The sequence below is a fragment of the Podarcis tiliguerta genome, assembly GCF_965153285.1.
Source record: "Podarcis tiliguerta genome assembly, chromosome: 13".
Classification (NCBI taxonomy): domain Eukaryota; kingdom Metazoa; phylum Chordata; class Lepidosauria; order Squamata; family Lacertidae; genus Podarcis; species Podarcis tiliguerta.
In genome coordinates this window covers 3,680,510-3,968,867 of record NC_139546.1, presented here as the reverse complement: position 1 = coordinate 3,968,867, position 288,358 = coordinate 3,680,510, and the positions used below count along the sequence as shown (strand labels likewise).

Here is a 288,358-nt window from a genome sequence, read left to right as displayed (position 1 = left end):
ACTCAATCAGACTAACAGCCTAGCAGGTCCCACCTCCTGAGGGTCTTTTTGGGGGGTGTCCATGCTGCGCTCTTCTCCCAGACCTTTGATCTACAATCTATTGGGTGATTCAGGTTTTGAACCACATTTGTGCCATAGGAAGCCTCTTAGTCTTTAAAAGTGCCAAAACATGCTTTGCATTATTTTTCTTAAAATAGCATTATTTCGGTTTTGTTGATGCTCATAAATCTCTGCTAATTATGTTTAGTAATAGAAATACATGCCACCTTACTCAGTTGTTATACCGCAACATGTCTACTGTAGCTAACTGGCCACCCCTGCTTGCGTTGTGGATTGGAATGAAAAGAGCTAAATCTCCTGCATGGAAACATTGCTCACGAAGTTCAGTTTATTTTGGTAGTTGTTGAGCTCAGAGGAAAGGCAAAGATGAATAATAAGGACTGGACAACACATAGATTTGCGAAGATCTGGATCTATATCACCCATTAATTTTGTATTTATGATGGGATGCGGTAAAACAATGTTGATAGCTGTTTTCTGTGACCTGGTGTTTGTTTTGCATGCATTTTATATCTGCTTTGCTGCAATTAAATTATTACCAAGGGCAGCAAAGAACAGGGACTAGGAAGTTTGAAGGAAAAAACCACTAACTTAGACATTAACTGTGTGTTTCATCTATTGATAGGCCCATGTTTGGATTGCAAGGAATGAACTCAGCTGCTTCTAGGTTAGCCAGCACCCACAATGTCACCTTAAGGACATGAGACTATTCTCACAGTGGCCAACAGATGCCCACAGGGAGAATTCAACCCCCATGCCCTCTCCTCTCCTGTGGCTTCCAGCAGCTGGTATTGGGAAGTATTGCTGCCTCAAACTGTGGAGGCAGAGCAGAGCCATCATGGCTGGCTGCCAATGGCAGCCCTCTCCTCCATGAATTTGTCAAATTCTCTTATCAAGTCATCTAGGTCGGTGGCCATCGCTATGCACTATGTGAAGAAGCAATTCCTTGGCTTTCTTCTGAATCTTCCAACATTCAGTTTCACTCGAAGTCCGTGAGTTCTAGTGTTACCAGAGGTGGGGTGGGGACTTTTCTCTATCTACTTTCTCCATGCCAGGCATAATACTTCTATCATACAAGTCTTATTAGAATGAAGTTATAAAATTGAACAAAAAAGGCAGCTGGCCCCTGGCGCCCCCCCCCCCGCCAGCTTATCCCTCCGAGGCCCAAGGCAAGTGTACAGTGGTACCTCTAGTTACGGACTCAATCTGTGCCATTTGCACCCCGAAAAGTCCATAACTAGAGTGCCGCTTCTGCTCATGTGCGAAGCGCACAGAACGCTTTTGCGGACACACGCGTGGCGAAACCCGCAAGTATACAAACGCAGTTTGCCGTGTTTGCAAGCCGAAAAGACGCCACATGAACCTAACGCAACACGAGGTATGGCTGTACTTGGCTACCCTGCAAAGGCCTGGTTTTAGCATATCGCCTCTTACCTTTTCTCTAAACGAACAAGTCCCAAACGCTGCAACTTTTCTTCGTAGGGGTGTCGCTCCATCCCCTTGGATCATTTTGGTTTCCCTCTACTGAACCTTTTCCAACTCTACAACTATTATTTTTTAGGCGTGATGACCAGAACTGTACACAGTATTCCAAATGCAGTTGCACCATCAAATTGTATGATAACAGATTTAGTTTCAGATGCTTTCTTAATGGAAAGCATGGAATTTGCCTTTTTCATGGGTCCACATCTTCACTGCGCTGCCTATTGTGTCCCCAAGGTCTTGCTCTTGGTCTGTCACTACCAGTTCATGAGCATACACACAGATCCCACTTTCTGAGCACAATGTACCCAGGAAATCATTTGTTAGGCAAGCGTTCACGTAACAAGCTAGCAATTTCCATTTATTCCCCATGGGAACGTTTATCTCCCTAGTCCTGCCATGGCTTCTTCTAAAATGGCTGCAGCCAACCAGCAACAGAGAGACAACAGAAGATACTGGACAGATCCCAGTGCCTTAAGACTGCAGAAGGCAAGTCTTAAGAACTTAAGCAGACAATTGTGATGAGGGAAGTTTTAGGCATAACAGACAAAATTAAAACTGACAAATCAATGGAACTGGACAGCATCCCCCTGAAAGTTCTTTAAGAACTCAAATATGAAATTGCTGACGTTCTAACAAAAATATGTAACTAATCCCCCAGATCCAACCTCCATACCTGAAGGCTGGAAAGTAGCCAATATAACAAAAAGGGGGATCCTGGAAATTATAGGCCATATAGCTCAACATCTGTCCTGGCAAAACTGGTGGAAAGTATTGTTAAACATAAAATAACCAAGCATATAGAAGACCAAGTCTTGCTGAAACAAAAGCCAGCATGGCTTCTTGCAAGGGCAAGTCCTGTCTCAAAAACATATTAGATGCACGTTCCCCTTTCACATGATATCTGAAAACATGGAAAGAGGATATTTGAGTCATGCATCCTTCACTGAGAAGTCCTTTTAATACATGAAGTGGCTAGAGGATGAAAAGAGACGCACTAATGCATCCGGCACAGCAGCTTGTTTTTCTACTGAATAGGCCTCCGTCCACTGCCCTTGATACATCAACTGCAAGCTTGGCTTCATGTTGATCAAAGGATGCCAGAACTTCAAGTATAGCCACAACTGTATACGACTTGATGAAATGAGAAGTGGTAATTAAAATGAAATCAGCTAAACAAGTAGAATAGCCAAGTGTCCCCTCATTTTGAGTTTTGTAAGCTGGGTATTGTTCAACATTCTCTGTTGCTTTTTCTGCTTTCTTTGTCTGATGGTGTATTTTAGAGTGTACTCTTTATTTTACGTTTTGGTTGGTTGCCTTCATTTTGTGTTCTGCATCCCTCTCTGTATCTATACTGATGAAGGGTCAAAAATATTTGTAATAAAGCAAAATATATGAGTACCTTCTCCAAGCCCGTTGAATTATTTCAGCAGCACAGTTCTTCTTCTGGAAGAGCTCCTTTCTAGCCCTTTCCTTCTCAATCACTTGCTTCAAGACCTCTGAGGGGACAGGTTCGGTAGCTGGGCTCTTGCAGTGAAGAAAGTGCAACGGATGTTCTGAATTCCTGGGTGCCGTTAGATCTTGCCTGCTGGGTTTTGCACTGTCTCCATGGCCACTGTCCAGTGCCCGTCTGCTGGGTGTTAGCTTTGCAGTCCTTGCATCATTGACCAGCAAAGGACAGACTTTGTTATTTGCCACCTTCCCGGTTTGTGTAACAGCAGCACTTGAAAGGTCCTTTCTGATATTCACGCCTCTCACTTTGGCACTCCCAGGTCTGCTGAACCCAGCTCGGGACCATTTCTCATCATCTTTGCTTTTTGCCTTCTGCTGCTGTGGGGTGCCTTTAAGGGCCAGCTCAGAGTGTCTTGAATTCCTTGTGCTTCCATCAGGGCATTTACTATTCTGAACCCAAACTCCTGTTTCTTCACAATGATCTATACTGTTGTTTAATGACTGATTTGGATTTTCTGATCTTTCCACAGAAGAGGCAGCTTTAGCGCTAGAGTCGTGCCTTTTCTTGGCATGTGTGAAGGTGGCATTTGCTCTCACAGTAGGCTCCTTGTGCTTTTTACCATTCTTGCTTGAGCTAGCAGATACAACTTGAGGCCCATCATTTTCTCTACTGGAACGGGAAGGGGCGCAGACAGTCTTGCATTTGCTGTTTTCCCTGGATACTTCTTGGGAGACAAAGATAAATAATAATTTAAATAATTCTAATTTCCTAAAAGCAGTTAGTCAGAATACTGAGACACAATACAGTTAGGATAAATGTAAAAGCTTAATTGTATTCAAGGGGAATCATTTTTGGAAGTCAAGGTAGGGGACCCAGTTTTACAATTAAAACATTGTTTAAATGTTTCATAACTAACTAAAATAAAAAGACCATGGAAGTTAGAGAACAAAGCATTCAAAAGGTTAAAACTGTTTTATGTACAGCTTTCTGCTAAGAATTTAATTCATGCGCATTGATAATGTTACCTGCAGATCTAATAGTTCATGGAACGAAGTGCATTATCAAAACTATTCAATACAGAACTTATCCATGCAATCACATATTCTCTTTTTTCTATTCAATAAGAGCTTATGAAATGTAATTATAGTTTCATTAATTATATAATTAATTAAACCATTATATAATTGTTATGGCAGTTATTGAGCATATACATACAAAGTTTCCAGGTCAAAAATCACTCCCTGGCTTGCATCACCCCCAATAAAGGAACATCCTTTGCAAGGGAAGCTCACAAAATTATGAAAAGGAAATCCATTCTTCTGGAGATGCCAGGAGTGAATTTCATCCTTTTGATATTAAGGTAGCAAAGCAATGAAACGGAAGTCTTGAAACTGGAGACTAGCCACCCATGACACCCTGAGCTCTTACCAGGCACCTTGCTGGAGAGGGGAGCTGTTGGCCTCCTCTCTGCTGTGCTGCAACACAAGTGCTGCAGAAGACCAGGGGATGGCATTGCACTGGTCAGGTGACACAACAGCCCAATCATTTTTCAGCTGGTCCTATAAAGCAGTGGACTCTGCCCATGGGCATAGCCAAGGGGGGCTGGGGGCAGCCGTCCCCCCTATATCAAGTAAATCAATAAAAATGCTTAACTGATGTTTTCTCTCTCCCCCCACCCCCAACATAAAGCCTGCCTCCCCTAACAAATATGGGCTACACCCATGAGTCTACCCTAATCATGAGCCTCAAAAACTCACTGGCCAGACAGTGACTGAGCTGCTCTTAGACTGCCCATCCCTTACTCAATGGCAACCAGCCCTTATCAATGGGAGGCCCAGAGGATGGCAACATGGGAACGGGCCTTTTTGTGGTGGCTCCCCACTTGTGGACAGCTCTCCCTAGGAAGGCTCAGCTGGCACCTTCTGCGCATATCTTTAGGCACCAGGCAAAAACATTCCTCTTCCCCCTTTGGCTGATTATAATTATCTATGGCCTTCTAAATGTGTCTGGGGTGTGTGTTGTTTGTTGGTTTTTGTTACATTATGGATTTTGTGTTTTTATACTGTAAACCACCCTATGATCTTCAGAAGAAGGGCAGTATATGATGATTTGTTAATTATTCTATATGATTTATGCAGTACTTGTGATGTTCTATTATATTCTATCATGCTATGTTATTTATTGCTTTGGGATTGATTTGCATGAAAAGCAGCATAGAAATGTAATGAAACAAATCAAATATATAAATTTAATAAATAATAATAATGATGACAACAACAACAACACAGATTACAAACCCATTTCCTTTTTTTGATCTTCGCCAAACAGCTCTTCGGAGTGATGTTTGTTCTTGCTAGTCACTTTGTTTGGCAAGACTGTGGCTGAATTTTTCTTGACCTTCCCTGTTTGGGTTTGACACAGGCTGCCAGAGGGAGGCCTTTTACCAAGGGCATCGTCCGCTTGCTGGGTGCAGCCTTGCGCCGCCTGAAGTTGACGCTTCTCTGTCTCAGAAGTGAACTGCTGCTGAGCCTGGCCCTTGCTGGCCCTGGAGTTCCGCATTTCTTTCTGGAGCTCTGTGGCTTTCCTTCTGTTTTCCTCCTCACGTTTCCTATAAGCAATAGTTTATACTGTTCATTAAAATTCTCTGAAGCACAGTATTAAAATGAAAGGCACTCCTGGAAACAGGAGAATTTACAACAAACAAGAATCCCTCTTGTACCGCACTTTTCCTCTAGTGGATGAACAACCCTGTAAAGTAGTTTAGCATGAAAATTATAACACTGAAAACACACTATTGAATTACAAGGAAAAAACCAAAGGGCCTTACACATCTTACCTTCCCTGTCCCCCTAACCAGTGAGAAAATTATGAGAGGCCAGGAGCAATGCGGGAAAACAAAGAGGTGTTTCCTTTTTAAAAAGAAGCCTGGAAAAGGAGAGAGAAGGTGCAGGATTGCTCCTCTGTTCTCAGTTCAATACTGCTGCTGAGAACTCAGCAGGAAGCTGGATGGAAAAGATGAACCCCCTTTGGTTCTCACCATCAGCTTTAGAGATTTTGTAATGTTGGGTGACTGGCATGCTGTGCTTTCGGGTACCACTAGGTGCCATCTTGTTCTCAATGCTATTTAACATCTACCAAATGAGACAGTCATTAGGAAACTTGGGAGGACAGTATCACCAGTTAATGCAGGTTCTGGACCAGTAATCTACTGGTGGGCTGGATCAGAGCCAGGAAACAGAAGGTGAATCTTGTGGGTGGGTGGTTCCGTTGTCTGGGAATTAGGCACTTTGCCTATTGTGGATGGGGTCATTATCCTTCTGTGGGAACAGTTTGGGGGGTGGTAATAACCAGAAAAAGGGCCTTTTCTCTGGCAGCACTCACATTCTGGAACCCCCCCCCCCGCTTCAGGCAAAACATACATAATTTGCAGTTCTTAAGTAAATTTTGATGACTTGATTGTATTCTGGTTTTCACTATATTGTATATTTTGATGCTATTGTTTTATATATCACCCTATGTTGAGATGCTCGCTTATTAATATTTTAATTTAAATAAATAAATTATGCACCATGACCAAAAAAAAACACCTAGCTGCAGTAAAAAAAAAAAAGACTATAAAATGGACATGTAGCTCTGATATTTTAAACTTTTAATGCTGCAACATGTAGACTGCTGATAAATGACAGGCTAGTTATGTGGCATGCCTTTATCGGTTGTTGTGATTCACAAGTAACAGCAAGAGGTGAAGTCAGTACAAGGTGTCAACGAAAGGCCTGATTTTTATCTGTCATTGCTATCTTATCAAGCAGCTGATTGAATCTGGGTGCATGAAGAGCTGCTGACAGAGCCACAGACTTTACTCTGGGCAGGTTGAGGCACTCCAGCAGTCAGCCTTTGGCACTGACAGAAGTGGCTCGTTCTCAAATAATAGTATCACCAAACAGAAAGCATATGGGTGTCTGTCTCGTACCCAGTATAGATCCGTCTGCCATTTTGATCTGATGAATTAGGCCTTGCTATTCACAGCACAATTATTTCCTTCTCTTTCAAAGAGGCACACAGGCGAGGGCTCCCCTCATCATTCCATAAAGGAAACAAGACAAGCAAGGTACATTCAGCGGCAGTAGAAGCCTTAGCCTTGTCACTCCAGAGTCCATCTGGCAGGCTGGCTAACAGAGCAATTCAGCACAACGAAGAGCCACGTGGCTTCTTAAAGACCACAAATAATTAGTATTTTGCTACAAGCTTTTGTGAGCTGGAGCCTCTTTAACAGAAGCATGAAATAGGAAAACAGTAGCCTCAGTTGAGGTGTGTTTGTGATATTCTTTCTCTCTCCTCTCTCTCTCCCACTCTCCATACCCCCACCCTCATGTACATATGTACACACAACCAAGCAATCATCGCCTGGTTTGTGTGGGGGAATTATCAAGTAGGCCCGATGCAAGAAATAGCTGTACAGTGGTACCTCGGGTTAAGTACTTAATTCGTTCTGGAGGTCTGTTCTTAACCCGAAACTGTTCTTAACCTGAAGCACCGCTTTAGCTAATGGGGCCTCCTGCTGCTGCCGTAGCACGATTTCTGTTCTCATCCTGAAGCAAAGTTCTTAACCCGAGGCACTATTTCTGGGTTAGCAGAGTCTGTAACCTGAAGCGTATGTAACCCGAGGTACCACTGTAGTAGGTACGTCACATTACTGTGCAGGTCATTATTAAATAAGATACCCAATCAGACTGGGCATGACGCACTCCCAGGGCTAGAGGCCCCTGCTGCTAAACTGCAACAAGATTATAGCCCTATTTTGGGCATTCTGTTTGCTCATGTGCAACTATGGAAGGATGAGCGGAGAATATTGCCTATCGTGTGGCCCTGGTCATTACCCAATTTACATGCCCACAGGCTTCAGGGCAAAGGTCTGGAGAGCCTCCTGTACCCATGAAGGTGCCCTGGATGAGTGAGAAGCCTGAATGTGCAAAGTTCTAAACTGTGTGGAGAATCTCCACCTCTCTGCCCTGAAACTCATGGAAGGCTACTGTAAATATCCAAAGTGGAAAAAATAGTTTCTGTATTGGGTCACTCCTAGTGACTAGTGAGTCACATTACAACAGTATCAAAATGTGTTAAAGAATTCTAACTCAACAGCTTCACTGAATTCAGATGCATTATTCCCAGCAAACGTTCCTTTATTGTTGCTGTCCTTGCCTAGTACCTTGGTGCTAGGGAAGCCAAAACATAAAGATGGATCTATTTGTGTGGATCTGCACTGGTTCAAAAGTCACCTTGTGGCAAAAGAAAATGTGGGAATATGCCTAATGTCCACAATCCAATATTACAGATAACAAAACAACCGTAAGTCACAGTGAAGGCTAATAATGAGTAAAAATACTTACCGTATATACTCAAGTGTAAGCCGACTTTTTCAGCATATTTTTCTGCTGAAAAAGCCCCCCTCAGCTTATACGCGAGTGAGGTGGGCGGTGGCGGAGGGACGAGCGGTGAGAAAGGAGCCCTTTCGGGCTGTCAGTGGTGGCGGCAGAGGAACGAGCAGCCTGAAAGGGCTCCTTTGGGGCTGCTTGTTTTTCCTCTGCCGTTGCTGCCGCTGCCACCACCAGGTTTGTGGTGTGGTGAACCGGCTTATACTCAAGTCAATAAGTTTTCCCAGTTTTTTGTGGAAAAATTAGGTGCCTCAGCTTATATTCAGGTCGGCTTATACTTGAGTATATACGGTATTATTAAAATTAATAAAATGTGTAAGTAACATAGGTGCAGTTATTTCAAAAGTTTATATCAATAGGTGGAGTTGATGTTATTTATTAGTTTGTTAATATTATTTTATTCTCCATTCCTAAAGCTTTCTGGCACTCCTAGTATTCTATTCCACTAATTCTACAGAGACATTCCTTTAAAACCATCTCATTATTTGCTGCTTTAGCTTTAACTTGCTTCTTCTTGTCTCCTCCTTATGCCTATCCTTTTAAAGCATGCCTAGGGAAACTAAGACCCGGGGGCTGGATCCGACCCAATCGCCTTCTAAATCCGGCCCACGGATGGTCCAGGAATCAGCATGTTTTTACCTGAGTAGAATGTGCCCTTTTATTTAAAATGCATCTCTGGGTTATTTGTGGGGCATAGGAAATCGTTCATCATTCCCCCCCCCAAATATAGTCCGGCCCCCCACAAGGTCTGAGGGACGGGGGACCGGACCCCTGCTGAAAAGGTTTGCTGATCCCTGTTTTAAAGTAATGAATCCAGAGCCAAAGGGAGAAAACCTACAGGAAAAAGCAACAGCAGAAATAGCAGATTTTCTGTACAGTGGGATTCAGGGATGACTTCATTTTAAAGAGGTTATTTGTTGGGGTTTTTTTGCACATGTGCGCCACTTACTTGGCAGCGGCATCCTTCCTCAGCTGCTCATGCTTCATTAAAAGATTTTTCCTATCTTGGAAAGCTTTCCTAACTTTGTATCCTTTATAGACGGCCTGGATTTTTACAGCTGCAATGTCCTGTATGGCAGCTATGGATAGCGCACTGTGCTCCAACAGGAACTGAATTACTTCATGATGAGCTCCCAGCAAGGCGTAATCAAGAGGCGTGTACCTAAAAGTAATAAAACATTAGTACATATTTGAACCACAGGACAAGGAAATATTGTAATTAACAAAACAAAACAAAAAAGAGTTTCTCAAACAGCACATCAGCGCCACTGCTTTGTTGGATTCGGAATATTGTAGTATTATATGATTAATTATGCTGATCTGATGTTGCCTGCACTTGTGAGGGGAAGAAGAAGAAGAAGAAGAAGAAGAAGAAGAAGAAGAAGAAGAAGAAGAGTAGTTTGGATTTGATATCCCGCCTTTCACTCCCTTTAAGGAGTCTCAAAGCGGCTCACATTCTCCTTTCCCTTCCTCCCCCACAACAAACACTCTGTGAGGTGAGTGGGGCTGAGAGACTTCAGAGAAGTGTGACTGGCCCAAGGTCACCCAGCAGCTGCATGTGGAGGAGCGGAGACGTGAACCCGGTTCACCAGATTACGAGTCCACCGCTCTTAACCACTACACTGGAAGAGCAGGGAAAATGATTCGCTGACAAAACAAGGAATGAGGGCAACTGGTGTTGCAATTTCCTTGTTTTCTCTGGCAGATAAATTGACGGTGGCGCAGGAGGGGTGTCTGGGCAGGTGGGATCAGGCTCTCCTTGCCATGTATTTGGGGCACAGGCTGGAAAGGGGCTTCCAGCTACCATCAGCTGTAGCAGCCGTTGGAACCATTGGCCACTACATCTTCAGACCATGTGGTCCATCATTAAATGGCAGCATAAACACTCCCCAAGGTGCTAAACTGTCCCCATGTCGTATTTCCCCACAGCCAGTCAGCAGCACCCACAGGACAACATTAGAAATCAGCGCAGGTGCAATTGAATAATCAAGAGCCATTACATCTTCACTAGCCTCCAGCTTTCACAGCCTGCTTTCAAGGCTAGCTTTCTCCAAATGGACAGAATAGTATCATTTTATTCTATAGCAGCAGATATAAAAGAAGAGTGAGAATGCAGAGGTTTCAGTCTAATACACTTACTTCAGAGTAAGTCACGTTGAAGTCAATGGGACATATTTATGAATAGACATGTATAGGATTGTGCTGTGAAATGCCCAAATGCTTTGAAACTTTGAGAAGAAGAGGTGAGAACTTCAAGAGCAGCTGTGATTTAAAAGTAGGCATTTATTATAATAATAATATTTTTGTTATTTGTATCCCACTCATCTGACTGGGTTGCTCCGAAGAAGTAGATAAAATGATTCCAATCGATACAAAAAGCTTTTAGTAATCAAATCATTTGTCTGCCGTCACAGTACTCAGGAAGTGCTAACCAAGGAATCTTTTCAACTGACAAGGAATCTTCTTCATAAGGATCCTAAGTGATCAGTTGGATCCCTCAGCACCCTGTTGTGACCTGCACCTTAAGGATAAGATCACTATCATCCACTTGAATCTGGACTCCTAACGGAATTCAGAAGAAAAACAGGATATTTCCTTAGCTCCATTTTGTACAGCTGCTTGAACGGTTTCCAGATATTGCAGCCTAAAACAATTACAGTGTTGGTGTAATCCTGAGGGGGTACTTCTGTACCAGGCCCAGAGTCAGGAGGGACTGTGGACTCTGAGCTTTGCTTTTTAAAAGAATATCTGCAGCCTTTATAGAATCAAAGTTATGTGGCAAAATGCCCAGGCACCATTCAAAGCGACTGCATTGTGAGTAAGAGCCTGCTCTTGCCGTTCATTGTTTTCAGCCAATGAGAAAAGTCAGAGTGTAGCTGATGAGTGCTAAAGAGTAATTGAGAGATGTCAGCCCAAGGGAAGACCCCAAAGTCACATGATCCATAGAATCATAGAGTTGGAAGAGACCACAAGGGCCATCGAGTCCAACCCCCTGCCAAGCAGGAAACACCATCAGAGCACTCCTGACATATGGTTGTCAAGCCTCTGCTTAAAGATCTCCAAAGAAGGAGACTCCACCACACTCCTTGGCAGCAAATTCCACTGTCAAACAGCTCTTACTGTCAGGAAGTTCTTCCTAATGTTTAGGTGGAATCTTCTTTCTTGTAGTTTGGATCCATTGGATCCAAGATACTGGAAGAAATTAGATTAACAGAATTGTACAGTTGGAAAGGACCCGAGGATCATCTAGTCCAACCCTGTGCAAATTCAGGAATCTTCTCTGACAATTGGACAAATGGAAAAATAAAATAATAACATAAAATTAACTCAAGGTCTGAACGCACAAGACTCCTTTAGAACTGAATGGAACAGCTTTATCACGTACAGGGATAAAAATGAAAAGAGAGAACTTCCCTCACATTATAAAACATTCTGGTTAACTTGAACTGTTCATCGCCTTCTGTATAAACAGTAGTTTGGAATAAGAACTTGTGTTATTTGGCTGTTAAATTGTACAATTAGAAAACAAACTAACTGCCCAATGAGGATTCATTGGCTATGGAATTTGGGGTGTGTGTGTGCAAACTGGTGTGTTTGTGTGTGTGTGTGTGTGTGTGTGTGTGGAATGACTGGGGTCTTCAACAAAAGCACTCCATAGTATTTTCCTGCTGTGCTGAATATATATGTAATATTTATATACATTTATATTTATTTTAAAGCTTACTCAATAAAAGCTGTTTCCTGCACACATTTTGTGCAAGTCCACTTGTCTTGACAATAGCCAGTACCCATTCCATAGATTTATACAAACAGGATGCACAACAGTCATGCAAGGCAAAGGTGTCTACAAGCTTAACGTTACCTGCTACAGACAAAACCAATCCATACATGATACATCAATTTGAACCGTTAGTGTCAGTGCACAAGATGGTCAAATTAAAGTTCTTCCTGATGGTAACCAGGAAGGACACAATACAGGAAAATACAGAAGAAAAGAGACAAAGCCAACCAAATTGGACTTGCCACATGGTGATTGGCTGATAGTCAGATTAGAGTGTCTCAAACTGAAATGTCAATAGAAATTATAAGACAAAGAAGAGAGCACAGAGATTTGAATGTCAAGATCCAAGATGAGTCTTGGAATGGCCTCTTCTGAAAAACAACATCTATAAACATTTATATCTGTTTTTAAACATTACAGCTAACTAATTCAATCAATAGTTTTTAAAGTTTCAATATAAAATGTGGTCAATTAATTTTATCACAGTACAGGTCTGCTTAGCCATCTTTTTATCATCAATCACATTGCTTCCAGGAGAATATTTTGCATATGAAAGGTTACTCATGGAATCTCAACTTGCATAATGTGACTTTAAAACCTAAGAATCAGGCTGTTAATCGTCATATTGGGATGCTTTACATAATTTGTGCAAATATAGTTCTCACCTAAAAACCATCCCTTATCAGGGAAACAGCAAGGATCTGAAGGACCCAAGGCAATTTCTGGTCAACCAATAGACCCCCCAAATTGGAGAAAAGTTGAGACTCACTCCTATCCAAGTACCTCCCTCCATTTTATCTCCCATTGATTTTCTAATTGAATTCTCTTCTCCAATGGAAGATGAAACATTTAAAAAAAATAATCATGAGGGACAAAATTCAAACCAGTGGCTTCCTAATCTGCAATGCTATACAGTGGTGCCCCGCAAGACGAATGCCTCGCAAGACGGAAAACCCGCTAGACGAAAGGGTTTTCCGTTTTGGAGGTGCTTCGCAGGACGAATTTCTCTATGGGCTTGCTTCGCAAGACGAAAATGTCTTGCGAGTCTTGAGATTTTTTTCCGCTCCCCACCCCCTTTTTCTAAGCCGCTAAACCGCTAATAGCCTTTTAGCAGCTAATCCGCTAATCCCCTAAGCCTTTAATAGCCGCTAATAGCTGCTAAACCGCTAATAGCGCTAATCCGCTAAGCCGCTAATAGGGATGCTTCGCAAGACGAAAAAACCGCTAGACGAAGAGACTCGCGGAACGAATTAAGTTCGTCTTGCGAGGCACCACTGTACCACCTTGCATTAAACAAAGAAGAAGATGGAACATAAAAATAGTAGACAAATTATTCAATACCTTTCTTCGTTGTTCTCCATATGGTTAGGAAAAGCACCAAATCCCAGCAACAACTTTATAGCATCAAGGTAACCATTGTTGCACAACCAATGTAATGCTGTCCTTCCCTATAATCAGTAGGGCAGATGAAAAGTATGTAAAATAATTGCTTTATATTCTGAAACTTCAGTGCAAATATAAAAATGATCTGTCGGTATGTCAGCGCTATAGTGAACATTCAAATCACAATATCTTGAATATATATAAAACCAGGGCTAGCCCAAGACATTTTGCCACCTGAGGCGTATCACAAAATGGACAACCTGGACAACCACTCCAGAAGAATACCATGGTTGAGGGCATCGAAAGCTGCTGAGAAGCTGGGGAGGATTAAAAGAAAACATTTTCCCGGTCTCTCTCCCAACAGACAATGAGAACTGCTGGTGCTAATTTCAAAGGAATTTAATTGCAAACTGAATTATGTGCAAGTAGGTATCAATGATCTTCTAGCAGAAACCATCAGATCCTGGTGTGCTGAGCTCAGATGCTCTTCATCAGATGCTGTCTTTAGAATTAAAATATGTAACTAATTAAAACTGAATATAATTCTTATCTAAATTGTTTTTAAAAATCCACAAGTCCTTCTCCTACTTATTATTAAAGGCAGTGCAATGATGGCAGGTTCAGGTGAGATCTCATGAGATTTCATGGAGTGCACAGGATCTCACCAGAAACCACCACCGCTGCCACTTCTCTGCCAGTGGGGTGGGTAGGGTGCCAATGGTGGGGGGGTTGTTGCCTGAGATGGCTGCCTCAGCCTGCCTCATGGGTGGGCCAGCCCTGCCTATATTGTGGCTGCAGCAACTAGGGGAAATTATTGGCACAATTAAATGAAACTGCCCCTGGTCACTGTATGGCACTCATTCCATTTGTGTTTTCCACTACCATTTGCATGTAATGTGAGGCATTCCTATCATTCTCATCACTGGTGGTGGTGGCGGCTAGGAAAATTCCCTAGGGGGTTGTCTCAGTTCACGTGGCAAGTCCATCATGCAATGTCACAGTATGAGATGGGGACAGGGATCCCCCAAGGGGACGCCATCTTTGGTCATATTCACATTTTGGTAACAACGCAAAGACAAGTTATCTCTAACAGTGGTGAGAAAAAGCAAGATTCAACGGCACCGTTTTGATCTCATATTACAAAGGCACAAAAAAGGAGACATGTACCTCATTATCTTGAATATTTGGATCTGCATTATTCTCCAACAGCACCACCATGCAATTAATGTAGCCTCCGTAGGCAGCACACTGCAATGGGGTTCTACCTGCATAATCCTGTACATTTGGATTTATTTTGTTTTCTATCAATATCTGGCAAACATCAGGGTTTCCTCCCAGAGCTGCCCAGTGCAAGGGAGAGTGGCCATCTTGGTCAACCAAATCAACTCTTGCTCCTCCTGCAACAATAATAATAGATTTTTTGATTATCCAGCGCGGTATGACGCCTGATTCTAGCAGCAGCTGATAAAACTGTACAAAACACAAGAAACAGTCTAAAAGGAGTGCCACAATTCCACAGCAACACAAAAGACAGAACTAGCCACAAAATTCAGCTTCCTGAAAACACTGGTCTTAATTAAAACACAGACATGCTTCTAGCCTACACGGGCTTGGAAGCTATTCTTGAAAGTATATGGGCAATACCTGCTGAAATTTCAGAGCCAGCAGAGTAGCTGAATGAGATTTCCAGAGGTTGCGGCTTCATAGCTCCTCTTCTTCTCCATGATTAGAAAAATCAATATAAACTAGGTAAATAGTAACAACTACAAAATAAGCTAAACTATCCATATTTCCTTGATTTATATAAAATTCAGTTTTTCTTGGTGAAGAATTTTGATTGTATATGACCGTCAAATTTTTTTAGTAGAGTATACAGAGCTTTGCCTGTTGGCTCCAAAAAGGCAACACTACATCTAACACAATGACAGAAGATTTGCATATTTGTGCCCCATTAGGCAAAGACCAGGAAAAGTTTTAGAATTAAAGATTGCCTAACCAAAATTGCCTGGCTGGAAGCCAATTCCAATATTATTTATGGGAGTTAATGGAGAGAGGGAGTTTTTCAGAAACAAATTGCAAAACCAGCTTTGGGTCAAATGTGAAATTAAGGCTCAATGACAAACTGTCCCTCTCAGTTAGTTTTAAAACATGACATATAAATACTGTTCAAACAGCCAATGACAAACTCAGAGAAAACTTCTTCCACATTAATCTAATGTTATCAATCTAAAGGATCACCATAATCCAAATTTACCTCAAATGTAGCTTTAGGAAGTATTTTGGTGGAAGATCTAATTTTCTGCCCTGATCCTTCAATGTAGATGCATGATAAATACCTTCTTTCAACTCTCTTCCTGTGCCAACTGGGGATTCACCTTCTTCTTGTCTGTCATTACCGTTTATTTCATTTCAAAAACTGAAGACAGCAGTGTTTCTATGAACAAGTCTATAAATGTGTCACAGCTGACCTTTAATGAGAGTCTGTATCACTTCTTTATGTCCCATCTCACAGGCACGGAATAGGGGAGTGTGCTTCATGACGTCAGCAGCATCTACCTGGGCATCGTGTTTTAGCAGCAATTGCACGGTGCTGACATGGCCAGAAAGGGCAGCAGCATGTAATGCTGAAAGATGGACAAAAAACAGGGCATGTAAAAATTAGAGGAGAGCAATTAGAATTGTGAATGTAACAAAACTTAAACACCATGGCAAGAAGGGGAATTTACACTCATCTTCCCTTATTTTCTAACCTATGCATACAGCTTATGCATTCTTAATACTATCACTAAATAAATTGCGCTAGCTGGTGAAACAGTTTAAGTTACGTTGGTGAAAAGAATCTAATCGGGTTACTGGCTCTTTAGAAAAAAAGAAGTCTGGCAAAAATGCCACCTGCTGCAGGAACTTGGCTGCATGGCCTGACCCTACTGTACATTCCAGATCCTGTTTTTCAGCACTACACTTGTGGAGCACAAGGCAGTAAACTACTCAACTGGTTGATGCATGAGATGTTTGCAACAATACATTTAAATAAAGGAGCAGCTATGTCAGCAAGGCCTGGTTTCTCCCCCTCCATCATTCATTCTGACGCAGGCAGCTTGCTTCCAAGCCTCTGTTCAGTATTTCCTAGTAAGCTCATTTTTCTTGAAGGGAGTCACAGTGACTGAAGAGATTCTTCAGCCAGCTGGTCACAATGAAACCTTTGTTCCACCAACACTTAGATCCCTCTCCATTGTATATAGTGACGGCAAAGTTATAAAGCTGCCCCTGTGCTGCTCCTACGATACTAATCGACATTCTTTTCCCTTGGTATCATTTTGCTAGACAATAACAAATGTCTTGCAATTCTATTAAAACTTGAATTGAATGGACTCAAATGCAATGGTAGATCTGGGTTCAACTAAGCAAATTTCTTAGCATCCGTATCACAGACCCTTTTGGAAACATGTGCAGCTGGATATTATATACTTTAGCCCAACTTCTTCCAAATTTAAAATCGCCAAATGAGACATGATTATGGAAATTCCGTGTGGTTAAACAGTAAAACTTCCCGGAGAAAGAGAGTGTGTCTAATTTTAACAACAAAGGTTGGGTAGGAGTGCAGAACTGCTGCACCTGCAGCTTGCCACTCCCCAAACACTTTTATTTTAGTTGAGGTCCATTCCAGTAAGAGAGCTTGGCTAAGGAGGAAAGCATTGGAGAAGAATAGCTAAGTGAAAATAAGTTTTTCTTTCTTTTACAGACAGATCATCATCATTTTTGGGAGAGGGGAGCATAAATCAAGTACCAACACGTCAAAAGTTAATGATTACCAACAATGTGGGACCTTCCATTGGTGTACTTCAGCACATACATGTAAAATATTTAAAAGCAAACTTTCTAGAACTTGCTGGGCACCCAAGGTGGTCCTTGTATAGCCAAGTGTTGGTTGAGAAAAATAATTGATGAGTACCAAATATTAATAATATTAATTATTATATTAATTAATAATATAAAGAGGAGAGCGCAAAATATGGTCTCAACGTCAAAAAACTAAGATCATGGACACTGGTCCCATCACCTCCTGGCAAATAGAAGGGGAAGAAATGGAGGCAGTGAGAGATTTTACTTTCTTGGGTTCCATAATCACTGCAGATGGTGACAGCAGTCATGAAATTAAAAGACGCCTGCTTCTTGGGAGAAAAACAATGACAAACCTATACAGCATCTTAAAAAGAAGACATTACCTTGCTGACAAAGGTCCGTATAGTTAAAGCTATGGTTTTCCCAGTAGTGATGTATGGAAGTGAGAGCTGGGCCATAAAGAAGGCTGATCGCCGAAGAATTGATGCTTTTGAATTATGGTGCTGGAAGAGACTCTTGAGAGTCCCATGGACTGCAAGAAGATCAAACCTATCCATTCTGAAGGAAATCAGCCCTGAGTGCTCACTGGAAGGACAGATCGTGAAGCTGAGGCTCCAATACTTTGGCCACCTCATGAGAAGAGAAGACTCCCTGGAAAAGACCTTGATGTCTGGAAAGATTGAGGGCACAAGGAGAAGGGGACGACAGAGGACAAGATGGTTGGACAGTGTTCTCGAAGCTACCAGCATGAGTTTGACCAAACTGTAGGAGGCAGTGGAAGACAGGAGTGCCTGGCGTGCTCTGGTCCAGGGGGTCACGAAGAGTCGGACACGACCAAACGACTAAATGACTAAACAACAACAACAACAACCAAATATTTGCGAATAAATATTGATTTGCTAAATGTATGAAAAGTCTGCTCTGGTGGGCAAGTTTCTCCGCTAGTGACACTTGTCATTTTCTTTCATGTCATCCCAATTTAGCTCGGCTCTAGGAAGTTTCCAGTATTTAGCTGCCTTCATTCTTGAATCTACAAGGAGAAAAAGGATCAGTCCCTTGCGTTCACAGGAAATGCAAGATGCACCATAAGAGAAAATAGCATGTGAAGCAAAGTTTGTTGAGGTACCAGCTTTGAAAAGTTGTTACTGCTAAAAGGAAAGAGAGATAGAGACAGAGACAGAACGGTGATTCTGCTGGTGTAACGTCCATCCTTCTGCACTGTGTGACCTTGTAAAGGTGATCACAGATGTGGTGTTGGAGTGCCCCCAGATTGCAGTTCTGTGGTTGCCTTAGTAGGGCCAGCTCAGGATTTCACGAAGCTATGACAGCCATTGGTCTGTCTCAATACATCATGAGGCATACCCTTGCTGTGGTTTTTTTGCCACAGAGTGGGCTAGTTGTTTTCCAGCTGCAGAGGGAGTTATCAGATTACTTTCTGGTCAAACATGGACAGGAAGTGACTGTTTGCCTTGCAGAGGTAGAGGACTAGTTGTTATGCTCTGGTGGAAGACCTGTGGAATCTGACATTGCTGGTGCTCCTGTTGGAGCTATGGTCTCACTAGAATGGTGAGATGGAAAGAGCCATGACAGCTCCAGGGCACCCTCTCCAGTGGTGTGAAGTCCAAAGTTCAGTGGTTTTCTGTGGAACTTTGAACTACGAAGCAGTTGGATGACAGATGGAGTGCAAGACTCACACCAAGACCGACCAAACACAGAAAAGAGAACATAATTGAATCTACCATGTGACAGTGATGGCAGCAAAGGTGGCTCACTTTGCTACCAATATTGTGTCATTGAGCAACTGTCCGGCAGCTTAAAAAAATGTTTTTTATTGAGTTTTCAAGAATAACTAAATACATAAGCATAGGGAATTATCTGTTCAATAAAGTATGCAGATACAATTGCCTTACATTGTCATACTTGTCTCACTCAGCAAACATACACAGAACTACTATAACAAATACACTAACTGAAACAAAACTCTCTCTCTCTCTCTCCTAACCAACTGACTCTTGGGTTCGAAATGTCATAAGAATATCCCATTACTCCTCAGCAGGTCAGCAGAGCTTTCAACAATTTTGAGGGAGCTGCTGACTTTTGAGTCACAGCTAGGAGCTATCACAAACCTGATGCCTGCTGTGATAAATTTCCAAGGCATTTTGAGGATAAGACACGATTTTGACACTACACATAGTGCAGGTTCTAGTGAGATGTCAAATACAAGCATCTGATAATGTTCTCTGTGAAGCCACTGGATTTGCTTAGCTAGAGATTTGGAAGCGGGTGTCATCAAAATGCAGGTGACACCCAGCTCTACTTTTCTATTCTATCTGAACCAGATGAAGTGGTATCAATTCTAAACTGCCTTCTGGAGGCAGTACTAATAACCAACAAACTGAAGCTGAATCCTAAAAAGAGGATAGTGTTATTGGTCAGCAGTGTCTGTGTCCAGGAATTTGGTGTGCATCCTTGCTCTAGACGGCAGTTCCTCTGGAGAAAGCCCAAGGTCTGGGGGTATTCTTTGATTCAGAAAGTTTCATCCCTAATATCACCATCATGTTTAACATTCCTTTAACATCTATATTATACTTATTCTATAAAAAAGATTTATGGCCATCCAAAAGTTTATGCCCATGTTCATGTTGTATATCCAATGATTCTATATATCAGCCAGTCATAGTTTAGTTAGTAAACTTTATCTCCATTTATCATCACATTTTTTGAATTTTCAGACCAGGTTCTGAAGAGCTGCCTTAGCTGTGTCCAAAGGCTTGAATGCAAAAATCTTTCCCCCTCTCCTCAGTGCCATTAGGAAAACGGACTGCATTTGAAACTTCTATCAGTTTCCAAAACAGTTTTGCTCAGTACAATCTTTTGCTCATTGTACAATACTTGTACAATGCATCCTTAGAGAATCTAGAATTCATATTCCATACATGTGTGTTCAAAACACCTACCAAGTTTATAAGAACTTCAAAAGTATGTTAGTTTTCTTACCTGTGCCGCCATATTTGTCTGCCATGTTGATATCAATGTCCAATTTTAAATTCAGCATTGTCTGGATGACATCGTTGCTGCCTTTCCCTGCAGCCCACATAAAAGATGTTCTTCCCTCAAGATCTGAATCATCTTTCACAGAAGGATGCTTCAAAAATGCTTCCACGGTTTCCTAGACCACAAATCTTCTCTGAATAAGGATGGTATTGAAATGAAAATAATATATGGCTCTAGGGTTCACAAATCAAACTATTGTCACATCATAGCAAAGATTTTTTGCTTAAGCAAGAAAACTTCATTCTTCCTTTCAAGGAAACATCACAAGTTTCACAACGGGTTGGAAATATTGCCATTAAAAGAGCATTGGGGGATTCTGAGTCCTCAACACTATTTAAGCCTATTAGGCTTCACTCCTTTTCTAAAAAAACAACAACAACCCTAATTGTTTAGTATTCCTAATAAAGCGAAAAAGTGGGTTGTGGATTTCAGTCAAATTAGCCTCTCTTTTTCAATTTTTAAAAAGACTACCAAGCCTTTTAAATAATTTGTTAGGCTTCCATTATTGTACTTCACTGCTGAGTATGACACAAAATTCATACAAGTGTATAATGCAGCCTCCATGATGACAAATGTACCCACAGCAGCATTCGTTCTGTTTATTGAATTTAGATATTTTCACAAGTTCCTCAAACTTTATTTTTAAAGCTCTCTGAGGACTGGTTCACACAATATTGTTCTGTACATGTAAAAGCAACTTCAGCTATAACTTAGATGGACAAACGTACCACATAAACCACGTGATGGGAACTGCTGCCAGCCAGCCATCTCCATAATCACCTTGTACACATTTATGTTGTCTGCAGGACAGGTGCCCGAGAATGGTCAGGACTGTTCACATGTACAAGTAAAATATTGTGTGAATAGATTCCGAGATGTTTCATTTTGTTGCACTGTATGGCATGCAACAAACCCTTACTTGTTAATATGCAATGAAGTCATCATGTTTTACTGAAAGACAGTTGGACTGCACCCCTGGTAAGCTACACCTTGATGGGAGAAGATGCCGATAAACTTCTCTCCCTTCTCTTATCTCTCTCATTCTCTCTCTCTTTTCAAAGACCAAGTCCTCTCCTAGATATTACTTCCTTGGCACAACAAAGTAGATGTGCATACAAACTTCTTGGCTTTTGACATATGTTCACAATACTGCTGTCTTCCTTCCCTGCCAAAAGGCAACAGAACAAACTGTTAAGGCTATACAAGCCCTTAATCAAAAAGGTAAAAAGCGTTATTTAAGCTGAGCCAAAGTTTCATGCTTCCCACACTGTATCCGATACACCAAACCTTCTCTTTAATCATGGAGTAAAAGACCTACTCTTCTTCATGAGAGAATGCATTTCCCCCCTCAGGCTCTCAGCAATACCAGATGGTTGATCCTTTTCTTAATCAGACCTTGACAGTTTTAGGGTGGATACCAAAACATGAGATATTTCATGATGTATATTTACTCCTCAGTTCCTCCCAATCCAGGGCCAGCCTGCCCCTGAGACAGAGGGAAGCAGCCTGCCTCAGGCGGCAGAATCCTGGGGGGGGGGGGGTGAGGCAGTGCCCTGGCGGGAAACTTAACGGACTTGGGTTCATTCATTTCAGTGGGTCTGCTCTGAGCAACTGTAATTAGTTGGCTTAGTTGGAATTCGACAATAGCTTTTTATTTCAAAAAGTTAGCACCTGGAAAGCAGGACTGCTATCTTTTGTTGTAAACATTTATTCCACTTTGCCTAAGGAAAACAGGTTTCCATATTGTTTCAAAAACATGGCAAAGCTTGTGTGATCAAAGGTAACAATGCGACAAAAGAAGTGTGCGCACACCATAAGAATAGAAACATCGCCCAAATCTCCATGTTCTTAACAATGTTCTTTTATCCACTGCCAACACACCTTAGTATAAAATTGTTTTCACCAGAAGTCAGGCCAATTAATGACAGGACTTGAAAAAGAACAATTGGTGCCACCTGAAGTGGAGATTTGGGAGTGGAATGCTAGAGCCAATGGGGTGATACGGGCAGGAGCAAAGCTTTGCGGAAAACAGGCTTGTTCCCCTCAGCTTTTCGGATTCGCCAAGCAGCAAGTATCGACCGAGTCCTGAAAGAATAAAATTCCCTGCCTATTTTCCCTCTCCCTTGGCTCAATGAAGCGAAAGAAACAGTGTTAGGTATCTGTGAGTAAGGAAAATAAAGAACTGACAGGCCACAAACCTCCATCAGTGTAGAGCACCCCAGGGTGGGGCCCATTGGTGCCAACATCCTACTCCCAAATCTCCACCAGGTAAGACCAATTGTTCTATTTGTATTGTGGGATGCTAGAACCAATGGGGTGAGACATACCATAACAAGTCACTACCACTCAAGTCTTTTGTCTGTGATGTCACGGAGTTGGGCGTCCGCCTCATGGGGAACCAGATTCCGAGAGGAAAGATTTAGTACGGGGTTTTAATATAGGCCAAATACTAAGGAATATAACTTGTCTGCCAAGATAGTATTCTTTTTAGAACACATAGGAGCGTCAAGCTCAGCCTTGGTTACAGCCTTCAAAATAGAAGGAGCTAGCATAAAATTGGAAGAGGAGTGACTGTCAGTTAACAAAGTCACATCACTCTCTGGCTTGGAAGATGTAGCTTTATCTGATTGAGAAGTTAACTCAAGAGCATGCATTATTTTGCGCTTCAGAATGGGAGCGCTGGCCTCTTGAAATAGCCTCACAGATATGGGTTCCTCATGGGTTGAACCCTCACTCCAATCGTCCTCCATGTCCATATCTAAGTGAAAGAGATAGGCACACACACAGAGAAAGGGCAACTCAATACACTTAATTCCATTGCAACCTGGTTAATTAGGAGGAGGAACAATAGGCTCACAATCCCTCTCCGTTTGTCACTCCACGAACCAGGAGAGGAATGGCTGAAGCAATGCAGCTGTCCCTTAAAGGGCTGAAACTATTCAGGCTGTTTAAATAAGCTGCTGTGGGGGGAGTGGATGAACTCAACCGCCATGTTCTCGGTTGCCACAGCAGCGAACCGGGAGATTGTGGTATACTACTGCCAAGCCACACACTCCATCGCTGTTAAAAACGTACCAGGAGGGGGAGAAGAGCCTCTTGCCACTCACTCCTGTGCCGTTTGAGAGAAATGCAATCGGAGAGGGCAGGAGAGGGGAGGGCGGGGATGTCAGGCAGGAAGGAACTGCTTCGCCCGATGCTGAGGTGACAACGGAAGAAATTGTCATACAAGAAGTTTGTAGAAAATAAAGACAGGCGACCCCAGCAATGGAGGTGACCGAGTTAGAAATGGAGGCGGTGCGCGGGATGCTAGACTGCACCCTGCAAGCGGTGGCCAAAAAGTGCCTCAGCCACAGTCAAAAGCCAGGGGCAGAAAAACTAGGTTTTAATGGAAAAAATAAACAAAATAAATAAGTAAATCCAACAGCGGGGGGTCGAGGCTTATCTGAAGCAGGAGAGCCGAGGAGAACGCTCTGCTGCGTCAGGCAGGAGAAGAAACCGAGGTGAAGGAGCCCATTTCCCACAAAGCTTTGCTCCTGCCGGGATCACCCCATTGGCTCCAGCCTCCCACGATACAAGTCAGATATTTCAACATAACCTGTTTATTTCACGTACAGCAAAGTTACTCTGGGCTCCATAGTGTAAAGGTGTTGCCCCTTGGCTGTCAGACGGGATGGTCCCAAACTTGTTTCTTTCCAAAAGAAGGTGGACAATCTGCGCATGGCCTAAAAGAGAGAGCAGAATACATATTACTATATGTGCTCACTATATGTGCTCCAGATTTCTTTCCTCATCCTATGAGGATGCTGTTATCTCTGTTTCCACCAGCGCAAGTGCATCAGTGCAGGGACCTATCTATTTTAGTTATGGAGCTCTTTAAAATGCAGCATTGATACAAAAAGTTACAAAAAGCTGAGCAAAGCTGGCAAATTTGGGCTGTTCAACAACATGTTATCTGCTCATTTCCTCCACTGAAAGAGAGATCAGCAGTATGACGGCTAAATCTAAAACCGTACAAATCTGACAAGCAACCATATCTGTGTGCATCTTAATCAACCTCAAGATTCTCCTTAGCCAAGTTGCACTGCATGTTATGGGGAGGGCTGTAGATCAGTGGTACCGTCTGTGCTTTGCATGGAGAAGGTCTGAATCTCAATCCGTGGTATCTTCAGCTATAACTGGGAAAGACCGATAACTGGAGAGCCGCTGCCAGCCAAAGTGTGTCAACAATACTGAGCCAGCTGGACCAATAGTCAGAGTTAGGATAAAGCAGCCTTTATGTTCCTGTTTCCCCCTCTTTCACACCAGTCAAACTTCTTCAATGTTTCAAGCTCCAATTCAGGAAATTCGAGTTCCACAAAATTGATACATATGCCCAAGAAGAAATTTAGTCGTTCAGTATTTACCCAGTAAAGCTGCCCAGTGCAAGGGAGTTCGAAATAAATTATCGTAAGAGGTGACATTGCAACCTTCATAGGAGGTCAACAGATCAGCCACAGCTACATTCCCATCAGCCACTGCAAAGTGAAGGGGGGTTCGTCCTTCGTAGTCTTGCCAGTTCAGCAGAGATTCAGTTGGAGCAGCATCCTAATCGCAAAAGGTACCAGGTAGACAAGGTGCGGTTAGCATTGAGGGACCGTAGCAGCTAAGAGAGGATGGCTTCACAATTAAGAGGTTACATCAAAGCTGCACATACTCAAGACATTTAAACCCAAAATTATGTTAGGGGGTTGCTTGCTGGCCAGGCTTCAATTTGACCTGGGGTGGGAGGGATGGCAATGGACTTAAAGAGGCGGCACCTTGCCCAGGGCTCTCTCAAATCTAGCAGCACCAGTGTGAATCCACGTTAATGAGTGAAGTTGGGAGGCATTCAAAAGGACGTTAGAGGGTCTCTTGTGACGGGGACAACCCTGACGACTATGAGCCCTAAAACGATTCCAAGTACTCTTTGTGGTGCCCACATACAACTGCCACTAAAAAAAGGGTACATCAGATCAGATAGGTATTTATTTGAAAATAAAGCCTTACCAAAATGCACTTAACAGTATGAACTGCACTTGGATCCTTGTGGTTAGCAGCCCAATGAAGTGGAATTTTGCCTTCAATATCTGGGATTCCAATATTAGAATCATGTTTGATCAGAAGTTTCACATGCTCTGGATTATTGTAATAGGCACTCCAGTGAAGAGCAGTTTGCTGGGGGTAATTAGAAGAGATGCACAGTAAAATGAAATAAACATTCTGCTTTTGTGAACTTCAGAAACCATGTAAAATGAACAATTTACAAATTATGGAGACTGAGACAGTTGAAAGTGAGGGAATGCTGGTTTATCAGAGGCCCTGGGTTAACTTCTGTTTAGTCTCTGGATGTGACCAACTGTAGAGTATCCCTTATCCTATGTGACTAGAATGGGAATACTCTAGGGGAAATGGGAATACTAGAATGGGAATACTCTAGGGGAATACTCTATCCCTTATCCTATGTAACTAGAATGGGAATACTCTAGGGGGAATACAGGAAGGCCACATTCTAGTCACATAGGATAAGGGATACTCTACAACCAACTGCACAGAAATGATCTCAAGTATGCTGTACATAAAACACAGAGGGGAGTTCAGGATTCATTCCAAGCGCACAATGACATGAGAAAGTGGGATACAAAACGATATCCACTATGCATTACTTGGTACAATGAAAAGGCGCGTTGATTCAAAGTGACAATCCTGAATCAGTAGTCTGATGGAGTGAGTTGAAAACTGATGGCTAACTGAAATGCTGATCCCACATGGAAGTGAATGCAAAGTCTCTACCTTTCATAGCATGTGCAGCTGATTTGGGGAGGGACACAAGTACCAGTTCCTGGGCAGTAAGGAAAGTTTGTTCTGGTCAGATGACACAGAGACCCTTAAGAGGAGCCAGAGGTTTCAGCAACAGTAAAAGTTACAAGTCTGATTTTACCTTGTTTTTGTCCTGTGTATCTACTTCTCCTGGTGCCATGTATTTAAGCAACAAAGCCAAGCACTTAGGACTCTTGTGCCGTGTAGCTAAGTGTAACGGAGTGATTTCTTCCAAATCCTTCTTCATCCAGTTTGCTCTACGAGCAAGTAAAAGCTTCATAAAGCGATAATTTCCCTAAGCAATGTAACGAGGAAGGGGAAGAATAAAGTTAATTTCAATGAATAAAAAGCGTTATGAAACCAACATGCAATAATTTTGAAAAGCAATCATTAGAGGTAATGGCAAGATATAGTTTATAGTCCTGTGGACAAGTGACTAGAATCATAGGATTGTAGAGTTGGAAGGTTACCCTGAGGGTCATTCTGGTCCAACTCGCTGCAATGCAGAAATATCAACAAAAGCATCCATGACAGATGGCCATCCAACCTCTCCTTAAAATCATAGAACCTATATAGAGTCACAGAACTGTAGAGTTGGAAGGGACCCTGAGGATCATCTAGTCCAACCCCCTGCAATGCAGGAATAGGCAGCTGCCCCATACAGGGATCAAACCTGCAACCTTTGCATTATCAGCACCATGCTCAAACCAGCTGAGCTATCCAGGCAGGGCAAATCATCCAATGAAGGAGTCCTCAAGCTACTGAGGGAGTCTATTCCACTGTCGAACAGTTCTTATTGTTAGAAAGTTCTTCCTACTGTTTAGTCAGGATCTCCATCCTTGTAACTTGAATCCATTTGTTTGAGTCCTGTCCTCTGGAACAGCAGAAAACAAGCTTGCTCCATCTTCCATGTGACAGCACTTTAGATACAGTGGTGCCTCGCAAGATGAAATTAATTCGTTACGCGAGTCTGTTTGTCTAGCGGTTTTTTCATCTTGCGAAGCAACCCTATTAGCGGATTAGCGCTATTAGCGATTTAGCGGCTATTAGCGGTTTAAGGGATTAGCGGATTAGCTGCTAAAAGGCTATTAGCAGCTTAGTGCCTTAGAAAAAGGGGGTGGGAAGCAAAAAAAAACAACCCCAGGAATTGCAAGACATTTTCGTCTTGCGAAGCAAGCCCATAGGGAAATTCGTCCTGCGAAGCGCATCGAAAAACGGAAAACCCTTTCGTCTAGCGGGTTTTCCGTCTTGCGAGGCATTCGTCTTGCGGGGTACCACTGTATACCACTGTATTTTAAGATGGCTATCATATATCTCCTCTCAGTCTTCTTGTCTCCAGGCTAAAAAGGTAAAGGTAAAGGACCGCTGGCAGTTAAGTCCAGTCGTGAATGACTCTGGGGTTGTGGTGCTCATCTCGCTTTACTGGCCGAGGGAGCTGATGTTTGTCCGCAGACAGTTTTTCCGGGTCATGTGGCCAGCATGACTAAGCCGCTTCTGGTGAAACCAGAGCAGCGCACGGAAATGCCGTTTACCTTCCCGCCAGAGTGGTACCTATTTATCTACTTGCACTTTGAGGTGCTTTCGAACTGCTAGGTTGGCAGGAGCTGGAACCGACCAACAGGAGCTCACCTCGTCGCGGGGGTTTGAACCGCTGACCTTCTGATCAGCAAGCCCTAGGCTCAGTGGTTTAGACCACAGCGCCATCTGCGTCCCACCTGTCTCCAGGCTAAACACACCCAACTCCCTCAACCATTTCCCCTAAGGCTTGGCCTCAAGACTCTTGATCATCTTGGTAGCCCTCTGTGCACATTCCAGCCTGTCAATATCCTTCTTAAATTATGGCACCCAGAATTGGACACAGTACTCCAGGTGTGGTCTGACCAAGGCAGAACAGAGTGGCACTGTTACTTCCCTTGATCTGGACACTATACTTCTGTTGATGAAGCCTAGAATAGCATTAGCTTTTTTTTTTTGCTGCTGCATCACACTGTTGTCTGATGTTCAGCTTGTGGTCTACTAAGACCCTCTAGATCCTTTTCATATGTACTACAGGCAACCCCAAGTCAAAGTAGTAGGTTGTCATTACTTTCTCCTAATCAGCCAGGATCTAGAGTAACACAGTTTTTAGATTATTGCTAGTTTTTGAACAAGTTATCTGTCTAATTCTTTCTTATAGTTTTGTCCTGAGTGTTGAATGGCTTGCACAAAGTTTACATTTCATCCACTGAAAAAGGTGGCGGGGGGGGGGGATGTTGAGCCACTTGGTTGGCTATAGATAAGTGTTTTAAACCTTTCCCACATCAGTAATTTCTTAAGATTTTTTTTATCAATGGGGAGTTCATTAATTCAGATAAAAATTCATAACCATAGAAACCACAGTGAATGTTAACTATCACTTAGTAGGACGTGCTTCCAGGACCATCTTACTCTGGGATATACTTTTAAGATACTTGATGCTGAATACAGGAAAGTAAGCAACTACTAATGTTTCTCCCCACAGGTAGCACACTTGCAGAAAGCCTTCGGGCAGGGGTGCCAGCCAAACAGGACTCAAAATAGAAGAAGGTTTTGCAAAATATATACTGCATCTTGAGAAAGTACTCCAGAGGAAATTATTGAATTGGGAAGCCTTACCCATAAATACTTTACCACATGTTAAAATCTAGGAAACCATCTGGTGGTAATTAGATTTATTAACTATATATGTGTTCTCCTGAAAATGTTCTATTGAGAGGGATAATACTTGCTTTGAAATTAAATCTAGCTACACAGGAATTTGGATAAATTGAATAAATATTCCCAGAATGAAGCAATTTTCTGAATTAAAGATGAAATGATAAATTCTGTAATTAATTAAAATATTTTTAAAGCAAAGAAACTCTTTTCTAATGTTATTACTAAAAATCAAACCAAACATAAAACATTTGATAGATGCAAATTCATTATCATGTAAATTAAGAGATGTTCTTTGCTTTCTATTATTATTATTTTTAGCGCAAGTTTCCAAAATTATGGAGCCTCATCAAAACAAAATGTTTCCATACTTTGAAATAAGAGTTTTCTTGTTGAATATTTTTGTTAAGAAAATGACAGATAAATAAATAGATGGATAATATAAGGAGAAAGAGTGGAATTAAAAATTGAATCTGTCTATCAGTTCTTCCTTCAAGGAGAATCATGCAGTGAGGAGATTATAATAGGATATTATCTTAAGCAGGGGACTGGAATTATTTTACCCTTCAAGTCAAAAGGCACCAGCTAGAGAACTCTCAGTGTTGCTTTGGGGGAGAATGTGAGTTTTCTTAGATATTGAACAAAAAGGGATTGTAGATTTATATTCATGTGGAAGTATTCCCACTGAATTCAGTTTAACTTTTGAATAAGCATGATAGGAATTACAAAATTAATTTACTGGTTTTTAAATACACTCAGTGGAATTAATAAAATAGTAATAATAACAATAATGGAAAAAATAGGAAAGAAGACTGAATTGTTCTTGTTTAGTCTGATATAACATCTTGGGAATTACCTAAGTAACAAAGTACCTCCCTGACTTTTATAAGACATCTGAAGGCAGCCCTGTTTAGGGAAGTTTTTAGTGTTTGATGTTTTATCGTGTTTTTAATATTCTATTGGGAGCAGCCCAGAGTAGCTGGGGAAACCCAGCCAGATGGGTAGGGTGTAAATAAATTATGATGATGATGATTGTTATGATAGTTAAAATTATTATTAATTATCATTATCACAGTACTGGAGCAGGACCTGGGAGTCCAGGATACAAATCCCCATGCATTCATGAAGTTTCATGGGTGACACTGGGTGAGTCACAAACAGGGTCGATGGGAAGGGGGGAAACCATATACATCCCCTTCAGCTCCTTGGAGGAAAAGTAGGGTATGAATGCAATAATAAATAAATGAACATACCAAGCCTCAAACAGACTATCAATCTGGATAGCCAGAGCCCCTGAAACTGGAGTTTGAGACAGCTTCTCCTCCAGACAAATTCCTCTGGGAAACATGCCCCAGTTACAACAGGGTCCTCATCTACCCCAGGGAGATGACTAAAGCCACTCTAAGGCGTTTGTTCTATCGGATGGATTCCCACTGACACGTCATGTGTGAATGCGTGGCTAGAGATGATAGTGCTTCCAATGAAAATTCCATATTGGAAAGCCATCTAATTCAATGGGCATCTGCTTGAAAATGTGTATAACCAACAACTGTTGACTTAGAGTCACACATTACTACAAATGTTTTCTGGTTTCATTTGCACAGTACAACCCTCACCCTCCACGCACAGAAACAAATGCTACAGGATAAATGTTTGGTCATTTCTGGTGATCGGTTTATTTCAAAGAAATTATTTTTCAAATCCATATACTGCTGTTCTGGCGCAGATATTGGTGCTTACTTCTGAATACAACTGAAAACTTACCCTGTAGTTACTTATTGATAGCATATTATTGGTGTGGTTGTTCCTGAAAATGATCTCATTTGCGTAGAGTTTAGTGAAAGCCGCACTGCAGGTCACTGAAGGTGCATGTTTAAATCCACTACAAACTAAGTATGTTTAGAAGTGAGTGACAAGTTGCCAGCATCTTCTCTGTTACTGTGGGATTTTAGGAGGCCAATGCTTTTTCCCTTGACAGAACTGATATAACAAACACTATGGCTTTTTATAAGGCTGATAGAATATAGGACCTTATAAACTAAATCAGTGATGTCACATGTCAATTTAATAGTGAATATGATTGAGTTAGATAACTAGTAGAATTGTGAAACACCTTCTTTAACATAAATTGCTGCTTAGTGAAAGCATTCCATGTGTGGCTAATCCTTTTCAAGTCAATGATGGCAACAGCACCACCCATCTTAACAGTGGACCTACGGTAAATCTTAAGGAAAGTGCCCTTTTGGCAATGTCACCTTCACCATCCAGGACACCAAAGACAGAACTCTCAGCATACAAAAGAAAGCTCAGCTGAAAGGCAATTTTATTAGTCACTTTCCAAGTTTAAAGAGTTTGTCCGTCTGGCAAAGCAACCTAGGCAGCGAACCAGCCAAGAACATCTGCGACTTGGAACCCATTCTGGTGATCAACTGTGGTTTCACTGAAAGCAAGGCAGCATGCTTAGTTGCTCTAGGGCTGAAATGTGACAACATTTCTTCTACAAATGCCCACTGAAACCTTAGCTTTGTTCAGTTAGTTTCCATAGGAATAAGCTGAACTATCAAGTGGTGCACCGTGAAAGGGTACATGTACAAGCACAGTAAAAATGAGAGGAAAGAGGCCGCTTTTCCTCTTTAAACTGAACCTTTGACTTTTGAGCTCACTGAGCACAACTGGTGCAAGACTTCCTTGCTCTGCTTGTTGTTCAAAAGCATGTGCTGAAATTTATCGGAAACAATTGACGGCTTTCAGTTCAATTCTCTAGCATAATGCGTAAAATGTTTTCATTTCCAAGTCATTTTAGGTGCTGTTAAAAAGGTAAAGGTACCCCTGCCCGTACGGGCCAGTCTTGACAGACTCTAGGGTTGTGCGCCCATCTCACTCAAGAGGCCGGGGGCCAGCGCTGTCCGGAGACACTTCCGGGTCACGTGGCCAGCGTGACATCGCTGCTCTGGTGAGCCAGAGATGCACACGGAAACGCCGTTTACCTTCCCGCTAGTAAGTGGTCCCTATTTATCTACTTGCCCCCGGAGGTGCTTTCGAACTGCTAGGTTGGCAGGCGCTGGGACCAAACAGCGGGAGCGCACCCCACCGCGGGGATTCGAACCGCCGACCTTTCGATCAGCAAGCCCTAGGCGCTGAGGCTTTAACCCACAGCGCCACCCGCGTCCCTATTTTAGGTGCTGTTAGTAGTGGTTTTAGTAGGTTTCCTCCATTGCTCTTTTAGATCAGTTCAGGCAGAAGCTTCTAAAAACAATTAATCTTGCATGAATTTAAGACACAAGATAAAACACACATCCACTTACACATAAACACTTACAGTAGCTTCTATTGAAATCTGATTCAGAATTATTTCGAGCTAGTATCATACGTGGGCTTATTGCAAGGCTGACCCAAAGAGAGGGACGACTCAAGACCATTTCGTTGCAGTAGTAAATACACATCATGTTGCCTATTTTTTGCTATGGCAATAGCTTCTGAGCTTATCACTCAGTATCACTGAGCTCAACGTATATACTGGAGGTTTTCCAAGCAGCAATGATCTTTATACACTTTGGAGCACTGCCAATACTTGTCCCTATGCCAAAATAATTAGCTTATATATAGCTTAGTGATTTAGGTAGCTATGCGGTAAACTAGGGAGGATATACTGGAGCACTCATTTCCCAAAAGTGGCTTCTTCCAAGGCATATAAGTCTACAAATGTTTTTTCTGTGGCCCATGTGACCTACAGTTCTCATGATAGAAGCAGCTTATTCAGTGGAGTGTGCTGTGAAGTGTATTGGAGTGACTAAGTGGAGTGCCAATGTAAGTCTTGATCCATGTGGATAGAAAAGAATTAGATACTTTCTTCCTCATGGTAGAGAAGTGAATGGAGACAAACAGTAGCGGTTTGTTTAATGACCTGAGCGTGGGAGATGTAGATGTAGATCCTCTTTGATGTCCAAGCCCACTTCATAAGAGTGGGATGGTTTGGGGTAAAGGTAAGATCATTTATTAAGCCATACAGAAGACCTTGCGGATAAAGATTAAGTCTGGGTGAAAAATTACTTAAGCACTGTGGAAAATGGAACGGTAGTCTTTGACAGAGAGATCACTGCATTCTGAAACCCTCTGTGTGGTGGAGATGGCTGCTAGGAAAACCACTTTTAAAGAAAGAATCTGGAGTGAAGCCATATGAGGGGTTTAAAGGGTGACTTTTGTAGTGCTTGGAGAATTTTGTGGAGATTCCAGAATGGGAAACTGTGGTTTATAGGTGCATTCAAGAAAGTTGTTTGTTGCAAAAATATCTTAAGTAGAAGCTGTCTCCTGATGGGGCAGATGCAGAGTTTTGACAGAGCTAGTAAACTGTATAAGCTAATAAAAATATTTTCCCAGTTGTGTTATTTTAGCATGCAGCCAGAAAGTTTTTCTACCGATATTCAAGTACCAAGAGCCAGATCCGTTTTAGCTAAGGGACAGTCAGAGGAATTCATTTCCAAGAGAAGGATTGCATGCAACAGGATCAAAGAAATAACAGGAGTAGTTTTAGCACTACTGAGTCTGAAACCTTTCAAGTAAACACAACGTCTCTAACAAGATAATCTATTTTTCAGACATGCACAGGTACAGGGTAGCACTATAAATATCAAAAGGAGACTCAAAAATTTTACAAGACAATGACTCAATAGTGATATATTTCAGAAGTACAGCTCTTGGTGACGGTAGTGGTTTAGAGGACTCCCAGATGAATGGGAGTAGAGAAAAAAGGCAGGTTTCATTTTTATTGATATAATATTTTGGACAAGGGAATTAAGCCTTTGACATAAGACTTTAACATTAATTTTCATGCATTAGGAGGGCCCTTAAAAACTAATGTTTTAAGATGTCATTACTTTTGAACATCATTGTCCATTGGTTACAGAATCTGTAGGGAATCTACTGCAATTAGATTAACTAAGGAGGTTCCCTGAATGCAAGGCAAGGCTACATGCTGCCAATAAGCACAGAATTCCCAACGGTATGTTTTCTTTGTTAAGCAAGTGGAAATTCAGAAGACATCTCCAAATGAGAAACATGGAGGGTGTAGAAAGGTGTTTAAACCTTCCCTTGGAACAGCCTTTCTCAACTTGTGGGTCCCCAGACATTGTTGAACTACAATTCCCATCACCCCTAGCTAGCAAGGCCAGAGCTCAGGGATGATGGGAGTTGTAGTCCCACAACATCTGGGGACCCACAGGTTGAGAACCACCGCCTTAGAAGATGGCCACAAAAGGAAATGTCCAGAGCATGAACCTTCATCATCTGCGCATAGCTTGGGTCTCCCAACACCTGTAGTACCAGGGACTATCTTGGGCAGCTGTGTGCACATGTACATACATAATACTTATTTATCTGGGTTGACAAAATCCTTTGAGCCACTTGAAAACTGTTGAAGATGGTGCTTCTAAAGTTCTTAAACTGACATATAGGCAAGACCTTCAAAATCTGCCTTTAAATGGAAATATATTTAAAAAGGGAGTGGGTGGCGCTGTGGTCTAAACCACTGAGCCTCTTGGGCTTGCTGACTGGAAGGTCAGTGGTTCGAATTCCAGTGACGGGGTTAGCTCTGTCCCAGCTTCTGCCAATCTAGTAGTTCGAAAGCATACCAGTGTAAGTTAGATAAATATGTACCAATGTGGCGGGAAGGTAAATGCCGTTTCTGTGTGCTCTGGCTTCCGTCGTGCCAGAAGTGGTTTAGTTATGCTGGCCACATGACCCGGAAATCTGTCTGTGGACATATGCCAGCTCCCTCGGCCTGAAGCGAGACGAGCGCCACACCCCATAGTTGCCTTTGACTGGACTTAAGTGTCCGGGGGTCGTTTACCGTTTACCTTTATATTTAAATGGTCTCCCCCCCCCCTCAAAACAACTGTCAGGCAATAGTTTGCATTAAGGCTTCATGATCATGCAACAATTGTAATGAAACATTGCACCGATCTTCTGTTAGGGTTGTATCTAATGATAGTCCTACTCAGAATACATCCACTAAAATTAACAGACATTACTAACTTAGGTTTTTTAATTTCAGTGCTATATTCCAGGGGGATTGTACCACACCCTGTACTAGGTATCTATTGTCAGCCGATAATTTTCAACAAAATGGACTTGGTAAAGGCAAATAAAATTTGAAAAAGTATATTGAGGGGAGACTTCTTAATACCTTTTAAATGGAAAAGATGATTTTAAAATTATACCTTTCTTAATGGAATATCTCCTGAATGAATCCCATGAAAACCATAAGAAATGTTTCTTCAAATAATATCAAATGGGTAAAAAAAGAAAAAGAAATGTTTCAACTACCAAAATGATGCAATGGTGAATTCTTTATGTGCTTCATAGGAGCACACTGAGGTTCTGGGCCTGCGTTTTTACTGCTGAGATCTCTTCAAATAATTATTATTTACAAAAATATTGTAGTTCTTTCTGAAACATCTCCTTCCTTTATGGTTGGTTTTAATATCTTTCAAGTTGAAAACTTTCAAATTTATATAACCTCCATCTGAGTAGTTAAAATTGCTTTTACTTAAGATATAAATAATCAGCCAGAACTTGTATTATGTTACCAGCAGAGTTTCCTACCAAAAAAAGAGAGTATCATTTCAAGTTACACAGGTTCATTAACTACATGGACGTATAATTAAACAACAACAAAAAAGAGGTCAAAGCATACATTAACCTATTTTACTTCCCCCATCTATTACATTTTCAAAAGCTTCTGTATGACTTCACTCTGCAAGCTGTGAAAGACCAAGCATCCACCTTCTTTTCAGTATGAATAAGGTTGACATCTGACAGCTTCACATAGCTGACAGGGTTATACAACAGCCCACCCTCCCTATTCTCAATCCAATTAGACCTCTAATCCTCCAGATGAAAGGCCCAACTACTCACGTTCTTCATGACAACGACAGCTATTGATTATTTGTCACTGCAGCTAACACCTTCTCTGTGGAGGCCACTCTGACAGAAGCAAACCTCCCAAATTAGACAGCACTTTATCTGCCCTGGAGGCCAAATGGCACAACAAGTAAAGGCTAATAAATGGTATAAAAATGAACAAATCATAACATTATGACAGGTTGATCGTTGCCAGTAGTTTCGCAACTCAAGCTTGACGCTCTGCTAGACCTGCTCCTTCTTTTCTCTCTTCCAATTGTGCTCCAACTTTGACTGAATTAAAGGCCAGAACAATTAAGGCATTTGACCAGCAAGGGTAAGCTGGAATGGAAGTATTGCCAGGGGACACAGATGTCAATAGCAGACTACCCATTTGTCAATACAAACATTTGAGACATGCAAATGCCGATGTCCTGGTTCTCCACTAGGTTGCACTGATGCCCTTCATAAACAGCTCAAGCGGGAACTGGTGAAATTAACTTCCCAGACTTGTAATTTTCTGTTAAGAGCAGGATTTTTAGGAATATAAAACCGAGTTTTCATTAAAGACGGTGCAAAACTATTTATAAAAAGAAATATTTCTGACTCTTTATAGTTGCACAGTAAAATCTGTGTCAGAAATGTTTTCTTAAAGCCCGAGAAGAAGGATTTATGTATTAAGAATGACATGATAAATTTAACCTGTCACAATAAATGACAAAGAAAGCTTGACTATTCTAAGGTTCTCATACCGTGCTCCTATAGAGCAATCCTATACAGTGTCTACTAAGAAGGAAGTGCCCTGGGTTCAATGGGACCTATTTGCAGGTCTATAGGATTCCAGCCCTAATGTCTTTTTTTTTAAATATTTTACTCAAGAAATTAGCAATTTAAAATGTTTTAGCTGCTGCTTCCTCCTCAACAATACTTATGTTTATAATGTTTAGACTTCAAAGAGTTACTTTAGACACATACAAGTGTTTGAGCATATCTAGTAGGATTTTCTGGCTTTTTCTTTAAACATCAGACCCTTATGCCCCATCACAAATGGCTTCTGGTATCAGTTTCACAAACTGCTTGCCACTGACTGGGTTCAGTCAACACTTAAGACTCTTAATAGCCTGCATTTCTCTTCCCAACTTGTACTCTAAACGGGCACATATAGCCCCAGAGACCAAACTTAAAACTGACCAGTTATGAATTCTAAGTCATTTAAGAAAAAAAACCTGAGTTGGTACTATACTGAACAAAAAATCACCACCAGGGAACTTGCATTCAATAGATAATGTAGGGATGGTGGGAGAGTGAGGGTAGGTTGCTGTGGAGCTGCAGGAGAAGACAGGCGTGGGATATAGCTCAAGAAATACCATATTTTTCGCTCTATAGGACACACTTTCTCCCCTCCAAAAATTAAGGGGAAATGTGTGTGCGTCCTATGGAGCAAATGCAGGCTCCTTGACTTCAGCGATAGCAACGTGAAGCCTCCGAAGTGCAGAGGGAGTGCTCCCTCCATGCTCCGGAGGCTTCGCATTGCTTTTGCTGAAGCCTGGAGAGTGAGAGGAGTCGGTGCGCACCGAACCCTTTCGCTCTCCAGGCTTCAGGGATAGCTGCCTGAAGCCTCCGGAGCGCAGCGGGAACTCACACTGCGCTCCAAAGGCTTCGGGTTCCTTTTGCTGAATGAAGCCAGGAGAGCTGTGCAGCGCCCCTTCAGCGAAGCGGGAGGAAAAATGGAAGGGGTTCCGTTTCTCCTGCCGCTTCGCTGAAGGGGCGCTGAGCAGAGAGGGGGAGAATTTTTTTTACTTGTTCTCCCCCTCTAAAACAAGGTGCGTCCTATGGTCTGGTGTGTCCTATAGAGCGAAAAATACGGTACTTTTCTGAACTAGCACTTTCTGAGTACAAAAAGAAAGAAGTGACTCAACAGGGGGAAGGATTCATTTCTTTCTAGGCATGGAAGAAGACAAACAAAAAACAGTGGAAACTGGAAATGCCCTCACTATCAGGGCTGGCACACCTGGGAGAAAAGGTGAGGCAACCACCTCAGATGGCAGGATCTGCAGGGGCAGCAGATCTGACCTCCAAGGAATGCATCAACCGCTGCTGCCATCGCCGGAGCAGCAATGGCTGCAGTGTACTCCGTGGAGGCCAGATATGCCACTTCCTCAGCAACCCCCCAATGCCACCTCTACAGCGGGTTCTTGGCAAATGGAAGGTGCTTCTTATCTCCTCCCACCCTTCCTCCCGATGTAGACCTTCCCTGGCAGGGCGATGGCATCACTTTGTGGTTTGCCTCAGGTGCCAAAATATCTTGAGCCGGCCCTGCTCCCTATGATCGAGCCAAACATATATTTTTCTCTCCAGGGTCAACTGTCTTTCTGCACCTTTGAAAATAAGCTCACTAGTAAAAGCTTCCCCACTCCGTGATGTCACTGAGAAACCTCCCCACCAAACATAAGCACTTTAAAAAAGTTTCATTTAAAAAAAGAAAACAAATGCAATAAATGAATGACCACATGAGTTTGGATTTGATATCCCGCCTTTCACTCCCCTTCAGGAGTCTCAAAGCGGCTAACATTCTCCTTTCCCTTCCTCCCCCACAACAAACACTCTGTGAGGTGAGTGGGGCTGAGAGACTTCAGAGAAGTGTGACTGGCCCAAGGTCACCCAGCAGCTGCATGTGGAGGAGCGGAGACGCGAACCCGGTTCCCCAGATTACAAGACTACCGCTCTTAACCACTGCACCACACAGGCTCTCTCTGTTTCTCTCCCTCCACCCAAGTGGGGCTGATAGCAACTTTGATCGGAAGATGGATTAAAACTACCTCCCAAACAGCTGCTTTGAATAAATAGAAATGGTGATTGAGTGTAGGTTTGCCATATTCTAGCCCAGTCTGGTATCCTAATTTGAATGCCATGCAAATTAATTCCTAATTATAAAGATCAGGTTGAGCTGGAAAATGGTTTTTCCACTCCAAATCTTTCCTTCAAAATTTGCTTAACAGCGTAAGCACAGATTATTGGGCTCTTCTTAGAATACATGGGAAATATGTAACTGGACTTCCGAAGGATAAATAAAAACATTAAAAAATACAGCAATGTTACTCTAAAAAAGTAATCCTCAACTCACTTGCATAGGCCACATTGTCCTTCATAATCAATCTTTCTTTTTTTCTCTTGGACTGAACTTTTCAAAAAAAATCTGTATGTGTATCTCTTTCGGTAATCTTTATTTACACTTTTAAGTGACACTTTTACCTCTAGAAAGGAGTGTGGGGTATGTGAAACAAAGGTCAAAGGTAGGCTACACGCAATTTGGCAATTTAACCTGTTGCATTTCTACATGGCAACAGGGTTTGGGCTGGGTGTTCATCAGTATGCAGATGATATCCAGCTCTACCTCTATTTTATATCAGAACCAGTGAAGGCAGTGAATGTCCTGTTTGAGTGTCCGGAGGCAGTTGAAGGATGGATTGAGAATGAATCCTAACAACAGAGATGTACAGTAGCACTGCGGCTTAAGTTACCCTCGGCTTACGTAAACCTCGGGCTGCGAAAGCGGCAAACCTGGAAGTGTTTTGCCCCGTGCGCATTCACAAAAACACTCTACCGTGCTCCCTGCATGCTCAGAAGCAGTCCCCCCAGTTGCGGAAACCTCGGGATTCACAACCGGAGGTACCACTGTACTATTTTTGGGAGACAGGGAGTGGGCAAGGGTGGGGGACTCCCTGGTCCTGAATGGTGTAACTGTGCCCCTAAAGGACCAGGTGCTCAGCCTGGGAGTCATTTTGGACTCACAGCTTTCCATGGAGGCACAGGTCAATTCTGTGTCCAGGGCAGTTGTTTACCAGCTCCATCTGGTATGCAGGCTGAGACCCTATCTGACCACAGACTGTCTCGCCAGAGTGGTGCATGCTCTAGTTATCTCTCGCTTGGACTATTGCAATCACTCTACGTGGGGACTACCTTTGAAGGTGACCCGGAAACTACAACTAATCCAGAATGCGGCAGCTAGACTGGTGACTGGGAGTGGCCACGGAGACTATATAACACCGGTCCTAAAAGTCCTACATTGACTCCCAGTACGTCTCCAAGCACAATTCAAAGTGTTGGTGCTGACCTTTAAAGCCCTAAACAGCCTCAGCCCAGTATACCTGAAGAAGCGTCTCCACCCCCATCGTTCAACCCGGACACTGAGGTCCAGCTCCGAGGGCCTTCTGGCGGTTCCCTAACTGCGAGAAGTGAGGTTCCAGGGAACCAGGCTGAGGGCCTTCTCGGTAGAGGCGCCCGACCCTGCGGAATGCCCTCCCATCAGATGTCATCAGCGTTCAACTGAATTTTTTTCTTATCTTCCCAAGCTCCAACTTCACATATCATGAAACAGCATGTCATTTTATAATAAAACGCTTCTAAAAATTAATCTCAAGGTGTTACCAAATGCATTTTTCTCTTTATTTAAATGTACATTTACCAGAGCCATCATATGAAATATCTTAATCCTGAAGCACTTACTATACATCCTGCATTTATATTATTAGTCATGAGTGTAATGCTTAATGCACACATGCTTTTAAGTAAACAATTAGTGAGATTTTTAGCATTATTGAACTCCTGAGTAGCAGATTCTTTGCAATTCTGGAAATGAAGTATTTAAAACTAAGATCCGATTTCTCTGCTAGTGACATTGTCAGCTAAACATCTGGCTACAAAGAACAACTTTGTGTGAATTCACAGACTTGTGAAATTTGATAGGTCTTCCACTTTGAACAGCAGACTACCCCGACATATCCAAAACACTTTTTAAAATCCTACTTAAATTTAAAAAGTAGTTTGCCATATGGCATGGCGTGGTAGAAAGGAAGGCTACTACAGTGGTACCTTGGGTTACATACGCTTCAGGTTACATACACTTCAGGTTACAGACTCCGCTAACCCAGAAATATTACCTTGGGTTTAGAACTTTGCTTCAGGATGAGAACAGAAATCGCACGGCAGAGCAGGAGGCCCCATTAGCTAAAGTGGTGCTTCAGGTTAAGAACAGTTTCAGGTTAAGAACAGACCTCCAGAACGAATTAAGTTCTTAACCCGAGGTACCACTGTATTTGAGAAAGGGACATTCAAAATTATTTTGGATTTACACATTTCTTTGGAATCTGGTCTTGGAACATCATTTAGACTGCAATCCTATATACGCAGTTACCCGGGAATAAGCCCCAGTGAACCCAACAGAACTTACTTCTGAGTAGGCATGTGAGATTGCATTGTTACCTTTTGTGCAGCAAGATGGAGAGCTGTTCTCTGGTTAAGGTCGACTTTATTTACATCTATTCCTGTCTTCAACAAAGCCTCAGCACAGTCTAGCCTATCCGCCAACACGCAGTACATTAGTGGAGTTCTCCCAAACTGGTCCTCTTTGTCCTTCAGATCAGGATTACCTATAAGAACAACAAAGTGAATTGCAGTGCTGGCTCTACATAAGTTTTATTAAATATGTACATCTATTGTATATTTTGGGTAGAAAAAAGTTTGTCTGGTTTCTTATACATTTGGGCAACACTTAAGATCTCTTAAACAAATTTGACATGTTTCCTGAGGTCAGGGATCCGTTTTTTTGTCTGTTTTGGGATTCTATCCTGGATGACATTTTTAAAGAAAATGTCAGTCTTTTAAAAACTGCAAAATATGGACACCACTAAGGATAATAGTAGTAGTTGTTTTCTACACCACCTTTTTCCCTGACAGGGACTAAAAACACAGGAAAAAAGCATCAGAAAATTAGAATCTTAAATGAAATCAGCAAAACAAGGATTGAAAAAAGAGCAATATTGGACCTCTGAGAAGTAGAAGCATGCATATGTACTCAGTACTTGGTTTGGGCCCCTTTTGCATCAATACTGCCTCAATGCGGTGTGGCACGGATGCTATCAGCCTGTGGCACTGCTGAGGCGTTATGGAAGACCAGGAAGCTTCAATAGCAGCCTTCAGCTCTTCTGCATTGCTCAGTCTCATGTCTCTCATCTTTCTCTTGGCAATGCCCCATAGATTCAGGTCAAGTGAGTTTGCTGGCCAATCAAACACAGAATCCCATGGGCATTGAACCAAGTTTTGGTGCTTTTGGCAGTGTGGGCAGGTGCCAGGTCCTGCTGGAAAATGAAGTCAGCATCCCCATAAAGCCTGTCTGCGGAAGGAAGCATGTAGCGCTCCAAAATCTCCTGGTAGACGGCTGTGTTGACCCTGGACTTAATGAAGCACAGTGGACCAACACCAGCTGATGACATGGCTCCCCAAATCAACACAGACTGTGGAAACTTCACACTGGACTTCAAGCATCTGGCATTGTGTGCCTCCCCATTCTTCCTCAGACTCTAGGTCCTTGGTTTCCAAATGAGATGCAAAGTTGCTCTCATCAGAAAAGAGGACTTGGGACCACTGAGCAACCAGTTCTTTTTTTATTTAGTCCAGGTAAGACGCTTCTGAAGTTGTTTCTTGTTCAGGAGCAGCTTGACAAGAGGAATACGACATTTGAAGCCCATCTCCAGGATCCTTCTCTGTGTGGTGGCTCTTGATCCAGCCTCAGTCCACTCCTTGTGAAAGTCCCCAACACGTCTGAATGGTCTTTTCCTGACATTCCTCTCCAGGCTGCGGTCATCCCTGCTGCTTGTGCACCTTTTTCTTCCACATTTTCCCTTCCACAGAACTTTCCATTAATGTGCTTCCATACAGCACTTTGGGAACATCCAACTTCTTCTGCAATTACCTTTTCAGGCTTTTCCTCCTTATGGAGGTCTCAATGATGGCTTTCTGCACAACTGTCAGGTCAGCAGCCTTCCCCGTGATTGTGCTTCCTACTGAGAGACCATTTAAAGGCTCAGGAACCCATTGCAGGTGTTATGGATTGAATAGCTACTGCACCTTTACACAATATTCTATTTTTCTGAGATTGTTAATTTGGGGTTTTCATCAGCTGTATGCCATGATCATCACAATTATAACAAATAAAGGCTTGACATATCTCGCTTACATTACAGAGGGAGGTGGTCTGCCACAGAAATAATGGGAGATAGGAGAGAAGCAGCACTCTCAAATTTCTGTGGGAGACGAGCTGATCCGTTGTCACTGATTGCATTACCTGGGCAGAGTGGTCATTCCTTTCAGATAGTAAATACTTTAGTTCCTGAATCTCTTTCACAAATTTACATCTATTGACAGTTTGCTCAACTTAACAGAAACCTGCCAGACTAGATTTGCAGGAAGGGGGTAAACCCCCTAGATTCCAGGCAGTTTTGTTAATGGGATTTGCAAGTGAAAAGACAATTGGAAAGCTTTCCCCATTTCCTCCTACTGAAGTGGAACATTTGAAGTCACTTTGGGAGAGTAAAAATGGCTTCTAGATTGCTCTCGTGTGCTATTTCAGATGTGTGGTTTTTTATACTTATGTATTTATGTTTACGCGGGTGGCGCTGTGGATAAAAGGCTCAGTGCCTAGGGCTTGCCGATCGAAAGGTCGGCGGTTCGAATCCCCGCGGCGGGGTGCGCTCCCGTTGCTCGGTCCCAGCGCCTGCCAACCTAGCAGTTCGAAAGCACCCCCGGGTGCAAGTAGATAAATAGGGACCGCTTACCAGCGGGAAGGTAAATGGCGTTTCCGTGTGCTGCGCTGGCTCGCCAGATGCGGCTTTGTCACGCTGGCCACATGACCCGGAAGTGTCTCCGGACAGTGCTGGCTCCTGGCCTCTTGAGTGAGATGGGCGCACAACCCTAGAGTCTGTCAAGACTGGCCCGTATGGGCAGGGGTACCTTTACCTTTACCTTTATTTATGTTTACCTTGTGCATTTAAGAATACTTATTCAATATTTGATACCTTAGAATTCTTATAACAATGGCCTCATTTGTTGCTAGGGTGACTAGACTAGAAAAACAGATGAACACAACATGGAATTCTCCCGTACCTTTCGTTAACAGGAGAAATCAGCAGGTAAAGCTGAACATGAAGATAAGGATTATCATCTGCTCATATCTGCCCAGAGAGGGGGAAGTCAGAAATGAGTAACTATAAATTGGCATATTTCAATGTAGCTGCACTATTAAAAATGCAAACAGATAAATCTGTACTAGGTTTTGAAATCATGAAGGATAGGCAACACAAAATAGGACCAGTTACATTTATCATTGTCAAGTGGTAAAGCTTTTTCTGGGCTAATCTGCTTCAAAGTGGGGATTACATGTCTAAATGTGCTGCAAGGAAGTGAGGACAGGGGACTCTGATTTTTTTTAAAAAAGGAAACACAATGGGAGAAGGCTAGGTGGAAACTTTCTCACTAATACAGTGGTACCTTGGTCCTCAAATGAAATCTGTTCTGGAAGCCTGTTCGGTTCTGAAACGTTCAAAAACTGAGGCGCTGCTTCCCGTTGGTTGAAGAGCTTCTTGCACTCAGTGGAAGCTGCGTCGCATGTTCGGGTTCCGAAAAGCATTCGAAAATGGAAGCATTTATTGCCGAGTTTTCGGCATTCAAGAACTGAAATGTATGACAACGGAGGTGTTTGGGAACCAAGGTTCCACTGCATTTTAAGCTTATATGTGCCGGGAGGGTTTTTTTTATGAACAGGTATTATTTAGAAAAAACTTTTATCAATTTATTCTGCTGACTGTACAAACTGATCTTTAGTGGGGGGGGGTTATTGTAACTTTTATAGAGCTGAGCAGAAGGGGCAAAAATAAAGAGCAGTATACCCCCCCCAAAAAAGATCCAATTAGTTCAAAAAAGAGAAATTTAAAAACAGTGTACTTCATGGCCTTGGTCACAAGAAGTTATTGCAGAATGTATCGTACAATCTAGCACAGGATGGAAACTTAAAAAATAATCACTTTGGCTTGAATCCTAACATTCCTTCTGTGAACATAATAAATTTCCCTCTTCTGACTTCTATTGCTAGCCCTTCTACATGCCCAAAGAATCCATTCCTGGAGTTGGAGAACCTATGTGATAGTTATGGGATATGGTACAGGGGTTGCAGATGAAGGGAGGAATTGGCAGAGATCGCCCACCTCCTATTATTATCCTCAATTTATTAATCATCTTAATTGAGCCTTAATTAATCCTTAGTTTAGCAATCACCTCATGGTGATGAACAATTAAAAACAGCAAAAAGAGAAGATCAATTTAAAACAAAATTAAAACGATTAAAAATAGACACTCCTCTCAAATACTTATTGATTCAGCTGGAAAATATTATTATTAGTGAATAGAGGAGCAACTAAGGATCTAAGACATAGTTCATTTCAAGTACTATCTTACACTATTTATTTGGCTACAAATAATGCAAGTTGTGTATTAAACTGGTTGACTTCTCAGGCTACAAACATAAGACCTGAAGCAACAGGTCCATGAGCTCTGCACTACTGAGGTGGCAGGATTCCTAAATGTGCAACATAACAAATGAAACTTGAAACTTGCAAGAGCCTAGGCCTCGCCAATCAGAAGGTTGGCGGTTTGAATCCCTGCAACAGGGTGAGCTCCCGTTGCTCGGTCCCTGCTCCTGCCTACCTAGCAGTTTGAAAGCACGTCAAAGTGCAAGTAGATAAATAGGTACTGCTCTGGCGGGAAGGTAAACGGCATTTCCGTGCGCTGCTCTGGTTCACCAGAAGCGGCTTAATCATGCTGCCCACCATGACCCGGAAGCTGTACACCGGCTCCCTCGGCCTATAGAGCAAGATGAGCGCTGCAACCCCACAGTCATCCACGACTGGACCTAATGGTCAGGGCTCCCTTTACCTTTACCTATGTATATCTAAGCAGAAGTAATTCTTACTGAATTCAATGAGACTTGCTTCAGGTAAATGTGTATAGCAGAGGCCTCCCAATTAGCCAGTGGCATGGTTTAATTCAAACCCTGCAGGACGAAACCAAAAAGATTCCCAATCATAGATTGAAAGAATTGTAGAATTGGAAGGGACTGTGAGGGTCATCCCTTTGTCTTTGTACATGGAGTTTTCTTGGCCAGGATACTGGAGTGGTTTGCCGGTTCCTGCTCCAGGTTTGGTCAAAACTCTCCACTATCCATCCATCTTGGGTGGCCCTGCATGGCATAGCTCATAGCTTCTCTGAGTTGTTCAAGCTCCTTTGTCACGAAAAGGCAGTGATCCATGAAAGGGATCCCGATGTTGGGAAAGATGGAGGGCACAAGGAGAAGGGGATGACAGAGGACGAGATGGTTGGACAGTGTTCTCGAAACTACCAGCATGAGTCTGACCAAACTGCGGGAGGCAGTGGAAGACAGGAGTACCTGGTGTGCTCTGGTCCAGGGGGTCACGAAGAGTCGGGCACGACTAAACAACAACAAAGTGAGGGTCATCTATTCCAAAATCCTGCAATGCTGGAATCTCAACTAAAGCATCAACTGCAGATGGCCACTCAACCTGTGTTTTAAAACCTCCAAGGAAGGAGAGTTCAATCATTCCTTCACATCTGCTGCTGGAATTGCAACCATAGATAGGAAAGAACAATCTTCCTTCATATAGGTGCAGCATGAATAAATGCTGCCTGCAAAAGAAGACTCTTCCTTTGTAGTTGAATCCATGTGACTGGCAGGTGGGAGGAGATGCCCCTGTGTCAACGTGGTCTGCAGGGGTGAACAAGCTTTGGATCTGGCCCACCAGCTAAATTTGGTTCTCCAACCATGGCATGTAGAATTGCAGTTTAGCTCTCAGCCCTGTGAACTATCTATATTAAGGGCAAAAATATAAGCCCCCCTCCCCCCAGTGATCTGTAAGCCATTCTAGGAGCTTTTTTAGCTAAATAAAAACAGATTTACATCAAAAAGACTACTGAAATGATCATAGAATCATAGAATCATAGAGTTGGAAGAGACCACAAGGGTCATCGAGTCCAACCCCCTGCCAAGCAGGAAACACCATCAGAGCACTCCTGACATATGGTTGTCAAGCCTCTGCTTAAAGACCTCCAAAGAAGGAGACTCCACCACACTCCTTGGCAGCAAATTCCACTGTCGAACAGCTCTTACTGTCAGGAAGTTCTTCCTAATGTTTAGGTGGAATCTTCTTTCTTGTAGTTTGGATCCATTGCTCCGTGTCCGCTTCTCTGGAGCAGCAGAAAACAACCTTTCTCCCTCCTCTATGTGACATCCTTTTATATATTTGAACATGGCTATCATATCACCCCTTAACCTCCTCTTCTCCAGGCTAAACATGCCCAGCTCCCTTAGCCGATCCTCATAAGGCATTGTTTCCAGGCCTTTGACCATTTTGGTTGCCCTCCTCTGTACACGTTCTAGTTTGTCAGTGTCCTTCTTGAACTGTGGTGCCCAGAACTGGACACAGTACTCCAGGTGAGGTCTGACCAGAGCAGAATACAGTGGCACTATAACTTCCCTTGATCTAGATGCTATACTCCTATTGATGCAGCCCAGAATTGCATTGGCTTTTTTAGCTGCCGCGTCACACTGTTGGCTCATGTTAAGTTTGTGGTCAACCAAGACTCCTAGATCCTTTTCACATGTACTGCTCTCAAGCCAGATGCACGTGAAGTACTTTCAGTATTTGGGGAAAGCACAATGCAATTAGTAAATGACATCATTACTGAAATATAAATAAATAAATTGTCCAGTAGCACCTTAGAGACCAACTAAGTTTATTCTTGGTATAAGATGCACACTTCTTCAGATACGTATCTGAAGGTATCTGAAGAAGTGTGCATGCACACATAATCTTATACCAAGAACAAACTTAGTTGGTCTCTAAGGTGCTATTGGACAATTTTTTAATTTTTTAATATATATTTCGACTGTGTCAGAACAACACAGCTGCCTACCTGAAACTGACATCAGTACTATTATTGCTATAAGTAAAATCCAATAAGAGCACCTTTAGTGGCTATGGGACACTCATGTATAATTTTGAAATGTTAATAATAGAGTAAATAAAATTCAAATGCCTTTCTGAAACAAGCATATTCTCCACCTTTTTTGTGAACGGCCCTGAGACCTCTGGGTATAGGGCGGTATATAAATTCAATAAATAAATAAATCTTCATAATCCTTTTGCACTAACATTTATATCAATAGGCACAGCTGTAATAGGGAACAAGCTGGAAAATGAGATGTGATTAAATATCTCTATACAAAATGGTTCATCAGTTTGCCAGGATTCACAGAATGCTGTGTAAGACAGTAAGTCTGCACGCTCGAGTTTGCTAGTTGATGCAACAGGCTGATGCAATACTTTCTATGGAGGTGCTGGGTCAGAATGACTCCTGCAGTAATGTGCTGACAGTTGATTGGCTGTCATCGGTTTAAAATGGAAACCTTTCCAGCAGTAAAGGTGGTGGTGTAGAGGAGTGTGGTCAGAGAGAAAGAGTCTTCCTATTTGCCTTAAGGTGCAGCCAGGTACTCTGTCTGACTGTATGAACTGCTTCTGTAGATATTTGTACAGTGGTGCCCCGCAAGACGAATGCCTCGCAAGACGGAAAACCCGCTAGACGAAAGGGTTTTCCGTTTTGGAGGTGCTTCGCAGGACGAATTTCTCTATGGGCTTGCTTCGCAAGACGAAAATGTCTTGTGATTCCTGGGGGTTTTTTTTCGCTCCCCACCCCCTTTTTCTAAGGCACTAAGCTGCTAATAGCCTTTTAGCAGCTAATCCGCTAATCCCTTAAGCCTTTAATAGCCGCTAATAGCCGCTAAACCGCTAATAGCGCTAATCCGCTAATGGGCTTGCTTCGGAAGACGAAAAAACCGCTAGACGAAGAGACTCACGGAACGGATTCTTTTCGTCTTGCGAGGCACCACTGTATATATAAAGGTAAGGTAAAGGTGACCCCTGACCATTAGGTCCAGTCGTGTCCGACTCTGGGGTTGCGGTGCTCATCTTGCTTTATTGGCTGAGGGAGCCGGCGTACAGCTTCCGGGTCATGTGGCCAGTATGACTAAGCCACTTCTGGTGAACCAGAGCAGCGCACGGAAACGCTGTTTACCTTCCCGCTGGAATGGTACCTATTTATCTACTTGCACTTTGACGTGCTTTCAAACTGCTAGGTTGGCAGGAGCTGGGACCGAGCAATGGGAGCTCACCCCGTCACGGGGATTCGAACCGCTGACCTTCTGATCGGCAAGTCCTAGGCTCTGTGGTTTAACCCACAGCACCACCCACGTCCCTATTTGTATATATAGCTCACAATAAATAATATTGCACTGAAGAACCTGGAACTCTGAGCATTTCTGCTAAAACGCCACGAAGAATTCGCGACACAGTTCTGAACCAAAAACCTTGCTTAGACCACCCAAAAGACCACAATACAGTAACTTTGACAGTGTTATCCTATTTATGCTTTTGGAAGTATCTCTCCCTACCTGAACAGAGCTTCTCTACAGCTTCTATTGTTAATAAGGAAACAGGATACGCACCTCACCATTACAATCAAAGCAGGTTTCTTAGATTGGTAAGGTATTTCTAGGTTATGCTACCAATCTTTAGGCTACTCTGGCAACAATATCATTTGTCCAAGTATTAGTGTTTTGAGGGCCCCATTGACTTGGGGTTAGTACGTGGAGGGCTGCATGCCAGCAGTCAGCTGAACTAAAGCCAAAAATGTGCAGAAACAGTAATGGCAGGTGCTCATTGAGGCTAGTATGGTGGAAGGCAGCGTGACCAACAGTAGGTAGAGCTACAGCAAATGGCAGGAAGAGTCAATTAATTCTAGTTTTGTCCCTATCTTCATCCCTGCTGAGTTCCACAAGGGCAACATAAGGACTAGCAGGAAGAAGCTGACAGGCAGTGCCGCTCCTTGGACTGGTTGTAAAGTAGGAGAAACTGGCTGAGGCCAGGCTAACGTCGTCCCTTTCTCTCTACTGGACAAGCTTCCACCGGTCCAAAAACAAAAGCATTTTTTATGAACTAATTTCGAAGAAAAACCACCACGCTAGCATTATGGAAAGCAACTGAAAGTAATTCCATACATACACACACCCTGACTTTAGAGCAGAGGTTCCCAGACTTCTTTCGCCTACTGCCCCATTTTCAGGGGGGGGGGGAATACTCAGTGCCCCCTGGAAATCTACCTTCTTTAAGCAAGCAAACAGAAAGATGCACCAACAAATTGGCATTCTTTGATGTATCTAGATTTCTACCTATGTCCTAAGACATAGTAAAGAAAGACGTTGCTGTAAATAAGACACCTTGAAGCTTGAAATTATAAAACCATTTATTAAAACAACCATCGTAACATTCGCATTACACAGAGAAAATGATGATAACAAAGGATAATATTAAAATAACAAATTACGAATAACGCTTTCCAAGCCTGGGTGAACCCAAAAAGGGTTCACTCAAGCCTGGGAAAAACACACAACTGCCAGATCCAGGAGAAACATTGCCGCCATCTTGCAACAGCGCCGACCTGGCGGCAAGTGTCATTACACAACAGATGAAACCTGTAAGAACAGTTCTTCAAAATGTTCTTCTCTTCTACCTTTATGCTTCTACCACCCCCTTATTTTTATCCCAATGCCCCCCCCATTGCACCCAAGGCTACTACCACCCCCTGGATTGTTCCAGTGTCCCCCAAGGGGCAGTACCGCCCCCTTTGGGAAACACTGCTTTAGAGTGTTACACACAAGAATGGAAAGAGGAAGAGAAAGTTGGAAAGAAGCCTACCAATCTGTTCTCTGATGGGCTGGGCAGGGGATCTTCCTAAGCCACAGAACCAAGAAAGAGCTATAAACAGAACTGCAACTTAAATACTATTGCTTCTCATGGATTTGAAATTACATAAAAAGACAGGGATGGGATTAAAAACAGCATGAGGAGAAAGTCAAAGATAAATGCATAACAAACTTGGAATCTGGAATATACATGTAAAGATTTTAAAGTTTAATAAAAATTTGACTCGGGAAACATTTTTACCTGCTATCTGTTTTAGAAGAGCACTCTTATGTCCATTAACAGCAGCGGCGTGAACCTGAGATGCTAGTGAGGAGCCACTGAGCAGCCAAGCCTCAGAAACATTCATACTCTTCTCTGAGAGTTCAGATGTTAAACCTGCATTGCATAAAAACATTATTATTATCACTATGATAATGATGACGGTTACTATAAATTTGTGCAAAAAAGAATGCAGTTTTATTGATGCAACACTCAACATATTTTCATACTTTAATTACATTTTTTTCATTTTTCATTTTAGATTTTCAAAGCTTGACTCTTCTATACAAGCTTTACATAGCAATGGATTCAGTTCACAGCTACATAGTTATCAGTCAAGAACCTCTGCTATTATTTTAATGCAAACTACTTAATTTGTCCCACAAGCCCACTTTGTTTTGACATACTTGGGAGTTAATTTGAACTCCCATACTGAGCATTTAGGACCAACAAGAGGCATTAAATTTGCACATTCAATTCTGTGAGGAAGAGAAAAATAAATGATTTATATTCATGGCAAACCTGATTCAAAAAGATGCTGCTACACGGCAATATGCTACAGTGGAAAGACTAACGCTTAGGCAGACAATTTTGTCACCATAGGGAGATGGGAAAATGATTAGAAGTCTTAAAGTCTCATACAACCACATGACTAATCATGGATCAACATGAATAGATATTAAATAATAAATCTGGGGGAAATACGGAAGTTTAAGCAATGTTTCAGCAGAGCCAGCGACAGAGAGCACTGTAGCTATTAGATGCAATGAGAATTTGAGACGGTGAGCACAGAAATGGATTTGGGACACCTATATAAAATTATTTCTTAGTCGTTAAGCTCGTGGGCTGGCCTTTGGCAATTGTGCTTTAAGCTATCTCAAACAGGGAAATGGGAGGGTCAGGATTCTGGTTCCCTAGCACCCATCTCCTCTCTATGTAAGGCACACTATCCACCTCCATCTATGTCTATCTCTGCAATAGGACTTATTTTAAGTTTATTGTCCACGCAACACAGACTTGGGTAGCCTATGTAGTTTTCAACAACCAGCCACCTTGTTATTTTATATTTCTGTGCTGATACTTCATAACACAAGCCCATTTTTCCTTACTGTCCACCATTTTGTGTAAACAATAAACACTGTGTAAATAAAGATTTTATTTTGTATTCATCAGTTCTTGCCATTTCCTTCAAGCAAGCAAGACAATATTGGCATTTCTTGACTAGTAGTAAACTAGTGCAATAACCACTGCAATGTGATTATCATCTCCAGATTAAAGGTTATCTAGGGGTCAGTTTCATAAACACATGTGTATTTGAGAATACACACAAGCAGATCTATTAACAGCTTTACAACTGGGCAGGCTGTTTGAAGCATTACTGTCTAAGTTTTGTGACAACTTCACTTCCATTTTGTTTCCAAGCCCAATGCAAAGTGTGTTTTGATTCCTAAAGTCTTAAATGCTCTGGGACCAGGATACTTTAAGGGCCAATTTCTCCTATATAAGCCTGCCCACACATTATGCTCTTCCTAGTTTGTGTGTTTCCACACAGCTTGTGGTACAGTAGGTACAACTGGCAGAGTCTTTTGGATAGTGGCAAAAATGAATGAGAAATTTAAGGTTAATCATTGTTGTCTTACAATGACTTCATTGGTTGACTGTCAGTCTGCATTTTGATTTTATCATTTAAAAATTCTTCTCTCATACTATTAAACTTTCGCAAGCTACCATATGGATCCAGTGTAACTTAAAGCAAATAAATGGACTTAAACAAATAAATTATAATTTGTGGCCCTTTATTTATTATACTGAATGTATCAGCCAAAGCTAAGAAAAATGAATCTTCACTTGCTCAGACCTTTTAATGGACAGTGCAAATTTCTATAATGTGACCTGGCAACTTTACTTGTGAGAACTCAATAGCACTAACTCTCTTAATGGCCCTCATGTAGGGTGGCCAGGTACAAAAAAAATTAAAAAAAAATGGGCAGGGCTCCGGCAATATTAACAATTGTATGGAACTACACCTGCAAGCTGCACCAGCTGAAATGTTCACTTCTACACAACTTTAAAGATGAAGGAGTCTTGCCCTTTTCCCCACCTGGCCACTCAACCCCCAAAACTTATCTCTGTACAAATCCCCAAATGTTGTGGTGGGAGCAATACTGCTGCGACCCAATTTGTGCACCTTCAGCAGCAGCAGCAGCCCAATACTCTGAAACTGAGCATGTAAAGCTTTTCTAGGCATGAAAATAAGTCCTGAGCTGCTTAACTTTTGCATCTCATGCTATTATTGAAGTTCTAGGAATGGCACTGGGGGAGGGGGGAGAAACCCAATTTCATGTGATGCTCATTCACACACAGTATTTATTTGAGTCTAATGCACCATTAAATCTAAGGCGCACCTCAATTTTCAAAACCTTGAAACTCAAAAAGTATTTGCTGGCGCTGGCAAATATAAATGTGCCATTGAATCTAATGTGCACCCTAATTTTCACAACATAATTTGGCAAAAAAAAAAAAGTGCATTAGACTCGAGTAAATATGGTATGTGTTCTCCCATCTTTTTGTTTACTTTTAACAAAAGCAGCCATGAGGATGCAATATTGAGGTGAGAGGAACAGTCTTACACTTTTTATCTCCATAGGGCTCCACAACAAAATGTTACAGTGTATACCTGGTATGTGTTATCTAATCAGGGATTATTATTTTTTTAAACTACCAAATAAGTACCAAAAAAAGGAGTCCCTGCCCTAATGTGGCTTTTTATGCTTTGTGCAAAATTCCTTAAAAGGTTCTGAACAAGTTGAGTACAATTGTGGTTGATCTGGCCTGGGGGCAGAGGTTGGAGGAAATATCTGAAGGGGCAATTCAAGTACACTGACCTCTGATACAATCTGAAAAGTATTAAAGTTGCTGGGGGAGGGGGTGACTGGCAATCCAAACCAGCCTTACTTCTTGGTGTGCAGTATTGACCCTGCAAGACTGCTCTAAGCTTTTCTATGTCAGCACAGCCCTGAAATATGGGTGCAGACTGAACTACTCTGCTGCAGGGCTGTTGTATACTGCTCATTCAGCAAGGTGGGGATAATATAGGAAATAAAAGAACTGAATAAAATTGCAGGGCTTTTGCACTCTCTACACTTCAGGCCAACACTCAATGATTGACAGGGATCAAATTCCAGTAGACAACACTGCATCTTTGTTATAAACCACTCAGAGCCCAACCTACAATATTCAGTGTGCACGACACTACAGGGCTGTTTCCAACCTGCAGTATGGATAATGAATTAATTTGCTTTGGAATGTGCATTAGCCCATTTCTAAGAATCAGGGTAGAAACTCAAGAAACTTTTCTCTATGCTGTACCTTTTGGGATAGGTCACTGGGGTGTTCAAATGCATCTTCAAGAGCTGAGTATAACAGAGGCTGCTGAAACTTCCTCTTCTCTACAACTACTTCTGGTGAAGGAACCATGCCTCTTTTTGCATCTGGTTAACCAATCAGATAAACTCCTAGCTACAGTAAAATCTTGGATTTCTTCATTGAGTTCTACAGGTGAAACTCGAAAAATTAGAATATCGTGGAAAAATTCATTTATTTCAGTAATTCAACTTAAAAGGTGAAACTACTATATGAGATAGACTCATGACATGCAAAGCACGGTATGTCAAGCCTTTATTTGTTATAATTGTGATGATTATGGCGTACAGCTGATGAGAACCCCAAATTAACAATCTCAGAAAATTAGAATATTAAATGAAATCAGCAAAACAAGGATTGCAAATAGAGCAATATTGGACCTCTGAGAAGTAGAAGCATGCAGTACTTGGTTTGGGCCCCTTTTGCATCAATTACTGCCTCAATGTGGTGTGGCATGGATGCGATCAGCCTGTGGCACTGCTGAGGCGTTATGGAAGACCAGGATGCTTCAATAGCAGCCTTCAGCTCTTCTGCATTGCTCGGTCTCATGTCTCTCATCTTTCTCTTGGCAATGCCCCATAGATTCTCTATGGGGTTCAGGTCAAGCAAGTTTGCTGGCCAATCAAGCACAGTAATCCCATGGGCATTGAACCAGGTTTGGGTACTTTTGGCAGTGGGGGCAGGTGCCAAGTCCTGCTGGAAAATGAAGTCAGCATCCCCATAAAGCTTGTCTGCGGAAGGAAGCATGATGTGCTCCAAAATCTCTTGGTAGATGGCTGCATTGACCTTGGACTTAATGAAGCACAGTGGACCAACACCAGCTGATGACAAGGCTCCCCAAATCAACACAGACTGTGGAAACTTCACACTGGACTTCAAGCATCTGGCATGGTGTGCCTCCCCATTCTTCCTCCAGACTCTGGGTCCTTGATTTCCAAATGAGATGCAAAAGTTGCTCTCATCAGAAAATTGGACTTGGGACCACTGAGCAACCAGTTCTTTTTTTATTTAGTCCAGGTAAGACGCTTCTGAAGTTGTTTCTTGTTCAGGAGCGGCTTGACAAGAGGAAAAGGACATTTGAAGCCCATCTCCAGGATCCTTCTGTGTGTGGTGGCTCTTGATGCACTAACTCCAGCCTCAGTCCACTCCTTGTGAAAGTCCCCAACACGTCTGAATGGTCTTTTCCTGACATTCCTCTCCAGTCTGCGGTCATCCCTGCTGCTTGTGCACCTTCTTCTTCCACATTTTCCCTTCCACAGAACTTTCCATTAATGTGCTTCGATACAGCACTTTGGGAACATCCAACTTCTTCTGCAATTACTTTTTGAGGCTTTCCCGCCTTATGGATGGTCTCAATGATGGCTTTCTGCACAACTGTCAGGTCAGCAGCCTTCCCCATGATTGTGCTTCTTACTGAACCAGACTGAGAGACCATTTAAAGGCTCAGGAACCCATTGCAGGTGTTATGGATTGAATAGCTACCGCACCATTTCACAATATTCTAATTTTCTGAGATTGTTAATTTGGGATTTTCATCAGCTGTACGCCATAATCATCACAATTATAACAAATAAAGGCTTGACATATCTCGCTTACATTACAGAAGGAGGTGGTCTGCCACAGAAATAATGGGAGACAGGAGAGAAGCAACACTCTCAAATTTCTGTGGGAGACCACCTGATCCGTTGTCCCTGGTTGCATTACCTGGGCAGAGTGGTCATTCCTTTCAGATAGTAAATACTTTAGTTCCTGAATCTCTTTCACAAATTTACATCTATTGACAGTTTGCTCAACTTAACAGAAACCTGCCAGACTAGATTTGCAGCTGTATGCCATAATCATCACAATTATAACAAATAAAGGCTTGACATATCTTGCTTTGCATGTCATGAGTTTATCTCATATATTAGTTTCACCTTTTAAGTTGAATTACTGAAGAAATGAACTTTTCCACGATATTATAATTTTTTGAGTTTCACCTGTATGGACAGTTCTCATTCTCATTCCTGGGGAGATTTAAAAGTAGCTTTTCAGTGTGAACCAGGAGATGAGCTATCCAGTCAAGTAGAAAACAATTAGAAGGTTCTTTGTACACTTTTAGTATGCCAAGTGTCTCCTCTTCCCTTTTGAGACACTCCATTCTATTAAACTTCCACACCAGTGTCAGATAGGTCACAGATGGTGCATTACATATTTGAACACCCGGGCAGTCAACCTCAAAAGTGAGTGGGATAGACCGGAAGTTATGGACAGAGGGAACAACTGATTTATTTATTGCATTTATATCCTACCTTTTTCTCCAAGGAGTTAAAGGTGGTGAACAGGATTCCACCCTCTGCATTTAATCCCACTAACGACCCATGAGATAGGTTAGGTAGTGACTGGCCCAAGACTATCCAGTGAATTTCATACTCAAGTGGGAATTTGAACCCTGGTTTCCCATGTCCCAGCCTGACACTCTAACCACTACAGTGTGCTTGAAAGAAGTAGGAGTCAGAATGACAGAGTGTGAAGCACATTTGTCACATTCAATATTTATACTGCTTTCTTTTATCCCTTATATATTGAATTCAGATTGTAATGCAATACATACAATATGTAAAAAATAAAAGCAGCGAGAAATCATACAGCATCTAGCACATTGCAATGGTTACAAGAAGTAGAAAAATCTTTAAGTGTTCTGCCCAGGCCCTCAGGAATTTTCAAGTGGTGCAAGGCTGGGGGGGAGTTGGGAACCAATGGAATAGACTCAATTTAGATTTTCCTCCTTTAGTACCCGTGTCACCCTGGAGAATTTCAACCTTTAAAAACCAAACATTTTCAGGGAATCTTAAGATCCCTTCCTTGCCTGCCCCATAGTTGAGAATAGCATTTCCTATAAAGCAAGCTGCTTCAAAGCGGTCCACAATGTACAAAAAATGTTCTGGGGAGAAGAGGAGACTGTAGGCTTGAAGGGGTTCATCCTGCATGTCATGAGTTTATCTCATATATTAGTTTCACCTTTCAAGTTGAATTACTGAAATAAATGAACTTTTCCACGATATTCTAATTTTTTGAGTTTCACCTGTATGGACAGTTCTCATTCTCATTCCTGGGGAGATTTAAAAGTAGCTTTTCAGTGCAAGAAGGGGGTAAATCCCAGCAGATACGCTTGCACAAGAACAAGCTGTAATGTTCCCACCCACACTGGCCGTAGCCCACGAGTCTGAGGGCCCAGGTGGCAAGTGCCAGATTGGGCTGGTTGGGACCCGGGTTAAAATCCCTGTGGAGCCTTGAAACTCACAGGGCACATCCAATATGAGTTTTGGCACCTGAGGCGGAAAATCCACGCTGTTTTGTGAGGAATGAAGCTGCCTGAAATCTGGCGCCCAAACCTGCTGCTGGAGGCAGCCCTCTCTCACTTTATCAAAGATGTCAAAGAGAACAACAACTATGTACCAGACTTTTAGAAGACATCTGAAGGCAGCCCCGTTTAGGAAAGCTGTTTGATGTATTACAGTATTTTTATATTTTTTTGGAGGCCGCCCAGAGTGGCTGGGGAAGCCCAGCCAGATGGGTGGGGTATAAATAATAAATAATTATCATCATCATCATCATCATCTCCTCCTGGCAAGGCTGATCCTGCTGCCGGGAAGCTTTAGCAAGACGATGATGGGCTCTTACTCCCCGTGAAGCCCCCGCAAGAACCGCCGCCCACGAGCCCCGGGGCCGAAGAGGCAGGCGGCGGAGAGAAGCGGCGCAGACCCCACCTTGGCCCGCCGGCGCCTCTCGGCCGGACGACCTACTTCGCAGGGTTGTTGTGTTGCGAAGGGAGCGAGCGGGTGAAAGAGCTTTTGCGAGGACAAAATAGCGACAGAGCAAGAGGAAATCCTACGGCTCCTGGCGGTCCTTATTTCACAGCGACCCCCCTTCCCAAAGAAGGCGCCCAGGACAGCACCACACGCGCACCGGGCTGCGTGCACACGTTCGCCCTCCTCCCCGTGTCACCTACCTCACGAGCTGCTTCCTCGCGAAAGAAGGGGGAGTGGACACCCCCGCCCCTCCCTCCCAAGCGGCCTTTTCGCCAGCCCAGGCCGCCCCTTCCCACCGCCTCACGGGAAGGCGACGGACCCGCCCGGCGGCCCGAAAGGAGCCGCTCGCCAGCCCTCGGGCCCTGCCGCTCCGCCTGGCGGCCAGAGAGGGCGCTCGCCCCAGCGCGCCGGGCCCAGCCTGCCGCCGCCGCCGCTAACTCAGGGGACGTTTCCCGGCGTGCCTTCGAACCCGGAACTGGGCGTCGGTTCGCGTGAGGGGAAAGGGGGCGGGCGGGAGGAAGGGGAGGCGGCGCAGAGCGAGAGCCGACCTCCTCGTCTTCCTCCTCGCCGTGTCGGCGCCCGCCCGCCCGCCCGCCGCGCATTTCCCCTGGAGGCCGCGGGGAAAGAGAGCCACAGAGCCGGAGCGGCAGGGAGACCGAGCCACCCACCGCCTCACGCGACCCCCGCCCCCCCCAACCCGCCATGAGAGCTGCCGCCATCTTCCCCGAGCCCGGGGGCCGCCGCCGCCTCCTCCTCTTTCTGGTGAGCTGAGGGGAGAAGGAAGGGGGGCGGGGGGGCAGAGCCGCCTGAGGCGGAGATACCGGGGTGGGTGGGTGGGGGTGTTGCTGTTCTGTGGGGGCGCTGGGCTGCGGGTCCTCCCGGCTCGCCCGGTATCCCTGTGAAGCCGGGTCGGGGTGGGGCGGCCGCTAGCGCTGGTGTGGCTCAGCCTGATAGGCTGCCGGCTCCTCAGACCCGGAATCGGCCCGGCAGCCGGCGTGGGGGCGCGGTGCTCGGCCCGGCTCGCTGAGGGGAAGGAAGGCGCCTCGTTCCGTGCTCCCCAGACCCACCTGAGAAGCCCAGCTGAGGCCCTGGGTGGCTTCAGAAGAGGGTCAGGGGAAGCATGGCTTACACAGCTGGAGGCAGCCACGCTGAAGTGTACCGTATTTTTCACTCCATAAGACGCACCTAGTTTTTGGAGGAGGAAAACAAGGAAAAAAATATTCTGCATCTCAGAAGCCAGAACAATGAGAGGAAAATACCGCTGCACAGCGAAAGCAGTGATCCCTCTTGCTGTTCTGGCTTCTGGGATAGCTGCGCAGCCTGCATTTGCTCCATAAGAAGCACACACATTCCCCCTTACTTTTTAGGAGGGGAAAAGCGAGTCTTATAGAGCAAAAAATACGGTATTTTATTGTGTGTTCGTGTGCCTCCTCTCTGCTCTGTATCGCGTAACTATGGCACGAATTGAGTTGCGCTGCTTGGATGCCTTTGGTCAGGGTTGTTTGGTCTGAGATGTGATTTAAGAGCCCAAGAAGGCGTTGTGCGAGGCCTTGGTCTACAAAGTTGCCACCGTCTAATGTCCTCCAGATTCGTAGAGGGTAAGGGCCACTTCTGCACCTGCAGGGTGTAGGTGGCTGCCCTTTATAAGGATTCAGACTTCACAACTCCTCAAGGAACCGGGGTCCCAGCTAGGAGTTGCGGCAGAAAGACCAGGGTTGGAGGGGGGAGACTTGTTTTGGACACACCTCCCCCCCCCCAGCCCCAAGTCCAGTTTGAAGTGTGAAAGTCAGGCTATGTCAACCTGTGGAACTTGCTCCGACAGGAGGCAGTGATGACACCAACTTGGATGACTTTATAGGAGGGTTAGAAGAATTCGTGGAGGAGAAGAGGTCTATCAAGGGCTACTAGCCATGGTGGCTATACTTTTCCATCCACAGTTGGAGCCAGCAATGCTTCTGAATGCTAGTTGCTGGAAACCACAGGTGGTTTGTGTGTGTGTGTGTCTCTGCCTACCTGCCCGCCACTGTTCTGTATTGCTTAACTGGTGCATAAAATAAGTGATGCTGCTTGAATGTTTTGGTCAAAGCTGTTTTGCTCTGAGGTGTGATTAAAATACCAAGGCAGTGTTAAGTGATGTCTAGGGTGCAAAATGCCACCATCTAATTTCCTCCAGACTCTGAGAAGTAAGGATTACTTCCATATCTGTGGAGTGGGGATGGCTAATGTAGGCCCAAGACATTTTGGCACCTGAGGCAAACCACAAAATGGTGCCCCACCCCTCTCCAAGGAAGAAGGGGTGAGGGAAGATCTACATCAGGAACATGGAGGGAATAAAGATTGGGATCTGCTGCCCCTGGGGATGCTGCCAGCTGAGAGATCACCTTACCTCATGGGTGAACTGGCCCTGGAGAGTGCTTTCTGTTACAGGGATTTAAACTTTATAACTCCCGAAGAACAATGGTGCTCAGTCTGTTCTGGCAGGAATTGGTTTGTGTGTGATGCGGAGTTGGATAAATTTAGAATTATTACTATTCTGTGCTTAAAATGAACGATTTAAACTGTCTGAAAAGATGATTTGATAACAACTCCTTCCTGCTTCCTTGTGTCCCTGATTGACCCTTTTGATCATTCTTTGTCTGAGAGGTAATTCTACTGTGACATCCCTGTACGAAAGATGCAAGTATAGAGTTGGCTGGGATGTAGGGAACAGCTACAGTTGGGGGATTTCATCACATCAGTGAAAATCAAATTTTAGTCTGGTGCATAGATCTACAGAGTTCAGCTTCTTGAAATAGGTCTGCAATATCCATATATCGGGCTCTTTTTTGGCCTTTTATAATGATAGCTTTTTCTGTACCTCTTTCTTTAAGGTTAGATGAACATGGACTAATAATAATAATAATAATAAATTTTATTTATATCCCGCCCTCCCCAGCCGAAGCCGGGCTCAGGGCGGCTAACAACAATAAAACAGTACAAAAGTACAGCACAAACAACACTCTAAAATAATTCATTATAAAATTAATTAATTCAAACCACTGGCAAGCATTGGGCCAGAGCTCCGCGAAGATTGCCGAGGGAGGGAGTCGGGCTGTGCCCAGGCCAAAGGCCTGGTGGAACAGCTCTGTCTTGCAGGCCCTGCGGAAAGATGTCAAGTCCCGCAGGGCCCCGGTCTCTTGTGACAGAGTGTGCCACCAGATCGGAGCCACGGCCGAAAAAGCCCTGGCTCTAGTTGAGGCCAGCCTAACTTCTCTGTGGCCTGGGACCTTCAAGATGTTTTTATTTGAAGACCGTTAGTTTCTCTGTGGGGCATACCAGGAGAGGCGGTCCCGTAGGTACGAGGGTCCTAGGCCGTATAGGGCTTTAAAGGTTAAAACCAACACCTTAAACCTGATCCTGTATTCCACCGGGAGCCAGTTCAGCTGGTATAGCACCGGGTGAATGTGATCTCGCAGCGAAGACCCCGTAAGGAGTCTCGCTGCAGCATTCTGCACCCGCTGGAGTTTCTGGGTCAGTCTCAAGGGCAGTCCCACGTAGAGCGAGTTACAATAATCCAGTCTGGAGGTGACCGTCGCGTGGATCACAGTGGCTAGGTCAGGGCGAGAGAGGTAAGGAGCCAACTGCTTAGCTTGGCGGAGATGGAAAAATGCCGCCTTTGTTGTAGCTGCAATCTGCGCCTCCATGGAAAGGGAGGTGTCGAAGACTGTGACATGAACAAACCAAGAATTCTGTTATTGCTTCTTTCAGTGAAACATTTGGGAACCTCTTTAAGAGGTGGATGATAATGTGATGGTTGGCTTGTCAATGGATAGGAATTACTGATAGCAAAAAAGAGGAGTGAGAGTTGATGGCCCTTAGGTTTGATTCCCTTACTAGGAGCACACAGAGCTATATTAATTTATGGAAATTGCAGTTGCTCATAAGAAGTTTTTAAACAATTTATCATGACTGCTTCTCTTATAGTCTGATTCAAACATGCATGCTTAGAAGTCCAATTGATTACCTCTGGGCAAGTATGCTTAGGATCACAGCTGTGGTTGCACCAAAAAAAAAAAAAAAATAGTAGAATGGCATTAACTACTCACTCCTTTCTTTCCTGTGGTTGCAATGTGCTTTGTGTAATTTATAAATGATACTACCTTGTTGAGTTTCCTAAATCTGGACATGTGGGAAATCTATATTTACAGTATCTTAATGCTGAATCACCTTCATTTTTCTTAAACCGAGTAGTATTTACACAGAGCACCTGAGACAGGTGTTAAAAACTCAGATATATAAGCTGAGCACCAAATGACTCCTTAAACCAGGGCTACGGTCATCAAAAAGGAATGTCTAGTTGCTGTTTGGGGGCCTGATGGCTTGAAAGTCATATTTTTCAATAAAAGTTTTTGGTTCCTGAAATTTGTTCTGATTGTGCAGATAAAATATAGTGGATCGAATTCTACAGAATGTGTTGTTAGTGTGTGAAAACAGGCTAGATCCAAGGATTCCCAGGCATACACCTCCAGATGGTGGAGACGTCTGGTGCTATTCTGGCGCCTGGGCATCTTGGTCACAAGTGGCCAATAGCCAGTTGCAAAATGTGCCTGGCGGATTTTGAATGCTGCCTTAGACATGGGTCTACAGTCCTGCAATCAAGTATGGTCTTTTAACTTCAGGTTTGTAATTCAAGGTTGTTTATTAAAATAAAGCAAGAAAAAGGAGATATCAGAAAGTGAATTAAAAAGAAAACAGCAATTTTCTCACTGATTCTTTCTCTAACACCTTATCTCACTGTGACTTTCATCAGGCAGCAGCATCCTTACATCATGCAGAGTGATTTGGCAGTGGCAACCAGGGTACCTTAAGCTATCCACTTTGAAGACATGCACCAAGTGATTTGATTGACAAGGGGAAAGTTAACACCCAAACAAATAGGTTCTATTGTAAGTTCAGAACTTACTCATTCCTAAGCCCATGAAAGTAGTTTTAGGTGGCATATATTGGGAAGGTTGTCTCTTTGGTTCCTGTCAGACAAGTTTAAAGGGCAAAACAGCCTTGTGTGTCTATGTATTGTTAACCTTGTCTAATGGAAGATAGGTTTTTATCAGACATAATGTTGAAGGAACAAAGTGTTGAAGCAGCTTTGATTTTCATCACAGGTATTCATCAGATTAGTACAACAGGAGAATCCTGTAAAAATTGACGGGTGCTGTTTCTGTCTTTCTTACTCAACCAAAACTAAGCCATCTAATTTTATTATTTCTCATGAACAAGCAGAGAGATAAGTAGCACTTAAATGCTGAAGGGGGTGGGTGGGATGGAATATGAATCCACCCTTTTCAAAAAGACTTGGCTTGTTTCAAATCGGGCCACAATTCTATCAAGTTTGGGTCTGACTCAAAATGCTTTCCTTTCTTGAGCATAAAAAAACAGCTGCTGAATCAAGCAAAACCATAAACAGTGTTGCCAGAGGAAACAAGAACTGGCCAAGAGATTTTGATATCTGGTTTGCACTTAACACTAAACCACATTAGAATGTGCCACACCCCTTCTCCCTTATCTCACATCGCCATATTAAAGGGCTTTGCTAGCATTTAGTTTCCCTTTCAGAGAATCATAGCTTAGCATGTACAAACCATAGAATCATAGAATTGTAGAGTTGGAATTGACTGCAAGAGTTAGCTAGTCAGCCATCTTCATAACCCTTGGTTTGAAGTTGGCTTGTTTAAAAATTGTCTAGAAGATTTCAGACTACATTCTGTGAGTCTTACGTCATTTGAAGCCAGGATTATTTGGAAGTGAACATGAACTCTAGGAAAGTCCTTTTTCCAGCTGCATAGGAGAAGAGTAGGGGAGAGCACAGAAGTTGGAGGCTTCACTCAGGCCAGTTTGGCTCACGCACCATGGTTTAATGTTATATGTGAACCAGAACAAATTGTGCTTGCCAGTCCTTTGTAGTTGAAAAAGACCAAATTGTATTTCTCAAGTTCCATTTCTTAGTCATATGGTTAACAGAACTTTGACTACAATTTTTTTTGCAATAGAGACCAAGGTATGGTGGGACTGAGTTGTATTAACCAGCTTCTGTAGTTGCAGAAATATCCCCAAAGATAGTAACATTAAGAAGCTGTCTTATACCAAGTCATTGACCATTGATTCACCTAGCTTAGTATTATCCACACTGATTGGCAGTGGCACCCCAGATTTTCAGTCAAGAGATCTTTCCATGTTTACCTGGAGATGCTGGAGACTAATCCTGGGACCAGTGTTCTACCACTTACACTAATCTCTTTATTGTTACCACTATACTCTACTCTTTATTGTTAACATATACTTGTTAAGGATATTTGTACTCTATCCTTAACATATCCTTTGAGGCTTCAAAGCACATACATTTCAATAATCCTTGAGTGTAAGCCAGGCACAAAAAATGGCACCCAGACTTTTAGAGGTGCTCACAAATGGAGAATCTTCAGGCACAAAATGTGCTGGAGTCCTGCTAATTTCAAACTCTGTACACATCAAGGCAATCTCAACTTTTTACAGCTTTTGTATCTGGATGCCAGGGGAATAATTATATGACATAGATGACCAAGCAAGTGGCTAGTGAGCAAATGGCCCAGTTTGCATTTCAAATTAAATCAAACCTGAAAATGAAACAAAGTGTGGTTTAAATGAAGTTTTCATTATGGGCCTCTCTGGGTGCCAGAGTCTGCCTTGTTATGGCAGGCTTGTATGTCATGATAAGCCAGATTCTGGCTTGTTATGAGGCAGGTATGGGGAAGAATCACAACAAGAACTTTTCAGTAGTGTGCACCAGCATTCTGCATATTCACATTAAATGCTGTTGGGTTTTTTTAAACTGTGATCAAATGTGATGTTTGAACCAGCTCAATGCTTTGAAAGCTGTTGAGCAAATGATGCAGATTAAGATTCCATTTAAATATTGAGTGAGCCTTTAATTGAGTTATTACTGTGTGTTTTCTGCTGTCTCTTGAGCTGTGCCGTCACCTGATGATTAAAAACAAATTATGGATTTTATGGTACATGGCTCTGGTTTTGGAAGGCAGTTCCTGTATTAATTTCATTAGTGTATGGATTATGTTTCATGTGGGATACACTTAGGAAAAATGATGAATTGGGGGTATCTGAGAGGGTAAGGAGAACAATCAAATAGTGAACTTATGGAGAAAGCAAAAATTATAGAAGCTAGAAGAATAGGGAACAAAATAATTAAGAGCTTGTTTTTATTGATGACTGATCCATGTTGATCAGATCAAAGTACATTTAGAATATACTTGTATACTGCTGTATTAACATAGCTGGGGAAAAATAAAAATCCTGGTGCTAGCATCAAATAGTATGTTCCATTCTAGTATTCCAGAGTTAGAAAAAATGCTAGTATTCAGCGTTATTTTTAAAGCCCAATATAAACATATTGTGTGTTTATATAAACTGATACAAACTTGCTTTGTAAGTTTTGATATCTGCAAGTACTGAATAAGACAGAAGCAACTAGGTAGTTTTGGTTTTGGATGGTGTTTTAAGTAACGCTTAAAGGATATCATAAATTGAGCTCATGGTATTTTGAGCAATATTTGTATATTTAAATGGGTACATGTTGCTTTGTGCTAATAAGTATGTTTGTAATAATGTGAGTACTTCCCTGTTCTTATTTCAGTTACCAGTTTCCACTCAGCAGTTACTGGTAGAAATTTTTGTGTACAGAGATCAAAGAGATAGGCGTCTACTTATAAAATGTGATTGTGGAAATTAGCTCACTGTTGTTCTAGGACTGCTGTAGTACTTAAAGGAGCATATTTAATAGTAGCAAAAAGCATGCTAACTTACAAAGGTTTATGCTATTTGAGTATATTCAAGGGCTGGTTTAACCCAAACATTCAGTGGAATCCTTGACACACTGCCTGATGAAAGTCTGAGTGATGTACAAAAGGTGAAACCAGGGAACATTTCTGAAGGGAAGAAAATTGACATGGAGACTTCTTAGGGAAGCGATAGATTTGTGGACTGATTCTTCCTGTTCATGTGGATTCTTGAGATGACTGTAACAGCATTCACACATCATGGTAAACTGTATAGTGATGTAGTGTGCGCAACCTGATCTCACCCACTTTGTTCATCCTTGCTATTGTGGGGAAAACAAACCATGATCCCTAATTTAGCATTGTGTCTAAACTGGGAACTGTGGTTTTGCTTCAAACAGCACTAACCGTTGGTTTGGAGCAAGACAAAGCACAGTCCTTGATTCCAAAACAGTAAGCTGCTTTTAATCCTCAGGGTAGAGCAAAACAGCTCAGTTCAGCACATTCATGTTAAACGGTTAACTGTGACATGCATACTGAGCCTCTATATCTGATAGGCTGCAAGGAATTAGAGTACAAGAATGGAATAAATGTGTCTTCTAATTCTGTGGCTTCAATCTGATGCTACCTTTGCCCAGATCCTTAACTGTTGTTTTTTAATACAAGCCAACAGTTGTAACAAAAAGTTATAGTTAAGTAAAAATGTATCCGTTTTAGACTCCTAAGGAGTACAGTAACAGTTTTCAGGACATTGCCCTGTTCACCTTATATCCTTATTTCAGACATTGTGATACGTATCAAAATATCACAATGTTTAGCTGGTGATATATCATGATGTAGGAAGCCAGACATTGGTCAGCCCTAGTGAAGTGTGAGAGCAATTTTCAAATGAAAAGTGCTGAACCCTTCCTCTGGCCCACCTGTCCTTGTAACTTTTCTCTTACCTGGGCTTATATCTAGTCTTGAAGCCCATGAGAGGGGAATGGGTGGACAGAGCTTCCTCAGCACTGCTTCGCCACTTGAAATTCCAGTACCATCACCCATGCCTTACAGCTGTTCAGCAGCCTACTTCTGAAGACTTGCCTTTTTTAGTTTCTGTCATCACATCTTATTCTGCTGACCAACTTTGGTTTGCTCTGATGTACATAATACAGTCGATTGTAAAAAGGTTTCTGACCCCATTTTGGATATGTTGTAATTTCTAATTTTGTGTCTAGTAGCCCTTTTCACTTCAGCAACACCTTTGCTCATTAAGCTTGGTGGCAGGAGGTTGGGTTTCTATTTAGGGCTAATTGAGAGAACTGTGCTGGAAATGTATGTAAATGGCATTTAAGAGAGGCTTAGGAGTAACGATTTCATGGTATGAGAGTTTCTGCAACACCGCTGTATTGGAGATTATTGATTTAAAGATGTTCACCTTAGATAGCCCCAGATCCCCTGTGTATGTACATAGTCATGTCAGGTTATATGTCTATCAATGTTCATATGGTACTTAAAAGCATAACTTTTGTAATACAGGGAGGTCAGGACCAAGTCCCGTGCCCACCAGACTCTTTCTCCACAGAGCTTCTAGCAGGTAGTACCTGACTGCCCAAATGATTGAAGGAGCCTAGGGTTATGTTTTCAGTACTGATCTTCTTTATTCAACCAAATTTGTCTATCACTTGATGTATTGAACTTCTAAGTGGTTTACTACAAATGAAATATTAAAATTACAAGGAATTCCATTCAGCTGGTGTTATTTAAGATCATGAGTCTAGGTAGATAAACAATAGAACTACATAATCCAACGGTATACTTTAATACTGCTACACATGCCCATCTGTGGAAGTGAAAAAACATGATAAAAGGGTTAGGGGAGATCTATTGGCAACACTGCTTAGCACTGTTACTCATTATTGTTAAACTCCTTAATATATTGTCTATCCTCATACTTCGAGGCTTCAAAGCACATACATTTTGATAATCTTTGAATGTTAGCCAGGCGCAAAAAATGGCACCCAGACCTTTTGAGGTGCTCACAAATTGAGAATCTTTAGGCGTAAAATGCACCTGGCGCCCTGCTAATTTCGAACCCTGATACCAAGGAGCCAAATGGGCTCCACAAAATGGGAGAGTGTTCAGGGGCGATCATGTCAACAGCCTGAGTCATTCAGGTGTTCCAGGGGTTGCCCAGGGCTTCTAACCAGTCATATTCCCTCAGAGCCGTCTGGAAACCAATTGAATCCATCTGCCCACGAGGGTGGACCACCCTAATAGGTCCCCCACCTCTTCAGAGGGGGTATAGTTCCCAAGTATACAGCCTGGACCTTGGGGCAAAGTTATTTCAAGGGATAACCTGAGTCTGTCTGTCCATCTTAGGAGACGCTCTTTTTGCATGCCACTACTTTCTGAGGTGCAGTTGATGGTTTTTCTGTAGTGGGCTCAGAGGGCTTTTTCTGTGGTGGTACCCACAATGTGGAATCCTCTGCCAAGTGAAGTCAGATTATATACTTTTCCAGCAAGCCTTGGGTTTTCTTGCTACTTAGATTTCTCTCTTCGACTATAGCTTCTCTAGCATTTTATTGCTGCTCTTGTGTATTTTTTTATATTGCAAGTGTTGCTTCACATTATTGCTGATCATGAAATGTTTATACTACCAGCTGCTTTGGGTATTTGAACTGGAGAGAAAGTCACTTTAAAGAAAATAAACTAGTTTGTGTGGGATTTTATGTGCACCTTGTTAAGCATGTAGCAGAATTACCTTTTTTTTTTTTTTGCAGAAAAGAGCTAATGCAAGAGAAAGTGTTGTAATCCTGTTTAGTCAAGGCTAAACCACAAAGGAAGTTCTAGCTAGGATATGCTAATGAAAACTACTGAAATATATTTAGCAATTTGGCCTTCTTAATGAAAGGAAACGTAACAATTTGTATTGCCTTGACTATCAAAAGAAATGCATTTTTTAGGTAAAGAGAAATGTCATTGGTTATTGCAGAACAAAAGTTTAAGTTGTTCCAGTATTCAGGACTTAGAAACATTTGTGATACTGCAGAATTGTATGCCCACTGCATTAACCTTTGATTATCAGATGAATTTGATGTCTCGTTTAACCTTAATTAAGCACACTTCCCCATTCTGTATTTCAACAGTATGTCTTTTTAGTTTTTCTAATAAATCTTGTTCAAGCTGCAGTTAATACCTTGCACCATAAATTAGTTATCTGTCCTTTACAGTACTGTACTTAAATTTTCCTTTCACTTAAATTGCTAGTAGGCTTAGAGTAAATTCAGCAGTAAAAGGGATATCGAGATTAAAATGAGAAAAAGAAGCTATGGATGGATTATAATATGCAGCAGCAATTGATATTTGGAGGAAACCATGGAAGGGTGGAAGGGAGGTCAGTGATTATAATGTATTGTTATCATTGATGTCTGAAGAACTGTAGTGTTGAAAAAAATACAAATAACTTATTGGGGGTTTTTTAATCGTTTCAGTAGTTTTGCTGAATTTCTGCAATTTTCATCCTGTACCAGGCGTGGGTGGGTGGGTTTAATGTAGGAAATTCCAAAACTTTTCATTTCATTCTTAACCAAAATGTTTTAATACATTGTTTTGGCATTTGCTTTATTGGAAATGATACCTTCTTGACCTTAAAAAAAAGCTTCTCCTCCTGGCTTCCATTTCTTTTTTCTTTCATTAGGTAGATCCAGCAAAATATTTAAACTAATCCTATGCTTTTGGGAAGGAACACGGGTGGCACTGTGGGTTAAACCACAGAGCCTAGGACTTGCCGATCAGAAGGTTGGCAGTTCGAATCCCCGCGATGGGGTGAGCTCCCGTTGCTCGTTCCCAGCTTCTGCCAACCTAGCAGTTCGAAAGCACATCAAAGTGCAAGTAGATAAATAGGTACCGCTCCAGTGGGAAGGTAAACAGTGTTTCAGTGCACTGCTCTGGTTCTCCAGAAGCGGCTTAGTCATGCTGGCCACATGACCTGGAAGCTGTATGCTGGCTCCCTCAGCCAATAAAGCGAGATGAGCACCGCAACCCCAGAGTCGTCCGCGACTGGACCTAATGGTCAGGGATCCCTTAACCTTTACCTTTATGTTTTTGGGCATGTTTTAATTTTATTGAATTAGCATAATACCTATTTTGACCAGATCTGTGTATCTCCTATTTCCACCCTTATATTTTCCATGGTTTACTACTGTCCCCACTTTTTTTTTTTGTAACTTATGTATTTATGTTTTTATTTAATATATTTATTCATTAAAATTTTATCCCACCCTTCCTCCCAAATGAGCCCTGGGCAGCAAACTTCAAAATGCTAAAGGCCCCACTATTTTAGTTACATTAAACCAGAAAAGAGTAACAAACATCTCCAGACATATATGTGGAGATCTTTCGCTTAACTTTAAGATTTATTTCTAAAGTAAAGCCTGGCAAGTCTTTTAAAATACATAAATGAATTTCCAGACTTAGCATTTTGCCCTTGCATATTTGCTCCTTTTCCTGGATATTAGGATGGACTTCTGTTGTGCCATCAACACTGTGGAAACTTGGATTGTGTTTCATATTTCTTGAGCTCACTGCACACACTGAAGCAGCAGTGTGGATGTTTTGCAACAAAGAACCGTACACACGTGGACCTCTACCTGGGCTGGAGCCCCTACAGTATCATGTAGATGTTAATGCTGAATATGTGAGAGTCACCTGCCCTGCCCTGTTCTTTTAATGCATGGAGCTCCCTTCATTATAATACAAGGAGGAGGATTTGACCAGCAAGAATGAGATGGATAAATGTCAGATTATTTATTAAAACGTGTGTACTTTTGCAGGTGTCCTGGTTTTTTAATCCAGCAAGAAGTGAAATAACAAGCCTCGATGGTGGGAATATAGATGATACTTTAAGTAAGTATGGAAACCTTTGCCCTGTGGTTTTTTTTTTACAAATACATTTGGTTTTCTCAAGCAATATATTGTTGAATTCATTTTTGGTATGTGTCCTGCCAGTAGACTGGGGAGAACACTGAATTGCTTTAAGTATTTCTTTATTTTCAGTTTTAGTTTGTTCTGTGCATGTGTACTTTTGTTGGTTAGTACAGTATAGGACAGGATGACACCTAAAGAGAGCTAATTTAATAATCCTAAATTGAGCACAACAGTGACAGATAAAAATTGCTAAAAAACTGCTTTTATCTTTGGAACTCAATAACACTGGAGAAGCTTCATAACGCAAATCTAAAAGTAAAATCAAAGTTACACTGCAGTCCTAGGCACATACAGTATATTCAGCACTGAGTTTATTGGGGTTCACTTTGTCATCAGTATCCATAATTGCAACCCTTACTTTCCAATTATAAGTTTGGTTTTGTGTGTGAAAAGTGTGACTGTGCAATGCTAATTTTACCAGGACAGGTTCAAGGTTCTTACATTAATTTACAAGGCCACTGACAACCGGTGTCCAAATGTACATACCTTTACAGCACAGAGCAACACATTCCAGAAGAAAGAGAGAATAAATGGGGAGCAAAGTTAGCCTAGTAATTCAGGTTTTGCAACTAAAGCTAGCTCAAACTTTAAATTCATATTTGCTCAAATTCTCCATATTGCAATTCTGGGAGCTGTAATGTCAAGATTGATTTTGTGTGTGTGTGTGTGTGTGTGTGTGTGCGCCTAGTTAGGCCTTGGTTTTCTGCTGTCACCACATTTAACAATAAAATGTCATTCTTTCCTTTAGACAATGCAGATGTTGCTTTAGTGAATTTTTATGCTGATTGGTAAGTATTTCTTCCATTGGACAGTTATACCAACACAGTACTTTCAAACTTCTGCAATTGTAAGACTCATAACAGAAATTAGACAATGTTAAATTTATTATATTTAATTAGCGAAACATACAAAATATTTTCTCAATCTGCTTTTAAACTTCTAGTAGATATATTTTATTTGTGTCTAATGTAGCCTATCAGCATGGCCAGGGGTGGTACTTCACAGGATTAGACCCTTAGAACTAGAAACTGCCTTGGGCTCCCCCGCTTGCTCCCCTCCGTGTGGGTGGGAATGACAATCCGCAGTAGAATTACTGCTTCAAATGGTGCTATATATGGAATCTCCAGATATTTTATTTTCAGTAATTGGACCTTTTTTTTGGTATATTCCCCCTTTCAACAGGTGTCGTTTTAGTCAAATGCTGCATCCTATTTTTGAGGAAGCTTCTAATGTCATTAAAGAGGATTTCCCAGATAAGAATCAAGTTGTGTTTGCCAGAGTAGATTGTGATCAGCACTGTGAGTAATCCTTTTTTCATTCAGCTGTTACCATTTTAAATGTCTTGTTGTGCAAATTCAAGTCTTGAAGCCTCTTTAGAGCAAGTACAAGCTTTTGCAGTGGTTCAAAAAGGATATCTAGTAAAACGAATTATAAATATATTTCAAAAGAGAGGAATTTCTACAAACCTTGTATGTAAAGGCTGCCCATAACCTGCATTATTCAACACCGTTTCCCCAAGCTTGAGAATTGCATTCTCTTGCAAATATGTTTTTAAGAAAATATAATAAAATAAAATGCAGGGGTTTGTGGTATTGGGAAAAGTAGGTCTGTGTATACCTTCCCTAATCTAAAATTGGAAAGAAATATACAGAAATCTCTTTTACTTGTGAGGTGCTTTTTCAGCACGAAGGGGTCTGGTTCTCTTTTACATAGCAGCCCTAACTCAGTGTTTGATACACAGTCATGATTCACGTTTAAAAGACAATGGCTTGGATCCTAAGATAAATGGATTCTATTCAAGGAGGTTCATTGAAGCAAAATGTCCCATTTCATTCTACGTCCAGCATCTTCCTTCTAGGGAGACATTTTTGGGCATCACAGATTACTGCAGCAGGAAGAAGGGGGCAGGAAGCATAACATGAATTTAAGGTATCTTGCAATCCAAGCCTTCAAGTGTTGGTTTGAACATGTTTGGTTTCTATTTGGCTTCCCTTTAAATCAGGATATATTTTTTAAAACCCTTAACTTAGATTTATAAAAAACCCATCTATCCTCCAGTACACATGAGTGTTACTCTCTGTGCATCATAATGGGTACAGTTCGTTATGCCTGATTACGCCAGTAATGGCTATGGTTGACCCAGCCACAGAACAGCAAATTGAGCCGTATAATGAGCTGCCATTTAAACTGTCTCATGTCACCTGTGTTTACTGTATAGCATCACATACTATAAAGATTCTGAATTAAGTATTCTTTCCCCTTAACAGTAGACATGAGCTTTTTAATAATAAAACTCAACACCTTTGGTTTCCGAGTGTATAGTATACATTGGCTTTTAGTGGTGTTAATTGGGCAGAGGCATCATTTGCAATGCAAATAGCATTCCCCTTGTGAAACTGCAGTCTCTGTAGGAAGCAGAAGTAGCTGCTTTCACATTCTTAACCGCATTCACAGTGGTCAGGCTCTCAAATCTATCTTCTGTTTGTGCACTGGTGCTTAAGCCTACTGTGGGCCCTAGCAGCTCCATCCTTCCAGTCTTTGAGGCCCAGCAAATTAAAAAGAATTATTGATGTCCTGCACAATGTTTGATACCTAATGACAAAATGTCATTTTACTTGCCCTCACAACCAATATAAAGATGTTCTGTTGGGAGGATGTGTAGATTCGATTCTTAAAATTCTGAAGGCATTAGTGCTTTTCTGTTTTACCATGCTTCTTAAAAGAACAAAAAAGTGTAGAAAACTGGGTGCTGAGACTGTGGTTGATTGGAAGGGTCCAGATTTAATTGGTGAGGCTGCCTGGAAATTAAATACACTTTAATTTTTGGTTAACATGATTGTGCAGTTTTGTTGTAATACTGTGGGAAAGGGTTGGAAAAGAAAATAATGCCCTATTATTATTATTATTATTATTATTATTATTATTATTATGGCATGCTGCAGATATAATGAAAGGAGTCTCTTAACAGTGATTAAACAATCAAGAGCATCCTACCAAATAAAGTGCTTCCTTTCCTGAATTAATGTGATCTGGTTGCTGGTAGCAGAAAGTTGCAGGTGTCTGCTTGAAACTGTCAGAGCCGTCTTTCCCATTGGTCTTAGTGGTTTGTTGCGCCAGGGTGCCGGCCTCTCAGGGGCACCCTAGGGAGTGGGGGAGCTGCACGGCTTTGCCAGCAGCCTCCCCTTTCCCTGCGTGCCCGCAGCTTCCCTCTGAAGCCTCTGCATCTGCTAAAGATGGCCCTGCTCCTGGTCGTTGTCCTCCTCCTGCTTCCTGGCAAAAGGCGGTGTGCAGCCTTCCCAGGAACCCCAACGCCAGAGAGCATGTCCACCAGCACGTTTTCCTACTTGATCGCTGCCACCACACCAGGGATCGGGGCGGTGGGGGAGGCAGAGGACATTTTCCACTGACCCCTCTCTTGTTTTGGAGTTGCCAGGGGGGCACCACGGCGCCGGATATGCAAGCTCATGCACACATGTAATGGGGTTTGCTAAATCTACACCTGTAGATCCCCCCTCCCCCATTATATGTTTCAAATTATTCAGTGTGCCAGCTATACCAGTTTCAGGTAGGAATCTTTTGGAAGTCAGCAACAAGTACTTTGATGAACAACACATGTTGTTGATGAATAAAAATCATAACATTGTTTGCACTTTTATGTTTTCAATTTTAGAAGTATATTGTAGTAGCTATAATTGTGTTGACTCCACTTGTATCACATGTCAAGGTTTAATGAAATTATTTAAGATGTTCACTGTTTGACTTGTGAATTAGTTCAAACAGCATTTCATGTCTTTGCATTTTTTATACTTTTCTGAAAGATAATTTCCAAAGGCACTGCTGATGGTATGCTAACCCTACTGTCTCTAGATGGTGGTTTTGGTAGTCGGTATACACTTTAGGAAAATGATTCAGATGTTTGTCCATAACTTCATACATCATAAATGTCCCTCATCAAATTGTGTTCTGGCTTTGTTGCAGCAATCCTAGTTTGCATGAATTCTGTTGTTTCCTGATAATATTCAAACTGAGGAGCTCTGTTTTAATGTTGGTTAGCAGACCAGGATAACATTGAACCAGAGTTGCTTGACTTAGCTATAAGAAGAAATGTTGGCTTAATGAAGCAGGATGAAGCACAGAGTGGGAGTAGGAGAGGAAGCTGCAAGGGGGAAAAACATGAATGAGGTTTGAGAAGCTGTTATTTACTATCTGAACATGGCTACTCTGAAGCCCCCTGAAGCGGATGGGTGGGTAGGAGGCTGCAGACCAGGCAAATGTATTCAGAACTGCCTACTGTTCTTGCCATGGGATATTTGGATTCAACCTCCATTGATCTTGCAAGCTTACTTTACAAACTATCCGTTGGTATGGCGCTGTACTTCAGCTGCAATTTTTGTTTCAGATGGTTTTAACCTTTCTTGTCACAAGCTATTTTAATTGGCTGTTCACATCCCAGCAGAATATGATGGTTTAAATTATTTCTAAAATCTGGAATAACTTGTTCTGCCTTCTACAGGGGAGCAGACTTGGTTGTTTTGCTCCTGAGTTATTAGCCTTGGCAGTGTTCAGGTCCGTGTTCACTACAATGGCTCTTGCTATCTTTGCAAGGGCAGATGGCCCAAAGGAAGCACAGGCACTAGCATTGACTGCATTCATGCAGAGGTAGCGGATAATGTTTCACATGTCCAAGGCATGCAGGTAGAGAAAGAGTGGGGAACCCTTTCCAGCTAGAAGTCTGGATCCTAAGCTACTCCAGCCCTCATAGGCCATTTTGACAGATAAGCAAGGCTGGCTACCTCTCAGTCACCTGGTGCCAAAATGACCCTGATGTCATATAAGCAAAAAGTAACCCCCCCCCCCTTTGTGGGAATGGCCCAAATTGAATTCAATTTAACAACACAAAGGATCTTCCTCTGCATTTATAGTCAGCAGTGCAAAGAATATTTGCACTAAGTGCAGGCCCCACTTTGGATTGAAATTGGCTGCACTGTAGTCCCTAGTGGGCTACCTGTCATCAGGTTGCCAAGAAACAAATGGGAGCACATTTTAAGGCTTCCAGTTGTTTGGCATCAAGGTGTAGGACAGGTGGTGTAGTTTGAGGGAAATGACCTGATAGAAGAAGGGCCAGTGCACCTGTATCTTGAGTAGTGAACATCATATACCAGCTGTTTGCCAATTGTTGTGCTGTTTTCCCAATGAGTTTATCAGCAACTTCTCTGACATGGAACATGGTGTGGCAATTCTTTTTAGGTACTCTGCAGCATGTCCACAAACATTTGCTTTTCTGGTTTAAGAGGATGAGGTGTTGACTTAAAGACACTACAGTCATACCTTGGGTTACAAACGCTTCAGGTTGTGTGTTTTGGGTTACGGATGCGCCGAAACCTGGAAGTACCGGAACAGGTTACTTCCGGGTTTCGGAGCTCGTGCATATGCAGAAGCACTAAATCACACTTTGCGCATGCGCAGAAGTGCTGAATCGCAACCCACGCGTGCGCAGACACAGCACTGCGGGTTGCGGACATTACAGGTTGCGGATGTGCCTCCCGCACGGATCACGTTCGCAACCCGAGTGTCTGCTGTACTGACTTCATAAAAACTTCACTGTTAATTTGTTTGTACTAAAGCTACATGTTAAAGCTATGGGAGATCCATAGCTTTAATACTGGCATCAAAACCAGTGGCATTTCCATAGTATTCTTTAATATAGGTACCATATTGACCAAGCACATCCTCACACATTCCCTCTTTTGTCCATGAAGTAAGATGGACATATGATGTTGAGACAAGGAGGAATATCGGTCTTCTTCTATTGTGCTCCAACAGGATACCACAGTTCATCTCAAGATACGGAAGCAGAAAATGTGTATAGAGAGAACACATGTGTATTTCCTCCCCTGCCATTGATTGCATGGACTTTATGCAAAGTATAAGGTTATCAGGCTCTGGTCCTCAGATGCCTGTAGTTTTCAGAGTTGAGCAACTTTAGTCCAGGTTGAAGAATTCCTAAGTGGTTGGATCTTCTTACCTTGTTCTCTCTTCCTCCACCCACAGTCTAACTGGTTACGACTTTGCCTGTGGCTGTTGAACAGGAGCACCTCTTGGAATTGAGCCCATCTGAGTAGGTGGTTCAGATAATGTAGACATCCACAGATCTTCCATAACTGTCCATAACTTGGACAGGGTTTGTTTGCTGTATAGTGTAGGTGTCAGACAGTCACCCCCATTGCTATAGAGGTACCTCATGTCTTTAGAATCATGCAAGATGGATTGGGTCAGGGTTTGATACACACACACCCCACACACACTAAAAAGGCAGCTGTTGGCAGTAGAAAGAGTTCTCCATACCAACATCGACAGCCCCTTTGCAGGGCACCCTTTTGTCAGACACTTATTCAAAGGAGCCGCCATTGTGTCTGAACCAATGAAGCATAGGTCCCCCCAATGAGATTTACTTTTGGTCCTTGGAGTCCCCTCTTGGATCCATCTTTATAATGGAAGTAACCCACAAGTGTCAGCTATCACTGCAGCACTAGACAGTAATACACATCTGGAGTATGTACAGGGCAGCCATTTGGGTGAACCTTACCTCATATTAGAAAGAAGTTAACTCCTCTTGTAAACATCTAACGTTTCTAGTCCCCTCTGACTTAAATAACACTTGAGTCCAATTTTCAATTCTCTTTCCTATTTTGAATTTAACTGTCTCATATTTCTCTGGGATTGTTACTGACATAATCACATGAAGTATTTAAAAAAACCCTACATATACAAAATTACCTTAAGAGAAGGTTTAAAGAAAATTAAAGGTAACTGGAATTAGGTATGTCAGCCTCTTAAAATGTAGGTGATTAACAGCTAATTTAGCTAATTGGTTAAATTAGGTTAAGTGCCAAATTACTGCAGTCAAAACCCAATTAATAGTATGAGGCTCTTGAACAAGGGCAAGTTTGTGTTAAAAGTGTTTTAAAAGGTGCTCATTTGCTAAGAAGCAAATTCTGATCAGATTCCTTAATGTGTGTTCTGTACTTATTACCTCAACAACACTGGACTGACTGGACATCTGAAGTGCATATTGGGAAAACATAACCTCCATACTCTTGAATTACTGGTCTAGCATTGGGGTTAAACTCTTCCCATGTTTCTGACAGTGACTACATGTCAAAATAAGGCATTTTGTTAAGGATTACTATTGGTAAAGGTAAAGGTACCCCTGCCCGTTCGGGCCAGTCTTGACAGACTCTAGGGTTGTGCGCTCATCTCACTCTAGAGGCCGGGAGCCAGCGCTGTCCGCAGACACTTCCGGGTCACGTGGCCAGCGTGACAAGCTGCATCTGGCGAGCCAGCGCAGCACACGGAACGCCATTTACCTTCCCGCTAGTAAGCGGTCCCTATTTATCTACTTGCACCCGGGGGTGCTTTCGAACTGCTAGGTTGGCAGGCGCTGGGACCGAGCGACGGGAGCGCACCCCGCCGCAGGGATTCAAAGCACCAACCTTTCGATCGGCAAGCCCTAGGCGCTGAGGCTTTTACCCACAGCACCACTCGCGTCCCATATAAATTACTATTTATAGTACAACATTAACGGTTGTTTATAGTACAAGGTCCCAACTACACGCATTGGTATTTAGGGTCTGAAATACCCCATTAGCTAAAAGCAACCATACATAGAAAAAGTTGGGATTCTGACTGACCCATATTCTGGAATCTTGTGGTTTTAAAAGTATAAACTTTAATTACTTCTCTCATGATATTTAAAAGAAGAGGATAGCAGCATTATTGGTTAAAGAATACTAACTCTGTACATTTAAATTTGCATATTTTCAAATGTTTTTTAATTATTTTTTCAGCGGACATAGCTCAAAGGTACAGGATAAGCAAATATCCAACTCTAAAATTGTTCCGGAATGGAATGATGATGAAGAGAGAATATCGGGGTCAGAGATCGGTGACAGCCATAGCAGATTATATCCGACAACAGAAAAGTAATCCTATTCGAGAAATACTCAGCTTGGAAGAAATTAAGTCTCTAGATGTGAGTGCCCCCTGCCCCCCGCTCTGTCTGTCTGTCCGTCTCCCTTTCATTTCAGTATGTTAAATGACAATGTATAACTTGGGAAATGCATGTTCGCCACTTAGGAAGTTCTGCCTGTTTCATAGCTAGTGACAACTGTTACACAAATGCTCTATATTTGTGGTATTAAGCCACATTTGTATGTAACGCTAAACAGTGGTTGACTGTTCTCCACTCTGTGTGCTCCACTCTGTTAAGAATCCTGGCTCAACATGGACAAGTCAAATGAACTCTGAATTAAACCAACTCTGGTTAGTTAAAGAAGTCAGCTTCATAACCCATGGTTCGGAGTTGCCTTGTTTAAATTGACTTAATTTAAGGGTTTTTTGACTCACAATATTTTGACTCACAATACTTAATGCTAAACTAGCATCCTTTGAAAAGGAAGTTGAATCCTTCTGGCTGCCTAGCAAAGCAAGGGAGAGAGGTGTGATTTTCTCAGGTTTCTTCTAGCATGTGCAAAAAGCAGTGAACCTATGACTTAACATGCAAACCAGCCCTTAGTGGCTTATTTTTTATGGCTTTCTTGATAATGTAATCGGATGTCAGATATGCTAACTTTAAACAAGTAATCCATTTTGCAACAAAGAGGGACTTTGTATTCATTATATATTCATAAACCTTTAGCCTATTCTGACACTCCATTTGGTCACAAATTGGAATCATCCCCCCCCCCCCCCCCCCGGCTCAAGGACTGAAGGTTAAATGAAAATTCGAGTTATAATGCCTCATGTGTTTTTTTGTTACAGCACAGTAAAAGAAATATTATTGGATACTTTGAACACAAAGACTCTGATAATTACAAGACTTTTGAAAGAGTAGCAAATATTTTGCATGATGACTGTGTCTTCCTTGCTGCATTTGGGTAAGATTGTTGTTTGTTGTTGTTACAAAAAATACAATGATATATTTGGGTAGCTCAAATACTACTGTATTAAATGCAGAAGAGTAGCATTAATCCACTGAGACCACACATCAGTGAATACATGATTCCATAAGTTATATTTCTCTAGCATCCCTCCAGAAATCCTGCTGACAGGAATCTTAAAAACTAGGGACACTTGCTTCCAAAATCTGAATTTGAAGGTACTATCTCCTCAAAGAAGCTACCCCATGCCCTGTTTTTGTAATCTGCTCGTACTCTGCCATGGGGAAAAACTATCCAGCTTGGTTTGCAGTAGAGACTGGGATACTAACTGTAAATCTGCTCCTTGCCCTATATTTTGTAAGTGTACTTAACCTTGAGTGTACTTAACCTTAATAAGAAGATAAATTGTAACTACCTGTCTTAGGTCTGTTTCCAAACCAGAACGATTTAGTGGGGACAACGTGATCTATAAGCCACCTGGGGTGAGTTTAAATATTTTTCTATCCCTTATATTTGATATTTGATAAAGTAGCTAGCCCAAATCATGTAGTCCTCATATTAGATTTGGTGCTTCCTGCCAATTGGAGCATGTTAAAGTTGCAGTTTTCTAGTGAATTCAGCTAGAGCTGTTTGGGATATTTTACCACCTGATTGTGGAGATGCCCAAGATTGAAACAGGCAATTAATATCTACTCACCCAACAATATGCACATAGATATGACACCAAATATATGGTAGGCACCTCTGGTAATGGTGTTCCACAAGTTGCTTGCAACACACCTATTCATCCGCACTAGTTTTTAGTTCTAGCTCTATTGTAAAGTCTATGGTAATGATGTTTGTTTAGTATTTTACTGTTTTATTGTGCTAGTTTTTAATCCTATAAACTGCTTTGTTTTGATTGGAAGCTGTTGTATAAATATTTAGATAAATGAGATAAATAGATCTATGTTATTGATTGTCTAGGTGTTTTAGAAATCTAGCAGTTGAAACTTCCAAAGAGGAAGATTGTGTAGTGATTCTGGAATTCCTCAGTAAAAAAAAGAAAGCTTGGATGTGTGACAAACTTTTGACATATTAGCTACAAGCTCCACATTTTGAAGCCATTTAAAAAAACAACCATATAACAGTGTGTATTGCAGAAGAGATCATTCACAAATCCGACTCCTTAAATTTAACAAAAGATGTAACCCTTTTCTTCCTTATAGCACTTCTGGTTTTGAAACTTGGATTTAGCATTTCAGAACTAGTGTACACCTCCATAGCTGCCTTGGGCAGGGTGGAACGGAATGTCATGAACAATACATACATTTTAAATTCTATAGAGAGTTAGAAAATCTTAGTAGCAAACACTGTATTATTGGTCATGGTACTATTGATGGTCCAGATCAGTCATCTATGTCTGGCACCTTTTTAAAGAGCCAAGCTTTCCCAAGTCTCAAAGATGCTTTTGAAAACAGCATCCTATTGAGAACTTATTCCCTCCTAGGTGTAGTGTCTAGGTGTTCTCTCCATGTGATCTTGCAGTATCATGCTGTTCTTTCCCATGCCCCTGCTTGATGCCGTTGGCGGCTGCTGGCAAGCAGGGTGTGAGGAACCTTGCAACATGCTGCTGCCTAGACTCTATAGCAGGGGTAGAAGGAGCTTGCCACAGGGTGCTGTGCTCTATGGCATCTCCATCACAGAACATTATAATATGTATATTTTAACGGTGCACAATGTTCTTGTTTTTTCCCTACTGGTGATTTGACAAAACAACAATCCCCTTTTAACAGGAAAATGCTCCAGATATGGTTTACTTGGGCTCTATGACCAATTTTGACTTGGCTTATGCATGGACTCAAGATAAATGTGTTCCACTTGTTCGTGAAATTACATTTGAGAATGGAGAGGTAAGGAGTGTCTCATTGTTCAACATTTCTAGGTATTTAAGTGAGAAACTGTGATAAACATGTTTGGGTCTCAAAAAACCACTTGTCAAATGCCCCCCATTTACTTTATGATATCATGTTTTTAGCTATAAATTCCCAAAGTCTGATATATTCTTAAGTTAGAGCAAATGATGTTTGTACAGAATTATGCCTTGTATTTGAATAGTATATACTGCATACCCTACCCATATGGTTATGCGGTGGCGGAGGAAGGGGAGTGCGGGTCGCCCCGGGTGTCATCACTGATGGGGGTGTGTGTGACAAAATAACAAAAATATGAGGGTGTTTTTTTAATGGGCTCATGAAACTTTTTAGTTCAGTCAACAAACATAACGAAACGCAGCTGGCACTGAGCGCCACACCACGGGGACTGGCACTTACCACGGGGTCTGCAATGTGCCCAAGCCATGCGTCTCTCTTGGCAATGACATGGTGGCTTGCACACCTGCAGGCTCCGTGCTGCCTAAAACGGCAGCATGGGACTTGCGTCTGCCCTCCGCCTGTCCCTCAGCTGCCCTACAGCTGAGGGGGCGGCGGCAGAGAGGCTCCATGCAGCGCCCCCCGCCCCCACCCCTGGCTGCAGGGCGCACAGCACCCGAGCGGCTAGCTTCACCGCTATGGTTCTGCAGATTTTTGTTGTGTTTTCTTGGTTGCAGCATAAGTAAATGTGTTAGTGTGGTGATCTAGTATAAGAGTATACAGGAACTGAGGAGAAAAACAAGCTATTAGGTACAGGTGTCATGCTCTCCCCTCCCCTCCCCCCCATTTATGTGTGTCGACTCATGCATGACTATGCTCAGAAATAAATAAATCAGTTGGCCGCTCCTACCTACTGCCAAGATCCTCACTCGCTGTGTAGTGGAGCATGTTTCCATATAAACACACCAGCCCAGCCCCAGCTGCACATCCAACTCAAGGTGTGAGCAGGCAGGCAGTGTCGCCACACCCCATATGTACTTGCCCATGTGCCACACAAGCTGCGCATCCCTGCCTCGGCCGCTGCTACCAATGCCAGGCCGCTGAGCCTCAGACAATAGAGATAGGCAGGAAGAGGGGACCAGGGAACATAGTTTGAGCTATATATAAAAATATGCCCAGTGAACAAAGCAACACATTAGAGCCTGTTGGTTTATTGGGTGGCTGGTAGGCGCTCATCCCATGTGCTGTTGTCCTGCTGGAATGGAAGGAACACCTGGAATAATATAGGACTGCGGTGGTTAGCATGCAGAGCAGGGAGAGCACCTGAATCCAGCTTGAGGCCAAAACCTTAGCTCCCTTACCCCCACCTGGGTTACTTCTTCAAGCAGTTCTCACCTATCCAGACGAGCCCGAGTTTGGTAAATAAGTTAGTAAAAAGCACCCTGACATATCGGCCAATGTGTGCTTTTTGCTGTCTCCTGGGGTTTTGAACCAGTTGCTCATCATTGCTTTTATACTGATCCAATTATACCTTTTAACTACTGGAACAAGTAAAATTTTACTCCTCTGTTTTTAACAAATGATGGCTTTCCTTAGTTGGTCAAATGCATATACCATGAACCTGATAAAAACCTGATTCTAGCTTACACTTGGTATTTTAATTTCCCCATTAGAAGTATCTGAACTCCCAGCTCATGAAAATGTTCAGCCTTTTTTTTGTTTTGGAGACTGTTCCCATGTTAAAGCAAAGATTGATTTGAAGTGTGGCAGGCTCATCTGAATAGTTATGTTTTGTACCTTGAAAGCTCTGTCCACTCGAATTTGAATACTCCTTTACATAATATGCCAAGAGTTGATAAACATGGAAGTCCTGCAGATTCAGCTGAAAATGTAAGGAAAAAGTGGTAGAAAACGGAAATCACTCTTTGCCAATTCTTCTCTCTCCACATAGGAATTGACAGAAGAGGGTCTTCCTTTTCTTATACTCTTTCATATGAAAGATGACACAGAAAGTCTAGAGAAGTTCCAGCAGGAAGTTGCACGGCAGTTAATAAGTGAAAAGGGTAGGTGCACTTTGCCTTTAATTCTGTTTGTGTGTGTTGCCTTTGAATCCAGAAAACAATATTAATTGACAAATCAGAATTTATTTATTTTTGCTGTGAGTGAAAGAGATCCTCTTGAATGGGGAAGGGTAACCTGTAACCCTCCAGATGTTGTTGGACAACAGCTCCCGTCATTCCCAATCCTTGGCTATGCTGAGTCCAACAGCATCTAGAGGACCAAAGGCTCTCCAGCCTTGTTCTACATCCTCTCTTCATCAGTGCCCACAGTGGCAGGTTTATGTTACAACCACTCAAGTCAGTAGACTACAGTCGGTCAACTTCCACATAAACGGGTTAAGGGTCCATAAGAATATAAAGACAAAAGAAGAGCCTTTCTGGATCATACCAAAGTCTCATCCATGGCCAACCAGATGCCTATGGGAAGCCCAGAAGCAAGATCCAAGTCCAGGACATAACATTTTCCTGTGCATCATCCTCTGCAAACTTTGTAGCTCTCATATGCGATTAGGGTTATGTCCTCAGCAGCATAGGGCTGTTCTTTGCATTTTTGAAAATGGGCTTGGGGATCTTTAAAATTCATGCCTCATGTGCAGAGCTTTAAAATTCATGCCTCATGTGTAACGTGCTGCTGTTAGTGGTAGCTGACTTGCTAGGGTTTGAGTCAAAATGGGGGTGTGGGGAATAGAGCTACTTTAAGCAACACCTGAGGCTGCAAAACAGGTGCATGTGTGAAGGTGTTGAAAAGTGGTGAAAGCTGATGAAATGGGACATGGGATGAGCCTACTGATATCACTGCAAGGTGATATCTAACTCACACTTGGAGTAGATCAACTTAAATCAATGGGCTTCAGTTACTTAAGTTACTTGGCCAACTCTTAATCTCACTAACACTGGATTCACAGTCTAAATTGACAGACCTTTTTTAAAAAAGGGGGAAAAAAGAACTGAGCTTGAAATGGAGGAGGTAAGGACAAGGCTAGAAGGAAAGCAATTGATAAATGTTTCTGACGAGTCCTTGCTTAGGATAAAGAAAGCTCACATAGAAATCTGTATTAGGGAACATTTCTTCACCATGCTTCATCCCAAATTGAGAATGGAGTTGCATTGGACATGTGTAATTATTTCTACAACTGTTGGCAAAAAATGGCTGTTTACATACTTTGCAGACACTTCCAGCTGTATTCCGTGGCTTCCTAATACATTTATGCAAGTATAATATGAATGTATGCAGTAGTTTCATGATGATTATCTACGGACACTTTGTATGGTTTCTGCTTAAGTAGAAAATTCATCACCTTTGTGGTGGCGCAAGGTTAATAAATGGATGTTATAAAAAGAGTTCTTTTAAAATTGGTCTGTTGTGGATGTCAATCACATGGAAATATCTCTACCAACACGTGGACATATCTCTACCAGTCATTATCTAAAGACCTATTAAATATACTGTTGTTTGTTGCAACTTACATTTTTAAAAAACAAACTAAAGCTTGCTTCTGAATTTCAAGGTACGATAAACTTTTTACATGCTGATTGTGACAAGTTCAGACATCCACTCCTCCACATTCAGAAGACTCCAGCAGACTGTCCTGTTATTGCTATTGACAGTTTTAGGCACATGTATGTCTTCCCAGACTTCAGCGATGTGGCGTGAGTAGATGATTTCTTTTCTCTTGGCCGTCCAGCCTTGAAAAGAGGGAGGGGGCTCGTGTGGGGAGGGGGAGAGGGTGGACAACCAATGCCTTTTTCATATTATGTAGCAGCGTGTAAAAAGAAATGCTTACCCCACTCCCACCAGCCACTCTGGGTTTGGCTGTATTAGAACAACACAAAATGCAATCAGCATTCAAGGCCCCTCATCCCCAATACAATAATTGAATGCTAAAATGTGCTGGATTTTAGAGAGCCCCCTGTGGGTGTTCACACAGCTGTCATGCATGCCGTTTCCCCCTTCCTGCCGTAGTTTCTCTGCACTGCTGGATTCTGCTCCACCTGGTCCCCCTGTGTTGCGGCTTTGGGCAACATACGGTGCTACAATAGGAAGGAGGGGCTTTTGGATTCTGAAAAACAAGGGCCTTAGGATTCTGACCATTTTTTTAAGGAAAAGAAAATGGATTGTTCTGAAAGGAGCACACGGTAGATTCTCAAAGTAGCATAGGCAGGGAGCTGGTGATCAGATGCATTTGAAGAAGAAAACAAATATAAATAACTGGAGGGATAAGTCTCAGAGGGGCCTCTCACAGTGATGCCATTACCCAGATCTATGGTGCAACCACCACTGGAGCACTGTGCACAGTTCTAGTAGCCTCAAAAATATCCTCAAAAAGGACATTGTTGTTGGAAAAGGTACAGAAAAGGGTTGCAAAGACGATCAAGGGGATAGAGCAACTCCCCCCTGAAGAAAATGTTGCTGTGTTTGGGATTTTTGATTTTAGAGACAAGACATAGCATGATAGAAGTCTATAAAAGCATGCATGGCATAGAGAAAGCGGGTAGAGAAAAGTTATCCCTTTCTGATAACACAAGAACTCACAGCGAAGCTGAATGTGGAAAGATTTGGTACAGGTAAAATAAATGATTTCTTCACGCAGCACATAGTCATACTGTGGAATTTGCTCCCCCAGGAGACAGTGATGGCAACCAACTTGGATGGATTTAAAATAGAATTAGGCAAATTCATGGAAGAGGAGAGGGCTACCAATGGCTATTAGTTGGGTGGCTATGCTCTGCCTTTACCGTTGGAGGCTGCAATGCTTCCAAGTACAGGAGCAGAGAAATGCTCGTGTGCTCATGTTCTGCTCCTTGGGTGCGCACTGTGAGAATAGGATTCTGGACTGCAGGGGCCATTGGCCTGTTCCAGAAGGCTAGTCTTACGTTCTTATGAAGTCTCACCCTCTGACTTGAACAATGATGGGGTGCCCCTCCCCCATGGACCAACAGGGTGCAATTTATCTGCAGGACCAGTCGCAATGGAGGTAGAGGGTTGTTAGCCCTGCCCTTATCTTGTATGTTGTCATGATAGAGAAAATGTTTTCAGCCTCCTGGTTTGGGCTCTCTTCATATTGCAGTGTTATACTACTGTGTTTCCTAGATTTCTGTATTTAGCACTTAACATACTACTGGCTTAAGCCCCTAATCTTCAGCGTTGTGACACTGACAACATACAGAACACTGGTTGCTGCATTCAAGCAGTCTTTGATGTGGGGGAAACAGTAGATGATCTCTGAAGAAATTTAAACTGATACGCCATCAGTGTTCATCTCTGGTGTCTATGCAATTACTCAAGCACTGGAGAAGCTTTCAAAGGCATTTTTGTCAATACAGCTACCTGACAGTCATTTGTATTTGTGAACTGTGCATTTGGCACCTGCTGTTCTCTGCTGTATTGTAGTAAGCAGGGGGCTGAAGGGAACATACAATGAAGTTATTGGGTTGGCCAGCTCTGTGGGAATTAATGAAGGGAATAAATGCTTGCTGTGTCCTCAGGAGCAAGGAAGAAAAAAGAGCTATTGGAGCAGCTTGCCCCAGGCCCTAGTCTAGCTCTCAAGCCAGTATTATTGACTTTAAAAAAAAACACCTTGGACATATGAAATATAATCATACATTTTTTATTTTAGATTTTGTTTAGGATTTAGCTATTTTCGAACACAGTTTTTGTATGAAAGGCTAAATGCTTTTTTCAAAGGGACAGAATGATTGTCTTTTGTAAGTCCACCCTAAATGCAAGCCTCCCATCCTTTTTATTAGCACAGAAAATACAGATTACATAGGCAAAAAAGAAAAAGGATAAAGTAAGACTGGGAAAAGAAAATTAGATTGCTAGGAAAAGGAGGAAAGGTGGATAATGGACCAAAAGTAGAACAGGTACAAACCAGCAATACTGCAGAGCTCAGTGAATTCCATATGAACTTGCTTGGTACTTGTACTCTCTTTGCCAGCATTTAAACATCCTCTTAGAACTATTTTTTTTTATTCCAGAAGACAATCATATTGTATTGTGAGCAGCCTTAGGTTTGATTATATCACAGAAAGGCAGAGTGCCTCTTCCCAGACCCCAGAACAAAGGTGTCGTGAGCATTCTGGATTTTGTTCAACTTTATCATTTTTATTTGTGTGGATTTTTTTGTCTTTGTTTCAGTACTCCAGGTAAACTCAAGCAATTTGTACTAGATTTGCACTCTGGGAAACTGCACAGGGAATTTCACCATGGCCCAGATCCAACTGATGTAGCACCTGGTCAGGTAAGAGCAAACACTTTAGTTCTCCCCTGCTGGGCAAGGTCTGAAATTGGCAGTATTAAAGCAAGCATGAGCATTCTGTTCTCCATGGGAAGACACTGTGGTTCAGAAGGAATTACCGTATTTTTCACTCTATAGGACGCACCAGACCACAAGACGCACCTTGTTTTTGGAGGAGGAAAACAAGAGAAAAAAAATTCTGAATCTCAGAAGCCAGAACAACAAGAAGGATCACTGCGCAGCGAAAGCAGCGATCCCTCTTGCTGTTCTGGCTTCTGGGATAGCTGTGCAGCCTGCATTCACTCCATAAGACGCACACACACTTCCCCTTACTCTTATAGAGCAAAAAATACGGTATTTGCCATGTGCAGGGCGGGGGGGGGGGGATCTTGATCTTTACCACATCAAAAGTGAACTTAAATTTATATATTGAATATAAGTAATTGTCATTAAAACCTAATAATTTTTAATCCTGTACAAACACACTATTTATTTAAACTACTCTTCCTAAGGGGATCAGAAAATCAGTAAAACAATATAAACATACAACAGTCAACACTCAGTGTCCCCAAAATACCTAGGAAGGCTCAAAAAGCCTTGATAGAGTTTTAACTGCCCTAAGCACAGTGAAGGGAGCCATAAAAATTTCCCAGCTGGAGACAGTTCCAGAGACAGCGAGCCACCACAGAGAAGGCCCTCACACACATGGTCACCTTGTGAAAGGGATTCTCTTAACATCATTGGGCCCAGCAAGATTTTTTAATAGATTGATCTACCATCTGCTTGAGGCTCCTGATAGTATCGTTCTCTGCTGAAGAGTGTCATTACCACTGCAGCAACTCACAGGGCCACTCCCTGTGTGTCAGCTTTGGCCAGGATGGTTAAAGGTCTAGGGCAGGGATTGTCAATCCAATGGGTAGATCACTGCCAGTTTTTTATAGTGGGAGTAGATCGCAGTCTCTTGAAAGCTGGACATCCCTGATCTAGGGAAAAGGTAGAATTCAAGTAGAACAAAATCCATCAAAACAGGGCATCCAAGTTGGAACAAATGCAAGGATTTTATCTACAAAGTGTATTGCAGAAGAGTTTCAGCAAGTTGTCCCCAGGGAATTGCCTCCACAGGGAACTTTGATCTCCTGCAATGGTTCCTCTGGACCATTCTGTGTAGATGCAGTGATGGGGGGAAGAGAACTCTTGGCCACCATGAAGTAGGTTCTACACTGGGCTGGAGCCAGCTGGGGACCTGCCAATTGCCCCCGTTCCCTTGGTCGCATCCCAACAATTGCAACAGGGAGTTCCAGTAGCGTGAGCAGTTTCTGAGCTCTGGGCACAGTACTGCGCCTAGGATTTCAGATTAAAAGTGCAGAATGAAAGAAAAGGAAGACCTTTTTCTGCCTCCCCACTTCCAGCTACTCTGATGACTGGAAAAGAGACCCTCTTAAGAATAGTGGCAGCGGGGTGGGCAGGGGAAGGACTTGACCATGTGAAAAATGAACATAATATTTTTAGCTGCAGTTCATTCATTTTCAGCTTTGTATTCTTGTTATAAAAAGCGCACTTGGACATTTTGTTGTTGCGCCCATAACCTAGGTTTAAGGTGCCATTTAGCTCCTAGCTTTCATATCTCAGTTTCTAACACTGGCATGACCTGTTGCCTGGGAGGACTTGGATGAACTGGAGTTAAAAACAACAACAACCCTATTAGCATACTTCACTCAGTAATAGTCTGGCTGACAACCCCCCCACCATACCTTCCTGCTACCTGAGGCAGCTTCTGTGGCTGAATCCCCCAGAGCAACTCCCCTTCTCCACAAACACATTAGGCTAGTCTGAAGGCAGGTGAGGCTTTCATCTTATTGCAGCCAAGTAGTTCTGCATCTCGTCAGTGTCTGGATGGATGACTGCCTGGATACCAGATGTACACAACCTTGAGTTCCAAGGTGGAAGAAAGGCAGAACATAACTGTAATAAAATGCCAGCAGTCAATCCAGTTATACAGCAGAGGACAATACCAAAATCAGAGCTATCCAAACTAAGCAGACATTTGCTTCAGAATAAGAGGGCCAGTGGTAAAGGTTGTGTGAAGGGTGACTTGGGGAGGGGAGAGAGGGTCTGCATGGGTGTCGTTTCCTGAAGACACTTGAATGTGTTTGGGGGGGGGGGTGATCCAAGGGAGAAAAAAATACTGAGCGTGGGCAGGAGAGATGAGCTTTCTGTGAAATGGGTGCTCTGTTGGAGCAGAGAACTTGTGGGTTCGAAAGAGTGGCGTTGAGTTTTGGAGTTCAGACTCCACCTCTGCCTTGCCCTCATTTTGCTGAGCAAGTTTTTGTTTCAGTCTTGCCAGTTTTCCTTTTGGGAAATGGGTATGTGACTGATGGCAACCATTCTGTGACAGTGCCCATGGCATCATCAAATTTTCAAATGGGCCCAAAATGGTTAGTGACTCCTTACCTTTATAGCATATCTGTGATTTTGTTCTTTCCAGCCACTTCAAGACATAGTAAGCAGCCCACCTGAAAGTTCATTCCAGAAGCTAGCACCCAGTGGACATAGATACACCTTATTGCGGGAAAAAGATGAACTCTGAAAGCTCGAAACCATCTCATAAGCCTTTCAAAACAGCAGCCGTGACTCCTGTGGGGTGGAAATAGGAAACCTATATTTTCATAAATTCTCTGTGTTTTTATTTTTAATCTTTTTTTTTTTTCTTTGCTCCCTGCGGTTTGTAAATACGTTAGTGTCATTTTGGACAGCATCTTTCCAAAGTTCTTATTTCATCAAAAGGTTAAGTAAAACTTTTTAAAAAATCCAAATGAAGGTGTTGACATGGCCAGCAACATGCTGTTAACTTGCACTATCCCATTAACAGGACTTCTAGGTTTCCTTTGGTGTAATCTGACCGCCTTATCCTTTACTTCCACATGAACATCATTTTGTTAATTTGTTTATTGATGGGCTATTCTGGATACTTGGGAGGGAAATAAATTACAATTTTACATAATTTGTGTTGTGGTTCCTTAGTGTGTGTGTGTGTGTGTGTGTGTGTGTTTTTAAAGGAGTGGGAAGAGAATGGAGAAACATTCATCAGCCCTCTTACAAACTCGGCCACTGTCATAGAGATGCTGGAAAAAAAAGAAACCAGCTATGGGATAACTGCTTTAAAATAAAATAAAAAACAGAAAGATGAGAAATTTAGAGAAGTGTACCGATAATAGTTATGCTTTGTAGGTATTTAGAAAATGTTTACAAGAACAAGTATTCCAGATCTTCTGACACTTTAAGCTAATGAAAGAAAGAACTTGCCTGAGTGCTGCTTACTGTTAGCATATCAATATTTTCGTACCATTATTTTAATCTGATAACTTTTCTGTAAAGTGGCCTGTGGTCCTCGAGTGAAGGATGGCATATAAATTTAATACTGGTTTATAAAAACCAGAGAGCCAGTGTGGTGTAGTGGTTAAGAGCGGTAGTCTCGTAATCTGGGGAATCGGGTTCGTGTCTCCGCTCCTCCACATGCAGCTGCTGGGTGACCTTGGGCCAGTCACACTTCTTTGAAGTCTCTCAGCCTCACTCACCTCACAAAGTGTTCGTTGTGGGGGAGGAAGGGAAAGGAGAATGTTAGCCGCTTTGAGACTCCTGAAGGGGAGTGAAAGGCGGGATATCAAATCCAAACTCCTCTTCTTCTCTTCTAAAAAGCGTAATGCCTGAATTTGTTCAACAGCTACTACTTTCATGACAATCAGTTTCAGTACAATTTGTTTGATAGCTGCCTTTTAAAATCTAATTTCCATAGCAATAGTTTTAATTGCTATCCAGATTGATTGGTAGACGTGACTGAACAGTTTGGAATTTCGCACATTCAGAAAAAGATTGTGACAGGTCTCTTCTAGGGCACAGTGTGAGGTGTGGAAGAACATGCAGTTCAAGTGGTCTCCAACATAAAAAATGTTCTGCATAGAAAGCTAGTACACCAGGGAACAGTTTTCACTAGAACTTGTCTTTCTGACATGCTACCTTCCCATCCACAGGGGAATTTTGCTATGGGTGGGTTGTTGTGTAATCCTCAGATGCATCTCAAAGTAGTACAGTCTGAAGGAGGAGTGGGGTTTGGCTTTGAACTCCACTGCTACCATTAATAGTTTTGGAACAGTCTATCACCTGGAGCTCCATAGAATTGGTAGAGTTGGAAGGCACCATGAAGGTCACCTCAGTCCAACTCCCTGCAGTTCAGGAATCTTTTGCCCAAAGTGGGGGTCAAACCTATAACCCTGAGATTAAGAGCCTTGGGCTCCGCTGACTTGAGTGGAAAGGCAGCATGTAGATTGTTGCTCACCAGACTCTGAAATACAAATGAACAATTTTGCTTAATATTCAGTTAAAGGATTTTGGAGGAACTCAAAAATTAGTTGTACAGATCTGTGGTACAGATGGAGAAAAGACAGCTTGAGACATGGATCATTGCATGATGTTGTTTCAGACTCGGTGGGGTCCTCACAAAGAGGCAATGTATCTCTGAACAGGTATCGCTCCTTGGGTTGAGGGGGGGGTGATACATTAATAATGCCACCATGTAATCGGAGGGGGGGGGGCTTGTGTAAAGATGCAGTGGATGGAGGCACTGGTTGCAAAACTTTCCTTTGTGCAAAGTCAGCCTTACATTTAACTCACATTTCAAGCAACCTATCACATCTTTAAACAATGGCTGATCTAATTGAAAACTGAGAGTAAATATGGGGTCACCTGCCTGTGCTTACGGTAAATTGTAGAAACTACTGTTAAACAATGGTAGAATCACGCTAAAGGGATTCTTGTTTGTAGTGGTGGTTTTTCATATGTGCACAACCTTTGGCAAGCAACTAGACCAGATCAGGCAAAACACCCGACATTCTTACCAACTTCTGCTTGTTCAGAAGAAAGGCTTAACTTTCCAGCATCCTCTTTCCCACAGTGGCTAACTGGGTGCCTCTGAGACCAGCCCCCCCCCCCAAGAAACAAAAGCAGGACATCAGCACAGTAGCCCTCTCTTGCTCTTCTTGCTAATATTGCCACAATTCAGAGGCCTACTGCCTCTGTTCCTGGATGCAGTGTAGAGTCATCATAACAGCCATGAGTTGAGTAGTAGCTTGATAGCCTTGTTGATATAAGCCAGTTTGATCTCATTTTCTCTTGAGAAAATGGCATACAAGTATTAAAGTATTAAAGTAAAAAGTATCAAAGTAAAGGAGTATTAAAGACGCCTGCTTCTTGGGAGAAAAGCAATGACAAACCTAGACAGCATCCTAAAAAGTAGAGACATCACCTTGCCAACAAAGGTCTGTATAATAAAAGCTATGGTTTTCCCAGTAGTAATGTATGGAAGTGAAAGCTGGACCATAAAGAAGGCTGATCGCCGAAGAATGGATGCTTTTGAATTATGGTGCTGGAGGAGACTCTTGAGAGTCCCATGGACTGCAAGAAGATCAAACCTATCCATTCTGAAGGAAATCAGCCCTGAGTGCTCACTGAAAGGACAGATTGTGAAGCTGAGGCTCCAAGACTTTGGCCACCTCATGAGAAGAGAAGACTCCCTGGAAAAGACCCTGATGTTGGGAAAGATGGAGGGCACAAGGAGAAGGGGACGATAGAGGACGAGATGGTTGGACAGTGGTCTCGAAGCTACCAGCATGAGTTTGACCAAACTGCGGGAGGCAGTGGAAGAGAGGAGGGCCTGGCATGCTCTGGTCCAGGGGGTCACGAAGAGGTGGACACGACTAAACAACAACAACAACATTAAAGTAAAATGGCCTTTCCACCCATTAATTTGTCACATCCTCTTATAAGGCACTCGATAAGTTGCCAGCAAATACCATATTTAACTACGTACTGTGTGGAGAAGTACTTTTGTCTGTCCTAAATCTCCCGCCATTTAGTTTCATTGGATGACCCCCAGGCTTGCCAAAGCCCAAAGATCATTTGGAGGAATGGTAAGAACTTTGTTTAGTCAGACTTCTTATTCTTTTAGGGTGATTTAATTATTCCTTTAAGCATCCTTTTAAAAGATGGGATGGAGGAAAAAGAAGTCTAGGCCATCTGCTGCCTTGGTTAGAAGCAGGTTAGCGGTGGCTTCTTTCACTGTTTTGTTAAACCACATTTCTTAGTCAACCCTAATTGCATTGTCAGACATGCCCCAACCATTCTATGAAGATTGGTTGTATTCTAAGTTTAGTGATGCAAAGAGATGCCTGTCTAATATGGTTGGTTTTGCCCCAGTAGTGAGCACTAGTACTACAAAGGAACCTGGACACTTGGACACGTCAGTCCCTGGCCTTAAATCAACTGGCCTTACGGAGCGCACTTGGAGCACAATCCAGCCACAGTTAAGCACTTTAAGATCTCATTGATTTTAATAGCGCATGCTTAACTCTAGCACTGCAATCAATGGAGGGCCCGTGTGCTTGCCTCCCTCTGACTAGAAATGAATTAAGGACTGCCCAAATGGCAAAGTGCCTCCTAGATCAATATCCACTGTAAGAGTTTTACTAGATGTTTCATCCAGAGGAAATTACTGAAGAAACTCTGTCCATACCTTTACCTGACTCTGAAGCCCATAATAATGTATTTTGCTCCTTAATCAAGTGAAGACAACAAACACAGAAAGCTCAACTATTTCCTTCCAAAGTGAATGTTTCAGCAGTTTCTACACAATTTATGTATGCCCTCAAATATATGGGAGTTGGTTGCATATATTTATATATATTATATATATTATATTTATATATGGTGACCTCTATCATTAATTGTCTAATTAGAGTGCTCCTCTCTATTTTTTAAGTGGGAAAGGCTGTGAAGAACGGGCATTGTTGTACAGTCATTGTGTAACGTGAAGCTTTGTGTGACAAAGTGATCTGTGGAGTTCAAATTGTGCTGCTCTCCCTTTGCCTGCCTCCAGCTGGCTGCCTGAGCGAGGACTATGACTTCAAAGAGGCTGGTTATTCACCTCTTTAGGAAATAAATGCTTCTAGGTAGGATCACTTACCTTACATGGATTAATTGAAAAAGCAAACAAAACAAAACAAAATCCACACTTCTTTCTTAAAAGCCATTGTTTTAATTTTATAAAATAATATTAAAAACATGTTAGTTTTACAGTCATGAAGAAATCCCACACTGATTAAAATGTGCCCACCAAAAGGAGTTTTGTGCTCAGTTCAGTAAGTTGCATATAGAAGAAGAGTTTGAATTTGATATCCCGCCTTTCACTCCCTTTTTAAGGAGTCTCAAAGCGGCTAACAATCTCCTTTACCTTCCTCCTCCACAACACACACTCTGTGAGGTGAGTGGGGCTGAGAGACTTCAGAGAAGTGTGACTAGCCCAAGGTCACCCAGCAGCTGTATGTGGAGGAGCGGGGAAGCGAACCCGGTTCACCAGATTACGAGTCCACCACTCTTAACCACTACACCACGCTGGGGAAAGATAAATCTCCCTCCCCCCCCCTCATGCCTAAAGATAAGTAGTGACGGCACCAGGCATGCCTCCCTGGGAGAGAGTTCCATAAGTGGGGAGCCACCACTGAGAAGGCCTGCTCTTGTGTTGATGTTCTCCACACCTCCCTCAGAGGGGGAACATGGAGAAGGGTCTCAGATGATGAGCACAGGGGTCAGGTGGGTTCATGTGGGGATAAACAGTCTCTCTCCATATATATAATATATGGTCACCAAACTCCTTGGGGACAGAAGCGAGTGTCATCACCAACCAGTTAGTTACAATGATGTGAAGACCAGCCTGTTGTTTCCCAGTGTTAAAAGTTGGTTTTTATTCAACCCTTCATGGCTGTGTAATTTCCCAGAAAACTCAATAATGATAGAGATAAAATGGACATGTATGTATGAATTAAAGCCTAGACAGTGACATATCTGGCATGTGACTCTTGCTGGTATCTACCCGTAGAGAAGTTTAGGAGAACCAATAACAAGTGTAACACAATGAGATATTTGGGCACCAGGCCCCTTGCACTCCTAAAATAATATTACAGGGATGTGTTGGCAGCTCTTTCTCCATGGAAATACTTTGTGAATATTAAATACTGATCCATGCATTAAAATGAGGTGATTAGGTAGTACTGCCTCTCCTTTATTAATCACCATTAAAGGTAAACGCAAAAAGGTCAAGGACCCCTGGATGTTTAAGTCCAGTCAAAGGCGAATAGGGGGTGCAGTGCTCATCTCGCTTTCAGGCCAAGGGAGCCAGTGTGGTGTAGTGGTTGAGAGCGGTAGTCTTGTAATCTGGGGAACCGGGTTCGCGTCTCCGCTCCTCCACAAGCAGCTGCTGGGTGACCTTGGGCCAGTCACACTTCTCTGAAGTCTCTCAGCCCCACTCACCTCACAGAGTGTTTGTTGTGGGGGAGGAAGGGAAAGGAGAATGTGAGCTGCTTTGAGACTCCTTAAAGGGAGTGAAAGGCGGGATATCAAATCCAAACTCCTCCTCTTCTTCTTCTACTTTCTGGGTCATGTGGCCAGCATGATTAAACCGCTTCTGGCACAACGGGACACAGTGACGGAAACCAGAGTGCAGAACTCTGTTAATAATAATAATAATAATAATTAATAATAATATTAATAATAATTTGTCTTAATTCAAGAGCACCTTTCAGGGCTACCCAATCTGCTTCCCTAACAGGAAGAGCCCTAAGGCTCACGTCCAACTTAAGTGCAAGGGATTGTGGTAATGTAGCAGGTTGGGCAATGCAATTGGGTAAAAACTGGAGCTCTCCGTTGCATCTTCTATTTGGGGCAGCTGGTGGAGAGTTCCTTGATCATTCTTTGTTCTCTTTTTCTGCAGCTGCAGTTCTTGGCACTTTGAAACCTGCTAGAAGTCCAAATGGGGCACCTCTCTCTTCTACCAATAAGCGCACCTGCCGCAGGCAGAGCTGCCAGCTTGTATTTTGCTGCCTCTAAGGGGGAAATCCTGTTAAAAGCAGGCACCTGTAGCAATGCACCTCCCACATGGGGCTTGAAAATATTCCCCAGATAATTGGTGCCTACATAAGCCTTACAGATTAGTGAGTTACACACACACACACACAGTGTGAGAGAGGGAGGGGAGGGAGAGTCACGGTTAAGAACATATACTAGTACCGGTAAAAATTTTGATAACCTGGTGGACATAGTGGAATAGCGAGGGCTGTTAAAAAGCCAAAGCTGTGGCAGATTTACATGGAACATAATTTTAAATAAAATGGTGCTTGTAAATAAAATACAGTACTTTACATAAGATAAATTGCCTTTGTTTTAATTGTCCAACATAAACATATCAGTAGTAGCATGCCTCAGTTTTTTGGTCCAAATTTCATGGTTATAGGAAAGGGTCACACCTAGAGGTAAGTCTCTCAAACCCAGAAATATTAAAATGTTACACATAAAATGGTTGAAGGATTTTATTTAAGTTGCATAACAATGTGCCAATTATTACTTACCAACTCACCAATTTAACAGTTTAAAATCCCTGCAAGGGTTCCTGATCTTCACAAGACACACTTTATAATGGACAAGCAGCCTCATCCCTGGCATTGCTCGGGGATTGTAAGAAAACAAAAAATCAGTGTGGTTTTGAAAGGTTCAGTTTATTATATTGATTCAAAAAGTCATCAGGTGTCAGCCAGATGAAAACCTGCACCTGCACCTTGAGAACCATCATGCAAAGTTTAGTTATGAGATATTAAGTGGTGTCCAAATGCACAGCAGACAAAAACTTTCCAAAATATATGTTGACTTGAAGTGTCATGTAAAAAAATAGGGGGGAAAAACCAACCTGGAAAAGCATAAAAGCCCTCTGAAAAATATTATATTTTTCCTGCTTTTGAAGTAAAAGTTGTGCAGTTGGCAAAGTGAAGGACTTTGGACCACCACAATTTGGTTGTGATCTATCTGAGGTTTCTGTGGAAGACAATGGGAAAGGGGTGGGGAAGGGGCAAGAATGTAGGGGTTTGGTCTATCTCTGCCATTAATGTTATGATTGACAATAAATTTAATTAGCAACACATTTCTTAGCTCTTCAAACCCAGGAGTAAATTTCATTCGAAATGTCCTACTGGAACTTGTCAAAGAGCCTCTATTCCAAACACTCTGTAATGAGAACAAGAATCCTTATACAGGATTGCTATGTAATGCAAAGCATATGTACATTTGTATATGGAATGGGGCCTACTCCATTTTTTTAAAGTAAGTTTTTAATAGAAATGCAACATGATGTTCATATAAAACTATAAAAATATGAGAAACATATTTTATTGTTTGCATCAAAATGCTACTACTCAAAATAATACGGATTTCCCCACCGAAATAAAGATCTCATGCTAGTGTTTGTTAACATCAACATTTCTCTAAGCAATTAATTAAACATCATATTTTTAACTAATATTATTTAAATATATTTAACTGTAAGCTTGTATGATCAGAAAATAAGCTTTCTGGACAAATAGAACCCTAGTTTGGTACACATGTGGATACCAAATTATACCTTTGTGATGTATCTTATTACACAGTCCTAAAATCCTTATGAGGTAAAGGTAAAGGGACCCCTGACCGTTAGGTCCAGTCGTGGACAACTGTAGGGTTGTGGCGCTCATCTTGCTTTATTGGCCGAGGGAGCCAGTATGACCTAGCCACTTCTGGCGAACTAGAGCAGCACATGGAAACGCCGTTTACCTTCCCACCGGAGTGGTACCTATTTATCTAATTGCACTTGGATGTGCTTTCGAACTGCTAGGTTGGCAGGAGCTGGGACTGAGCAATGGGAGCTCACCCTGTCGCGGGGATTCGAACCGCCAACCTTCTGATCGGCAAGCCCAAGGGGCTCAGTGGTTTAGACCACAGCGCCACCCGCGTCCCTTATGGGATAAAGGAGGTATATAAATATTTAAAATAAAATAAAATCTCTCTTCATCAGAATCGTCAGTCTCTTAGGGCACCTGACCTCTGTTTCTATTCCTCATCAATTTGTGTCTATTCATTGCATCCACATGCTAGGCATTTATTCAGTGGCTATTACCTGCAGAGCCATGAGATTTGGTCATGAGTTGCAATTATATGGCGCCTAATAGAAGAGCTGTGGGTGCAGGATTGGGAGTGGGTCAAAGCTTATTGTGGTGAGAACTCTGCCAGTTTGGGGAAGTTGCAAATCTCTTTTTAAAAAATTGGTTACATGGGAGCAAACCTCCAAAAATGTTGAAACCCCTTTATTTCCCTCTAAAGAATCCATAAACATCCTTGCAGTAAAACCAATATTAATATTCCTTATGTATTAAGCAAGACATAAACAAGTCCCACCAACAGCTGACCTTGAGTGGGACCCTGGTCTCAGTTCTGCAAAGTCTCAGCCTTCTGCTGCAGACCCTCCAAGTGTCCCTCTTTTCCAGGGACGTCCCTGATTTAGAGAAGCCGTCCCAATTTCCGATTTGAACCCAGAGTGTTGCACTTTTTCTTAGGACGTCCTTATTTTCATTGGAGAAATGTTGGAGGGTATGGAGTTATCCGACCCCCGAGCCATCTGAAGGGGAAGTTTTTTAAATGTTTAATGTTTTATGTTTTTATATATGTTGGAAGCTGCTCAGAATGGTTGGGGCAACACAGTAAGATGCCTAATATAGCTCAGTCAGTAGAGCACGAGGCTCTTAATATCAGGGTGGTGGGTTCGATCCCCATGTTGGGCAAAAGATGCCCCCATTGCAGGGGGTTGGACTAGATGACCCTTGTGGCCCCTTCCAACTCCACAATTCTATGATTCTATGATAAATAGTAAAAATATCATTATGGAATGGGACATCCCTATTTTCATGGGATAAATGTTGGAGGGTCTGCTGCTGCTGCTGGCTGCACAAGCGCAACCTCTGGGCAAAGCAGTGGTGTAGGAAACATCTCCCAAAGAAGGGGCCCAACAAGCCTTTCCTTGCCAGACTGATTGAAAGGTCCTGCCAACAGTGGCGCTGCCAGGAAGGAGGAGAAGCCCAGGGGGACTTTCAAGGCTACGAGAGAGCCTGCATTCCTCTGTCCCAATCTCCCTGCTCCTGCAAAAGGGAATAGAGCAACTGGGCACTCTGAAAACCCCAAAATCCTTGAGCATTGTTCAGTTCTCCTCGAGGTGCCAACTTGCTGCTTGCTCATCTGTGCATTTTTGGACATTTTATCAGCTGTTGAGCTTTATTGTCATACCTCTTGAGGTGGTTCTTAAGGAAAGTGGTCACCATAACTTTGGTATGAAAGAGAGCATTAACATTTATTACCTGTCTTGCTTGAGATGTGGATTTTCAGATGTAGGTCATCACTGTAGTCTTCTCCAAGATGGTAGCCCAACTGGTCTAAATGCCTATTCACCCTGCATCCCTCTGCAATAGTGTAGGGCAGGGGTGCCCAAACTTTTTCCAAAGAGGACCAGATTTGATGAAGTGAACATGCGTGAGGGCCGACCAAAATTACTGAGCTTTTTTTAGGATTGAAGTTGCTGGCTGAGCCTTTTTTAGGATTTTACGCCAGGACATATACTACCATGGGGACCGCGTTAAACCCCAAAATGGACTTTGGACATGCCTGGTGTAGGGAGTAGCAGAAGAATATGGAGGGGAAATCAGAGAAGAGCCCCAACTCATTTGCCCCCCTGGTCCACTGGATCAAAGGGCCTTGTGTTCATGGAAACGTTTCTTCAGATCCAGCTCATTGTTTCCCAACCTTTGGTTAACAGCAAGGTATGCTTCACTGTTGAACCTGGAAAAGTAATTTTCAGAGGTGAGAATTACCTGCCAACAGAAGGACCCCTGTGTCCCTGCACTATTGACTGTTTAGGTCTACTTCTTGTTTGAAAAGAGGCAAACCTGAGCAGTGACATACACATACAATGGGCCTCTGGAGGTGGATAATTCTGCTGTGCCTCTGTATTAGGAGTGATTAAAAACACCAAGCCTTTGGGCAGAATTACCAGTCCTCAGCAGGCACTGAGTGGATGAGGTCAGGTGGCAATGGGAAAACACGCAGAAATGTAGCAGGCAACACATTAAAGGAGGCTTTGGATTCCAGGAGCCTCATAGAATCATAGAATTGTAGCATTTGAAGGGAACCCGGGGTCATCTAGTCCAACCCCCTGTGATGCAGGAATCTCAGCTGAGGCATCTGTGACAGATGGCCATCCATCCTCCGCTTAAAAACCTGCCAAGAAGGAGAGTCTGTCACCTTCCAAATGAGTCCATTCCATGAGTTACTAGGTGTATTTGTAATGGCATATGATATTAGCAAGATATATTCAATTCCACTAGTGTGTCCTGAAACACAGTTTGGGAATTACTAATCTAATGCTATTGCCCTATCATGCCATTTTAACACCTGCCTACTTTGGCGGTTCGAATCCCCACAACGGGGTGAGCTCCTGTTGCTCGGTCCCAGCTCCTGCCAACCTAGCAGTTCGAAAGCACGTCAAAGTGCAAGTAGATAAACAGGTACCGCTCTGGCGGGAAGGTAAACGCCGTTTCTGTGCGCTGCTCTGGTTCGCCAGAAGCGGCTTAGTCATGCTGGCCACATGACCCGGAAGCTGTCTGCGGACAAAATGCCAGCTCCCTCAGCCAGTAAAGCGAGATGAATGCCGCAACCCCAGAGTTATCCGCTACTGGACCTAATGGTCAGGGGTCCCTTTGCCTATACCTTTTACTTCAGTAAAAGTTATTTCAAACTTTTATCAAGGTCCTGTGCAGCAGGAAAACCTGATGCATGTTAAAGAGAGAGCGGGTGCAGTGGAGACTTTTTTGCCAGTAAGTTTGCCAGTTGCATTTTGCTGTTATTTGATCTATCTTGGGGAAAGTATGCAAAAGCACTCCCTAAACTTCAGCCCATTTCTTTGGAAGTAAATCCTGCTGTTCCTAGTGCGGCTTTCTTCCATTTAAGCATCAGGGTTGCAGCCAGACCCATATTGACTATTTGGGCCTTGATATGTCTGTAGCACCACTGCTCTCCCAGCTCATGGTGGGCCGGTTCTTTAACCCTTCCCTGGGCTTTGCCGCTGTTTCATTAGAAAGAGAAACAGAGCAGTCTCGCCACAAGGCTTTAGGCAAGAGTAGTTATTTTCTGGCAATTTGGATGTGACAGGACATTATGAGATAGATTGATCTCCCTCGCTCCCCCTACTACCTATGGGTCATTTTTTCCTTATTTCCTTAATTGCTGGTTCCTTCGCAGTAAAGACGGCGGATCAATTGGGTTAATATAGAGGATTGCTGGGAGGCAGAGTGCCATCGATTCGCCAGCAGGAGCAAAGCCCTGCCTTCCTCAAGTTTTTGGTTCCCTCTTCAACATTCACAGCAGCACTGTTGACATGGTTTTCAATCCTGTCAATCTTCTCCTGCTGAGACTAGATGCAAAGGAATTACGAGTGAGGTTCCCTGCTGGGAAGCGGCAGTAAGCCAATACACACCATTTTAATGTCTGTAATCAGGGACCCCACAGCCGCTTTCAGCTGGTACACTCTGCAGCCATGCAGCCTTAATGGCAGTTCATTAATAGCTTCTGATAAGCCGTACTGGAAGCACAAAATTATATAGAGTGTGGAATTTAACTATTAGGCGATAAACAGAGAAATGTTGCATAAAGGATTGCTGAAAGTTAAAGAAAACAATGGACGGACTGCATTATTTATGGTTCTACTATTATGTGAATAGATGGGCGTGCTCTGTATGGAGACCCATCACAGCACACAAATACTTGTTTGGATTTCCCCCGCAGGACACATCCTGCATCATAAAGAGAGGCATCTAGAATGTTGCCCAAATTTCAGAGTAGAGAGAACAGACTGAGATGTCTGAGTCTGTAGCAAGGGAAGGGAAGCTTTTCCTGATGGCTGAGGAGGCCCTATGTGACATGGTGCCAGAGGCAGCAGCCAAACACCCTTTGAACATGGGGGGGGGGGGCGCCTAGAAGTTGGTGCCTATGCTCTGTGTTGTGTGTGTTTTTTGGTGCCTGTGTCTTTAAAAGAGCTCTCCAGATACAAGGTACATTATCAGAGGCGGGGCTGGCTCAATACATTTTGCTGCCTGAGGCAAAATAGAATCATAGAATCATAGAGTTGGAAGAGACCACAAGGGCCATTGAGTCCAACTCCCTGCCAAGCAGGAAACACCATCAGAGCACTCCTGACATATGGTTGTCAAGCCTCTGCTTAAAGACCTCCAAAGAAGGAGACTCCACCACACTCCTTGGCAGCAAATTCCACTGTCGAACAGCTCTTACTCTCAGGAAGTTCTTCCTAATGTTTAGGTGGAATCTTCTTTCTTGTAGTTTGGATCCATTGCTCCGTGTCCGCTTCTCTGGAGCAGCAGAAAACAACCTTTCTCCCTCCTCTATGTGACATCCTTTTATATATTTGCACATGGCTATCATATCACCCCTTAACCTCCTCTTCTCCAGGCTAAACATGCCCAGCTCCCTTAGCCGTTCCTCATAAGGCATCGTTTCCAGGCCTTTGACCATTTTGGTTGCCCTCCTCTGGACACGTTCCAGTTTGTCAGTGTCCTTCTTGAACTGTGGTGCCCAGAACTGGACACAGTACTCCAGGTGAGGTCTGACCAGAGCAGAATACAGTGGCACTATTACTTCCCTTGATCTAGATGCTATACTCCTATTGATGCAGCCCAGAATTGCATTGGCTTTTTTAGCTGCCGCGTCACACTGTTGGCTCATGTCAAGTTTGTGGTCAACCAAGACTCCTAGATCCTTTTCACATGTACTGCTCTCAAGCCAGGTGTCACCCATCTTGTATTTGTGCCTCTCATTTTTTTTGCCCAAGTGCAGTACTTTACATTTCTCCCTGTTAAAATTCATCTTGTTTGTTTTTGCCCAGTTCTCTAATCTGTCAAGGTCGTTTTGAAGTGTGATCCTGTCCTCTGGGGTGTTAGCCACCCCTCCCAGTTTGGTGTCATCTGCAAATTTGATCAGGATGCCCTTGAGTCCATCATCCAAGTCGTTGATAAAGATGTCGAATAAGACCGGGCCCAAGACAGAACCCTGTGGCACCCCACTAGTCACTCTTCTCCAGGATGAAGAGGAACCATTGATGAGCACCCTTTGGGTCCGGTCAGTCAGCCAGTTACAAATCCACTGAGTGGTAGCATAGTCAAGACCGCATTTTACCAGCTTCTTTACAAGAATATCATGGGGCACCTTGTCAAATGCCTTGCTGAAATCAAGGTAGGCTACATCCACTGCGTTCCCTTCATCAATAGAAGATGGTGTCCCACCCTGAGGCACATGCAGAAGGCAATTGGACTGGTAGGTGAATCTTGCTCCACTACTGTTGAGAGGACAGTGTCTTCCACTGCACTTGAGGCCAGCAGGCTAGTGTAGGCAGTAAAAGGCAGACCACATGGCACTCACGGCACTGTCCCCTCACTGTACCTCAGCATCTGCTGCCTGAGGCAGCTGCCTCACTCTGCTTCAGAGGGCTGACCCTGAGTAGAGGAGATGTTTGAGATCTAAGCAGATCATGCTACTCTTTGTGGTCTGTCCAGTAATATATATGGGCTCTGAACACTGAAGCATGTAGAAACATCTAGAAACAATAAAAGCCTTTTCGGCCCCTACCCTTGAGCAGGGAAACTTTGTGGTCCCTACAGTTCAATAGTTTTGCTCTGAGGAGAGTTATCACACCACCACTTGCTATAGGTTGGAGTGATACACCATTTCGCCCCAAAACTTTTAATGGACTAAGATTTCACCCAATGCCTTTTCCGCCAAAGGTTGTGACATTTGCTATGTGGATGACAAAACCTTCAAATGGGCCCAATTAGTCTGCAGGCAAATTCCTCCCTGACTCTACATATGGCAACCATGAATTAACTCTAGCAAGGTCAATACACAAGGTGCTCAAGAAGGCAAGCAAGATGAGCAGGCAGGTGAGACAACAACATCAAGGGAGGGTGAACAGGTTGCTCTTCAGTCAACTGCACTCCCAAACTCAGGTGCAGCTGGCTTTTATTTCCAAGTGGTGGACTGGAGTGGAAACTTCCACCATCAAATCATCTGCCCAGGCTTGGCCTCCACCCCTTTCCCTGACTGGGCACTTCAAATTGGATGTTAGCTGGTTATTCCTCCGTCCATAGCAACCAGCTGGGAGAGGATCCTATGGCTGGCCTCCATGAAAACACTTTCTCATCCCCCCAGTGGTGTGAGGGGAAGCCACAACAGGCCATGCCACCCCAGAGCAGGGTAAGTGGCCATTTTGAAGGGGCAAGAGAATCAGACAGGAGAAAGATCTGGTGCAACTTTAGGAGGTCTGTCTCAGAGCCTTTTGGGGTGCAGAGTGACAGAGTTTACCCCAAGCCATCCTGTTGCAGGGAAATAAAATGAAATAAAAAGGAGCCTTTGTGTATAAGGCTAGTATCAGGAAGGGGCCACAGTTCCAGCACTGGCAAGTACTGGGAGGAGTCTGAGAATCACACATTGCAACATAGAGAGGACCTTTGGGAGTGGGACGGGAGACACCAGAGAAGCCCCAACTTCTGAGCTGTCTGGTAGCAGCTTTTAACACCAAATCTGAGCTTAGTAATAGAATGAAAACAAAGATGGGCTTTTCAGGTGGACGCCTCCAGCCACTGAAATTTTGTGACCATCTCTGGCTGAAGGCTTCCAAAGGATGTTTAACCTTATGTGATAAAGGAAGCCAAAGATGTACAGTGAAAGCAGAAAGTAATGAAGGGATTTGTCAGATGTTGCAGCAATGCTTACCTGAACACACACTACCTGAGTTAGTATAATGGAGGCCATGGGCATAACCAGGATGGGGGGAGGGGGCAGAATTGACAGGATCGGTCAGTTAGTTAAGTATTTCTATTGTTTTACTTGATGGGGCGGGGACAGCTGCACCCATGGAGGCGCTCTCATTGCCTCTCCAGGTCCATACAGGTCCAACCTCCATCCTTGATGCAGTCTACCTGATTTAATACAAGCAAATAGCAAAGGAGGCCTGCTCTGCTCTGCCAAACCACAAACTACAACTGCTGATTAGAGGTATGTGCAGGGATTTTGATACAAAACAATTTTACCAACATAATCAACAAATGTGAAGGAATAAACTAGATCCTGCTCAATGGCTGAAATCAAAAAGGAGAGCCTTCAACACAGAAGAACAGATGTGCTAGATTAATGGGGGGGGGGGGGCACATCAGCAGAAAGACTGGTTCTGTGAATGAGGCAACGTAATCAAGAAGGCACTGCCCTAGAAGCCAACCCCCATTCTTAGGACCAGGACTAAACCATTACTCTACAATGCGATTCTAGTGGAGAAGAGGAGGTTAAGGGGTGATATGATAGCCATGTTCAAATATATAAAAGGATGTCACCTAGAGGAGGGAGAAAGGTTGTTTTCTGCTGCTCCAGAGAAGCGGACACGGAGCAATGGATCCAAACTGCAAGAAAGAAGATTCCACTGAAACATTAGGAAGAACTTCCTGACAGTAAGAGCTGTTCGACAGTGGAATTTGCTGCCAAGGAGTGTGGTGGAGTCTCCTTCTTTGGAGGTCTTTAAGCAGAGGCTTGACAACCATATGTCAGGAGTGCTCTGATGGTGTTTCCTGCTTGGCAGGGGGTTGGACTCGATGGCCCTTGTGGTCTCTTCCAACTCTATGATTCTATGATTCTATGATTCTAGTGGCACATTGCAGGAGTCACTGTATATAGGATTGCTGCCTGGCAGAACACACACACACACACAAGCAGAGTACTTGCCCAGTATCATAAGTAGAACGGGTGCAGAGGGAATCGCAGCCGACATATTGCATGACCAGTGGGGCCTTGTTAGTGCGCAGGAAGTGTGCCTAAGTGTGGGATCCTGCCATGTCAAACCAAACAAGAATCCAGAAGGCCGGTGCTATCACTGGAGCCCTTGCAAGGCAATGTGGATCCCACAGTCGTGGCTATAGGAGATCCTTGTCCAGGAGGCAAAAGGCAGCTGACATACTTTGGGTGCCGACAGCCCCCTCAGTGACCAGGTAGCACCATGTGCAAGCAGGTGGAACCTCAAAACAGCACTTAAGATAGTTTGGGGTGAGCATTTGTCGCTGGTTTGCCACAATCCAGCCTAAGCGCCAGGCATTTTGCCTCTCTCGGCTACAGCATCCTTCTCTATGGGGAGCTTGAATTAGGGCCCCACAATAAAAGCCTTCTAATCTCCTATTCGTTTTACTGGAAACAAGAGAATTGCATTTATATCTATCCTTTTATTTGCACTTTCAATGATGGTCAAAACTACAATAAAAGTAATTATTATATGTAAACTGAAAATTCATAAAAATGTCTAATTTGCACGTGGATTATACATAGAGTGGCTGTGCATATATTTGTCTAAAACCTGTGGCAGAAACCTTAGATCAATATTTACTTAAGAATTCCTAATGTATTTTTACAGCATCTAATTTTCCGAGCAAAGTGTGTTGTAGAGAACATTTGGTAGTAAAATAATTAATCTGATTTCTTTGCAAACAAACAGAACACTAGCTCATTGGTAAACATTTAAACAGCTTACAGCAAACACATTGTACATGTCGTATAATTTATCAAGTGTCCCAGACTTCTATTTAATTAAAACAAAGAACTAGTCTATTTCTTGTTTCCGTGGACAGAACTATTTATTATATGCTGCTGCTATCAGGTGGGTGAGCACTCATGAACACATTCCAGTTTAATGTATAATTCAATTCTTTCAAGTTAAAATGTGGAGGGAAACAGGCTTTTAAGAAGAACCAACCTGAAGCTTCGATTCTGTGCCTTTTACTCAACCCAGTCATTTAACGCTCACAAAAAAAAGACAACTATTTGCAGCTGGGGTGCTGAACCTTCATTCCTTCATAAGCTACCGGACTACATATCCTATCATCCCTGACCATTGTTTATGCTCACTAGGGCTGATGGAAGTTGTCAGTCAACAACATCTGGTGGGCCGCAGGTTCCCATCCCTGATTCAAGCCACTAATAGACTTCACCCCAATCCAGGCGAAGGTGCTTATCCCTCTGAAATTAATGGGATTTCAGCTGTAGGGCTAATAACCCGTTCTAACTCTAGCCATTGTTTGCTACCATCATAATTAGTTGCACAAACCTTCCCCATTTGCAACGCATTGCAGTTTGGGAATCTCCAATCAGCTGCCACTTTATTCTAGGCCAGTGTTTGCCAAGCCTTTTCCAAATAAATAGTTTAACCATATTCTGTCATTGTTTTATTTTCTTTGGTGCCATCTATAGAGGGGAAACCAGAAACAACCCAATTAGCCTTTGAAGTACGTCCGTTTTGATCCCTCACCAGGAAAGTAGCAGAGCTCTCTCTTTTTTCACAAACGCTTTGATTTAATTTTTACAAAACAGCAGTAGCAACGACAACACAAAGTACACCAGTTCTACAGCGTCTGTTCAGGTGGATAATTGTTTTCCATATCAAAATATGTTTACATTTTCAAGTTCATTTCAGCCCAGCACCATTCCCAACTGCACTGTGAGAGTCATTGTCATACTCTCCATGTCATGGTGCTTCATTTTGTTTGGTTCCTTTTCCATTTGTGTGTCCTTGCCCATTCTTCTACCTTCCAGTACTCTGCAAAATATGGCTTCCCGCTATGAATATAAAAAAACAAAATTTCTTTGTATGGTAATACTGTGCTTTGTCCACCAACCTTTGGATTTGGATTTGATATCCCGCCTTTCACTCCCCTTCAGGAGTCTCAAAGCGGCTCACATTCTCCTTTCCCTTCCTCCCCCACAACAAACACTCTGTGAGGTGAGTGGGGCTGAGAGACTTCAGAGAAGTGTGACTGGCCCAAGGTCACCCAGCAGCTGCATGTGGAGGAGCGGGGAAGCGAACCCGGTTCACCAGATTACGAGTCTACTGCTCTTAAACACTACACCACACAGAGTTAACATACAGAAGGATGCTTTGCTGTTTGAATGGGAGAACAATTTTCTCACATTCCACAAATACTTTCTCCAATAAAGTTTGTAGAAGAAGGTCCGTCTAGCCTTGTAATCTTTCCCCCCTGGCCCTTGTGCCATCACTCAGATTTAACGTTTTAGGTGTCTAAGGCCAGTGGTGAAGGACCTTTCAGGTATGTTCTTTTATCCTAGCCGACACTTGGATATGGCTTTTTATGCCATGGTGCATTCTATAGCTCCTTTGCAATATTTATGCTTAGATCCTTCTCTCAGCATCCCTTTAATCTCACTAGAGAGTCTGTATTTTCTTTGTCAAGCAGGAGGGAGAGAGAGAGAGAGAGAGAGAGAGAGAGAGAGAGAGAGAGAGAGAGAGATTTCCTCTCTGCTCCTGGCATTGGACTTGTCTTAGGATAGTCACGTTAGCAAGATGGTTAAATGCAAGCTGGACAGTGTTGGTTGGCTGGAGTGCCCACAGGTCTTTTGCAGTTCAAGATTCTTATTATAAACGAACTGGATCCTTGAAAGCACTGGTATGAATCTTGAACAGCACATATCTCAACTAAAGAAGAGGCTTGAATTGCATAATGGCTTGACATATGTGACAACTAAATAGATGGAAAATATTCACACTATTATTTTTACTTTGTTACATTTTATTTTACCTTCTGTTTAAAAATTCTGTCATGATTTGCTCTGACTTCAGAAAAACTTGTAATCTTTTTTAAGAATCAAACTCGGGAAAGATTATTTCTTCTTTGCCTGTGAATAATTTTTCCATCGTATAGTAAGTGGTCAAAGAGAATTTTTGCATTAAAATGTTGAAGCACATATATGTATGTCTGCTTTTCTAAAGATTTATTAAAAACATTTTTTTTTATATAGCTTTTAAATATTCATTCTTCCTCACTTTCAAAACCTATCAAAGTGTAAATAGCATCCTCCTGCAATTCAATATCAAATCTAGAGCAGCTCTGCTGACAGGTGCTTTTCTTAGCAAAGGGGTATTGGAAACAGTGAATGAAATCCCCATTTCTGGTATAGGTCTGTGTCTCTTTACTGCAAATGGAGCTTTCATTCTGTGTCTTCAATATCCCTTTGCTTAAAAAAACACCACACCAGTTGGTAGCATTGCTCCAGATTTGAACTTGTTGGCAAAAGAATTTACTGCACCACCATTCCCCTAGCCTCCTGTTTTTAAAGGGTAAAGGAGGACTGCACTTTGTAAGGGGGGGGGGAATCAAAATTGTAAAAGAAGGTGAGAGTAATAGAGAAGGAAGTAGCAGAAGTAAATAAACAGATTTGAGAGCTACTGTTATAATAATAATAATAATAATAATAATAATAATAATAATAATAATAATAATTTATTATTTATACCCCGCCTATTTGGCTGGGTTTCCCCAGCCACCCTGGGCGGCTTCCAACAGAACATTAAAATACAATAACCTATTAAACATTAAATCTTCCCTAAACAGGGCTGCCTTCAGATGTCTTCTAAAAGTTTGGTAGTTATTTTTCTCTTTGACATCTGGTGGGAGGGCTTTCCACAGGGAGGGCGCCACTACCAAGAAGGCCCTCTGCCTGGTTCCCTATAACCTCACTTCTCACAGTGAGGGAACCTGGTTCCCTATAACCTCACAGGAGCTGGACCTCAGTGTCCGGGTTGAACGATGGGGGTGGAGACGCTTCTTCAGGTATACTGGGCCGAGGCTGTTTAGGGCTTTAAAGGCCAGCACCAACACTTCGAATTGTGCTTGGAGACCTACTGAGAGTCAATGTAGGGCTTTCAGGACCGGTGTTATATGGTCTCGGTGGCCACTCCCAGTCACCAGTCTAGCTGCTGCAATTCTGGATTAGTTGTAGTTTCCGGATAACCTTCAAAGGTAGCCCCCACGTAGAGCACATTGCAGTAGTCCAAGCGAGAGATAACTAGAGCGGGCACCACTCTGGCAAGACAGTCCGTGGGCAGGTAGGGTCTCAGCCTGCGTACCAGATGGAGCTGATAAACAGCTGCCCTGGACACAGAATTGACCTGCGCCTCCATGGACAGCTGTGAGTCCAGAATGACTCCCAGGCTGCGCACCTGGTCCTTCAGGGGCACAGTTACCCCATTCAAGACCAGGGAGTCCCCCACTAAAACCCACCCCCTGTCCCCAAAAAACAGTACTTCTGTCTTGTCAGGATTCAACCTCAATCTGTTAGCCGCCATCCATCCTCCAACCGCCTCCGGACACTCACACAGCACCTTCACCGCCTTCACTGGTTCTGATTTGAAAGAGAGGTAGACTGCTTCCACTCTTTTGACTGCTTCCACCCTTGAGAAAGGCCTGAGTTTTCAAACTTTGTTCCATGCAAACACTCCCATTCTGCAAAATATATTTTCTTATAAATGTCCTCATTTGCCACCTTGAATATTGTGACTCTGACCAGAAGGCAGAAAAATAAATTTTAAAGATGAGTGCTAATAAAATTAGACATCGCTACTTTCATTCAGCATTCCTTTGCCAAACTACCACACTCCAGTCTCTAGTTTTCAGCATTCAGCTATTCAGTTTACTTTTGGGAGAGTCAAAAGTAGCTCAAAATTGGCTTACCTTTCCTGGTGAGCTGTCTTATTCTTCCCTGCTCTGAAACTGGCTTTATCTCTCCTGAATATATAATATCAGATGGTCTACAAAGGAAGTGTGTGGATTGGAGAAGCCAGCAATCCCCTCGTTTCCAACTTGTAGAATAATTTATTTTGTATAACCTGCCAACATATTGAAAAATGGAGGGGTGTTGAGCCAGTAAACACAATTGTAGCAGAGTGGGCATGTAACTATGTGCAGACGTCATATGATGTCTGCACAATACAAATCAGTTTTCTTTGGTTCTGAAAATTTGCGTACGTGTCACCATTATTGCCTTTGTGCAGTGCTCTGCACCAGTTAAAGATTTTCACAGTGGAGATTTTTGTTTCGTTTCCTGACTACCTCTTCATTTTTATAATCCTAGTATTTTAGACATGTTGCCAAAGTGCCACTCTACTTGACCCGTGTGAACTGTGTCCCTGGCTGGGACATGCACTCAGCGAAAGTTAGTGGCTTTGGGAAATAAAAGCATTTGTTCATTCTGGCTGGTCGTTTTTGGACCTTTTAAACCAGGGAATCTTGTGAGAATGCTTTATGTACCTGTTGGATACATGATTTGGCTAGTGGATGGTAACTATGAAGACAAAGCTCAATATAGTCCGCGCTACATTTTCTTGCTGACATATGGTATTCCAAACATAAAGTTGTTGTTAAAACCCCTCTGTTATACTGGAAGGCATCTGTTTAAAGATCATTGAACAGTCTTAAAAGGTAAAGGGACCCCTGACCATTAGGTCCAGTTGTGGCTGATTCTGGGGTTGCGGCGCTCATCTCGCTTTATTGGCCAAGGGAGCCGGCGTACAGCTTCTGGGTCATGTGGCCAGCATGACTAAGCCGCTTCTGGCAAAACCAGAGCAGCACACGGAAATGCTGTTTACCTTCCCGCCAGAGCGGTACCTATTTATCTACTTGCACTTTGACGTGCTTTCGAACTGCTAGGTTGGCAGGAGCAGGGGCCGAGCAACGGGAGCTCACCCCATCACGGGGATTCGAACCGCCAACCTTCTGATCGGCAAGTCCTAGGCTCAGTGGTTTAACCCACAGTGCCACCTGTGTCCTATTGAACAGTCTTAGCTTCCATTTAATATGTAGAACTTAATCACGTGGACTGGAGAATTTGGGATGTCTCTAAATGTTGGCTTAGTTTATTTGTGGAGTACAGATCAGAGCCCCATACTGATGGTAGTCCTACTGAAGAGTTGTTCTGAGAACTGAAAGATCATTATTTTTTTCAGACTGTTGCCACTGCTAGATATGGGTGAGAGCTGTGACTGCTGAGGATCGGTATTTACCCTGGTGCAGTGGGGAGAGAGATGTCCTGGTGGGTCATCCATGCATTATAATTGACAGACAGTGTTAGAAACAGGGAGGAAGCTGTAAGCACTCTCAGCATGGGTGTTATCCAAACCGGCTGAATTATTCATTTGTGAATATATTAACACATAAATTTAGCCTTCTCTACACAAAGCGTCAAGAAATGGATCCTCATTCCTAAGAATGAGTGGATTGATCTTACTATTTGTGAGCTACTTTGATTGCGCTCAGATTTCTTTCCCTTTTTTGCAAGTTCACATGAATAAATTGGAGCTCTTTCTCTCTGTTAGAACCGGGTCTAACTCAAAATTGAGCTGACAGCACGTTTGTAATACATTTCCCCCCATAAAGCACTCAAGATGCAGACAAAACAACCAACTGCCATGATTTTTCTCCTACGTTTCAGTACCAATTGTGACGTCACATTGACAGGATCATAGGGTCACTATCATACAAATCCTTTATTACATAAAGTAACCGGAGATGGTGGACCATGCATGCGGTGCAAGGCAAACAGAACAGTCATAACACCTAGCCTGTAGTTTAACATCATATCAACGTGGGTATCATGGGACACATCAAATGCTTTCCTGTGATTTTAAGCTATTTCTAATTTGTTCTGAGCAAATCGACAGTCAGTCATAAGCAAACAATCATAACCCCCAACATGAATCTTAACATTCACATAACAAGATTTAGAAAATATATTTTTAAAGCTTTTTGTTTTTAGTGATAACTACACAACTAAAAAAGAAACCTTTGGACATAATACTGATAAGTGTAAATTATAGCAATGTGAATTACAACCAATTCTTCATATTTCCCATCTTCAGTTACACAGAGGGAGCTCATTGGATATGCTGTTGTTTGAAATCTATCCCTCCCCCCAAAGATGTACAAGTCACAAACCCTTTTGACTGACAGAAAGGAGTCATCCAAAACAGAGTGATCTGAACAGTCAATAAGGTTGTATCAGATTTTTCTGTTCTCCTTACTCAGACTTGGTGTGTTAAGCAACGCTTATGTTCCATGCAGTCTAATACCACAAACTAATGTCCATTTTTATGTAATGGACAAACATGCTTCCATAATGTAAGGTGAGTAACTTCTTAGATTTAATGTCAACATTAGAACCTTCAAACAAATGAAGTCAGTTGATTCTTTAATAAATTTCTTGCTGAATTCCCATACCAAAAGTCTGCTGGCCAGACCCACTAATCTGGGGGTGACCCTAATGTCATGTGTGAGAGCTACAGTGGTACCTCGGATTACAGATGCTTCAGGTTACAGACTCCGCTAACCCAGAAATAGTACCTTGGGTTAAGAACTTTGCTCCAGGATAAGAACAGAAATCGTGCGGCGGCGGGAGGCCCCATTAGCTAAAGTGGTACCTCAGGTTAAGAACGGTTTCAGGTTAAGAACGGACCTCCGGAACGAATTAAGTTCTTAACCTGAGGTACCACTGTATAGGGGAGTTCTGTACCATCTGTCCCAAAACAGAGAGTGACTGGGCAGGCTTGGATAGCCAAATAGTCTTCCAATTGTTTCTCAGCTTATTTTTAACCCCAGTTCTGGCGAGCACCTTACTGCAGGATAGTAACATTTTTCAAAACACATAAGAGGGCGGGTAGCCTGCATTTGGATCTTAGATTCTTTTGGAACATAGTGCAGCTGGGGAGGCCCCTTTAACACAGGCAGAATTGCAGTGGGGGTAAAAGAAGAAACAAAAGCCCAAATACACATTTTCAAAAGATCATCAGGCAGAAACACTGGAGGAGGAGCTGGGCAAACTGAGCGCAGAACATAGTGCACTTGATGTGATTGTTGTTGTTTAGTCGTTTAGTCGTGTCCGACTCTTCGTGACCCCATGGACCAGAGCACACCAGGCACTCCTGTCTTCCACTGCCTCCCACAGTTTGGTCAAACTCATGCTGGTAGCTTCAAGAACACTATCCAACCATCTCATCCTCTGCTGTCCCCTTCTCCTTGTGTCTTTCCCAACATCAGGGTCTTTTCCAGGGAGTCTTCTCTTCTGATGAGGTGGCCCAAGTATTGGAGTCTCAGCTTCAGGATCTGTCCTTCCAGTGAGCACTCAGGGCTGGTTTCCTTCAGAATGGATAGTTTTGATCTTCTTGCAGTCCATGGGACTCTCAAGAGTCTCTTCCAGCACCATACTTCAAAAGCATCCATTCTTCAGTGATCAGCCTTCTTTATGGTCCAGCTCTCACTTCCATACATCACTACTGGGAAAACCATAGCTTTAACTATATGGACCTTTGTTGGCAAGGTGATGTCTCTACTTTTTAAGATTGTTATGTACTGAGTTGAATAGGATCGAAACTGCAGCAGTCTGATTGGTCCTAGAACAATAGGATCCAAATCGCAGCAGTCTGATTGGTCCTAGAACAATAGGATTCAGAATGCATCAGTCTGATTGGTCCTAGAACAATGCAGCAGTCTGATTGGTTGGCAGGAACCACCCAATCGTGCTCCAGATATAAGTGAATCCACAACCTGATTGGCTTACAGTAGAATTCCAGAATTAGCCAATCATGTGCAGCCCATTGTTTAAATAATGTATATAAGCAGATACTTTGAGGGGACATCGATTCATTCCTCCTCACCACTATGAGCTGAATAAAGAGCATGAAATAACTTTGCGACTGTGAGTATATTTCACTGGCGACGAGGATGGGATCCCGCTGAGCTGACTGCCACACACCGCACCGCAGCACCGCCACCTGCCGCACCGCTGCCTCGCACCGTGTATCTAGGCTTCAGCTCCGGGACACAAGGAACTCAGAATGGCAACCAACAGCAGCTTCTCGCCGTTCAACCCAGCATCTGGAGACTGGGAAGCGTACGCCTCTCGTTTCACCTTCCTCCTAGAAGCCAAAGGGGTCACCGATGAAGAAGACGCCAAGAAGAGGGCAATATTCTTCAGCGTCTGCGGAGAGGAGACGTTTGAAATCGCCCGGGCTCTCCTTGCGCCTGAAGACGTCGCTACAGTTCCATACAAAACAATAATGGAACAGCTGAAGGGGCACTTTTCGCCACAGCCCTCAGTGGTGGCTCGTCGAAATGCCTTCTACGCAAAGCGGCAAGCCCCTGGGGAAACCATAACTGGGTTTGTGACCTCTCTCCGCCAAGCCGCCAGGTTCTGCAACTTCTCAGAGCTGGAGAACATGCTTCGTGACCGCCTCGTCGGTGGCCTGAGGGATGAGAAGCTGCAACGACGCCTCTATGCTAAGAAGAACCTAACGTTCCAGGTCGCTCTGGAGGAGGCCCTGGCAACGGAAGCTGCTGAGAAGTCGACGCAAGAGGCACGGCCGAGCCAGCCGTCCCAACCGAGGGTCCACCACGAAGACCTCACCGACGACTCAGGATCCAACAGGGAGGAGGTGCACCGAGTACAGCAGCGCACTCAAGCAGCCCACATACCACAGCTGCCTCGACGAGAAGGAGGGAACTGCGCAAGCTGTGGAGAAAGTCACGAGAGGAGGACCTGCCGTTTCCGCAACGCAGAGTGCAGGCAGTGCAGAAAATCGGGACACATCGCCCGGGTGTGTCGGGCTCGGCCCACCCGACGCCAGGCATCAGATGACCAATCCAAGAGCCCCAGGTCCCGGGGCCCAACGCACCAAGGCAACTCAACGGAGCTCACGGACTTCCAGGTATACCAGTTGCCCCACCCCAACGTAGAGAAAATTTATGTAGAGGTACAGATAGAGGGGGCCCCATGCCGCATGGAGCTTGACACGGGTTCAAATCTATCCATAATCTCGGCAAGGACCTTAAGGAAACTGTGTCCTACTGGGGGTCCCAAACTCAGGCCGGCCCCATTCACCCTCCGGGACTTCCAGAAACGTAAGGTCCCCACAATGGGGGTGGGGACCTTCAGGGTGCAATACCGAGGGCGGACGCGGCAACTGGACTTGCTTGTGGTCAAGGGCCCCTACATTAGCTTACTGGGATTGGCATGGTTTGGACCACTGGGGCTAGCCGTCACCGGGGTGAACAACACGAGCTTACAAGTGGACGTGGACGCCATATGCAAGGAATTTCCGGGGGTTTTTGATGGGAAATTGGGACAGTATACGGGCCCCCCCATTGCTCTACAGCTTGACCCCGCAGTACGACCAGTCAGGCTCAAGGCCCGCCGGGTCCCGTTCGCCCTGAAACCCCGTATAGACGAGGAATTGGACCGGCTCGTGGAGCAAGGAGTGCTGGAGCCGGTGCCTAATGCCCCCTGGGAAACCCCAATCGTCACACCCGTCAAGCCTAATGGTTCGGTCCGCATCTGCGCAGACTACAAATGTACCATAAACAAGGCCCTCACGGCCCATGCATACCCAGTGCCAGTGGTCAGCCATGTCCTTGCCACCCTGGCTGGGTCGAAAATTTTTGGCAAGCTGGACTTGGCCCAAGCATATCAACAGCTACCAGTAGATGAGGCCACAGCAGAGGCACAGACGATTGTGACGCACAGAGGAGCGTTCAGGGTAAAGCGGCTGCAATTCGGCGTCAGCGTGGCACCAGGCATATTCCAGAACCTAATGGACTCTCTCCTTAAAGGAATTCCTGGCGTCACCCCCTTCTTCGATGATGTGTTGATTGCCGGGCCCACACCAGAGGAGTTTGAGGACCGCCTCCGCACCGTTCTGCACCGTTTCCAGACGGCGGGTCTCAAGGTGAAGCGGGAAAAATGTCTACTAGGAGTGCCTCAGGTGGACTTTCTGGGATTTATGGTGGACGCAGAAGGGGTCCACCCGACTGGGGACAAGGTACGGGCCATTTGTGATGCCCCAGCGCCCAAGAACAAGACTGAACTTCAGGCCTTCTTGGGACTATTGAACTTTTACCATTCCTTCCTTCCCCACAAAGCGGCGGTAGCAGAGCCCCTACACAGACTTCTGGACAAGCGGGCCCCTTGGGTGTGGGGCCAGCGCCAGGAGGCTGCATTCCAGGCAGTCAAGGACTTGCTTGTCTCAAACTCGGTCTTGGCACACTTTGACGAGAGGCTGCCGGTGGTGCTAGCATGCGACGCCTCACCCTATGGCATTGGCGCTGTCCTGGGACACCAACTCCCGGATGGAAGAGAGGTACCAGTAGCATACTTTCCCCAGACACTCAGCGCAACCGAACGGAACTACTCACAAATAGACAAGGAGGGGCTGGCAATTGTGAAGGGAGTAAAAAAATTCCATGATTTCTTGTACGGGCGGCCCTTCACCGTGGTGACTGACCACAAGCCGTTGCTTGGCTTATTTGCCCCCGAAAAGCAGACCCCCCAAGTGCTGTCTCCTCGCGTCCTCAGGTGGTCAATTTTCCTTGCCAGCTACCAGTATGCACTGATTCACCGACCTGGGAAGGCGATGGGCCATGCGGATGCCCTCAGCAGGCTACCACTACCGGAAACAGGCCCCGACCCAGCACCTGCACAAGAGGTTATGAGCCTGGAGCTGCTTCCCGACCGCCCCATTCAGGCACAAGAAGTTGCACACCATTCCAAGAAAGACAGGGTCATCTCCCGGGTCCTGGACTGGGTGTGGAGGGGATGGCCCAGCAACAGCCCTGGGCCAGAATTCGCTGGCTACACAACCCGCAAACATGAACTGTCGGCCCACAAGGGGTGCCTGTTATGGGGAAGCAGGGTCGTTGTTCCCCAGCCCCTCCACAAAAGGGTCCTCACAGCCCTACACGAGACACACCCAGGGGTAGTAAGAATGAAGGCCCTGGCCAGGAGTTATGTGTGGTGGCCGGGGATCGACGGAGAGATAGAGGCCTGGGTCAAACACTGCCAGGCCTGCCAAGAATCCCGCCCAGATCCCCCAAGGGCCCCAGTCCAGTCCTGGGAGTCCGCCCGAGTACCATGGTCACGCCTGCATGTGGACTTCGCTGGCCCCTTTCAGGGGAAAACATTCTTCATAGTGGTGGACTCCTACACCAAATGGCTGGAAGTCGCACTGGTACCGTCCACTTCTACATCCGCAGCCATCCGGATACTACGCAGGCTGTTTGCAACCCACGGGCTCCCTGACACTCTTGTCTCAGACAACGGGACTGCATTCACGTCAGGAGAATTCCAAACCTTCACAGCGCAGAACGCCATCCGCCACATCCGTTCGGCGCCATTCCACCCTGCCACCAATGGCCAAGCAGAACGCATGGTGCGGACCACCAAGGACACCCTTCACCGCATGACGCAAGGGGATTGGGAGTACCGCCTTGCCACATTCCTTCTAGCACAGCACAGCACCCCCAGCTCAACGACTGGCCAGAGCCCCGCTGAACTACTAATGGGTCGGCGCCTTGCAATCAGATTGGACCGCCTTCACCCCGATAGAGCTCAGGATGAGGTAGTGGTGGGGGAAGGCAGGAACCCCCGGACCTTCGAGGCCCAGGACCCAGTGTACGCAAAGAATTTTGGGGCAGGCCCAGCATGGGTACCCGCCACAGTCACCAGGGTCACTGGCCCCGTGTCATACGAGGTGCTAACGGATGGGGGGCAATGCTGGCGCCGCCACTGCAACCAGATACGGCGACGATTCCCAGGAGAAAACCAGGAGGAGGAAAGGTCAGAGGAGTCCCAAGGGAACAGAGCGGCAGTGAGGCCCATAGAGCAGGAGGGGCCAGCAGGAGAGGCAGAATCAGTAAATACAGAGAGGACCCGCGAGGCCGAAAGGACACCGGAACCAGAACCACGACTGAGCGAGCCGGTTGCGCCAGAGCAAACCGGCCCATCACAGCCAGCATCCTTGGAACACGAGCCAGAACCTGAACCCCGGACCAGGGAACACCACAGGCCGCAACGCACACGTAGGCCGCCGGCGTACCTCGAGGACTATGAATGTGACCTCCCGGGCAGGACTGGAACTTAGAGGGGAGGGGTGTTATGTACTGAGTTGAATAGGATCGAAACTGCAGCAGTCTGATTGGTCCTAGAACAATAGGATCCAAATCGCAGCAGTCTGATTGGTCCTAGAACAATAGGATTCAGAATGCATCAGTCTGATTGGTCCTAGAACAATGCAGCAGTCTGATTGGTTGGCAGGAACCACCCAATCGTGCTCCAGATATAAGTGAATCCACAACCTGATTGGCTTACAGTAGAATTCCAGAATTAGCCAATCATGTGCAGCCCATTGTTTAAATAATGTATATAAGCAGATACTTTGAGGGGACATCGATTCATTCCTCCTCACCACTATGAGCTGAATAAAGAGCATGAAATAACTTTGCGACTGTGAGTATATTTCAAAGATGCTGTCTAGGTTTGTCATTGCTTTTTCCCCAAGAAGCAGGCGTCTTTTAATTTTGTGGCTGCTGTCAGCATCTGCAGTGATCATGGAGCCCAAGAAAGTAAAATCTCTCACTGCCTCCATTTCTTCCCCTTCTGTTTGAGTTGATGTGATTACAGAACCACAGATCCCTTATGGTCACATCCACACCACATATCTGAATCACATTTAAAGCACATGGCTTTTCCCAAAGCATGCTGGGAACTGTAGTTTACCCCTAACAGTGCTACAGCTATGATTTCTTTCATCTCTCATGTGGGCTGATGTGTATCCCTGCACTCTCATCCTCCTCAACTGCCCAAGTCTCAAAAGCCTCCTTTGGCAAAAGGTGTGACACTAGGGAAACCTTAAAATTTCTTGCTCATCAACCTGTGTCAGCACAACCAGCAGAAGACTCACTTTTCTGAAAGTGAATAATTAACTCTCAATTCCTCAGTTCCCCATATGCTACGTGGCAAGAAATTCCCACAGAACATGTGAGCCTTGCAAATCACAGTAGAGGAAGTTGTCTGTGGGGTTATGGTTACTGCTGATAGCTCTAGCCATAATGCATTCCTAGAAAAGGGGCTTACTCAATGGGTGTGTCTGGATTGTCTGATAAAACCAGTATTTCTAATTTCTAATGTTATTTGTGCTGAATGCAAGGGCGAGCAGTTCTTCGGTTGCACAAATGTTGCCATGTTTTGCACCTGTAGGACACTGGAATTGCTGCAGGTACACTTCATCACAGGGACGCGGGTGGTGCTGTGGGTTAAACCACAGAGCCTAGGACTTGCCGATCAGAAAGTCGGTGGTTCGAATCCCCACGACGGGGTGAACTCCTGTTGCTTGGTCCCTGCTCCTACCAACCTAGCAGTTTGAAAGCACGTCAAAGTGCAAGTAGATAAATAGGTACCGCTCCAGCGGGAAGGTAAACGGCATTTCTGTGCGCTGCTCTGGTTCGTCAGAAGCGGCTTAGGCATGCTGGCCACATGACCCGGAAGCTGTGCGCCGGCTCCCTCAGCCTATAGAGTGAGATGAGCGCTGCAACCCCAGAGTCGTCCGCCACTGGACCTCATGGTCAGGGGTACCTTTACCTTTTCATCACAAAAGTGACAAAAATGACCCCTGGTTTACCCAGGCCCTTAATGAAGAAGCCCACTGGCCTGCAACAGCACCCACCTAAGGGGCTGAGCAGACTTCTTTAGCAGTGCTGGAAAAAGGCTTAAGGAGCTTGTGAAACATCAGACTCATACGTGCTGAGAAAATTCTCCCCAGAACAGATTTCTGCCCCACCCCTGAACCATATTTTTGAATCCATTCTAATTCTTTGCACTCATCAAGGTATCAATTTAATGTATGTTTATTTCATAAAATTTATATACTGTTTGATTGTAATAAGAAATAAACCTCAAAGCCATTGCCTTTTGCTTTGGAGTGTAGAAGCCCAAATATTTAAACATCCCGGGACATCTTGGCAACACCATTGCTTGAGTTGTTGTTAGTTTAGGGACTGCACTAAGAAATTAATTCTCAGAATTAATTTTAAGACTTGGCACTGTCCTATCTCTGTCATAACAGCCGTATCATCTATATATTAAGTTTAAGAAATGCTCTTTGCCCAAGTAGCCCACGATGTTCCAGTTCTGCCTTAATGCAATAGCCTGGGGCTTAGTGAGACAGAGGACAACCCTATTTTGTGTCTCAGGCACAGGGCTGAGTCCCATTAATGCAGCAAGTGAAGAGCTGAGTTGTACAGTGGGCAGGAGACTCTGGGTGGGGGCAGAACAGGAGGGTGCCTTGTAGGGGCTTGTGTCTGAGAGTGTACATAAATAAATGAAATAAAATCATGGCTGAACTTCAACCTGAGGCTCTTCTGTTCTGTGATGCCTTCTAAATTAATCTATACTATTTTTCCAGAAAAAGAGGTGCCTCCCTTTGTAGTCTTACAATGGCAATGGTACCCACCTGAAAAAAGCCAGAACAGAGTTCCAGCAAGTTCTGCTTTAAAAAAAAGCCCTGTATAAAAGTAATGATTAAGAATGATTATCCCAAGTAAAACACACTTTTAAAGGTTTCTTCGAACCTGAAGTACATGAAGGGTATGTCACAGGCAAGTGAAATTGAAATGAAGAAGTTTTGGGGAAAGTTCTGGAGACTGCTATGCATTTTCATTCTATGTACACGAGAAACCAGCAGTAAATTCCACCGAATTCAATTCCACTTGCTCAGGGAGACGTGTGTTTAAGGACTGCAACCGCATTGGCCCAAGTTCCTTTTTCCTTGTTAGCTTTCTGCTCTTAGGCTGCTTGGAATGACTCTATCCAATGCCTGTGAACAATTGAGGTAACAAACGCAGCACATCAGTTGCTACTAGAGCGGTTTAATAATAAGAGATGCCTAAACAAGCAGCAGCAGCAGCAGCAGCAGCTGGCATTGTATTTAATGACTCTGTTTTGTTCTCATATTCTTCACTTTTTGAGGGCCCAGCCACATCCTCTGCTTGATATTTTTTGAGCTTTGAAAGCCTGGGGTCACAGCCAAAATTCCAAGACATGCTGGAGTTTTTACACAAAGAATTTTGTCGTGATGTTCTGCATGTGTTGTGGGAAGGGAGAGAATGCCTGGCGACAAGAGAAAGTTCAAGTATTAAACTGGTAGGTTGGAGGTTGGAGGTAACCAAGAAACCAGCTTCTGCAGAAGGCTAGACCCACGCCGCCCAAAGTGTATGTGTGTGTGTGCGCATGCACACACTTTAGAAGGACTTCTGCTCAGTATATTTGGTTATTAAAGATAATATTTATATACAGGTTGACTACAAGCTGAAAGGTAAATAACCGGCAGACGTCAGATGGGAGACAATGTTGGTATAATTTGGTTTGCTTGCATCTACACTTAAGATTAGTCACAGTGCTAGAGCTGGCTTGTTTGTCCACCCCTTTCTTCACATAAGGTTTCATTAAAGCTTTTTCATGATACAGCAAGGTAAAGGAAACTCATCTAAATAAAAATGAAAACAGAGAAAGGAAAATGCAAAGTCTTTCTTACGGGGTCCTCACCGTGGGATCACATTCACCTGGCGCTACACCAGCTGCACTGGCTCCCGGTGGAGTACAGGATCAGGTTCAAGGTGCTGGTTTTAACCTTTAAAGCCCTATACGGCCTAGGACCCTCGTACCTACGGGACCGCCTCTCCTGATATGCCCCACAGAGAAACTTACGGTCTTCAAATAAAAACATCTTGAAGGTCCCAGGCCACAGAGAGGTTAGGCTGGCCTCAACTAGAGCCAGGGCTTTTTCGGCTGTGGCTCCGATCTGGTGGAACGCTCTGTCACAAGAGACCAGGGCCCTGCGGGACTTGACATCTTTCCGCAGGGCCTGCAAGACAGAGCTGTTCCACCAGGCCTTTGGCCAGGGCACAGTCTGACCCCCTCCTTTGGTAATCCTCACAGAACTCTAGCCCAGTGGTTGCCATCAATTTGATCTTGAATTGATTTTAGAATGAATTGATTTTAGGATGCTGTGTTACTTTTATTGTTGTTAGCCGCTCTGAGCCCGGCTTTGGCTGGGGAGGGCGGGATATAAATAAAATATTATTATTGTTATGTACTGAAGTTCTCACTCTGGGCCAGCAGGGGGATACTGTAGATAGTTTTCACTCAGGTTCACATATGCAAATAAGGGATTGAAAGTGACATTCAGTGATTGGTTAGTTACAGAAAGTTGTTACTGTTGCATTGTAGTGGAGCTCTATATAAACAGGCTGGCTGAACCCTTCAGTTCAGTTCTGTTCTGGCCTGTGAATAAACAAGAGCTGTCTGAAGAATCGCTGTGTCGTCTGATATGTTCACCCACAACTTAACATTTATTTATTTATTACTACTACTCTCTCAAAGGTAGCTCTTACCCCTTGTCTCACACGGAAAGGGGTGGCTTCTCACAGCTCTCACCTGGGAGCTTCCCTGTCTTCTCCCAGTCTCCCACCTCAGGAGGTCTTCACTTCCCTGCCCCTCTTCTCAGGATCTTCCACCCAAGCACCACCTTCAGGTGCACCACCCTGTTCTTGCTTACACACCAGAAAAGCGCTTCACTCTCTCTCTTTCTCTGCCTGCAGGAGGAAGAAATTGGCACAGGTGTCACTGCTGCCGGATTAGTTTGACACACTGCCTGATAGTTGATGGGGTACTTTTAGCATTAGACTATCGCGATGCAATGCTGGTTCAGACAAACCCATATTCTGATTGTGATGCTATACAGCAGTGAAAGTGACTGAAAAGGGACATTTTTGTAAACAGGCTGCTTAAACGCAGCAGGCACAACTCCTCTGGCGCATCCTGCAAGCTTTGACTCATTTTTAGAGTAATAAAAAGGTAAAGGGACCCCTGACCATTAGGTCCAGTCGTGACCGACTCTGGGGTTGCTGCGCTCATCTCACTTTATTGGCCGAGAGAGTCGGCGCACAGCTTCCGGGTCATGTGGCCAGCATGACTAAGCCGCTTCTGGCAAACCAGAGCAGCGCACGGAAACGCCGATTACCTTCCCGCCAGAGTGGTACCTATTTATCTACTTGCACTTTGACGTGCTTTCGAACTGCTAGGATGGCAGGAGCAGGGACCGAGCAACGGGTGCTCACCCTGTCGTGGGGATTCGAACCGCCGACCTTCTGATCGGCAAGTCCTAGGCTCTGTGGTTTAACCCACAGCACCACCTGCACCCCTTTTATAGTAATACTCCTGTGTTAAAAGTGAAGTGAAGCCATCTCCAGTTTAAATTGCAATGGTAAATGCAAAATCTAAGACTGGTTAAGGGCTAAGAAAAATCTGGTATATCCCAAACTGTCAATCATATTATTAGCATTATATTATTAGCAGTCTTGTGCATGTCACTTGCGATGTCACTACAGTCCGATGTAAATGACATTCAGGCCCACTGACTCCAGTATCTGGGACAAGGAAGAGGTTTGAGGCATTTTTTTTTAGTAATGTCCCAGTCTTTGCTTGGGTTAAGAATAGAAGCAAGGCTCAACTTTCATTTCATAGCATCCTGAGATTCCTTTTTATTTTTTCTTGGGTTTGCAGCCCTTTGCACAAACAGGTGATATCCCCCCCACCAAGGTTAGTTATTAGAAGTACTGAGTAATCCGAATATTCTTGGGAAGGTCCAGTGTGACAGAACTGTGGAAAGTTACTCGCATATAAACAATTTTAGCACTGCACAAAATAAGTCCAATTGTGAGGTGCTCCCCATAGCACATTTCAAAAGGAAAGTGGGCTGCACATTTTTAAATACTTTTGGCAATCATGTTTTGATTTTAAATATGTGTATTTCTATATAAGCTTTCTAATTCTTAAGGTAAAGGTAAAGGTACCCCTGCCCGTACGGGCCAGTCTTGACAGACTCTAGGGTTGTGCGCCCATCTCACTCAAGAGGCCAGGGGCCAGCGCTGTCCGAAGACACTTCCGGGTCACGTGGCCAGCGTGACATCGCTGCTCTGGCGAGCCAGAGCCGCACACGGAAATGCCGTTTACCTTCCCGCTAGTAAGCGGTCCCTATTTATCTACTTGCACCCAGGGGTGCTTTCGAACTGCTAGGTTGGCAGGCGCTGGGACCGAACAGCGGGAGCGCACCCCGCCGTGGGGATTCGAACCGCCGATCTTTCGATCGGCAAGCCCTAGGCGCTGAGGCTTTAACCCACAGCGCCACCCGCGTCCCTTTATTCTAATTCTTAATTCACTTTAAATAAATGAATTAATAATGAGAAAGCTTATATCAACACACATTCTGCTGGTCGGGTGTGGTGGAATCAGTAGAAACAACTATTTCTCATATCCTGGTCAAAAATCATGCATTCTTATGGATGCACAAAAATAATGTGTGTGTTATGGACATTAAACTGTTGAACTGGTGGTCTAAAAAACACAAACTATTCTTATGCTTCTCCCACTCCTCTGGCAGGACTTATGATTGCAGAAAAAAACTAAGTCAGTAAAATTAAAAAAAAATAAATGAAAGCCCACATGCTGCATATATATCCTCTATACTGAATAGTAAGGTTATCGAGAGGCCGGCTTTTCAATGCAACGATTTATTTCTCAAGATACGCAAACCAAGTTCCTGCTAAATTTTCAGTGTTCTAAGCTTGCTCCCAGGTTTTAAACCACAGCAGATCTAAGAGATAAAAAAAACCACATCATAATTCAGCAAAATTCAATACAAATAGGGCCTCTGGGGGAAAAGTTAATTCAATTTAATCATTTTAATTTACACTGGATATGTAGAAGAGCATTTCTTTCAACCCTACAGGTTAACACATTCACAAAACAGAAGCATTGCTGTTAGAGGAACAGAAAACTTCTGAAGCACTCTATTATCTGAAATAGAAATAAAAACAAGGCACTCTCCATTAACAGCTGTAATATTCCTGATTTTAGTATATGAAACAAGGCATGTTCACACTGAGAAGTTTCTAAGAAAAGGAGTAGCAGAACTGGCTTTGCATTTCGTTTCGTTTTTCACTCTTGAGATTTGTCAGTGACTATCCTGTATGAACAAACTGATCAACTTAAAAAAGTAATTATCCATACGTAACAAAGATGATGTCCCCCCCCCAAAAAAAATCTATGAAACTGAAACACAGTGATCACAGGAAATTTAACCGTGGGAATATTTATTATGCCATGGATGAGTTATCATCACTGTCTCTGAGCCCCGGAAATTTGGACATCTCAGAAATTAACTGAATGGAGAAGAGATTCTGAGAAGTGTTTTGAACTAATTCTGTACCACAAACTTTCAAAAATGTTTGCATTTTATTTGAATATTGAAAATATATTAACTAAAAAAATTCTTACAACTACAAAAGCATATTCTTTCTAATAAACTTTGTTTGCCTATTATTATAAAAAAACCAACAACCCTTCATATGCCATTTACTGCCAAGTGAGAACTGTGGTTTGTGTGTCTCCAGAAAGAGAATGAAAGTGAAAAATTAAATTACTGTCAGAGGTTCTTATTACCTCTAGTGAGTTATATATTTTGCGCATGTGGCAAACATATTAGCATGCCTTTTAAATTCTCTTCTGATTAGGTGCATGAATTCAAAATCAAAATACGATTGCTTTACAGTTCAACAAGTAAAATTTACCTGCAATAAAAAGCTGTTTCCTCCGATATTTAATCATGCTATTCTGTTTGCCCATGAAGTCAATACTAAAAAAGCAGTAATTTTTAAAATATCTGAAGGAAAACTGAAAATATAACTTATAATATAACTTTCCCTGTTGATACCATTACCAATCTTGAGAATAATAATATGTTTTTCCCCCAAAAGCACACCCAAATATAAAGATAAAATACCAGCCTTTTAAAAAGTGAGATAATAACTTGGTATCTAGGTTGTCCAATGCATCTATTAGGCAGTTAATTTGGCATCTGTTTGATTGTATAATTTAATTTCTATACAGTTTTTTTAAAAAATACAAAATTACTGTAGACCGTTAACAAAAAAAAGATACTGGGGCATGAAACTGACATTCAAAATGTTTTCTTTTCTTCTTCTTTTTAGCAAAATTACCAATCTTAACTTAATACAGTGCATATAATCTTTTTTTTTTTGTAAAGAACTAAAATATTTAAATATCATTTATGTTACCAAACATGAGCAAAACTTTTAATATCAAAGTGCTAAATTGTACTGCCTTAAAAGTCACTGCAAATAAAACAGTAAGATAAAGTTTACTTGTGGAAGGATGGATTTTATATACAGCTGGTTAATAGAAATGCGCACATATATGTGTGTGTGTGTGAACTACCCACACTCAACTGAATCAGTGTGAACGCACTATTTCGTTGATCTGTGTAACGCGGCTCCCAGGAGCGGGCAGTCATTGCAATAAATACAGGCGAAGTTTTACAATATATTATGCATGCAAATATTTATACAAATAAAGACACTATGCAACAAATAGTTTCATATTAATATAGCATCAACAGTATAAACATACAAAATAGGGAGTACATACACGGAATGTTTAAAATGCAGCCCACTAAAACCTTTCTAGCATTTACATTCAGACTATTTTTTACAAGACTTGTTCTTCCAAACCGTCTTGTATCCTTACTAATCAATTTGCTAAATTCAGTTCTAAGCTGTAACTATGCATGGTGCTGACCCTTTCGGTTGCTATGCATCGTGACTTACTTCATAAGAATGTGGCCTCATCGCAAATTGCTCCTTCCAGCCTTTCCTCTCCACTCCACCCCCCCCCCACCCCATATTGGCATGTTAGTAAGTCATGTTACATGGATCTAAAGTTTCGGAAACTTTATCATGGAAGTTAGTGCATGTAAAAACTATGCCCCCCCCACACTCTTGCTATTTCCATTTACTTTTTATATTAAAATAAATTATAATTAACAAACAAGACTTTAAAAATTGCACTTGACCATGGGAGTTAACAGCCGTTGTCATTTTGCTATATCAGATTGATACGAAACATGAATCAACATTAGAAAAAAAGAGAGAGGATTTTTCATTTGTGCCAGGTTAATGTGCCCTTGGTACAGGAAGTATGCTAAAGGTATAAACTATAAAAGACATACTACCTGCATGAACAATTTGCCATTGTTACTGTTTTCAAACACTACTATTTTCAAACACACAGCATCTACAATTTTCTGCTCACCACTTAAGATGAGGTGCTATGCAATAGATTTTTTTCCTGCTGGGGTAGCATCGTTCAAAAGTGCCATATTAGTGATTAAAAAACAAAAACTGCACTCAACGCTCCCTCTCTCCAGTTTCCTAGCTCCAGACCTGTAGGTACATTTTAGGCAGCTTGCAAGGAAATTCGTTAGGCGAAGTCCAACGCTCAGGGCTGGAATTGCTTTTTCCGCCGGTTAAATGAGAGCAGCATTGTTAGCATTAAGTTTTCAGTCTTTTTTTTTTTTTTTTTTGCCTGCTCTGGTAGACAGTTGCCCTTCACGAGGGTAATTTGAACCTCAGAATGGTAAGGTATCCAGAAACAGTTTGTCAATAATGGAAGGAGGCGGCACCAAATCTTCCAATTTCAGGTAAAAGATCCGCTGCAGTCCGAGGGTGCAGAGGGAGCGCAAGTCAGCAAGGACCCCAAGCACTTTGGACTCCACAGGCTCAAAAAGTTGTCCTTTGCTTTGGCAGCTGAAGGCCAAGTGATCTTTAAAGCTGCTCATGATCTTGTTGCATAGCTCATGCACTTTCTTTGGTTCTTTTAAGCCATGTCGTTCTGCAAAGCAACAGGAGAGAACCCATGTTTTATGATCAATTTGTCAGCTCCTCTTATTTACACTAAAAGGCTGCTCATTACTAACCACATGACATAGTAACTACAGCACTGAGATGTGAATGTCAGGGTGAGGTGTGGCACTTAGAGACATGCGCTAGTTTGGTTTTAAAACACCACTAATGTCTTTAAAAAATGCCTTCTCCAGTTAAGAGACCAAAATGTCACCTGCGGCCACAGGTGAAGAGAAAGGGATCTAGATGATGTACACATAATTTTAGTGCCATAGTTTCATTGGAGGTTTCGATGGCAGAACTGTCACAGAAGGTGTTTTGGAGAACTCCCAGCTTCCCTACCAGTTGTGAATACTCTATAACTATGGCAACCATTATTTATTCAGTGAATTCAAGTGGAGATCAATATCCACTGTGAGCTCCATCAGTGCTAGGCCTGGAATTCCATCAGGAATTCAGACACTCTTCTAAGAAATGAAAAGCACCTCAACCAAGCTTTGCTATTTTGATTATCTTCTACTTTTCGCAGCTTATTTACCTGTAAAAAAGGCTGGAGAGAAAGCAATCTCCAAGCCAGGTATTTCAGGGCTGGGGAAAAATGATTTTATTGCGTTGTGTAAAGTGCTATACAGTGGTACCTCGGGTTACATACGCTTCAGGTTACATACGCTTCAGGTTACACACTCCACTAACCTAGAAATAGCGCTTCAGGTTAAGAACTTTGCTTCAGGATAAGAACAGAAATCGGGCTCCGGCTGCGCGGCGGCAGCAGGAGGCCCCATTAGCTAAAGTGGTGCTTCAGGTTAAGAACAGTTTCAGGTTAAGTACGGACCTCCAGAACGAATTAAGTACTTAACCCGAGCTATTAGAAAACCCTGAATCTTAAGAAAAGCTTTCACTATTCTCCACCTTCCACCAAACTTGTGACAAACGGTAGGTGGTAACAGATATGGAAAACATAAGAAGGTCCTTCTAGGCCTTTATAAGGTTATAAGGAGAAGCTTCCAGGAAGCCCACCAACGGGAGATGTAGCCCTGCTTGACTGTTGCTTTCTCTCCCCTGCTAACTGGTACTCCATATTGCCTTGGAAGAGAAAGTTACCACGTTTTCTTTTACAGGGACAGTAAGCCAGTGGCCCATGAGGCTGGAGGTGACCTGCCAAGAAGTGCTTGTCTGAGAGAGAGTTCTGAGAAGCTGCATGTCTGATGAAGTGTGTGTGCTGCATGTAAAGTGCATGTGCGCGTCTGCAATGGCCACCCCCACTGCTGGCATAGAAGGGTGGCTGGCAGGCCATGTGGCCTAGCCCTCGGGCCAGAAAAGGACAGCCTCCCTTGCCCTGGGAGTCATTCCCGGGGGGAACTTCAATCCTGTTGGTTCTCCTGGACGCCTCTGCAGCTTTTCATACCACAGTAAAGGTAAAGGGACCCCTGACCATTAGTTCCAGTCGTGGCTGACTCTGGGGTTGCGGCACTCATCTTGCTTTACTGGCCGAGGGAGCCGGTGTACAGCTTCCGGGTCATGTGGCCAGCATGACTAAGCCGCTTCTGGTGAACCAGAGCAGCGCATGGAAATGCCATTTACCTTCCCGCTGGAGTGGTACCTATTTATCTACTTGCACTGTGACGTGCTTTCAAACTGCTAGGTTGGCAGGAGCAGGGACTGAACAACGGGAGCTCACCCCGTTGCGGGGATTCGAACCACCGACCTTCTGACCGGCAAGTCCTAGGCTCTGTGGTTTAACCCACAGCGCCACCCTCTTCATACCACAGTATTCTTCTGCAAATGGTTTTGGGAACCTGGGGGCTTTGCTTGTTCCTGGAGAGTAAGACTTAGAAGCTGGACCCTTGTTCTATATGAAGCCGCAGACAAAATCTCACTTAGAGATTTGGGCAGTGAAGGCATCAAGATTCTGATGTTAGGATTGCTTCCATGCAGCCCCAAGGAGACAGTGGAAAGCATGGGTCTCTGCTTCAACTGTTGCAAGGGATATAGCAGGCTGAAGCTTTATCCATACAAGGTGGACCTGGTAGTGGGCTCATGGTCTGATTTGGGTTAGGAGTTTTGAACTAAAGAGTCTCCCCGAAAGAGGAGTGGCTCACCCACAAGCCATGCGCCACGGGAAATGGCCTCCCAGCGCCTGCTGAGCAATAAAACTCTTCTGCAGGGAGTGTTGCTGTGTTACGCATTTCTTGCCTGTTGCGCAATTCCAAATGAAAGTGGCAGGATTTGGCCCAAGATCAGTAGAGCTGAAATCCAGGACTTATTCCAACGTATCATTGATTTCACAGGAATTTAGGCAGACTAACTTTGATCAGGACTGAACACAAATCACATTCTTAGCAAGAAAGCCCTTTCTCCAATGAAATATTTACTGCAGCCTATGATTTGCCCCTGACTGAACACAAAGAAGTATCAGTTAACGAATAAATAATGCCAGAAATGGGAAACTTACAGGACTGAGAACGTGTAATGCAATTTTTCGGCAAGTGAAATATCACAGAGAAAATGATCTCATGGAAAACATAGCAGTAAGGGCTTTATGAACTGGAATAATTCACTATTGCAACTCTTGTCAGTCTAGCCTTTGCAAGCATTTAAGATTGACATGGGACGCTGGTGGCGCTGTGGGTTAATCCACAGAGCCTAGGACTTGCCGATCAGAAGGTCGGCGGTTCGAATCCCCGCGATGGGGTGAGCTCCCATTGCTTGGTCCCAGCTCCTGCCCACCTAGCACTTCGAAAGCATGTCAAAGTGCAAGTAGATAAATAGGTACTGCTCTGGCGGGAAGGTAAACGGCGTTTCTGTGCACTGCTCTGGTTCGCCAGAAGCGGCTTAGTCATACTGGCCACATGACCTGGAAACTGTACGCCGGCTCCCTCAGCCAATAAAGAAAGATGAGCGCCACAACCCCAGAGTCGGCCATGACTGGACCTAAAGGTCAGGGGTCCCTTTACCTTTTTAAGAATGACATATCTTTTTAGAATATTGTAAAAGTGGATGGGCACTTACTGAAACACCTTATTATCTCTAAAAAATATTTGCAGAGATTTTTTTTTTAACTCAAGAGATTTTTTAAAATTGAAAATGCTCTTACCTGTCATCATACTTAGAGCTGATAAGCATGCTAAGGCTGGGATGTCAAGGTTGAGGCTCTGTAAATTTAAGGAAAAGTCTTTAATTGAGTCGAGCCACTCCCCAAATCCACGAAGGCACTGAAGTCTATGAAGCACAAGTCCATTGCAGAAAACAAATTTATCTTCAGCAGTGTCAGATCTTGAATGTAAAAAGACACACATTATGAACGTTGTTAGAGTGGTATGTGCCATTGTTAACAGCAACTCATTTGCACACTAGTACATGTTTACTTGGAAAGAAGTCTGAATAAAATGGATTGGCAAGACTAAATCTTTGGGGCAGGTCTACAAAAACAACCGATCACATAGTAATCTCATTTCAGCTGAGTTGCAAATCCCTGAAAAAAGATGCAAGAACCCTTCTCATTTTGCGTATGTAGGGAGAAGGGTTTGTTTGTGTTTTAATGGGAGTCCTTCAGTCATGCTTGCAGTAAATGTCTATGGGACACTTCTATCATGTTTGCGCTGAACTTTCCTTTACCCACCTTTGCACAATCAAAGCAACTTTTACAAAGTCATGCCAAGAAAAAAAAAACCACACGCAGAGAAGGGATCAAGAATTCCAATTATCCTGGGGAATCTTTTCTTGACTCATAATTTACTTGGCACGCGAATTAAGCCCTTGACCAAGTAAACAAGTCTGACTGACACATGTCAGCCGAGAGATCCTGCCTGTCCCAAAGACAGAGCTCAACTTGCACAGCTATTATAGTTTTAGAAACAACAGAGTTAATGACGTCACAGTTATATTTTAAAATACTAATAAGTCATGACTTCTTGACAAAATGAACCTCAGATTTACCTGATGGACATTCTCAATACAAAGAGCTCCAAAAACGCTGATTCTATGAGTAGAGTTTGATCTTCCTTTGGGAGGTCTGTAAATCCTGGGATTTTTTCTGCCCAGACCCTGGATATGTCAATGGAGGCAGTGAGAAGATTATAGAATTGTTGCACATGTTCTGCATCTGTACCTGTAGAAGTCTGCTCAGTGGAACAGTACTAGAATGAAAATTATTTTTGAAAAGAGAAAAGGGGAAATAGGTTTTTGAGAAATATCACAGTATTCTTCTTAACCTCTTTTCTGCCAAGCAAAAGCAGATTTTATACAAATTGTCAGGTGTGCTTTGTTTTTATATGTGTAGCTCTGAATGCTTATTCTACACAGACACAGTAAATATGACAATTCATAAGCACCTCAACTCCTAAACCATGCCTCTGGGCTTCCTGACTCTTACATGAGAGTTGTATCAATCAAAAGCATCCTTTAATTAGCCCGCTTTGCTGCCATTACAGTCTCTCTGAAACTAAAACGGTTATAAGAGCTGGCGTGGACTTTATGTATTATTTACTTATATATTTGTACCTCGCCCTTTAGCCGAAAAGGCTCCTGGAGCTGTTGCGGCAGTTCTTGCCCTCCTGCTCATAATCTAAGAAGAGACAACGTGTAAGGAAAAGGGAGTGGGAGGGAGAAGGAGAAAGCAAACTCTAGTTCTTAAAAGTAGAGATTTGGAAAGGCAAGGGAGATCTGGGTTTAACACCCCTGCTTGCCCATAAAGCGTACTGGTTGACTCTGGACTATTGGCTCAAACTAATCTACCCCACAGAAGGACTGGTAGTATAGTACTCCAAAAAACTAATCTAGAACATGATTTTTTTCCATCAAACACTTGACAGGGCTGGCCCCAATACATTTTGGCACCTGAGATAAACCACAGAATGGCACTCTCCTCACCCGGGAAGAAAAGGGGAGTGAAGATCTTCATCAAGATTGGAGGTTTGGCCTCCAAGGAGCACACTGCAGCTGCTGTGGCGCTGTAGTGGGTGATCTGGTCTTTGGAGACCAGATCTGCCGCCCCTGTGGATCCTGCCATCTGAGGCAGTCGCCTCACCTTGCCTCGTGGGCAGTCTGGCCCTGCATTCGCATCGCTCAGAAGGGCCACCAAACATGCTCTTTTATAACAATGTGAAAGTGATGTTTGAGCAAATGCGTACTAATGCTAAAACGTTGAGGTGGAAATGCACATTGTGCGTTACCTGGGTTTTGCTTTGCCTAAAACCCCATCTCAAGTTCTCATCTCTAAATTTGTAGGATCAATTATTTTGTGGGTTGTGGGAATGTTTTCCTGATCCCAAGGGGAGCTAGGAGCCCAGGAACGTCACGGAAAGCCACAGGAGAGCCACCCCAACTTAGAAGGATGATGTCACTATTCCCTACATCCCATTTCCTTCAATTGCTTGCAGATCAGTTCCCATCACCTTCCACTATCTCCCAATTCTTCATCTCTGCCTTTTAAAAGCATGTTCTACTACAGCTACAGGATATACAACTGTGAGGCCAAGCTATACTGCGCACCGACAGAGTTGCCAGACAAGTTCATCTAAAGTGAAATTCAGGGGGAAATCTGGAGAAACCTTTGTACGAATGTCAAGGGAAGTTAAAAGAAAACTGGAATGACCTGGAACATTTTTGAAGGACAGGGCTGCACAACTAATTACTGCCATATTGAGGGGCAAAGGCCCACTTCAGATTCCCCCTTGACAATATATTTTTGTCTGAAAGTTTAAAAAACAACTTTTCGCTAGCTTTTCACAAATAATATTTCTTGACAAACATGTTAGCATTCCCATTTGATAGATCTACAAACAGGGGCTTGAATACTTAATCAGAGGTGGGGAGCCTGAAGCCCTCCAGAAACCACTGCAACTCCCACAATCCCTGACCAATGACCACCATGGCTGGTGCTGATGGGAGTTGGAGTTCTGCTGGACAAGTTGGTTAAGTGGCCTTCATATTCACATTCCCCATCCATTTTAGGACTCCATGGTTAAGCAGGGAATATATAAACGACCTGTAAGTTTGTATGCCAGGATGACAGCTGGATATGTATTCTAATTAGCGAGTGTAAAAAAAATTAAATGGCTGGGGAGGGGGGTACTACAAAAGAAATGTACTGAACTGTATGCATCCTCTTGTGTCTCCAAGAGGGTTGCCAGGTTATCCCCCAACCATGATGCCTTTTTTTATTTTTTAAAAAACATGCTGGCTATATTTGTTACTAGATGTTGTCCCTCTTTGTACTGAATTTTACTAGCCTGTGACCATAATAAATTGCTTGCCTAAAACAATATATTTTCTAAGCAGATAAAAGTGATACTTGCACAGCTTCTTTGCAGGTTGAACTTGAAACCTAAATGCGCATGCGCAGTGGCACGAGATTAGTGCTGCTGTTACTCTCTTGCCGCATCCTTCCCAGGTCCCATAGCTCCTTTTCGCCTTTCTGCTGCAATTTGCAGAACCTCAGTCCCTGCCCCCTACAGCAGATGGGGGGGGGGGGGCGAAGAGGGTGACTAATGAGATCTGGGAAGCAAGGGGTGGGTGGCAAGAACTCAAATGCATTAATGGTAAAAGGTGTGATCTCTGGTGTGCAAGTTGCAACCTGGCAGCCCTGCTAATATCTTTTGTCCTCCCTAACCAGTAAAAATAGTGCCACTAGAAAGAAAGAGGCACAACTGAATTCTTGTGAACTAAAGGCAATTTAATGTGGAAACGCAGCAAAGGGGTTTTTTTTTTTTGTTCTAAGCACCAGGATGCTTAGTCTTCCTAAAGAGTATTACCAGCCAAGAGGCTTAACAGTGCAGATCCCCAAAGATTCTGGGGGTTCGGAGGCCCATCCGGCTCCTGCTATCTACCATGGTGTAAGCCCCTAGGCTGAATGCACCAACCACTACAGTAAACGGCAGGTGGTGCTCGGAAACTTTAGTGGAGATTGTGTATTGATTGAGAGTATATCTGGTGTACCGGGATGCGGGTGGCGCTGTGGGTAAAACCTCAGCGCCTAGGACTTCCCGATCGCATGGTCGGCGGTTTGAATCCCCGCGGCGGGGTGCGCTCCCGTCGTTCGGTCCCAGCACCTGCCAACCTAGCAGTTCAAAAGCACCCTTAAGTGCAAGTAGATAAATAGGTACCGCTTTATAGACTGGCCTGTACGGGCAGGGGTACCTTTACCTTTATATCTGGTGTAGAAATGTGTTGCAGAAATTTTATTAATTGTATATATAAGGAAGGAGCGTTAAAAGGTTGCCAACTGTTTATCAGAGAGAGAGAAACTGATGAAAATAAAAAACCCAAATGTGACCCAAGCTAGCATATTGTCTATTAAGTATGTCACCAATGTAAACATCAGAAAGGTAAATGTAAAACTTCTGAATTTAGTTCCTACTAAATTGGGAGGGTTGTGCCTGTCTCATCTGTCACACTACTAATGAAACTTATTTGATATCCTTAGTAATCCTAAAGTATATTTTAAGTTTGTTGTTTTAAAAGGAAGGAAGGAATTTACTCCCAAAAGGCTGAGTTATGTGAATCATATTTTGTGGTCCTTGGTCACAAGCCTTCCCTCCAGTTCCAGGTCAGTGTAATGCAGTTTGCTGAACACTGTCCTGTGACTGTTGCGGTAAAGGGCAGTATAAAAATACCTAACTAAACAAACCTCCAGCTGGGACTCACTTTTGGTTTTCAAGCCTGACTGTGGGGGTATCTATTGCCCAGGGGGCATTTACAGGATAGAATGATCAAGTTGAGAAGGAGCTCAGTCTTTCCCTCCTGCCGATGGTCCCCTGCAAATGCTGTCATTTTGACTCTAGTGTTATGAAGGTAACACAAGGTTTGAAACCCTGGGCTTAGCGCTAGGCAAACACTCGTTGTTAATTTATGATCTCCCAGAGTCACTGCATGGGGCAGAATTCTCACTGAACTCAACAAGAGTTTTGTCTGAATAAAAAAATGGTTTAGGGATAGATTCTCGCTGCCTTGACACAGCTCATGTCTGAAATGGAGTTGGAACAGTGTAAAAACAGGTGGGAGACCCGAATGAGGCCTGATGCCCTTGAAAGGGTTTCCTCCTAGTGACTGCTTTTTGAAAGCCGGTTTCTAAATATACTGTTGCTATGGGTTGGGTAAGCTAATACCAGCCCCTAAAACATTAGCAGCAAGTCAAAATAAATTCAAGCATAACTGTATAGCATCTAAGGATCATCAATTCAAGTTATCTAGGATGACTCTGGCTCAAAATACTGGCTGGTCATGAAACTACTGTTGTGTGTCCACGTTGATTCTGCAAAGTATTTAATAAAGATGAACCAGCCCTATGTAAGGCATGTGGAAAAACTGGGCAAACATATTTAGCCAATAGTTAAGACTAATCAATAGTTAATATTAAACGAATTTTACTTAACAAAATTTTGCTAAGCTGTGCTGACTGCTCAAAGTTTATGTACCCAGGTAAATCTAAAATGCTGATCAGCAATATGATTTTGGAACAAAATACTGCCAATTAAAACATAATCAGCATGTTTCCACAGGCTTTTCAACAAGAGTTGCATTGTGCAATAGGACTCATGAAATCCAACTGAAATCTTTAGTGCTCACTCTCAAACTACTTCTGTGTAAACAGATGCTCCACCAAAAAAAATCTCATGCATTAGAACTACACAAAAGCAGCGGATACTAACCATCATGAGTAAAATACAAAAATATTTTATTCTCCAATCCCCAAAAGTTACTTGGAAGTAGGCCCCACTGATTAAGTTAATTGGGAAACATGTTTAGGTTCTGGGTCCCGATCTCCACCCCCAAGGCAGCTTTAACTATTATTTGTGTACATAACCAACTTTAATGCTCCAGATTGCAAACCATCCCAAATGAAACACACCAAATGAAAGCATAAAATTATGATAAGATTTATGACTAGGGATTTGTCAAGCGGGGGGCTATCTTTTCATTTCGAGGTGAAGGCTTCAGAAACAAAGCACATTCCTGAGGTCAGAGCCTCGCTTTCACTTAAGATACAGGAAGCCCACAACTTACACAGGGGTTAAATTCTGGGCGTGGTGCCTAAAGCCAAAATCACATACAGTCAAAACACATTGGATGTGGGTGCAATTGCCAAAGTCTTTTCACCTGGGGGCCACTTGCCCCCTTTCTAATTTTATTTTTATTTTTATTCTTATTAATTAATTTTTTAAAAATTTGGCCAAGTGCATAAAGCTGAATGCGCACAAGTTAAATGTGCCTAAGTTGTGGGCTTACTGTATATGGAAATTTTGAAATGGTGGAAGACTGGGTCCAAAAGTGCTGGCTGTTGTACATGAGAAACCACGGAAAAATTCCAGTCTTTCTTACTCCTTGGTTCTAACCGCAGTTACTAATTGGATTTAAGGGGACTTACTTCCAAGTAAAGATGCAAATGACTGGACTGAAAGACACTTATGATTCACAAATCATTTAAATTCCATGGGGTTCCTTTTGTTACTTTGTCTACTCTCTGTATTACAGAATCATGCATGAAGCCCTGACCAATTTCAGGAATAAAATGAAACCATTCTGCAGCATTGCTGCAACTACAGACAACTTCTGGCAAAATGCTGTACAGTCACAAAGCACCCATTACTGCGGCAAGAAACCACCCACTTGTTCTACCTGCATCCAGTATTTGCCGGTATTTCATAGATTAAAACACAACAGTTGCTAAAGACTCCTCTGTATCAGCTGGCAAAATATATTTGCTAAAAGCCATTGGTCATCAAAAAAGCTAATTCTATATAGAAAAGCACAAAACCTACTCTGGAATAATCAAGCTCTCTGGGTGCGGAATCGGATAACGCTTGCACAAGAGCATTCATCATACTGACTGGAGGAGAAGGTGGCGAGGGCTGAGGAAGCTCTGGCTGCAAAGGGCTCTTTGGTTTGGAAGGCAGTCGGCCTCTTCTCCCTTTCAAACTGTCGGTACGGACAACTGATCAAGGAGGAGAGAAAACAAAAAACACACACCGTCAGTCTTCCGGGTCAAATTCCAACAAGATACACGTGAACATTACACGGTCAGCTTTTTGCCTAATTAATACGAGGGAAATCAAAACAGACAAGAAAGCTGTCTATCAATCTCCCTTCCTTAAACATGCAGTTTTCAGTTCACAGCAGTTACACGAACGGATATTATGTAAAACAACAACAACAACACTTATTGTACCAATAGTCAGTATTCACTAGAGCACTATCCTGTCTATTCTGTAACATTTGTAGGGGACGGAGATTACAGGCATTTTATGAGTCTTGCATGATTTAAATTTGTACATGCTTGATTGTCATTAATAAACCACAGCCCTACCAAAAACAAATACCTTTACATTTGTAATTAGCATTAAAGATACAAGAGATAGGCACATATAAAAATGAAATATAATATTGACAAATACATCTTAACTGACTGAAAACATGAACTAGATGGCAATTCTCTTCTCCTGAAGTATTTACCTCAGTCTGTATTAATGATTTTAGATAAAGCAAGACTGTCAACAATTAAACAGTTTTACAGAGCTATTTTTGATACGTCTACTTAGAAGTTAGTCCCATTGATTTCAATGAGACTTGCTCCCAGTTAAGTGTGCACAGGGCTGCAGCCACCCACTTCCTGAGTAAATGCCACTGAACCCAATTGGGCTTACTTCTGAGAAGACAGAGCACTGCATATTAAGCTTCTTTATTTTACTCCTTTCCCCCAAGGAGCCTGACATGCTATACATGATTCTCCTCCATTTTATCCTCACAGCAACCCTGAAAAGTAGGCTATGGCGAGAGATTGTGACTGGCCAAGATCGGGGATCTTAATGATTGGATAGGGAACTACCAGGCCCTAGTCTGACACTCGAGCCAGTGGCTCTGACAAATTATTTGCTTTTCAACTGATTGAATAATACACACAAAATTCAACCCTCAGTATAATTATTTTAGATACCGATGGGAGTTAAAAATAGCTTCCACGCATAAGTGGAGGAAAGCCAAATATTAAATTGCCGCTGCCTTTGGTGGGAACACATGAAAGGGCTTTTTCTGTGGTGGTGCCCTGTCTGTGGAACTCCCTGCCCCAAAGGGTTCGGTTATTCTGCCTCTTTATTTGTGGTTCTGCTGACAAACTGGTAACTTTTTTTAAAAAAAGCTTTTGATTCTGTGGATATATTGCCTGTCAGCAACTGTGTCCGTGGCCTTAAAGTTAGCCATGACTAACTTATAAGTCAGTCTACTGATTTCACTGGGTCTTCTTGGAGTATGACTTAAGCACCCTTCGTGCTTCTGCTGCCGTTTTTTAGTTTTGCTCATTTGTATTTTGTTGTTGCATTTAAGTCTGAAGGTGCTCTCAGCAATTCCTTTGTGTAGGGGATGTAGTTTATTTTCTAATCAACAAAACAAATAACATATTTTCTTGGAAATGTCCTTTTACAGGAAAACACCAAAACTAAACATAGCATTTAAAAAAAACAAAACCCAAATCACATTGATTAAAATGTGACCTCACCATTTCAAATTAGCCCCAACATCAATCTATTAAAACTTCTACTGATAAATCTCTATATTTAATGGATAAAAAGCCTTGCAGCCCTGAAACACTATTCTCAATTATGATAGCAAAAAGGATATTATCTGCTTGCTTCGTGTCTATAAAGTACCTAATAATTTTGAGAAAAGGAAAGTGGCAGTATTTACATGAATTTTATGAGAGTGCAAAGCAATAAGCCCCATTCAGCATAGCAGGGCTTTTTTCTAACTAGGCTATGTATAGGACTGGGCTATTCAAATAGAGGGAGACAAGACTCAATGAATCAAAAACTATGTAAAACAGCAAGGAGAGCAGACTAAGAAATTGGTGTGGAAAACCTTCCTTTTAAAAGTTCTACTTTCCTGCTCCCATATCTAAAGAACCTCTGAACAATCCATGTTATTTGGAATAAGAGCCCTAAAACATCTGTTGTAAAGTCATTGTTACGCAACGTGTAAGAACAAGGACATTCACTGTTATTTCTAAAAATCACAATTCCTTTAGGGTCCCTCCTTTTGCACTCAAGCCGTTTTGTAGTCTGATGTGCAGGCTAATAACAGCAAACTCTTACCTTCTTTTACCATGCCGACACTGAGACACTTCTGAAATCGGCAGTATTGACATCTGTTTCGACGGCGCTTATCCACCGGGCAATTTTTATTAGCCAGGCAAACATATTTTGCATTTTTCTGAACTGTCCTCTAGGAAGATACAATGCAAGAAAGAGTGAGCCGGGACCTGACAAGTTGCATTTTAATTACAGTGTGAAAAGTGACAGTGCAATTCACATAATTAAATAAAATTAATTTCCTAACACACTAGCCTCCAGGAAAAACAATTTTATTAGTGTTAGCTACTGACAATGAAAATCGACGGTGGCTCAGAAGCCAGGATCAGGAGACAGCCAACTCCTAAATGATAAAATCATATCTGAAATTACCAGGTCATCGCATCATACCTTTGGGGAATGTATTATCTGGGCTTTTAATATCCCTCTGAGAACAATTTTTACTTGGTTCATTCCCTTGATTATTACTGACCTTATTAAAATAGAATCAAAATTACCTGAAGATTGAGCTCTCTTGCTATCAAGATAACTGGTTTAGATTTATCTCACTACTTCAATTATTAGATATCAAAATAACTGGTTTAATTCATCACTGCCATAAACAAAGAATATATAAAACACAAAAAGAAGCAAACGTACAATATATAAATCTGTAAGTTAAATTACACAAGTATTACCATGGGCTCACAACAAAATTTTAAAAATAGGGGGCGTGATTCAACCAAAGTTAGGTACTTTTCAGTCAAATTTATTTCAATGGAAGCGTTAAGCTGAAATCCTTTTCTCAAATATATGGGTTTTTTTAAGGAGTTAACTGTCTATGGTTAAATAATGTTTGCATGGAATTATTTTACTATTTTTTCATTTTTTTATTTCTTGCCTGCCCTTCACTCTAAGATACCAGGGTGGGTTGCAGCATTAAAATACAATATGATTTTTTTTAAAAGCAACTTTCAGCCATAAAAGCAAGGTGGGTAATAAAAAACACACAAACCTCAAGTATTAAGATTAAACTTGGGTTTTGTTAAATGTGAGGAAAACAGATACTGTAATGTATTCAGACACCTAAAGTAAACTTCAAAATGAAAGGGGTATTTATTTCCTTCTAATAATATTACTTACTACTTTAACCAAGAGCTGAAAAACAGTGAAGGCTGCAATCCTGTCTGGAAGGAAGCCCCACTAAATGCGATAGCACTGACGTCTGAATAAACATATAAAGGATTGCTATGTGCTTGTCTTTATATAACAGCACATTTTTAAAACCTAGTAGGTGACTTTGCTATACTATAACTTGCACATTATATACTGGGTGTGGGAAATTCTTGCTATAAAGGGACCAAGTTTCAACCGTCTAAGGGAAGATTTCTGTGGTTGAGTGCAGGCCAAAATTAGGGCTTTAACAGCAAAAGCCTGATAAATATGCTGCAAATATATTATCACTAAGTAGTGACCATAATATAAAACATGTTTCCAACAAAGGCAATAGGAAAGCAATTGATCCCTTCAGTTGATACAGGCTCTAGGCAGTTTGGAGCTCAAGGCATGGCCAGTTTCTTTTGGGCATGTCCTACTGAAATGAGCAGGAAATTACACCCGCCTCTTCCTCTCAATGGACATGCAGAAGAGGACTCTCTGGCAACATGTGTGCCTTGACCCCAAGGAAAAACAGGGCAGGCTGACGTTTCAGTATCAAGAGCTAAAGCAACCTTGTACATCCTCAAATACACAACATAGTCTGAAAAACAAGTCAGCCAACATATTTAGGGAAACATGATATGTGAAACAACTGTGTATAGCACACACAATTTGTTTCATATATATCACATTCATTTAACGTTTCGGGAGCACATCTCTTCTCCGTCCTATTAGAAAATACAGGTCTGTGTTTTCACCCTGAAACTGAGCCTGAGAGAGGTGGAGTGTTCTCAGCTTAAAGGCCACCTGTCTTAGTGAATTTGAAGAGGAAACTCTTAGATGTATTTGCCTGTTTCCCTACACTGAGGTACAATCCTTTACCCGTTCACCTCACATGCTGAACATGATTTGCAGAACAAGTCAACCAACATACTTCATTATACACGAAACAAAGGTGGTGTATAATAAAATATATAAAATGTATATAATAAACATATAGATATATATTTGTATAATGCATTTATGTGAGAGAGTGTATTTTCAATATATATCTGAAATATATATTTCAGATATATTGTCCTAGAAATCACCTGGGACTTAATTTCAAGTCAAGAATAGGATTGCACAGTGAAGGTATTAGGTGCATTCTCTGTGGTTAGCTAGGCTGCTCCATAGGTCACTTTCAGCAGGGCACTGGTGTTAACCTTTAGAGCCCTGAGCAGTTTGGGACCCAAGGACCTTAAGGACTGCCTAATTCCACGTGTTGTTTCTCCGTCATGCTCCAACTACCACCTGAGGCCTTGCTTCAGATCTCTCCGCACTGGGAGAAAAGACTGGTGTCAGTGAGCTTTCTCTGCTGTTGTGGAAAGTTTTTAGTATGTAACGCTGTACTGTTTTTAACACTTGATTGGGAGCCACCCAGAGTGGCTGGGGAAACTCAGCCAGATGGGCGGGGTATAAATAAATAAATTATTATTATTATTATTATTATTATTATTATTATTATTATTTCCATACTGCTGGGTGAGATTCGGCGGCCCTGTCATTATACCGCTTTAGGTGGTTGGCGAAAAGGCCCCTGGCTTTACAATTAAATAATTTGCTGGCTTAGTTTTGTATTTATTCAATGGCTGTTTTGGAATCATCAAATGCGCTTTTAGTTTTCTGATATTTTGATTCTGTGGTTGACTTTAATTTGGGGATTATTTGAATCTTACTTTCATATTGTTCCATTACTGATTTGTTAGCTATCTTGCATTTTCCCAGAAAAATCAGGTAGGGCAGTTTTAAAAAAATAAATAAATGAACAATGTAAAAGCTTCAGAGCAGACACAATATTCAGCGAAAACTGGTTGCAACCAAGGCCCATGGAAAGCAACCAAACTTGCTCCATTGAAATGTGCAGCTTTTAATCCACATCCACTTAGAAGTACCATTGTTTTCAATGGGGCCTCCTCACAGATAAGGCTGCAATCCTAAACACACGTAGCAATCCTTAAACCCTCCTTAACACAATGGGGCTTAATTTTACCTAAACACATACACACAGATCCTGGTTTCCAAACACAATGAGTTCTCAGGAAATTGCTAGGCGAAAATCTGCATAACGAGTCATGACTTCGAATGCATTCCTGACCACAGAATTTTGACTCCAAAATGAGGAAAAGACCTGGGAAACCCCTCTAAATCCTTGCAAGGAAGAGGGGAAAAGTTTTCTTAGTTGTCAAATCTCTCCCCCTCCTACAACCAGGGTTTCTGGAGAAATGGGTGCTGCAACCCAGAAAAACACAAAAAGGAGACTTGTTTAAGGCTGCTTATCTGTTTACAGCACCACACACAGGTCTGACTCTTTGAATATCAGAACCTGCATTATGTATAGCAAGGTTTGGGTACTAAATCCTCGTGCTCAGATAAGTGAATTTTTGCACAACGAGCATTGGGATGGCAGGCCCTGCCAGTGGCGTAGCATGGGTTGTCAGCACCCGGGGCAAGGCAAGTAATTTGCGCCCCCCCCCCCCGCTGCACTGTCCCTCCCCCAGATAGTCCCTCGCTCTCTTTCCGCACCGCACCGCACGCCTGGCACCCTCCCCTCCACAGTGGGCGGCGACCCGGCGGCTCGGATCGGATTCGCACAGCCAGCACTGCAGTGAGAGAGAGTGAGTGAGCCAGGTAGGGGCAGAGAGCTGCGAGTGCGAGCGCCCCCCTGATGTTGCACCCAGTGTGGCCGGCCCCCCCTGCACCCCCATGCTACGCCACTGCGGAGGGCTCACGCTGGCGGTTCTTACCTTGAAGAAGCCTTTGCAGCCCTCGCATGTCCGCACGCCATAGTGCTGGCAGGCAGCATTGTCCCCGCACACGGCGCAAGTGCCCTCCCCTGACGAAGAACTTCTGCTGGGTGGGGAGGGAAGACCACTGCTGCTACCGCTGCTCTCCCCCAGAAGACTGGAAGCGGCTGCATTGAGACCCAGCGGCGAGAAGGCTAAGGCGGCTGCTCTCTTGGACAACGGGAGCCCGTATGGGTGGTTTTCCATGGCGGCTTGGCCAGCGGGGGGTCTATCCGATCCCATGGGCAGGCTCAAGGCAGTGGCGTCGTAGCACATGTGGGCGCCGGCAGGTGGCGTGTGGGGCGGCGAATGCTTGAAGTGGAAGAGTGGGAAGCGGCCAGGCCCCGTTTTCATCGGGGCAGCGCTCATCAGGTGGCCAGGGGCCATGCAGGTCTGTGCTGGCGGAAGAGGGGGTGGCGGCGGCTCGTCCCAGGGGGCCTGGTGCGGGGGGAACCCGGGGGTGGTGGGCGTGGAAGGCGGGGACTGCTTGAAGTACATGGAGGTGTTCACAGCCAGGCCTTCATCAGCAGAGGGAGGCAAGGAAGGGTGGTAGCCATGCATCCGACTGTCTTCCATCTTGACGAGGGGCCTCTGGCTTGCGGAAGAGGAAGGCGAAGAGGACTGCATTTGGTATAAGCAGGAGGGCTTGAGCTCATAATTCCCAGCATAGCCCTCCATAAAAGTGCTGAAGCTGGGCAGAGAGGTGGTGGCAGTGGCACTGATCTCAGCCCCGCTCATCTCCATGGTCAGCTTGGTGTAGTCCGGGTTCATGATCTCGGGGTTGTATTCCGAGCCATAGGTGAAGGTCTGAGCTGCATAACTTGAGCCAGGGGGCGAAGGGCTGTACTGGGCCTGCACGCAGGGCATATCTGCAAGGGCAAAGAGGAAAGGGTCCATTAGCAATGGCGGAACTCCCAAGTTTTCTCATCAGTACTTGTTCCTTGTGTTACTTTATTGCAAGTCCAACTAAAACACATTTTCTGCCTTGGAGATGCTTCGAAATGCGACAAAATAAAACAAATTTTCTACTTGGAAAATACTTCTGTGCGGGGGGGGGGGGGCACGAAAAAGAGACATGCATATGACTAGTGTGCAATCTCTCAGTTCAGTTTCAGGCAATGAAAGATACACAAGTCTAATGGGACTTACTCCAAAGTAACTGGATATAGCATTGCAGCCTGAAAGGTTTCCCACATAAGGAGTTCCTCACATTTGTGGCAGCCCCTCGAATGAACGTGGGAATTGCACATCCCATAATGTGCAAAAGTTAACACTGGCTTTCAGTCAGCTGGATCAAGTGAGCAGAGTTACTCAGAGTTTTCCAATGATATAACGACACAATTCAGCTCCCCAGCCTGCTTAAATTTCAGTTATTTTAAATATATCAATCAAGAAGCAAAAGAAGAACTAATAGGCTCCGAACAATTAGGTCCTAAAACCCAAGCTGGGAGGGGGCAGGGGGGAAATCAAAATATCAAGACAGAAAGAGAGAAAAATGAAAATGTTTGTCAGTGGTATAGAAAGGAAGAACATATACTAGAGATAAATGGTTATTGCTGTTGGATCTGCATATTGATATTTTTATAATTTGAAGCTTGTTATTGTGAAGGTAAATCAAACGAGCTTTAACACCAGCAACAAGGCTATGATAGCACTGTAAATGCCCATACAAGAATCTGAATAAAATATAATAAATATACCATTTTATTTCCTGTTATTTTCATTGATACTTTAATGAAACAAACTGTGAAAAAGATTAAACACATGCAATAAAACATTAAATCATCAAGTTTTAGTATCAGTTTTTGAGGACTAAAAGAGACCTTTTGGTAAAAGGGAAGAACATACTGTATGTTGCATATTTATTATGCATGACAGGAGACTTAGGCTTCTTGTTTATTTCAAAATAAATGTAAAGGAACCAAACAAATCCACAATTCTCATAATGGCCTCCCCCATTTAAATAGCAGCTCCTCTTTCTTAATTTGTAAAACAACTTCTTGCTTTCATTTCAATTTTTCCATTAAAATCCATAAATAAATTTACAATGTAAGTAGCTGGAATCCTACAAAACATACCAGGCTCTGCTGAGCTTTGCAAATGTTCTGGCAGTTTTACTGTTGCCCCACTATAAGGAAAGTTGCCCTATAAACAGTTATTTAAGATTTAATATTCATGTTTATAGTAAAATATGTTTTGCAGATTTTAACTACTGGGATTTGCAAAGAAAGAGAACTCTGGCTGCAACCCTAAACACTTACTAAGGGAGTAAGCGCCACTGCAAAAAAAGCGAGGCTTAACTTCCAATAAAAGATGCACCCAGCAGCGTTCTACCTTCTTTCTGACTGAAAACTACTCCAAAGAAAACTCTCGACTTTAAATTGTGTGCTGCGCATCTAATTTTTCTTTACAGCATGTAGTAGAGGAGGCTCAGAGACCTCTCTCCAAGTTTCCTTTCTTTTCTTTTGGAAAACGCCCTCTTTCACCTCCAGACCAAGACAGCACCCAGACGAGAAGCCCCTCAGCAACATCCATTCCTGGGGCAGGAAAGCCCCCTTCGCCCCGCGGCGCTTTCCCGAAGGAAGCAAAGGTCGCCGCTTGCCATTTGGGCGCGCGGAGGAGCCGCGCTGGAGAGGGGAATCGGGCTCCCGGGGAGGCCCCGGCCGGGCTGGGCGCCGTTACCTGGACGGTGACTTGCTGGCCGAATGGTGCGGACAGCAGCGGGCTGGGGGGCTGGCGGGGGCGGCGCTGGCTCGTCGGCGTCGGGCTGGCGGGGGCTCCCCGGAGAGGGCTCTTCCGACCTGGACTCTGCAAGACGGAGACAAGGGAGTCGGCGGGGGCAGCGGGCAGGATCCCGGGGCCGGAGGAAGGGGTCTGGGGAGAGGCGGACGCCTGCCGTCCAGGCAAGTCCGGAGAGCCCTCGAGGGGGACATCCAGTCCGCAGCATCGGCCACCCCCGTCTCTACCCGATGCGCTTTTATTCAGGCGAAATGCCAGCTCGAAACCTGCCGCGAGGCTCCCCTGATCTTGCAGCCCAGGCTGCTCTGGACGCAGCCACACCCGACCCAATTTCTGGCCTCGGGTGTCGGAAAGTCCAGGGTCCAAGTGCGCCCCGGCATGGGGAGGGGGCGTGTGTCCAGACAGGGGGCTTCCCAAAGCAAAGCGCCCCCGGAGCGCCACCTCCCACCCCCCGCCGCTGGGCGAAGGCGAGAGGGGCGCCACCTTTGCTCGCCTTCGTCTCCTCGAGGAGGGGCGCCCTTCTAGGGCGGCATGGTGCCCTCGGGGATGCCCATGCGCGGGCACTAAGCGGCCTCCCTGCTGTGGCCGGAGAAGGTCCATTCTGCCCCAACCACCCCGTCGAGGGGGCGGAGGGCTCTCTTCCCCAGAAGAGCCGCGTTTGGCTCCCCTTTCCCCTTCCGCTGGGTGCGCAGGAACCAACTTTCAACCAAGTTAAAACTGAGCTTCGCGCAGCCGGGCACACAGCTCTTCCTGCTCGCGCCCGGAGGAGTCACATCGGACCCCCTGAACCGCCCCCGGCCGCCTTGGGGTGGGAGCAGCCGGGCCAAGGCCGGTCCGATCCCAGAACCAGAAGCTCCCCCCGACCCAGGGGCAGCTTCGCTTCCACCTTCTCAGCACCGAAACGCATTAGGGGACCCACCCAGCTCCTTGGCTCAGGCTGCCCACCCATCAGCTGAAGACCAGGGCTGGAGGGGCCGGCTGGGCTGCCCCGGCTCGACATCTCTCCCCCTTGCTGGTCTCAAAGTCCCGGGCCCCCTGGAGACTCCCAAGCCCGCGGCGCCCCTACTCTCCTCCCAAGGACGCGAAGTACTGGCGCCCCCAAGCACCCTGGACCATCGCGCCCTCAGCCGTCGCCCCCAGCCCGCCCTCCGGCTCCTAAGTGGGCAAGGGACGGGCTGGCACCCTTGGCAAGCTGGACAGGCGAGGGGGGCTGCCACCCCCTCCCCTCTTAGCCAGAAGTATGGCCAGGGAGAAGGATGGGCCGGCAAGGAGAAAGCAAACTTCGCAAGGAGGAAGCGAAGAAAACCCCGGGAGTTTGCTGAGCCCCCGCCCTCCGGAGGACCACCAAATGACTGTCCGACGGGGTCTCAAAGGATTTGAACACGGCAGGAGAACCAGGAGCCGGTCCGTCAAGAGCGCTAAATCCAAGTCGCGCCTTTCTAAAAGCGAAGCGACGCCAGTCCCACCTGTGGAAACCCTTCCTCCGTAGTCCCCGATGGGGGGCTGCTGGCGAGTCCTCTGCCGGGACACTCCTCCCAAAAAACCACCATCCTCCTTACTTTCAAGTTAGAAAAGCCCCTTCTTCGCTCGGCATCCGCCTCCTGCCCCCGAGCAGCCTCCATCCCGCCTCGCCCCGCTCTTCCCAGAAGGGGCTGGGCATCGCCGCACCCCGGACGAGGGGGCGCTCCGCAGGGGCTCAGAGGCCGGGCGAAGACACCCGCCTCCGCCCCAGGGCAGGTCTGCCTCGCCCCCAGAGAGCCCGGGTCGACGCCTGCCGCCTGCCTCGCCGCAGCGCGGGATCCGCCCAACAACCTGCTTCCGATGGACCGTGCCGAGCAAGGGGCACGTGCAGGATGCCTGGTCCGGACCAGGCTGCCCTCGAGGGCAGATCTCGACCCGGGGTGAGAAAGGGTCTCTCCGCTTCCCTTCAGGAGCTGGCCTGCTTCCCCACCATCGCAGAGCCCCCGCCAAACCGGCCGGGTTCCAAGGCGGGACCCGCGGAGCCGAGCCGAGAAGGGAGCGACCCACTTCCTCGCCGGCCGAAAAGTGCCGCCGCTCCCCGCGCGCAACTCCAGCCTGCCTCCTTCGGCGCCCCGACCAGGCGCCCCTCCCCGCGCCCCGCGAAGCCCACCCCGGAGGACCCCGCGCGCCTCCCGCCCGCCCCCCGCCGGGAAGCTCCGCTGCCCCGGACCAGGACAGGTCGCCGCCCTCCGGCCCGCCCGCGCCCCCCGCGCGCCATCCCCATGACAACGCCAAGCGCCGCCGGCCGGAGCGCCCAGCAGCCGGCGGCGGGAGCGGCGGGCGAAGCCGGAGCCGCCGCTTTCCCGGGCGCCGGCGGAGCGAGAAGCCAAGCCCCCAAACTTCTGGCAAGTGCCCGGTCTGGCCGGGGCGCCGCGCCTCGCCTACGTACTGGGGCGCTGTGGCGGTTCCGTCTTTACATGCAGTTTGTCCCGCGCCTGGTTCCCCGAGAAGCCGCAGCAGGTGGGCGCTGTGGTGAGGCGCGGCGGCGGCGGCGGGCGGGCAGGGAGCCGGCGGCGGCTGGGGCGAAGCGGCAGTCCGGGGGGGATGCGCCGCCCCGAGGCATGGGGCGCGGGCGCGGCGGCGGCGGAGCGAGGCGCCTCGGGCTCGGAAAGGCCGCCGGGGCGAGCCGCTCCCAGCCCGTCCGCGTCGGTCGGCGGCGAAGGCGGCTCCGGCTCCGGCTCGGGCTCCGCAGCGCGCGCGCCACCTCTCCCTCTCGCCGCTCTCCCTGCGCGCCGCGCGTCATTTATGCGAGAGGAGCCCTAGCGGCCTCTTCATACAGCGGCTGGAATGCGAGACGTCAATCGTGACGCCATGGGAGCCTGACGCGCCTGACCCCCGCCCCCCGCCCCCCCCCCGCGCGGCGTGGGGACGCGCACACACGTGTGCGGGCGACCCGGCTCTCGGGCCGGAGGAGCCCCGAGGAGGAGAGAGGCTCGGGGCCAAGCCGGAACCGTCTTCGCGGGGCAACGGCGCTCAGGGGGTCCGAGGACGTGGAAAACAGTGGCTGGCTGGAAGTGCCAGCACGAGATCAGCTTCTGTATGTACACACAGAGACGCACCACCGAGATCTGTGGCTCCGAAATATTATACATACAGATTTTTTAATATGGTGTGTATGTTTGTGTCATATTTGAGAGGGCCACACCGTACTCAAAGGAATTGCATTGCAATTCAAATATGTGTGCGCGCCTTGTGGTTGGGGGGTGGGGCTTACCTAAGTCCCCCAATATTTTATATCCCCTGACGTGTGTATATGTGTATATTTTGCACGGGGGGAAGCGCTCGTTATTGCACTTCCAAGTGTAATAATAATAATAAATTTTATTGTTTGTACCTGCCCATCTGACATCAACAAAATATTAAAAACACCATAAGGCTGCCTTCTTCTAAAAGTTGTGTAGGCATTTAGCTCTTTGACATCTGACGGGAGGGTGTTGCACAGGGAGGGGGCCACCACCGAGAAGGCCCTCTGTCTGGTGCCCTGTAGCTTCACTTCTGGCATGGAGGGGACCGCCACAAGGCCCTGGAGCTGGACCTCAGTGTCCAGGCTGAATGACAGGGGTGCGGACGCTCCTTCAGGTATGCAGGGCCGGGTACTGTCTAGATATAGATAGTGGCAGTGCAAGAACGAGCTCGGAGGAGCTCCCTTAATTGCTGGGCGACCTTCCGGGCTCCCACAATATTCACTGGGGCCCCTTTTGCTGCAACGTCCAGCTGATGGACTGAGCGGTTCGTCTTCCTTGCGCCGGGCCCCTTGCCTTTGCTTCTGCTCAGGCCAACGTGGCCCTGGCCGCTTCTCCGACTCTCCCGGTCCCGGTGACAGGAACGCGGAGAAGGAGGCGCGGACTTCTGCGCGAAGCGAGCCAGACGGCGGAGAGCGTCCAGAATGCCCAGCCAGGTGAAAGGAGGACGGCCACTTTCCCTTCTGCTCCGCCCGGACAGACCGGCTCCGCTGCTGCTGAGGAGCAGGAAACCCGGCGGAATCCCGGAAGAGGCTCGAGCCTGGCACACGCGTCCACACGCGCGACTTTATTTCCCAGGAAAGTATCCCTGCAGGTTGCGGGAGAGAGTGTGGACCCGAGGCGGGGAAGGCGAGAGGCGCGGGGAAAACCCTTTTGCGCGCGAGAATACTTGGTCTGCACGACTCCCCACCCCCCCGGCCATTGTTTAGGCGGGTTAAGCCTCGTCGCTTGAACGTGTGAGTGGGGATTGTCCCCCCGGCCACCTTGCACAGGACCAGGCTGCGCCCATCTGCCCGGGCACTTCCGTGCGCACCTGTTTCTCCGCTCCGTGGTGCGCCCTGATCGCGCGGCGCAGTGGCCAGCGCGCAGCCCTCGCCCGGCCCCCTCCCCGTCCAGCGAGGGAGCCCCGTCCGGGAGCCAATGGGCGCGGGAACGTCAGCGCGCGGCCCCGGCCCTCGTGACCCCGCGCCCAATCCCAGCCCCGGACGCGGCGGGCGCCCGGCCAGGCGGGGCGGGGCCGAGGAGGCTTGACGCAGAGGAAGGCGCGTGATTGACGCAAGCGGCCGGGCTAAATTTAGCTCCCGCGGAGCCGGTTGCGCGCGGCGGGGCCGGGGGCGCGCCGGGCGGGTCCCGAGGCGGCGGCGGCCGCGCTCCGGCTTGGCCCCCGCGGTGGGCGGGCGCCCGGCTGCTGCTCCGCCCGCGCGCAAGGGAGAGCTATTTCGGGAGCGCGAGCCAAAGATAGCGCGGGCGGGAAGTATTTATAGCGCGCCGCCGCCGCCGCCGCCGCTTTTCCGGGGCGGGGAGAGGAAAATGCCGAGCCGGAGCCTCTGCCCCCGGGGCGAGAGCCGGAGCAGGGATTCCCCGCGCGGGCGGGGGAGGGCGGAGACGCCGGGGCTGCCCCGGGCCGGCCTGACGCAATGGCGAGCGGACGGGGATCTCCCTGCCGGGGCGGGGACTCCGCCCGGAGCCGCGAAGCTTGGTGCCGCGCATTGCCCGGAGGGGGCCGCTGCCCTCTCTCCCAGGAAAAGGGACTTGCAGCCCGGCGAGAGTTCAGAAATCTGGAGCGGGACCGAACAACCTCCTAGCCGTGGCCGGCGCCCCGGTTCCCTCCGGGCACTCGCTCGGGCGCATCTGGGGGCAGCGCTGGAACGGCTGATCCGCGATCGCTGGAGACGCGGGTGCGGACGTGAGGATGTGTCGCGCACGTGCACGCAGAAGAAAGCCTCCCTGAAGTCACAGGGGATTGGCTCTCTAATAAATACCAGTAGAATTGCAGCCCGACCCTACCTATGTTTACTCGGAAGTAAGCCCCACTGACTTCTATTGGATTTGCTCTCAGGTAAGTGTGTACAGGATTGTAGCACTAGGGCAGCATTCTGTGCGGTGTATTTACTTGAAAGTAAGTCCTCACGAGTTCGGTGGGACTTGTTTACTTGTTGTAAGGGACTGAATGGTTTTCCTCCGGTCCTTGCTGCAAACCAAACAGTCTTCCCATATCCTGGTACTGACAGCCCTGGAGGAGAAAAGGAAAACGTGTGAATACACCTTTAACATGCTAATAGTGAAATATGCACATGTATGCATTTAAAAATGTAGGGTCCAGTTGCACTGGGGTTGCTCCAGTGCAATATGCATAAGTCCATGTGCATCACAGGAATCTTGGTTAAATTCCATAAGATTCCAGCAGGGATGTTTGCTTCTGAGACCCCTTGCAGCTGATAAAAGCTGCAAATGGGTGGCTTCGCCTGTTTGCTCATCGTGTAAGGGTTAAGGCGTAAGGAGAAAACAGGCAGCTGGTCATAGGAGTCAGGCTTTTGCTTAGGCATCCTGGAAGCCTTTAGGCAGATGCCGGCATGCTTTTCTTTCATTTACTTAAAAGCAATCTTCTGATCAGACAGATGACCAGATAAGTTCCATGAGCCAGTGGAACAAAAGCTGTAATTCTTTGCGGTGGTTTTTTTTTTTTGGGGGGGGGGGTTCTTATCACCATGTCAAATGGAATATTGTTGCCATTTTCCAGATGGGTACACCACACACACCCTCCCCCCCCCCCCCGGCATTTGTTCCTTGGTGGCTCCGGGGCCAGTGACTCCATACTGCCCTCTACTGCTGGACATCATAGTAGCTGCAGTAAAAGCCTGCATTTCCTCCAGGGGTGCCATGGCTGGAAGGTTCCTTGGTGTGTGGGGATTAATCTTCAGCTGTTTTTCCTGCAGGGCCAGAAGAGAGACCATTCCCCACAACCTCTGCCGCTGATTGCCAGCCACACTCTGAATGGAAGGCAAGTTGGAGGGCTAGGAGGTGTCACGTGGGAGGGGCCCGTTATCCTTCAACGTGATGAGTGAGCGAAGGGACCTGGGACTGCAATAAGGGTGGGGTGGCCTAACCTTGAGCAGTCCTGTGTGCAGGGGGGCAGTTCAAACACCCCCACGCCCCCTGGGCATTAAGTAGGTGTGAGTGCCTAACTTGGGTGCCAAGTTTGGTGGAGGGGGAAGAGCAGGAAATCCCCCTGTGATTGGCTCAGAACTTTAGTGCTTTATAAGGAGGTTTCTGTTTTCAGCATAGCCAGTCGCTCTGCAAAGACCCCTTCTGAATAATGTTTTCTCTTTCTCTGTGGTTAACTTCCTCTAACTATACTGCTTTGGAGAGTTTGGGGGTATATCTCCTCCTTTTCCATGCTAAGAAAGTTCCTTTTTAACGGAGGGCAGGAAGAAAATTTTAAAAAAATTGCTCTTGTGCAAATACTCTCCCTTGTTTGTGGTTTTTTTTTCTGAATCTGGTTCAGAAAACTGGATAACCCCCCTCCCCTGGCCAAATTCTGCCCCATGTAGATTTCGTCAGCCCCCCCCCCCCCCCCCAGGTTCTAGCTGGAAAGTCTTTGCATATTGGTTGCTAGACTCTCTCTTACAGTTAATTTTTTTCTTCATACCTAGGTACACTGGTACCTCAGGTTAATTTATATTTATGCCACATATTTATTTATTTAAATATATTTTAAAGCATTTACAGTGGTACCTCGGGTTACCTCCAGAACTTAATTCGCTCTGGAGGTCTGTTCTTAACCTGAAACTGTTCTTAACCTGAAGCGCCACTTTAGCTAATGGGGCTTCCTGCTGCCGCCGCGCTACCACTGCTCGATTTCTGATCTCATTCTGAAGCAAAGTTCTTAACCTGAAGCACTATTTCTGGGTTAGTGGAGTCTGTAACCTGAAGCGTATGTAACCTGAGGTACCACTGTAACTGCTAAATCTTGAGAAACCCCAGCCTTGTCTGCAGAAAGCCTTCTTTCATTGTCCCACTGATAACTACAGGCCCACTGTTAAAAATGTAATCAGATTAGGGAAGTAATTGGGCTTTTTCGCACAAGAGAAAACATAAACAAACCACAGATAGGGACTGTTTCAGGTGTGTATGTGTGTGTTCTGTAAGTTGACTTTATCCTACGAAGCAAACATGACTTCTGGAGGATAAATCAGTGCCCAGTTGATGGGAGAGAAAAGCAAACAGGTGGTCCACGTTACTGTATGAACACTGACTGGCAATAATGCCCTGAATCCTGAAACTACAGAGAATAGGGCAATGAGGAGTCTTGGGGATGAAGGCACATGGAGCAGGCTTCAACTGCACTTTCTCTCATTAAGCCTATTACTGCAGTCTGATTAAAGACATTGTAATTGAGCTCTCACCTAAATATAAAGGTAAAGGTAAAGGGGACCCCTGACCATTAGGTCCAGTCGTGGCCGACTCTGGGGTTGTGGCGCTCGTCTCACTTTACTGGCCAAGGGAGCCGGCGTACAGCTTCCGGGTCATGTGGCCAGCATGACTAAGCTGCTTCTGGCGAACCAGAGCAGCGCACGGAAACGCCGTTTACCTTCCCGCCGGAGCGGTACCTATTTATCTACTTGCACTTTGACATGCTTTCAAACTGCTAGGTTGGCAGGAGCAGGGACCGAGCAGCGGGAGCTCACCCCGTCACGGGGATTCGAACTGCCAACCTTCTGATCGACAAGTCCTAGGCTCTGTGGTTTAACCCACAGCGCCACCCGTGCCCCTTGTCACCTAAATATACATATGGTCAAAACAATTTTGAACCAAGAAGCATGTTCTCTTTGTTTTTAGCTGATGCCTGCATGTGTCTTCTTATGAGGCATTCCTTCTGTGTGAGAGTAGAATGAGAATGGCTCTTTTGTGACAGTATATGCCACCTGCAGTTTTTAAATATATAGTTGTGTTGCAAAATCTATATTTCCCTTAACAGGGACACTTTTTGAGTCAATGATTTTTTTAAAAATGATTACTCTAAATCATTAATTAATTAAATGTTGCAGCCTTGATTGCCACCCCTTTTCTTTTTACTTACTTTGTCTTTTATAGGGCTGAGCGCTGATACTGAAAATCCATGCTGAGCCCTGACACAAATTAAGCCCAAGCAACGATGAGGAAATGTAACAGGGGTAAGACAAGGAATGGGCTCGCAACTAGATGCATTGTACCGTAAAAGGAAATGTCGTCATAGTAGTAGTAATATATATATTTATACCCCACCTTTTTCCCTGACAGGGACTCCAGGCAGCTGATAGATAAAAGAAGAGCTAAAAGCAAAGAAAAAAAACAACAATTAAAAAACAATTAAACATTGTCAGAATTAAAAGTATATATTATGTAGATAGATCAAAATACATTAAAACCATACAGATAATCACAGTAAAAACAGCATAGCACCAGCCCTTTCATTAAAAGCCATCAATTCCCCAAAGCCCGTTGGAACAAGAAAGGGAGAATCATTCAAATGATTGCACTGCTAGCGATATTTTCACATTTGAGAGTTAAATCAGCTTTAATTTTTTTGTTTCTGCTGTTTATAGACCACCCATTGACCAAGGTCTTGTGGGCGGTTACTGAAAACCAACAAAGCACAGATACACCTCAACAGAAAGAGTAGAGATACGTAGGGTGGCCCTTGCATCTTCACCAAAGCTGGTGTTATCCTGGCCGTCCAGGAATTGTGAGAGGTAAGTTGTTACTGGACAAATTCTCTAGGGCTTTCAGTATTTCTCCTTCTACTGCAAATGTAAAACAGCCCCTAATGAAAACATAAAGCAAACTAGTTGACAGTCTAAATTTATTTTCCTGTCCAAACTCAAATATTAGAAGATTTCAGACCTCTCTCTCTCTCTCTCTCTCTCTCTCTCTCTCTCTCTCTCACACACACACACACACACACACACACACACAAAATATGAGAGGAGTTTCCTAAGCCGTATGAAAACACACTCAGGCTTAAGATGGTTATGTTTTGAGCATGAGTGAAGCTTTTAATTATAAAGCCCTCTTGCTGTTAATACTTGAGCTGAACTGACAGCATACTGATATTTCTGTGAGAAAGTAGCTGAAGGTAAACTGGGTCACTTTGGTAACCTTAAGGTCATATTACTGCCATGCAGTTTATCTGATCTCTGAAAAGTGTTCAGAATTCAGCACTAAAGCTGTTGGTGGTTGCCATCCAGAGACTACGATACAGAACTGCCTTGGTCACTAGTTTGTGGGCCCAGTTCAAAATGCTGATGGTCTTCTTTAAAGGTCTAAACTGTACTGGACACACACTAAAGGTAAAGGTAAAGGTACCCCTGCTCGTACGGGCCAGTCTTGACAGACTCTAGGGTTGTGCGCTCATCTCACTCTAGAGGCCGGGAGCCAGCGCTGTCCGCAGACACTTCCGGGTCACGTGGCCAGCGTGACATCGCTGCTCTGGCGAGCCAGCGCAGCACACGGAACGCCGTTTACCTTCCCGCTGGTAAGCGGTCCCTATTTATCTACTTGCACCTGGGGGTGCTTTCGAACTGCTAGGTTGGCAGGCGCTGGGACCGAGCGACGGGAGCGCACCCCGTCACGGGGATTCGAACCGCCAACCTTTCGATCGGCAAGTCCTAGGCGCTGAGGCTTTTACCCACAGCGCCACCCGGGACACACACTGCCTCCCCCCAAAAGCCACAATAGTCCAAATAACAAAGAGCCAGACATTGTATTTCACAAACAGGTCACCCCATTCCTGATCCCCACGATTCTCCACAACTCTGTGAGACTCTGGGGGCTTCTTGTCAGCAGCCCGACTTAAATTAGGTGATTGTATATGTACATGCCCATAATGTTTGACAGCATTAAAACACGTGAGGTGTCACCTTTGATAGAGTTTTCTCTGTGACTTCTCCAGCTTCTTGTTCCATAGTTTCAAACACTGTTCTCTGGGAAATTGTTGTCTCATGTAGCTATAGCATGTGTAATGCTAGTTAATGCAAAAAGCAATTAAGACCACAGAGTTGTATCGCTAGACACAGCTAGGTCATGCCCCTCACCTAGAAGGAAGGGAGTTAAATTTCCTGCTTTGGTCATTCTCTTTCACCATGTGAACTCTCAGATAAAGTTTGTGCCTGAGCCTGAACTTGCCCGCTATTAGTTCAGACCATGTGCTTAGAGCTGTTTCACTATATTTTGTACCCCAATATTTTTGTCTGTGTTTATATGCTGCTGCATGGATAAATGCATGAACCTGACTTTTGGAACTTTGTAAGTAAAGCATTTTAAAACTTCCCAAGGTGTGTGGTCTGTTCAGTGCTAAGAGGGGTAGAAATGAGGAAGCTCTGGTAGCGACTCAGAACAAGAAGTTTAAAAGTTTTAACAGCCTATATTCCCACAATATGCTGCTGCTTGTGACTTTTAAATCTCTGCTGGGGGCTGTCTGTTGCTGGAGAGCATGTTTAGCCCCACGCTTTAGATCTAGGGATCCAGACAATTCTTTTATTAATTACCCCACACGTATGATCTACATCTATGAATCTATTTTCCCCACCTGCTCATCTGATCCAGCAATTCCCAAGCTCACCCAGATAATCCTCTTTTGCTGTCACAATCTTTTGATTCTCTTTCAACCATACTGTATTCTATAACTTTCAGAGACAAACCCCTGGGGTTTTGTGTGATGTTCATTATCAGTTCTTCAAACATGATTAAATGTCTGCTTCCTTGCTCGCATTATTATAACTGGGTTCAGCAAGAAGCTGCTTAAATCGGAACAGGTTACTGACAAACTGTACATCTTGACAGACTATAGTCTTCATGAATGACACAGATTATGAAGCAATAACTTTGTGTAGGGGTACCAGATGAGGTTGCCCTCTCCCCTCGCCCCTCCCCTTATTTCTTCTTTCCCTGAAACCCTGGCCCAATGATTAGGAGATGGCTGGGGGACTCAGGATCGCCTCTCCAGTCTGCTCATGGATGGGATGGCTGCCCTGGTGCCAGGTCCTTCAAAGTGGCCCCTCAGGATTATGCACACCTTATATCAGGTTGGAACACTGGGTGGTCATAATAACAATTTCTCTAAATCCGAATCTTAATCAATATAATCCCCTAACATCTGTATCTATCTGTTCTTTAAATTTCTCAATTACTGGGATGTCAATGTAGAAAAATTAGGGTGTGTGTGTGTGGACCTTTATCCTGAATTGCCCTGACCCCACCCATTTTTAAAGGAAAATTGAAAAAGACACTAAGTTGTGGTCCAAACTCAACCTCTTCCTCTTGGATATGTTTACTTCACTGAAGATGGCAGTCCCGCACAAGCTCTTGTCCTCGCTTGTTTCTGTGGGTTGAACAATCAGGGTGGGAAACTCTGACAAATTGATTCTGATGAATGGGTGGGATTTCCTGCACATCCAATGCTTATGATTCTTTTCAGAGTAAGCATTTATTATTCTTCCTCAGGAATGATCTGCTTAAGCCTTGGGCTGACTTAAAGGTAAAAGGTAAAGGTACCCCTGCCCGTACGGGCCAGTCTTGACAGACTCTAGGGTTGTGCGCCCATCTCACTCAAAGAGGCCGAGGGCCAGCGCTGTCCGCAGACACTTCCAGGTCACGTGGCCAGCGTGACATCGCTGCTCTGGCGAGCCAGCGCAGCACACGGAACGCCGTTTACCTTCCCGCTGGTAAGCGGTCCCTATTTATCTACTTGCACCCAGGGGTGCTTTCGAACTGCTAGGTTGGCAGGCGCTGGGACCGAGCAACGGGAGAGCACCCCACCGCGGGATTCGAACCGCCGACCTTTCGATCGGCAAGCCTTAGGCGCTGAGGCTTTTACCCACAGCGCCACCCGCGTCCCTTGAGCTGACTTGGAGGCCTGTAATTGGAATAGCACCTTGACCCAGACAGTTTCCCTGTTCCCACAAGAAATGGAAGGGGGTTGAGAACTCCTTTTTTGGGTGGAATTCGCAGAGGAATCTTGCTCCTCCCATCTCTCTTGTTCTTCCCTTCTTACATTGTCACCCCCCTTTCTGTTGTCAACGTAGAGGGCCACTTTGAAGAATCTTAAAACACAGGGAATTGTTCTTGTTTCTATCATGATAATACTCCTTTTTCAGAAGAGCAACTCAAAGGCAAGTTGGAGGCACCCTCTGTGAACTGGTTGTCTGTATATTGGATTCATTGCTTTTTCTCAAACGGGACAGTCAAGTATCTGGCTCGCTGCCTGATTCAGCGGACAACTGCTTAGAAGCCACTTTGGCAAGTAAGCGGCATGTAAATAAATAAAGTGTGAACAATGGACTCAAAAAATGCAGAGGGTGAAAGAGGGTGGTGGGATCCTTGCAGGAAGATGCTGGGACCACCTTTTAAAATATCCTGCCTCAGAATTCTACAGATGTCCCCATTTGAGATCCAAGAGATTCATGTTAGCACCATCTGTGACGTTGCAAGATATCCTGGGGTCTTCTAGTCATCAGATGGTGCAGCGTAGCCCCTCGGGCAGCAAAATGTCTTGGGGGGGTGTGTGTGGCTCCAATAAATTAGGTTGCACCACTGTTGTGAAGTAAGAATTAAATATAAAGGTCAGACAGAAACCAGAGCCCTTGTTTACAAAACACACACTGCTGACAGGGGAATTGTGTGTTCTGTCCCCACGGCCACCCCCAAGTCTGCACACTGCAATTCTTCCGCAGAAAAGTGGTGCTGGAGTAGAGCCAGATTAAGTGGTCCACACAAAGGTATGACATCTAAACTGCTGCTTCCATCAGAGAAGCTATTTTTCAGTACTAGCACAATGAGGAAGATTTGCCAAAAACACTCACTGCAGACAAAGCCCGAAGCAGTTCGCTTCACCCTTTCTTTGGTGCTTCTGTGAATGAATTGAGCACCCATGCATGTGCTCAGCAAAGCACTCAAGGCAGAGCCAAACATACTTTAAGGATAAAGCGAGTGAAGAACCCGAGTGCTGCTTTCTCAAAGGCAGTTGCTAGGGAAGATTAAAGATCTCTCCAGGGAACTGCATGCTGTCATCAGCTCAAAGCTCTCACAGAAGCTGAGCTGCTTATGTTCACTGCAATAAAAGCAACAGCACACAGGACATCATCTTACCATGAGAGGTTTTGTCAAACAGCCCAAGGCCAGAGAAAGTCAGCAGCCTAAGCTATTTCAGAAGAGCTTTTCTCCAGTCCCAACAGTTGTCTTTATACCCAATAGAAAACACTTATTTGGTAACAGTATAAAATATAGCATATTATAAAATTATATTAAATAATAGGAAATGTTTATTTTATGGTCCTATTTATTATAGGGCCATAGTCATGGTTAAGTGAAGTCAACTGAATTGCATCCCACCATTACAATGAGAAATCAGGAGGGGAGTCGGGTAGTTCGAAGATGGTTCAACAGATCGGCAGTGTGGAAGCAGTAAGTATGAAGGTGGTTTCTGCCGAACTTGGGGTAGAAAAGAGAGGAAATGGGTTATTTTGAATTAGGTAAATGACATGTATTGTGCATTTTTCTTCCATAGACTTTGCTGGGGTGGATTTTCCAGAAAGATTTACCCAATTATTTTGGGGTGTATCTAGCTAGGTTCTGCTCAAGAGTAGATGTATGGAAATTAATGGACCTAAGTTAGTCATGTCATTAATTTTGGTGGGTCTGCTTTGAGTAGTTTAACATTGGATACAATCCAATGCATTTTGGGGAAATGGGTCATTGTTTTAGGTCAGTTGGTTGTACTTGTGCCCATGAGTTGTGTTTGTAATTTTTATTTAAAAGGCACTTTGTTGGCCAGTGTTAATCAATGGACTTGTTGGGGCTACTGTTGCTAGGCAGTCCTTCTGGCCAGTCTGGGACAATAGAAGCTTGCTGTTACTAGGCAGGATTCTCACACCCCAAACTTCAGCCTTCAGTTTGCAGTTTGCAGTTCAGGTAGAAGTTAGGTATGAAAGGAGGTGGGGAAAGCAAATCACAGGAGAGAAATGGAAATAGTTTGAGATGAATGGGGAGAGGGAAAGGAAAACGGTATCACAGATGCACAGCAACTGGATTCTATTTTTTATTGGAAAAAAATATTTTTATTGCTTTTATATATAGATAAATTATAGCAAAACATAAGAAGCATGAAGCAGGGACCAGGTGTACAAGCAAAAAAACAAACAGGATGTATACCAAATTTTCACATAAAGGTAAAGGTAAAGGTACCCCTGCCCGTACGGGCCAGTCTTGACAGACTCTAGGGTTGTGCGCCCATCTCACTCTAGCGGCCGGGAGCCAGCGCTGTCCGCAGACACTTCCGGGTCACGTGGCCAGCGTGACATCGCTGCTCTGGTGAGCCAGAGCTGCACACGGAAACGCCGTTTACCTTCCCGCTAGTAAGCGGTCCCTATTTATCTACTTGCACCTGGGAGTGCTTTCAAACTGCTAGGTTGGCAGGCGCTGGGACCGAGCAACGGGAGCGCACCCCGCCGCGAGGATTCGAACCGCCGACCTTTTGATCGGCAAGCCCTAGGCACTGAGGCTTTAACCCACAGCGCCACCCGTGTCCCGCGTAAATTTTCACATATTAATGTTCAAAATGTTTTGTGTGCTATATAGGGAGTTAGTTACCATCAACAACAAAGTAAGGAGACTTCCAGATTTCTGTGTCTAGAAGCCCATATGTGGAGGCAAGCTGGAGAAAGGTCCACCCCTCCTTGATTTGTTTAAGGAACAAACCTTTGCCTTGTGGCATAAAATGCATCAGGTGTCTTTAGTCCTTTTAGTGTTCTCACTTGGTGGGTTATCTTGCCCATAGTTGCTGTTTTCGACATATTTCTATGTCATAATGTTAATGTCCGTTGAGGTTTTCCATATTTGGGCAGTTGATGAATGGGCTGCAGCATTGAGAAAGATGTGCAATTCATTAAATTTAATGTCAGTCTTAGGACCCACAATTATAGGTAATAGTAGCCATTGAGGAGTACATTCATTGTACTCCTTTAGTATATTAGCAGTTTCCCAGAACAGAGCTACTAGGCAATACCCCATTCCTACAATTTTGCCAACAAGCCAGTGAAATCTCTGATGTTACGTGAGGACGTGGCACAGGTGTCCTGCCCTACCTGTGCCAAAGTTTAACTGTACTCTCTCGCTCTAATGTATCCTGGCAGAGGGTCATATCCAGCTCTGCTGTTCTGCTATCTCAGGAGACTTTGGCTTGCAAGGTGAGACTTTCCCCATCCCTCCTCTCCCTAGCAGCCTCAAAATCCACTCCAGAGGGCTGGAACATCACCTGGGGAAGATTTTGAGGGTGTAAAAGGAGAGAAGAGGAAACTTCATTGTGTGAGTGTAAATTAGTGCATGCCGTGTTGGATGCAACCCTCAGGCTGGAAAGTTTTGAATTCCCACATCTTAACTCTGATGACTACTAGCTGTTGTGATTAATAGGTAAAAGGTAAAGGACCTTTGGATGGTTAAGTAAAGTCAAAGGTGACTGAGGTTGCGGTGCTCATCTCGCTTTCAGGCCGAGGGAGACAGTGTTTATCCACAGACAGCTTTCTGGGTCATGTGGCAAGCATGGCTAAACCACTTCTGCCACAACGAAACACCGTGATGGAAACCAGAGTGCACGGAAATGCCGTTTGCCTTCCCGCCACAGTGGTACCTGTTTATCTACTTGCACTGGTGTCCTTTCAAACTCTTAGGTTGGCAGGAGCTGGGACAGAGCGACTGGAGCTCACCCAGTCGCAGGGATTCGAACCGCCGGCCTTCTGATCTGCAAGCTCAAGAGGCTCAGTGGTTTAGACTACAGCGCCACCCGCATCCCTATTAGTGATTAATAAATTGATAATGATAATAGTGATGGTAGGTCTCAAATCAGCCTTTGATTTGATAACCCAAGGCAGAAGTTGTCAACCTTTTTGAGTCCACAGCTCCCCTGACCAACTGCGTTCTTTCTGCGGCTCCCCTGGAGGGACACGTGGTCTGAGTCTCAAGAGCTCCCCTTGCCTGCTGAGCTGCCCACCCCTCACCCTTTTTCTAGAGACCCTTCCTTGTGGAGGGTTCCCTCAGCCTCCTCTCCCCTTTCCTCAAGAATCTTTGCCCGCTTGTTTACTTACCCTGAGGCCACCTTGGCTCTCGGCAACCAGCTCTCAGCTCCCCTGGCCAGCCCCAGAGGCTGCTTTCACCTGGAGAACTTGTAGCCTGGGCCACTACAAAAAAACAGCTCTGCAAGCCTTTGGGAGGCAGAGACACGAGAAGGCATCAGAGGAGGGAAGGAAGGAAAGAGGGACAGAGGCCAGTGTTGCCCACTGCGTGCCTGACCACCATTCAAGACGCCCCAGGGTGCCACGGCACACTGGTTGAAAACCACTCACCTAGGGGATGGTTGCAGAACATCCAAAAGAGTGCATCAATTGATAAAAGTCTGTTTTATCTCACGGAACAATTACAGTTGGAAAGTAGAATGGAAATCAGATGTTGTGTAGGAGGTCCTCTGTCAAATTCTGTTGCAACTGCGAGAGGAATTAGTGTTGTAGTCTAGCTCCCCTTGTTCCCTGATTTAACTCTCCAGAACGTCATAAACTGAAAATTTGCAGAAGCCAGAATGCCTCCAGACTCATGTATGTGGACGATGCAGTTCTTCTCTCAAACACAGTTAGGCCTGAAACATGTATTAGAGGAATGTTCTAACCTTTACGTATAAGAATGAAGCTCTTGCAATTAGTTGCGGTAAGACTAAGGGATTTTTTTGCTTATTCTTAAAAAGTAATGAAAGATAAATGGCTCTTTTGATGGCTACCTACGTGTTTTTAACATTTTTTGGTTTTATCGCTTGGTTTCCTATTTTTATACTGTTGTAAACAGCTGTGGTATATCTTTATGATACAGCAGTATAATAAATATTTTAAATCAATCAATCAATCAATCAAGCTATTATTTAGTTCTCTATCTCCAAATCCCTGGAGGATGCAGAGCCAGAGGGAGTTTGGCCTACATGCAGGTAACACGGTTCTGCTGTGGAAGACTATCGGTAGGGTTATTTTTGACTACAGTGGAACCTCGGGTTACGTACCGCCCTACTTGCGAATTCTTTGGGTAACAAGCTCCGCTAACCCGGAAGGAGATGCCCCTTGTTGTGAACTTTGCCCCGGGGTGCGAGCGGAAGTCGCGTGCCGGCAGAGGCCCCGTTAGCGAAAGCACACCTCATGTTAAGAATGGTTTCAGCTTAAGAACGGACCTCTGGAACGAATTACGTTTGTAACCGGAGGTACCGCTGTATTGCAGAAAGAACTGGACAAATGATAGGGCTCAAGTTGAGAGCCCAGCCTTGTTATCACTATTAATAAGGAGCTACTTCACAAAGAATGTATTAGGATGGAGGTGAATAAGCATTGGAAAGATAGGGAGGAACTGTCCACTAAACAGTAGATAGAATGAGCAAGGAACATTATTTTAGCTGAAGAACCTGCACATCAAATTAGGCAAGGGATTGGGGGGGAAATGATTTATTCATGACAACATGGTATCCATTTATTGTTTATGCTCCATTTATTGTTTATGCCATCAAAGATTTATCACTATGTAGTCTGCCTAATTCTTGGAGCAAGTTTTGGCAGTTTTTTTTTTTTCTGAATGAGGAAAACAATTGTTAAGATTTTTGTAGTGTAAGACGTGAAGGAAACGTACCAGCAGTTCCAATAAAATTTGTAAAACATTATTGGAATAAAGTGATAGCTCTCATCTTGGTTCATTGCTGTTTACAGTTTGTTAATACCACTGTTTTGTGGGATAAATCAGCCTCATATAACCAACATGCGTAACTCTAATGAATGCACAAAGAGGTTAAGACCATATAGTAAGCTGTCTTGCCAGGCCTAGCTAGGACACCGCCCCTCACCTTGGGAGGAAGGGCTACCAAACTCTTTGTTCTCTCACTTGAACCCTACTAGTAAGGAGGTCTAAGCTGGATGCGCGGCTTAAACAAGCTATTTTTGTGATTCTATACAAATAATTTAGAAACTTGGCATTTTTTAACCCAAGTTAAACTGCCTGTCTTTTTTTTGCTGCTGTATGGAAAAGCACATGAATCTGACCTCTGAGGAGTTTGTAAGTAAACAATTTTTAACTTACCAAATGTGTGGTCTCTTTCTGTGCTATGGAAAGTGGGGAATTTTGGAAGCAACTTAGAAGGGGATATTTTAAAGTACTAACTGCCTATATTTCCACACTTTACTATGCTGCATATATTGTGATTTTAAATCTCCGCTGGGGCTCTCACCTAAAAGTACGTGCCCCGAACCTGGATCTTGGCGTCCGGGAAATTCTCCTTTTCGTTATACCTAAAATATTTCTCCTTTTAACCAAACAAATGACATGTTTTCTGGGGCATTGTCTGCATCCTGACATCAGGAAGATTGGAACTGTCATAAGAGCTGTTAGTTAAGTTTTCAGGCCCGGATCCACAAAAAGTGCTTGTGCATGTCCTCTTCCCAGGCAGATAGCCAGGTGCTTTGGCAATGAGTCTGAAGATCTTCCCTGGCTTGCTGTCCTGTTCCGGTGGTCTTGTTGGGTGTTGGAGAACTGACTAGGAACCCAGGCAGCTGGGTAAGGACCTCCAGTCCTGGGCAAGGATAGCTCCTCAGGTTCATTGGGAGTATGGAGATCTGCTGGAGGTTCCATCTGCCCTTGCTCCTTATTTGAGGAGACCTCAGGTTATCAGTCTGAGCAACGCTGAATCCTAACAGTTAGCCTGAGAAATAAATAGCAATATATCAAATAGTAAAAATCATCACGACCACCTTGCAACCATGAAAGAGGTGCATGAGTTTGCTTGGTTTCCTCTTCCCTACCCATCCCACTTTCCTTTTGTGTTGTGCCTTTTCAGTTGAAGGCTTGCATTATTTTTGTTGATAGAAGCTGCTTTGGGATCTTTTTCAGCTGAAGAGTGGAAGTATAAATGCATTGAGTGAATGGATTGATGAATAAATATAACAAGCCTCTCTCCCACAGTAAATGGAGCAGTGATAGAATTAGAAGAGGTATGCCTCTGTACCCTTATAGCTTGCTTGAAGAACAGGAAGCAGAGAGTAGGCATAAATGGACAGCTGTCACGACGGATGGATGGATGTAAGAAGTGGAGTCCCCTGTAACTTGTTCATAAATGATCCGGAGCAGGTAGTGAACTGTGTGATGAGACCAAATTATTCAGGCAGGTAAAAGCAAAAGGAATCAAGGGTATCTCCAAACCAGGCGATTAGTCATTAAAATAGTAGATACAGTCCACTCATGCTGGCACCAGGTTTGAGAGGGCCCCGGGGAACATGGATTCCACCCTCTATCAGTGGGCCCTGGTGGACTTACTTAGCTGCGGTGACAGGGCTGCAAGGTGACATGGTTCAGCCACCATGTTTCAATATTAGGTTCACAGTATAAAAATGCAAAATAAAAACACAAAATACCCCCCCCCCCCCATTTAAAAGGACATAGACTGTTAATCAGCTCAAGGCCTGGTTGAAGAATTTTTGCCTGGTGCTTAAAGATCAGGAAGGCCTCAGGCGAGTCTCTGGGGAGAACATTTGACAAATAGGGAACCACTGCAAAAAAAGGTTAAACAGGTACAGTGGACCCTCCGGATACGAATTAAATTTGTTCCAAGGGTCCGTCCACAACCCAAAAAGTCTGTAGGCAGAGGCACTGCTTCTGCACATACATGTGGTGTGATCGAGCGCTTCTGTGCATGCGTGCGCGGCGAAATCTGGAAGTATACACTTCTGGGTTTGCCACGTTCATAACCTGAAAGTTACGTATCCAGAGCAGTACGTAACTAGAGGGTCCACTGTACTGGCTGTAAAGACATGTTTCCTGAGATACAGAAGAAGAGAAATGAGTTGAGTGTAATTCCTATATGACCAACACAATGAATGTAAAGGACAAAGAGAGGAAAGATAATTCAGGGATAAACTCCTCCAAAATTAATGACCAGGTGGAATGGTCAATGCAGACTGAGAGGGAAGACAGTTATAGGGGGATAGCAAGATGAGTCTTTGCAAGATGAATAATGCATCTGAAGTTTAATATTGTTTGGGTGAATTAACAAAATTCTAGCCCATCATGGCATGACTGCACTGCACGTTTATTGGAGACTCTGCAGACTGACTGGAGTATGTGCACAGAGTGTACAAAACAGGATATGCATGTTCCCCAAGGCCTCTTGGGAATTATCTATAAGGGCCAGATAATATACAAAATTCAGCTGAGATGTGTACTTTGCCCAAAGGCAAGTTTATGTCTATTGACTGGTAAACGTACACAGTTCCCTCTTCATTGAAGGATTATGTGTATGTTCTCATTGAGGCCTGGTGAATGTGCACAATGGCTGGCTGTTATACACATTAGCCACTCAATTTATATTCCACTTAACACACACAGGTTTAGACTAGTATCTATTGTGAGCAGTAATGGTAACTTCTCTCTCAAAAATGTATAGTACTATCATTCAATAGTGAATAATAGAACACTATGTAGATTATCATCATCATTACAGTTTTTAAGCCCCAGAGAGATTGCATAGCTCCTTGTATAAACAAAGCTGTTTTCCTATTTCCTATGAAAGCTGTTCTTCCAGGCTACCCCTTCAAGTCTGCATCAAAGAATGACATATTTCTGACGTATTGCGTCACAAAGAGCCATTCTGTCTACCAGGAACAATCACATGGAAGCAGCTTTTCTGTTCTAAAATGAAAGGCCAAAATTGGGTTGAATAGCCTTTCTACAACCACAGTAGAACGTATCGCCTCCCAATTGTACAGTGATCCACAATATTAAGTGCTGATAGCTATTTAAAAATGCTTGCAGGGGAAAAAACAGCAGCTTTCTCTCCACACCTCCATGTAGATATATTCCAAAATATAGTTATTATGGGAACAGGTTAAAAGTGAGATAAGCCTGATTCATACAACAGAAACTCAGCTTCTTCCAAAAGACTGTTTGCTGGGTATACTGGCAAAAGAGAGAGCCTGAACAGTCTGTCTAAAATGTGTCATTTTATTCGTGCTGCGGAAAGGGGTGGGGGAGACTTACATTTAACAATTAGTAGTCTAATCAGTCTATTCAGTTTATCTCAGCAAATAGCAAGTATATCCATACCCCCACTCCAGGAATTACTAACCTACTGTTGCAACATGAATGGAAGGAAAGGACTGGTTCACACATGGCATTTCATCACTTGATGGCTGCAACATCACTTGATGGTTTGCATGTATGGATGTTCCATCCCCAGATAAATTCAGCACAGACCAAACTGCTTAATATGGAAGTGTGCACCTAGGCCATCGTAATTCTGATTCCAGTTACTGCGCCCATGGGGCAAGAGGAGTGTGCCGTTCATATGCTAATCTTTTCCGGTAAGTGGGTATTTCAGTTAATTAAAATATTAAATAAAGATTGGGGAAACAGGTCATTGACCCATGATGGGCATGATGGCCTGTCATCATCCTATGCAGAGTTTTCAGTTTTCAGGGTAGGTATGGTATCTGACATAACATTTGTTTTGCAGCAGCTGCATTCCCACAGTATATGTCCCTATTATGGCTCAGAGGCTTCTAGGAGCAGCAGGTGAACACCTCTGGTCTGGTTCCATCTTGGTTCAAGTGGAGCTCAGACCTTTTGGACGCCCCAGCTTGTCCTAAAGCACTGCCCAGTGCCCAGCGAACCCCAAATACCACTCATGCAGTGATTTTTTTTTTTAAAGTAATATTTATTAGATATTTTATAGTTACAAAAAGAAAAAAAGTAAAAAAAAAACCAATACAAAAATTTCAACAAACAATACATCAAAGATTAAAAAAAACCAATACAACAAAACAACAAGAAAAAACAAAAACATTTAAAAACACATCCAATTTTCATTTCATTATCTTTCATATGCTTGTTTCCTCGACTTCCTCGCACCTCCCTTTTTTGTATTCTAATTCAAATTAACTGGTTCAGCAAATCCTTTCCCTCTCTCAGTTTTTTAATCTATAATTTATCTTACTTTAAATTTTCCACTTTAGCCCATTAACAATCAGTTTTTGCATAATCCTTAATAACATTTCTGCTAAAACCATATAACTTCATTCCAGTATTCTTCTAACATTCATTAATTTTGCAATATTTCTGTAAATATACTTTAATTTTTTTCAATCTTCTTCCATCGACTCTTCTCCCTGGTCTCCCTGGTCATTTCCGCCATTTCCATATAGTCCATCAGCTTCATCTGCCACTCTTCCCGGGTGGGTAGATCTTGTGTCTTCCAATACTCATGCGGTGATTTAAGTCTCAGTGAATTAATGACGAAGGTAATCATAGCAATGTCATTTCCTGATGACGTGGACAAGGTGTGGGGAATAAGAATCACATATCAAAGTCTCTCCACTTTTTACTCAGACACTCACATGAGAATGAGGAAATCCCAGTGTGTGGAATAATGCAAATGCTTTTGAAACACACTCATTCTGCATTGCATAAGGGACCATCCTTGGAAGTTTGCTGCGAGATGAGAGATCTGTCATTTGGGAATGGCTCTTTCCACCTGCCTTGCCCCAAACTCTGGCCCTGGGAACCTTTATGAGGAAGCTTCTTCCTGGACTGTGAGGAGAACTGGGTGGGAGGCACAGAAATTTAAGAACTACCTTTAAGAGAGGACTCCGCATTCTACGTTCGATTTGTGTTTTTTTGTAGCTGCTTTTGTCTTTTATTTGGATTAGTCTTCTATATCTTATTGCATTATGAATAACTTTAATAAAAAAATTCACATGCAGAACTGTGAGGAGAACTTGTGGTCTGTTGTGGCCGCATAAATGGGTTGCTAATTGACCTAATGTTGCTAATTGACCAAACGGTCAATAATGGTGAACCTATGCTCACTTTTTAATATTTTTAAAATGAATTGTTAATGGTTGAATTAATAATTCTACAGTTGAATATGATATTGTAGTTTATTATGTATTACAATTCTGTTTCTGTAGACTCTATTTTCTGTAAACTGCTTTGGGTACAAATTTTGGGTTTGTGGAAAATGCAGCGCATATATGTAAATTGAAAATAACTTCTTTTATTACTAGATAAACTAGAGGCCACATAAGTAATTACATTTTCTTTTCTTCTTGTCTGTCCATTTTATAGTTTATATTCAACCATTCAACCATTTTATTTCAGAATTTTGTACTTGATTCAAAAAAACTTTTCACTAGTTAAATCAACCCTATTTTATTAGAACTAAGTTTAATCAATTGATTAATGCTTTAGCTAGTGCGGGGGGGACCTTTTTGAATCGGATACAACATTTTGAAATAAAATATTATTTTAGGCTGAATGGTTGAGTATTTTCAGTATTTTCTAAAAATTGATCTACTTTTAAAAAAGAGACAACAGCCCAAAGCAACCAACTGGCTGTTTCAAAGGGGCTAAGTATATCCTTGTCTTTATCTTTGATACGGTAATTACATTTTCTCAATTTGTAAGCTCTTTAAGCTGTGGTAGGGATTGTATAATAGGCACAAGTGAGCTAAAAATACATTTCATATTTAACTGCCTAATAACCGGCAACTGAGGGAAACGGGAGCCAAATATGAAAACAGGAAGTTCCCTTCCACAAGCTGCATTTTTCTGATAGGTGGGATTTCTTAAAGCCTTTGCTAAAATAATAACCCCCTTCAAGTTTTAAATAAAAGCAGAGTTGTTGGCCATTGTTTATAGCTCTGCGTCGCTGAAAAGCAGTGACCGTATTATATTAAGAGGAGCTTAACTGAGTCCTGGGAACAGGTGCTAAATTTAGCACCTTTATTTGCAACAGTAAAAGGCTTCAGTTTTAAATTCCGTTTTGACTACTCAGTAATTTGGTGCCGATACCCAATGTGGTCTGCATGTAGCAAAGTGACCCCGATTCCAAATCTAACTTGAGTCTGAAATGAAGGGGTGGCTTTTGTTAATTTGGGCCTTGCTAGGCCTTCGCTGGGGACGTGGGTGGCGCTGTGGGTTAAACCACTGAGCCTAGGGCTTGCCGATCAGAAGGTTGGCGGTTCGAATCCCCGTGACGGGGTGAGCTCCCGTTGCTCGGTCCCTGCTCCTGCCAACCTAGCAGTTGCACGTCAAAGTGCAAGTAGATAAATAGGTACCACTCCGGCGGGAAGGTAAACGGCATTTCCGTGTGCTGCTCTGGCTCGCCAGAAGCGGTTTAGTCATGCTGGCCACATGACCCGGAAGCTGTACGCCGGCTCCCTCGGCCAATAAAGAGAGATGAGCGCCGCAACCCCAGAGTTGGCCACAACTGGACCTAATGGTCAGGGGTCCCTTTATCTTTACCTTAGGCCTTCGCTGTCTACTCCTCCAAGCTGTTTGTTCCGGTTTAGAGCTAAAGAGCGGGTTTTCCCAGGGAAAGGAGCAGGGCAAGGCAGAAACTTCTGACCCGTCCCTAGGAAGCACGGGGCAAGCGGCAGTGTCAATTTTGGTGTAAGCTGCTTGCTTGGAACTTTCTGCAAGGAGAAACTCACTAAGACCTGGGCGGAAAGTGAAAAAAGCGTGCTTAGCAGGTGCAATGTGCGGGAGGAGGAAGATGCAAGAGGTGGCCATGGGGATGGTTTGGGTGCAGGGGGGCTGCACAAAAGGGGAGGGAGGAGGCAGGGACCTGGGAGTGAAGGGGAACACAGACGCAGAGTGGGACTGCAGAGCAGGAGAGAGAAGCGGCTTCGGGTCTGGGGTTGGGAAAGGGAAAGGCAGGTTGTACGAGGTGAGAAGACGAAGCTGGTGAGGGAAATCACTGGCGGAGGAACCATAGCTGGCAGAATTGGACAAAATGGCAGAAAGGATTCGAAACCTGCGGGACCAGAAATTTACAGAAGATTGGAAGAAATATATGAATTATTTGAAGAGCAACTGTAATCAACAAATTACGCTAGTAGGACTACAAGACGTTTTGTAAGGAGAAATATACGAAGTGTTACAAAGTAGAAAATAAGGGATCAGTAGCCTCGAAAATAAGGGATCCGTAGCCTCGAAAATAAGGGATCAGTAGCTTCTCCTGTTCCGGGGACAGTTTACAGGGCATCTAACAATCCGGGATAGCAGCGGGAAATGGCGCTGGAATACGGGAATTTCCCGCAAAAAAAGGGAAGGTTGACAGCTATGGTAGGAACGGGAGTACAGAGCGAGCGGCCCACCCCTGGCACCACTATTCCGGTAGGGTGCCATCGCGGCGGCCCCCCTGGACACACGCCGTGCACCCCCCTGCACGCTGGGTTCCACACCCCTGTGGGCGGTGCGCCACGCCCTCGTGAGTGGCGTGCCACACCTCTGGGATGCATGCCATGCCCCCACAAGCGGTGGGATGCCACGTCCCCAGGAGGCGCGCCACGCCCCGGTGGGCACCAGCCACACCCCTGCCTACTCTCCACCCCCGGTAGCAGAGCATGCAGCTTCGCCCCTGGGAGGATGCAGCCCTGAGTAACCTCATAGAAGACAAGTCCGCTCACCTCTCTTGGTGCGGCAGCTTCCCCCAATGGTGGAATTCAAACAGCAGTGCCCTTCCTGATACTGGAGTGGGCATATGCCCCCGCTGCCTATCAGGAGCTGGATCTTAGCCTGCCCTCTACATTGGCAAATGGGGATGCAGGCTGGGATGTGGGCGGAGCCAATAGAGTCGACGGTGGGCTTCCCTCAGATCAGCCCCCTGCCCATTTAAGCAGCCCACACCTGGGGCACAGCCTGTTTGTTCCTGCGCCGGGTTCCCCCACATCCACCGTTTACGCTGCTAGGCAATGACTTTGCTGTGGCTGCGGTGGTCGCTGTTCTTGTAAGAGGCCTGGTAAGAATTTGCCCACCGGGCTAATTGGCACTGACCTGGTGGTTTTGCCTACTTCAGCAATTCGTCACAACTGGTTGAGCACTGGGGCCACCCCTTGTTTGGGACGGAGGGGAAGTTGTAGTCCCCGTTTGCCCCTCCAAACGCTGGGGTAGCCCATTAAAGGGATCCAGGGAGAGTGGCCATGTTTGCATGTCTGGGGGGCCAGGGCCAAAGGCACTCCCCCAGATGGTGGTCCCTGCGGGGGCACCCTATTGGATGTAAGTCTTAGGAGCCCCTGCCTTGATTGACCATGCGTCACTTTCGGCGGACGGGCTGGAAGTATTTCGATTGCCCCTTGCCCAAACCAAACCTCTTTCATCTGTATTCAATAAAGTGGTGGCCTGTTTTTACCCAAAACCCAGTCTTATTGGTCTCTTCTTTATATGGGTTGGGGTCCGGGAAGTCTGATGCCTGGTCCTGCAACAGTGCTGCCAAGGGGAGTAGTACCTTTTGACGAGCCCCAGAGGCAGCTGGCTTATTGCGAAGCTATGGGCTGGAAGTTATTGTCCATTTTTAAGCACACACTGTCTGGACTTTTTCTCCCTTTACCAACCGCACTGGTAGTTAGATGGAGGGGGGCTCTCAGCCAGACCTGTACTCCGGTGTGGTGGAGGGGGCCCTGAGTGTGGTGCCTTCTCCCTCTGGTCTCAGAAATTTACGTTTGAAAAATAAAATCTGATATTCTCAGTTTTCCAGTTTAGCCAACTGCTAAGAATAAACCTTTGTTGTAAGCCACTTATGCCTCAATCTTTTTCATGTTTCCTTAGAAGTAAACGACACTGTTCTAAATTTGTTCCTAGGTAAACGTGCAGAGGCTTGCAATTTCTGTCTTCCTGAGTTGTTCTCATGTAATCGTGTTTTGTAAAATGATCATAAACAAACTTGAAAACACAGAGCTCTACATCCAGTACAAAACAAAGAGGTATGGGACCTTTGAGAGCTCCTTGGGCTTCCTGGTTTGAGTATTTGTGTGGAACCAGGGCTTGGGGTGAGTCACTTCTGCTAAAAAAGCCAATTGCAACTTTATTAAAATCTGCAATTTTCAGTGGATTCAGGCTGAATGAATGACCGCTAGTATTCACTAGTTAGTTTTGTTTGCTTTTTTGCTAGTGAAAATCGCAGTACAAGTTGGCAATAACAATAATATGAATGGATGGACGTTATATTAAAAAGGACAATTGACCAGCAAGATTCTTTACAAAATGAAAGAGTTTGAAGTGGACATTTAAAATTATAGCACAGTGGTGACTGGGATTTATATGAAGCTTAATTATTTTTAGCTACTGCATTTTGAAATTAAGATATTTGGCACTACAGTTTGTCTCTAAAGCAGAAAACGGATGTGTTTTACATTTCTTTGAACAAGAAATTCATGACACACTATGTGAAACCAGGAATGAACCCTGGAATGAGACATATTCCCCTAAGGAAGACTTGTTGTGTCTGAATAGGTTAGTTCCACTGTGTTAGCTTTAAAAGTGTGATTTTTACCTGGTACTATGTAGGATATTTACTTGAAAGGATATTTTAACCCTTTTGTGGCACTTTAATATAGGAGCAAACCTAGTTATAAAATGAGGCAAAATAGGAATAATTTGGGACAACAAATAAGGAGGATTCCCCTTCATGTGACAATGTAAAAATAATTCAGCAACAGCAGTATGTTTCATTTTTTATTTACTTACCTCTCCATGTAGCTTGTACCATGTGGAACAAACCTTAAGAATGGATAGGATCTGTAAATTAGCTTGCTGTCAGAACCCAGAACCCCTGCTTTCTGTGCTATATTTGCAGAGAGTTAATGGAGCATAAGTTGCTAAAAGTGTGAAATGGGAAGTTCCTGATTCAAATATCACCTCAAGCAGCCATCCAGTTGCCTTAAGCAATCCATTGGTCTGCCTGCCTTCACTCCCCATTTCAGGTATGAGAATAGCAATACTAGATTCTTACAGGACTGTTGTAAGACTTACCAGTGGCGTAGCGTGGGTTGTCAGCACCCGGGGCAAGGCAAGTAATTTGCGCCCCCATAACCCGTGGACTTGCGCCCCCTAACCCGTGGATTTGCGCCCCCTAACCCTACCCCCCAGATGTTGCACCCGGTGCGGCCGGCCCCCCCTGCACCCCCCACACTACGCCACTGAGACTTACAGCGGTAATAAGTGTGGCACACCTGAAATGCGCTGCGTAACTGCTAACTGCTATCTTCAGACAGCATACCCCCCCCGAAACCCTGCATATTCCATCAATATAAACTTGTCCTCTGCCCTGATCCTGATTTTATTCCCAAGGTGAAATCTGTGTCCAGAGTTCTGTGCCCAGGTGGTTTTGCCTTCCCTCTGAACCTCTCCATCTTGTTGTCAAGAGCATATATGACATTCACTGGAGGTCATTCATAGAATCATAGAATCATAGAGTTGGAAGAGACCACAAGGGCCATCGAGTCCAACCCCCTGCCAAGCAGGAAACACCATCAGAGCACTCCTGACATATGGTTGTCAAGCCTCTGCTTAAAGACCTCCAAAGAAGGAGACTCCACCACACTCCTTGGCAGCAAATTCCACTGTCAAACAGCTCTTACTGTCAGGAAGTTCTTCCTAATGTTTAGGTGGAATCTTCTTTCTTGTAGTTTGGATCCATTGCTCCGTGTCCGCTTCTCTGGAGCAGCAGAAAACAACCTTTCTCCCTCCTCTATGGGACATCCTTTCATATATTTGAACATGGCTATCATATCACCCCTTAACCTCCTCTTCTCCAGGCTAAACATGCCCAGCTCCCTTAGCCGTTCCTCATAAGGCATCGTTTCCAGGCCTTTGACCATTTTGGTTGCCCTCCTCTGGACACGTTCCAGTTTGTCAGTGTCCTTCTTGAACTGTGGTGCCCAGAACTGGACACAGTACTCCAGGTGAGGTCTGACCAGAGCAGAATACAGTGGCACTATTACTTCCCTTGATCTAGATGCTATACTCCTATTGATGCAGCCCAGTCGTGCCCTGCAGTTTTATTTGGATCCAACAGTGAAATTTAGGAAACCAGAGTCCCTCCTTGTGGCATTTTCGGGGGCTTCCAAAGGTATAAATGTGTCCACAGCCATGATTTCTTGATGTGCAAGTCTTCTCCCTCTGGAATGACTGCTCACTCTTTCAGGGAAGCGGCTGCCGCAGCTGCTTACAGGTGTAGTTTTCCTATCATAGATATTTGCTGGGCATCCACTTGGGCCTCGCCACACACTTTTGTAAAACACTGCAGAATAGATTTACTTTCATCAGCTGATGGAGCCTTTGGCAGAAAGCATCTCCAGAGGGTTTCTGCTGCAGTAAGTAAAGGCAGAGATCTGAAGGAGGCTCCTCTGATATATATCTACGAGGAATGTCTTCTGTCCTTATCTGGCAAAAATGGAAATTGTACTTAATGAGAATTTCTGTTTGAAAATAGGGACAGAGGGCACTGCTCCTTTCTCTGTGTTTTCCCCTTCTGGAGTGAGATTGCTGATGTAGGACTTCCGCTGCTGTCTTACATATTGCACACATTATTTGAGTACTTGTGTATGCCCAGTTTTGTTATGTCTAGGGCCAGGTCTCCTTCTTTGCTATTTCTCTGGTTTGAAGTTGTTGTTCTCATCTGGTTGGCAGCCAGGTTCTGCAGACATTGGATTTGGGGTCGAGGAATTGTCTTCATTCTTGCCAGTCAGTCTGGAGGGCAGGAGCTGAACAGTTCTGAGGATCCTGCCCCTCATAGCCAGTGGGAGGAATCATCCTTACTAGGAATGCCCTCCACCCCTATTTTCAAATAAATTCCCAATCCCCCCCCCCATCATATATTTCTGTTTCCTTAAGAATGGATTTAAAATATTTTCTTCTTCCTATTAACGGACTGTATATCTAGATTAGGAAGCAGAAAAAAGCAGAATTTGTATTTTGAACAAGATATACAGTGGTACCTCAGGATGCGAACGGGATCCGCTCCGGAGCTCCGTTCGCATCCTGAAGCGAATGTAACCTGCGTCTGCGTGTTCGCAGGTCGCCGCTTCCGTGCATGCGCATGACGTCATTTTGAGCGTCTGCATGCGCGAGTGGCGAAACCAGGAAGTAACGTGCTCCTTTACTTCCGGGTCGCCACAGAGCGCAACCCGAAAATATTCATCCCAAAGCTACTTCAACCTCTCTCTCTCTCTCTCTCTCTCTCTCTCTCTCTCTCTCTCTCTGTCTCTCTCTCTCTCTGTCTCTCTCTCTGTCTCTCCCTCCCTCCCTCCAGTCTTTCACTATGATACCTGGGAATTGTCCATAGGCTTTAGGAAGTTACACAAGGGCTTTGTGTACCTTCCTTTCTAAAGTGTGTGTACATTTTGTTTTTACTGCCGCAGACCTCTTCATTATGAAGTGCACCAATTCTCACACGTTATAGACTAAGGAACAGAAATCTCAGCAGATACTATACAGACAGCTTCCTGTTTGCACTCAACTGCTCACACGGACAGTGCCAGGAACCTGGAAGTGGAACCCGGAAGTGGGGGGCACCCTGTAGAATCCTGGCTCATGAGGAGACCCTCCCCGGAGCCCAAAGAGGATGTCCTCTTCAGGCTCCGGGGAGGGTCTCCTCATGAGCTGGAGGTGGAGTGGGGCTTTGTTGAGTCTGCTCAGCCTCCCTGCCTAACAGCTGACATGCAGGGCCGTGCAGCAGCTGATGCCGTGTCCATGCACGTCAGCTGAGCAAGCCCCACTGCCCCTCCGGCTCACGTGATCCGGAGGGGCGGAGGGGCCTTGTTGAGCTCTGGTCAGACCTCACCTGGAGTACTGTGTCCATTTCTGGGCACCACAGTTCAAGAAGGACACTGACAAACTGGAACGTGTCCAGAGGAGGACAACCAAAATGGTCAAAGGCCTGGAAACGATGCCTTATGAGGAACGGCTAAGGGAGCTGGGCATGTTTAGCCTGGAGAAGAGGGGGTTAAGGGGTGATATGATAGCCATGCTCAAATATATAAAAGGATGTCACATAGAGGAGGGAGAAAGGTTGTTTTCTGCTGCTCCAGAGAAGCGGACACGGAGCAATGGATCCAAACTACAAGAAAGAAGATTCCACCTAAACATTAGGAAGAACTTCCTGACAGTAAGAGCTGTTCGACAGTGGAATTTGCTGCCAAGGAGTGTGGTGGAGTCTCCTTCTTTGGAGGTCTTTAAGCAGAGGCTTGACAACCATATGTCAGAAGTGCTCTGATGGTGTTTCCTGCTTGGCAGGGGGTTGGACTCTATGGCCCTTGTGGTCTCTTCCAACTCTATGATTCTATGATTCTATGAGCTGCGCAGCTGATGGGCGGGGAAGCCTGTATCATAGAATTGTAGAGTTGGAAGGGATTTTGAGGATCATCCAGCCCAACCCCCTGCAATGTCATATGAGCACCGTCTCCCAGAAAGTACTCCTGTACAAATGTCATCGAAATGAACAGGACACCTGGGCACCTTCTATTCAGCTGGCCTGGGAGTACTCACTGGTAGATACTGACCCATAATTTGTTTACAAGTAAATCCTGACAGGGAATTCCGCCTCTTCCTTTCCTTTCGAAAATGACCGTATTTGTTAGTCTTGCTGTCAACATTTTACATGATTTCACATTCCAGGGTTGCTCTGCCCATCTGTAGTTGGCAGGGGAAGAACTGAGCAGGCTGAACTGGTGTGCTTTGCTTTTCTGTGAAATATGGAAAGAATGTAAAGTTGTTGTTGTTGTTGTTGTTGTTGTTGTTGTTGTTGTTGCAGGCCTCAGACAAAGCAACACAAAAATGTACATTGAGTTTTCAAACAGGCTTCACGCTACTACACACTAAGCATATTGTGTCTGTCTCCATTTCTTATTCTTTCTCATTACTTCCAGGCTTTAGGAGGAACTGCAGTTGAAGGGCTGAGTTGAAATTACGAAAGAAAGTGATGAGTCACGCTGCTTTCCCCAGTAGCTTCTAAATCTGAAGACCCGACTACATCATGGCTTCTGCCTTGCTATATCCGTGGGAAGGGGAGGGGGTACAAACTTATACTAGCATGTTAGCCTGAGGTTCCCAGTTTCCAGCTTGTGTGTGTGATTACCTAATATTCCTTCCCAGCTGTTTCTTAACATTACTCATACCAGTCTAAAGCAACTATCTTCTCAGTTTCCTCACTAAACATAGTTTGTGGGCTGTTTAGAATGCTTTTTTTGTGTCTGTGCACTATAGTTGCCTCAAACTGGCACTGATTTAGGTAATAATAGTTACAAGCTCAACAAATATGTAATCAAAATAACTTTGCTCATGCTAAGCTTTATTCACACCCCCCCCCCGCCAATTTCCACAAAAGCGGAAAGAAAAGATAAAGGCAGGCTGCCACAAGTCTTATTTTATCTTACCAGGCAAGTGTTTATCAGGGGCTGCCCGGGAAAGTGCATGGACGGAGAAGCATGATTCAAATGCACAAATGGTGGAGCTGTGGAATCTTAGAGTTGGGAGGGACTCAGGGGTCATCTAGTCCAACCCCCTGAAATGCAGGAATCAACGGAGGAATTTCCATGGTATTTTGGAAACAATGAGCCAAATGGTTGGCTGTGATGTGAGGTCTTAAAACATGGGTTGCCAATCTTTCTGAGCCAATAGCACATTTGGAGAAGGCGCCGTGGCCGCCAGTCGTTAAATGGCTGCCATGGAGGTGTGGCCTAACAGAAAATGACGGGGCCACAAAACGGTTTGGGCATGCCACCCCCCTCCCTCAATGAAGAAGACGTGCAGTAGCTACTAGTTCAGAAGGGATGGGGGTGTGAGTGTCCAGTCCTGGCAGCCAACGAAATGTGCTGTGTTCAATGAAGGAGAGGCTGAGCCAGTGCAAGCAGAAACTGAGCAGTCTACTGTATTGTGAATTGTGAATTTCTGAGGAGATATCTACTGAGACCTTTCAGGGGGAAGTAGGGGGCTGCTGGCCAGCACAGCAGTGTCTGTGGGTGCTGCATCAACTTTTTAAAGCTCTTGAGAAGGCATGACTATTGAAACACACTCAGAGATATGACTGTATCAAGACACAGTGATATGTTTCCGTGCACATTCAAACCTCTGTGGCTTGATTGTCAAGGAACAATCTGCTGAGCTGAGGGTTTCCATTGCTCTTCCATGGAACATGGTCTTGGAGCAGAAAGTGACCTAATGTGGACAGTCGGAGCTTGAAGATCACTTCTACTGCTATTCTCTGGCAGCTATGATTCAGTGCTATATTGCTTCTAATCCCGGGGGTGATGGTGGTGGCATTAGCCATGGCCATTAATAGCCATTGGTAACCCCCTCATCCATTAGTTTGTCTAATCCTCTTTGAACTCTTGTGACTAATAGCCTTTACTGTGTGGTAGTGAGTGCCATATATTACCGTATTTTTTGCTCTATAAGACTCACTTTTTCCCTCCTAAAAAGTAAGGGGAAATGTGTGTGCGTCTTATGGAGCGAATGCAGGCTGCGCAGCTATCCCAGAAGCCAGAACAGCAAGAGGGATCGCTGCTTTTGCTGTGCAGCGATCCCTCTTGCTGTTCTGGCTTCTGGGGTTCAGAATATTTTTTTTCTTGTTTTCTTCCTCCAAAAAACTAGGTGCGTCTTGTGGTCTGGTGCGTCTTATAGAGCGAAAAATACGGTAATTAGATGTTCTGTGCATTTTCTTTTGTTTGTCCTAAAATGGGCTCTTAATCAGTTTTACTAGGTGACCTCCACTCTGGCATCACGGAAAAGGGAGAAAAAAACCTTATCACTATCCACTTCTTCCACACCTTGCGCAATTCCACAAACATCTTTTTGATGCTCTTTTTTCTGAGCTGAACATTCTTAAATGTTGGACGTCTTTCTTTGTAGGGAATGCCCCCTGGTTCCTTGATCCTTTTGACTGCACCTTTTCCAGCTCTGTGATATCCTTTCTGAGGTGGGAAGATAGTGACCCACGTTATTCCAAGTGTGGACACGTCAGGCATTTGTGTAAAGTTAAAGGCAGTTTTATTTCCAGCCCCTTCCCTAAGAATCCCTAGCAAGTTATTTGCCCTTTTCACAGCTGCCGCACGCTTGGGTCAACATTTCTCTTGCAGTATCTGCCATGGCAACCGAGAAAGCTTCCCTTATACCACATCAGCCCGGCCTTTGGCACACCTTGCTTGCTATTGTCTCCGCAAAAAGGTTGCAAATGACTTTGAGTAACGTGTGCGGTTCTAGGGTCACTGTCATCTCAAAAAGAGGATTGTTTTTAACAGTTTGAAATCCTTCAACAGCAGAAGCGGAACTCTTAACCACGGCCAAAGCGCAGCACTGTCCACAACTTTGCTCCTACTGCCATCTCTATCTACAGAGACATGGTGGTAGCATGCCAGCGGAATTGTGGGCAATATATATCTGTGTATCACCCCTGACACTAGAGTAAATGTTACGTCAGGCCTCTCCCCCAAGATGCATGCGCCTTGCATGCTTCCAGGTGTTGATTATTTAGCAGCACCCAATTGTGGCTGTTCTGCTTTAAAATGGAACGAAACCCGTTTCCAAATTCCCAGCTGTCTGTAACCAAGCAGACAGTCTCCATTTCCCTAACTCCAAATGCTGGGTGGCGGCAGGGGGTGGGGGCTGTGTGTGTGACTGAGATCTGTGTGTGTGATAAGGGTCAGATATTCCTTCCCCCCTGCACTGTACTCCTGATTGTGATTCCTCCCCAACTCTCGTGGCACTGCAATTTAGGAAGAAAAGAGAAAGAAACAGATATGAAGGCACTGGTATTTAAAAAGAGAAGGGTTGATTCCCTCAGAGGAGAGGGAAAACAAATGGCTATAGCAGCCTTGGAAATAGTCTGTGTGCCAGAGTCAGGTGAGCAGCAACACAAGAGGTCACCTGCACCTGGAGAAACTGCACAGCCATTCCTTCGATAACTTAAAAAGTTGTATTTTTGGGGCTCTTAAACATAAAACTCAACACACACACACAAAATGAGAGGGGGATGTTTCGTTCATGACATTGTGGAGCTGCCTTTTCAAAAGTAAGTGAACAAAGCATGGCAACACCACAGTAAATGCTCAGTGTGCAAGAGGCCATGTTTACGTGCGCTTAACGTTAAGCGATTTGGTTTGTAGTTTCCCAGGTTGCTAAAAACAAACCCAGAAACTGCGTTCGATGGACTGCTCTTCAAGCATGTGGTGTGGAGGCCACTTTTAGGGACAGCTTGCAAAGTTTGGTTAGCTTAGCAATTTCATGCAAAATTGGTACAGAGCGCCTTATTTTGGTACACTTGACACTGTGAAATCTAAGGCCCATTTGTCACAAGATGCAGGGGCAAACCTGGGATTGGTACAACGTGGGCATTCAAAGCAGGAGCTGAAGCCGTGCTCATTATTGTATGACACAAGCATTTATCGCACATTTACACTTTATATCTTTTCATAGTATGCACAAAGCTTCTTAGACATAGATCTAAAAAGGTAATGTGCAAAACGGTCCTATCAGCCAAAGCAGCTTCAAAGGGCTGAGCACTCCGTAATGCATAATGCTCATGGAAAGAAAACATTGCAATATATTATCATATCACAGGGGAACCTTTAGTATGATAAATACGGTATTTCATCAAGATAGTAGGCCAAGGATTCTTGGACTCATATGCAGTCTTTCCTAGGACACATGGAAAAACTACCTTTTTGAGTCTTTAAAAGCGTGAGCTCCCATTGGACAGAAACAAAGAGAGGAGTAATAAACTGATAACTTTGCAGTGGAGTCTCCGTTGTGCATAAGATGTTAAAGTGGCCTTCCACAGAAAGCTGTGGGAGCCAGTGAACGCTCCAAGGCTCAGGGAAAGGAGCGAAAAGAATTGAACAGAATGCATTGAACTGCTGAAGTAAAAAGTGACAATTTGAAAAAGGGAATGCCGTTCTGAAGGGGGATGAATCAAAGCTTGTTCTGAGTCACCCTCAAATCCATAGCTGGCTCCTTCGTGCGATGCTTGAGATCACACCCTTGCACTCTCTGTTAATCAAGCTGGATTAATCATATCTTCTTGCTTTTGCATTTATGATTAATAACAATTTGTTATAATTTCCAACCTTACCTTATTAACATCAGCTAAAGGCATTATTATTTACTAGAATAAAGACATTTCAGTAAAATGCCTAGCATATGTTTTGGTAGAGAGGACATTTAATACCTGGGAGCTGAACAACTTTGTTGTGTAACGATGTACTGTACTATTTCTGCTTATCACTGTGAAATAAAGGAGTTTTGCAATAAAAAGTTTTTTGTTCTTAACATAACATTTAAGATAAATGGCTAATAAAAGACCCATGGTTGATAGAGAGGAAGCAAAACCAAACAAGTACCAGAAATATATATTTTAAAAGCTCTTGCAATGCTTTTATATCTAACAGCATTAACGTTTATGCTTATAGGCTGCTTAACGCAGCTGTCATGTTGGGCCCTTCCGGCAGGCTTCCTCATTTGTCTGAGACCAAAACATTCAAGCTGTCTGTCACAGCAGTGTGATCTTTTGATCCAATGGGAAAGCAGAGTTTCTGCCATATTCAGGAAAGATCCGTCACATGATCTTCAACAAAGCAACTGTGTCATGCGCTGGTAAATTCTGCCCATTGCAAATACGTAAGTGTGTCCTATAAATTATGATGGCAGGTTCCTGCAAATAAAACCCCTATTTCTTCCATAGCGTTTCATAGAAAGCTTAAAATGCAAACAACAGCAAATGGGTTTCTCAAGGAATGCTGCTGATCATGTTAAAAAATATTTAAAGCTGATTCAGCAAAAAATAGTATTTTGGGTACACTGAACTCCACAGCATCTTTACAAGAAGCTATTGTTTTCTAATTCAGGTAGATGCTGGAGGTATAATGCTGGGGTACATGATGTGGGCTTGTTGAGTGATAGCATCTTTTTGCTTGGAAGTTGTCCATATTGTTGCACGTACCCCACTTTCCGAGCAGTGAGAGACTCCAGGGATGCCTGTGATTCCTGTGATTAATTATATTTGTATACCACCCTTCATCCGAAGGTCACAGGGTGGTTCGCAGCATAAAAATACAAAAGGAAAACACAAAATAAATAATAAAACAGAAACAAAAGCAAAACAACAACAACACAATACCCCCCCCCCAGACACAATAAAAAAGCGTTTGACTGTTAATCCGCCGAAGGCCTAGTTGAAGAGGAATGTTTTCACCTGGCACCTAAAGGTGTATAAGGAAGATGCCAAACAAGCCTCCCTGGGGAGAGCATTCCACAAGTGGGGAACCACTGCAGAAAAGGCCCTGTTCTTGTGTTGCCACCTTCCAGACCTCATGGAGGAGACACATGGAGAAGGGCCTCCAACAGAGATTGCAGGGTCTGGGTTGGTTCATATGGGGAGATGCGGTTCTTGAGGTATTGCTGTCCTGAGGGTTGACCCAGGGTTCGGTTTCCTAGGAATGAAGGTCAATGGAGACTGTGGTGTTATCATGATATATGGTTTTATTTACACATAAATACAACCTGAGCATAGGATGGAGGGGCCCAAAGCATTAAAAGAGAACTTGCCTCTGCATTTGGTTTCCAGGAAGGCCCCATCACAGCACAGAGCAAGATATGCCCCCTGTGTCCTCAGCTTCCAACACCAGTCAAACTCTCTCACAGGCAGCCACCCCCAACCTCGGCCTATTATTCTCCATCCTAAGATGACATGGCATCCAACCTGGAGAAGTGGGGAAAGACCCACCCATTTGTCTGTATGGCAACCTTTAGGGGCAAGTAAATGGCAGTACTGAACTGGCCAGCCAAGGACATTACCTTAACAAAACAAGTGGCTTGCCTGGTTCATCAGGTTTCCCTTCATAGATACTAACCTCACATATACAGGCTCTATGACTATCATCCAGACTGAAACCACCACCTGTCACAGCAAAGCTATAACAATATTAATTTTCCACTGGAGAAATTCTTGATGTTTGCAGATGTCCATGTACTTTTGAATTATATCCCTGTTGTATGGGAATTGACTATTGGGGAATGAAAAAGGACTCTACCAGTCCTTGTGGTTGCTAAGAGACTTATACTTCGAGCCACGTAGGATAGATATTCACCATCTATTATGTAATAGACTGAAGATTAACATCCCTGCTACATTTGTGCGTACTTCATTGATCTGGCACACAAGAGTTGCTCTTTGCTCCAGATAGAGGAAGGGGTGTTCTCAAGATGGGGGTGCTGGTGGATAACACCCTACCATCCTGGTGAAGTTTGGACTTACAGTTCTGATCTTTCCCTCCAGGGATGGTGGAATGATTCAGATAGTCTGCACCCAGAAACCAGTGGAACCCAATGGATTCTTAAGTGCCCTGTTTTTTTCTTCCCAGCAGCTAAAGTAGACAACCCCTTTGAAGCCCCATCTCACCGTTTAACAGTGAGACCCTTCAGGTTCTTGAAACCCCTGAGCACAATGTCTGGTGCTGTGGAACCTGCCCTGCACAACTGATATGCCCAGGAACTAAGGGCTGGGTACACCACAAGTGGCAGAAAGTGTGCTTTTAACCTGACTGAGCGCAAGTGAAACCATATAATCATGTGTAGTGTATGGTAATGAGGCAGTAAAGAAGGCTCACTTCTCTGCCTCCATCTCTATGCCAATGCACAGAGTATGGGAAACAAGCAAGACAAATCTGAGCTCTTAATACGGGAGTATTAACATGAGTCAACAAGGTGATGCAATAGCAAAAAAAGAGGCTAATGCTATTCTAGGCTATATCAACAAAAGTATACTGTCCAGATCAAGGGAAGTAATAGACAGCCCCAAATCACTCTGGATGGGCTGATCCAGTGCAGCCTCAATATACTTTTGGGGGTAAAGTTTACTTTAGTTTTATAGGAGTCTCTCAGTCTGATTTGCCAAAGGCCTGAACCACCTGGATTGGCCCAATTTGGTTCAGGATCCAAATCACTGAAAAGGATGAAGCAAATGCCCTTGCTACAGTGTAAGTGTCAGTGAGCAAGGGTGCAAACTTGATTAAAATATTGGGGGACCCAGGTAAGCCCTGCCCCCACATAGTCTATCACATGACATAGTGCACACACACCATTTGAATGGCAATGCACATCAGCTTTGGGGCTCCCCCATCCCCTTCAAAGGGACCTTGGCCCCTAGGAGTTCACTTCTATGTCAGCGAGTTAAGATTTGATAGTGGATTGTCCTGCTGGTTATTGTATGGTAGGCAAGAATTACTGACCTCCATTGAGAAAGCAGCCACTGATACAAAAGCAGCAAAGCACGATTTGTGTTCATTTGGCTTTTGTGTATGTATGTGTGTGGGGGTGGGAGTGTCTTGATAGGAATCGGAAAAACAACTTTTTTTTTAAAAAAAAGAAAAACCCTAGAAAGGGGAAACCCACAACTCATTTTTTTCCCCTCCCAGCTGCGGCAGAAGCCAGCACTGAGAACATTTCTACCATTTGTTTCATATCCCAAGCTTTGGCTTGGGCGGTTGCTCATTGCAGTATTTCCAGGGAGGTCAGGTCTTGAGATTAGGGCAAGTACATTTAAAAATAAATAAATGAAAGAGTGGAAAGCAGAAGCTGACATTATGACACAAGAAGCTATTTTCCATATTTGCTTGTTATCGAAGAACTGGAATCTGTACTGACGAAGATAATGTGATGTCACTCTTTAATCTGGCAAGCCTGAGGAAACCACTTCCTCGTGTGTAGGCTGGCGGTCTCATGATTGCCATTTAATTCTGAAATGCTCATTGAAATGATGTAAGAAAACAAGCTTTGCTGTTATGTGTGTGTTTTTAATAATAATGAATGAACTCTATTATGAAATTCTCTCCAGCTATGTTAGGAAGTATGCTGGTTATTCAACAAAACATACTGATGATCTAAAAGCAACAGTAAAGGCAGGGGTTGAGGGGCAGAGCATGTGAGCTTCAAATTGTACAGAGCTGGTTCCTGATTTTAACTCTTTCTCCCAGAAACACAGAAAATTTCCTTATGACTGAAGTACAGTAAGTGAAATTTAAACCCAAGTTACCATACCAAGGATGTCTGAAAAAATTATATGCTGTTGGGAGAAACACAGTTAAGAACCACCTCTGTACATTAACATTAACTTCTCCTTGTGTGTGTGTGTGTGTGTGTGTGTTTTGTGGGGGCTTGGATGCAAGTTTCTTTTTCCTCCAAATATTGAACTGTATGTGAGGGTGGAATTTCACATGGCATGGTGCATTATGACCTCACTATAATTCTGTGTTGTGTGAACAGTTGCTACCCCTCCGTTCTCCTCCTCTGGCATGACTGAGGAGACTGGAAGAATCTGATTCCATTTCCAACTTTCAGTTCCAAACAAGCCAAGATGAAGCCATGGCTTGCTGGATAAATTGTAGTTTAAACTAACCATTGTTTGTCCTAGTTCAGAAAAAAACACGAGAAACAGTGGTTAGTTGAAAAGGGAATTAGGTGCCTCCTTGGGGCCACAGCAGAGAAGGTGGAGGAAAGAACAGGATTGTGTGTGTTTAGTGTTTAAAATATGGTTCCGTGCCTATTACAAAGGAAGTTGTGAGTGGCAGCTGGTAGGGCAACTAGGAGATTGCATAGGTGGAGCCACTGCTCCCCCCCCCCCCTTAAAAATGTTTAGGGGTACTCTCATTTTCCTTCTCATATTGAAGTACTGCCCCTCAGTGAGACCAAACTTAGAGTTACAAAATGTTTAGGGGTTTGTGTCCCCCCAGAAAAAAGGCACTGGGTGGAGCAGGGGACAATGAAAAAGTGCCAAACATAACTGTTAACCAGAGGCTCCATAAACTTCCAAACCTATGGGGAAAGTTTGTGGTCCCTCCTCCAGCTCATTCACTTTAAGGTCTTTCCAGAGTATGGAATAAAGTGGTGAGATATTTTCTGCTCTCTGGGAGAGCAGGGCTAAAATTACCACTCAGCCTTGAAGCTCAACATGAGACTTTGAGCAAGTCACTGTCTCTCGGCCTAGCCTACCTCGCAGGCTGGTTGTGAAGATGACATGGGAAATGGAAAACCATGAATGCTACATTGAGAGGCTTGGAGAGAAGGGGGGGGGGGGATATATATACGCAAAAGAAGCAAAAGATCTCCAGCCTGACTCTCCTTGATTCTGAAAGGGGGGGGGGGCTAGGTTTGGAATAATACAAATACACAAATGGGACACTATCAGGATAGTCCGGCCTATGCAGGTCCCTGGCAAATCCAATGTGTGGGGCTCTGCTGGGACAGAATTGGCTGGGTGGGTTGAATTATTATTTTATGTATTTATTACATTTATATACTCCCCTTCATATGATGATCACAGGGCAATTTACAATATAGTCTGGGAGCAACCCAGCTTGTGTCCTCTCCCAAGAAAGGGTGTGTGGGATGTCTCTATTTTCATCGGAGAAATGTTTGGGGTGGGGTGGTATGGTGACAACTTCACCCCTGCTAAAGGGACGGAGTGGCATTCACAGGGTTTTGTGTGTGGAATATCAGCCATGGCATGGTTCAGTTCCTAGGAAGTCTGAGTGGTGGTTCCCTTTCTTCACATCCACCACTTGATAACTGCTCTTTCAAGGAATGGCTTGGGCGCACAAATGTGGCCGGAGCAGTGCTGACACCACAGATGGTGCTTTCTTCAACTCTTCAGGTGTAACACAGGCATATGGGAAGTACTGGTCCTGAATGGCTGTTATGAATACATTTAAAACTGAACTCAAACACAGTCATTAGCCGTCATTTGTCAGCCCGCTTTCCTTCGCCATCAGCCCCTGGGAGTTTTCATAAGGTGAGATTCACCTGCGAGAAGACCAGCAAGGCCTCCCAAGTTTTAGCCTAGCACTTTTCAGCACCAGAACTCTCTTCCTCTTTCATGGTTCTCTGATAGGAGTGTTTTTGACAGTACTACAAGCCGAACACTACAGGGCCTCCACTGTGGGAATGGCTATGTTTTTCTACAGAGAAATTTCCTGTCATGTTGAATTTACAGACACATTGGCGCTGGAAGGCTTTCCTAAGGAGCATAAAACCAGCTGTACGGAGCGACTGTTCTTCAGATTGTTGCCTGCTGCTTTCTTAGCAAGGCAGAAGTGAGGAAACCTTGTCTGATCAATCAGCCCTTACAGGCACCAGAGTGCGGCTTGGGGTTCTCTTGCAACCTCTCTCCGTAATCCAGTATATCTACTGAAAATTGGGGCCCAATGTCAACTTTATTGCAAAGGAAACAAAATCTGTCATTTACTGCATATGAACAGTGTATCGAACATGTCAACAATCAAAGTTATAATCAGAGGAACATCCCCAAAATTGCAAGGATGGCTGTCATTCTAATGCGATCTAGCACAGAACTTTGGCAAATGCACAATATATTATGTACATCAGCAAAATGCATCTGTTACCCTCCACCTTCAGTAATTTTAGAGACCTAGGATACATGTACTGGTGTACATTTGCCATCAAATCACAAATATCACAAAATACAATTTGTTGTTTAGTCGTTTAGTCGTGTCCGACTCTTCGTGACCCCATGGACCAGAGAACGCCAGGCACTTCTGTCTTCCACTGCCTCCCGCAGTTTGGTCAAACTCATGTTTGTAGCTTCAAGAACACTGTCCAGCCATCTCGTCCTCTGTCGTCCCCTTCTCCTTGTGCCCTCCATCTTTCCCAACATCAGGGTCTTTCCCAGGGAGTCTTCTCTTCTCATGAGGTGGCCAAAGTCTTGGAGCCTCAGCTTCAGGATCTGTCCTTCCAGTGAGCACTCAGGGCTGATTTCCTTAAGAATGGAGAGGTTTCATCTTCTTGCAGTCCATGGGACTCTCAAGAGTCTCCTCCAGCACCATAATTCAAAAGCATCCATTCTTTGGTGATCAGCCTTCTTTATGGTCCAGCTCTCACTTCCATACAAATACATTTCATTTGTGTTATGCCTCGCTGGTGAGGTTTCTGTGAGAAAAAGCCGGCGAATTGCAATAGCTGACACCAGGCCACTTGACACTCTGATCCTGTTGTTTTCTGCAGCTGCCCTGGCCGTTCTTGCAGCTGTTCTGAGACTTGCACCTACATGCACTAACAAGCCCCGGAGGGCTGGTGCCACGACTGCTTTAACAGGTCAGTTTTCTGAAATTACCCGTCCCTAGTTTTCTGCTCATAAACCATTTCATTGTCTATCCAAACACTGTCCATCCATTTTGTACCTAGTTCATCCATGAGCTCCTGGTTGTTGGTCTTGTTAGCAAAGAAATGCTCCTCCTTCATTTGAACAGCTTTGCTACCTGTGAAGCTCACTTGCATGCCAACACCTTGCGACCATCTCAGAGGTACTTCCGAAAAAGATAATTCACATACGTGTCACAATTTGCCTTGGCACAGAGGGGCTACATTTTATTCGGTCTTTAAGAAGTGGACCACCATCTAAACTTCCACAACAAGGAAAACTTAATGGACTCTCCTCTAATTCCACTGCCCATTATGGCCCACTATGATTCAACAAGGATGGGCTCACTTGCCTTTCTCAGGAGTCCAGAAGTAATGATGGTTTCTGACACAACTGATATTTGAAGTTTTGTGAGATATCTTCACTTACACTCTTTGCTCCCAAAACCAAACGTTGAAGAAGTAACTGTAGATGTGTATGCGTGGTCTCAGATCCTACTTCCACAGCATTAGTTATGGTAAGTGTTACAGTGTAACAGCTGCAACTTGATTTCCTCTCTTGAATGTGTATTGTGAAGTACTTTTCTCCCAGCTATTGACCTCAAAATATTCTTCCCAACATTCTTACAATGTAACTGTTGACCTAACAACCACTCCGTTTGCTGTTTCATAGAGATGGGTAATTGCTGAATGAGTTTCTATCCTGGAGACAATCACAGATAATATGAGTGTCTACACCATCTACTTCCTGCCTGGAAGTGGTGCTATACTTGTTTGGTGCTCTACTCCTGTTTCTTTCTGCATAGGTTGGCACTGCTAGGAGCCACACAACTTGCTGAGCTTACCCATGTGTAAAACCTCCAGTAGTGCTCTTCAGATTCCTCATAAATACTTGTTGAGTTGAGAGAACTGAAGAGAGCCTTGCTAAGCACTGAGCCAGGCCAGGTGAAAACAGCATGTGTGTATCTGGCTGTTGCTTCTCATGAACAAGATCTGCTGCCTATAGATGTAGACCGAATCTGAATACAGGCCATCATTAGTTGCTTCAGAGTTTAAGGCCATGGCTAGCACAGACTGCCAGTGAAGACACCTGTCAGGATTGCTGGAGAGATCCCAATACAGCCTGGCTCCCTGCCCTCGCCACCTGCCTGGAATTAAGGCCAGGTGCCCCAAAGGAGGACACAAATGAAAACAGAGGTGTGGGAGGGCCATTTCTGACTTAGAAGCAGCAGAGAATGCTAAGAAGGGGGGGAAGGATGAACAGAGGAAGATTTAATGGGAGGAAAAGAAGCAGAAAGAAAGACCAACGAAGGAACAGTATAAGAAGAGGTAGACGAACTTCATCTCTCACCTATGATGAGTTGTGGCTCTTAGATCCAAGAACAGGGGACCAAAAGCGGCTTCAAGCTCCTTTCTTTGACATGAAATGGGGCTAAGATGTTGTGGCCTTAAAAGTGTCACAATGCCAACTTCCTGTTGATTCACCTATAAGGAATTTCCATAAAATAGCAACCATTTCCATGTACAGCAGCCACAGACCAACTGTATGAGGATGAGTCATAGACTTCTTTGTGGTATCAATTCTTTGCTGAGATCTGAACAGTGCATCTGTGAAGGGTAGCCCCTGCTTATGCTACTTGACACCATATTAATACCGTAAAGCTCTTTCATCTCATTATCTATAGTTCTAAGGTTGATTCTTCACTGAAGCCACTGGTTGCACATCAATGGCTGGCATTGGTACCTTCACGTGCACCACAGCTATCCACTCCCAAGGTCTGTCTTGCCGTTGTTGCCTTTGTAATAACAGCATCTGAAGCAGCATCTGCCAAGGAAAGTGACCTCTTCCCACTTACTTTATCCCAATATATGTGCAACGCTGTGGGTGGCGCTGTGGGTAAAAGCCTCAGCGCCTAGGGCTTGCTGATCGAAAGGTCGGCGGTTCGAATCCCTGCGGTGGGGTGCGCTCCCGTTGTTCGGTCCCAGCGCCTGCCAACCTAGCAGTTCGAAAGCACTCCCGGGTGCAAGTAGATAAATAGGGACCGCTTACTAGCGGGAAGGTAAACAGCGTTTCCGTGTGCGGCTCTGGCTCGCCAGAGCAGCGATGTCATGCTGGCCACGTGACCCGGAAGTGTCTCCGGACAGCGCTGGCCCCCGGCCTCTTGAGTGAGATGAGCGCACAACCCTAGAGTCTGGCAAGACTGGCCCGTACGGGCAGGGGTACATTTACCTTTACCTTTTTATGTGCAACGCTACTGGAAGCATTAACCAGTTCAAGGGCTTGCTGTAGTCCTGATTCAGCCATCAAATACATTAAAAAGCACCCATCTTTTTGTGAAAGCCACCTAGACCTTGATTGTACATTGTTCACTTTTTCAGGTTTTCCGGTACAATTAGTTAAGTGTTTTCTACCGCAGACATTGATTAGGGTTGACGTAGCTTATTTGCATGCAAATTTTTGAGTCTAGTTAGATAAAGGTCCTATCCGTGGCACTCGTACCAGTTATTAGTAGAAATCTGACTGCAATCTTTGCAAAAGGTGTTATTTTATGCATAGTCTGGGTCAGGCCAGGCCATGTAGGTCTTGGAGAGCTCAGTGGCTGTAAGAGGTTCCATAGCAAGACAAGTTTTCAAATGGGATCATGGGATCGTAAGACGTAACATTTGTTCTATCAGAAGGTCCTTTGAATAAGTCCCATCTGGAGCACTGGGTTATGAAGACTGCTTGTGCAGTCCCACAGGGGATCCCACAGACTGAAGCTTTGAGCAGATGTAGTAAGCAAGAGAAGATGCATTTTTGCTGATGTGCAGAATCGTTTTTACATGAGTTTACCAAAGTTCAGTGCTAGGTCGCATTAGAATGGAGGCCATCTTTGAAGTCTCCAATTTTTAGAAATGTTCCTGTAATTATAATTGTCTGGTTTTTTTTTCATGATTAAGATATTGCTTGTGTGAATTAAATAAGTCAGGTTTGGTTTGTTTTGCAAACCATTTCAAGTTAAGCTACTGGACTACAGTTGGTAGGGAGTGCTAAGGATTTTACTGCCATCTACTGACACTAAAATATTGGAGTAGTGTTTTGGTCTTTAGCTTCCTCATTTTTGGCAACCAGTTTGGTTCAGATTACCTGCAGCATAATGCAAGCCATCAAGATCTAGAGACCTTTATATCTAGAGACATGTGGTCCGTCAGCAGACGTTACCTGTGGACCGTCCTGAGGAGATGAAGAACCTCCGTTTCAGTAGGCTGGTTTGTTTAAGGACAGTGGGTGACTCAGCCTCATCGTTAGAATTTTTTTCCTCAACTTATATTTTGTTTCCAAATAATAAAAAAATGGTAAAGATCAAGAATGCCTGAATGCTACTAAGCTGATCTCCAACCTAAACACTACTTTTAAAAAGCCTTGAGTCCAATGTCCAATTAATGTATATTACATTAATCTTTAACCACAGTCTGCTTTCCAGCTCAAAACATGATTTTTAAGTTCATTGATAAAAGAAATCAACCATTCCCCAGAGTAGCAAGGCTGCACCTGTTACAAGAGAGAGTGGCTCTCTGATTTCTACTTATAGCAGGTGCCCCTGAGGCAGCCTGTGCCTTTGCCATCCTTATTTTACAGATAAAACCATTTTGCACTGATAAAAGAAATTCCCAGGTAGAACTGAACAAATATAGGAATTTGCCAGTATTGGAAAGTTTCAAATGTTGCCATTCAATGTGCAATTTCACATTTGAAATTTTATCTCAAAAATTGGCATTTGATTGTTGTAGCTTTCATTTATTTATTACATTTATAAGGTACTTTATAAAAAGTCCCTGTGGCGTTTGCCTCCTAGGATGGGTCACAAGGAAAGGGTTAAAATAGGTGTGATGTGATTGGCTAGTGAGAATGCAAGGGGGGAATAAAAGTTAGAGTGGGAGGTTTTGCAAGTCAGTTGAGTTGAGAGTTGAGGCTTGGGAGTTGAAGAAGGAAGAGGGAGGTTTCGGAGTGGGTTGATAGAGTTGTATTGTGAGAGAGTGAGAGGAATTGTGAGGTGGAGTCAGATAGATAGTTGGAATAATCAGTTTGGAGTTGTTAGGAAGTAAGAATAAGAAACTGACAAGAGAAAAATTAACTGAAACCATAAGCTTCTTCCTGCATTTAAAAATAAACTTGATTATTTGTTTATGTTAACAACTGACTGGACTCCGTGTGTCCCAGTGAGATACGGGGTGGTGGCAGCGGAAAAAGCAATCACAGTGGCGGCACAGGGTCAATAGACCGTCAAACATCCGGGGGCCCTGTGTGTGATCGCCACAGTCCCTAAAAACCAGACAATATTGCACAATAAATTAATAAATCAATCAAATAGCATCTCCCACTGCATGTCAACTATCAGATAAGGTCAAATATTAAATAATAATTTTATGCCATTTCCCCCCTGGAGCATCAGCACAAGTGCACCTGCCCATAACATCTCTTCTTTGCTATAATGCTGTCGCTGATGTCTTAACAGGCAGGAATAAAACTGCAGGTTTCCGTGGGATAAATGGCATCAGTGAGCAGATTTCTTGCACCAGATGATGTGGCAGAATGTGGCACTTGTCTCTAGTTGTGGGACATAATCGATGGATACGTAGAACTATGCTGCACATGGGTTACCTTGACTAGGGCGTGACCTTGCAATTGACTTTGTAGCTTTAAAACACATGAGAAAGCAGAGACGAAGTATGTAGCTGTGGCTTGGCTGCCCTGTTCTTTCCTGGGGCTTCTGTTCACAGTCCTCCACATTCTGCTTGGCGCAAGTCAGACCTCAGATGTATCAGGAGGGGAAGAAAAGAGGGCTGTGGAAGGAAGAGTGAGTCTGAAGGCTTCTGTTTCCTCAGAACTTCTGCTGCAACAGTGTGAATCTCTAGGTTGCGCTGGCTTGCCTCTGGCACACCTGTGTGTGTCGGAGGCAAGTCCCTCCAAACCTGGGTTGGGCTGCTCAAGAACCTTGCCCTAGAAGGGAAGATTGGCATTAACCACCTCCTTGGGCCAGCCAGCTGCCCTCTGCCTGCTAGTTTTTATCAGCCAAGAGGGTCCAGAGTGCAAGTGGTCACCCTGACTGATCCCAGCACTTTGTCTACGTCTTCAAGCCATACTAACGGAAACTTATCTAGTGTAACAGGACTAGAAAGCGCTCTGGACACCACTCAAGATTCCAGTCCGAATTTCTCCTAATATACACGTTTGCATGCAATTTTGCATACTCATCACATCTTTGCAAAGCAATTTCCCCTTACATAAAAAAATAAATAAATTGTATTCTGCCCCTATCTGCATTTTTGTACACATTACTTGGCTAGGGACTGCACTGCAAAATTTGGGTTTTGGATTGTATATTGTTTTGCAAAGTGTGGATTAGATAGGCTTGCCTTTAAATGCAAGCAGAATCAAATCCGCTCTCCCCCATTCCTAGCTGTGGCTAATTATATTTTTCTTTTCTGTATAAAAAGTACAGGACCCTGACCAGCCTAGCTAGCACTGAGTGCAGTAAAACGTGCTTTTGCAAGCATACATTGCACTGTGGTTTGCTACAAAGCAGCGCATTTTAACAACATTTGTTGTGATTACTATGTACCTGGCAGGATGTGCAATGTTCACTGCCTGCATACTTTATTTTTGTGTCATATATAAACCTATAAATTAATTCCTAAACAACATAATGCAGCCCAGTGAGCCTTAGAAATCAGTCAACAATAGGTCCTTACTTCAGCGTCACTCTGCATGGCTCAGGAAGGGTTGAGAAACTATGTTTATTGCTTCTGACAGACATCTTCTGATCAGTGTCAGCGGGAGGATCAGGCTGCTAGGGCAAGAAAGGAAGGCAAAAGAAAACCCACTGATAGTTAGCAGCTGTTTGCAGCTGATTTGATCCTGAACGGCCAAGTCAGCCCTTCCACCAGCAGAATAAAGCTTCTAGCAGGAAACAACTGCAGTCCTTCCATCCCCGTGATCCTTCCTATTGGTCCCTGAGGATTCCCCAGAGGCCACCCCCTTAGCTGGGCCTGCTCTGACTCCATCTCAGTTGCTTCAGTGTGGCTGCAATTGGTCCTTGAAGTGGAACAATGCCTCTTGCTTGAGAGACATGTGACTTTGTGGCCGGAATGCATCCTACAGAACAAAGGTAAGATCCACCTGCTTGACTCCATCCACTTTTGTCTCTGGTCCTGCCCACCACAGTGGTACCTCGGGTTACAGACGCTTCAGGTTACAGACACTTCAGGCTACAGACTCCGCCAACCCTGAGATAGTACCTCAGGTTAAGAACTTTGCTTCAGGATGAGAACAGAAATTGTGCTCCGGCGGCGCTGCGGCAGCAGGAGGCCCCATTAGCTAAAGTGGTGCTTCAGGTTAAGAACAGTTTCAGGTTAAGAACGGACCTCCGGAATGAATTAAGTACTTAACCTGAGGTACCACTGTATAAGGGAATGTGGCCCTGCAGCTTAAAGAAAAACAGTCTCCAACCCTTCTATGGGAAGTCTTGGGAGTATCCATTACAAGGGAATTTCCCTGTGAGGGGAGTACTGGAGTCTTATAGTGGTTTGTTGTAGTTCTAGTAAAATCTGTTTGTTTTTAAATTTACAGGTGGGTCATGGTGAAGCTGGAGCAGGCAGACCCCCCCAGATGGATAACACTATTCTTTACAGCAGCATCAGAGCCCCACCCCCCAGCAAAAAGTATACAAAACAAGTCCCTTGAATATTTTGTTGCGGCTAGCTACAAAATTCAGACCCCCACCTCCTTTCCTGGCGGCGTTTAAATTGCTAGCTGGTTCCCTCCAGCTCCACCCCAATAGGAATGGTGTGTGCAGTAACTAGTAGACCCCAGCCATCAAAAACTATTAATACTCGTTTAATCAAGCACTTTTTACCTTTCAGTGCCCATTAGGAAATGCTCTTTGGCAGGCCTCTTTTCACAAACATAACACTACGCCCATAAAAAATATAATGCATCAAAATTAGTCAGCAACACAGTTAGTAGGTTTAAAAAGCAACAACCCTTAATGATTTGACAGCCTGCTAAAATGAGTAATAATGAGGGGGGGAGTGATACGCCCTCTGTATTTGCATAATATTAAGGGATCAGGCAGACTACCAGGTATCAAAGGTAAGCTCTCTGTTTCAATAGGCATTTGGAAGCTGACTGCTTTTCATAAAAGGGCTGGTGCTGTGCTGGTTTCATTGTAATTATTTGTATGTTTTAAACAGATATATATATATAAAATCCATTGATGTTTAATTGTATTTTAATGATTGATTTGTCTATGTCTGTAGAGATTCTTAAAGGTAAAGGACCCCTGACAGTTAAGTCCAGTCGCGAACGACTCTGGGGTTCCGGGCGCTCATCTCGCTATACTGGCTGAGGGAGCCGACGTTTGTCTGCAGATAGTTTTCCTGGGTCATGTGGCCAGCATGACTAAGCCGCTTTTGGCAAAACCAGAGCAGCGCACAGAAATGCCATTTACCTTCCCGCCGGAGTGGTACCTATTTATCTACTTGCACTTTGACGTGTTTTCGAACTGCTAGGTTGGCAGGAGCAGGGAGCGAGCAACGGGAGCTCACCCCGTCACGGGGATTCGAACTACCAACCTTCTGATCGACAAGTCCTAGGCACTGTGGTTTACACCACAGCGCCACCAGTGATTCTTACCTTTATCTATAAGCTGACTTGAGTCCCATCAGGGGAAACAAACAAATAACAAACAAACAAACAAACAAACTAACAAAATGTGGAAATAGTAAGGCAGCCTGACTATCTAGATCAGTGGTGGCTTGGGAGCTGCATTCACCATTTGCAACCTTCCAGGGGCTGCATCTCACTAGTGAGTTTGCCCCAAAGCAGTGGCGTAGCGTGGGTTGTCAGCACCCGGGGCAAGGCAAGTAATTTGCGCCCCCTAACCCGTGGATTTGCACCCCCTAACCCTAACCCCCAGATGTTGTGCCCGGTGCGGCCGGGCCCCCCTGCACCCCCCACGCTACGCCACTGCCCCAAAGTGGTACACAACAGCCCCCCCATCAGCTGATCCGTGCAAATCAGCTGAGGAGGAGGATTTATTCCCCCCCCCCATTCATCAGAAGACTGCTCTGGTGGCCAGAGTGGGGTGGGGTGATTTACACACACCTCAGAGTGCTGGCCAGCTTTACTGAATATGGTACCAGCCTTATGGTGCAAATTGTACCTTCCCCAAATCCTTGTTCCTAGATTCTCATAAAGCACAGGCCTAGCCAATAGAGCTACCCAGTGTTAGCCATATTGAATTACATGGGGCTTACTCTCAAGTACGTGGGTTAGAATCCACATAGCTATTTGTGTTCATATGTTTAATTGACATAATTCCTCCAATCAATTTTGAATTTAGGACATGTAGGATAAGGAAATTCATTTATTTGCCAACTATCTTGTAGTACTTTTTCCCCCTCCATGTCATGTGTGCAATCCTGAGGCTTTCCTTCAAATACTACTTAAATTCTGGAATCTTGCCTGAGCAACAGGTATGATTGTAGTTGCTGCTTCGCATTGTAATGCCTATTATATGTTGAAATATGACATGATGTTTTTGTTTTTATTACGTATTTTCTGGTTTTCATATATTGTGATTTTATGTTGCAAACTGTCCTGAGATCTATGGGCAGTATGCAAATTTTTAAAATGATGATGTTGATGAAGAAGATCATTCCCATGATGAAGAGCACTTTAAAAATAAAAAGGTTTGTGTTGCTGAGAGAGAACTGAAAAATGGACTGCCCTCCCAAAGCCCTACTGGTTCTCACTGGCATTTGCAGGCCCCCCTCTGAGAGGCAGATGTGGCAGGAGCAGCAAAGAAAGTCAAGACACTGTCTTCATAGCTGTCAACTTTTCCTTTTTCTTGTGAGGAATCCTATAAGGTGATTTCCCTTAAAAAAGGGAAACGTTGACAGCTATGACTGTTTTGGAATTGAAATGGCCAAAACTTCCGATAATAAATGTTGGAAATGTAATGAGACTGAAGGTACTTTTTTCACCTTTGGTGGACGTGCCCAAGGATTAAGACCTTCTGGGAGATGATATATAATGAAATGAAAAAGGTATTTAAATATACCTTCTTGAAGAAACCAGAGGCCTTTCTCCTGGGCATGGTCGGCCAATTGGTGCCAAGGAAGGATAGAACCTTTTTTATGTACGCTACAACAGCAGCAAGAATACTCATCGCAAAGTACTGGAAGACACAAGATCTACCCACCTGGGAAGAATGGCAGATGAAGCTGATGGACTACATGGAAATGGCGGAAATGACTGGCAGAATCCGAGACCAGGGAGAAGAGTTGATGGAAGAAGATTGGGAAAAAATTAAAGTATATTTACAGAAATATTGTAAAATTAATGAATGTTAGAAGAATACTGGAATGAAGTTATATGGTTTTAGAAGAAATGTGATAAAGAATTAAGCAAAAACTGATTGTTAATGGGCTAAAGTGGAAAATTTAAAGTTAGATTAGGTTAAGAAAAATTATAGAATAAAAAACTGAGAAAGAGGGAAGGGATTTGCTGAATTAGCTAATTTAAACTAGAATACAAAAAAGGGAGGTGTGAGGAAGTCGAGGAAACAAGTAAATGAAAGATAATGATATGGAATTTGGATGTGTTTTCTTTTTTCTTTTTATTATGCTGTTTCGTTGTATTGTTCTTTCTTCTTTTTCTTCTTTTTCTTTTTTTTCTTCTTTTTGATTTATTGTTTGTAAAATTTTTCATTGTTTCTGTTTTCTTTTACACTTTTTTTTGTAACTAAAAAACTTTTAATAAATATCTTTTTTTAAAAAATGAAATGGCCACAACTTTTTATTGATTACAGATGTAAGTAGGCTTTGGCACAGGAACAGGGTATGTTCCCTGAATCAACCAACCCAGTTGCTGGCTGATACTCTTATCAGGGTTGATCCTGGAGTTAAGGACACTCCCCCCAAGACACAGATCTATAGGGTGATCCTCCCAGGCTGCCACTTGTGGGGTTCTATGGCCTGTTGGCTCCCATCTGGGCTTTCAGACAGAAGCCAGCCCCTGGACCCCTTTACTGGGGTACCCTGAATTTGATCCTGGCTTGTGGTGGGGGGTAGGGTACCTACCCCCAAGCTTAGACTAAGTATCCTGACAGATGGGCTCCTCTTGCAAAGTCCTACTGGTTCTCACTGGTATTTATGATATTTGTGGTGGAGTCTCCTTCTTTGGAGGTCTTTAAGCAGAGGCTTGACAACCATATGTCAGGATTGCTCTGATGGTGTTTCCTGCTTGGCAGGGGGTTGGACTCGATGGCCCTTGTGGTCTCTTCCAACTCTATGATTCTATGATCGCTAGGCCAGCAATAGGACAGCAATTTTCACATGCACAGCTCCCAAGCCTGGTCTCATCCTATACTGTACATACATACAGGACTTCTCATTTATCTCTGCTGAATTTCAGCTTGTTGGGTTTTACTCAGTGTCCTAACCTGTCAGGATAATTTTGAGTCTTGGTTCTACTATGGTACTAGCTATCTATTTGGGTCATCTGAAAATTTGTCCAAGTCACTTATAGAAGGCTTGAACCACACAGGGACTAGGACAAAGTCCTACATCACAATGTCCCACACTTTTCTTAGCCAGTGATCAGTTTTAGGGAGATTACCATTTCTCTGGGATTTTGCTATTCTCATCCTTGTTGTTATCAGAGAATTATTGGCTTATTAATATGGATACAAACAAGCATTGCACATTGTATGCCTATCATGTAATATATATAGTAACACATGAGGCTTGATGCATGTGCTACTTTATATACCGTATTTTTCGCTCTATAAGACTCACTTTTTCCCTCATAAAAAGTAAGGGGAAATGTGTGTGCGTCTTATGGAGCGAATGCAGGCTGCGCAGCTATCCCAGAAGCCAGAACAGCAAGAGGGATCGCTGCTTTCGCTGCGCAGCGATCCCTCTTGTTGTTCTTGCTTCTGAGATTCGAATATTTTTTTTCTTGTTTCCCTACTCCGAAAACTAGGTGCATCTTATGGTCTGGTGCGTCTTATAGAGCGAAAAATACGGTATATGTACAATGTGCAATACAGTACTTGTTTGTATTAATATTAATAAGCCATGGAAAACTAAAGATGTATAATGTAATAGAGGGGAGAAACTGGAAACCAGGGGTGGGGTGAGGGGAAGTCTAGAAAGGATGAATGTACCGTATTTTTTGCTCTATAGGATGCACCCGACCATAGGACGCACCTTGTTTTAGAGGGGGAGAGCAAGATAGCCACCTGAAGCCTTTGGAGCACAGCGGGACCTTGCACTGCGCTCCAAAGGCTTCGGGTTCCTTTTGCTGGAGCCAGGAGTCTTGCTCTCCTGGCTTCAGCAAAAGGAACCTGAAGCCTTCGGAGCACAGTGCGAGTTCCCGCTACACTCCAAAGGCTTCAGGCGGCTATCCCTGAAGCCTGGAGAGCAAGCGGGATCGGTGCGCAACGACCCCTCTTGCTCTCCAGGCTTCAGCGAAAGCAACGCGTAGCCTCTGGAGCGCGGAGGGAGTGCTCCCACTGCGCTTCGGAGGCTTCGTGTTGCTATCGCTGAAGCCAAGGAGCCTGCATTCGCTCCATAGGACGCACACACATTTCCCCTTAATTTTTGGAGGGGAAAAAGTGCGTCCTATAGAGCGAAAAATACGGTAAGTACAGTAATTTGGATGTTAAATTGAAAATAAAATATGAAAAATATTAATAAGCCAATATTTTAATCCTTTGTTTATTTAGGGTTAAGCACTTTCTCTTTTACCTTATTTCTGCTGGTCCAGAAGTGTCTTAACTATTCAAATGCTATAGTCTGTATAATGAAGAGCCAATTTGCTGAGCACTGCCAGGCAATTTTTGTTTGTTTGTTTGTTAATAATGAGTTACAATTTTTAAAGAAGACATGAGCAATATCCTATCTGTCCATTTATCTGCAAATGCTTTTCAGCATTCTGTAGTCCCAGTTCAATCGGTTACACATAAACAAGGCTTCAGTGTGACACTAATTGAACAAGAACATGAGTGGAGTGGCACATCAACTTGCATGGAAGAACATGGGCTGGAATTTGGGATGCACACCAGAATGCATATGCTGTCCACCAGGAATACAGCATGGAGAGACAGTAGCCTTACCAGTTGGATGTGCAGTTGCATGCCCACCCCCCTTGTGCCCCCAGCAAGTGCACAAAGCCTGGTGTGGATCCCCTTAGCCGGATCAGAGCATATTTCTGTGATTGATTTGGTGATGCTTCCAGTGATACAGTTGTGGGTTTTTTTTTGAGTTTTATGTTAAAAGGTCAACAAAGCATAATCGTTTTTGAAGAGAACTGTATCACTTCATGTCTCAAACACTAATTAAAGAACTCCACTCGACGTTCATGTGAAGGCCCACATCAAGCAGTTAATGCAACTTGTTACTGCAAGATTTGTTCTGACATATCCCTTGCAGCAGAGTAAGATGGGAAGAAGGCATTTCTTTAGAGACTGCCAATAGGCAGCCAATAAGAAGCAAAGGGGCTTTTGCTTAATGAGATTAAGGATTTTTGCTGACATCCTAATTGAATCATCTTGAAATACAAATGTCTTCACCCAGAAAAGTAAGAACTCAGAACTAGTTCCACCACTCCTTCACCAAATGCTTCCAGGCCATATATCTCAACCATCCATAAACTCAAAATGATGTGTGCTGGGAGATTAGTTTATGCACTCTTCCCTGCTAATTTTTAGCACCACCAGTCAAGCCAAGAAAAAACCAACAACTTAAGAATTAACTTGTTTAAAGCATAAAGCAAAGCCATCGTTTTAGCTCCCCGGAACAGTAACAGATGTGTGTAAAACACAGGTTGTGAAAAAGATGGCAAGGGCTTCTCAAAGGGCATATCAAGAGTTCCTCACTGAGATCAGTAGCAACAGATAATGTCACTTACACTGAAATGCGCTTTAATTTGCATGAGGACTTTAAAAAAAGCAGACAAACATCTGAGAAAATGTGGAGAAGTAAACTCAATATTGGGAAAATGAGACTCAGAGACACCAGAATGGACAGATTTGCTCATTCCTAGTAGTCATATGCGTGCACCAAAGTCAGGATCTATCTGTGGGCTGAATCCTGAAGCACGACAGCTTTCATGCATATGCTGAAGTTTTGGGAGCAGGGGCTAAGGAGTGAAATAAACGTTTTAAGCACTAACACATTTTTTTACAAGGCACCCCCCAAGCCTCTCCAAAACACAAACAAGGAACAATACAAGGGCAAATCAGGAACCAAGGCTAACCCATTGGAAAGAAGATATTCTTACTTTGGTTGCTTCCAGGTGATGTCTTTATTCAGCATTCATTCTGATTTGTTTGAGGGGAGGTAAATTTCCAGTGCATTTCCCCCTATCACTTTGCTTACTAATAAGAAAAAAGTCAACTTTGGGGTTCTTGTAGTGCAAGAGCTCCAAATCAATTTAAATGGCAGAACCTGAATTTTCCAGTATGTGCGTGAATCCCATGTGCAAACAGTGATAGCCTAGAAGTGCCCTGTATCTTAAAGGGACGTGTTTTGGTCAATGGCCTCACATTCAGAATCTATTTGAAACATTTGGGTAGCTTAGGGGCAACATATTTTGCCAGTGGTACTGTGGCCTACAGCATCCAGCAATTTTGGAAGTTGCATTCTAGGACAATCGGCATGAAGATTGCAGAAGAAGATTTTATCTTTGGAAAGCTGGTAAGTTAAATCCATCTCCAGCAGGAAGAGAGAATCGTTTCTCCCCAAAAGCAGAGATTATTGTTAGCCATTCCAGAATGCTAACTGTTAAAGCATTCACTCTCAGAGATACTCTAATGAAGACTGAAGGTTTATATAGGCTTGGTTGGTCCCCATGGTAACAGCCTTTCTACTGGGTTACCATAGGAATGGTAAAAGCCTCTATAAACCTCCATTAATAGAGCATATACTCTCTCCAAGCCGACTCCTAGAGAATACACCTTAAATATTCAATAATTAAGGGAAATGGGTTCTGCTTGTCGTGAAAGCTTCCAACAGTTTCAATAGCTAGATATTAGTTTACATTAGAAATTGAAGCCATGTAGAATTTCACAAGTCACATTAGCGGTGAGTAGTATTAAGAAGGAAACAATCTATAGCTAAATGTGTAGCTGACCATACTCAGCCACAGGTCAAGGGCACTGTTCAACTTCTCTGAAAATAGTTCAAATGCTTTGGTTATCGGTCTCTATAGATCCTCCCCAAGCCCAGTTAAATTAAAGTTTTGGTGAACAAAGGTTCTCCTATAGTAAATAAGTTTCATTAAAATAACCCCGGCTAAATAAAAAGGACCACCAGCTAATTAGTCACTTCAGTTTTGCAAACATTTCAAAAGAGCTTTTGTTTTTCTAGAGCCATAAATTCTATCTCTTTAAATCTGCTGTGCTTGTAACAGAGCTAGTACTTGAAAATGTGCCAATTATCTTAGATAACTCAATGAGATTTCCATTTTGTTAACCTCAACGACTGAAACACCCAAGGCATTTCCTACAATAAGAACAACCAGCGCAGGTTTCAATACAGTTTTGGCAATGCTCTGGCAACTGTATCTATGGCAGCAGTCCATATAACCACCAGTGATGGAACATTCGATTATACCAACTACTCTTCCAAACAAGATTGCATTATTTTTTTGTCTTGTTCACATAAATAGCTGATGAGCTGGCAAAATGGTTCCTGGATTGTACAGCTTCAAACAGTTGAATGCTTCCCAAGAGGAAAATAAATCTTTGCACACCCAAAACTAGTAGAAGGCAGGGTTTGAATTCTTTACCCAGACATCTGGGGTTGTCCGTACAGGGTACTTTTTATAGAAATTTATTCAGTCTTGGTGTTTCTCCTACTTTCAGTCTGGAATGGCACAGCCCAGGCACAAATTTACCAGTTGACTTGTGCTTGTGTTATGGAATAAGCTACCCTCTGCAATACAGCAGGCCTGGAGGGTGGTGTGATCCTGCCACTTACTGAAAACCTACTTCTCTCCCCAGGTGTTTTCCTGATCACTGTTGCCAGTTTGTAATGACTCCAATTCTGTTATGTTCCAATGCTGGTTTTCTTTTTTTTAATGAATGGTAATTTCCACAAACAAACAGTTTTTAATGGTTGAATTTAATTTTCATAAATCAAACTGAGTAATTCTTCATATATTCAAATTCAGTTTTGGCATCTTTAGCCAAAAGTGTCTAAGAGGCTAAGAGTCTTGGAGGAACAGTCGTCTTCTTTGGCGATCACTCGTAGCCGAGTAAGATTGTCTTTCATAAACACAGTTTTAACAATGAGTCTGTAAGTGACTGTGGAGACCAATTCTGGATCCACATCCCCTTCCACAGTGGGGACTTTGGTTTCTGTGTGGGAGTTGATCACGGTGTAGATTTGCCAAGCGTGCCTTCCTCTTAGCACGTTTCTCCCTTGCGTCCTGAGTTTGAGTGTCTTCAAAGCCCATGACACCTTTGGTAAAGGCTGGTCTCCAATTGCAGCGCTTGCAGGCACGTGTTTCCCAATTGTTGGTGTTTATACTACTTTTTAAAGATTTGTCTTTAAACCGCTTTTGTTGACCACCAGCATTACGCTTTCCATTTCTAAGTTTGGAATACAGTAGTTGCTTTGGAAGATGATAATCAGGCACCCGCACAACATGACCAGTCCAACGAACTTGATGTTGAAGAATCATTACTTCAACACTGGTGATCTTTGCTTCTTCCAGTACACTGGTATTAGACGATATAGGTGGCTCTGGAAGAATGGTCAACAACCTGGCTTTTGCTAAGGAGGTATCACTGAATGGATTGGCCAAAGCGGGAGGAGAGACCCATTTGGGAATCAGGGTTCAGCTTCCCTCCTCCTTTCACTGGTTGAAGATGAGCATAAATGAGAATTACTCAGCCAGTCTTCTCCTGCGGCTGGTGCTGGAAAAACACAGAGGCCAGATTTGCTCTCTGCATGAATTCAAAGTTGCTGAATTGTCTAGAGTAAGATTAGCTGGGATGCTATTTCTGTAAGCCTTTTCACCTTATGCTGAGCCCGCTTATACATGTACTGTGGTACCTCGGTTTAAGAATAGTCCGGTTTAAGAACGATTCGGTTTACAAACTTTGCAAAACTGGAAGCAGTGTCTTGGTTTGAGAAATTTACCTTGGTCTAAGAACAGAATCCGAATGGTGGAAGGGCACCAGTGGCGGGAGGCCTCATAAGGGAAAGTGCGCCTCGGTTTAAGAACGGTTTTGGTTTAAGAATGGACTTCCGGAACGGATTAAGTTTGTAAACCGAGGTACCACTGGAAATAATAAATCAATATTTTATCATAGAAATGTCATATGTCTCCCGTGGATTTCATTCCAAGGAAACCAAACCTTAGGAATGCACTTGAAACCTCTTGCTGCTTGGAGGGTGGTGTGTGTGTGAGAGTATTTATACCCTGCATCTCTAGGGAACCCCCCACCCCATATCAACATTTAGAAAAAAATCCTGCATCCCACCCTTATGAGGGGGTATTCTGAGCCCTTGGGATCCCTTATGGTCACATGACTTTGGATTGCTTGTTGCTCATTTATGTGCTTAAATAAAAGTTGTGTTGAAGCTTGAAGTCTACGAGTCCTTTCATAATGGGAATCTATCCGATATGTTGGATAGCTGTGCTGCTGACAGAATTTTCAGCAGATGAATCTATCTGCATTCAACCCTTTCCCCATTATATGTGTGCACAATCTTTGGCCATGGGTTAGCCTCTCTGAGCTCTGCCACCTGCGCTCTCTTGTCTGCACTCCTGATGGAAGGAATGGGTCACTCTAGCAAAATAAATAAATAAATGCACAGGATTCTGTTGAGCGGTTTTGGCCCTTTTGGGAAGCAAGCAAATAATTCAAGACATGGAGTAGTGCCTTTTATTTTCTGGGAGCAACGAATAAAGAACATTTGATCTAAGAAGATCTCGTAGCCGCTCAGCAACAGAAGTTGTTTGTCTCTTCTCTGGGACCAACACAGCTAAAACATCCCAACACTGCTAAATATAACCATACTCATTTTAAGTTTTTAGATTACTGGCAGAAAATGAACACTTCATAAAAGATTAGCACATTTTAACATCTGGCACCCTGTATTTTTATATTCTCAAAGTTTCACATGTTTTGGCATACCAGGAAAAAATCAGCACGACACCAAAAATGCTCAGTTTTCATTGGGTTCTTATTTTTCCTCAGATATGCCATACAGCAATGTATTAACATATAAAATACAATGAAATTTCGGCTTTTATTAAAACCAAGACTTCCATGGACTAAAAGCAAAACAAAACCTCCCTTTATTTTTTTAGTTGCCCTTTTCTAAACCCTTTCCAACTCTACAACATCCTTTTTGAGGCAAAGTGACCATAACTGTACACAGAATTCCGCATGTGGTCACATCATAAATTTGTACAACAGCATTATGATATTGGCAATTTTATTTTCCTTTCCTAATGATTTCGAGCATGGATTTTGCCTTTTTGATAGCTGCTGCACACAGTGCTCTCATCCACAGATATCCTTCTGCTCACATAGCGCTGCACCACTCAGTCGCCTGCTGGTCAAACTATAAATAAAGTGGGGTTGAAGGACTAAAAATGTCGGTAGGTCTGCCTCAGTTTGGGGCTGGACCTTTTTAACAGAGAGGTCCCAGATCTTGGCCAAATCAATTAAATTATTTGCCAGTTGCCAATGAATGTCTTCTCCAGTGAGGATTCACAGGAATCATAGAATCATAGAATCCTAGAGTTGGAAGAGACCACAAGGGCCATCGAGTCCAACCCCCTGCCAAGCAGGAAACACCATCAGAGCACTCCTGACATATGGTTGTCAAGCTTCTGCTTAAAGACCTCCAAAGAAGGAGACTCCACCACACTCCTTGGCAGCAAATTCCACTGTCAAACAGCTCTTACTGTCAGGAAGTTCTTCCTAATGTTTAGGTGGAATCTTCTTTCTTGTAGTTTGGATCCATTGCTCCGTGTCCGCTTCTCTGGAGCAGCAGAAAACAACCTTTCTCCCTCCTCTATGAAGACCCTGGACATTGGGGAATGGGTGTTTCCAGGGGTTCCCAAGGAGCTGTGAAGCCATGCAACAGTGGGTTTCAACACAGCTGGCTTTTAACATTACAGGATAGATTTGATACAAAACAGAACAGAAAGATGAGCACCTTCTCAGCCAAGTAATCTTAACATCAGTAGTAGTAGTGATAGCAGAGTAGGTATCAAGAGCCACCAGCCATCTCTTGATTAGACCAATGGGATAAGCCAATGGGGCCTCTTCTGAGGGGAGAAGGACAAACTGGCCTCTCTTGGATTTACCAAATTATACTATTTTACCCTCTTGCAGTCTGGATTACAACCAAATTCTGATCTTTACCAGAGAACAGCTATTTACATCCCATCTCTCCCCACCCCCACATATCCCAAAATGTACCTTCCACGTTATCAGGCTGAATGCACCTGAATTGTGGAAAACAGACATTTTTATTAAGATTGTGTACAAAGTATTCAAGCACATCCCAAGATGTCCCCCCACCCCTTACTTTCATTCAAAACATTGTGTCCCTGTTAGTCCCATCAAACCACAAAACTTATGTCTAATCATTTCAAGACTTCAAATTCAGATGTCAGGTTCCACGTTTGTGTTGCATTCACTGATGACCTATAGGAACTTTATATCAAACTTATCTCCACCTGCTACACCAAAGTAGATACTATCTGGCTAAAATTAAATCAATTCTTGAGATTCCTTCGATTTCAGGAAGCATATCCTAGCCATCTGAAACCAGGGTGGGAGGGGATATTTTTTTAAATCTCTAAGTCAGCTTTTTGTCAGATATTTGGAGCACTATATAGACAAAATCGTTTGGTGGAAACCTGGTGAAGAACAACAGCTTTTTTGTTGCTAAATACCACAATGGAAACTGGCACCGATTTGTATCCAAGTTTTTGGATGCCATGCTCTAGTCTGTGCCTCATTTACTATTGAATAAGCAGGTTACTAACTGCTGTAACCATGTAAGACATAAAATGGTCACTCAGGAACGGACTGACAGGGCTGCCTGTCGGGGAGTAAAACAAAAAGGATTTCTGCTCTGTTTGTGGGGCTGCTGCTAAAAACATACATGCAAGATTCTGAAGGATAGCAGTGGTTATTTGGTGTCCCAGACTGATTTTGCCAATCTAGTTCTGTTATGAGCTCCTATTTGATACTATTTCTTCCTCATGTTTTGCCCTGAAACTTCCACACCGAAGGCAGCTTCCCAATTAAGCTGGCTTGTGGAATAAAATTGGTCCTACCATTTCACTGTCTTTGTAGGTCACCATTGTGAGCAGCAGATGAAGCAGGAATGAAGCAAAGGTACTGGAATATTTGCTTTGAGTTTGATCAATTCTAGCACAGGAGATGTTTGCGCTTTTACCTTGTGATTACCTGGCAGGCTCTGTTAAAAGATGGGTCCTTTAGTTACAGACCCTCCTAGTGTCCTTATTTCCCAGGGACGTCCCTGATTTAGAGAAGCCGTCCCGGTTTATGATTTGATCCCGGAATGTCCCACTTTCCCTTAGGATGTCCCTATTTTCATTGGAGAAATATTGGAGGGGATGGAGTTTTCTGACCCTCGAGCCGTCTGAAAGCAATCCTGTATAGGGAAGTGGTTTTTTTAAAATGTTTAATGTTTTATTATGTTTTAATATATGTTGGAAGCTGCCCAGAGTGGCTGGGTCAACCCTGTCAGATGGGTGGGGTATAAATAGTAAAATTATCATTATGGAATGGGACGTCTTTATTTTTATCAGAGAAATGTTGGAGGGTATGTGGTTATAATAAAAAATAAAATAATATGTTTTTCTGTATTAAGACCCACACTTCATTAACAAATATATATATATATATGTATATGTATACACACACACACACTATAATATACAATAATAAAAGAGAAAAAATGTCATTTTATAATGGAACAAGTTAATCTTAGATACATTTCATGCTATTAACATTTTAAAAATATTAATTTGTGAAGTTGTTCACACCAATATCCGAAAAACCCATTTCTCTTTTTACATATGCTGTGAATTGACTCCATTTATTTAATTCTTCTGGATAATTAATTCCATGTTTCATCACTGTTGACAATTTAATCAAGCTCCGTTGTTCCCAATTTTTTTTTTATTACAACCCCTAAATATGTTACCGTCTCTTTTGCTGGTGTATCCTGCAACCCACCTGTAAGAACCAAACTCTTGCACTGTTTTGCCAGATGGACTTTTCTCTTATTTTGATACCTGCAACCTTCCCAAGCCGTCCATAATTCTTCAGCTGCTTCTCCTGTCTTGAGGCCTGTATAAACCTTGTGCTGAGGCAGCCTGTGTCCAGATAGGCTTTCCCACTGGCTGCCTATTATTTGAAAATACTTGACCGGAGGCAAGTATTCCCTGAATACAAAAGGCCCTTAGCTAGGTGGCATCCTACCTTTCAAATTGTAAAGGTAAAGGTAAAGGTACCCCTGCCCATACGGGCCAGTCTTGACAGACTCTAGGGTTGTGCGCCCATCTCACTCAAAGAGGCCGGGGGCCAGCGCTGTCCGAAGACACTTCCGGGTCACGTGGCCAGCGTGACGAAGCTGCTCTGGCGAGCCAGAGCCGCACACGGAAACGCCGTTTACCTTCCCGCTGGTAAGCTGTCCCTATTTATCTACTTGCACCCGAGAGTGCTTTCGAACTGCTAGGTTGGCAGGCGCTGGGACGGAACAGCGGGAGCGCACCCCGCCACAGGGATTCGAACCGCCGACCTTGTGATCGGCAAGCCCTAGGCGTTTCATTACTGTCATTCAGCCTTTCAGGAATCTGGATGTGTATTCACACATCTGCCTCTCATTATAATCTCAACAGCCATGTAGTTTGATATATGGTAAGTAGCTACCTAGGATATGACTTTTAGGCTGCAATGTCCAGAATTTGGAGCAGACTCCAAAAAGAGTTGCTTGGTTTTTGGCAGGCCTTGAAGATGATTTTATTTAGGTGGGCCTTCTGCAGAACTTTGGTTTTCTGAATTCTGCTACTATTTCATAGCCATGTTTTTTGGCTAATAAATCAATTCTTGTTCCTTAGGGACTATTCATGTTAACACGGTAATAAAAAAGCTAATGTTCCATAGCCTTTGTCCCATGAAGACAAAGTAATGTTATTGGGGCTCCAGAAACTGGAACCTTGTGAGATCACATTACTCCTTTCCACCCAATCATAGAGAGCGGTTGGGAGGGACCATGTTGACTTGATGTGAAGGACCAATGCCATTTCCCCTCCCTGCCCTCTGGCCTACAAATATGGTAGCAAAGAAGTTAAACAGCACATCTGGTTAAGGCCAGAGCTCAGGGATGATGGGAGTTGTAGTCCAACAACATCTGGGGACCCACAGGTTGAGAAACGCTGCTCTAACAACTTGCAAACAATGCATTTCAGAGCACACACACTCCCTTGCACCTAGGCAAACTTGCATTTCACATATGCAACTCATCCTTATTTTATCGAACAGCTGTCTTAAAATTAGATATTTGTCAGCTGTGAAGTTGCTCCCTAGTATGGTACAATATAGTCGATCTTTACGCACGTTAATATGTTATTTGCATAAAAACATTCCATAGAATTAAATATTTTCCGATGTATCTAATAATGGTAACCTGTATTTCTAGGGAAAGCTTTTCACAGATGGATGCCAGCATGCTGTCAAAAATTTGTTGTTGGTTATTCAGTAAATAAATATGTGATTATTTATTTCTGCAAGTGCAGTGGTAGCTTCCTGGTATATGCTTCAATTTGACCTCTCATAAATTGCTGGCCCAAAATCTTCAGTTTCAGAAGACTCTCAACACTTTGGCGAACAAACAGTTAGATATTACCCCCCTCTTTAAAATCATTACAGAACACCCCCCCCCTGCAGATTTTGCTATAATTGAGGTGGAACTACGCACATGTGCTGGCACTGGCACATGACACTTGAAAGTGTCTTATTCCAAAACAAAACATCGGTTCAGCCACGATGCTACGGCATCTCAAAGGTGACAGCTCTCCCAGTTGTATTTTGGGGCACACAAACTGAAATATACTCTGAGTCTAGAGTAGATTTCATGCTCTTTATTCAGCTCATATTGGTGAGGAGGAATGAATTCTGGCCACCACAGTTCAAGAAGTACACTGACAAACTGGAACGTGTCCAGAGGAGGGCAACCAAAATGGTCAAAGGCCTGGAAACGATGCCTTATCAGGAACGGCTAAGGGAGCTGGGCATGTTTAGCCTGGAGAAGAGGAGGTTAAGGGGTGATATGATAGCCATGTTCAAATATATAAATGGATGTCACATGGAGGAGGGAGAAAGGTTGTTTTCTGCTGCTCCAGAGAAGCGGACACGGAGCAATGGATCCAAACTACAAGAAAGAAGATTCCACCTAAACATTAGGAAGAACTTCCTGACAGTAAGAGCTGTTTGACAGTGGAATTTGCTGCCAAGGAGTGTGGTGGAGTCTCCTTCTTTGGAGGTCTTTAAGCAGAGGCTTGACAACCATATGTCAGGAGTGCTCTGATGGTGTTTCCTGCTTGGCAGGGGGTTAGACTTGATGGCCCTTGTGGTCTATTCCAACTCTATGATTCTATGATTCTATGAATGTCCCCTCAAGTATCTGCTTTATATACATTATTTACACAATGGGCTGAATTCTCCTGTAGGCCAATCAGGTTGTGGATTCACTTGAATCTGGAGCCGGATTGGGTGGCTCCTGCAGACCAATCATACTGCTGCATTGCTCTAGGACCAATCAGACTGCTGCATTTTGGATCCTATTCAACTCAGTACATAACACAAACCTTTTCCATTTATGCATATACTAGCAATTACTGGCATGGGGGTGCACAGGAGAGGGGACAGAATTGCAGCAGTTTGTGAAGACTGCATGTACAAACTTGACTCACTGTGGTGAGTGAGTGAATAAGATTAGCACCCATTGTTGTGCTTCTTTCTTCTCATGGTTGAATACACATCTGTTGTAAGTGTAGCTCAGTGAACGAGAACATGTGTTTCTTTGCAAAGGTTTCAGGTTCAAACCTAGCCATCTCATTTATTTTTAAGGTTCAAGAAGATGTAGAAGGGCTAGAAAAGACCTCTGCCTGAGCCCCCAAAGAGTCAGTCAGAGTAGATATTACAGGGCTGAATGGGTCAGGGCTTTTTTCAGATGGAACTTACCCCAGAACTCAGTTCTGGCACCTTTCAGCTGGGCTCCATTGTCCTTACAAGAGAACAAGGGAGGCCTTGATGATGTGTTCCACCCCCTCTTTTTCTAGAAAAATAGCACTGGTGTGGATACATTGGATGGCCTGCTATAAGGCAGCTTACTATGGGCTTGTCCACACTTCCGCTTGCTCTGAAAGCACGGGTGCAAGTGGTTTTCTCCTTGCCCTTCTCCTTTCCCAGGGAAAACTAATTTTTTTTTTAGCTCTGAATTGGAACAAACTGAATTCAAATACTAGAAAATAGTCCTACTTTGACTGACAGCGACAGTATCACTGTCGGCACTCTTTCCCCCCTCTGGTTGGCATCCGTCTGTCTCGAGGGGTGAAGCCAAACCGCTGGAGAATCACAGGGCCTTGCAGAGGCCAGTAACTTGTAATTCCTGCCTCCCACATTGCTTTTGCTGCATCAGCAACACCGAAGAGAGCCAGTGTGGTGTAGTGGTTGAGAGTGGTAGTCACGTAATCTGGTGAACCGGGTTCGCGTCTCCGCTCCTCCACATGCAGCTGCTGGGTGACCTTGGGCCAGTCACACTTCCTTGAAGTCTCTCAGCCCCACTCACCTCACAGAGTGTTTGTTGTGGGGGAGGAAGGGAAAGGAGAATGTTAGCCGCTTTGAGACTCCTTAAAGGGAGTGAAAGGCGGGATATCAAATCCAAACTCTTCTTCTTCTTCTTCTTCTTCCAGAGTACAAGCCTGGGCAGAGTGAATGGAGGTCCTGGGCTGCCCAGATGTCAAGACTTGGCCTCGCAGATGTGGTCCACAGGAAAGCAGGGCAATACGCTTGGCATCAGTTTGGCTGCAGGAGTTGTTGGGAGGAGGCTGTCTTAGGGACTCCAGTGGAGCAGCGTGTGTGGCAGGTGCCTGGGGGGTGCATGTGGGGAGGGGGACACAGAGAAGGGGTTTGGAGGACAAGCGCAGGGTCATGGAATTGTAGAGATGGAAGGGAGCACGAGGGTCATCTAGTCCAACCCCCTGCAAGGCAGGAATCTTTTGCCCAACCTGGGGCTCAGATCTAGGACCCTGAGATTAGAAGTCTCATGCACTGAGCTATGGGATTGTACAGTGGTACCTCGGGTTAAGTACGTAAGTCATTCCGGAGGTCTCTTCTTAACCTGAAACTGTTCTTAACATGAAGCATCACTTTAGCTAATGGGGCCTCCTGCTGCCGCCGCGCCGCCGGAGCCCGATTTCTGTTCTTATCCTGAAGCAAAGTTCTTAACCTGAAGCACTATTTCTGGGTTAGTGGAGTGTGTAACCTGAAGCGTATGTAACCTGAAGCATATGTAACCCGAGGTACCACTGTATTAAGGTCCTCAGTCGTGTAAGGCTTTATAGGTTAGACCAATACTTTGAATTGGGTCCTAAAACTAATTGGCAGCCAGTGCCATGTAGCCAGGATTGGTGCTATATGCCCAACTTGTCTTGGCCAACTGAGCAACTCAGCTGTTGATGTTTCCAAACTGTCTTCAGAGGCAGCCCACATATAACCTATTGTGGTTATCTAACCTAGCTGGTACCAGAGCATAGGCCACAGATGTTAGGACATCCCTGTTCAGATGGGGTGCCACTGGACCACCAGCCGAAGCTGATGGAAGTCACTCTGCACCACTGAGGACACCTGTATTTCTCAAAGAGAGCTTTCTGGTGACTTCCCGTCATATTCTTACTGCCCTCTTCCAACTTTGCCCTGCCCCCTTTCCTCTGAACTACGGGGTGCTGTTAAGGACTAGGTCCTGCTAATGCCTCAAAACTCAAACTCAAAGTTAACAGGATTCAACAGAAAATTTCCCCAAACAATTGCCCTCTCCTCTCCTCATTTGGCCCCCATGCCCTCCCCAGTTCTGCTGTGGTGTGGGGAGAAACCCACAACATATTTAGGGGGCTTATGAGGAGAAGAGAAGGAGCAGAGGTTCTGCCACACAGCCAGAACTACTTCATTGGATACCACCCCATCTAAGTATTTGCGTATACTGAGAACTGAATACAACAGAGAACAAAAAGCAGTCATTGTCAACATGCTCCTCTTTCTTGGAAGCTTTCAGAAGTAATTAGCTGGCCACCCACAAGAATGTTGCTACTGTTGTCTGCCTGCGGAAATGATGCACCAGAATTACCTTTTGTGAGAAGATTGATTTATGCTATCTTTTTATAGCCACTGACAGCAAAGGCATACAATTTAAGAAACCTGTAACTGGCTGCAATGGACAGCTGGTGGGCTCCATTGGGCTTGGTGGGGCAAAGCAGAACTGCCCCATACGCAAGCCGAAGAAATTTTGGCAAGCTACCTTAAGGAAAGACACCACACAAGATGGATTAGTGTTCTGACTGATTCTGTGATGCAATGGCCTAGCCAGTTAATCTTTAATATTTGAGTTTTTTTGAGCAGTTTAGGGTAATTTATGGTGAAGCCACAGAATCTACTTCAAAAACAAAACCAAGCCTTCTCAAAGCAGTTGAGTATTCAGTCTGTTGACAGGCAGAATTTAGAATAAAAAGGTTACTCACAGTTTGGCTGTGCTTTCTTTGGGCTCTCTCTTGTGCTTCTGCCAAATAGCTCGCTAGGATCAGATTTGATTAAAATGGCAATGCTCTCTGCTACTTGAATGTAATTAGAACCATTCATTACAGCATTAGCTGACAGTTTGGCAACCTGTAAAATTTTCTGAATATGGAGAGCATTCCATGGAAACGGTTCAAGGGATGAAATCAAGAAAAGAGGCCTTCTTGAACTACATTTCATGGATTACCCTCCATATTCAGGAAGGTTCACAGGTTATTAGGAGAACTACAAGGCCTGCTGAATTGAATGCCTGCACTGCACAGTTCATGGAAAAACAGGATGGAATTGGACTGGGGAGATTTTATTTTTAAAAAACTAGTATTTACAACTCGTACCACTTTATGAGGTGGCTGTACATTATGACGTTTGGGGCGGGGTCAGCCATATCCCCCCCATCAAATCTCCCTGACAGTGATGGTGGTCCCTGAAAGTGATCAACACGGGGCATTGCTATGTTCCTTTCTATGCATGTGGTGGTAGAAGCCACATTAGCTTGCCACTCGCCCATGCATCTGGATGTACCTTTGTAAACTCAGAAGAGTGGTACCTCTGAGGTAAATGCTGGCACAGTTCAAGGAATCTGGCCTTGTGTGGCTTCCATTGATCCAATTCGTACATTTGTCCCAGGCAGTGTGGACTGGGAGAGTCCATTATGGAATCCCAGTGCACTGGAATCTGCTTCCACCCCCAGGAGAGAAATGTCAACACATGCACCCATTAACTTGTATGGATCAAGGAAAAGGGGTTGGACCCTCCAGGAAGAAATAAAATCCCCCTTCTGCTCAAAGTTCTGGAGTGGGAGGGTCAACGTGTCATTCCTTATTTTAGCCCCTTCTCTTTTTGTCATCTGGTTGCACGGAAGAGGGACAAAGACTTTGCAAAGAAATACCCTCGAAATAACAAGTTGGAAGGAGGTGGGGGAGATTTTTTTTAAAAAAACGAAGCACAAGAATCTGAGCTACCGTAGTTTTTAATACAGTCATACCTCGGATTAAATATGCTTCAGGTTGAGCGTTTTCAGGTTACGTTCTGCAGCAACCCGGAAGTAACAGAATGCGTTACTTCCGGGTTTCGCCGCTCGCGCATGTGCAGACGCTCAAAATGACATCACACGCATGTGCGGAAGTGGCAAAACGCGGCCCATGCACGCGCAGATGCGCAGACGCGTGTTACGTTCTACTCAGGATGCGAACGGGGCTCCGGAACGGATCCCGTTTGCATCCAGAGGTATTAATTTTACCAAGGTACAGGCAGGCACCTGCAACTATTTCAGATAGGTTTTTTCTTATTACACACCTAGGTAGCCATCATATCGTAGTTATGACTAAATGGCACTTGGGGTCCCCTCCAGCCCTATGATCTCACAGCTGTAGAAAAAGAGACTGCTACAGCGATCTGACTAATTGGACAAGTTGAGTCCAAGAGATGACTCTTGGCTGGGAGGACGGGCCTTTGCATATCTAAAAAGATGCCCCAAAAGAGCTAATGGCCAGAGAGCCCTCTGGAAGGGAGCATGTCTCTCTTCAACCTTTCCCTGCCTAGAGATGGTGCCTATAGTGTGAAAGAGAACTATAGACTGACAAGGTTGGAACAGGATCTGAAAGAGACAGGGGCCTGACTCTGCCTTCTGTGAAAATCCAGGACTAAGCAAAACCTTGTACTGCAGAAATCCCCATTAGCCTCCGGTGATCATCCTGGAACCTCCTGCAACCTCTAATCACTCATTTCAGGGTGAATGTAAGAATAAAATACCATGGTAAAGGTAAAGGTACAGCTGACCGTTAGGTCCAGTCGTGGACGACTCTGGGGTTGCATGCTCATCTCCCTTTACTAGCCGAGGGAGCCGGCATACAGCTTCCAGGTCATGTGGCCAGCATGACTGAGCCGCTTCTGGTGAACCAGAGCAGCGCACGGAAACGCCGTTTTACCTTCCCGCTGGAGCAGTACCTCTTTATCTAATTGCACTTTGACGTGCTTTCAAACTGCTAGGTTGGCAGGAGCTGGGACCAAGCAATGGGTGCTCACCCCGTTGCGGGGATTCGAACCACCGACCTTCTGACCGGCAAGTCCTAGGCTCTGTGGTTTAGACCATAGTGCCACCAGCGTCCCTTAAAAAATACCATGGTACAGTTCAACAATGCTAGCAGAAGGAAATTTGTTTGGAAATCTTTTTCAACCTAGTTTCTGCCGCATTGTGGGGCAAGGCTTCCTGTTTTGCTTTAAATTTTATGGATAAACCCCACAACTTCTAGGTACAGGAGAATGTGTTAAAATAAGGAAGGCAATAAAGCATCCCATTTCTTGAAACTATATCTCTGTTGTGCAATATTGTATGGTTGAGTACATTTTTCTTATTTGCTGTGATTTTCTCATACCTCCTCGGCCTCTGCACTGTTGCCCAGGAGCTGTTAAAACAGAGCAAATAATGCTATTCTCAAAGGGGTTTGACCCACATGAAACCACAATGCAACCATGCCTCTTGATTTCATTGTAGCTATTCATGCAATTATGGTAAGCAAGATTTAGCACAAAGTATTCGAAATCACAGGATAGTATTCAGAGAAAACATGGAGCCTCTTTAGCTGCCTTCCCCTCTCATTGTGCCCTTGATGGGAAGGGAGGGCAGAAGATTAGATTAATGAGCTAAGTATTGTGCAGAGTTCTGTGATTTGCTTTTCATGGTGGTGGGCTCTGGATGCTGGAAAAATGCTAGATGGCTGATGCGTATTCATGTGCGGTGAGAGGACTTGTGTTCTGCAAGGCCCTTGGAGGTGGAGGGTGTGCCTTGCTGTACAATCCTGCCCACGTGGCCTGGACCAGCAGGGCAAAGAGCCATTTAGTTTCCCCTTCCCCACAAGCACACCCTGAAGCACATCTTTTAACTTTCCTCCACAGGAGTAAACAGGCAGCTCTTCTCTTATATGGGAGGACCAAGGAAGGTGCATCATAGACCTGAGGAGGTGAGGGCTAAACCTATCCCTTAAGATCCCAGCCATGGAGAAGGGAGTTTGCCTCTAACTGCACAGCCCTGCCTTGGCTTCAGTCTGTTGGTTATGCAGAGTGAGATGGGATTTTGAAAGTGTGGGTCAGGATGTCAAGAACTGGCATTTATATTTGAACATATGGGTAGTGAGCTACTAAACTTGAATGAATAGCTGAGGATTGCCCCCCTCCCTCCTAAAAAAAAATCAAGGATTGCATCCCTTACATTATGTAGCGTTTATGGGAAAAACTAATGGTAATGTTGGCTTTCCCCCCTTGCAATATATGGCATGAGTTTTTAATTTTAAAAAAACCCCTCTTCATTATTGTTTTGTTTCTACCTTTTCCAAAGCGGCAAGAAATTCAGCACAACCTTCATATGGTGAGTTTTCTTTGGAGGAGAGATGTGTGGCTTCATCGTAATAATCTGTTCAGTTACAAATCTGCGGATTGGACCGGTACCCTGGAGTATAAAACCAAGCATGTTGTAGACAGTACCACATTCGCAGCAAGATGGGTTTTGCTGACCCCACCTGACCCTTGCAATACTAATGGGCTTTTAGTGCTCTGCAGTGCAAAATTTTCTGCTCCCTCTCTTGGCTCTGGAAAAGAGCACTGAGTTCAGATCCCACCATCCTTTCTGCAGGTGAGCGCGACCTTATTCATTCCAGACAGAAATATTCCTTATTTATATTATATTATATTATATTATATACTTTTTGAATACTGGGGCGGGGCAGCCCAGGATGTCCATACACACTGCCCAGGCCACTTTGAAGAAGAAGAATTTGGATTTGATATCCCTCCTTTCACTCCCTTTAAGGAGTCTCAAAGCGGCTCACATTCTCCTTTCCCTTCCTCCCCCACAACAAACACTCTGTGAGGTGAGTGGGGCTGAGAGACTTCAGAGAAGTGTGACTAGCCCAAGGTCACCCAGCAGCTGCATGTGGAGGAGTGGGGAAGTGAACCCGGTTCACCAGATTACGAGTCCACGGCTCTTAACCACTACACCACACGGGTGTTGCTAATGCAGCAAAAACAGCATGGGAGTCAGCAGTTATAAGTTACCGGTCTCTGCCGCCACAGCAGGGGCTGTGATTCTCCAGTGGTTTGACTTCAGCCCCAGAGGCGTGCTCCATTGCCTCTTGAGACAGACAGATGCCAACAACAGGTAAGAGGCAAGGCGGAGTGAAAGAAGCATTTTGGTGTTCTTTTAACTGGCTCCTATAGCTCATGGCAGCCTCTTTAAGCAATTTCTTCCTGGCACAGGCAGTTGGTTTCGCAGCTTCGATCAGGAGCTCCTGTGTCCCACATTCTTCTTGCTCCAGTTGCCACCATTGCCCAAGTCACCATGGCTTCCTAAGGTTATCTACATCAACCCTTTGTCTCCTGCTGTCTCAGCACAACAGAAACGCAGGGCCCAAGCTCATGCTGAGAAGGGGAGGACCCTTTTCTCTGCCTCTTTAGTGAGGGTATCTCCATCTGTATGGGTGCTTGTTATAGGCTTATTCCAAGCAAAATCATTACCTTGTGATTGCAGAGATTAGTGTTGTGAAAAATAACTGAATCTGTGCAAGGCATTTGAACCCAAACGACCATTTGGTGTAGGAAGGTCCACAAGTAAGTTAAAAAGGTAAAGGTACCCCTGCCTGTACGGGCCAGTCTTGACAGACTCTAGGGTTGTGCGCCCATCTCACTCAAAGAGGCCGGGGGCCAGTGCTGTCCGAAAACACTTCCGGGTCACGTGGCCAGCGTGACATCGCTGCTCTGGCGAGCCAGAGCCACACACGGAAACGCCGTTTACCTTCCCGCTGGTAAGCGGTCCCTATTTATCTACTTGCACCCGAGAGTGCTTTCGAACTGCTAGGTTGGCAGGCGCTGGGACCGAACAGCGGGAGCGCACCCCGCTGCGGGGATTAGAACCGCCGACCTTTCGATCGGCAGGCCCTAGGCGCTGAGGCTTTTACCCACAGCGCCACCCGCGTCCCCTACAAGTAAGTTAGATCAGTTCAATTCCATTCATAACAAAGCCCTTTTTATCCTCATGTTACCCTTACCAGATGGGTGACTTAAATAACTGCAGTAAAGGTAATTCAATAGCCTCACTTGGCAGCTCACTATGACCCTCCCTGCTTATGGAATTATACAGATTTTTCTGTGGTTTTTTTAAGGTTACATTTTCCGTGTTAGGTCTTCATTTAACAGCTTCTTTATCATCTTTTTATTTTTTGGTTGACTAATGAGACTAATTTGCATCTAGTATGGCATCATTTTCTTTTTCAGATGCAAAAAGACTGACCCTCTTTATTATAGCATAACCCCAGTGCTTATCTGTAATTTCTGCTTATCTGAATTTAAACTGAATAATTTAATAAATTTAACCCTGGATTTGCTGGGCAGTAGCTGGGCCAGGCTTGTGAGGAGGAACCCAAGCCCAGACATCAAGGGGGCACTTTCTAACACCCTAAGATCAGTGTCCTGGAAGCTGGAGCCTGAAGTACAATGAGCAGAATATCCAGGTGATCGCCTGGGTGATGGGCCATTAAGTGAAACAAAGGAAAGTGGATCTGTGCGAGACTGCAGATGTGTGGAGCCCCTTCCCTCAACTGGCTGGTAGCCAGAAAAAGACAGTGATGCGACTCAGAAGTAAAGCAGCAAGCAGGAGAAAGAAACAGCAATGCTTCATTTCTGCTTGAATCCAAAGTTGCAGCTATGTGGGAAGAAAGGACTTCTTGGTGTGTTAATGCCGTGAACACCTCCATCCTAGGCTCAGGTTGTATATATGTGTAAATAAACTATATATCATAAAGTCACCCCACTGTGCCTCATTCCCGAAAGCACAAGGTAAAAGTAAAGGTACCCCTGACCATCACGGTCCAGTCGTGACCGACTCTGGGCTTGCGGGGCTCATCTTGCTTTATTGGCCGAGGGAGCTGGCGTACAGCTCCCGGGTCATGTGGCCAGCATGACTAAGCCGCTTCTGGTGAACCAGAGCTGCGCATGGAAACGCCGTTTACCTTCCCGCCAAAGCAGTACCTATTTAGCTACTTGCACTTTGACGTGCTTTCGAACTGCTAGGTTGGCAGGAGCAGGGACCGAGCAACGGGAGCTCACCCCGTCGCGGGGATTCGAACCGCCGACCTTCTGATCGGCAAGCCCTAGGCTCTGTGGTTTAACCCACAGTGCCACCCGCGTCCCTCCTGAAAGCACAATCCCTGGGTAAATGCCTGGAACCTCTGCAATCTTGCACCATTCAGAGATTTGGGTGGCATGCACCAATATGCAGTATTTTCATGTGTAAAACCAACAATAGATAGTTTAAATCAGAACATTAAGAGAAAACCTTACTGGAAGTCAGAAGAACGAGGGTGCCCACAAGCTTGGAAGAGGGCAAGGGGGACAATTGCAGATTTGGGTGAGCCACTATCTCAAGATTCCCAGCTTTCTTTCCTTTTCTTTTTTAAAATAGCCCATAGCACTTGTAGAATCTGAGATAGGAGACAAAATGTGCAGGTACTATTCACATTTGTTTTGTGAGAAACTAGCCTGCTCTCACCTTTCCATGTTTTCAATCAATGAATGAAGTCATAGCAATGATTAACACTATGGAAAACAGTTCCAGCCAAATGTTAGACAAAGAAAAGGCTAGAGTGAAAACACCCATTTTCTAAGTTCTAGAGAAGGACATTCCTGATTTGTTTTTAAGCTTTTTCTGCTGGTCCTCCCTGATGGAAAAGCGATTGCTGCCCTGTAGAAAACAATTCATTTGTTTCCAGGATTTTTGTGTAGCTGTCAATCCAGAAGCAAAAGGTAGCCTCAAAGAGAGGAGTTCATAATCTTTCCAACTCACATTTTAAGGTTTTAAGAAGAGCCTGATGGCCTCAGTCTCCCCTCCTGCAGTTTCCAGCAATTGGTATTCAGAAACATTACTGCCTCTGACCATTTCATACATGTTTTATGCATTTGAAAAACATTTTAAAAATTACTTTGTCAATGCCGATGCAGATAAAACTCACACCCATACTGTAGGGAGTGGGGCTATGGTTGAGAAAGTGTGGGCCAAGTTAGCCCTGCAAAATAACCAAGTGTTTTGTTATAAGAAAATAACTGCTCCTTTTCCCTTATGGGGTACCCAAGAGCCCATACAGAGTCCTTTTGTAGGTTCTCTGTTGGTAGGAGAAAATCAGAGACCAACCAGAGACTACTGAGAAGCAAAGCAGCTAGTAAGCCTGATCTTTATTAACTGTTGCAACAGGGTCCTCACTCACCACATGCATGAGGGTGGAGGAACCCAGAACAACGGTGCGCACGGCCTTATATAGACTTTTTGAAATTGCCACCCTGCAGCCCAAGACCACCCCCCAATTCATCATACATACATCACAGAAGGGGTGGTCTACAGCAGAATTCTGTCTGGCAGGAAACCTGTTGATGGGTTTATCTGGAGAGTCTGGCTATTCTTTTGTGATGATAAATACTTAATTGTTGAGTCCAGGTCACAGGCTCACCCTATTCATATCTTAAATGTGCCCTTAAGGCAGGTTTTCCCATTTCCATCCAAACTGCAGAGGAATATTTGAGGTCAATTTGGGAGAGACAAAATGGTTTCAGAACTTTTCTTCCTGTACTGTTTCAGACATGTGGTTTATATATTTATGTATGTGTTAGCCTGGTACATTTATTCATTTATTTTATACTTTGGACCTTATAATTCTCATAACGGTTTTTATATGCAGTGATGGCTGGTGGCTGCCAGACCTGGCACGGCCAAAGAGGTCACGGAGACTCAACCAAGTTGTTTTGGCTTTCTCCTCATCCTCCTCCCTTGTAAAGTTACTGTGAACACTTAAGCATTGCACTTTGACAAATACCGTATTTTTTGCTCCATAAGACGCACCCGACCATAAGACGCATCTAATATTAGAGGGGGAGAATAAGAAGAAAAAATATTCTCTCCCTCTCTGCGCAGCGCCTCTCCAGCGAAGCGAAGCCAGGAGAGCAAGAGGGATCGGTGCGCACCAATCCCTTTGCTCTCCTGGTTTCAACAAAAGCTGCGCAGCCTGCATTCGCTCCATAAGACGCACACACATTTCCCCTTACTTTTTAAGAGGGGAAAAGTGCGTCTTATAGAGCGAAAAATACGATACTTAGCATCTAACTTAGATTTGAATACAGTCTTATTTTGGTTCAAATGGGTCCCTGCTGTCACAGTTGCTTCTCGTTCCCTTCTTATCTTCCTCCTTTGCAAAGGAACAGTAGACACTTAAACACTGCAGTCTTAGAAATACTTAACCCCAGGGTGCCTTACCTTGGTTCAGAATGTGCCCTTGCTGTCACAATTTCTATTATGGGATCATTGCACAACAGGGCTGGGCCACCTAGGAGACAAGGGGGCAGGATCCACAGGGGCAGAAGATGTAGAACTTTATTCCACCACCACCCCACCCCGTTCCTGATTTAGATATTCACTCACCCCTTTTTCCCTTGTGGGGAGAGGGAATGCCATCCTGTAGTTTTCCTCAGGTGCCAACATTATTGGGTTGGCCCTGTGGCACACATTACTTAAAAATAGAATTTGGCTGAATTCGATGGGGATTGCTGCCTAATAAGCATGAAGCCTGAATTAGCTGGCCTTAAAGTTGCCACATGGGACTGCTGACAAGGGTCACAATATAGATTTCCAGAGAAAATTATTCCCTCTCCCAGCTTATTCGCTTCTAGAATATGGAATGAGGTGTAGGTCCAGGTAGCTTGCTTGTTTTGTTGTTTTACTTCTGTGATCACAGCTTTGTGTTGTGGGGAGGGGAAATAAAAAAATAAACAGAGAGGGGAGGAAAGCCACCCTCCCTTCATTTACTCCCCCACCTGTACAAAGCTTCGATCATGGGCTTACCTGGCTTTGGCTTTTGCAAGGAGGTACGAGGGCTCTGGCAGTAGGGCGTGTCATTTAGGAGGTGATAATTAAATTCTGCAATTCTTTTCAGTGAGGGGGTCCTAAAAATACGTTTTTGGGTGCTATTATTTTTGTGATTGGACAACATTTAGCTTGAAAAAACAAGAATTTTAATTTTACCTTCTGAAAATGTTAGGTAATGCTAAATAATAATAAGAAACAACAATAACAACAACAACAACATAATTGTTTAACTGCAAGGACTTGGCAATCATTTTAAACTATTTCTATGCAACTCTACACACATTTTACTTACCAAGCGAAACTAAATTATTTCGATTTAACCAAAATATCTTTTGAATTCCTGTCATGTTACGACTTTTCAGCACCACTCATTTTTGAAAGTTGAAAATGGAAGAAGTCAACATGCCCTACTCTGGCAGAGTCCTGGAGCCCTCGTGCCTCCTTTAGGACTTTAGGTGTGGGGCAGGTACAGACATAGCTTCAAAGGAACTGTTGGGAGCTTAAAGTGAGCTCTGAATTGTTCCTTTGTTTGGAGCAAGGTATCTGCCTCCACCATCTACTAGCGGATGAGCAGTGAGGGCTGGCTTTGCTTAGGGAACATCTGCAGCACCAAGGAGAACTCCTGGCATACCTGGTGCCTGCAAAAACCAGGCTTCTTTCTTCCCATCAGCAAACAAGGGGAAGAAGCCTGCTTTTCAGAGGCACCAGCTGCGGGAGGGGCTTCTCCTGCAGCCCATGAGCCTGATTAGGCCTACGGAGCCTCTCCATTTGGCCCACAGGGTTATTTCGGCCAAGCCGAATCACATAACCTGTACCTGCTGAGTTATATCACACCAAGTGCAGGGCAGGTAAGGACTGAAGGGGGCTTGTAGGCACTGTTGATCAGCTTACCCCAAAGTGTTGCTCTGCTTGACTGACAAGTCTTCTGAAGTGCCTTGCAAGGGGCATTGCAGGACTTGACCATCAGCAGATGGTTGGGCCATGTAGAACACTCCGAAGACCCTTGCAAGCCAAATCAGGCTCTAGTGACACCACTGTGACTCCGGATGATCTACAGTTGGCTGGCCTTGTCAAGCTTGATCCATGAGCGTTGAGTAGGCAAGGATCCAGCCCACTGATCAGATCTAGTTACCCCTATCCCTGCCTTACAACAGTGAAAAGAAAAACTCCCAATTTCTTGCGAAACCGCACAAAATGAGGAATAAAATACAATAGCTTGATGGTGTGCAGTGTATCTATTTCCATGGGGGAAAGTGAAGTGCAATAGTCCAACACAACTGGCGAAATAGGAAGCTACTCAGGCTGTTAAAAACAACATGCAAACATCATTCAGAAAATGCCATTCTCGTGAAAACTAGCTTATTCCGTCCTCAGTAAAATATCTGCTATTGTAGAGAGATTTCTTGGGCATGACGCCCCGGCTTGTTAAATTGAAAATGGCCACACGGATCATTGGGGAGACCGCAGACCCTAATTTTCCTCCAAACTAAGACTGGTTTCTCTCGGCAGCATCCTTGTTCCGTGCTGTGCCTAAAATAAACCTGAGCTGTGCCTTTATGTTAATTATCTGTTCTCTACAAGCTGTTCTGTGATAAGATACTGTACAACACTACAGTGACATACCTTTCTCCAGCCCCTCCACCCCCAGCCACACACAGCAGCTCATATGATGGTTATTTAATATCCATGACTCACAGTCCACAGGACTAGGATTCTCGCCAGCTGGGATTTGTTCTAAGTGGTGCAAAATGACAAACAGGGCATGAGACGCAGCTCAGATACTAAGCAACTGGCCCCCCAATTATTATTTTAAAAGGGTCACTTACAAAAACCCCACATACTAAAACAACCAGAAAAATAATATCTGCTAAAGAAAAGTGTAAATCAGGGGTCAGCAGACTTTTTCAGCAGGGGGCCGGTCCACTGTACCTCAGACCTTGTTGGGGGCCGGACTATATTTTTTGGGGGGGGGAAATGAACGAATTCCTACGCCTCACAAATAACCCAGAGATGCATTTTAAATAAAAGGACACATTCTACTCATGTAAAAACACGCTGATTCCCAGACCATCTGTGGGCCAGATTTAGAAGGCAATTGGGCCAGATCCAGCCCTAGGCCTTAGTTTGCCTACCCACGGTGTAAACCAAAACCTCAAAAGTGTACTGCAATAGCGACCACCTAAATTATAATATCTCAGATAGCAGATCTGGGAAACACCCTTCTCTGTATGAGAAAATGCTGTCTGTCAGAGCCACACTCAGCTAGTTGGTCTGATTCCATATTCCACACTCAGTGGAAATGTTTTTGTTATGTATTGAAGTCCTCACCCTGGCCACCAGGAGTATCGTGTATATAGTTTTCACTCAAGTCCATGTCAGTCATTTTAGGTGGGAAACCCTGTGTTGTTGTTGCTACAATGTTGACAGCCGGCTGCCTATAAAAGCAGGCCAGTTGAGCTGTTTGCCGTTCAGTTCTGTTCCAGCTTACAAATAAAGATCTGTTTGAAGAATCGCTGTGTCATCTGATATGTTCACCCACAACTTAACACTTTTAATGTCTAATACATATGGTACCTCGGGTTACATACGCTTCAGGTTACAGACTCCGCTAACCCAGAAATAGTGCTTCAGGTTAAGAACTTTGCTTCAGGATAAGAACAGAAATCGGGCTCCAGTGGCGCGGCGGCAGCAGGAGGCCCCATTAGCTAAAGTGGTGCTTCAGTTTAAGAACAGTTTCAGGTTAAGAACAGACCTCTGGAACGAATTTAGTACTTAACCCGAGGCACCACTGTAATGGTTTCGTAGTGAGTAGAAGGCATTATGCTGAGTGGAAAAGCATTATTAAAGATGGAATTACCACACATGCAGAAAGACAAGTCTTGCTGAAGCAGAAGCAGCCTGGCTTCTGGAAGGATAAGTCCCGTCTCACTAACCTTTTGGAATCCTTTGAGAGTGTCAACAAGCATATAGACAGAGGTGATCCAGTTGACACTGAATACGTAGACTTTCAAAAAGTATTTAACAAAGACCCCTGAGGAAGCTTAGCAGTCATGGAATAAGAGAAGTAATCTTATGGGTCAGTAATTTGGTAAGAAACAGGAAGCAGCGAGTAGAAATAGACAGTTCTCCCAATTGAGGGATGTAGGAAATGGATATTCCCAAGGATTAGGACCTATGTTTTCTATCTTCTTCAGGTTGTGGAGACAGACACTACAGTGGTACCTCGGGTTACAGACGCTTCAGGTTACAGATGCTTCAGGTTACAGTCTTCGCTAACCCAGAAATAGTACCCCGGGTTAAGAACTTTGCTTCAAGATGAGAACAGAAATGGTGCGGCGGCAGCAGGAGGCCCCATTAGCTAAAGTGGTAACTCGGTTGAGAACGGACCTCCAGAACGAATTAAGTTCTTAACCCGAGGTACTACTGTATTTTTGTTGGTGGGCAGGGAGTGAATGGGATCTCTGCTACAAGGATAGCACTACTGTTGTTGCAGAGATACTCTATAATGGGTACTTTGAACCTTCCAAAGACATGATGATGGTACATTGCATGGCAACATGTGAAAACCAGTCAACTTGCACTCTGCCGTATGCTTTGCCAGAGCTTAAATAAACCTAGTGGTAAACATAGAATCATAGAATCATAGAGTTGGAAGAGACCACAAGGGCCATCGAGTCCAACCCCCTGCCAAGCAGGAAACACCTGTATTAGGTAAACACATGTATTAGGGCTGCAGTGGAGGTTCACAGCATTAATGTATGTACACCCCCAGTGCTATTTTTCTAGAAAAAGAAGTGCCAGAGCTCGCCATGAGTGCCTCCATTGTTCTCTAATAATGGCAATGGCGCCTGAACTGAGAGGTGCCAGAGCTTAGTTCCTGCAAGTTCCTGCTGAAAAAAAGCCCTGACCCCCCCCCCACCTCAAATTCATTGCACATAGAGAATTAAAATGCAAGTTGTCTATGTCTAGGGATTATTTTCTCATGAGGGAGCACTCCATCATGTGAGCCACTACATTGGTTAACTGCCCGAGTGAGGCTTGAAAAAAGAACAAGTTATCAAACTCTGCCAGGTGTGAATGCCTATTCTACAAACACAGCTGCCCAGGAAAAGAGGAAATTCAACTTTAGATGAAGGATTGCTAGTTATGCACACCAACATTTTGGGGTGGTCTTCAATTAAGTTTTATTTGGCTTGGGCCCAATGAAATGAATGAACACGACCAGGTTAAGACCATTAACTTCAGTGGGAATACTCTGAGTAACACATTACCACCTTAAAACACTTTCTTTTCCTCAGTTTGGAGGTGAAGCTAGTTTGAGGCAAATGCATCACAACACAATATTTCCTTTAAAAAACAGCATGATAGATACAGAATGCATACAGATTGTGGCTAGCATCATGTGTACACTCCTTTAAAAAAAACCACCAGTGGTGGGAGCACCCTGGAGCCAGAGTAAACAGGATTGGGTACATGGCCTTAGTTAAAGGCTTCCAACTTTTCTGAGGCCAGCTTTCCTCAGAGTACCTCTCAGTACTTTGTGCCTATCAAGCTTAACAGCATCTGAAGAAATAGTCATTGTCCTATGAGGCTTTACTATGAAGTTCAAACTCTGTGTTTTTTGTGTTAGAATTTCTTCTAAACCATTGGTTCATAACTGAAAGCATCCTGGCATAAAATATTTATCCTGTATTTTTTACATTTTTTATGCAAAATTTTAATGCTACTTTCAGAAAACCCAACCTTCAGACATTCTCTTGTTCATTTCAGGCTGCGGCCCTCAAAAGCCGACTCCGTGGCTTCACCACCAGCCAGTGGTGGCTTCACTACCAGCCGTGGCTTCACTACCGGCAAATGTTTTACCGCCTGGCCTGATGAAGAATTCTGAAGCACTGGAAAACCTGCACACTAGTTTCATATCATCATAGAATTGTAGAGTTGGGAGGGATCACAAGGGTAATCAAGTTCAACCTGTGGGGCTCAAATCCATAACTCTGAGATTAGGAGTCTTATGCTCTACTCTACTGAGTTTATGCAATCTTAGATTCAAGGATGTGGTTCTTCTACTGAAGAACTTTAATCTCTGAGGGAACATGGCTTCCAGCTGTTAGAAGAAGTTGCCAAATTTGGCTCCCTTTAATTCAGTGCACCACTAAAATTAACCTCCAGCCTTGTTAAAATAAAGACTGCCTAGTTCTTTTTATTCCTGTTTTCCACCAACCAAAGAATCTGTGATGGCCTGGGATTCCGATTCGGAGGATGAAACAGAGGAATCCCGGCCTGCACAGGAGTCCCCGCCTCCAGGGCCGGCTGAACTGGGGCCAGGCCTAGATGCTGAAGAGCCTGCACCTGTGGCAGTGCATCAGGAGCTGGCCCCAGGTGAAGCCCTTCTGGCCCCAGAGAGGCTTGACGACTCAGTGGCCACAGGTGAGCCTCCTCCAGGGCCCAGTAACCCTTCGGCCTCTCCTGATCTGCAGAGGTTTAGAGCAGAGAGGCGAAGGGAACTGGTTGCCCCCAGGAGGAGTGCTCGCCTTAAGGCCAGAGGAGGCGGGGCTCCTGGGGGCCGGGACCGCCCCTGGCCTTAGAAGAGGATAAAAGCCCAGTCAGCCCGGCCCCAGGTTGCGGGAGCAACGTCGTTGTTGGCTTCGGACCTTCCTGCGTTCTTGATCCCTGCTCGGCCTCCTGTCCCTGACTATCCGGTACTCCTGTTCCCTGCTCGGCCTCCTGTTCCCGACCATCCGGTGTTCCTGTTCCCTGCACAGCCTCCTGTTCCAGCGTTCCTGTTCACCGCCCGGCACTCTGCCTCGGACCTTGCCCCTCTTCGTGTGGACTTTGCTACACCCAAGGTACCTTACCCCCGGGACCAGCACAGTTTGCTCCCGCCCCCTCCCGCACTCCCCCTTCGTCGGGGTGCGTTCGGGAAGAGCCAGAGGCCATGGCTGAACAGGCGGCTGCACTGGTGGCTTTGGCCCAGGAGAACCAGGCCTTGTCTCACACCGTGCAGCAGCTCAGTGACGCGGTTGAGGCACTTCAGCAACGCTTGGAAGCCCTACCGGCTTCTGGGGCCGACGCCCCGGCTCCGGGCAAGTACCCAGTGGCTTTGCCTGAGAAATTTGATGGAGCCCCGGCCAGCTTTCCCATGTTCCTGGCCCAGGCCAAACTGTATATTCAGGGGCGAGCCCGGAACTTTCCTGACGACCGTACCAAGGTGCACTTTTTGATTAGCTTGTTAAAGGACCAGGCGGCCAAGTGGGCGTTGCCGCTACTCAGGCAAGACTCCCCCTTGCTGGCAGACTATACGGGGTTTTGCAATCGTTTGGAGGCAGCGTTCGGCAACCCCCAGAAAGAGAGTCAAGCCAACCGGGCGATTCGGCATTTGAAACAGGGCAAGTCCACGGTGGCCACATATACCACGGAGTTCCGGCTGTTGGCACAGGACTTGACCTGGAATGACTCGGCACTGCGAGACCAGTATCTCGAAGGGCTTTCGGACGAGGTACTGGACCAGTTGGCCACAATGGAACGCCCCACCACGCTGGACACTCTCATTCAACGGAGTCTACAAATAGGCGACCGGTTGGAGGATCGTCGTCAGGCCCGGGGTCGCCGACACTTCCAGTTCACGGCACCAGCTTTTTCCGGCAGCCCCACGGTCACAACTGATTTAACGGAGGAGCCTATGCAGCTCGGGGCAGTGCGGCCACGCCTTTCCCCCGCAGAGAAGGCGCGGCGTCGGGATGGAAATCTCTGTCTTTACTGTGGCGGAAGTGGACACTTCGCTCGGTCCTGCCCTGAGAAACGCCAGCCGCAGGGAAACCGCCAACCCCAGTAGCTGATGGCCCTAGCTACCGGGGGTCCCAAACCGTACAGAATGGGCCCGCACCAATGGACTTGCAACATCTTATGGTTTCGGTACGTTTATACCCTCCAGGTGGGCCCTGGATCCTCACCCATGCTTTGGTAGATTCAGGGGCAACCCGCTCCTATATGGACGCTGCTTTTGCCGCCCATCATCAGGTGCCACTTCGGAACAAGCCAGTACCGGTCCAGGTGGAAGCGATTGACGGACGACTTCTGCGTTCAGGTGCCGTTACTCAGGAGACCCAGCCTCTGGTCCTGTGTCTCCAGCAGCACCGGGAGTTGCGAACTTTGGACATTGCCTCTATGCCCCGCTTCCCCCTGGTGCTCGGGATGGACTGGCTGGAGGCCCACAACGTTCAGATTGACTGGGTCAAACGGACCGTGCACTTCCCAGACCCATGTTCCCATGCTCAATCCGGAACGCTGGCGGCCGCGCCCTCAGAGGAGGCAGCACCCACGCTCCCAGCCGTGTACCAGGACTACCAGGACGTGTTCGAGGAACGGGGGGCAGACCAGCTGCCGCCGCATCGGCCTTTTGACTGCGGCATAGACCTCCAACCCGGAGCGCCTTTACCAGTGAGTCGCTTATATTCCCTAACAGAGCCAGAGCGCGAGGCTTTGCAGGACTTCTTGCGCAAGAACCTGGAGCGTGGGTTCATTAGGCCTTCCACCTCGCCCACCGCGGCGCCGGTGCTTTTTGTTAAGAAGAAATGTGGGGAACTCCGCCCTTGCCATGATTACCGAGCCCTGAACAAAATTACCGTCCCAGACCGGTACCCCTTGCCCCTTATCTCGGAGCTGCTGGAGCGGGTGCAAGGGGCACAGGTGTTCACCAAGCTGGACCTCCGGGGGGCCTACAACTTGATTCGGATCCGAGCCGGGGATGAGTGGAAGACAGCGTTTGGGACCCGGTACGGGCAGTTCGAATATTTGGTTATGCCTTTCGGTTTGTGCAACGCGCCTGCTGTGTTTCAACGCTACATCAACCACGTGTTTCAGGACCTGTTAGACAAGTACGTGGTGGTGTATTTGGATGACATACTGATTTACTCCCGTGACCCGGCTCGCCATGAGGGACATGTCCGGACCGTGCTGCAGCGCTTGCGTGAGCACCGTTTGTACGCAAAACTCAGCAAGTGCGAGTTCCATCAGCGGACTGTGGACTTCCTTGGTCACCGGCTCTCTCCAGATGGGGTGCAAATGGACCCGGGGAAGGTGACAGCGGTTCAAGAATGGGCGGCACCCCGGAACCGCAAGGACCTACAGCGTTTCCTGGGGTTCGCCAATTACTACCGGACCTTCATCGCTGATTATGCTCATCGCACCACCCCGTTGACCCGGCTACTGCGCCCAAAGACGCCGTTTTCCTGGGACAAGGAGGCAGAGGAGGCGTTTCAGGGGTTGAAGGCCTGTTTCCAGAGGGCACCAATCTTACAACATCCTGACCCCTCTCGACCCTTTGTGGTGGAGACCGACGCTTCCAGTACGGCTCTCGGTGCCGTCTTGTCTCAACAGATTGGTCCTGAAGCGCCACTCTTACCCTGTGCCTTCTATTCCCGCCAGCTCCTACCAGCGGAGCGTAACTATACTGTGTGGGAGCGGGAACTACTGGCCATCAAGGTAGCCTTTGAGGTCTGGCGCCACCATCTTGAGGGGGCACGACATCCGGTGGAGGTGAGAACCGACCACCGGAACCTGGAGTACCTCCAGACCACCCGCAAGCTGAACCAAAGACAGATCCGGTGGGCGTTGTTCTTTTCCCGGTTCCAGTTCCGGATCCGCTACATCCCTAGCTCTCAGAATCAGAAGGCGGATGCCCTGTCCCGGAAACCTGACGACAACGCAGACACGGTACAGAAAGCAGAACCCACCACGATCCTACCTCCGGCTGCATTCCTGGCCACCCAGGAGGCGCAGCCACTGCAGGTTCGGGTGCGGGAACAGCAGCGGGTCGACGCTTGGGCCCAGGAACGACTCCGGGAGCTGGCTGAAGGGTCCAGCCCACAGTATCCGGGGCTGGTCCTGCATCAGGGCCTTCTGATGCACCACGGTCGTTTGTACATCCCGCCAGGGCCACTACGGCTGGAGGTTCTCCGGATGGCCCATGATGCCCCAGCAGCGGGGCACTTTGGACGGTATCGGACCACCCATCTGGTCAGTCGAGAGTTTTGGTGGCCCCGCCTGAAGGCTGACGTGGCTCGCTACGTCGCTGGTTGTGATGTCTGCCGGCGCGCCAAGGGACCTACCGGGCGACCCCCCGGCCTACTTCAGCCATTGCCAGTTCCACCGCACCCTTGGCACACGGTTTCGTTGGACTTTGTAGTGGACTTACCCTCGTCTCGTGGCTGTACCTGCCTTCTGGTTTTCTCCGACCATTTCACCAAGATGGTGCACTGCGCTCCCTGTCCATCTGTACCCACAGCCAAGGAAACTGCTCAGCTGTACCTTCAGCATGTCTTCCGCCTGCATGGCCTACCTGAGCGCGTGGTGTCCGACCGGGGCGTTCAGTTCACATCCCGGTTCTGGCAAGCACTACACCAGACCCTCGGGACGGAGGTCTGCCTCTCGTCAGCCTACCACCCACAGACCGATGGCCAGACGGAACGGGCGAACGCGGTGCTGGAGCAGTACCTCCGGTGTTACTGCAGCTACCAGCAGGATGACTGGGTCGACCACCTGGCATTGGCGGAGTTCGCCTACAATAACGCGGTGAATGCGTCCACCCAGCAGACCCCGTTCCAGGCCAGTTATGGTTATCATCCACGGCTGTTTCCAGAGGTGCTGCCGACATCCGCAGTCCCGGCGGTGACAGAGTGGCTTCAAGAGCTCCAGTCCCAGCAACAGCTTTTGGTGGAGCAACTGCACCAGGCCAAGGAAGCGTACAAGGCCCAGGCCGACCGCCACCGCCAGGTGGGGCCGGAACTTCGCGTCGGTGACCTGGTTTGGCTCTCCACTCGCCACCTCCACCCCTCTCGACCTTCGCGGAAGTTGGACGCCCGCTTCACCGGCCCGTTCCCTATCGTAGACCAAGTCTCTCCTGTGGCATTTCGTCTCCGGTTACCCGCAACCCTGAAGGTTCACCCGGTCTTCCACAGGTCCCTTTTGAGTCCGGTGGCCCCACCCGACGAGTTCCACCCGAACCGTCCCCGACCGCAGCCAGTGTTGGTTCGGGGAGAGCCTGAGTACGAGGTGGAACGCATCCTGGACTCCCGATACCGCAGGGGAAAGCTGCAGTATCTCATTGACTGGAAGGGGTACGGACCGGAGGACCGTTCCTGGGAACCAGCGGCCAACGTCCACGCACCTGCCTGCCTCCGAGAGTTCCATGCGACGTACCCCGGCAAGCCGGGTCCGGACCCTCGGTTGAGGGGGGGGCCTGGGAGGGGGGATGGTGTGATGGCCTGGGATTCCGATTCGGAGGATGAAACAGAGGAATCCCGGCCTGCACAGGAGTCCCCGCCTCCAGGGCCGGCTGAACTGGGGCCAGGCCTAGATGCTGAAGAGCCTGCACCTGTGGCAGTGCATCAGGAGCTGGCCCCAGGTGAAGCCCTTCTGGCCCCAGAGAGGCTTGACGACTCAGTGGCCACAGGTGAGCCTCCTCCAGGGCCCAGTAACCCTTCGGCCTCTCCTGATCTGCAGAGGTTTAGAGCAGAGAGGCGAAGGGAACTGGTTGCCCCCAGGAGGAGTGCTCGCCTTAAGGCCAGAGGAGGCGGGGCTCCTGGGGGCCGGGACCGCCCCTGGCCTTAGAAGAGGATAAAAGCCCAGTCAGCCCGGCCCCAGGTTGCGGGAGCAACGTCGTTGTTGGCTTCGGACCTTCCTGCGTTCTTGATCCCTGCTCGGCCTCCTGTCCCTGACTATCCGGTACTCCTGTTCCCTGCTCGGCCTCCTGTTCCCGACCATCCGGTGTTCCTGTTCCCTGCACAGCCTCCTGTTCCAGCGTTCCTGTTCACCGCCCGGCACTCTGCCTCGGACCTTGCCCCTCTTCGTGTGGACTTTGCTACACCCAAGGTACCTTACCCCCGGGACCAGCACAGAATCCGTGTGTATCACCTAAGGATGGATGTTGAGAGACCAGAGGGCACATGCTGTCCCCACACGGTTTCTCCCTCACGCTGACCAGAAGGCAAGTTGGACAGGCCAGAAATTGGGACTGAAGAAACCTCTGAGGAGGAGAAGGCAGGCACTTTGGTTCCTCGTCTCCCAGAACCTTCTGTCTCAGCAGCTATTCTGTCCTGGGCATGAAATGCAAATTTATGAAACAGTAGTGGCCAGATTGACTTGTTTTCCTGTATACTTCTATTTAGTTTTTTTTTTAATTTTTATTGGACTAACAACAACAACAACAACAACAGGACTTGTACCCTGGAAATGCATATTTATTGTTGTTAGCCGCCCTGAGCCCGGCTTCGGCTGGGGAGGGCGGGATATAAATAAAAAAATATTATTAATTTATTATAGCTTGTCGGTAAACTTTTCTAATAAAGGTGAGTTCCTAAACTTTGGAAGACCAAAAAGAAATATTGGCTCTATTCAGATCTCTTCAAAAACAAATCCCTGTGACTCTAGCTGTCATCAAAAAATGAACAATTAGCTCTTTAATATGTACCATATAATAAGATGAGCTTCCTCAAAAATAGGTAACCTATTTCTTTCTGAATCATGTCTGTTAGATTGCAGGCCTACAGGCAGAGACAGTATTGTTTTGTTAATCTGTCTACAATGCCTAGCAAACCTTCTTTGACCCACACATCTGCACTAACTAGCAGCCGTACCTCATGTTTCAGAACACATTTTTGTTTTGTTTTTATAAAAAAATTCTTACCCTGCCCTTCACCATAAAGTTTCAATATAAACATAAAACTAAAAACAAGAACAATTCCAAAAAAGTTAAACAAAACAGAGATGTGAGTCCCAGAAAAATACTTGAGTTGTCAAAAGCAAGGAGGATACCCTAGAAGATCCACAACCAAGATTCTAGCTGGCCCTCAGTGGGGAGGGAGCCCCCCCCCCCAATTTACAGTAAGTGCCGACACAGAAAAAGGCCTCTCCTGAACTGCCATTCTCTGCACTCCTGAGGCTGCTACTCTTAACATCTAGCAGGGTCTGTATGGATGGAGACAAATATTGGGCTATCGTTGGCTAATTTATTGTTTCCACTGCATGATTTACTTATGTCTGCACAAGTCCCTTCTGGTTGCAACAAGGGGAGGGTGCACTTATGGGCAGCACCTCCACCATGGATGAGCACATATGTATTTACCCAGCATGCAAGACACGATCAATTCGTATTTTGGGCGCTTGATCATCATCCATTGAATCCCAGAATAAAGTCATTTATCTGACAGGCAAAGAGGCTCCTTTTCACTTTCAGTGCCTCTGTCAGTGTGCCACTGTTTTTCAGGGATGACCACAGTTCTGCAGAATCATTGCACCAAATCCAGGCTATGAGCCAGGGTTCCCCAACCTGGTGCCCTCCATATATTTTGAACTGCAGTTCCCATCATTGCCAGCCGGCATAGTCAATGGGCAGGAATAACATGAGGGCTTGGAGGGCATCAGGTTAGAGAAGGGTTCTGTAAAGCCTCTAAAGAAATTTTAAGCAGCCTACGGTAGCTATAGGATTTTAACAAGGTAATTGTAATCAACACAAGTCCACACCTTGGTCTGCTGTGCTTCCCAGCTCCCTTCATGTGCCGGATGACAGACTTGGTATGAATTCCCTTACATAACCAGCCATCCCCAAGAGTTGCTTGGACTGGGACATCATTTCAATACTTGCAACCTTTCACAGCAGAGATCGCATCTCCCAGAAATGTCAGTTCAGTCACCCCGAACGCACGGTTTCCTTCCTTAAATTTGTAGCTCTTGTCGTTTCTTAAGACCTTCCCAAATCCTTAGGCCACATTTAGCTCAGGCAGAACCCCAAACATTAATTTTTGTCCATTGATGCATCCCTTCATCGTTGTGCTTGTATATATGATTCAGACAGGGGAGGCTGATGCTGTTGGGATGCAAGACACAAAGTGAGACCTCCCAAAGGGAGTTTTACATGGACAAAGTTTGGGGTTGCCCTCTGTGACCTGTAACTGCAAAAAGTCTGAAGAGGCATCTAGTTTACTGAAAAATAGCCACTCACAAATTATGCCATTACGTCCTCTCTAGTGGGGAGTCTGAAATTCTTTTTCTAGGTATTAACATCGCTTATGGCCGCATCTCACCGTTATGCCTTCATTAGAGCTAGGTTCAATGTCTTTCCAACAAACGTGCTGAGATATAGATTTTCTAAGGGCCAAGCCCCTTCAAAGTGTGCTTGTGAAATGAAAACATCTGAATTTCTCCATCATGTTATGTTTATCTGCCCTTTGTACAGTTCAGTCCGTGCTAGTATACTAAACCCCATAACCCAGCCTATTGCTGACAAACCAGTGGACCTACAGCTTGCCTGGGTTCTTCAAGATGTGGATCCTTATATTACCTTACAGGTTGCTAAATTCCTAACAGCCGTCCTCTCGTATAAGAGACGGAATGGAATGTTAGCCGATTATTGATAGCTATAAGAATTTTTTATAATGACATCAGATATTGATTTTAGTGTAGTGCCTTAAATTTTTAATCTTAATCTTAAATTTTTCCTATGAATGGCTAATATCTGTCCTTGTGAGTAGTGAACTGTGTTATACTACTTGTGATTTGTACGAGTCCGCTGTTTTATTTTATTTGTTTTGTTTTGCTTTGTTGTGTTGTGTTGTGTTCATTATGGGCGTAAAAGCCAAATAAACATTTTGACATTTTTCTAGGTAAGACATGTTTAGGTTTCTGGGATTACAACATACTCATACATTTCCATTAGACGTACTAAAATGGTTAAGGGGGCCGACCAGCCTGCTGGTTCCTGAATCTTTGGAATCTACCTGTAAAGTGGGGTAGCTACTATGTGGGTCATACAGCCTCCCCCCAGAAGTCCTCCTTCCTGTGGTCTGCAGGAACTCCCCCCTCCACAATATTTGTCAATGACATCATTTTTGGGGGAGGCTTTTTAAAAAGATCCCTGTGGTTTTTCACCTTCTGCATTGTTCCTGGAGTTGCCTGACTGCCCCGCAGCTAGTTTTAGATATTTATGAATCTAGTTCCTTCCCTTCCCGCTTCACATTGTTTCTACAGCAGCTTCTGCTGCTGTTTGCTTCCATGTTCAGAGCTCAACTGGCGATCAGTGAACACTCACTCGCCTGCAGTTTCCTCTAGTGCTAGTCCTAGTGGTGTTGAGTCATTGGCTGGTGAGGCTCCAGCTGCTTGCAGGACCCATCATGGAAGTTGCCAGATGTTTTCAGTCAGGCAGCCGCCGCCAATCAACTGTTGTGAGAGCAAATGGGAGTGATCACTTCTCTTTCTCAAGCTATGGAGAAAGCCAAAGCAGTCAGGGGCAGGCGATGGAGAGGCAATGAGACAATCTAACTTACATCAGCAACTTTAAGCAAAGGGCAAACATTGGTGCTTTTTCCAGCAACGGGCCAATATTGTTGTTGTTGGCGTCTACCTGTCTCAAGAGACGATGGAGCGTACCTCCGGGATGTGTGTGATGTCAAAGTGTTGTGTTAGCAGCCCTGAAGTGGCCTGGAGGCTGCCCAGATGACAAGACCCCTCTCTCAGCCTCACAGATATGGTCCAAAGGAAAGCAGAGCAGTACATTTGGCACCAGCTTGGCTGCAGGTAAAAGGTAAAGGGACCCCTGACCATGAGGTCCAGTCATGGCTGACTCTGGGGTTGTGGCGCTCATCTTGCTTTATTGACCGAGGGAGCTGGTGTACAGCTTCCGGGTCATATGGCCAGCATGACGAAACCGCTTCTGGCGAACCAGAGCAGCTCACGGAAACGCCGTTTACCTTCCTGCCGGAGTGGCACCTATTTATCTACTTGCACTTGGATGTGCTTTTGAACTGCTAGGTTGGCAGGAGCTGGGACGGAGCAACGGGAGCTCACCCAGTCATGGGGATTCGAACCGCCGACCTTCTGATCGGCAAGTCCTAGGCTCTGTGGTTTAACCCACAGCGAGTTGCTGGGAAAAGGAGTACAAGGCACCATCCAGCCACCTTAGGGATTCCACTCTGGATTTGTGTAGGCTTTACTTTATAAAACCCCTGCTCATGAATGGAACACACTCGAAGAAGGTGGAAAGGGTGAAATGGCTGCTGAGTGATACTAATGACTTCATAACTTATAAAGTAGAACTATATGCGTTGGCAGCTAAGAAGATCAGGAGAAAAGAACTAGATAAAATAGCGGTCAATTGCAAAGGTGATTCGGACATTTAAGCTGGCATATTCTACCTGAGAACCCCCTGCTATTCTATCATATGCAACAAATAACTTCTAGGAGATGTGACCATAGTTTATTCTATTTGCAGTGCCTGATGCCTTTATGGTTATTGTTGCTTTTCTTTTTGTTCCCTTTGTGAATGATGCCATGGCCTTTGGCTAGTGCAATAAAGTTTATGATGATGGTGTGCATGGGTAGGCAAACTAAGGCCTGGGGCTGGATCCGGCCCAATCGCCTTCTCAATCCGGCCCACGGACGGTCTGGAAACCAGTGTGTTTTTACATGAGTAGAATGTATCCCTTTATTTCAAATGCAGCTCTGGGTTATTTGTGAGGACTGCCTGGTGTTTTTACATGAGTAGAATGTGTGCTTTTATTAAAATACATCTCTGGGTTATTTGTGGGGCATTGGAATTTGTTCATCCCCCCCCCCCCCCGCTAATATAGTCCGGCCCTGAACAAGGTCTGAGGGACAGTGGACCGGCCCCCTGCTGAAAAAGTTTGCTGACCTCTTAGTGTTTACTCCTGGGCCTTTTCTTCTCCCAAAGATATCCCGCAAGGCAGCATAGGTACTACCCCTCCCCAACACACATTATATGCCAACTGGCTAGTAAAAAGTAGATAATTTTAAAAGGTATGCTTAATAATCCACTGCGGGAGGCAGTGGAAGACAGGAGTGCCTGGCGTGCTCTGGTCCATGGGGTCATGAGGAAAAGAGACAATAGATTAAGAGAAGGGAGAGATAGGCCAAGGGATGCAAGGGATAATAGGAAAAAATACCATTCTTTTTTAAGACAGCGTCTTAAAAAACAGAGGTACCACCTTGCCGACAAAGGTCCGTATAGTTAAAGCTAGGTTTTCCCAGTATGGAAGTGAGAGCTGGACCAGAAAGAAGACTGATCGCCGAAGAATTGATGCTTTTGAATTATGGTGCTGGAGGAGACTCCTGAGAGTCCCATGGATCAAACCTATCCATTCTTAAGGAAATCAGCCCTGAGTGCTGCCTGGAAGGACACATCCTGAAGCTGAGGCTCCAAGACTTTGGCCACCTCATGAGAAGAGAAGACTCCCTGGAAAAGACCCTGATGTTGGGAAAGACGGAGGGCACAAGGAGAAGGGGATGACAGAGGACGAGATGGTTGGATAGTGTTCTCGAAGCTACAAACATGAGTCTGACCAAACTGCAGGAGGCAGCGGAAGACAGGAGTGCCTGGCGTGCTCAGGTCCAGGGGGTCACGAAGAGTCGGACGCAACTAAACGACTAAACAACAACATGTTTAATAATCACTGAAGGACAGGGAGGAGTGGGGGTTAAACTCTGACAGTGTAGTGGTGCTTGTTGAATTTAATGAGGCAAATAGGTGTGCGATTTTGGCTTCATTATTTATTTAATGAAACTTACACACCACTTGATTGTAAAAAAAAATCTCAAAGTGGTTTCCAAAAAGAGACAACGATAAAATCAAGAAAGATTCACAACCCTACTTTAAAACATATAAAAGCTGAAATACTTAGAAAGTTGAGGCAATTTTAATCTATTTTAGTATCTGGGTAGGCTTGTCTAAACAAGAATGTTTTAAGTAGGTGCCAGTGAAGCAGTCTGCTTGATCTCAACAGGCAGGGAGTTCTGAAGTGTAGGCACTGCCACACTAAACGATTGAGGTCTTGCAAATTTGGAATGGGTATTATGTGGCACCTATTGCAGTGCCAATTCTGCCAACCAAAGTGGCCGGGTGGGCACGTGTGGGAAAGGCCTTACTCACAGGATCAGCTGCTTTCTTAAAGAAACCATTTAGAATGTAATCATTCTCAGTTATAGAATAAAATATATATTTGCTTTGTGTTTTACTTTAAAGTGAACCCTGTTTTGTACCACATTTATCCATAGCTACTGGTTGGTATTATAACTAACAGATATATTATAATTGAAAGGGACACGGGTGGCGCTGTGGGTAAAAGCCTCAGTGCCTAGGGCTTGCCGATCAAAACGTCGGCGGTTCGAATCCCCGCGGCGGGGTGCGCTCCCGTTGCTCGGTCCCAGCGTCTGCCAACATAGCAGTTTGAAAGCACCTCCGGGTGCAAGTAGATAAATAGGGACCGCTTACTGGCGGGAAGGTAAACGGCGTTTCCGTGTGTGGCTCTGGCTCGCCAGAGCAGCTTCGTCACGCTGGCCACGTGACCCGGAAGTGTCTCCGGACAGCGCTGGCCCCCGGCCTCTTGAGTGAGATGAGCGCACAACCCTAGAGTCTGTCAAGACTGGCCCGTACGGGCAGGGGTACCTTTACCTTTACCTTTTACTGGTTGGTATTATAACTGACAGATATGTTATAATTGAAATGGTATTTAGATGGAGGTTGGCATTGATAAAAGGATTAGATAAATATGTAAGAGTTTTGAACCTAAATTAAAGAAAACAAAACACTTTAGGTGGGTGAGTTCGCCTCCTCCAAAACAAGCAATGTTGGAGTTGAAGATGGTTCACCACAGTGCACTGCCTGCAATCTGCGCTACAAAAACAGTTTTACCCTGTGATTTCTGTAAACTGGCCTCATCCTGCTTCCTTGTGGCATGATCTCCCATGCCTTTAGACTGTGGGAGAATGGTGCACTGATGTGGGTATCTGAAAAGGAGTTGATCCTGTGGAAAAGGCCAGCATACCAGTCCCGTTGATGTAGCCACAAAACACCTCTCTCCCCTATCGGTCTCTACAGCCACAGCAGACGCTGTAACCCTTCAATGGTTTGACCTCACCCCAGAAGGCGCACTCCCCCATTGTCTCCTGAGACGGATGGATGTCAACCATGCATACACAGAAAGCTTGCAGATGTGCAGGATTTCACCATAAGGAATCAGCTGCCACACCACTTGGGCTACACGTGAAAGGTGTTTAGGTTTCTTTGAAGGTGATGAAACTGGATCTAGGTTAATTGACACACTTTCTAAAGACTAAATTGTGAGGAGATATAAAGTGGAAATCACGGCAGATGGTAACAGCAGCCACGAAATTAAAAGGCGCCTGCTTCTTGGGAGAAAAGCAATGACAAATCTAGACAGCATCTTAAAAAGCAGAGACATCACCTTGCCAACAAAGCTTCGTATAGTTAAAGCCATGGTTTTCCCAGTAGTAATGTATGGAAGTGAGAGCTGGACCATAAAGAAGGCTGATCACCGAAGAATTGATGCTTTTGAATTATGGTGCTGGAGAAGACTCTTGAGAGTCCCATGGACTGCAAGAAGATCAAACCGATCCATTCTGAAGGAAATCAGCCCTGAGTGTTCACTGGAAGGACACATCCTGAAGCTGAGGCTCCAATACTTTGGCCTCATGAGAAGAGAAGACTCCCCTGGAAAAGACCCTGATGTTGGGAAAGATGGAGGGCACAAGGAGAAGGGGACGACAGAGGAAGAGATGGTTGGACAATGTTCTTGAAGCTGCAAACATGAGTCTGACCAAACTGCGGGAGGCAGTGGAAGACAGGAGTGCCTGGCGTGCTCTGGTCCAGGGGGTCACGAAGAGTCGGACACGACTAAACAAACAACAACAATAAAGTGGAAAATTGATGCATAATCTCATTTTCCATCAGTTGGTGAAAAGTATGGCATTACTGTTGACCCCGCTGCCACATACACCTCAAAACTAAACTGGACCCTCACCTATGATTCCTTATAGTCATCGTTATTGCTGGAGCTTCAGTTATGAACTGAAGAGAAAAAAAAGAAACAGATATTTTCAAATATTTCAGTTACAGTTAGGTTATCGTTGACCATTGTTTTGAATCAAAAACATGGAACTGTTAAATGAAGGATAATCCCTATGTACAAAGAGATGTTTTGAGATAAATTTGGGCAGCACTTTATATTTCCACCTTAAATCCTCAGAAGATGGCACTTGCTTAAGGTTCTGAAGATGGGAATAAGATCTGCGAAAAATCAGACAAGTGAGCAGAAACAAAATATGACTTTTTGCCCCAGGGGTAATGGAGATGGAGATGAATCCTGACAGGCACACACATGACAAGGCCGAGGCAGAGCAGGAACGGGTGACTCACAAATTGTAGTGGCACGTTCTCTCCAAGGGCTTCAGTGTGCGAGTAATGCCTGAACGATCTTAGCCACGATCACATGAGGAACACAATGGCTGGCTGGCTGTTGAGCCATATAATAAAACCCCAACAAATTAAGTATAAAACAGCCTCTGGTGAGTCATAGTCCTAATTAGAAAGAGAATTAACAGGTATTAGATTAGCAAAAAAACTCCCTGCTAGGAAAGTACATAGGGGACATTATTAAAGAGGCTGACCTTTTTTGTTTGGTGTGTGTGTATGTGCCTGTTTGTTTCACTGAATTTGATCACACTTTTAATTACTCCTGCCACCATCAAGAACTAACTGGATTCTTTCAGTTAACTACTGACGAGTAGAAAGGTTTATAAATCATCCTGGAAGGCAGAGGAGCAGAAGGAATTACAGACCCACAAATTCTTACTCTGCGCCAAACATCACAGATATCACGTTTGCTTAGTTTCTCTCGAATGGGCTGCATCACTCAGAGCACTATGTATAGTTTGGCTTATTGGTTATACTTTCTTGAGTGCTTCGACAGACACTCTTCTTTTTGCTAGGTTAGGCTCAATGAATACAATTTGGAAACTGACTAAACATCTAGGGTATGGTTACCCGACATCCCCATTTCCCGGGGACAGTCCCCGGATTTACAAATCTGTCCCTGGACAAAATCTGTCCCCAGAATGTCCTTGGATTTCATTTAATGTACCCGGATTTATATTTTAAGTGTTGTAGATTTATCAGTAGGGAATGAATGTTGTGTGATTGGTTCAACGGCACAAGATGCATCATGTGGGGACTTTCGGTGAGGCAAGATGGCGGGCACCACAGCAGTGAGCAGCACCTGAAGCCACCCAGAGTCAACTGCGCTACCAGGCTGGCTCTGGGCTCCTGAGACTGCCGCTGCCACTGCCAAGGGGAAACCAGGGATGCCTGGTGCGTCAACTAGGGGAACCACTGACCCCCCCACGACCCAAATAGAGCCAGGAGCGAGAGCGCCCGGCCACCCAACAGCGCTCTGGGGCCAGGAAAAAGCCTGGAGCTGATGCAGGGAGGAGGAGGAGATGAGAAGGAGAAGGAAGAGAGAGAAAGAGGAAAGAGAAAAAAGAAGGAGCCCCGACCTTGCCATGCCGCTGCCTCCACCACAGGAGGAGAGGTAGGAGAGCACCGGGAGGGCAAGGACATGTGGCCGACCCCAGGCCCGATCCGAGTCTACTCCACGGTGGCTAGCGCTCCAAGAGAGCAGGCCAGGGCCCAGAGGAAGGCCGCACAACAGAGGAGACCACAGAAGAGAACACATTACAGTGGTACCTCGGGTTACAGACACTTCAGGTTACAGACGCTTCAGGTTACAGACTCTGCTAACCCAGAAATATTACCTCGGGTTAAGAACTTTGCTTCAGGATGAGAACAGAAATCATGCTCCGGCGGCGAGCCACTAAAGTAGTGCTTCAGGTTAAGAACAGTTTCAGGTTAAGAACGGACCTCCAGAACGAATTAAGTTCTTAACCCGAGGTACCACTGTACTTCTTAATTTAAAAAAATATAAAAATAATAATAATAACTTTCCCCCCCTCTTTTTTTAAAAAAGTGTCCCTACATTCTTTGGAAAAAATCTAGGGCTGAAATTCAAAGTAGTGAGGAAATCGCTCTTTCAGTGCAACCATTATTGCTTGCCTGATGGAATGACTTCCCCCAGTCCTCCCACTCTGTCCTGTTCGGGAGGATTCTCCCAACCACCATGAGCTACTTTGTGTGGTGCAGAGGACCTCACAGGGGGAGGAGAGGACGGGCAGCCATGTTGTGTTATCAGGATGTTGTTGTGGCTTCTGCTACTGCAACTACATAGTTGTATCTACCTCTATGCGTTTATAGCTGCATCTACTTGCATTCATCTCTCATGACATCTGCTCCCCCTTACGCTGTCTCTGTGTCTCTGCCTCTCTCGTTTGCTATCTTTGTCTCCCTCCGCCCCACTGTTGGCTCATCCATCACCAAAAACTGGAGTCAAACTATATCTCACATTGCTGGCAACTTTTCTTTTGATGGCAGGGTGGGGCGGGAAGCAGCTCAAAGGCCCCCATCCAGGTATGTCCCCTGTTAGGGAGCCCACACCAGTTTCTTGCTGAAAACCCCTCACTGGCTGCTCTTTTTTGCATTGGGTGGGAAGCCTCACTATAGCAGTTTGGGAACATTTTTGTAGGGTCGGTTGTTTGGGGGAAAGGACTGCTTTCCCTCCCCACACTCTGAAGTCTCTTTGATGCTTGGCTGGCACTGCAACTGCTAATTACATATTTTAAAACATGCATATTAATTGTATCTACACACAATTAACATCAGATCGAGTTTGGGCCTTAGGGAGGTCTGAGTGTCTTGATATATAAACACACATACACAGACCATTCACATTCTCTGGATACACTTTTCCAGCTTTACTGAGAAACATATGCAGAGACAATTTCTCCATAGGTCTTTCCCCATAGTTCTTATTCATGTAATACTTAGTTACCCTAGAGATATATATTTTTTAATTGACTGACTCATCTTGAAAATTTTGCATGTGAATTTTCTTCCCATAAATAAGCCCATGTTGCTGAAGCTATTTTAGTACAGGTAGTCATTGATCTCAAATGCTTGATAGCAGATACAAAAGTGTTTGCTTCTACCTTTTCTCCACAACCTTCTCATCGCATGGGCTCCATGAGATATACTCACAAATCAGTACAGTTGACCATTTTCTAAAGAGAGGCTGCATGGGTAAATAGGAGAATGAAATTGCGCCATTTTTTCATAAACCATACCTATTCTAGTTTGCTATTTTGCAATTGATACAATTGGGAGTACTGTATACAAATTTTAGGGCTGTGTAAGTCCCCCAATTTGGTGATTTGGATCAGGCCCCAATTCAGTTTGGATCAATTCAGACCTGATCTGATCTGATTCCAGCCTAGAATCCCAGTGAATATTTGGAAATCCAAATCTTTGATCCTTCCATTGACTTGCACTGGGAAACCAAGAAGGTCATAATTCTTTGTTTCTTCACATAGGTGTATGAAATTTGTAGGAATTAACCACATCAAATTTCTAAAGCTTGCTTTTTTCAAAAGATAAAATAAAAAAGTGAAATAAAAAAATGAAAAAAGGTGGGTGAGGGATTCTAGACTTCCAGTGAGGCCAACCAGCTTCATCATTTAATATTTATTAGTTTAGACAGTAAAATAAAGACATGGGTGCAAATAGAAAATATTTCCGTAAATGGTCTCCTAATTAGTGTTTTGCTGTAAAACCAATGCAAGAAAAATATTTCAGTAGCTCTTTACTTATTAGTTGGATATGTAGAGCTATTACACTTATTACTCACAACTCCTCATTGCAACCATTGTATTTTCATCCAGATTTCTAGAGCAAACAAAGGCTCGAACCCTGGCAATCGTGGTGTTAGAAAGTTTTTTCCTTCACCTACACGATTTTTTAATATGTTAATGGTAGACCTGCTTCTGAGCTGGGGATTCAACTACCAGTGTTGGTTTCAGTGGTGGCAAAGTAATGATTTAGCATGTCTGCCCCTCACTCACAGCTTTTGAAAACATGATTTCAGCAGCTTCTAATCAGGTATAATTTTTTCATTATATACTATATTACTAGACCTCGATGGTGGAGATTTAAGTTAAGTGACCTTTTAAAAGTCTGGGAGGGAAACTGGGGAATAACACTTGATGACAAAGACTGGTCTAACCACTGGAGCGAGCCTCTTGGTGAGGATGCCCAACAGCTGGCACATACCACCATGTGTGGTGACGGTGCTGGAAAGCACAAACCTTTTGGGATGCCATTTTTGCTGCCCATCACTACAAGCAAGTACTAGGATGGAGTAGTCTGACTAGAGGTGAGGAGTCTGGCCAGTGGTGATGCTGCTACTGCCAGCACCTTTGCCTTGGGTGGCACCATGGCTGCTATGGGCATGTCTCATGCCAGTGCTAAGCTTCAGAAATTATACGCTTGCAGTATGTGGGCTGCTTGTGCACTGACTGTTCTCACAGGACTAACTGGCACACATGTATGTGCATGCACCCTCCCCCAAAATGCTAATCAAGATAGATACATAACAAACCTATAAATGAAATGCAAACTTAACATTAAAACTAGGGCCAAAATGGGGAGAGAGGATAAACCATAGGTCTGCAAACTAAAGCCCATGGGCCAGATCAGGCCCAATTGTCTTCTAAATCCGGCCTGCGGACGGTCCGGGAATCGACATGTGGATCACCAGAGTGTGGATCGCCAGCGTGCATGTTCTTTCCCTCTCCCTCTCTCTCCCTCACACGGCAGCACTTTTCTCCTCAGGGATGGAGCAATCTTGTCCCACGCTGGGCGCCGTCAATGGCGGGAGTCAGCTTGCCTGCCTGCCTGCCTCAGTAGGGCAGTGCTGTGAAGGGGGCATGTGACACCGGCTGTCGGCTGCTGCTGTGTTCTCCTCCTCCCTCCTTCTGCTCCCTCTCCCTCAGTCTGCCCTTCCTTCCCTCTCCGAGCCCCTTTTCTGCGCCACTTCCTCTTACGCTTTCTTCATTGCCGCTGCCGCCTGCCTGCCTGCCTCCCTCCTTCATTCCTCCCATGAGGTTCAGGTAGGTTATTGCAGTGGCCGCTGTTATGTACTGAAGTTCTCACCCTGGGCCAGCAGGGGGATACTGCAGATAGTTTTCACTCAGGTCCACATATGCAAATAAGGGATTGAAAGTGACGTTCAGTGATTGGATAGTTACAGAAAGTTGTTACTGTTGCTTTGTGGTTGAGCTCTATATAAGCAGGTTGGCTGAACCCTTCAGCTCAGTTCTGTTCTGGCCTGTGAATAAACAAGAACTGTTTGAAAAATCGCTGTGTCATCTGATATGTTCACCCACAACTTAACAGCCACAGCCGCTGCTTGCGGGTTGGCAGGCGGCTCTGTCTTCTTCTCCGCGGTGCCTCTCGGGAAGCAGCAGCAGCAGGTGGTGGGTAAAAGCTCTGATGACACCCCGGTTCCCCTACCTCCATCCAGGGCTCCTCTGCTGGGGCTGCTGCGTCTGTCGTCGCCGGCCAACGCAGCCTCCTACCCCGCCATGGTGCCTGGCTGGCTGGAGAAGCCCAATTGTGGCTATTGGAATGACAACTGGGACAGGTAAAGCGAAGCATCTTCAGGCCTCTTTGCGGGCGGGCGAAAATTGTTCATTCCCCCCCCCCCAAAAAAATATAGTCTGGCCTCCCACAAGGTCTGAGGGACAGTGGCCTGGCCCCCTGCTGAAAAAGTTAAGGGCAGTGAGACTAACTAAGCAAAGACATAAAATTTATGTAACGCTTGATCATTAACCAACCAACTTCAAAACGGCTTCTTTTTACTTTCCAACACCACCCACTTCCAGGGCAATTATAACTAATTTAAATTACGTATCGCACACAGCTGCAGGAGAACAAAAGCGAATACAGTGCATGTGACTTAAGAACCTCTCAATTTTTATTGTACTCCCCTCGACCAGTGGCATGTAGCAGACCATCACATTAAAAAAAGTTATGATACTTACATGGAGACCTCTGTCTTGTGCTTTTAAAAAAAATTAAGGATGTGATTTGGATTGATTTGGGGGTGGGTCTGTACCTTTGCTTGATTTCTATTAATGGGGAAAGGACACACACGGGTCCTTAATGTATGGCAAAATACTAATGAATAATCACCATAACCTATGGCTCCTGCAACATTTTCTATTTGTGCTTTCTGACCACATATAACTGAGGGCAAATTTAAAAGGAGCCCTTGCAAAGGAAGGCGAAAATGGAGCGCTATAATAAACAAGCTCTCCACCCCAGTGAAAAATGAAGGTTTGACAGAAAGGGCTTTCAAATGAAACACAGGTGTGCAGGTGCACATTGGGAAGTTTTTGGGTGGGCGGGGGGAGTTTGAGCTTTGCGCTGTGGGTCAAACTGTGTAATTCAGGGGACTGGTCTAAGGACCTCTAATTACTGGCTCCAACTGCACATAGCAGAACACAGGTGTGTGCCACTGATGGAATCATAGAATCATAGCATGGTAGAATTGGAAGAGACCTCGATGGTCCAAACTCCTGCAATGCAGGAATCTTAACTGGAACATGTCCAGAGGAGGGCAACCAAAATGGTCAAAGGCCTGGAAACGATGCCTTATGAGGAACGGCTAAGGGAGCAGGGCATGTTTAGCCTGGAGAAGAGGAGGTTAAGGGGTGATATGATAGCCATGTTCAAATATATAAAAGGATATCACATAGAGAAGGGAGAAAGGTTGTTTTCTGCTGCTCCAGAGAAGCGGACACGGAGCAATGGATCCAAACTACAAGAAAGAAGATTCCACCTAAACATTAGGAAGAACTTCCTGACAGTAAGAGCTGTTCGACAGTGGAATTTGCTGCCAAGGAGTGTGGTGGAGTCTCCTTCTTTGGAGGTCTTTAAGCAGAGGCTTGACAACCATATGTCAGGAGTGCTCTGATGGTGTTTCCTGCTTGGCAGGGGGTTGGACTCGATGGCCCTTGTGGTCTCTTCCAACTCTATGATTCTATGATTCTATGATCCAAGACAGATGGGCATCCAATCTCTGCATAAAGACCTCCAAAGATGGAGAGTCCACAACCTTCAAGGGAGACCGTTCCACTGTTGAACAGCTCTTACTGTCAGAAAGTTCTTCCTGGTGTTTCTCGTAACTTGAATCCATTGCTTCAGGGCCCACCCTCCAAACCTGGAGAAGGACCCGAACCATTGAATTCAAAACCCCTATTTGGCAGGGACACGTGAGGGCATGTCCCAGTGTCCCTGCCACTCCAGACCTTTCTCTGTTTGGTGCAAAGATATTAAGGGGGATTGGATTGTAAGCCTGTGTGGGTGAGCACACATGTCTCCTCTTGACTGGGGACCCAAATAACAAAGGGTTCTGCGGAGAGAAAGAAGTAGGGAGCTGGAAACTCTAAATCTGCTTTATAGCAGGTCAGATCAATGGTAGATTTCATTCAGCATTATCCACTGAGTCTGTTTATGTCCCACTCATTTTGCTCCAGTGCATGATAATTTGCCAAGTTAAAAGGTGGCAACCCTGAGATGATGTTCTAAAGCTAAAAATGGGGGGGGGGGGAGGAATCATCCCCCTGACCCATGTTCGCAATCTAACAAGTGTAGAGGCTGCAGGCTTAACTTGGTTCACTGCTGCTCTCTCATCCCTCTACATCCAAAGGGCTTTGGTACCCTTTTTCTCCCTTCCTGGGGACTCCATCAAGAATCTAATTTTTGTTGTCTAGCATTTCCGTCTAGCATACACACTGGTTAACTCAAGCAGGGGAATGTTTTGTTCAAGCAAATTCTTCAGCATAAAAACGAGTGAATTCCACTAGGTGCTGACATTCCAGATCAGTCCTTAGTGGTCTGGCTGACACTGGGTTATACTTATCAAAGTTGGTTGGTAGTAGAGTGGCTTGAATTATTCATCACTACCAAGTGACTCTTCTATCTGAGAAAATTCAAGACGGTGTTTGCTTATGCACACAGGCAATTGTTTTCAAAACAGCTGGCACGAACAAATTGCAGCAGCACCAAAACTGCAGCAAACCTTTTAGTTTTGGGAGTGTATGGGGTGTTAGGGGAGGGGTAGTACCTCTGGTGGGGAACATGTCAACACTGCTTCTGGGGTAGTTTGTCCACCTTTGGTCCCCACCCTGCGCTCAGCTCTGACCTGTGGCTCCTAGAAGCTTTCAGCATGCAACAGTAGCTACAACCTGGGAAACAACTTCGATTGGCAGGCCAATGGGTCTCAAACCCTTGGTGAGTCAGGGACTTCCTTTGCATGCAAAAACAGGCTCTGACGGATTGAGCAGACAAGACTAATAGTGGGCCCAATGGTCAAGAAGGAGGTTTCTGCATGTGCCATAGAGGAAAATGAGGCACAGGTGGGACTCTTCCACCCGAGAAGGTGGCCTGTCTAGGAGAAGGAAAACTCTTATACTAACCCTCTGATGCCTTGCAGGATATATTTGGGAGAAGAAAAGGCTGAGGAGTAAACCCTACACAAATCCGGAGTGGGGTCCCCAAGACGGTTGGATGGTGCCTTGTACGCCTCCTTCCGGCAACTCCTGCAGCCAAGCTGGTGCCAAACATATTGCTCTGCTTTGCTTTGGACCACATAAGTGAGACCGAGAGAGTAGTCTTGTCGTCTGGGCAGCCTAGGACCTCTCTACACACTGCCCAGACTTGCACGCCAAGGAGGACACTTCAGTGCTGAAAACGCAGTGGTTTCACTTCGCCCCCTGGAGGCAGTGGGGGAGCTTCATGCTCCGGCACTGGGGGCGGAGAGCAGGCGTAGGCATGGCTGGTGTGCGTCCTGGGGGCGTGGCGCAGCACCCGCAAGGGCCTGGCGTCCAGCGTGTGTGGGGGGGGGAGCCAGGTGCGCTCCCCCCGCCGCTCCCTCTTCCTCTGCCAGTGCCTGGAGGTGCATGTTTATATTGGTTTTACACCAATTTAAATGTCCTGGCTCTCCCCCCTCTCTCCCAAAATCCTGGGAGCTGTAGTTTGGCGAGGGGACTGAAAATTGGGGTTGCCATCAATCTGGGGGGTGGGGGGGTGAACCTTTGCAAGCTCTATCATTGGCAGAAGAATTACAACTGCTTATGGTGTAGAAATGCTCACTATGTTTATGCCAATGGCCATTAAGGTTTTTTTTAAAAAAGACAAACCAAAAAACACAGGCAGAAATTATAGCTCCAAAATGAATTGCTGGCTGGCATTTCAGAATTTTGCCAAATGATGGCAGACGTAACAATTTGAAAGCAGTACAACGTATGGCTCTCTAAGCCAAACACCACTCACTACCAGCTCACAGAGAACTGTGTCACCAGGTTGATCACTCTGTTTTTGTTGCCTGCACAGGTATACAAAAATAGGGCAGGAGCTGTGAAGAGCAGGGCTCACTACAGGACTCGTGGGCTTTGATTAGCTGACCACAGAAGTTGTGGAAGCTTATGCTACTTCTCTATTATCAACCATGTGGCATGTGCCATGAATTTCCCTCCGTCCTTTCCTTGATAGCTGGAAAGCAAGGGCAAGACCGTATCATGAATGTAGCCAAACAATATAGCCAGTGGCTCTATGGTCAGATCATAGTTATGTGTTTTATATTTATAGTTATGGGGACGCGGGTGGCGCTGTGGTCTAAACCACTGAGCCTCTTGGGCTTGCCAATCGGAATGTCGGCAGTTCGAATCCACACGACAGGGCAAGCTCCCGTGTTCATGTCACCAAGAATTGCTTTCTGCTCTGCTGCGTACATGAAGAAGTCGTGCAGGTATCAGATACTAGTGGATACCAAAGTCTATTAAGACTTTGTTGTGGTATGTGATGTTTTCAATCCCGTTTCTAAACTTCATCTGGAATATTATGGCTATTCCATAATTATGGATATTCCCTCAAATATCTTGGCACATATTTATGGTTCTATTCATACTCATAATAATATAATTTGTTTATGCTCCCTTACCAAATGGGTACTCTTATTTGAAAGTATTAAAACAAAGAGGAGAGATAAAACTGCACCATTTCATTACTTATCTGTTCATAAAAGTTAATAATACCCCCTAAAAAACATTTCCTTAGTTCAATTAGATTATTACTGTTCTGGGATTGCATGCTAAGCAGCAGTATTTGATCTGCTGTTTCTTGCTTGAAACTCACTGCTGTTAATAGGTACCAATTCTGATCTTAATTTCCTTCTGTACTTATTCATTGAGTGGATATTTTTGGGCATGGGTTTGATTTAATTATTTCTTTATCATACCTATTATAATTCCACGATATATTTCTAAGTTCTGTGGATACATTGTACTGGCCCATAATTCTTTATTTGAATGGAACTAAGTTCTTAAATGAGTTAAACAGCTGACTCGTAATATTTTTTTTACACAAGGGAAGACTATCCCTCCATTATTCACTAGTTATGTCCATGTGCTTTGTTCCACCCTGATTTCTTCACTCCCCAGATAAAGGCTGTAAATATTTTTTTTTGCCGCTTAGCAATTATCTATTCTGACACATACTCAGGAACAAAAACAATTGATTGGGTTACAAAGATGCATTACAGTGGTACCTCGGGTTACATACGCTTCAGGTTACATACGCTTCAGGTTACAGACTCTGCTAACCCAGAAATAGTGCTTCAGTTTAAGAATTTTGCTTCAGGATGAGAACAGAAATTGTGCTCCGGCGGTGCGGCAGCAGCAGGAGGTCCCGTTAGCCAAAGTGGTGCTTCAGGTTAAGAACACTTTCAGGTTAAGTACGGACCTCCGGAACGAATTAAGTAAACCTGAACTACCACTGTACTTTGGTTAAAGGAAGCAAAGTTTCTTGGCTATAAGGCAAGCACTAAGTCCCCATTTGCAGCTGTTCCATATTTCCTTCAATATCTCCACAACAACCGTGCAGGATAGGTTCAGCTGATAGCCGGTGATCGGTCCGAGGCAGGAAGTGAATAAAATGAGTTAAATGAATTTAAAATGTGGAACTATACATGTTCGGATGGCAAACTGGTTTTGTTTTTGTATCTGGTTTTCTGTAAAGAAAAGCAATGGAATGTAACAATTAAAGCATGGAGTAAAACGACTGCTGTCCTGTTTTTGTGTGTTCGGCTTTACAACACCCCCATCTTCAGAGTTGGGACCCTTTGGTCCGCCAGATGTTGCTGGACTATAATTCCCATCAGCCCCAGCAAGCAAGTCCAACAGCCAGGGATGGTGGGACTTGTAGTTCCGCATCGTCTGGAGGGCCAAAGATTCCCCACATTTGTATTGTAACAAACTACTGTGCAATGGAGGGACGCGGGTGGCGCTGTGGGTAAAACCTCAGCGCCTAGGACTTGCCGGTCGCATGGTCGGCGGTTCGAATCCCCGCGGCTGGGTGCGCTCCCGTCCTTTGGTCCCAGCGCCTGCCAACCTAGCAGTTCGAAAGCACCCCTGGGTGCAAGTAGATAAATAGGGACCGCTTAGTAGCGGGAAGGTAAACAGCGTTTCTGTGTGCGGCTCTGGCTCGCCAGAGCAGCGATGTCACACTGGCCACGTGACCCGGAAGTGTCTTCAGACAGCGCTGGCCCTTGGCCTCTTTGAGTGAGATGAGCACACAACCCTAGAGTCTGGCAAGACTGGCCCGTACGGGCAGGGGTACCTTTACCTTTTTTACTGTGCAATGATCCAAGTTAATTAATTAACGACGGTGAACCAAGTTCAGCTCAGTGTAGTTGGGCACATTGCCTACAATAACACGAGAGTGAATTTGTTTCATATTTAAAAATGGAGTAAGTTTCCTGTGAAGATATTCAGTCAAGTTTCACTATTAACATTAAAAAAACAAGCAACAGAGCAAAAAACCATACATGGCAATACTTGTACTGGAACTTTTGAAATTATTATTCATATCCAATATATTTTACTGTTTGCTTTTGTAGCTGATGAGTGTGCAGATCCCATACAAAATTACTTGTTTTACTTTTTATTTATGTATACAAAAGCCCCAAAGAGATGAATTATATCCACCTCATTAATGTTATTGCTCAGAGATGGCATAAACCTATGTATTCAAAATTAAGGAAGATTAAATCTCTGAGAGATATTAAAGATAATACATTATCTTTTGCCGTTCAACACAGTGGCACCAATCCAACGCTATGTGTGACCAGCCAAGGCTGATTTGCATGGCCTAGTCAGATATGCATGCAAAAGCCAATGTTGTCTATATTATCTTGATCAAATCTCTTTTATTTTTTGCCCTCCTCCCCTCACCCAACAGTAACTTTCCTATTCCATATGTGCACACACACACACACTTGCAGCTGTGGAAAAGTAGGTTGAGTAGGAGGGTTGTAAAGTTAGGAAGTTAGAATCTGTTTTTAAAAGCTGCAAAAGCAGGTCTGCTTCTTTGTGAGGGGGAATGATGTTGTTTTTTTAAAAAAAGATGAATTGAACAAATCTGTGTCTAAAGGTGTGGGGTGTGAAACACAAGAGCAGTCAAGTACAACATCCCTAGAGTGGACATAAAAGGGGATGTCTGGACCAGCCAGTCGGAATTTCCTGTTTCTTCTAGGCTGGGACAGACTTCCTCTGCATGTGACTAGAGGTGGACGTGGCCTCACCTGCCCAGGTAACAAAAGAGCAGGACTGGTCAGCCATCTCTCTCTCTGACTACATTCGTTGAAGAAGCAACATCTGCTTAGCCGAAGATGCTCTCTTGGCTTCCAGGTAAGAGAGGACAAAGGGGCTATCTCCTTATGGGATAGTTTCTAGGTGTATATTAGTTTTGTAACTTAAGTCTGCCTTCTGGGATCCATTTGTGGACAGAATGTGTAAGTAAACTCTTTTTATACTTTTATAGAAGACTGTGTCGTGTCTATCTTTTATGAGGGACTAAGGGGGAAATTGCCAACGAAACGTATTTTAGAGGCTTTAGCGAGCCTGAGCAAACGCATCCGCTGTGCAAGTTTAAAAAGGGGACTGTTACTCTGCTAAATTGTAGAATTTGTTAACACAAGTTGGAAAGGATATAATCAAACAATATATCCTCTCCTGCATCCCTGAATATTCCCACAAAAGGCACTTTCAAATTAAGCCTGCCTGAACCATGTGAGTCTGGACAAAACTGACATGTATTTTCATAACAAAGCCAATCTTGTGTCATGCGAGAGAAAGCATGAAACCACAGGAAGTCTGTACAAAGCCACTTCACACAGTACTTTTTTAAAAAAACACACGAAACCATAGACCTGCTTTATGTGTGCATCCACAATGGTAAATCATGATACAAGAAACACATCTGCACAAGGAACACATCAGCCTGGATGGCTCAGTTGGTTGCAGCGTGGTGTTGACAATGGCAAAGTTGCAGGAGGGATCCCTGCATGGAACAGCTGCATATTCCTGCATTGCAGGTGGTTGGGTTAGAACTGTGCAGACTTTTCATGTTGGTGACACACTTTTTAGACAGCCATCATTTTGCGACACAGTACAGTGGGACGCGGGTGGCGCTGTGGGTAAAAGCCTCAGCGCCTAGGGCTTGCCGATCGAAAGGTCGGCGGTTCAAATCCCCGCTGCGGGGTGCGCTCCCGTTGCTCGGTCCCAGCACCTGCCAACCTAGCAGTTTGAAAGCACTCCTAAGTGCAAGTAGATAAATAGGGACCGCTTACTAGCGGGAAGGTAAACGGCGTTTCCGTGTGCGGCTCTGGCTCACCAGAGCAGCGATGTCACGCTGGCCACGTGACCCGGAAGTGTCTTCGGACAGCGCTGGCCCTTGGCCTCTTTGAGTGAGATGGGCGCACAACCCTAGAGTCTGACAAGACTGGCCCGTACGGGCAGGGGTACCTTTACCTTTACCTTTACAGTGGTACCTCAGGTTACTGACGCTTCAGGTTACAGACTCCGCTAAATACCCAGAAATAGTACCTCAGGTTAAGAACTTTGCTTCAGGATGAGAACAGAAATTGCACAGCAGCAGTGGGAGGCCCCATTAGCTAAAGTGGTGCTTCAGGTTAAGAACAGTTTCAGGATAAGAATGGACCTCCAGAACGAAATAAGTTCTTAACCCGAGGTACCACTGTAATTTAGTTTCCCTAGCAAACTGGAGGGTAAACTAAGCCCTTTCTGGCCCCAGAAGGAGCAGCTGACACACTAATGTGTCGCAACACACAGTTTGGAAAGCTCTGGACTAGATGATTCCAATTCAAGAACTCTGTGAACCCAGGTGTCATGCAGCTAAATCCATATGGTTACTGTGATGTCCCTAGGCTTCCTGTAGCTGAGGTTTGCCTCAGCATAATGTGGCAAAGTATCCCAAGAATCAGAGAATACTGATTGTTGTGATGTGGGCTAGCCACACTTTTTAGAGCTGTGTAAAACTTGCAATGAAAATAATGCATAACTTAAAATATTCAATTAATGCTGAAAGTGTTGCAACTGGGGTGGGCAGGCGGCTGGTTGATTGTTTTGGTTCAATTTTTTAAAAAAGAATACTTATAAACTATTCAACTTTGCTGAAGACTTGTATTTTAAAGAAAAGTCATTAACAGTATATAACCAACAACACTTCAACAAATGCACATTTTTATCTTCCTCGTGTAATACCAGTAGGTTTTGATTAAATGCCTCAAAAGTTACTTGTGGCGTCTTTTTTTTTTCCCTAATGGAGTTTCAGTTTCTGTTCATCAAGAGAGAAATTATTATCTATCATAATGAAAAAGGAAATGCAGAACTGAAGTGTTTCGAATCATGGCTTCAATCCAGCTCACAGTTGCCTGTGCTTAAGTCCCATTGATTTCAATGGGATTGAAGTGTGATGGTTGTGGGCTGGATTGCAGCCAGACTATTTGCAACATAAAGTAGAGTTAAAAGGTGAAAATCATTGATGGCAAGGCTTCCGTAATTTTTTAAGGAGATCAAGAGTTAATTGCGATATATTCTCTTCACTAGCAAATCTGCTGTACAAACATTGTCCATCTCACTCGGAATTCTGTTTCTGGCCATAGCTAATAAGCGCTGCCACAGTCAATTAGCCAAACGCCCGTCCAGCCCATAATGATCTGCCAGATGCCTCAGGAGAGCACACAAGCAGAGATCGAAGGGAGGAAAGTACCCCTTTGTGCTTGTCTTTAGCAGCTGGTAATGTGCAATAATGGCAAATTCCAAGGCATAGTAAATCCCCCATAAAAAATAAATTCAACAAAAATTGGCATTTTACCTTTGCTTTCTCTACCCCATTTATGCGTCCACCTCTCCCTTCTATGCCAAGAAGGTTCAAGAGCAAGGCATTGAGTGTCATGGGCCCGCATCTGTGGAACTCCCTTCCAGTTGAGGGCAGACAGCCCCCCCTTTGAACTTCTGCCACTTGTTGTTGAGTCGTTTAGTCGTGTCCGACTCTTTGTGACCCCCTGGACCAGAGCACGCCAGGCACTCCTGTCTTCCACTGCCTCCCGCAGTTTGGTCAGACTCATGTTTGTAGCTTTGAGAACACTGTCCAACCATCTTGTCCTCTGTCGTCCCCTTCTCCTTGTGCCCTCCATCTTTCCCAACATCAGGGTCTTTTCCAGGGAGTCTTCTCTTCTCATGAGGTGGCCAAAGTCTTGGAGCCTCAGCTTCAGGATCTGTCCTTCCAGTGAGCACTCAGGGCTGATTTCCTTCAGAATGAAGAGGTTTGATCTTCTTGCAGTCCATGGGATTCTCAAGAGTCTCCTCCAGCACCATAATTCAAAAGCAACAATTCTTTGGCGATCAGCCTTAACCAAAGATTACAAACATAAATAAATACTTTTAGACTTTTTAACTGAATTAATTCTGATTTTATAATTTTGATTCATTATTGTATTGGGTCTCCTGCATGCTGTTTAATCATACTGTGATTAAACAGCATACAAATGGTTGAAATTAAATGAACAAAGGAAGCGGTGTACTTTTTCACTGCCAGAACTATTGTAGGGTTGGCAGCCTAGGCGTCAACGGCAGGAAGGCCACAAGGCTCTGCCTCCAGAACTATAATTTTGACAAGATTTGACAAATAGATTCGCTTGGGCAAGTCGCTTTTCGAGACCTTCTGGAACTGCTGCAGAGTATTAAGAAATCCGCCCAAGTCCATCCAAAGTACATTGTCATCAGCACAGAACGATTGATCAAAAGTTGTTCTTAGCTGCCACCTCTTCCAGGTGAAAGAAAGCCTAGTAGTTGCTTATGAGCTCAGTGTTATTTTAAAACATTTAAGAGGAACATTGCCTAACATATGGAGTGTTAAAAATTCCATTGGGATTTAAATTGGTCAGGCTTTATTTCTGTTTCCCTCTCAATGCAGCTTTTTATGGAAGCAAACTTGGTACTATTGGAACTAAGTTCTGCAGAGTTATAGAGAGAGAGGGATGCTTTGCTTAAATTTTTGATTATTTCAGGCTGGGACAAAATGCTAGTCTGAAGCAGTGGCGTAGCGTGGGGGGTGCAGGGGGGGCCGGCCACACCGGGCGCAACATCTGGGGGGGGCGCTCGCACTTGAGTGCTAAAATCCACGGGTTAGGGGGCGCAAATTACTTGCCTTGCCCCGGGCGCTGACAACCCACGCTACGCCACTGGTCTGAAGAGTGAGATAAAATGACAAATATATAACTAAATAGCCTTCACTCTAATAATCCTTAGTGATGCCATTACTTAGCCAAATCTGATGGTCCTGATAATGGCATCACAGCATGGAAGGGATTCATCTACATTTTCAACCTTTCAAAGAGCATAATCAAATGGAGGGCATTACTGTACAATACTGAAAGCAATATATGTATCTCACGCAGGTTAACATAACGTTGAATTGCTGGACCTGCAGCAGCAGAGAGCATTCAGTGGGTAACTTATGGGTCAGTAAGTCAGCTAGCAAGAAGGGGAAAGTCAAGGTGTTACCTAGGATATGGTTACCAGATTTATTTCAAGGAATCTGGGGACACTTTTTTTAAAAAATTCATGCTTTATTACCGTATTTTTTGCTCTGTAAGACTCACTTTTTCCCTCCTAAAAAGTAAGGGGAAATGTATGTGCGTCTTATGGAGCGAATGCAGGCTGCGCAGGTATCCCAGAAGCCAGAACAGCAAGAGGGATTGCTGCTTTCGTTGTGCAGCGATCCCTCTTGCTGTTCTGGCTTCTGAGATTCAGAGTATTTTTTTTCTTGTTTTCCTCCTCCAAAAACTAGGTGCGTCTTGTGGTCTGGTGCGTCTTATAGAGCAAAAAATATGGTATTTTAGGAAAGGGTTGCCCAGAGTTCTTGACCTTTTTTAGGAGGGGAACCCCAAAGTTGTTGGGCGTGCACCTCGACACAAGGCAGGTGGAGAAGCCCATCTACAAACACACAAACACCCCCCAAAAAGAGGTTGGGGTGGGGGGGGGGAGAGATATCGAGATCGAGTAAAGGCGCTTGTTGGTCTTGGGAAAACACGCATTAAAACACAGACACAAGGCTCCGTCTCTCTCTCTCTCTCTCTCTCTCTCTCTCTCTCTCTCTCTCTCTCTCTCTTTGTCTCGCAATGCAGTACAGCTCTTTTCTAGGCTTCTCCTCCTCTTTTTCACTGCCTTGCTTGCCCCCCCCCCCCAACTTGGGTGAGCAGAGCCCGCAGCAGAAGAGCCCCGCTTGCTCTTCTGCTGCGGGCGGCTCTGCGCAATTTTGGGGTGAGCGTTCATCGAGGAAGTGAGCCAGAAGGAAGCTCTCTGGCTCATGCCTCAGTTTTAAAAGCCCCCCCCCCCCCCCAGTCAGCGGATTGGCTGGTTGGAACTTTGACGTGGCCGGGACCTCGGGTGCTGCTCACTGCCAGGGCACCCGCCATGTTGCTTCATTGCAAGTCCCCAGGCATAAATCAGGGGACATTAATTAAAATCCGGGAACATTCCGGGGACAGATTTTGTCTGGGGACAGATTGGTGAATCCAGGGACTGTCCCCAGGAACTGGGGACGTCTGGTCACCCTAGGAGCCAGGGACGGTGGTGTGATCTTCACTGAGGCTGCGCATGCTCAGATAGGTTATTTAGCTGTGAGAAAGTTTTCCTGTGAAAGTTAAGCTGAATCTAGTCCAGCTCTGAATAGGGCTCCTCAAAAGGCAAAACCCCTCAGTTTCTTCCTGCTCAAGTTGCAGACTGGTTTGTTCAGTAAACTTTGACCAGGATTTTCCCCCGGGGACACTGTCTGCTTTATTCAAATGCAAACAAATACCCCCCAATTAATTCTGCCACTTTCCTTTTTCAGCTATGTACAGTACCTGCCCTGTCTGGGTGTACTACAACACAAGCTATTACAGTCTTTTGTTTTTAATGTAATTACTGCTTCAAAGCCAAATTGCAAAATATTTGGGACATTTTAAAGTGAAATTTCAAGGTCATTATATTTGCTCTGCTAATTTCCTAGGGAAACCTATCGGCAGACTTGCCTTAAGCATCCGGGATACTGTTCATTAAAGTATGGCAAATTATCCCCCCCCCACCCATGAATTGCTATGTTCTTTTAAAATTCCAGTCTAAAGATTCTATCCATTGTCTTTAATCTTATTTCTTTTTCTTTTTCTTTTTTTTGCTTTAAACTATTCCTATTTTTTAATGGCACACTGGAAGTATCAAAATAGGCTAGGAAGAACAAGCATACATTCTGCCATCTGTTTGAAACTCATGTAATTCCAGTTTTAAATTACATTTTCATACTGAATGCTTCTGAAGGAGGAGGGGAAAGAAGAGAAAGACTGCTTTGCCATTAATCACTTAATAAGAACCACAACCTTCATCAACTTGATTCTGGATTCAGACATGAACTTTTTTTTGGGGGGGGGGGAGAATGTAACCAATGACCCTCTCTGCAATGGTCAGAGTTGCAATCTTTGTAGAAAACCATTGTTCAATCCCCCCCCCCCCCCCAATTTGCCGGTAATGGCAATAGTATCCAGGAGAGCCCTGTTCTCGCCCCCCTGCATGCACCACTGCTGCTTTTACATGAGTTTCATAGATGCGGTGCCTTCACCAAGAATGCCCTGCTTGTTGAGTTGCAAGCTTAAGCTGAGAGAGCTTGGAGCACAGGCAGCAGATCCAGTGGAACAGGAGAGGGTTCTGTGGGATCCTTGCTTTCCCATAAGTATGCAAGACTCCACCAATTGGTCAATTGGTCTTCTGACCCTCTTTTTTTGTAGTGATTTCTTCTCTTTGGAGCCCAAACTATCACATTTTACCTTTCCCACAAAGCACTTTATTGGGAAAAAATGTGCAAAGGACCAAATTATGACAGGTGCCCTTTGCCCTGACTGCTTAATATCTGTTCACAGCATCTGCCCAGATACAATATGATTTGCCCCCAGCAGTTTTCCAGTAACAATGCTTTGAGCAGCTAAATTTACAAATCTAAATAAATGTATTAACAGTGAAAACAGGATGGAACAGCCTGGTTGGATAAGGCAGAAGTTTCATTCAGGACAAGGGAGCACCAGGGATGATGACGAACCTGTGAGTTCTTGTCATTTGTTCCCAACAACTGGCAATTGGTTCATGAGGCTCCATTTTTAGTTTCATGGAAAATGGCAGACACACACACACACACACACACACACACACACACACCCCACCCATCTGGCAGGGTTTCCCCAGCCACTCTGGGCGGGGATAATAATAATAATAATAATAATAATAATAATAATAATAATAATAAAATGACAAACCATCAAACATTTAAAACTACCCTAAACAGGACTGCCTTAACAGCCATAGACCAATTACAGTATGCTTAGATTGCATAGGCATACAATACATTAACATTTTTCTTCTACACTTGCACCATGTCTTTGCGGTTTTGAATGTTTGCTAGAGCAGTTTGTTCCAAAATGAGTATCCATGGCATGTACCAGGTTCATATGCAAAGTACAGACCAAGTGAGTGACATGTTACTATAAATATTGGTTGTTAAAAATGCAATAAATATTTCGTGTTTTATATGCCAAGCAACCATAAATTTAATATACAAAGTTTTGCAATGGTGCATAAAATGACTCCCCCCCCCCCGAATGTGTTTAGATATGAAGGACGCTCTGGGCAGGAAATAGGAAAGAAAGTACGCTCTCTGATAACATGCATGAGGTGCCATGTTACTGAGAAGCAGCCTCAGGGCGCCATATGATGGCCTGTCATACAATAAAATGTATAAGACTATTGCAGTAAATAAACAAGCAAAACATTGGGAGAAGTAAGAGAGAACAAGATGTACACACACACACACACACACACACACACACAGAGAGAGAGAGGGGGGCGGGCACAAGTTGTATAGTACCAAAGATGGAGGGGCAGAACTAGGGATGGCTTTCACTGAAAATCTTAATGTCGAGTTTATGCACATGGATTTTCTTTTCTAACCCCTGCCTCACTCCTTGATCTCAAATCGGAAGTAAGAATTCTCTTTCCTCCTCCCCCTGGCCTGGTTCTGCTAAAAATATGAACAATTTTAGCATAGTGTTTTGTTTTTTTATTATACCCAATATTACACTCACATTTGATGTGCATGTACACCCCCGGTTTCCTAAAATACAGCACATAAGCAGATACATACAATAATGCCATATAAAAATTTCTATTACTTCCCAAATTATGGAACAGAAATTTAGTAGTGCATGGAGCCTAACTCTCTTACACATAGGATACATGTAATATGCGCATTTTTGCATATAATTAGTTGGGCTTTTAAAACAAACACTCAACAATGCATGAGATGGTCCAATGCAGAAAAAGCTCATTGGATTCAGAAGTGCCAAATTCCATCCATAAATCACACCATAATTTCTTGTCCAGTTCTTGACAGAACACAGAGGGTTACCTAAGAGCAGCTGGGTTAGCGGTGGCAAGATAGCATGTGCAGCAAGTCAAGCCCAGAGTATGAGACAATGCCATTCTTGTGCTCAGAGCAGTTACAGATATGCAATCTGTTGAGCCACTGTGGACCAGGCAAGAGAGTGAGTCGGCCTTTATTCCATAGCCCAGGCTTTCTGGCTCTCACGGTACAGCCAAGGACTGCCACAAGCTCCCACTCTCCATACCACTTAATGGTCCCTGTGCTGAGCATTGGCCACACACATATTTTGGCTCTACTGTTTATAGAGGCTGAAGATCAGCCACTGAAAGAACTATAGCTGTTTCTGATCATTCATGCCCTTTAACACAACCTGTCAATCATTACTGGTTCTGTTGGTCATCTCTCTGTTTTTATTATATTTTACGCATTTTGTTTCACGTTAAAGATTTTTTTCAGCTACAGCCTTTGGAAGTGAAATAAGATGCAATCTAAGCTTATGAAGCAGCCTTTGCTTGGTATAAGCAGTTGGAAAGCTACTCCCTCCTCATGCTGATGATTTAGATTCCAAGCTTCTTTTTCTGGTGGCACCAAAAACAAGCAGCGCCACATGAGCCCCATAAGAGCAGAGTGAATAATATGTTGCAAGACTGGGCCACATGATAGCCATCAGGAGAGCCAGTGTGGAGTAGTGGTTAAGAGCGGTAGACTCGTAATCTGGTGAACCAGGTTCGCTTCCCCGCTCCTCCACCTGCAGCTGCTGGGTGACCTTGGGCTAGTCACGCTTCTCTGAAGTCTCTCAGCCCCACTCACCTCACAGAGTGTTTGTTGTGGGGAGGAAGGGAAAGGAGAATGTGAGCCGCTTTGAGACTCCTTTGGGTAGTGATAAAGCGGGATATCAAATCCAAATTCTTCTTCTCTTCTTCTTCTGACACTTGGCATACCTTCCAACATTCCTCAGGTGATAATAGGGACATTTCTCACTCCCCTGACTCCTATCACACCACAACACCAACAGGACACAGCGCACACACTCTCCAGCGTCCTGAGACAAACCCTTTATCCCACTTTATTTTATTTTATTCTTTGGTAGATGTACTAAAAGAAAAACACATGCCAATAAATGCATTTTAAAGGTAAAGGGACCCCTGACCATTAGGTCCAGTCGTGGCCGACTCTGGGGTTGCGGCGCTCATTTCGCTCTATAGTACAGCTTCCGGGTCATGTGGCCAGCATGACTAAGCCACTTCTGGCGAACCAGAGCAGCGCATGGAAACGCCGTTTACCTTCCCGCCGGAGCGGTACCTATTTATCTACTTGCACTTTGACGCGCTTTCAAACTGCTAGATTGGCAGGAGCAGGGTCCGAGCAACGGGAGCTCACCCCGTCGCGGGGATTCGAACCGCCGACCTTCTGATCAGCAAGTCCTAGGCTCTGTGGTTTAATCCACAGCACCACCCAGGTCCCAAATGCATTTTAGAAAGGGGCAATATTAGATGTGGATGCACAAAGCATTAAAACACGCACACCAGGACTCCTTGCCCTCTGCTCCTCTCCCCCTTTCTTTCCACCCAGGGTGGCCCCGCCCTCTGCCTGCCCCTCAGAGCCGGCACGCCACGTGGGGCTGGGCATCGGTGGCAGCAGCCTCACCTCCTTCTTGCCCGTTCACCAGCAGCTGCTGTGAGCTGCCCAGGGAAGGAGGCAGCAGTGACAGCCAGCGAGAGGCAATGGGAGGATTCCCCGCAGCCGCCACCCTGCCATTGTTGTCACTCGGGACAAGCACAGGCTCATCCTCGTCCCTGAGCTCAGCAGTGGTGCTGGCAGGGAAAGCCGGGACATTCTGGGATCAAATCCAAATTCTGGGACTGTCCCTGGAAAATCGCGACATTTGGGGGGTACCACATTGAAGTGTACTGAACATGGGATTCTCACAAAAAAAGTTGATCGAGTAGTTCAAGCAAAAAAGAGGTGCGCTCAAGTTCCTATGTACTCATATTGTTTTTGCAAATGGAGCCAAATTTCACCCTATACGGTACCCTCAGACCTATTGGAAAGGGATCTCGCTGAAGGGAAGAATCCAGCTATTGTTTAGAATCTAATTTTTCCAGAAAATATGCGGATTCCATACATGCCACAATGTGAGTGTTCTCTTTTTGTCCTGCAATTATCTGTGATTAATCTTCTTTTGGCACTGTAAGATTTGTTCCATTGCCCATAGGAATATATTTAAAGTTTTTTGCCTTTGTCACGTTTAATACTAACAGACACAAATTAGGGTAGAAAAGGAGCAGATCTAAATTTGTTTTATACTAGCAGACACTTGAGTCATTCTGATCCCAGCATTGGGGATCATCAGTGCTATGGCATGGTGTCTACTTCTATGGAGCAATTAAACCATTTTATAGTTTTATTTAGTCAAAGTATCAGGCAGAGCTTACATGTATTACTCTACTATTACAAGACATCATTCTGTCTTGATGGTGCCAAGGGAGGGAAATTCAATACAGTTCTCATTTACAGGTGAAGCTGCCGAATTTGCACTGTCCTAAACAATCTAAACAATGCACGGGACACGGGTGGTGCTGTGGTCTAAACCACAGAGCCTAGGGCTTGCCGATCAGAAGGTCGGCGGTTCGAATCCCCGCGACGGGGTGAACTCCCGTTGCTCGGTCCCAGCTCCTGCCGATCTAGCAGTTCGAAAGCACGTCAAAGTGCAAGTAGATAAATAGGTACCGCTCCGGCGGGAAGGTAAACGGCGTTTCTGTTCGCTGCTCTGGTTTGCCAGAAGTGGCTTAGTCATGCTGGCGACATGACCTGGAAGCTGTATGCCGGCTCCCTCGGCCAATAAAGCGAGATGAGCGCCGCAACCTCAGAGTCGGCCACGACTGGACCTAACGGTCAGGGGTCCCTTTACCTTTTTTAATGGGTACCAAAATGCTTTTACTAGGGTAAAGTGAAAACAAAATACAAAAATATTAGGCGAACATTGCTCTGCAGAGGAAAGTGCGTATTAGGAGAAATTCACAAACTGATTTGGAAATGTGAAGGATTGAACAGGACTGGAAGAGAGAGGAACTGGAATGGACAGATTTGCCCACCCCTGGTGATGTTGTTGGGGCTGGTCAAAGATCTCCCAAATGCCCACAACAAGAGCAGCAGATAATGAGAGATGTCAGAAAACAGGGCCAGTGTTAGCAACCAACTAGGCACGTGGGCAAACTCATGGACCACTGGGCTGGGGCCTGCTCCTTCCCCTGCCCCCTAACAGCCTGCCTCTTGGGCCACATGGGTCCGAAGGAGTTTAGAGGAAATGAGTGTCAGCTGCCTGGAGCCTCAGCTGTTGCTTTGCTCCGTGGCATCTCCTGCCATCTGCCTTATACCGTAAGCCAGGCAGAAGCTGGACCCAGCAGGAGCACCTGAAAGAATGGCCTCCAGCTCAAGACGCTTGGTTTTTTTGTCTCAGGGAATGTGGCAGAAAATTGGTCACAATGGAGGGGAATTATGGAACTGATTTCCGCAGGCCCTGAAGCAGACAAGTGGTCTGAGGAGCACAAGGCTTCACAGTTCCGGACATACATAGGCCAGAAGGGCAGAGATATTTGCAGATCACGGACTGCAAGTGGTAAGCCTGCCCCTGAGGACAACAAGAAACTTGAGATACTGTTTGCAAACTTTGAAGCATATTGCACTCCACATATGAATGTCCCTGTGCAGAGAAAACACTTTTTTGAGAGCCGACAAGGACAGGCTGAATCCATAGATGGATGGTTAACGCCGCTTTGTTTTATAGCAAGGGACTGTGCATTTCATGATGCAGATGATATGATAAAAGACGGTGAGGTTGATCTCCAAAGATATACAAGAGGAAATGTTGCAGGGAGTCAACTTAACTTTTGAGACTGCACTAAAGATGGCTCGTGAAATGGGAAGTCCTGAAATCTTCTTCTACTGCCACTGGGGTGCGGGATTTTTCTCAGAATCAAGGCTGCAGATCCAATTAAAACGACCTCCAGTATTAAAGGGTGTGAACCCAAAAGTAGCTTTAAGGTAATGTCTAGTTTTCCTCTAAGGGAAAAAGCCCTGAGGAGCATCAGTCACTGCAAAGTGATGATATGGGTTGCTGGTGTGTGTGTGTGTAAAACTGAATGTGTGACGTTATCAGGGAATGTTTTTGTGGTATAGTTTTTATCCCTGGTTCCCCATGTTCCATTGAAGAAAATAGAAGGTCATGAAAAAGGCCCACCATCAGACACGATCAACGTGAGTCAGTCTGACAGGCTTGGCTTTGAAGATTTTTGCCTTTGTCATTGCAACTTAGAGCCTTCACAAAACCCAGTTCCACGTGGCTTTCCGTTTAGGTATAGCTTTAGGGAATCAGTACAACAGGAGATGCGTGTATTTATTTATTTATTGTATTAAAAAAAGCTCAAAAGGTTTTGACAAATCTTTGGTGAAAAACACAGATATTGTCCGTTAACAGTGAGTAAATGTTAAAGACATCTTATTGTAAAATTTATTTATAATAACGAAACCAATGGTCAACAATATTATACTTTCATACATCAAGATGCAACATATTAGTATGCCATATTAAAATCCACAAGCCCTGGAGCTTGGAGTAATAGGGAATTGGATAAAGGAGCAAAAATCCAAGCACAACTCATAATTACTCTACATTCCTTTGTATAGCGATTCTAAACTCTATGGTCTATTGAATAATGAAATAACCCGGCTGAAAGGTTTTAGGCAATACACCATGTAAAACCCCTCGACTTAACATGGCAGAAAATACTGCTAACATCCAAAAGACCTGTGTAAGGATGTGTCCTTCTGGCCAAATCTCATGTTATTAATGCTTTTGCTTACTCTCTCATCGCTGCTGAAAATCAGCTCATGCTGTGTTGTTAAACTACTCTCCAATAAACTACCTCCGTGCCACATAATACCTCTTCTGCATTGGCAAGAACTCAGTCAACTAGCGTGGCAGCGCCTGCACTTTGGAACTCCCCGCCTATTGAGACCAAGCAGGAGCCTCTCTTCAGTGCCTGCTAAAAACATTGCTTAGACAAACCTACCCAGATGCTTAGAAAGGTGAGGTACCGTATTTTTCGCCCTATAGGACGCACCGTCCTATAAGGCGCACCTAGTTTTTGGGGGGGGAAATAAAGGGGGGAATAAAGCGGGGCTGGGGCGGGGGAAGCCCAAGCTTCCCCCAACCCCAGCCCCCAGAACAGGCAACTCTCCGCAAGCCATGGGAGCCCAGCGCCTTGCAGAGAGCTCCGCGAAGTCTGGGCGTGCTGAGCTCAGCGCCCCCAGCCTTTGGCATGCAGGCAACTCTCCGCAAGCCGTGGGAGCCCGACGCTGCGCACCGACCCCTCTTGCTCTCCAGGCTTCAGCGAAAGCCTGCATTCGCCCCAAAGGACGCACACACATTTCCCCTTCATTTTTGGAGGGGGAAAAGTGTGTCCTATGGGGCGAAAAATACGGTAATTTTTATCTGTTTTAGTATTTTAACTTCTGTATGTTTCAAAGTAAGGTTTTGACTTTTTCTTGATTTTCTTATTTTATCTTTTGTAAACTGCTTTGAAGTTTGTTTGTTTGTTTTACAATCAAGCGGCGAATAAAGTTTAGGAAATAAATAAAGAAGGAAATATTACTGTAGGGCAGTATCCCCCCCAGGAGTACCCAAGAAGTTTAAAGCAGGAGCACCGTGAATAACCTTTCTTAAATTTATCCAGACATTAAGGCTACACGACAATCTAATCAAGACTTTCTCCCCTGCCAGTTTAAATTTTTTGCCCTCGCCAAATAGGGGAGAATTTTTGGAGCATCACAAACTAATAAATACCTTTCAACAAGGCTTCAGTAGTAGTGGAAGCACCCTCAAGTGGCAATCGTGTGCCCTTGTCAGCTTTATAGTGATCAGGTGAACAAATAATTGATTCCAATCAGCAGCACCTGGTTTGATAATTGCTCAAGTGGATACAATTCAATAATAAAAAGCCAATTCAGTAATCTAACTCAGATTGCATTAACCTCCCATATACTGCATACGAAAACATTTGTAAAGGTGGTTTTATCATGCCTTTCTCCTGTCGCGCATTGTCATTCTGTTTGGTGATTTCAAAATTTGTTGAATCAGTGGTCACAAGAGCCTCACTCAGGCATTCAGAGCGCAAGCTAGGAGGGGAAAATGTGTACGCGAGAGAACTAGGTCCTGTCCGTGACCCCATCACCCTCCATAGGTTCAAGGACAACCTTTGCCAGTAGGAATACCTCCAATACTCATGTGGCAGGGCGTTCCTGTGTTCCATGAGCCCAGGGGGCTTCCTCAGAGCAGACAAGTCAGAGCCAATGGGTAGTGGAGCTCCCATGTCCACGCCCACAGACAAGACAAAACAAATACTGTAAACCCAAAAGAGACCTCTCGGACCCTTGATCGTAGATGGATATGAAATACTAGAAATCATGGGATAAATGAAAGTGTGGTTGGGCCCTCATGGATGTCTCAAAGAATCATGGAGTTGGAAGGGACACCCGAGAATCATCTAATCCAACCAGGAATATGCAGCTGTCCCCTACCTGAGACCTTGGCGTTCTCAGCATCACACTCTAACCCACAAGTCCTAAGGTTCTATCACAGTGCTACCTCGGGTTAAGAACTTAATTTGTTCCAGAGGTCCATTCTTAACCTGAAACAGTTCTTAACTTGAGGTACCACTTTAGCTAATGGTACCTCCCGCTGCCTCCAAGCCGCCGCCACCTGATTTCTGTTCTCATCCTGAAGCAAAGTTCTTAACCTGAGGTACTATTTCTGGGTTAGTGGAGTCTGTAACCTGAAGCGTCTGTGACCTGAGGTACCACTGTATTTCTATCAGAATGGCCCTCCACCTCCTTTTGGCTTTGAGGGGGAGCTCTCTCTACAAGCTGATAGGCAATGTCCTCTTGGATTATCTACCAGGGGTCAGCAAACTTTTTCAGCAGGGGGCCGGTCCACTGTCCCTCAGACCATGTGGAAGGCCAGACTATATTTTGAAAAAAATAATAATGAAGAAATTCCTATGCCCCACAAATAACCCAGAGATGCATTTTAAATAAAAGGACACATTCTACTCATGTAAAAACATGCTGATTCCCGGACCGTCCATGGGCCGGATTGAGAAAGCGATTGGGCCAGATCCGGCCCCCAGGCCTTAGTTTGCCTACCCATGAGAGTCTACACTTAACTAGTACACTTGAGCCCACAGATGGCCCACACTGAAAGCACGCAATGCGACGTTCAAGTAACATTTTCACAATTAATTTAGCTTTACGCATTCTCAATCTCTGATCACTGCCATTTTTAAACATTCCCAAGGAAAAGCTGCAAGAGAGAAACGTCAGTCTCAAAGAGGTGGCTGAATTATCTCTCTTCTTTATAATCTTTTTAACATAATAAGGTTAAATAGATATGCATTAATAATCTGTAAGGACAATAGACATGCCAGGAGTGCAAATAAGCATATAGTAACAACCTAGTATTTATTTTCTGTGTAAATCCATCGTGACAACCAAATCATGGCAATGCTTTAAGGCATCTAGAGCAGATCGACTTAGTATCCCCCCCCCCCAAGTTCTTTATCAAGCCTGGGGGCTTGATAATGAGACATCATCACCCCAAACTGAATACTGTGTCTCATTATGACAAGCAAGGAAATTAAGGGATTTACACAATGGTTGTATCCTATTTCTTGTCTTTGGGGCAGAAAGAGAAGAGACATCTAACATTGGTAACCCCTTGCGAACATCTACCCAATCAGGTGAAATAATATGAGTGGTGTAAGTCACCCAAACTGGTCCTTTGAAATATGTTACCATAAATTCAGAGAAACTGCCAGCTGCGTTACAGAAAACCACCATCTCAAAATTAGCAGCCTTTTAAGCAAAATCAAGAACCATCAAAAGATCCATCTGCATCTCTCCCTCTTGCAATCTATAATCAGCACAGCTGGTCAGAGAACAACATATATTCAGAGTATTTCTTTTGTGCAAGTTCTGATGCCCAGCTTGCTAGAGTTACATCACTGGTATAGAAAAAAGGACACACAAGGTAGTTTACTAGGGTGGCTCCAAATATCATGAAATAATTGCCTTTGCAGTGGGTAGTACGCATACATGGGCCTTTCTGGAATGAATATGGAAAGCATGCATCCTTAAACACTAATGTGTATGCGCCAAATGAATATAGGAAGCCACTTTGAATGGGCTATAGTAAACAAACCTTATGCTACAAGAAGCATTAATCTTAGTAAGGGCCAAAGGGCATGAAACACAGAAGCTCCAGGATCAGATCTCCTGGTGTTTTTATTTTTACCTAAAAGTGATCAAAAGCAGCTGCAGAAATTGGATTAAAACAGCCACAATTGGAGAGTGGGGGCATTTATTTGCTTCCCTGCCCCCAGCTGCTATTACTCACATGGCAGGAGCAGGAGCAGCACATTTCATTAGGGTTTGCACCTGGGGAAATTTTATTTATTTATTTCAGTGAAGAAAGAATGGGGGAGAGAGAATGGCAAGACAAATAAGGAAAGAGGCAAAAAGCTAACAGGGCAACAAGAAGAAGAGCGGTCAAGAAGCCAGAGAATATTATTTGTTAAGTTGTGGGTGAACATATCAGACGACACAGCGATTCTTCAAACAGCTCTTGTTTATTCAGAGGCCAGAACAGAACTGAACTGAAGGGCTCAGTCAGCCTGCTTATATAGAGCTCCAGTACAATGTAACTGTAACAATTTTCTAAAACTATCCAATCACTGAACGTCACTTTCGATCCCTTATTTGCATAACTATCTACAGTATCCCCCTGCTGGCCCAGGGTGAGAGCTTCAGTACATAACATTATTCCTGTATAGAAAAAGAACTGGGCGGAGCTGGGAAGATATGGAGGCAAGATGCTGTCCCCTCCTCTTTGCTTGCGCACCACAAAATCAGCCTGCCATCCCCACAGGCCTCTCTGCACAAAAGGCGGGTGGAGCTTGGACTGAGACAGAGCCACCCAAACAGAGGTGCAGGCAGAGGAACTAAGCAGGAACAGATCTCCATCTCTGGAAGTGGCTTCCTCCTTCACTCCGCCACTGCCTCAAGAGACAGGTGCAGGCAGAAGCTGCAGATCCAGTCCAGCCTTTTTATTCTGCCTGTGTCTCCTCCTTGCCATGATCCTCATCAAAAAAAAAATCAAAAAAAAAAAATCATGGAGTGCCAAGCACTCCCCGCACAAATGCTCTCGCCTGTATTTTTTCCCCCTCCAGGGGAATAGTAGCAGTTATGGGGTAATGGTGGCTTTCTGAGAAAATGTTTCTTTCTATTTTCTCCTGCAGGGCTAGTAGCAGATTGGTAGGGGCAGGAATTAGACTGGCAGAAAATGATGATTGAGGGAAATGCTCAGGATGCTGTTTTTTTACAACTCCCCTCATTCCTGACCATTAGCTGTGTTGACTTGGACTGATGCAAGTTGGAAGCCCTGCAACATTGGGGGTGCACCATGCTGGCGACCCTTGAGATCAAGCCACCTCTCTAGGCACAGCTAGGTAAAGGTAAAGGGACCCCTGACCATTAGGTCCAGTCGTGACCGACTCTGGGGTTGCGGCGCTCATCTCACTTTACGGGCCGAGGGAACCGGTGTTTGTCTGCAGGCAGCTTCTGGATCATGTGGCCAGCATGACTAAGTCGCTTCTGGTGAACCAGAGCAGTGCACGGAAACTTCCCACCGGAGCGGTACCTATTTATCTACTTGCACTTTGACGTGCTTTTGAACTGCTAGGTTGGCAGGAGCAGGGACCGAGCAACGGGAGCTCACCCCGTCACGGGGATTCGAACCGCCGACCTTCTGACTGGCAAGTCCTAGGCTCTGTGGTTTAACCCACAGTGCCACCTGCGTTCCTCTAGGCACAGCTAGTCCAGTTCAGCTCTGTGGCTTGAGAAAAATAAAACTGGTGGGAAATACAAGTGTGAGCCCTCCATCACTTGATCCAGTTTGGCACAGCATTCATGTGCTTGTCCTCTTCTTCAACACTGCTGCAGGCTGGTATGGAGCAAGTTTAACAGATTTCTCCCTCCCTCGGCTATTTTTGTTACAACAGTCTAACACATCTAATTCTCTGAAAAGAGATTAATATATGCATTTGCTAATTATTTATCTGAACAGTCCTCGTGTTTATTATTTTAGGATTTAGAGAGAAAAGTCTCTCAGCCTGATCTACTTCACAGGGTTGTTGTTAGGATTAAACAGGGAGGAGAACCATGAACTTGATTTCCTGGGAGGAAAGGGAGGTTGGAATTTTATGATGAAATAATAATATTTTTTTAAAAAAAGATCAGGAAGAAAGTGCACATAAAGAAAAGGTGAAACAGATTATACAAGCAACATCAACATAATATGAGAAATTTATAATCCAAATATATGAGACTCACCCACAAGTCACAAATGTAGCATAATAAGAGGTGGGGAATACATAATGAAGCAGCTAATGGAGTAGGTCCGTGTTGTGCCTGGAAATAAATTCTGGGGATTTATGAATAAACATGATTCTTAATAAGGAGGCTCCCGGTGACCCGTCAATATTTATTTTAGGAAACTGAACAAAAAACCACATAACATCAATGCAGGAAACAGTCTCCTGAGCACAAAGATGGTTGGCAAGAAAATTCTTCAGCGTAAATGGAACCCCTGTTCACCGCTCACAGTTGCCAAATGTTTGAGTAGCATTTGGAATTTGGCAGCTCTGAGGAAATCTCTTCCCAATCAGATGGAGCAATAGAAATTTCTCAAGAAACATGGCTCAATTTTCCTGATTTTTGTGACAGAATCCAAAGAATAACCACCTCCAGACTGTCAGGTTTTACTATAAGAAGGGAGCCTAGTGAGGCTAGATAGCAGTCCCTGGGCTTTGCGGCTGGCCTGGTTCGGATGAATGACATTCAGCTGAGAGCACTGATCACGGACGTGTTTTGACAGAAGTCAATAACACCCCCCTACCTGCTTCTATGGATCAGGATGTGTAGAGCTTTGTAGAGATGGCTTAAAAGGGAAATAATACAAAGCTGTGAGGTGTAAGTCTTGTTGAGCTGACTGGGAACAGTGACTACTGTCCTAACATATTCAACGTACCGGGCAATTGCCAAGAAAATCCAACGCATTTGACTTCAACGGAGGCAACTTTGCAAAAATGAGGGGACAGAAGAAAGTCGAAAGGGAGGTCAAGAGGGTCAAATCTCTCCAGAGTGCTTGGAGGTTATTAAAAGACACAACAACAGAAGCTCAGCTGGGCTGTACACTGCGGATCAGGAAAGGGAGCAGCAAGGCCAAGAGATGGCCAGCAGGGTTAATGAGCAGAGGCGAGGAAACTATGAGAGGCAAGAATGTCCAGAAGAAGAGAACGAGGAACATAAACCTTGGCAAAAGTAATGCAAACAGACAATAAGGGGTGAAAAAATTCCCAAACTCTCTGAAAACATTTAGTCCAACAATAACTATTTCTTTAAAACATTAGAAGCAAGAAACAAGTCAGGGAGGTAGTCGAACCATTGGACAACAAGAAGTTAAATATGTGCTAAAGGTGGAAAAGAAGATTGCAAAGAAGCTGAGTGAATTCTTTGCGTCTGTCTTCACTGTGACACTGTGACTCCCTTTCTCAGGAAGGGAATCTGAGGAACTGCAGCATATCACAGTGACAACAGGTGAAGCTTTAGTGAGAAATTAAAAACATGGAGAAATAAGGAAATCATCCACCTAAGGGTTCTTAACCCAGTATCTTCTAACAAAAATATGTAAATTTTCTCTAAGATCAGTCTTCATATTTGACACTTGGAAGGTGGCTAATGCGACAATTTTAATAATGGAATCTGAAGAAAATTAGAAGCTGGTTAATTTAGCATCTGTTCTGGGAAAACTGGTGGGAACGATGATTAAAGATAGAATTATCAAGCATACAGAAGAACAAGTCTTGCTGAATCAAAAGAAGTATGGCTTCTGCAAGGATAAGTCTCATCTAAAAAGCCTTTTAGGGTTCTTTGAGTATATCGCACATGGATCAAAAGCCCCTTAGGAGTAAGCAGTCACGGGATAAGAAAAGAGGTCAGTAGCTGGTTAAAGAACAGGAAGCAGAGAGTAGAAATAAATGGATAGTTCTCCCAGTGCAGGGATGTAGAAAGTGGAATCCCTCAAGGACTGAGATTGTAGCCTGTGCTTTGAACAACTGAACAAGGTCCCGTGGTTCTAAGAGGTGAGCAATGAGACAGTCAAGTTTCCTGATGACACCAAATTACCAACTCCTTGGAGAAAAGGTGAGATATAAATGCAATAAATAAACATCAGGAACATAAACATACTTTGCAGGAGAAAGATTAACTTTAGAACGGATGCAGCCAAAATAATCCCAGCAGAGAAGCTGATGCTTGTGTGTTTCTTTTTCTTTATGGGGGAAACAGCATCAGGGCCGGCTAGTGACAGGAGGCAGCCCTGGGACTGTTCTCTCAGGAGAGGAACCAGCTGACGGAAGGGAAAGGAAACGCCAACTGAGAATCAGGGCCAGCTCAAGGTAGAGCATGATGGGCTCTACCATGGGTAGGCAAACTAAGGCCCAGGGGCCAGATCTGGCCCAATCACCTTCTAAATCTGGCCCACGGACGGTCTGGGAATCAGCATGTTCTTACATGAGTAGAAAGTGCCCTTTTATTTAAAATGCATCTCTGGGTTATTTGTGGGGCACAGGAATTTGTTCATATTTTTTTTCAAAATATAGTCCGGCCCCCCACAAGGTCTGATGGACAGTGGACCGGCCCCCTGCTGAAGAAGTTTGCTGACCCCTGAGCTCCACCTGCCCCAACACCATGTTTCCTTTAGGGGAAAAAAATACTTTTGCTGATGCAGCCAAAATCTGGGGTGGGGGTCCTTGCAGAAAAAATGGCTTGGGAGGGGGGCAGTTTCAGCCCCCGTTTCCGACGGTGTGGCTAGAGAAATCTGAGAATTGCTTCCTGAAGTGCTGCCGCCCACAGCTTCCCACTCTGACCTTTCCTGGATCCTGAAAATCTGTTTTCAGTTGTTTTAAATTTTTGTAATACTTTCCCCATTATATTGCGTTACTTATGATGCTGTACCCTGAGTTCTTTGGAAAGAAGAGTGGGATAAAAGTCCAAACAACAACAACAACAACAACAACAACACAAACATTTCTTGAGGTTTTGAAGTCCAGAGTCCCTCACATGTGTTTTGGTATTTGAAGCTGACTAAATAGATTCTGATAATGCTAAGCTGCGAATCTTAAGAGCTTGGCTGATGTTTCCCAGGAAGCTCCTTTTTTGGTGCCGGCAGCGGTGGGAGTTTGTAGCTTCAATTTGTACATTAGCCAGAACGTTGTAAGGCAGCCAACCCTCCTCTCTTGTAAGATTTGTAAGAGATCATTATTTAAGATTTTGGCAACTTATTATAACGGAACTATTCATCTTGCAAAATTGCCCAAACAAGCCTTATAAGGCCATTGCTAGCAGAAGGGAAGTGAAGTTGTTACAGACCGAAGCCGGACTGGAGGAAACAGAGCAGCCTCACTTTCCTATGTGACTCACAAAGGCAATCTTTGGCCTGGAGCAAACCTATCTCCTCTTCTATTCCAGCTTTGCCACTGTTGCAGTTTCTCGCTTACGTTGGCCATCAACATCCCCGGGCATCTGCAAAATGAAACTCACCTGTTCCCCAAATGATGCAAGTTAGGATAGCAACTGAACACATGGAACGGATGCGCTATTTGGGAACTGCTCTCCCCGCAGCCATGACCGGTAGGGCCATGCTTGCTATCGGCAGCCATTATTTCAAAGTGGAGAATGTTTGGTGGGGTGAATTTGCTCGGCTGCTCCAGTCACCACGGCATAGTGCTGCCAGGAGAAAAGGCGGTTTTCGGAAAGTCCCTATCACACTACAGCCAGCAATGGGAACTGTAAGGGAAGCAGCTGACTCAGCAGATGTACCAGCGCAATGACCCAAACTGACTCGCAAGCCACTGGCTATGCAATGCGGCAGCTTGTTAGTGCTTTTGCACCTGATCTGAAAATGGATTTAACAGCTCAGCAATTCGCAGGGTTGTTCTGCTAGAAGCACCATTTATTAGGAGTGCTATTCATTGGGCCGGTACTTGAGATCTAGGCCAGCACAGTGGCTGAGGGACAAAACAGATGCCACAAAGGGATCTGACTTGCATTGGAACGGAGCACGGGAATGAAAGGGTGCTTAACCTCGCCACCCATGTCATTTTTATGGTTTAACTCTCCTGTTTCCTGTTCCCTGCTCCCCCCCCGGCTTAGTTAGTAGCTTCAGGGGAAGAGTTAAATATATCCTCCTGTAGCACCAAAGGCTGCTTTAAAATTTTAAAACAGCAGAATTTAAAGGAATCTGGTCATGAGTTTCCCAGATGTTGTCTGCTTTGTGAACTGTAGCCACAAGCACACTGAGTGGCCTTATGCAAGCCACTCATGTCCTGGCCTCAGTCTTCCATCTGCAAAATGGGGATAATGATATTAAGTTACTTAGTACTAAAAAGGATTGACAGAATTCTTGAGGTAATATATGTGAAATATTTTGAACGCTCCAAAGGTGCAACATAACTTACAGTGGTGATAATGATTTAGTCACTAATAAATGGACATCCTTAGGGGGCCCATTTTGAATTTGTCCACTGGGAAATGTTACTTAAAATTAATGTGTCAAGGTAAAAAAACAACACCTTCTGCAATATTGACTTTTAAAAGAAAAAGTTCCTTGATGAGAGTGTGTGACAGAGAGGCCTCCATCCTAAAACTGCTTCCCTCAGGGTAGGCGATATCTGTGTGTACAGCAGCAACAACATGCCCTTAAAAAGCCCACCTGCTCAGAGCTGGTGTAAAGCTAAAGCCACGAGTCAGTAGGACCTGTTTTAAACCTCGCTTTGGCCATGGACTCACTAGACGGCCTTCAGCCATCCACTTGTTTTCAGCCTCACATTTGCGTGAGGAGGATATTAATATTGCCAATACCATACAGGGCCATTTTAAGATTGTTGAGATAATATTTTTGAGCCCTGCAAAAGCACGATATGGTAGGTACTTAAACACAGGCATTCCTCCAATATATATTTTAAGCATTTGAATTCCTGCTCTTTCACAGAAAAAAAGAAAGAAAACATCCTTTTCCCAGGCCGTCTTACGATATAATACAAAATACAACCTCAAAAAAAAATAAAAAAAAAATCATCCTCCACACCTTCGTTATTTTTAAAGCACTATTTCACTATTAAAACAACAAGCCACGACTGGAAACAATGAATTAACAGCCTCGTAGAGCAGGCAGCGACTGCGAGGCCATTAAGAGACTCTCCACCACGAATCCCCACAAACGGAGATTAACAGGCAATGAAATGGGATGAGTCTGCAAATAATAAACTTTCAGTTACAGGCACAGGAATCCTGAAAAGCCTTGACAATGCATTACATGTGGGGCTGTCATTAAAGATGACTCAAAAGCTTTAACTAGTGTGGAATATGGCTGCCAGGATTTTTAAGTGCTAAACACATTTGTTATTACTATAGCTATTATTCTGCCTATGTGCAGGAGGACACTGGTACTTACCTTTAAATCCCTAAGCTGGAGGAGCCCTTGGCACCTGAAGGCGTACCAGTTCCCGTCCCTGTCTGCCTGTGTTCTGAGATCGGCTGAAGTTCTTCTGCAAGGGCTTTGCTTATCAGAGCTGCGCTTTGTAGCAACAAAGGAGGGGGCTTTTCCGGTGGTGGCCCCTCCGTCATGGAATGCCCTTTGCCAAGAGGTGTGACTGGGGCCTGCGCTATTTCGTTTGTGTGTGTCAGTCTGAAGACTCCTCATGTCCATCAATGCAGATGATATGTTTTACTCATTTTCCTAATTGCCTGAAGCATGAAGCCCTCTGTGTATTTTTGGAACCTGTTTTGCATATTTTTATACTACCACTACTCATAATAAATTAAAAAAACTATCTTAATAAGTTATGTTCCAATGTTGACATTTTATATAAGGTGATTTGCTGATGGTTATCACAAATACGTGTTTTTCTCTTAAAATGAAAATAACCAGTGGCCCGTGTTGCCATTTCCCCCTTTGGCTGCTTCCATTTGGAAAAGTTGTTACTTTCTCCCTGCCCACAAGAGCAACACACTGTCAGTGATTCCACATACTATAGCACTAATACACCAGATTTTGTTAATTTAATCTTGACTGTTTTCTAAAGCAAGCAATTAAAATCCGGCTGAGAATCTCGCCCCCTCCTGAAATCTCTTTACTTTAGCTCCTCCAAGCGCAGACCTTAAAAGCTTGATGTGAGTTCTAGTTTCAGGTGTCCCACAACACACCAGTCTGGAGCAGACGGATTCAGACACGTCTGTTCTTGTCATTTGCAGCAGCTTAAATGACACAAAAGTATTTTCCAGGGACTCTTCTTACAAAGCATTTGTGTTTGCAATTAAAATTCTTTGCCTGAAAAGGTGGCTCAGTATTTGTTGTTCCTCCAGTCTTTGGCCTTTTTAAAGTACCATTTACACCACGCTGACATCTGCACTTCAATGCGATTTTACCCCTGTCCACTTTCTAAACAGCAATAATAACCACAATACAGCTGGGGAAATTAATTTACCTCTCATTGAAGCTACTAATTGCAGAGTGCATTGTCTTCCTTCTTCTCTCTTTCTCTCTCTCTCCCTGCCCCCCTTTTCCTCTGACGCACGAGCTCTGTAATAGGTGGCTGCAACTTGGAGCTTGTGAGCTTGTGTAGTAAATTGAAACCTGCTACTATATTTACACACTTTCCACATTTAGACAAAAGCTAATTTTATCTGGAGTTCTATTTGTGGGGGCTGCCAACGTCACTTTATGTTCACATGAATCTCGGGCATCATATGCTTCTTATTTTTATTTACTGAGCCTTTGCCAGATCTGCCTCCTTTCTTTTCATCCGCTTGTTTTTAAGAGAATGAAGTAATCTGTTTCAGCAGCCCAGTCTGGGAGAATGCTATTGTATAACTGCAGATTCCCAGATTATCACCAAAAGAGAGGCCACTCAGTGTGGCTGCTGGCAAACCTGCTTTCCAGGACTGCCTGCTCCATTTCCCTCATATTCTGATAGTTGGCGATTTTGGAGGGACACCCCCCCCCCCTGGTTTATGGCCTGGATGTTTCTCTAAAATGCAGCCACTGCTGAGCGTGTCCTTGGTGTCTTTGTCATCACTGCCATTTTTTCACGACAAGTTAACGTCCTTGGAAAACAAACGTCCGCACCCTGTGTCGGTTACATTGCACTTTGAACAGGAGACGGGCAAATTCCAATTTCTGCTTTTTATTAATAGCAATATGTTTTTCAGCGGTTCAAGATGGGGTGAGTTTTGTTTTCACTGACGACAGTGAATGCGTTTGATTTTAATGAATAGCACAGTGGAAAACCAACTGCACCCTGAAGTCCTGAAAAATGTGCAGCATCTGAGAGATGCATAATTCATGCAACGGCAGCGAGGGCTTCCCTGGTTTTCTCCGGTAACCTCATCTGGCCCCAGAGGAACTCCCCCTTCTGAGATTCGAGTCATTCATTTTGTGTGTCAGCCTGGAATGCCAGATTCATTTGATACCTCCATCATGCATCTGGGGTTTCTGTAGGCTCATATGCTCTTGTCATGATTTCTCCGGTTACTCTTGAACACTGCCAGCGGCTTCTGACTTACATAAAAGAAGGAATAGCTTAACAGAGGCTAAAGTTACAGACAAAACACGCGAGGACAGATTTTCACAGGTGAGGATTACCCCACACCCTGGCACTTCACTCCAGTGGATCCCCTTTTAGTTGCTGGGTGCCTGGGTACTATTTTTGCCTTTGAAAAAAACCAGCCCCTTGCCATTTTTATAAATTAAAGCAGTCGGGTTCATCCAAGTTAGAGGTACTGGACTAAAAAGGGTAACCTTGGTATAAAAAAATGAACGGAAGCATGCTTACATCTTTTTAAAAAAACTTCTTTTTTTAATACATTAATGTTTTTAACCCAGATTACCTGATTCATTAAAGGAAATGGGACTGACAGATTTTGGGTAATTCTTGTAAAGTATGATAGTGATAACTTCTTGAAAGGCAATGACTAATCTAACATTTTACTTTCTTTTCCATTTTTGGTATATACTAGCTGAAGCAAAACTCTCATTATCTGAATATTGCTTATTCAGAACCCTTAATTATTTGAATACACGGAATGCCCTTTGTAGGGTTTACTCATAATATTGAATAAATGAACCTATGCTGCCAATTTTCGTAGTAGACCAGTATAAAGTAAGCAGCACATAAGCGGCACACAAAACACTAAAAAACCATTCTAAATTCTAAATCTTATATTAATAATCCAAAAATTGAGAGAGCTGTGTACAAGATCTGCTACAGAAGCCACAAACAGAAAATTAATTCAAATTGTGTCCAAAAGGAAGATTCAGTCTTTAAAGGTTCCTTTAGCCAGGCTCTTGTGGTTCGAGGACCCGACCCCCGTGGAGAAGAAATGAGTAGACCAGGACATGAGATATATGGTTTATGGGCATGAAAAGGCCACAACTTTATTGATTACAGCGGTGAGAAGGTATTGGCTTAGGCATTGGATGTCCACCACAGGGGTTGAATCACCAGTAGGCGGAGCCTGTTGATGCTAATTCAACTATAGGCTCTCCCCTGATGCCACCGGGGGTCGTGCCATGGCCTCCCGCCAAGCAGGCATCGGACAGAATACACGACCGCCGGATTCCTTTAACGGAATACCCAAAATTGAAGGCGTAGGCGATGGCCACACCTAGCCTTCCAACACACCACACAATAATCCAATGCCTAACCTACCCACCAATACCACGAAAGTTGTGACGATTGCTACGAGGTAGGTGAAAAAACCAAATGGCCTAATGCCATGTGGAAAAACTCCTACCAGGCCCCCCGACTAACCAGGGCGACCAACCTAAGGTCCATAGCAAGGCCGACCCTAAGCTAAAAAGGGAGTGGAGGGTGGGTGACTCTCGGCGGGGCGAAGTGAAATGAGGCCGGGGAGAGGGCTGGCTTGGTAACTTAAAGTTACCTGGGACACGCCCCCCGCCGGCTCCTGATTGGGTGCCGGCCAGTGGGCGGAGCGCCAGCCCAGAAAGGTGGAAAGCAGGAGGCGGCTGCCCCCTGCCAGGAGGCGGTGCTCGGGCTCCCGCCCACCACCACTCCCCTCCCTTACAGGGAGGAGAGTCTCTATAGATATCAACGAGGATAAGTTTGATCAAACGAAGTGTTGGTGATTTTACGCAGAAGGTGCCGGCGTTTGTCACCTGTTTCGCTACTGAAGAAGCCCCAGGCTCTTCATGGGCTCCTAGGGGTTGGCTCCTGTGCAAGTTTCAGTTACTTTTCAGCCATTCCCAGCAACCGGGAATGAAAAAGCAAAACAAAACTGATTTTGCCTGGAGCTGGACATTGTAATTTTAGTGTGTTGCTTCTTATGCTTTTAATCTGCTTGAAATCTCACTAAGTAATTATTTCGCCAACAGTTTAGGGAGCTGGTTTCTTTTTTGCCCACCCCACCACAGATTTTAGGAATCTGCAAAAGTACGCTCAGGAAAAGAGATATTCCCAGAGTTCTTTGGAGGACGTCAGAGCAATTGTAGCCAGAAGTACAAGTGTGGCTTTTAAAAGTTGCTCACAAATTCACCATTGCGAGGCATTGCGTTCCCCTCTCCCCGCCACCCCCACCCATGTACCAATATAATAGGGGGCATGAGGCAATGGATATGTACAGCCTGGCATGGTTATGCTGGACCTCTGTAATCCTTCCAGCCCTTTTGGATGAACAGCAATACAGCTCACTTCACACACACACACCTTTGTAATTAAGACTCAGAGCAGTGGGAAGGGCACACAGCCCTGATGGCCAGCTGTGTGTATAGCATTGCCACAGAGAGTGGGAACTGGCCCTGTGTCTGTGTGCCTCACAGTGGAAGGAAAATTCACACATTGGCAGCAATCCAGCTCACAGCTGGAGCCAAGCACCATTGATTTTCAATAGGATTTAAGACCCTGTATCTATAGAATAGATGCAGACCATTGTGTTCAGGGCAATGCATGCTTTACATTAAAAAACAACCCCAAACCCTCATTTAGCTTTTAACTCACAGAAAAGTACTTGCATGTCAAATTATATTATTATTATTATCATCGTCTCAGGACCATTGGAGGAGCAAAACAATATTTATTTCCTTCGTTACATTTTCAGGCTTTTAGATGCCTGGAAGGAGGTTATGATTGTGAGAGCGTTTCTAAGCCTTTCATGAATGGTTGTTCGAAAAGAACAGACTGTGTGCTACAGTTACTTCTGCACAGGCTGCTTCCGGTAATATTTATAACAAGCAGAAAGTGAAAGAACAAGCGTGCAAGAGACTCAGATTAATTTCAAAGTTGCACTGGAGTCCTTGGTGTATATTGGTGGCCAGGAACATTGTTAAAAGGTGGCCTAGCCAGGGGGCCATAGCCCCAGGTCTTTTGCAACAGGCTCCAGATCTACAGTCCCATATTCTTTTTATAATGGGGGGGGGGACCCACTCCAAACCTGCACGTATCTGCTTCTATGGGCAGCAGAGTGCAATGCAAAGCACAGTGCTGATTACGCTCCAGCTATCTGCCATCTTAATCTACCCAATACCTCAATATTAACAAATGCAAATTTGTATCATGGTCCTGGGTCCCAGACTACATAGCTATGTTCTTGTTGCTACTACCTCAGCTGTGAACTCTGTCTTGCATAACCTCATTACATGGGATTCAAAGCATAAGTAGCAAATGTACGTTTGTGTCTCTCCCACTGACGCATAACAGAATTGCTAACCAGCGGGTTTTCCACAAGAAAATCCAGTTTCAGACCTCTGTCATGCACCCCAGGGAAGGAATAAGTCAGCCGGGGTGTGTTTGGCCTTAGGCAATGTCCTGTGACTGTAGTATGTCTTTGAAATTTCTTTGGTCCTCTGTGGGCAGGCCTTAAACTATTATGAAATCCTTCCCCACAATGGAACTATGGTGATTTTATTTAAGACATTTATATCACGTCTTTCCCCATTTGTTTCTGGGGTAGGTGATAAAAAATGGTTTCAGCTGGCGTAAGATCACAATCAAATGCCATTAAATCACAACAATGTCAATCACCACCGATAATATAATAGGAGGAATATAATTTACAACATGTTCGCAGCCTGCTCTTCAGCCAGAAACTCTTCCAGATAACAGCTTACGTTTGATCAATAAAAACAGGACAGCCCTTGCCTGCAGGCTGCCAATCTAAAAGACATGGCACAAAAGGAAAAAGCGTAAGGAGGGAAGAGTTAAAGTTGCATAATAGTTCTTATGACGAGCAGCGGGAATAGAAACTGTTGAGGGAAAAGAGTTCAGTGGAGTTGGGCTTTCAGCAGAGCCGATGGACTGCCCTGCTGCTTATATAATAATAATAATAATAATAATAATAATAATAATATACAGCATCAGACATTAAAAACTTCCCTACACAGGGCCGCCTTCAGTTGTGTTTTAAAAGTAAAATAGTTATTTATTGTCTTGACATCTGCTGGGAGGGCAACTACAGTGGTACCTCAGGTTACATACGCTTCAGGTTACAGACTCCGCTAACCCAGAATTGGTACCTCAGGTTAAGAACTTTGCTTCAGGATGAGAACAGAAATTGGGCGGCGGCAGCGTGGAGGCAGCAGGAAGCCCCATTAGCTAAAGTGGTGCTTCAGGTTAAGAACAGACCTCCGGAACGAATTTAGTACTTAACCCGAGGTACAGTGGTGCCTCGCAAGACGAAAAGAATCCATTCCGCGAGTCTCTTCGTCTTGCGGTTTTTTTCGTCTTGCGAAGCAAGCCCATTAGCGGATTAGCGCTATTAGCGGTTTAGTGGCTATTAGCGGCTATTAAGGGATTAGCGGCTATTAAGGGATTAGAGGCTATTAAGGGATTAGCGGATTAGCTGCTAAAAGGCTATTAGCGGCTTAGTGGATCAGCTGATAAGCTGCTTAGATCAGCTGTCAAGCGGCTTAGAGAACAGCTGTTAAGCGGCTTAGGGGCTGGGTGAAAAGGGGGGGAGGGGGAAAACCCCCACAGAACTCGCAAGACATTTTCGTCTTGCGAAGCAAGCCCATAGCAAATTCGTTTTGCGAAGCACCTCCAAAACGGAAAACCCTTTCGTCTAGCGGGTTTTCCATCTTGCGAGGCATTCGTCTTGCGGGGCACCACTGTACCACTGAATTGGTCTCTGGGCAAAGTTTGGGCTCCTGAAGAATTGAAGCTGGCTTTCCATTTGTCACTCTAAAAAGCAATACAGTTGTGGAGAACGTAACTCCTTTCAAGTTCGTCTTTGGGGGCTCGTGTAAGTTACAAGCTATTTAAGACAATTTTAAGTGTCAGCACCTGGAATTGTACTGATGTGAGGGCCAGAAAGACCTTATGGTAATCTACATTTAGTATCTGCATCACTGGATTTCCTTTAATCAAATGGTTTTAATTAGATCCAAATTTGACAAGCAGCTATCACC

General features: G+C 44.5%; 3 protein-coding genes and 3 long non-coding RNA genes across 16 annotated transcripts in view; 3 read left to right on the top strand and 3 right to left on the bottom strand.

The window, feature by feature from the left end:
• Positions 1-58,508, bottom strand: part of INVS (inversin) — a 62,076-nt gene extending 3,568 nt beyond the window's left edge. Inside the window, exons 1-14 of one of the 4 annotated variants that reach the window (XM_083407498.1) lie at positions 58,232-58,508; positions 50,800-50,934; positions 41,156-41,322; positions 26,445-26,618; positions 25,514-25,681; positions 24,892-25,072; positions 24,101-24,210; positions 20,432-20,603; positions 16,060-16,215; positions 14,759-14,988; positions 13,550-13,656; positions 9,377-9,589; positions 5,293-5,603; positions 2,945-3,716 (exon numbers count right to left, since the gene is read on the bottom strand). In XM_083407498.1, the coding sequence (XP_083263624.1) occupies positions 2,945-3,716; positions 5,293-5,603; positions 9,377-9,589; positions 13,550-13,656; positions 14,759-14,988; positions 16,060-16,215; positions 20,432-20,603; positions 24,101-24,210; positions 24,892-25,072; positions 25,514-25,681; positions 26,445-26,618; positions 41,156-41,322; positions 50,800-50,905 (2,867 nt within the window). In that variant the 5' untranslated portion in view covers positions 50,906-50,934; positions 58,232-58,508. Of the gene's footprint in view, positions 1-2,944; positions 3,720-5,292; positions 5,604-9,376; positions 9,590-13,549; positions 13,657-14,758; positions 14,989-16,059; positions 16,216-20,431; positions 20,604-24,100; positions 24,211-24,891; positions 25,073-25,513; positions 25,682-26,444; positions 26,619-41,155; positions 41,323-50,799; positions 50,965-58,231 lie in introns of those variants that run through there. The other 3 variants (XM_083407497.1, XM_083407495.1, XM_083407496.1) reach the window with 3 other exon arrangements.
• An 82-nt stretch (positions 58,509-58,590) lies between these two features.
• On the top strand, positions 58,591-90,892 carry ERP44 (endoplasmic reticulum protein 44). The gene is made up of 12 exons (XM_083407891.1): positions 58,591-58,793; positions 70,651-70,723; positions 71,553-71,592; positions 71,987-72,102; positions 78,652-78,836; positions 79,625-79,740; positions 80,168-80,225; positions 81,519-81,635; positions 83,545-83,656; positions 85,162-85,303; positions 87,792-87,894; positions 90,377-90,892. The coding sequence occupies exons 1-12, from the start codon at positions 58,734-58,736 to the stop codon at positions 90,476-90,478; spliced, it is 1,224 nt and encodes a 407-aa protein (XP_083264017.1). The 5' UTR covers positions 58,591-58,733; the 3' UTR covers positions 90,479-90,892.
• A 35,217-nt stretch (positions 90,893-126,109) lies between these two features.
• NR4A3 (nuclear receptor subfamily 4 group A member 3) lies at positions 126,110-150,904 on the bottom strand (the record flags this gene model as incomplete). Of its 5 annotated transcripts, none has more annotated exons than XM_083409062.1 (8): positions 126,110-129,303; positions 132,409-132,587; positions 133,251-133,450; positions 139,073-139,245; positions 141,395-141,524; positions 145,315-146,222; positions 148,036-148,161; positions 150,503-150,904. In XM_083409062.1, the coding sequence occupies 6 exons, from the start codon at positions 146,218-146,220 to the stop codon at positions 129,041-129,043; spliced, it is 1,851 nt and encodes a 616-aa protein (XP_083265188.1). In that variant the 3' UTR covers positions 126,110-129,040. The 5 variants fall into 5 exon arrangements, with proteins under 5 accessions (XP_083265188.1, XP_083265189.1, XP_083265187.1 ...); XM_083409064.1 differs by having other exon boundaries at positions 126,272-129,303; positions 132,409-132,466; positions 150,503-150,825; XM_083409063.1 differs by lacking the exon at positions 148,036-148,161 and having other exon boundaries at positions 150,503-150,843.
• A 1,829-nt stretch (positions 150,905-152,733) lies between these two features.
• On the top strand, positions 152,734-166,488 carry LOC310661674. Of its 3 annotated transcripts, none has more exons than XR_014504039.1 (5): positions 152,734-153,414; positions 156,450-156,529; positions 160,490-160,635; positions 161,680-161,795; positions 163,876-166,488. It is a non-coding gene; the product is annotated as an uncharacterized lncRNA (long non-coding RNA). The 3 variants fall into 3 exon arrangements; XR_014504040.1 differs by having other exon boundaries at positions 163,608-166,488; XR_014504041.1 differs by lacking the exons at positions 152,734-153,414; positions 156,450-156,529 and adding an exon at positions 158,044-159,870 and having other exon boundaries at positions 160,247-160,635.
• LOC310661690 lies at positions 153,422-282,565 on the bottom strand. 2 transcript variants are annotated; one of them, XR_014504067.1, is made up of 5 exons: positions 282,426-282,565; positions 240,259-240,392; positions 156,621-156,667; positions 155,308-155,391; positions 153,422-153,588 (listed from the first exon to the last, which is right to left on the bottom strand). It is a non-coding gene; the product is annotated as an uncharacterized lncRNA (long non-coding RNA). The 2 variants fall into 2 exon arrangements; XR_014504068.1 differs by lacking the exons at positions 153,422-153,588; positions 155,308-155,391; positions 156,621-156,667; positions 240,259-240,392 and adding exons at positions 162,930-163,246; positions 179,735-179,917 and having other exon boundaries at positions 282,426-282,548.
• Positions 175,782-178,245, top strand: LOC310661706. Its single transcript, XR_014504086.1, has 3 exons — positions 175,782-176,206; positions 176,385-176,619; positions 177,213-178,245. It is a non-coding gene; the product is annotated as an uncharacterized lncRNA (long non-coding RNA).
• Positions 282,566-288,358: the final 5,793 nt, after the last annotated feature.

Coding starts and splice junctions, on each gene's coding strand:
- ERP44 (XM_083407891.1), top strand. CDS start 58,734: ATGAGAGCTGCCGCCATCTTCCCCGAGCCCGGGGGCCGCCGCCGCCTC. Junction 78,837..79,624: donor AAGAAATTAAGTCTCTAGAT/GTGAGTGCCCCC, acceptor TTTTTGTTACAG/CACAGTAAAAGAAATATTAT. Junction 80,226..81,518: donor TGATCTATAAGCCACCTGGG/GTGAGTTTAAAT, acceptor CCCTTTTAACAG/GAAAATGCTCCAGATATGGT.